This window comes from Lissotriton vulgaris, chromosome 6, assembly GCF_964263255.1.
Source record: "Lissotriton vulgaris chromosome 6, aLisVul1.2, whole genome shotgun sequence".
Classification (NCBI taxonomy): Eukaryota; Metazoa; Chordata; class Amphibia; order Caudata; family Salamandridae; genus Lissotriton; species Lissotriton vulgaris.
The window spans coordinates 1,725,993,236-1,726,255,839 of NC_141694.1; the positions used below are offsets into that span (position 1 = coordinate 1,725,993,236).

At 45.2% G+C, this 262,604-nt stretch overlaps 1 protein-coding gene across 1 annotated transcript; it reads right to left on the reverse strand.

Annotated features, from left to right (window-relative positions):
• Positions 1-20,886: 20,886 nt before the first annotated feature.
• On the reverse strand, positions 20,887-185,798 carry AIDA (axin interactor, dorsalization associated). The gene is made up of 10 exons (XM_086927942.1): positions 185,450-185,798; positions 125,080-125,149; positions 80,886-80,939; positions 78,447-78,501; positions 76,678-76,741; positions 76,485-76,591; positions 58,923-59,045; positions 28,388-28,510; positions 24,147-24,264; positions 20,887-22,527 (listed from the first exon to the last, which is right to left on the reverse strand). Exons 1-10 carry the CDS (start codon positions 185,554-185,556, stop codon positions 22,431-22,433), a joined length of 918 nt encoding a protein of 305 aa, XP_086784068.1. The 5' UTR covers positions 185,557-185,798; the 3' UTR covers positions 20,887-22,430.
• Positions 185,799-262,604: the final 76,806 nt, after the last annotated feature.

Here is a 262,604-nt window from a genome sequence, read left to right on the forward strand (position 1 = left end):
ACCCCGTTGAGGCAAAAATAACTCTAAATCCAGGTATGTGTCGAATTTACGAAAGTCTGTGATTTTAGTTTCGGCACAAGTCTCAACCTCAAATATTTTCACAAAACAGGGGCACAAACAATCGCTGCACAATCTAACCTGATATGTGGAAATACATCTCTAGTAATCATTGTTTCGAGTGTCTAATAACTTTAAATAACGAGTAGAGATACCTTTCTGTACCTATAATATCACATCACATTGGGAGAGTTGAACTTAACTGCTAGTTGAGTGTGGCTAACGAGAGTATTGCTAATTTTACATTTTTAATTGCGACGCTTTACTGAATTAATTTTCATGTTCCTGGTAAATTTACCAGTACACTAGTTACCTATGAATCACACTACCCTATTCCCTAGTCTACTTCTTACCCTTTCATCCACAGGTACCCAGCGACCTGCAAGGAATTAAATTTCACATTACTTCCTTATTGATCTTAAAGAAGGCATCCAAGGAAATACCTATTTGCCTAACACAAACAGAGACGCCCTTGGTCTCTGTGCACACTACACCTCGGTCCTGAAGAAAGCCCATTTGACCGCCTGGCAACCAAAGGGCTGAAACATGTGGACCTAATGTTCACGAATTCTAGTGTGCGAGAGCCATTATCACTCTCAGCCACACAACTTCAATATTAATTCTCACTATCTCAGAACTGGAACGAATAAAATGTATTATTCCAGTATGAAGATACTTTTTTAAACTATTCACTTCACTTTTCACTGCAAAATCACTGATCACTACTGTTTTAACCAAGGGTAAAGCCTCCTGGTGGAGGATGCATAACAACTAAACCCCATGATTATGCATACAACGTGTTAAGTACAGCAGAGAATCAAGATATACAGCTAAAATTACGAACTATACACGTGCATGAGGGTTTTTTACTTGGGACTAGTCAGAACGATACCTGCATACTCTGGTTATGCGGGACAAGTGATCCTTCTTTCTTGATTATATGCTATAAGCCTAAGGAAACTGAATGGATCACGTTTTCCTTCTCCCTCCACCTTGATTTGTTGTTGTATATATGTGTTAACCAGGAGAGTGTTCCCTGGTAGTGTCCCCTCTTTCTCTCATTTGTGTGTTGATGTATGCAGAGCGGTGTGGCTCTGAGAGGTACTCAGGTTGATTAGAGGTGTTCGTGAGTCATCAGGCACCCTGGTTAAAACAAAAACTGCAGAGAGTTTATCCCTTGATGACAAAGTTATATAATCCATTCTTTCAGCAGCCCCTCTTATTTGGTGACACTGCCATGAATCAGATAATCACAAGGAGTCTTCGTCAGAACTAAAGAGAACTCTGGTAAAAACCTTGCTCCATGAGACCCTCACGGGCGAGTATCTGCGCTTTATTAACCCCTGATTGATTGATAGAAGCCAGCATGGCAGAGTATTTCTGGGGTAATGCAGCCCCCAGAGGTTTAATAGCGATGAACAAACCATGTTATTTCCTGGAGGATGTTAAATTTAGAAATAATTGGTCCTTAGCAGCCTGGAGGTGGCCTAGAAACGGGTTGGTATTAATAATTCAACAGCAAAGAAACTCTCAGACATACTTCTAGTGAAAATGAAAATAAGTGAAGCTGAACTAAATACACATGATGGTTAGTGTCTCCAATAGGAAACAGGATGAAACAAACAAACCTACTGCAGAGTTTAAAGATTTTCTGACTAGTTCGAAAATCCAAACTGATCTGAAAAGATTCTTTATTGACAGCACTTTTCCTTAATCGAAGGCAGATTATCAACCAGTGCAAGCAGGAACAACAGACCGATTGACTTATAATGTAACATCAGATTCAAATTGGAGTGACACTGAAAAATTGAAATCCTCCGGAAATTAGACAATACTGCAGAGGACAGCAGTTTTTAACGTCAATACACCAGCATCTCTCAAGACGAATCATTGAGAGTTTTGGAGTCCTTACTTGGAAAATCACTCCCATCGAGTTTATATTGGATTGCACCCATATAGCTCTCACAAGGTATTATTTCAGACTTGAGAATAATTACTACCAGCACGCCATACACGGTACATCCATGGGTAGCACAGTTGCCCTGAGTGTTGTCTGCTCTTTAGATGTTGTGTACGTACAGGCAAAGATCATGACTTTCAAACCCCTTCTTTAGGTTTATAAGGCTGTGGATAAGTTATATATATTGATGATTTTGACAGGAGATGCTGAACACACATGCATGCATTTCACTGGATCAACGAGTTTAACTTTGAGACTTGCAGCAAATATAGACCATGCCGAAATTTCCTTTTCATATCTAAAAATAAAAGCCCACAACAAGTTCAATGCAAGGTGTTACATAAGCATAAAGACCGGAACAACCGCATATGATTTGGTAGTTTGCATCCAAAGTCATTGTTAGACAATAGTTCATATTGCCTTTCATGTATGGTCTGAACCGTTCTCTGGTAGGTCTGGATATGACTAACAATGATCATGATTAATGCAGGGGGATTAACCAGGGTGCATACAATAATACGTATTTATGAAGAACCTTTGAAGAAGGTTCACCGACACCCAAGGTGATAATGAGAGTCCTTTTGATTGTGAGATACTAATGAGAATTTACACGACACACTGAAATAACATCTAGAGACTAGCCATCCACGAGAGAAAGCACAAGACTTCGCAGACTGACCAAACGGTGCACACTTGATCCAGTAAAATATAAATACATACACACATATACACACACACATGTATACACCGACATACGTATACGTACGTGTACACACACACAAGGAAACTGGGTTTTTGTTGCAGTAGTCCCCCAGTTTTTGCCTGGTATGTGACGCAACTGGGTGCCTGCTAAATGGGTCCCCAGTGCCAGAGTTCTTTCCCCAAGACAAGACGACTGGTCATTTGTTTCCCAAGTGACCAGGCCTTTAGCACCTCTGTAAGTGCATAGTAAATGGTACAGCTCGTACCTAAGGCATAGGTACTAAAGAGGGTCGCTAAGAGCTGCAGCATATCTTGTGTCATTCTAAGGGACCTTGACACAAGTCCTCAAGGAAATATTGGGATGCCCTCTTTTATCTAAAGACTCTAAGGACACTAGTGCCAAACTCATACAGGCTGCCACAGCAGGCTGAGGGACAAGGGGCTTTAAAAAGTGAAAACACATGTCACACACTTGTGTGCCATGTCCATATATTTGTAGGTCACCCTTACAGTCCTAAGGCAGGGTGCATTACCTTACATGTGTGGCCATATATGCATGTGCAAATATGCCCCATAGCTGTCCAGTTCAACTTTTGCTAGTACGAGTGAGCAGGGAAGCCATTTTAAGTACATGTGCTGGACACTGGTCAAAAGGGAAAAAAAAACATCCACCAGCTACATGGTGGCTTCACTGAAACTAGGCATATTTGGTATCAAACATCTCATAATAATAAACCCACACTGATTCCAGTGATGGATGCAATACATGCACCAACAGGGCACCTTAGAGGTACCTCCTGAAAACCTACCAATTGCAAGTATGCTGACTGACTGGTCCTAGCCAGCCTGCCACCATTGATGAATTTGCGACCCCCAAGGATGAGGGCCTTTGCCAGAGTAGGATTTGTTTCCGACCTCATTAGGGCAGAGGGTGTTTACATCTGCTCACACAGGATGACCTGTGAATTGGCATTCCAAGGCAGGGACCTTCAAAGAGCCCACCACCTTTGGTATGCAAATCTGGCTTCCCTCATTGGGGAGGATGCCAAGCCCCTTGGTCAGGGCCCATTTGGTACCTGGACAAGGTGGGAAAATTAGTAGAGAGGCATGTTCACCTTACGCCTAGTTCAACCCTTAAGGTGGGCTACCAGAAGTGAATGCAACATTTCAGAGCCTGCCACCTGTGTGATGGCAAAATTAGGAACTCTGGGACAGGGTTATGCCCACTTCTCACAGGAAGTGGTCATTTTAGGGGGCGCAGTGACCCCACGGGTTGGGAGCTCATTGGCTACTGCCATACACTCTGCCAACACCCCTAAATCTAGTATTTAGGGGAGCGCCTGGCACCAGGAATTCAGATTCTGTCAACCTAAAAGAAGAAGTACCAAAGAGCCGCAAAAAGCAAGAACTGAGGAAGACGCAAGTGACTAAGTGACAACCCTGCTAGCATGTTCTCCAATTCGACAATTGCGCCAAAGTTGTCTCGTCCTGCCAGCTGCTGAGCCTCCAAAGCCTGGGAGGACTGCTGGCACTTCTGCCAAGACTCAGTAACTCCTGTAGAGCAGTGGAGCGATTTACCTGCATCCTGCAGGCACCTAAAGAAAGAACTGGGAGAACTCCAGACCATGAAACCATACATCGGTCAGTGCCACTGCACTCATCGCTACAGGCCTGATTTGAAGTGGGCCAACGGTGCCAGCATGGTTCCTCAGCTCTCCAGAGCTGAAGACCACCTTGGGTTCCCCTGCTGTGGTCTTCCGGACGCCACCTGTGTGCAGGCCCACTCTACTGCAACGGTTTCCGGTGATGACATGCCGACATCTGCAAGCATCACTGCCCCCGTTGCCCCATGTCCATTAAAAAGAGGACAAATGGTGTCCCTGAACATATCAAGACCTAAGACCATCTGTTAGTTCAGCCTGACTGGTCTCCCAGTCCAAACCTGCAGCCTCTTTTCGACTGGCCCAATCCTCATTGATTGACATTGGGTACCTGTAGTATCTTGGTTATTATGCTTTACATCTTATACACTGCTACTCCAGTGGAATCCTCTTGAGATGATCTAACATAGAATGTTGGTGTGTGAAATGTACAATTGTAGAAGGGCTGGCTGCTGGCTGCTCCTGGTGGGGCTGAATACTACTGTATTACTGATCCTGTAATTGACCTGAATAAATCATCTTGAATCACACCTACCTGCGTGGGTGAGATTATTAAATTTTTATGGCGACGAGGTCTTCAAAGAACCACACATGTGAACATTTCAAGATCTTCAAATTCAATTCTGGAGTACCTACTCTCAAGCTAAAGCAACTCCTCCGTCTACAGCTGCACAAACTCATCTACTGGCACACATCAGCCCCACCAGTGACCTACCATTGGTCGCACTCTACGCAAAAGTGTCGGTTCCAGTCTCTACGCAGCTCAAGTCTCTGCCTGCTGTTCCTACAGCATCTCAAAAGGTCTGTTCTTGCTGTCCCTACAGCATATCAAGAACTCTGTTCTAAGGTCTGTCCTTGCTATGCACCCAGCACCTCAACAAGCAAGGTAATTATTGACTGCCTGAGTTTGTGTTCCCTGCTCGGAGTGAGGTGTTATTGGCTCTAATCTACAGTACCTGTCCACCTGCCTGCCTTTACTGCTGCCCTTGAGCACTGTCCTGCTGCTCTTCGACTTTGGAAAAGTTTCAGCAGTGTCCACAACAATCCTTCTGTGTGCAAATTCCTGCTGCATTCGTGACTACCCCTTGTTATGTGTCTCCCTCTCAGCTGGGTTATTGGTACTTTTCTTGCCATTTCGTAGTCATCAGGTAGGGAGGAGGATTTCTGGTCCATCCAGTTCCCCAATTCAATATGTCAGATAATCAAAAGAGAGAATGGACACTTGTGACTACGTGACCGTAGGTTCAGTTGAATGACCCTCGTATACACTATGTAATTTGTGCGGTGTATATCGTTTTTCCGCCCCACATAGGCGTTACGGCATTATCATTGGGTGTCCAATTAAGTGCTATATGCCAGCCTCAACCTGAGGCAACCTCTGGTATTGGTAGTAGTGTCCAGAGATACTAGGGCACACCCAATGAGAGAGAAAAATGAAAAGTTATCTCTAAAAAACAAAAACTCCACCGTAAAAGAACTTTAACATGGAGATGGTGAGGTTTTGTTGTTAAAAAAAAGGTTGGATATAACGCGAGATCGTGTGACTGGATCTCTTTATAACACTAGATTAACAAGGTCGACATGTTTCTGCTCCATTCCGCCCAGCCGGGTCTACGGAGCATTCGTCAGGACAAACACAACAAACAACAAATCGATCACTTACACAACTTGTGAAGTATTCAATGGTGTTAGTCTTAACACTCTGTTTCTAACTTGCTCAAGATTCCTGCAATGAAAGCAAAAGAAACAAAAACATACATATGTACAGGGGGGTGCAAATTACGCACTATATTAAACTCTCCTTTTGAGGTATTTTAGAAAAAATTTGCAAATATTGTGCACTACATTCAGAGTGGTAGTCCCAGGAAAGACCACCATGGTCAGTGCTACTCTCAGAAGCGAAATCTGTGCTTTGTAAAAAGGTACATGGAACACGTGGTCTTACAGAGTCCTATCATGTGTTTCTATCTCTTGTACCTAAAGGTTAGGTTAGGTGTTGTAGGAGAAGTTATGAGGCAACCTAGTATTAGATGGTTCTATGTGTATACTGTATTGTGAACTAAGCACTGATGTAGTGTGCTGGTTTGGGCCGTTTCGTGCTGGTAGTTACTGCCATCATACTATTCTAGTGTGTCTTCATAGAGGTGGCTGCAGGCATACGGAAAACGTATCGTTGACAAAAGGCATCATATAATGCGCTTACTAATGCGTGGCATATAACTCGCTGCGCTTCAGCGACATATTAGAAATGTAAGACGCGTCAGGCTTTTCCTTAGTTAAGGAGTCTCCGTATGTCAACAGTAGGCGTAACGACTCTCTGGTCCTGAGCTGAGAGGGACAAGAAAATGAGACAGGTTTAGGTCTTACCGCTCTATGGGATTCTTCATTGCTATTAGCGGTGGACGCCATTTACCCGCACGATGAAGTCTCCGCGTCTAATGCTGGCTCTGCCACCGGACGCCGGAGACTGGTTTCCTCCCCCTATATCAATTGCGAAGATAGAGAGAGGACTTCGTGTGTTTCAAAACTGGCAAAACTTTGTGTACTCAGTTTCAGCAGCTAGAATTTCCTCAGAAATTAATAGAAACTGGTATCATATTTATGCAACTGAATTCACCTCTTAATTTTGATTGAATTAAACCGATGGTGACATTGTTCAGAAAGCTATTTGTTCTAGATGGTGACAGTATGATATCCCGGTATAGAGGTCGTCTCACATATTTAGGATCGGTAAGATCGCCTCTGTTTTATGTGATGATGAGCATATAGTTGAAAAAGATGATGGAAGGAGAAGGAGTGGAGAAGTGTGGCTCAATGATTAGAGCGGCAGACCCTGATGCAGAGGTCTAGCCCAGGACCAGGGTTCAATTCCCCGCCTCGGCGGTCTTGGGCTCAAAATTCCACGGACCTGATAATTCTCGCCTTGGTGCCTATTCCAATCATGGAGTCCCACTCTGCAATTCTGGGCAATAGCTTGCTTAATCTCCACAACGGCCTCCACAACGCTAAGGATGCCTGGCCTCCACCTTGGGGGTGCCCAGGAGTGGACGCCTCACAGGAAAAGCCAGGATGGGTTCCACAGCGGTATTCGTACAAGCGCCTTGAGACCCTTGCGGGTGAGTAGTGCGCTATACAAGTATCAATTTACATTACATTTACATTTTAAGGAAATACATTGTGACTTCGCTGTGTGACCTATTCCCATTTACGAGGTGATTGACCTCAAGGGTCATATTTCCACACATGGTGGTGTATCTTTTATGTATGACGGATTAATTCCTATGTCAGTGACTAGTGGATGTCCTAACTAATAGGTCATACTTGTTGTCATAACGATGTCAAATTGTGCCGATTTATGTGGATTTACTGAACGGGTGTCATGTCTTCAAAACTCTCATATTCTTTTGGCAAATCTTCAGAACTCTCATATTCTTTAGGCAAATTGGGGCCACAGTATATTATCATTTAAACCTGTCAGATGTGTCTGTAGGTGGTTCACCCATCTTTGCTCTTTCTCGAACCGTATTCTCTCAACATTCAAGGTCTTGTCAGTGAGCACTTTTTAAAATTGTCCATCTCAAGTCTTCAACCTTGTGACCCACTTCGATGAAATGGGAACATAATTTAGTGGTGTTCTTCTTCAATTTGATATTACTTTTATGTTCTCCGATTCTGGTTTTTAGTTTCCTGCACGTCATGCCTATGTACTTTCTGTCACACGGGCACCAAATCATATAGACTACATGTGTAGTTACAATTTGTGTGCTGCCGTTGTGTCCAGTTCAGAGTTTCTTAGTTGTATGGATTTGGACGTTGTTGTAAGTTTGCATACTATGCAGGTGCCACACGGGTAGTGGCCAGTGACGGGCATCATACTCTCATTCCTTGTGAGTACAGATTTCTTATTCTTCACTGGTCTTGTGTGCACAAGTAGGTCCTTGAGATTTTTCGTCTGCTTATTTGCAAATCTGGGTTTAGGCCAGTTGAATTTGCCTGTGGCGAGGATTCGCCAGTTCTTGTTTACCAATTTCTGTATGTCATATGTAGCTGGGCAATACGTAGTGACACACGTCATTAGGTCAGGGAGAGGCTCTTTTATATTTGTTTGGAGCAAGCACTTTCGTGGCTGATGTTTTGCCATCTTGCGACACTTAGATATTGTCAATGTTGTGTAGTCCCTGTCTTTAAGTTTCTGACTCATTTCCTGTGCTTGCAGCCTGTAGTCATTCTCTTTACTGCAATTTCTTTTCAGCCTTAAAAGTGGACTGTAAGGCAAGTTGTCCCGTAATGATTTCAGATGATAACGTTTGTAGGACAGGAGGCTATTTTTTGCTGTGGGCTTGGTATATGTTTTTGTCTCCAGCTTGCCTCCTTCGATGAAGATGGTTAGGTCGAGGAAATCTAAGTTTTTATTGTTGGATGTAAAATGTAAACTTCAACCATTTGTCTCTGCTGTTGAGCCAGTCAATAAATAAGTTCAGATCCTTGTCAACTTGCCAGATCATTAAGATGTCGTCTATGTACCTTTTCCAGTATAAAATACTGGAAATGAAAGGATTGGTGTCGTGGAGTACAAAACGACTCAAAATAGCTTACATAAAGGCCTGCTACCAAAGGAGCAAATGCACTGCCCATGGAAGTTCCATGGCATTGCAAGAACAAATCCCCATTGTATTCAAAGTAATTTTCCATTAGGGCTAAACGGCAGCATTCCAGCACAAAATGTCTTGGGGTTTGATGGGTGCAGTGTTCCATAAATAATATGTCTTCCAACATTTGTAAAGTTTTTTTGTGGGAGGCTAGTGTAGAGAGACACTACATCTAAACCTACAAGTAACATGGTGTGAGGGTCAAAACTTTTTCCAGACAGTTGGAGGAGGAGATCGCGAGTGTCCTTTAAATAAGTAGGGGTTTTTTGCACCAGAGGTTTTAAATATTCATCAGCGAATTTGGACAATGGTTCTAATATTGAACCAATTGCTGAGACTATCGGACGTCCTGGTGGTGGGGATCTGTTCTTATGAGTCTTCGGGAGTGAATAAAAGAATAGTATTCTCGGTTCTCTAGTTGTTAGGTAATCCGCTTCTTTCTTGGAGATCCAAGCATTCCCTTCTGCTTCATGTAGCATTATGGCAATAGTATTCTGCAGTCTAGGCGTTGGGTCAATCAAGATTTTCCTGTAGAATTGTGTGTCAGACAAGAGGGCAAGGCACTATTGCTCGTATCCTTCCTTCTGTAGGATCACTAGGCCTACCCCCTTGTCTGCGGGCTTTATTATTTTTTCATTTTGTTGTAATTCCTCCATTGCTAAACGTTCTTTTTGCTCAAGTTCTGGAACGTTCGTTTATTCTTGTAGTTCAATGCGTCTACTCCTTTTAGTAAGGCCTGCTCAAAAGTTTGAATCTCTATCGGGATTAAGCTGTTTGGAGGATTGAAAGTAGATTTTTTTCTTAGAGATGTCACCATCTTTTTGTATTGGATCTGTGCCTGAAAAGTACGCTTTTAGTTTTAATGCTCTACAAAATTCTGATAGTTCGCACTTCAGTTTGAAGGTATCAAGTGAGGGGGTAGGAACGAATCCTAAACCTTTGTTCAAAACACCAGTCTGATCTTCAGTCAGAGTTAAATCCGTCAGGTTCACTATTAGTGACTGTTCTTGCTTGTGCTGGGTTTGTCTGAGGACATGCTCCGTGTTGTGGGTGCCTCGGCGGAGCTGTGTGGTGGGTGCCTCGGCGGAGCTGTGTGGTGGGTGCCTCGGTGGAGCTGTGTGGTGGGTGCATCGGTGGAGCTGTGTCGGTGGAGCTGTGTGGTGGGTGCATCGGTGGAGCTGTGTGGTGGGTGCATCGGTGGAGCTCTGTGGTGGGTTTCCTCGTGCGGGTAAATGGCGTCCACCGCTAACAGCAATGAAGAATCTCGTAGAGCGGTAAGACCTAAACCTGTCTCATTTTCTTGTCCCTATCAGCTCAGGACCAGAGAGTCCTTACGCCTACTGTTGACATACGGAGACTCCTTAACTAAGGTAAAGCCTGACGCGTCTTACAATTCTAATATGTCGCTGAAGCGCAACGAGTTATATCCCACGCATTAGTAAGCGCATTATATGATGCCTTTTGTGCAATGATACGTTTTCCGTATGCCTGCGGCCACCTCTTTGAAGACACACTAGAATAGTCTGATTGTAGTAACTACACGCACTAAACGGCCCAAACCGGAACACTGCATCAGTGCTTAGTTCACGATCCAGTATATACACATAGAACCATCGAATACTAGGTTGTCTCATAACTTCTCCTACAACACCCACAAAGCACAGATTTCGCTTCTGAGTGTAGCACTGACCACTGTGGTCTTTCCTGGGACTACCACTCTGAATGTAGTGCACAATATTTGCACATTTTTTCTACAATACCTCAAAAGGAGAGTTTAATTTAGTGCGTAATTTGCACCCCCCTGTACATATGTATGTTTGTGTTTCCTTTGCTTTCATTGCAGGAATCTTGAGCAAGTTAGAAACAGAGTGTTAAGACTAACACCATTGAATACTTCACAAGTTGTGTAAAAAATCGATTTGTTGTTTGTTGTGTTTGTCCTGACGAATGCTCCGTATACCCGGCTGGGCGGAATGGAGCAGAAACATATCGACCTTGTTAATCTAGTGTTATAAAGAGATCCAGTCACACGATCTCGTGTTATATCCAACCTTTTTTAACAACAAAACCTCACCATCTCCATATTAAAGTTCTTTTACTGTGGAGTTTTTGTCTTTTAGAGATAACTTTTCATTTTTCTCGCTCATTGAGGGTGCCATAGTATCTCTAGACACTACTACAAATACCAGAGGTTGCCTCCTGTTGAGGCTGGCATATAGCACATAATTGGACACCCAATGATAATGCCGTAACGCTTATGTGGGGCGGAAAAACGATATACACCGCACAAATTACATAGCGTTTATGAGGGTGATTCAACTGACCCTACGGTCACGTAGTCACAAGTGTCCATTCTCTCTTTTGATTATCTGATACTTTTCTTGCCAGTCACAACACTTTTCCTGTGACAGTCCTTCAAATTTCAACCTGCTGTCTAGTGCCCAAGTGTCGTTCTGATGCCAAATACTGCCCGGGTGTTTTGGCCTGGCGTGGTGGGAGAAATTGGTGTAAGGTGATACTGGATTTCAGGCATTTTGTTTTATTTTCACTTTTTCTGGTGCTAAACGTCAACTTCAACAGTTGTAGATAACGTTCCCTTCATTTTAAATATGCCTCAGAGCGCGTGCAGCCTTACCTGCATTTGGCACTCCTACGATGCCTTCATCGCTTCACGTACTTTGTTTCCAAATCAAGCAGTGAGTTCTCAGTACAATCTTTTTTTCAAAATTCAATTTGATATGAGGTATGCTGCAAAGTACGTTGCTTATGGAAAACCCAATTATCCTCTGGTTTTCAGAGGGCACTGCATCACCTACTGGATCTGTTTTGTTTCCACAATGTTCTTTTCTCCTTATTCGGACGCCTGTCTCATTGGATCATGATGACCGGTACACCTTCGGTAGTGATGCCTACTATTTTGTTGAACATTTTAAAATATTATAACAGCTCTATAGTACACAATGTTTTTGTCTTTACCCACGTGGACTGTACTATAATTTTACACTTGCCTCACACTGTGTACAATGTTTGTAGGGTCTCCCTATCATCTTGTGCATAACATTGTACCTCCAGTCAAAGTGCGTCCTTACATGGACATGACATTACACTTGTCTTTGCATGTTTTAAACATTCACTACAGTGCACGTTCTTACCTTACTTTAGGTGTCTAGGGTAGGTTGTTTGTTTTATTCTACAGTGCAAAATAGTTTGATTTTCTCTTGTTGTTACCTCTGCACATTCATATTGTTACCCACATCAGAGTATAGTTTTGGTTCTTACCCATTAACTGTAGTGCATTGGTTCATGTTAGACTCGGCATTTTTGTTCATCTCCGTTTTCTTTTTCATGCTCAACACTGTAGCCCAGTACTTTCCTATATTTTCAACTCAATTGTTCATTATTATGGAGAAGAAAGAGGTGTATATGTTAATTCTCTTCTTCTCGGTCATCTTCTACTTTTCTCTTGATGTGGATTACTCTCTCGCATACTTACCTGGCCAGTTGGTGTACAGAGTACTCATTCATGGTTTCTCTTTATTTCTTTTTCTCATTTATTCGAAAGGAGGATAGGAAACCGGTTAGGTTTATCTGTTTCTTTAAGATTTTTGGTTCCTTTCTTTGTCTCTACTTTTGATTTGTTTTTCTCTAGTACTCTCCTCTCTATTTTATTCTACTAGCTTCTACATCTGATTATATTTTCCTCTCTTCGGCTTTCTTTTGGAAGAAAGGAGGCTATGTAGTATCTTGGTTATTATGCTTTACATGTTATCCACTGCTCCTCCAGTGGAATCCTCTTGAGATGATGCAACATAGAATGCATGAAATGCACATCTTGAGAAGGGCTGAGCGCCTTGCTGGCTGCTCCTGGTGGGGCTGAATACTACGGTATTACTGATCCTGTAAATGACCCGATTAAATAATCTTGAATCACACCTACCTGCGTGGGCCAGATTACTACAGTACCCAAGGCTGTACCACTGCTCCCGGCCACCCTAGTGCCACGTGAGGCGACCTGCTGGTGCTGCCTTGGACCTTGCCCTGTACTTACCATAAGTTCGGAGGACTGGCCTTGTAAGTCGCTGCAAAGAACTTGTATGAAGTATTGGTTTTGCTCCATAGGAAAACATTGCCACCTATGAAAATTGCACTAAGTGTCCATTTTATAAACTTAAAAGTATTTCTATCGCAAAACGTACTTAGCTGATAATATTATTTCTAGTGCCTAAATATATATAAAGATGAATGTTAATTTTAAAACTAGGTGTAGTTCTCCTTAGAGTCGTGGGTACCATTTCATTGACTGAGTACTTGCAAATGTGTAACACTCCCCTTTGATAAGCCTAAGGAAGCTCAACCACACTGCCCCATAGAAAGCACTTTGGGATTGCTCGAGCAAGCCCCTGTCCACTCATAAGGGAATACCTGGACTTTTCATATAGTATACCAAAAAGAGGTATACTATGGAAAGAGCCAACTTCCTACACATACTTTTGTTTTATATAAAAATCTTTATGGACTCCCTTTAGGAGCATTAAACAAATCTACAGGTCACTGCATATGACTAGGGAATGCATTCAGTTTGAATATTATTAAGAATAATTCCTGTTTCCCCATGGAGGAACTATAGAAATCCAAATTATTTACAACTGGAGTCACAAATAAAAGTCCCTCCACCAGGAACGATTAGTATCTCTCCACAGAGGGACAATAATGAAGTGTGGACTGGATAAAACTAGTAACATTTATTAGGATTCTACTGTAGACCTATATTTTCAATCACCACGAATTGGAGTCTCTGTTCCAATCTTCTAACACAATGATGCAATTCTGGTGGGGTGAAGTCACGCCACAAATCTCTACCTAGCAAAATACCAAGTCTAAGCATAAAGGAATCCCCCAGGTCAGCTCCCAGTGTTCGACAACCAGCAGACGGGATTATAATAGGTATAGTGGCAGCAGCTTTCCCCTTGACGAAGTGGCTTGTTGGTTTTGACCACAGATTATACATGGGGATTCCTCACTACAGTAAGGTATGTTGACCGGTACAAGAGATTTGCACACCACATGAACTTCTGTTTTAAGTTGTGTGTCTGTTTGCATGCCATTTAGTTAATGTATGATAAGGGTCCTAGGGTAACCTAGGTGCTTAACTATTGTTTGTTCTGTAGGTCTGTTTGCATTCATTACCTTCTGTGCACATACTGGCTCTCCTGTGTTGTACATAACCATGTTAGATAGAGGTACAATAACAAGGATATTGAAAAGAAAGTGCTGCCTCCTACATTATGAATAAGTGAAGAATCCAATCTGCCTCCACAGTATCCACCATAAATATTACAAAAGGTGTTCTGCTAAATTGCAATTTCTTTCAGCATCCAATACCAAAACAGAGCGAGTACGGCAGTAATGGGCTACTAAGTAAAATAAGCAACTGACTTCCCCCATTTCAGCAGTGGTGGTTCACATCTTTATTCCAACAGTTTTCAGGCCAAGAGTAGCAGGCAAATCCAGGGGTAGTCGCACCAAAGACAAAAAATCATTCACATAAAGATTATCCATGACTAAGATGCGGGAGATACTTTATTCTTCTTCCTTGCATAGTGCAGGGGAACTGCCCCGCACTGTTGAGAAGCCTGAATTCACCCCAAGTTAGGATAAGTGTAGCAAAAACAAGATTGATAATGCAACACCAGCTTTGCCACATGTGAGACGTGATACATCCACAAGTTCAGGGTGTTTGTTTGCAGTGTTCACCAGGGATGAATCTCAACATACCATACACAAAAAGGTCCCTGTGCTTTTCTTTCACTGGAGTGTAAGTCAAAGCACCTATCAGAATCAATTTTCTCTTGTGTTTTTCAATTCTTCTTGCAGGGGTTCCTGAAGGGGAAATCATTTCAGGTATGACAGCATTTGGCTTCATATGCAAGCACTAAATACATGATTAAGTAGGCAGGAGCCCTGAAGAAGTCAGTAGACACATATGGGCTGTACTTCCAGCAGAAACATGTTGGCTATTATCATTTAGTTGCCCCTAAAAGGTTAGTTTTAGCTTTACCCTTTCAACCACTCCACCTCCCCCCACTCCAAAATTAAACACTTGAGTTTTTTGTTTAAATGACATTGAAGAATATTAAAGTAATAAAGGAATAATCCTTTGGGCATAACCTTGAGATATTTTATTTATCTACACCCCTACACTATTCAAGTAAAAAAACGCCCCTCCACAGATTGACCCAGCCAGTGTGGCATTTACCTACTCTGATGTGATTAAGATATATATATACATACATACATATATATATTCACTGAAAAAACCATAGGTTATAGACCATATATAGTTAGGAATTAGCATTTACAAAACCTTAATTTACTCGCACAAAACCATAGAAATTCGCATATATAGTTAGTTGCAATAACTATATATCGCGCACCCGCAATCCACTGCTGCTGATGTCACATATTACATCATTCATCATATTACATCATATTACATCATTCATGACATGGTCAGTGACATCAATCTTTGCGTAATTTGGGCATAAAAGTTATATTATTGGAAGTAGATGGTTATAGTTCTGGTTAATTTCCATTCAGAGTGTCCTACACAGCACCACTCTAGGTAAATACTACTTTATGTAAAACCTGGGACATAGCACTCATTGGAATGTTTGTAATCTTTCCTGTTAAGTTGCATCATAAGTTATTTTAACCATTCCATATAAAGTCATGCATAAAAATGAATACACAGACACAAATAACATGTGTATCCAAAAACAACATACAGATTTCGGTCTTATTTATTGCCTCTAGTTTTCATAGGCAAATTTCTGTGGAAAACATGCACATTAAGGGTTGCCTTTCCTTAAACCTTTGGTTTTTTTTTAAAAATTGGAAGAAACAAAAAGTCTTCCCTTCCATAAATAACCCAAGACTTTTATTTTGTTATGGCAAGGGAACGAAATAGAGAATAAACTATAGTTGGTCACCATGGGGTTTAAAGAAGGGATGGTTCTTCACCAGATTAGATATTTACCCAGACCCTCATTCTCCAATGTGATGAACTAGGCTAAAATTCAGATTGAGTTGAACCCCACAGTAAGCTTTATTTCTTCAGGGCCTCAGAATTTCTTTTGCTTTGCTCATGGAAATTATGGGATATAGGAGAGATAAGGTGTCACCATTAAGAAAGGGTAGTATTTAAATTTGCATATCAATTATGTTTAACCTTTTAGACATATGATATGCTAGCTTGAACTTATGCTTTACATTTGAAGCCAAATTCAACAGCTTAAGTAGGTTTTCGTAGTTGTAACTTTAAAGGGTGATCTAGCAAGCTGTAAAGATTTTCTAAAACAGTGGAGCGTATTTAGTTTTTTAATGTACATGTTTATAAAATGATTACCCCCCCCCCCCCCCCACCCCCGGGCACCCCACACAGTCTTTCGGCGCAGCATTGTAGGATGGCCACACCAGTGAAACTTGCTACACACCACCTCAGTGCCATCCGGATCTCAGCGCCTTCGAGTCACTCTACCGCAAGAGTGGGAGAAACTCAGCTGGACACGCCGTCTTTCGGCACAGCATTGTAGGATGGCCACACCAGTGCGGCAACTTGCTGGACACCACCTCGGTGCCATCCGGATCTCGGCGCGTTGTGCTGCCTTCGACCTACTGTAGCAGCAAGTGCGGGCGCAACTCGGCTGGAAGGCGAGTGAAACGATAAGGGGCACCGCACTGCACATGAGGTGCCTCCACCTGGGGAGGCGGAAGAGGGCCGTTTGCACCGCCCCCACCCCAGGCACCCCACGCCGTCTTTCGGCGCAGCATTGTAGGATGGCCACACCAGTGCAACTTGCTGGACACCACCTCAGTGCCATCCGGATCTCTGCGCGTTGTGCTGCCTTCGGCCTATTCGCACATCGGTCCGCTACTGACGCCGCCTCATGGGCCAACGGGTTTTGTATGCTTTTTATAACCCAAAGCCACATAACAGGTCATGTGACTTGTTTATAAAACTTTATTGGTTCATTTTACTTTTGGTTTCCTAATGATGGAAGGCTTGATCATATGACCTAAAAATAACACTTTTCATTGGATTAAAACATATTTTTTTCCCAAACTATGAAAGACCCACCTTTTTTTTTTCTCACTCTGCAATTAAAAAAGGTTCCGTTAGATGACAACAGAGGGGACAGGCACCAAGAACCATCACTCAAAAAAGGGGAGGGCAAGTTCTTCCCTACCGGGTCACGTTGGGGCTCCACCGGAACTCATCGAATTGATAGTCTACAGTGTTTCTGGATGTTTCAGACTAAAGCTGGCGTCAGCATGAGAGCACCACCATCTCGTAGCTCCGTCGTGGCCATTCCGCAAGCAATCATGGCAGCCACTCCCCACCGGAAGCCTGCGGGAGTCGGGACTTTTGTAGAATCTTCAAGGCTGAGGGGACGCTTTCGAGAATGGAGCCCAAGCCCTAGCAGACAAGCGTCCGAGTTCCAAGGTGTCCTAGGGCCATTTTAGTGGACCAGGCCCAAATCCAAAGAGCCGGCCGCCATTTTAAGAGTTCTGTGGCAGCCGCCTATCGCTGCACCGCAAGAGTGGGAGCAACTCAACTACATGGTGAGCGAGACGCTGTAGCCGCAAGAGCGGGCGATAAACAGCTGAATGGCGGATGAGGCACAGTGTAGCAAAAGCGGGCGGAATGGCAACTGAAACGCTAAAGGGGCGCCCCACTACAGCAGACGAGCCTCCACCTGGGGAGGCCCGTTCACGCCGCCTCCCCCCCCCCCCCCCCAAACCGCCCCACGCCGTTTTTCGGAGCAGCATTGTAGGATACCAAAACCAGTGCGGCAACTTACTGGACATCACCTGGGTGCCGTCCAGATCTCAGCGCGTTCTGCTGCCTTGGGACTATTCGCACAACAGACCGCTACTAACGAGGCACAGTGCAGCAAAAGCGGGCGGAAAACCGCTGAATGGCAAGTGAAACGCTAAAGGAGTGCCCCACTACAACAGACGAGCCTCCACCTGGGGAGGCCCGTTCACGCCGCCTCCCCACCCCCCCCCCCCCCCAACCCCAGGGCGCCCCACGCCGTTTTTCGGAGCAGCATTGTAGGATACCAAAACCAGTGCGGCACCGAGGGGCGCATACGTATCTCGTGATATCAAGGTTGGGCAACCAGTACCCAACAAGGAGTTACGAGTCCCATTTATACCGGCGCCATTTTGGGCGCGGCCGGGCAGGTCCAGGATATAGTCAAACATAACAAATGAGGCTGACGTCTCTGAAGCAGTTGACGCACAGCAGGACATAGCAAATAAACATGAAGTCTCTGAAGCTGTTAACTCACTGCAGGACAAAACAAGTGAACCTGAAACCTCTGGAATAATTGTCGCTCAGAAGAACAACACACAAAACTCTGTAGTGTCTGAGGAAAGTAAAACAGAGAACGGCACTGTAGTTTCAGACACACTTAACACTAATGACTTAACAAAGATATCGTCTGTCTATGAAGCAGCTGTCATGTTCACAGAATTGACAAAGAAGTGTGCAGACACCAATGCTATTAAGAAACACAAGGAAATCTATAAACTATAGTTGGTCACCATGGGGTTTAAAGAAGGGATGGTTCTTCACCTGGGTGCCGTCCTGAACTCAGCACGTTGTGCTGCCTTGGAACTATTCGCACAACAGACCGATACTGACCATTGTTGCTTCTGTTTTAATAAAAAAAAATTTAAGGTGTTTACTGTTTTTGTTGCGATGTATATATTTATAAGTTATTAAAGTGTTATAATCCTACTGTTGGAGTGCTATATATTTTTAATGTGACACATAATTGTGAAGACTTTGATGTAAAAAAATGGCATCCCTGGAATCTTCTGCTTCAGGCTCGGTCCCACACACCCTTACAGTGAGAATCCCCTCCCCAATCACAATACAGGATCGTTATCAGATAGTAGGAACGCGTGTGGTGTGACGGATCTCATGGGGTGGGGGCCATGATCTACTGTAACTCCTTTGAAGAGGGGTGATTCTTTACAGTTGGGGCCATAAACTACATCCGCAGGGCTAGGTGATAGCCTGGTACCGGCCTGGACAATCGGACACAGAGGAAGAGGAGTGTCAGAGGGTGCGGTAGTAAATAGGGTGAAAGGGTGGTGTCGGGCGGGCACAGGGTGTGATTCTCAGGGAAGAGCAGCGCAGATGGGGGGAGGTTTATGGCCCATGCATAAGACAGAGCGGGGGTGACCAGTGCGTGGGGGAGATGCTTGCGAGGGTGGGGAGCCATGCTGAGCGTTCAGAGAGTGGGTCTGGTCAAGGCATCTAAAATGGCTGCCGTGCACGACAAAAGTGTGGCATTGGAAAAAAAGCAAGATGGCGCAGACAATGTTTATCAATACGAATTAATTTATAACAATTATTTTTAACAATATATTTACTCGCAGTGTCAAAATGGCGGTCAACACTTCCTGATTTCCTTCGAATCAAACGTTAACAGACGTCACGCAGCAAAAAAAAAAAAAAAATAGATCACGCGCAGCCGCTGGAAGACAAGTATCAACATATATGAGCATCCTCAGCCACCCTCAGAAAACATAGGGGGTCAGGATACATCTCCCGTACCCCCTTATACCCATTTCTCACATTAGTTTTACTTAACATTACAAGATGGAGGAAAAACAAACACAAAATGGCGAATTCCCGTTTCGCGACCCGGTTCGCGAACCGGGATGCGCTTCTTCCGCAAAAATTTTTTTTTTTTATTTGCCCCAGGGGACCCTTTAATAACCCCAACATCATTCCTAGGGGGTCAAGAAGGGTCTACCTTGCCCCCTTTCATTAAATTCACCCTTCGTTTTTCTCCTCTTCTTGTCTCTCGATCCTACCGAGAGACAAGATGGCGGCCGCACCGGACTGTTTAGAATGTTGACAGACGCCGGAGAGCCAATCAGCTTCGCTTCGCAAAGCTCCGTTACGCGAACCGGAGCGCTACCTGGGACGCAGTCACAGATATATCTGTTTTTTAAAACGTTAATTTCTCAAAATCCACTGGAGCACATATATTGAGACCAAGCAAAGGCACATGGGCTAACAGTCCCTACAATTTTGCCAAGTTTCGTGCAAATCCATTCAGCCGTTCGAGCTAAAAGTGAGGCCAAACGCCCTATGGAAAAATGAATGGGAAAACGCGTTTTGGGCCCCCTCTTTTTTCTTGGCCCCCCCCTTGACGAAACCCCCCCCAAATTTTCAGGGGCTGCTCAGAAACAAAATGTGCCATTTTCCTGAAAATTTCAGCCGATTCCGTCCACAAACGCCAAAGTTATTAGACATAGAATTTTCAAAAGTCCCATAGAGAAAAAATCCTAACTATATATACCTACTGGCAACCGCCAGTAGGTAATATATATATATATATATATATATATATATATATATATATATATATACACACACACACATACATACATACACACACACACATATATACATACACATATATATATACATATATATACATACATATACATATACATACATATAGTTATAAATATAAATAAATAAATAAATAAATAATGAAGCATGCCACGATAAGTTGTGGGGGGGAGGGGGGGGGGGAGGAGAACTTCCCAAAATCATTTAGGTCCTGCTAGGTAGTCTCTTTCCTTTGTCAGCTTAAACTAGGTAAACTATCATGCAAGGGTACAAGATGTGTACATATGGATTGAAACTATCAGTGCTAAAGAGCCACAAGAACAGACTGTCTCTCCATGGTGCAAATCGCCCACTTTTTATATTTAACAAACAGAAGTTTTAGCTCGCTTACAGATAAACTCCACCCAGATTCAGTGGCAAGAGTAATGACATTTGTAGCATTTATTAATACAGAAAAGGTATTTACAGGATTGATTTAAAAATCCCACATTAAAACACAGCATTCATTTATGTTAACTCTTTGACTTAAAAAAACAATTGGACGTGAAAATCTGTACACTATGTAAGAAATAGATAAGATCCAGATATTTGAGTATTCCCCGGATTACATATTTTACAGGTTGAAACACTGCCTTCATTATTAACTGAAGAGGACACATACTGGACATGCAATGAAAATGAGACCCATAATTTGAGGGTACAAGAAACTCCCAATAGCGATTAAGAAAAAAGTTAAAGTGTAACAAAATTTGTGGCTTGACATCGGCAAATGTTCTACAACACAAACCACTTAAAGATTTCCAAACTCAACTTAGTTGTGCAAATGCTAGAGTGGCAATTTTCCTTTCACAGCCAGGAAGGTTAAAATATTTGTTTAGGAGTAATAAATACAATGCTGTTTGGCAAGAAAGGCCACATGCTTCCCTAAGGTTTTCAAACAAACAAGGTTTTGAAAAGGACTAAGTACAACCCACAAAGAAGTGGAACTTTTAAAGACCAATGTTCTTTTTCAAACTTTTAAGCGTTTTTCCTTCATTACACCAGTCAATGTAAATTGGTAATCAGTCCTAATGGCGCAAATACAAAATATTTTTTGCAATAAAACTTTTTTTAAAAATGTGAACTTGAGCACAAGGTGAACATGATGTGATTGCATTTTTAGCCAAACTACAAATATTTCAGATGTTTAAAAACTAAACTACAATGCATATCCAATAACTACATGGACTCCCATCCCATTGAAAATTAGGAACTATGCATTATGTATGAATTTTAAACTGCTGCCACTGGTGCTCAGACTTAGAAGAACCAGCATTTCCTCTTACAGGGTGCACAATTGTTTGCAAGGTCAATGTCCAGAGTAAGTTAAAAATAATTAGGCAAATGGCACCTTAGTTTTAAAGTTGGTGAAACCCAGACATAATCCTTCCTTTCACCTTGTTTTTTTTTAATAAACAGTTGTTTCAATCAGCTAGCAAATAAGCCTAACATAAAAAGAAAAAAAAAATTCTGTTGTGAATTAAGACACTGTTGTGAATTAAGACACTCATCTGTGAAGATTTCTTGCTAAGGTAGAAATGTTACCAACTACAATTACACTGTTATTGCAGCTTTGACGAGAATATCCAAATGTCAAATATGGTTCTTAGAATTCTATTAATTCCCTTAGAAAAGAGAATTTTAAGTTTTCAGATGAAGAAATCTGTTGTAAAAAAATAAAAAACACAAGACGTGTGATGAGCTTGCACCGAGGTAGGTTAATAAAATCTTGTACTTCAGGAATAAACTTGTAGCCCGTGGCAGTGCAGTCCCGTTTGTGAAGGCTAGAAGGCTGACCTCACACTGGCAGTACCTGGATCCATGCCCTAGCCAGATGAAGATCACTATGAACGAAATGGATTCCACCACAGATGTGTTAGTCTCATGTGGGAGAGCGAATCTTTCAGTACAGCTTCAGCGCGTCAATCCTTGAGTAAAGTCTGATGAAGATGTAGGTAAAGTGGTTTCTTGGTTAGCAGCTGCAGCTTCTTCCTTTTGAAGTCGGTTGGTTTTTTGTACCTGTAATACAAAGATGCAAAAAGTGTAAGCGGCAGCGGAGGGAGTGCAAATAGGTCTTCCACACCGAGCCCAATCTGGACCATCCTGGAATCTTAGGAGGAATAGCTGCCAAGCTTTATTCCAGCACCTGTGACCAAGATCATGGAACTACAGACCAGTGTCCTCTCCATGAAGATCCTTGATCTTTTTAGCCGGTCTTTCAGTGTGTCTTATCATATATGAATTTAAATGTATTGTAGCAATGTCAATCCTGTAATATGTTAGTTGAAATGGTAAACGCTTATGTTTCATTTGGCATGGGTGGTATTTTCACTAATCAAATGTGTGAAGACATTTCTAAAACAATTGAGTGTTCATCTTTGACTAGGGAGTCCTAAAGCACCCACCTTATAAGCAAGATTCCCTACGTCAAGCCGACTAACTCGCACAGTGCTACCTTTTGTCACACGAAATCTCCTCCAGTCACACGAGCAGATATCACACGGTGAAACAAGGTGAGCTTGAAACCTCTGCATAGCGTGTGTCTCAGCTTGTTTATGTAGAACCTGTACTGTGGGCTATGGCCATTTACGTCTCCACAGGACACCAATGGCAGACTGAGAACAGTTTGCTTTTTGTTTGGGGTGGGAAGGGATGTCAGGCAGACGGTAGACGTGCCTCTCACGCAGTGGTTGGCACAAAAACCAGCCTCTCCAAGGCCACGTCCCCATATCACACAGGGAAAAATGTTGACAGTAGCAGCTCTGTTATGCTATGCAAACCAGGGGCACACAACTCATCTGGTAGTAATCCTGATCGGTGCACAGGGAGCTGGGGGTGAGGCTTAAAGACAGTGAAGAATCCAATGCAAAACATCGGACGTGGACGCACTTTGTTGTCAGAAATGCACCGGATGGTGTGCTCACACACTGGGGGTAGTCAGACATACAGACACACCACCAGTGATTTATCCTTTAGTAATTGAGACTATATAAAGGTGTTGGAGTGATTTGGCCATACAAAGGAAGCAGAAGTTGCACTTACACAATGCACGTTGCTGCACATGGAAACTTGTTAAAGTATCATAGCCCAGACGCGGTCAGAAGCGTGAGACAAGTGGTGGGAAGCAGTAGGTGTTTGCACGTGTCCATCTTGCACTTCTATTCAGTAAAATATGGTCCTCTCTTAGAGGTCTCATTTTCCCCAACCAACTACTGTTTGCTAAGCAACACTGGTGGGTCATTGTCAAACCTATGTCTGTTAAGACTATGCCTATTCAGTAAACCTTTCATCTATCTCCATCTTTCCATTCATATTTCTTTTCTGTAATCCCTCCAATGTGAAGCACCACACCACTGCCCTTACTCCTCCCATGTAAACACTAGGCCATATTTTACAGATTTATTTATGGAATGCTACTAGAGGTGTCTACCCAAGTCTCAAAAACTGACAATGGCTTCGACTGTCACACGACAGGGGTACTTGAGCAAGTTAGAGACGATATATATATACACATGTCCATGGTCAGTTTACCCATCAAAAGGTGATTGGTTAGCAGTAGAAATGCCACATATTGTGACAAATGTTGCAGTAACGCAAATCAAGGATGTATGGAAACCCGCCTTTTTTGCTTTACTTACAGTTCGATAACCATTGATCCCGATTTGATTTCATCCATCTCCATGAAAGCAAAACATTTTGTGCTGGTAAACCGCTTTTTAGGCTTGTAGTGTTTGAACTCAAAAAATATTGCAGCCCCTGTAGAAATGGGAGATTAAGTTTGCATTACATATCAATTTTTAAGAGCCAAATCTTAAATAATTGTTTTTCAGTAGTGCAAGTAATTTATCAAGTGGTTTTGGAGAAAGACACTTGCAACCTACAGTATAAGGTTTACAAGCTCTTCTAACCTGCAACCCACAGAGATTTCAGTGTACTCAGCAGACTAGATCTTAATTATATTAGACAGGTCAGGTGACTAAGTTACATACAATCAAGCAGCACTACATCTGCCAAATAAGCATATGTACCCCTCTTAACCACAATCTTTTTCTAACTTATTTATTTATTTATTTCTAGATTTATAAAGCGCGAACAAATACCACAAGTGGTACTACCTATTCAAACGCTAGAGGTCATGGTACAAGCACACAACTCTTAAGCACTCATCCTCACTGCACAATATTTGCTCTATCAGTTGGTTTTATTCTAGTATGTATAAGTAAAAAAATGTTTTAAAAAAAAATCAAAAAAAAATAAAAAATCGCTATGTCAGTCTGCTCCAAGGCGCTGAAAAATCTTTAGTTACAAAATTACACACCTCCTCGTTTCGGGATTCTTTTTTGTGGACGGTGGAGGGAAAAACATTCACTGAATGGGTAGACTAGAGGCACATGTATACTGAAGGCGAACAGGACAGTCAAGTCTCTGCTTTGCACTCCTTGGGTCCAGAACGATAGTGGGGATCTTGCTGCATACATGAAGTAGATGGCACGCGTGGAAACTGTGGATTGGTTTCACAGGCTACGACTTACAAATTACAGAATTGAATGCTTCAGCAACAAGAGAAGCGACTTTGAAAGGATAAGTGAAACTGGTTCAAGTGGAAATAAATCAGCCTTGAAGTGTAGGCTTGGTGAAGTACAGACAGCGGTTTTTTTAGGATCCGATTTTGATGAATGCCAGTTCTATTGTGCTATAGAGATTATGAATAAATGGGTATCCTTTACAGTGGGTTATTGCAATAAGATAGCACATAAGCAGAAGATTAGACAAGATAATAAAGTTTAAAAACAGTTCTAAAGAGAAGAAATGATCCTCAGAGAAAGAGAACAAAGCCCTGGAGTAAAGAACTCCAGGATTCCTAGAGTTTGATAAAAGCAAACATTTTATTTCATCCAACTGGAAGTCAAACCATCAGCCTAAAATGTAGGTTTTCTTTTGGTGACCGAGACGGTTTCAAACTAGTGTCCATAATTGAATTCCAACATGGAATCAATAATAAAATGGATCAGTTTTACAGAGCGTTGATGATATTTTGGATCTCTATCCTGTAGAGAACAAATCACTGGTCAGTAGTACCAATCACAGACCTTTACCTCTTCTCCTCTATCAGTTAGTACTCCTTTTGAAGAGTACTAACGTGAAGGTGTTACCTTGTTGACACTGGAGTTAATACGAGTACAAAGGGTAAGCAACACGTTGTGGGAGGCTTGCTTTAAATGTACAAGTAAAGAAGATTTTTTGTTGGAGGGAGACTACTAGATAGCCCTTGAGAAACGGTGTGAATATTTTCAGACATGAAGGACAGAAGACATAAGGCATATTCATGTTCAAATGAAGAACGTGCTCTATGTTATGAAAACATAGAGATACTACTGTTGCTCAAACAGTGTCCTGGCGTTCTAGCTAATGAGGACTGCAACACATCCGATAAGAAGGAGAGAAACTGATAACAAGGTCTTAAAAGCTTTCCTGAATGGGAGGGAAAAGGTTATTTCCCTTAAAGTTGAGGGAGAGCATTTGAATGTTGGCCACTAAGTAGCTAAAAGCAAAAGACTTTTTGATCTTGGTCCACCAAAGCAGATGGCTTGGACTGTATTGTTTGAATTTCTCCTGGAAATTAAGTGGACCATCTTTATAAACTGCCTGATAAACCAGAGAGATTGGAACAAAATTATTTTTGCTTCAGATTCAATTGAATCTGTGTGAAAGAATTATCAACACATGTGAAAGCTTTGGTACATTTGGGTTGTGCTGAATCTTGTAAATTTATGTTTTGCAGAAATTCATGAATTACACTTTCACCATAAAAAGTGAATTGCCGGTTTCTCGCGTCACATTTTTTACCCAAGCACACACCTTGCATTAAAACGTCTTGCAAGACACTGACAGGAGAATGGTTAGTGCAGAAAATGTCTCTTCGAGAAGCGTTTTCTGTGCATACCAGTCTTCCACTGGCATTTCGTGAAAGTTTTTAATGCCAGATACACACTTGTTTAAAAATGAAACCTACAAAATTGTGTAATGTGTGATTAAGGGAATTCCACTAGCTTAATAAAAATTCCTCTCAGCCCCAGTTTAGAGCCACTGTGTTATTTAAATTTGCCTTTCAAAAATAATGTCACAGCTATTACAGTGAACTTGGTGGTATTACTTTCTTTCAACGGCTATTCAACTAAGCAGAATTCTTTTGGCTTATTGGGATGAATTCTTTCCTGAGCTATTCCACAGATGCATTGTTCTAGAAGTGTTGGTAATCAATAACTGGCCTCCATTTTTTTACAGAGCTTGACTGGACCAGGAACAATACAGCAGGGGTGAGCGTGATAAACATTCCCAAAACAGAAAACCTTTAAGTAGTTAGGACTGCACTTCATAGGGCACCAGGTGTGAAGCCAAGGTAGGGGTGCACAAGCAGAAGTAAATGTTGGGAAATGGGGGAGAATGTGATAATAGTCAAATAGAAGTATGTGGACTAATGGACCTAAAATTACATTGAACAGTTTAAATCTGACTAGTATTGATTACTGTACGATCAGCTCAGGGAGCGTTCTGTTTTGTTAGATTAATTCTTATTTACATTAAGGAATTGTATTACCCTACACAACACATTGTAGCTCATACCAGGTAGCATAGTAAGCAGGAAAAGGAAGGAAGAATAGACTAGTAGGAGAAGAGTGCGAGGAAACTTAAATTGAGGGTAAAGTGGTACCAGATAGGTGAGTTTTATGAAGGAAGCGAAGTGGAGAGAGGTGGGATCAGGACGAGACTGAAGGGAAGAAACAAGGATGACGTTGAAAGGAACAAGGAGGGTAAGTGGTCAGGAGTTCTCCAAAGTTAAAGGAAACCAATCTGTTTGATGAAGCTCTGCTATTAAAATTACATGTATACGTCCAATGATTTCCTGTCTGCTTGTCTTTGTAGGTTTTTTTAAGCTATTTGAAGTCCTTAGTACAATTTTGCATTGTGAATTGATGTCAAGGGATTAGATGCACATGGCATTGCGCACTGCAATAGTGGAAAGGAAAGTTTACTTCACTTCAACCATTGGTTTGCAGCTTGGTCTGGGGAAGCGTAATCTGCGGAGGAGTCTCCATCCCAACATATTGTGGGCACCAAGGTAGGACAAGTATGGTCATGCAATCAACTGTACTACTCCCACCCCTACAAGAGATGGCAGAAGGATCAAATATCATATTGGATGACCGGGGAAGAAACAGTGCTGCATATCCAATTGGCAACTTCAAGGGAACAGCCATGAGCAGTTCGAGAAACCCACTACAAGCGAAGAGTAAAGAGGGCTGCTTTTTACATGCGGATAGCGAGCACTTTCCCAGTCGTTTGTTTGGACCAAGGCTGTTGCCATGCAGATCACATTCTCTCCCCTCTGGAAATGTATTTATAGTTTAACAGAGGTGGTAAAGAGTGATTGAAAGGTTCTTCTTAAATGCCCAGTACAAGATTCCGATATCCCTCAACATAGTATTCCAGGTGTCCGATAGCAAGCACACTAATCCTACAGTCTTCTCATTCTATACAAGTGGATTATATGCTTAATTTCTCAAGGTGACCTGCAAATGCAAGAGCATGATGACTAGGTCTGTTTCCAACCACTTAAAAAACGTTGTCACAAAAAAAGAAAAAGAAAGTGGTGGCATAGCCTTATCAATAGAAAGCAAATAAGTCAGGACTGAGTAAAAAATAAAAAAAGGAGGACTAGGGAGGAGACTGCAGAAGTCTCTAGACATATATAATTGAAGACGACAGACTAAGAACCTACAAAGCAACATAGTCATTCCTCTACATTTGTTTACTCTACACAATAAATCATTTTACTTGTCATGCTTCCACTTCAGTCATACTAGGTTCAACAACAAACCTTTTGTTAGCTTTTCAACATGTTTCTGGATCTCAATATCTACATTGAAGTGCACATATGTATCCTCTTTTCTTGATGCTACAGGAGTATCTTGCACAGGAGTTAAATCAATACCATTTAAATCTGTAAAATACAAATGTGAACATTACATGAACATTGCACTACAAGACCAGATTATTTTACATGTAAATACTCAGTAAAGTACAAAAGGCTTGCCAGGACCATCTGATGTGATGTATTAGGAGCCTTTGCCCTTACTAAGATTCAAAGAGACATATTAGCATGCAACATTCTGCCTTCTACAGATGGGCACATCCCACCCACCCTACAGTGAAGGAAGTAAAAGACGTGTTCCACATAGTCAAACCTGGATCACCCGACTACGTCTGTCCAGAACCTGTGATTAAGCTACCAACCAACACTCTTTACCATATCAAGTTGCTGAACCTAGCCTTGCATACAGGCACAGTGAGTGCAGCTAGGAAACAGGCAGTGGTACTACATCTGTTGAAGGAGACTCTAGACCAGGCTTCTCCATCAAGTAGATCATGAGCGACTGGTTGCCCTCCAGCTACCTGTAAGGATCTCTCCTGTGTGCTTCACAGCTTGCTAAATTAGAACTTCTTTGGTTGAATTAATATACGTATAAAAAAAATGTAAAGTATGTATTTGAGGTGAAAATGTGTAATTTCAGAACTCAAACTAATGTTTGGGGGGAAAACGCTTTTTTTCATGATATATTTAAAGTTTATATTTGAGTGATAAACCATGCAGCATTAGAGAGACCTATTACTAATGGAATTACCTTGGTGCCAGAGGCATTGTAGTTATGATTGTTCTACATTACCCATGGTGAGGTATTTCAAAATTAATAAAGACTTTTTACGTTAATTGTAGCAATCATGCCTGATTAACTAAGGTGATCGCTGCTGGTAATCTTGCAATAATATAATTTTATCTGATTTGGTCACTATTACAATACTAATATTAGTAGCTTGGATGATTTTCAGAGAGCATAAGTAGCTATCTTTACAGATAAGGTTGGTGAGCAGGTCCAAGGAGGAAGAGAGATTCTTAGTTTATCCTTTCAACCTCGACTCTGCTTAAACACACAACATTAAATAAGTAAAGTACTCTCTCCCATCCAAAGATTGCTTTGCAAGACCAACTCGGCATATCTGATCTCAAAAATAGACTCCTGCAACAGCCTATACCTTGGGTTATTAGGCTCCCTACTAAAAAAAATATGTCAACTGATTTGAAACTTTGCGGTCAAGAAATTCGTTGGCACCAAACAATCTAATTATATCACTGAAGCCAGAAGAAGCCTCACTTATGCAGGAAGTGTTCTACAATCAAATCTCAGTTCACTGAACATTTTAGGAGACCCTCAATTTCTAGCATTTTAAATTCAGATTCTGCCATTCTGCTGAAGGTTGCTCAGATCAAGCGAAGGTGCACATATGGCCGCACCTTGGACCCAATCTTTGTAATAACCATTCTATGTGGACATTATCCAGGGTCACCTATCCTTTAAGACAGCTCTGAAAAACTTTGTGAAAAGGGGGTGTGAACCACAAAATTCACTAAATTAATTTGCGCTTAAACCCTCTTGTAGCATGGCACACAAGCAGACAGGCTTAACTTGGAGACACTCAAAAGGCAATAAAGTGTCAACACAAGACAAGAAAAATCCCACACTAATTTAGAAAAATAGAGTAAATTGTGATATATTATTTAACACCAAAAATGAAAAAAAACAATCAGTAGAACATTAATAATGAATTGTTACATTTTAAAGTAAAAAATATCACCTAAAAGACCAGAGCGCAAAGAGCGGACATCTAGCTGTGCGAGACCGGGGCAAAGTCGAAAGTTATGGCTGACTGCGATTGGGCACGGTTCAGATACACAAAGTGGACTGGGCCTGGACTCCACTTACCTTCGAACTTAGAGGAAATTCTGAAGACAAATGTCTGAGAAGGTAAAGTTCAATGGTGCAAGGCAGCTGCCGTGTCCACGGAGGAGGTGTCATCGTCAGAGAGCCAATGGACAAAGTTGCGGTGAAGATTTTCACTTGAAGACTTATGCTCTTTTTTGGAAGTAAAAAATCTCTATCAGGACGGAGCTGTGGGCAGTAGCTGGCAAGGGCTACACGTGGCCTAATGAGCCTTCTATAATGAGTGGCTGAACAGGATTTGTTGCTGCGGAGCAGAACGTAGCAGCAGCTAGTGCGAAATTAGGATGACAGGCGATGCACCTTTTACGAATTTGCGAGCCGGAAGGTCCTGGACTCCTCTGTGTTCTCAGAGTAGTTTTTGGTTGGAACAAAACATGTCAAGGTTTGATTCTGGCTATGTAGGCACCACTTTCAAAGGTCCAGGACAGGAAGGGCACCACCTGGAGGGTCAGGGCTCACTCAGGCTCGACCCAGATGCAGATTCAACATGGTTGGAGCCTTTCGTGCCCTTGAGGCTCTGATCATGAAGCCAGCCAGACAGCCCTTAAAGTCACTCTGGAAATCCTGCTGTCAAGCAGAACAGCAGGTCTCAAGCAGCAGGGCAGTCCTCTGAGGGCACAAGGCAGGTTTCAGGCAGTAAGGCAGTCCTCTGAGGGCACACAGCAGGCAGTACGGCAGTCCTCTTGGTGGAACAGGCTAGTCATCTGAAGGACACAGTCCTCCACAGGTCCAGAAAATCACTGAGGAGTGGGGGTCTGAAGGTCCAAATGTTATATCTGGTGCCAACCTTGAAGTGGAAGAAACTACAGGAGTCCCGCCCCCTTTCCCTATATAATGACTCCAGGACAGCAGGGCCCTGTTTTGTAGCTCCCAGCCAGGCATAATCTGCATAACTGTGGCATACATAAGGGATATTAGTCAGGTAGGAAGTGCTCGGGACAGCACAAGAGTCAGCAAAGCCCAATCCGCAGATTGAGCAGGTACCCCGAACACCACTCCCTAATAGATTGGGATAAACAATGGTATAAGTAAACTTTAATACAGTGCAAGGGCCCAGATCCTCATAGTACTGTAGTGTGATGAAAGAACCCTCCTTATATAGGTATTACAAAAGGGTTTAAATTAAGATTCCTTAGACACCAAACATGACATTTCGACCTGCTCCCAAGCAAAGCTTATCACTAATTAAATGTAATAAGGCAATCCGATGTTATCCTGTGGGATAGGTAGACTTCCCAGTAGTTAAAAACAATGTGTGAGTTTGACTATCAGGACACGTAAAACTGGAAAGTACATGTCCAACCTTGTACATACATTGCCCTATGGTCTGGTAGGACCTACCTTATGGGTTACATATGTATTCAAAAAGAAGTTTTAGGCCATGCAATGGGGTTTAATTTGCCAGGGCGAATAAGATGCAATGGTAGGCTGAGTCATGTTTTAAGGGGATATTTAAGTGGTTAGCACAATAAGTGCTACAGGCCCACTAGTAGCATTTAATTTACCAGTCCTGGGTATATGGTATACCAGTTTACTAAGGACGTATAAGTAAATTCAATATGCCAATCAGGTGCAAGCTATTAGCACTTGGTAGAAGTGGTAAAGCGCACAGAGTCCTAAGCTGTGCACCAGAAGCCATTGGCTTGGATCAGTCAGCATGAGAGAGAACTTTAAAGCAAATTGAATCAGAGTCCAGAGTAGGGCGGCCAAGCTCTTTAAATATTAATCTTGTGTTGGCTCATTCTTCTAGGCCTTTTTCATCGTCCACCTTTGCAGGGGGAGGATCATGGTGTCTTCGCAGGGCTGGAGGCAAACATGGTCAAGATGCAGCGCCTGCAAGGGAAGGCAATTCTGTCTGTACAGCGGCAAATGAACAACATTTGGTGAACATTGAGAAGGGCATCAGCACTATGACCTCCACGCTGGCTGGTATGAAGGAGATGGCTGAGGGTATGCGGGACATGTCCCAGTCAGTGATGCTGCTGTGCAGCAAACTTGATGAGGACAGGGTAGTAATTTTATCTCAAACCCATGATTGCAAGTTTGCGGACTGCAAATGAATGTGTCACTTCACCTTAGCAGCTAAGCAGGTAATCTTGTAGGCCTAAATATAAGGTACCTGAACAACATGACGGAGCCAAAGAGGAACAGTTTACTGGATACGGAGAAAACATTTAAGGGGTGCTGGGAGAGCTGTACTGCAATATGGCACGTATTTCACAACAGAAACATTAAGATTGCACAAAAAACAAAGAAGGAGCCATTACACAACAAACTGGCTGTCATTGTTATCAGAGAGGAATACACGTAGCAAGATTAATGCATCATAAAAACAATAAGCTGCCAACAGTACATCCCTACACTTGACCTAAATGTAGGTGGCAGATGTTTAAGTAATGAATGCTTTAATAAATTAAAGGACGCCCTGCTTTACTCCAAGAGGTTTCACCTGAGATAAATGTACTAGTTAGTTCTGTTTATCATATCATATTGACGTGTTCTTCCAGCGCCGAAATGGTGCCTGGTAAGGTAGGTTGTGTATAGTTCCAACTAGGTGTATTTGGGTGTGGACGATGTACATATAGGGTAAGGAGAAAAGTACATGCAGACAAATATGAGAGGAACACTGAAGAATAGCTCCTCACATTGTTAATGATTTCTCCCCATGACTAAGCGACTGTATCCTCAAAGAGTTACCCCTGGATTCTGAAGAACTGTCCCCTCACAGATCTACTCCTTATTGATAAATATCACACCTGCCAGGCTTGGGCATTTTGGGGAGAAGGAATATTGGCCAAGTAATGAACAATATGAATCTGAACTGGACATTCAAAAAAGTCATAAAAGCAAAATGGTGAGACATAAAACTTGATTTAGGTTAGGTAGCTGTCAACCATTGCCTTTCATCCGGAGTTAGAGATATGGGTCGTTGTTGTACTGTATATCAGAGCTGCAGACACTATTTCTGCCTTCCAAACCAGAGACTACCATTGCAGAGCAACTGAGACTGTGCTGAACTTTAAAAAACCAGACAGGTAGCTCTATATTGGGAGGGATGAGGATTCAGAACCACAAACACACACTGCAGGCCCAATTAGCACTGCAGGAATTCTATAAATGTAGCCTCAATACTAGTATAAATGTAGCACAGAAGCCCACATTTGCACTAAAACACACTTCGAGAAAGAAAGTCATTTAGCAGTTGTCAAGGACAGTTTTAAGACAGTTGACTGCAGAGACATTTTAAAGATAAGACAAGTATTTAGTGGGCAAAGGTGCAATGTTTATTGAGCATTATTATTATTTATTTGTTAATTGCACATTCACCATTGCATCTACGCTCTGGGAGCAAAGGAATATCAACAAATAACTACAATTTAAAGGATAAATCAAATGAATACAGAAAAAAACTTGAACTTATCAGGGGTTGTTCTGAAAGAACACTAGCCTTCTTTATTCTAGATTTTCCACATTTCAACTTAAAATACTATATTTGAGGTATTTCCTATAATTGGTCGATACACAATGGTTACGGAGTAAGTGGACATAGTGAAATTGGACCACTACAAATCAATAAGTTGCATTTCTGCTATAATGGTCTTCTAAATTCAATGTAAAATCTTCTGTGTATATTTCGTGTTTGTTGAAAATTGTCCCTGTAAAAATTTGAGTAAACTTAATGTTAATTTAAAAACGCAAGTATTTTCCAGAATAAACATCGCTAAGTATTGCGTCAGGTTTTGCCACTGTGAAGTCGAATTCGATAAATAACCTCTTAATCGTTTGAACGTGATTTAATAAAAACACCTTGAAAAAGTGATAGGTGTCGCAAAACATGTTTTGACTGTCAACAGCTTCAATATTTCTACCCAAGAAATTATTTTCATTTTTCTTTTTAAACAATGGCCTACTGTTTGGAATTCATTTGAAAGAACTATGAAATATATATAAAAGTGTACACATTGTATTGCTGTATAATCAACAAAAAATTATTTGTACATCGTGTAACACAATTACAAAATAAAATTTTATGTATCAAACACTGAGAACTGCATTCTGTATGTGCATAGGTGCCTGTCGCAGTTTTTGGTATTGATGGATATATCATTGGTGGCTGGTAGGGTAACTACTTTAGACTGCACTTAGCACTGGCTCAAACTCTCCTGCTATGTTTTAACAGTATCATTGACAAATAATTAAAACTTGTCTGTGTGGAAGAGGGCAAAAGGCCATATCGTACTACGCAATAGGTCATATTTGCTGATCAGAAAGTGGCCGGAGATACAGATTAAGACCGGTTAGTAGAAACAAAATCACGCAAAGGCCTGCAATTCTCTCCTGGCAGATTAGAGAAGGTCTAGAAAGATGCGGTGGCTGAGAATGTGAAATGCCGCAGAGAGATCCATCAGTAATGCCACCCCATTGTTGTCCATTGACTGCCAACAGAGAAGTTCTTCCAAAAATAAAACACTTGCAGTGATTCCGTTCTGTGTTCAGGGCAGAACCTCGCTCGTCTTTCATTGAACAGCTCTGATACCTCTAAATGGCTTGTTAGCCATCTAGCTAGCTTTTTCTCCATGTTCTTATAACACACAAAGAAACACCCGGGTCTTTAACGAGAAACAGCAGGAAGAAACATAAGTAACAATTGCAATGGGTTATTCCTTTTTAAGGACAATTTCCCACCAAAGGTGGCATGCTTCATCATCGGGAATCTCCTTGCGCCGTGACAACTGTTCACGCTGCGAGATACAACTCCCTCACTATGAAGAAGATCTATTGATTTTTTTTTTTTAAAGGAGATATAGTAGATACCCTAGGGTGAGCTCACGGGTGGTTGGGTAAGCTCACGGGTGGTTGGGTAAGCAGAGCATGTGACGGGTGATATAGTGATTTTAACTGGCTACAGCGTACAAGTACACCTTTATTCATGTGCCCCTGGGTCAGGATTAAAACAAGGGACACTGCAGCTGAGGATTAGTCCTGCTTGAATGTGTCACCAGAAAAGGCAAAGATATTTCTGCCATATTACCCCAGATGAGTTATTTTGGTATTTGACAGGACTGATAAAAAGAAAATGCTTCTGCTCAAAGTGTTCAAAATGAAATATTACAAAACCACACAGTGGTCCACTGGCAAATACAGAAATAATCCACTGTCAACCTGCTATTGTTGAGTAGTGTCAACTCGGGGACCCTGGTGTGGGACTCAGGGTGATCTCTGTCCTACGGAGATCCCAGAGAGCTCTTTTGTCCAGTACTTATACCCATATGTGCCTTTGAAGTGGGGGAGACTTCAAAGAGGCCTTTGAAGATCACAAGGTCCCAGTCTTTCCTGCCCTGGCTCCAGACTCACTACAGGAAGGCCCATCAGCCTGACGATGGGCCATCAGTGCACAAATGTCACACCCCAGCTTCCTTTGTGCGATTGTCGAGCGGGAATGCACAAAGCTCAGCTGTCACCCAAACCAGAAGTGTACTCCGAGACTGGCAGAGGCGCAGAATGGTTAATGTAAGAAAATGTCAACTTTCTAAAAAGGGGCCTTTTCAGACTTACAATTTAAAACCAGACTTCACCATAATTTGAGATTTTAAATTGGGAGTCCAGAGACACCAAACTCCAAATCTCGCTCTCTTTCCAATGGGAGATTACACTTGTTTCAAGGCAATCCCAATGTTAACCTACGGGAGAGATAGGCCTAGCAGTAATGAGAAACAAATGTAGCAGTTTTCACTACTAGGACACGTAAAACTCAAAAAGTACATGCCCTACCTTTTAAATACAGAGCACCCTGTCCACAGGGCTGGCTAGGGCCTAACCTAGGGATAAACTATAATAAAAGGGAAGGTTTGTGACTGGCAAGTAGGTTAATTTGCCAGGTCAAAATAGCTGTTTAACCTGCAAACATGCTTTGCAGTGGCAGGCCTGAGCCATGTTTAAAGGGCTACCGAATTGGGTGGCACAATCAGTGCCGCAGGCCCACTAAGTAGCATTTAATTTATAGGCCATGGGCACATATAGTGCACATTACTCGGGACTTCGGAGTAAGTTAAATATGCCAATTGTGGTTAAGACCATGTTACCATGTTTTGAGTATGGAGCATATGCACTTCAGCACTGGTTAGCAGTGGTAAAGTGCCCAGAATTCTGAAGCCAGCATAAATTAAATCAGCAAAACAGGAGGTCAGAAGGCAAAAAGTCAGGTGAACCACACCAAGGCTGCCAGGTCTAGCACGTGTCCCACCCCCAGCTGAATGTGGGGAGAGCTACCCAAGCCCTTGGGAGTTCTCTTCACTAAGGTGGAAGAACCTGGAGAAACCCTCAGCATTGGCATGGTCTGTGCCAGGTCGATGTTCCACTGTAAAGTCCATTCCCAGTAGGGAGATTGACCAATTCAGCAGTTTAAGATTCTCACCCCTCATATGCATTAAACAGCTGAGGAGACTGTTGTCTGTCTGAACCCGAAGTGAGTGCTAAACAGGTATGGCCTTTGCTTCTTCAGTGCCCAGATCACAGCAAAGACTTCAATTTCAATTGCGCTGTAACTCTGTTCCCTGGGAAGTAGCCTCCTACTGATGAAGGCTTTAGGTTGATCCAGGCCCTCTTCATTTAGCTGCAAGAGCCTGACCTCTATGCCATGAGGCATTCATCTGCCCAAGAAATTGGGGACCTTTAGCAGGGGTGCTGTGCACATGGCTTCCTTTAAGGCATGAAAAGCTTTCTGGCACGCCTCTTTCAGATCACCAGAAGTGGCTACTTCCTGTCAAGGGGACAACAATGGTGCCATATCCCTTGATGAATATCCTGTAATATCAAGTGAGGCCTAAGAAGGTTTTCACTTCTGTCTGGCTCTTGGGTAGGTTTTGGAAACTCTGGTGAACCAACAGCTATCTAACTATTTGGAACAGCACAACCTTTTGGACCCCTCCCAGTCTGGATTCATTTTGTGCCTCCCATAGCACGGAGACTGTACTGTTGGAGGTGACAGATACCATAAGGATGACCATGGATAGCGGGACCCCAGTAATCCTAGTCCTCCTCGACTTGTCAGCAGCGTTCGATACCATCTCTCACAAGACGCTGCTAGGCAGACTGAGGGGGATTGGGGTGCAGGGTAGGGCCCTTAAGTGGATCCAAAGCTTTCTCCCCGGTCGCACCCAGAGCATCCAGCTAGATATGTTCATATCCCAAACCGTCAAGGTAGATAAGGGGGTACCACAGGGATCTGTGCTTAGTCCGACCCTGTTCAATGTGTACGTAACCCCATTGGCCGATATCATCAGGGGCCAAGTCTTTCAAACCATCTCATATGCGGACGACACGCAGCTAATCGTCCCCATTGGGGAGGATATAATTTCCACCCAACTGAGGTTCAGAAGCTGCATGTCTAGCATTGCTATTTGGATGAGGGAATTGTTTTCAGCTTAACTCCTCAAAAACCGAAATCTTGCTGTTTGGGAAGGCGGAGACCATCTGGTCCCCAGAGTGGTGGCCCACCGAGCTGGGTGATGCCCCAGCACCCAGGAGCTGTGCGAAGAACCTGGGCATCATGATAGACAACAAGCTATCCATGGAAGAGAACAGGTCAAGACAGTCTCTGGTGCCTGCTTTTGCATCATGAGGATGCTTAGGAAGGTCTTTCCGTGGATCCCTTTGTCAGCGAGGAAGACTCTTATGCAGTCACTCCTGGTGAGTCGGCTGGACTATAGAAACTCGCTGCTGGTGGGAGCAAGAGAAGATCTTTTATCTAGACTCCAGGTAGTGCAGAATACGGCGGCCGGCTTTGCCCTCAAACCGGCAAGGACACCATCAGCTCCACTGCTGCATCAGCTACACTGGCTCCCGGTGAGAATGTATGTAAATATATTGCGACTTATATAGCGCACGTACCACCCGAAGGCATCAAGGCGCTTGCCTTGGGAACCCGTCCTGGCTTTTTCCCTGTGAGATAACCCCTACTGGGCATCCCCAAGGTGAAAGCCAGGCATCCCGCAGCGGGTGGGCCGCCGTAGTGGAGATTAAGCAAGCTATTGCCCAGAGTTGCAGCGTGGGACCCCATGATTAGAGGAGGCACCGAGGCGAGAATTATCGAGTCCGTGGACATTTTTGGGCCGAGGACCCTGCTGCGTCGGGAATTGAACCCTGGTCCCGGGCCAGACCTCTGCATCAGGGTCTGCCGCTCTAATCAGTGAGCCACACTACACGTTAGTCTCTCCTCCTCTTTAGAAGAGTGAGGTGGAGCAAAGAAGGTTGGCAACATGATGCTCTGGCCAAAGTGGCAAGGTGTTCCCACCTTTGGTAAGAAAGGTGAATGACTATGGAGAACCAGTTTATCTGTGAAAAAGTTGGTGTACAGAGGGTGCACAGAAAGCACCTGTAGTACGCAAACCCTCCTGACCGATGTAATAGCCACAAAAAAGACTGTTTTGATGGTCAAGAGGCATACAGGGTGAGCACATCAGAATTGTCAGAACCAAGTAAAGGTCCCATTGGAGCAGGGTAAAGGGTTTAGGAGCAAACAAATGTCGAGTCATTTTAGAAAACAAGACGCAACTGGTGACTTAAACAGGGAGAGTTGATCTGGCAAGCACAAAAACTGAAATTTCCAAAAGATACCCTTTAACGGCACCCAAACAAAGCCACAAACATATCCAAACAGCAGGGGCATACAGTCTTAGTTGAATGACAGCTAGCTGCCAGAATGGCATCACATACTCCCAAAGGGCAGTTAAAGGATGTCACATGCCACCACTCAATCTCCATGCATGAAGGCAGAGCACGCGCAGGTTTGAGTACAGAACCCAGCTATGTTGCTGTGACAGAAGATCCTACCAAAAGGGCAGCCTGACTGAAGAAACGACTCATGTGCAGGAGTTTGGGATACCATACTCTCCATGCCCAATCAGGAGCCACAAAGAAGTCTTGGCCTGGTTGTTCTTGATCTTGTTGTGGAATCTGGGCAATAGTGGTATTGGCAGAAAGACATACAGGAGGCCTGTATTCCACTCAAGACTAAATGTTTCTCAGAGAGAGATGCCTTGGAACGAATATGCTACTTACCAGTATGCATCTGTTCTTGGCATGTAGGGCTGCTGACATTCATATCTGTGCATAGATCGCCGCCTAGTGTTGGGTCCGGATGATTGCACATTGTTGTCCTGGAAGAGTCTTCGAAGTATCACGAGATAGGTGGCTCCTCCCCTGGACTACAGTGCGCATGGGCATCGACTCCATCCCCAGATTGTTTTTAGCCATTGTGGCCAAGATGGAGCGAAACTCAGCGAATGATGACCATGCTAGAAGTATATGTGAATTCTGCAGCTGCTACAGGCGCCGGGGAGGACGGCGGGCGATATGAATGTCAGCAGCCCTACATGCCAAGAACAGATGCATACTGGTAAGTAGCATATTCGGTTCGAGGCATGTGGGCTGCTGAATTCATATCTGTGCATAGAATACATCGCAGTCCCTCCATTAGCGGCGGCCGCACGTGCCAGCTGCAACAGTTTGGAAAAGTGTTTTGAGAACAGCCTGCCCTACAGCTGCTTGCTGTTTGGAGTGCACATCAACACAGTAATGCTTTGTAAATGTGTGTGTGGTAGACCATGTGGCTGCTCTACATATGTCTTCCAAAGGAATGTTTCCAAGGAATGCCATAGAGGCCCCCAACTTTCTGGTGGAGTGGGCTCCTGGTGGAATGGTAAGGGTACGTTTTGCTTTCAGATAGCAGTACTGGATACATTTAACGATCCACCGAGCAATACCAGCCTTGGAAATAGGGTTACTTTTGTGGTGTGGTGCAAAGGCGACAAAGAGTTGCTTAGTTTTCCTGAAATCCTTGGTCCCATCGATGTAATACATCAGGGCCCTTTTGACGTCAAGGGTGTGGAGCATCCGCTCCGCCAATGACTCAGGATTTTGAAAGAAAACAGGTAACTCAATAGTCTGGTTGATATGGAATTGAGACACAACCTTGGGAAGAAATGTAGGGTTAGTGCGAAGCACTACCCTGTTGGAGTGAATTTGAATAAATGGCTCTTGGATAGTAAGGGCTTGTAATTCACTAACCTTCCGTAGCGATGTAATTGCTATGAGGAAAGCCACTTTCCACGTTAAGAACTGAATCTCGCAGGAATGCAGTGGTTCAAAGGGAGGACCCATCAGCCTGGTGAGGACCACAGGGAGGTTCCACTCCGGAGCTGGTGGAGTCTGCGGAGGAATGACTCGTTTGAGTCCTTCCAGAAAAGCTTTAATGGCAGACACCCTGAAGAGGGAGAGGTGCTGCCTATTCTGGAGATAAGCGGCCATTGCAGATAGATGAATGCGAATGGAAGCATATGCCAGAGTACATTTGTACAGATGGAAAAGGTAACAGATGATATTCTGAATAGAAGCATCTAGCGGGTTAATGTTGTGGTCTGCACAATAAATTACAAACCGCTTCCATTTCGCCGCATAGCATGCTCTGGTGGTGGGCTTCCTTGCCTCCCGAATGATGTCCATACAGTCAGAAGGCAAGTGCAGGTAGCCAAACTCTAGGACTTCAGGAGCCAGATCGCCAGGTTGAGCTGTTGCGGATCTGGATGCTGAATGTCGCCATGGCTCTGCGCCAGAAGGCTGGGTGTGAGACGTAGCCTCTGATGCGGTACCACGGACAGTTACAGAAACGTGGTGTACCATGGTTGGCGAGCCCACATTGGAGCAACCAGGATGAGAGTCATTGAGTGCTGCCTGAGCTTGCGTGCAACCAGCGGTATCAGAGGTGCTGGGGGAAAAGCGTACGCAAATTTGCCTGACCAGTTCATCCATATCGCATTGCCCTGCGACTGTGGGTGTGGGAACCTGGCGGCGAAGCTTTGGCATTTTGCGTTCTCCCTTGTGGCGAAGAGGTCGATCTCTGGATGACCCCACCTTCGGAAGTACGGTTGGAGAACTGATGGATGCATCTCCCACTCGTGCATTTGGTGGCTGTGCCAGCTGAGCAGGTCCGCCATCTGATTGTCCCTGCCCGGGAGGTGCTCTGCCATGAGGAAGATGTTCCTCTGAATGGCCCACTTCCACATGCTCTGAGCCAGATGAGACAACTGCGGAGAGTGTGTCCCTCCCTGCTTTTGAATGTAGTACATTGCCGTCATGTTGTCCGTCCGGATCAACACAACCTTGTTGCACAGATGTACTTTGAAGGCTTTCAGTGCCATGAAGATCGCCATCAGTTCCAGAACATTGATGTGCATCTTCCTCTGCTGTTGCGTCCATAGTCCCTGCACAGTGTAATGGAGTACATGCGCTCCCCAACCCTGGAGAGAAGCGTCCGTCGTCAGGATAATCTGTGGCACAGGCTCTTGGAACGGTCGGCCCTTGCAAAGGTTTTGTGGATTCCACCAATGCAGAGAGTTGTATGCCCGACCGCTCACCAACACTAGGTCTTTCAACTGCCCGTGAGCCAGAGTCCACTGACGTGCTAAGCACTCCTGAAGCGGACGCATATGTAGTCTCGCGTGCGGGACTATGGAAATGCAGGAGGCCATCATGCCTATCAACTGCATGAACACTCTTGCTGGAAGTGAGTGTTGAGGCCAGAATTTTTGGATCAGCGATTGGATGCTGCTGACTCTCACTGAATTCGGCTGTGCTGTGGCCGCCAGAGTGTTAATGGTCGCACCCAGATACTGCTGTATGTGGGCGGGCTGGAGGTGGGATTTTGGGTAATTCAGTGAGAATCCCAGATCGTGCAGGAGGTGAATGGTGTGAGACATGTGGGCGGCACATTGCTGGGCTGACTTCGCTTAGATGAGCCAGTCGTCCAGATAGGGGTAGACGTGGATGTTTCGTCTCCTGAGATGTGCCGCCACTGTGGCCAGGCACTTTGTGAACACCCTGGGTGCCGTGGTGACACCGAAAGGCAAAACCTTGAATTGGTAGTGCTGGTTTTGGATGGTGAACCTGAGGTATTTCCTGTGTGAAGGGTGCAGTGGAATGTGAAAGTACGCATCCTTTAAGTCTAATGTTGTGAGAAAATCCCCCTGCCTGAGCAACGGGGAGCACTTGCTGCAGGGTCAGCATATGGAAGTGCTCCGACAGGATGTAGAAGTTGAGTGGCCTGAGGTCCAGGATGGGTCTGAGGGACCCGTCCTTCTTTGCTATCAGGAATAACAGGGAGTAGACCCCTGTGCCTCTCTTTCATAGGCACGAGCTCTATTGCCCCTTTTTGCAGCATGACTGTGACCTCCTGCTGCAATAAGTGCAAGTGCTCGTCCGACATAGGACGGTGTTTTGGGAGAATGTTGGGTGGAGTGGACGTTAACTCCAGACAATAACCATATTGGATAAGTTTTCTGACCCACCCGTCCGTGGTGATGGACTTCCAGACGGGCAGGAACTGCTGGAGTCTCCCCCCGACCGGTGTTGTGTGGTCAGGGGGCAGTGACAAGGCGTCACTGTTTGCTGGTGGTAGAGGACCTGGAGCTGTTGTTGCCACGTCCTCTGCCCTTGGTGCTGTTGCCGCAATATCCACCTTGACTCTTGTTGGCATAAGTAGTCTGGGTGTTGCCCTTGTAGTATTGCGTGGATTGGGAAAGCTGACCCCTTGAGACGCCTCTAGTGTTGGAGCGACGAAAGGACCCACCCCGAAACTGCTGGGACTGCAAGGCACCCATGGATTTTGCAGTGTCAGTGTCTTTTTTCATTTTTTCTAGGGTGGTTTCCTCTGGTCCAAACAGGTGATCTGGGTTAACCGTTTGGTTCAGGATGGTGGTTTGGATGTCTGGCTTAAATCCAGAGATTCTCAGCCAGGCATGTCTCCGAAGCATAACACTGGTGTTTATAGCTCTGGCAGCGGTATCGGCTGCGTCCAGAGCGCACTTAATGGAAGCGTTGGAGATTAGCTTCCCCTCTTGAATTAGCATCTCAGCCCCTTCTTTGTATTGATCAGGCAGGTGTTGCAACAGGGTCTCTAGTGTATCGTAGTGCGCCCTGTCATAGCGCGCTAGGAGCGCCTGTGTGTTAGAGATGCGCCATATGTTGGCTGCCTGTGCTGCTACCCTCTTCCCCGAAGCCTCAAAGACCTTGGATTCTTTGTCTGGGGGAGGAGCATCACCCATAGTCTCAGAATTGGCCCTCTTCCGGGCATTCGAGACAACAAGGGAGTCCAGAGGCAACTGTCCTTTAATGTAGGTAGGATCAGAAGGTGCCGCCTTGTATTTCTTGTCAATCCTAGGGTTTATCACCCTCGCCCTGGTAGGTTCCTTAAAGACCTCAGCAGCATGCTTTAAAACACCTTTTATCATAGGCAGAGTTTTCACAGTCTTTTCCGATGCTGAAAAAGTGTCAAAGAGGAAATCCACATCCACAGGGTCAGCATGCAACTGAACATTGTGATTGTTAGCAGCTCGTTCAATGAGGGCATTGAAAGCAGAAGAGTCTTCAGTAGGTGAAGTCTTAGCAGAAAAGAGTTGAGGGTCTTGTCCTGAATGAGGATCCCCAGGGTCACCACCAGCTGCCCAGGGCTCATTTGTATCCTCAGGGTCTGTATAGACTGGATAACTGTATTCATCCTCCTCATCACCCTCACCAGCGTCCACATCGAAGTAAGTGGGCGACACATCATGATTCTGTGGTGAAAGGGGTTGCACCAAGACAGGAGAGCAAGCAAGAGTCCTTCTTGAGAGGGATCTTGTAAGACTCCAGTTGAGGTTCTGGGGTGATTTTCCGCTTCAGAAGATAAAGCCTGCCCGTTTCGGCGTCGATGAAGTGTTCTTGACGCTCATCCTCCGAAGGGTGTCGAGGTCGCGGGCCGTGGACCACAGACGACGCCTTCGGCGCAGAGGAGACCTTCTCGGGCACGCCGGCCCCTGGCTTAGGAGCGAAAGCCTTCGGCGCCGTCTTAGGCGGCAAGGTAAAGAGGATCGGCGTGGGCGCCTTAACCGGTTTCTCCACAGGCTTCGCAGGCAGAGGGTCCTTCAGTTCGACTGCTGCGGTGCCGTCCCTGATGCGTTGCAGGGAGTCCATGACCTTTTTGGTGAATGCGGCGGATGGACGCGCCGGTTCAGCGGAGTCCTTTGAGGCCACTTTTGGAATCGAGTCCTTTGAGGCCACCTTCGGAGTCGAGTCTCGTGGCGCAGCGCCCTTGGCCTTGTCATGTGGACACGGGGCAGAGAGGACCTTCGGGTCATCGGGTCGCTTCTTCGGGTCGCCGAGAGTTTTCTTCGGGTCGTCAACAGCCTTCTTCGGGTCGACAAGGCCCTTGCCGGCGTCGACCGTCCTCGGCGCCGCCGCGCCAGTATCGACCACTTTCACCTCAGTCTTCGGCGTGGCAGACTTTGTCTCGGCGCCCTTGAGTTGGCCTTTCGGCTCGAAAGCCATCTTCGGCGCCGAGGCCTCAGAAGCTTGATCCGACTAATGCGATGCGCACTTTTGGTTTCGATACTTGCACCTGCGCAGTATCTGGCGTCGAGACAGTAGGTTTCACTTTCGGTTTCGTTTTGACCGGGAGTGGTTCGGTAACAATGTCCGTGGCCGGGCCCGAAGGCGGGCCGTGGAACCCATATCGAGGTCTTGGGTAAGGCCCGAAGGCGATCCCTCGACCTGGGCCTTATAGATAGGCACGGCCCCAGAGTCAGTTTGAGGGAGCTCCTCGTCCGAGCTATCCTCCAAGGCCCCGAGGGCACCGTCGTCATCTACTCGACGACTTCTTCGCTTTCGAACACCTCAGCATCCGCGTCGTAGTCTTCTTCTATGTCCGACGCGGGGTTAGATTCCGAAACGTCCTGGATATATTCTTCCTCCACATCCCCAGCATCGAAAATGTCCGTAGGCGCCGGAGCAGATTGCTGGGCCTCCAGGCGCGCAGCTCGTCGGAGCTTGAGTGTCTTCTTGGACCTGAATCGTGAACAGGCCATACACTTGGCCTCATCGTGGTCCGGCGGCAGACACTTGTTGCACACCGGGTGGACGTCTATGTGTGGGTACTTCGAGTTACAGACCGGACATCTCTTGAATGGACTTCGTTCCATGATGGATGGTCGATAAATCAGGAGCGTCGACTAGGCCTTCCACGCCGAGAGCACGCGGAAGTACAGAAACCGGCTCGGAGCCGAGCTAGAAGATGTGAAGCCGAACGCAAGACAATACCGACGTATAGATTAAAGACCTTTTGCTCTCAAGAAAGTTTTTCTATCGATTCCGACAAGAGGGAATTAAAGACATCCGAGCCCAATGGCGGAAAAAAACAATCTGGGGATGGAGTCGATGCCCATGCGCACTGTAGTCCAGGGGAGGAGCCACCTATCTCGTGATACTTCGAAGACTCTTCCAGGACAACAATGTGCAATCATCCGGACCCAACACTAGGCGGCGATCTATGCACAGATATGAATTCAGCAGCCCACATGCCTCGAACACTCTAGCTTGCAGAACTGCTGGCATTGAGCGTTCTTGGTGGCGAAGAAGAGATCTGACCAAGGTTCTCCCCAGTTGTAGATGAGGATTTACACCACCTTTGGATGGAAACGCCATTCGTGATCTGCAAAGCATCAACGGCTGAGCTTTTCCGCTCTGGCATTCAGAGAGCCTACCAGATGTTTTACAACCAGAATAATGTCCAGGCATGGCAGACATGTCCAGAGGCACAGCGCTTCTGGACAGAGCCCACGACCGAACCCAGCCCTGCTTGTTGCAATACCACATGTGGTTGGGATTTGTTCGTGAACACTCGAACCTGCTTTTCCCTGATGGAAAGGAAGAAAGGTAGGCTTTCAATACCAGGTGTACCTCACTCAACTCCAGGAGGAAATGAGACTCCGACGAAGACCAGATTACTCTGATCTCCATCTCTCCCAGATGGCCACCCCAAACCAGAAGGGAAACATCAGTCACCACTGTGGGCTCTGGTGGGGGGAAGTGAGAGGGGTCTGCCACAGACCACATTGTGGTTTGTCAGTCACCACTGCAGGTCTTTTGATGTTCCCTCAGATATCCAGACCAGGTTGGAAAGATTCCCCTGATGCTGGTCCTTCAGGTCACACTGCAGAGCCTGCATATGCCAGTAGGCATGTGTTACCAGCAGTATGCAGGAGGCCATGAAGCCCAGCAGCCTCCAAGTCAGACTGAAATCCAGGATAGAGACAAACATAACATAGCCTGAATATCCTGTGCTCGTCGCTCCAGAGGATAGGGCCGAAACTGCACCAGAACTAGAATGGCTCAGATACAAGGGAGCGTCCGAGAGGGAGTCAGGTGTGACTTCAGCGCATTGATAGTGAGCCCCAGTGAATACAAGAGGTCTGCCTGCATTGTCTGGAGGTGGGCTATGATCGCCTGGGTAGAGTCTGCTTTCAAAAGCCAGCCGTCAAGGTAGGGGGAAGACCTGTATGTATGTATGTATTGGCATTTATATAGCTCACTACTTACCCGTAGGGTCCCAAGGCGCTTCGACCACTGCGAAACCCTTCCTGGCTTCCCTGAGAGATGGTCCCTTAATGGGTATCTCCAGGGTGAGACCAGGCCTCCCCGGCGGTCTGGTGGGGCCGTTAGTGAAGATGAGGCAAGCTAATGCCCAGAGTTGCCGAGTGTGATCGCTGATCAGAGTGGGCACCGAGGCGAGAGAATTATCGAGTCCGCTGACCCTGGTCCAGAAACCTGCCGCGCCGGGAATCGAACCCTGGTCCCGGGCCGTCCTCTGCTCTCGGGTCTGCCGCCTCTAACCAGTGAGCCACACTACTTCACGGACTGAACGACCTCCGAAGAAGGGCTGCAACCACTGCGTCACCTTTGTGAACACCTGAGGGGTGTTAGTAAGGCCAAAGTGTGCACAGCAAACAAAGTGGTTGTGGGCCACCGTGAACCGCAGATAACGTCTGTGCGCTGGCTTGTTCGTTATGTATATATACGCATCCTGCAAGTCCAATACTACCCATCTCTTTTCCGGGGTCCACAGCAGACTGGACCTGAGCTAATGTGAGCATTCTGAATTTAGACTTCAGGAAGAAGTAAAAAGGGTGCACGTTTAGTAGAGGGCAGAGGCCTCCATCCTTTTTCGTCATCAGATCCCGCAACATGCACCGAAAAGTTTTGGGAAAGAGAAAGTAGCCAAAATAGCAACCACTAGATGTTTGATGTTATGTTAGGTTATAAGTTTTTCTATAGCGCACGGCTGCCCCAGCAAAGAGGCGTCCCGGCGCTTTCTACCAGAGACGGAGAGAGGACCACTGCAGATGGAACTTGCAATTAACATAGCAATTTAGCAGAAGAGGTAGGTTTTTATGGCTTTCCTAAAAGACAGGTCGTTCAGTCCACGAATCTGGACCGGCAAATCATTCCAGAGCTTGGCTGCAAGATACCGGAAGGAACGTCCACCCATTCTGGCTAGCCTAATACGGGGGACGACTGCCAAGTTCTGTCCCTCCGAGCGCAGAGTGCGACGGGGCACATATGCAGTGAGAAGTGAACTTAGCATAGGTGGAGAGGCCCTTTTCAAGATGTTGAATGCGAGGCAAAGGATCTTAAAGTGGATCCTCTTCTCCACCGGGAGCCAGTGGAGTTTGATTAGGTTATTTGCCACTGACTGATGTCGGGGGAGGCCTGTCAAAGCGCTCACTGCGGCATTCTGGACTCGCTGCAGTCTTGCTTTCTACGCTACGTTTACCCCTAACAATAGGGAGCTTGCATAGTCCAGCCGTGAGAGAATGGCTGACTGTACCACAAGCTGGCGTGTCTGATGGTCAAAGAACTTTAAGATCGGCCTAAGGTTCCGCAGGATCCCAAAGCATGTGGCAGCCACTTTTTTAGTCTGATGTGTGAAGTTAAGGGTGGAATCCACCCACACTCCAAGATTTTTCACATGGTTTTCAGGCTCAGGCAGTTGGCCCAATGCCTCAGGCCACCATTTGTTTCCTCAGGTTGCTGTCTCTTTGCCCACCAGAAAGACCTCCGTCTTGCCGGCACTAAGCTGGAGATAGTTTGAGGTCATCCAGTTAGTGATGTCGACAAGGGTCTGTTTGAAGTTCTGTGCACTCAGTCCGTCCTCATCTTTCAATGCTACCACTAGCTGGGTGTCATCAGCATAGGATACTAATGACAACCCATGTTTCCTGGCTACCTCTGCCAAAGGTTGGACGTAGATATTAAATATGGTGGGACTGAGTGCAGATCCCTAGGGCACTCCTTGTCTGATGGGGCACTCTTTGGAGAGGAACAGTGGGGTGGAGACCCTGAAAGATCTCCTAGATAGAAATGCCTTAATCGAATTGAGGGCCTGCCCTGATATTCCTGCCTCCTCAAGCCTGAACAGCAGCACCTCGCGTGAGACCGTATCGAAGGCAGCACTGAGATCTAAAAGGATCAGTGTTGCTGCCCCGCCGGAATACAATATGGTCCGGAGATGTTCCATCACACTCACGAGGGCCGTTTCAGTGCTGTGTCCAGCACGGAATCAGTGTTGGGAGCTGTCTAGAATGGAGTTGGATATCAGGAATGTGGTCAAGATGGTATTGACATAGGACTCCGCCACTTTGGCTGGCCAAGGGAGCAGCGAAATAGGCCTGAAATTTTCAGGTAAACTAGGGTCTAGCGTGGGCTTTTTTATGATAGGGGAGACAAAAGCTTGCTTCCATCTGGAAGAAATGTTGGCAGTGGAGAAGGACGAATTTATAATGTCTCGGAGCGGGCCCAGTACTGTCCAGTCTGCTTCTCTAAATTGTGCTGGTTTGAGGGGGTCTGCCGGTGAGCCTGACTATTTTGTTGCAGATTTTAAGAAATTCTTCTTGACTGAGCACAGGTATGTTGGTTATTTTGGGCCCGTTATTAGTGACTGAGGGGTTCAGGTGTGGTGTAGTAAGGAAAGCATTGTAAATTTTCTGAATTTTGTCCAGGAAAAAGGAAGCCAGATTCTCGCACAATGTAGGTGAGAGGTTCACTTTTTTTTCCTTTTTTTGGCGTGGAGCTTTTATTATTCTAAAGATGGTTTTTGAGGCATTCTGACTATTGCTAATCTCTGTCGTGTAGTATATAGCTCGTGTCCTACAGATGTTACGATGATACCTTTTCTGTGCCTGAACATAGAGGATTTTGAGCGAAGGATCATATTCTCTCCTCCATTTACGCTCAGCTATTTTACACTCTTTTTTAAGGGAGGTGAGCTCTTCGTTAAACCAGGGACTGGATTCCTGTGAGTGTGCTCTAATCCATTTAGCCGGAATCAGTACATCAAGTGTCTGATTGATCCAGTCGCAGAAGTTCTCATACCCTTGATCAGGGTCCTCACTGGTTTGGGGGGGGGTCAGCTGTAAGAAGTGCATGAAATTCCTCGAGGCGGAGCTTCCTCCATGGCCGTTTCAGCACTTGCTGGACGGGTCTTATATTGGGAGCACCCCCCATGGGCACGGTCATAGTCACCAATAGATGGTCTGTCCAGGTCATGGGAATAGGGGCCTCTACTGTCACCTCGGTCAAGACCGTCCTGAGCTGCTCAGAAGCTGTCGCTCCCCTCGCTGCTCCCTGCTCAATCTTCTGGTATCGTAGCGCTTACTGCCAGACTGCCATCTATCACGCATTGCTTGCCTGAATATTGTGTTATCGTAGCGCTTTCTGCCAGACTGCCATCTATCACGCATAGTTTGCCTGAATATTGTGTTATCGTAGCGCTTACTGCCAGACTGCCATCTATCACGCATTGCTCGCACTGCTGAATATTGTGTTATTGTAGCGCTTTACTGCTAGACCGTGCTTTGATATTTACTGTGCCATTGTGTATCACTCGCTTTGCCTGCTCAGAATATTGTTGCCTGACTGTGCTGCCTGTTCATAGCGCTTAATAAGGTCGTGCCCCAATCTCGTCCAATTTCGCTTTTGGCTTGCTGCCATTTTGTGGTTTGTTGTTGTGCCTCCCAGCCCGGCTCTCCACCCCGCTCCCGCCTCCCAGCTGCTCCTCCCTCGCCCGACCCCCCTCCACTAACCACTTATGACAGATGCTTTTACGCGCAGCGTTCGCTCCCCCTGCACGCCGAAGGTGCGCCAAAGGTAAGCCTGTCTACGCCCGTCCGCGCCTGGACCGCGCCCAGCGCCAGACCCCCTGGCCCCTGCAAAATCCACTTAGCCCGCATAACATACAATGCCGCAACCCTCTCAGCCCTTAACCCCGGCCGCCCACCAAACTGCTACCAAGCCACCCCAGGACACACCCATGGACCCTTCACCTGCCACTCCTGCAAGTTCGACTGCATCAGGACCCACACCAAATCCACAAACTCCAAACAGAGCTCTGACACTAACCACCTAAAGTGCATCCTGCTCAACACCAGCTCTGTCCACAGACACGCCATTGAACTCTGGAACCTACATCGCCGGATGTCGCCTTCCTTACAGAAACCTGGATGAACGCCTCATCAGCACCCGACATCGCCATAGCCATCCCGGACGGCTACAAGATCATCCGAAAGGACCGCACCAACCAAACAGGAGGAGGCATCGCCATCGTCCATAAGAACACCATCCGCATCACGACCAGTTCCGACGATTACCTCGCTACCGCCGAACACCTTCACTTCCAGATCCACACCGACCCCAAGACCACACTCAGAGGCACTCTCATCTACAGACCACCAGGACCCCGCACACAATTCAGCGAAGACATCGCTGACTTCATCAGCCCACACGCCCTCCCCTCCGAGGACTACATTCTACTGGGAGACCTCAACTTCCACCTGGAAAAGAAAAACAACAGCAACACCACCACCCTTCTGGACAACCTCGGACTCTAACAACTTGTCAATACCCCCACCCACTATGCCGGACACACGCTCGACCCAATCTTCACCTCCAGCAAGCACATCTCCTTCAATCACACCACAGCTCTCCACTGGACGGACCACAGCTGCGTTCACTTCAACTACAAAAAGACCATGACCCACAACCCCCCACAACCTATTCCCCCGAAGAAACTGGAACAAAATTACCACCGACCAGCTCTTCACATCGCTTCACCAAAACCCTCCTGCCAAATCATCGGACCCAAACCAAGCAGCCACCAACCTCACACAATGGATCACCCACAGCGCCGACGAACTAGCACCCTTGAAAAACCATCAAATCAAGCAAGGTAGCAAAAAAGCCCCCTGGTTCAACGATGACCTTAAGAAATCCAAGAAGTTCTGTTGTACCCTCGAGAAAGCCTTGAGAAAAAACCCAACCACTGACAACCTGGCCACCTTCAAGAACGCCACCCGCAAACACCACCAACTGATCCGATCCACCAAGAAATCAGCATTCAAGGATCGTCTTGACAACAACGCCCAAAACAGCAAGGAACTATTCAACATCGTCAAAGAATTTACCAACCCCACCGCCGGCACCAACGACATCACTCCCTCCCAAGACCTCTGCGACTCCCTAGCCTCATTCTACCACAACAAAATCGCAGACCTACATAACAGCTTTGAAAACCAGTCCGAAGACCAGTCCACTCCACCCACCTCCGAACCAAAACCGCCCTCTAACAACCTTTGCACCTGGAACCCAATCACCACTGAAGACACCATCCGCCTGATGAACTCCATCCACTCAGGATCGCCAACCAACCCATGTCCCCACCACATTTTCAACAAAGCAGACTCCATTATCGCACCCCATCTCCGGGACTTCATCAACTGCTCCTTCAACTCCGCTACCTTCCCGGAAAGCTGGAAACATGCCGAACTCAGCGCCCTTCTGAAGAAACACACAGCAGACCCCACTGAACTTAAGAACTACCGCCCCATCTCGCTCCTCCCATTCCCTGCCAAAGTCATTGAGAAAGCCGTCAACAGTCAGCTCGCCACCTTCCTTGAATCCAACAAATCCCTCGACCCCTCACAGTCCAGCTTCCGAGCCAAACACAGCACCGAAACCGCCCTCATCGCAGCAACAGACGACATTCGAACTCTACTGGACAACAGAGAAAGAGCTGCCCTCATCCTACTTGACCTCTCCGCAGCCTTAGACACAGTCTGTCATAGCACCCTCATACAACGCCTCAGCAACGTCGGAATACAAGGAAAAGCATTGGACTGGATCATCTCGTTCCTCGCCGGAAGAACCCAGAGAGTCCACCTCCCCCCTTTTAGGTCAGAGGCCACCGAAGTCATCTGCGGCGTACCACAAGGATCATCACTCAGTCCGACCGTCTTTAACATATACATGAGTCCCCTCGCATCCATTGCATGCCAACACAACCTCAACATCATCTCCTACGCAGACGACACCCAGCTGATCCTCTCCCTCACCAAAGAACCAAACACCGCCAAAACCAACTTACACGAAGGAATGAAAGAAGTAGCCGAGTGGATGAAGAACAGCCGTTTAAGACTGAACTCTGACAAAACGGAAGTCCTCATCTTAGGTTCATCCCCCTCTGCCTGGGACGAATCATGGTGGCCACCGGCCACGGGAACCGCACCCATACCTACGGACCACGCACGTAACCTGGGCTTCATCCTGGACTCCTCCCTCTCGATGACCAGACAAGTCAACGCCGTCTCATCATCATGCTTCAACATCCTACGCATGCTCAAAAAAATCTTCCGCTGGATCCCCACCGAAACAAGAAAGACTGTCACCCACGCACTGGTCACAAGCCAACTGGATTACGGAAACACCCTTTACGCCGGAACCACAGCCAAACTACAGAAAAAACTCCAACGCATCCAAAACGCCTCAGCCAGACTTGTACTGGACATCCCCCGTCAAGCTCACATTTCCGGTCACCTGAAAGACCTCCACTGGCTCCCCGTCAACAAGAGAATAACGTTCCGTCTCCTCACCCACGCACACAAAGCCCTCTACAACCTAGGACCCGAATGCCTTAACACGCGACTGTCCTTCTACACCCCCACCCGCCAACTACGATCGTCCAATCAAGCCCTCGCCGCAATTCCGCGCATCCATAGATCCTCCATGGGGGGGAAGATCCTTCTCCTACTTAGCGGCCAAAACCTGGAATTCTCTCCCCACCCACCTCCGCCTAACACAGAACCACCTCTCCTTCAGAAAGCAACTAAAAACTTGGATATTCGATAAGTAAAGTACCCCCCCCCCCCCTCCCTCAAGCGCCTTGAGACCCTCTGGGTGAGTAGTGCGCTATACAAATTTTTGAACTTGAACTTGAAAAGATGGGGTCCAAAAGATGGCCACCTGTGTGTAGAGCCGCTGACGAGCTGACAGAGCTGGAAACCGGCTGGATCAGCTAACAGGGTGTTTATCTTTTTATCGGTGGTAAGATCGAAGTGAATATTTAGATCACCCATTATATTACAATTAGCTGTTCCAGTGACCAGAGAACACATTTTCAAGGAGTGATTTTATAAAACTACTATCTAACCCTAGCGGTCTGTAAATCAGGATACCCACAAGGGCAAATTGATGGTTGATTTTCACGTTATAGCGGGCACATTCGCTGCCTCCAATATCCAATTTGGTAAATAGACATGTGTAATGAGATTCGACAATCATCGCTATCCCACCTCCCCGGGTTTGTCTATTTAGTATGTATGTAGAATATCCTGGAGGGGTGGCTAGGTTGATGACCGAATCCATGTCGTCTTGTAGCCAGGTTTCCGTGAGAAATAAAATATCTAGGGCATGGCTGGTAAGTAATCCATAGACTTCCATATGAGTTTTTGAGGGGATGTTTTTGATGCCAGCACCCGCTCAATGGCTCCTTTGGGGAAAAGAACCTGTACTTAATGCAACAGGAAGAGGTGGCCCTCTATCAGCCGTTCAGCAGATGGTGGCATGGACAGATGGGATTCTGTGGGTAGAAGAGTATAACCCCGCTGGACAATTTGAAGCACCCATTTGGCAGAGGTTATGGACTGCCATAAGGACAGATGGTGCTTGATCCAGCCATCGACCGGTTGCCCATGATGGTGAGAGTGCAAACTAAAAGGGGTTAGTTGGCTGCAGCTGTCCGGGTTCCAACACTCACTACAGAGTGCCAGGGACTCGGGTGACTGGCACAGCTTTGAACTTTGACAGCAGCTGCAAAGGTTGGCAGACTGGGTAGATCGCCGGCTTTGGGTCCCACAGGGCTTGTGGGGGTCCACAGCCACGAAAGGACTGGGGAGACTGCTAGCCGCGGGGACTGGGTGTAAAAGATTGTGGTTGATAGCCTCTACTGTAGCCACACAGGGGGTGAAAGGAAGAGTGGGGCTGGTGTGGAGCCACGTAAAGTCCCAACAACCGAGCAGTGGCCCTGCTGTCTTTAAAGCACTCTAGCACAGAGTCTGCCTTCCCAACAACCAAAAAGGCAGGTGCTGCCGAAGGGCATGTCCACAAGGGATGCCTGATCATCCCCCGAAAAGCCAGTGGACCTCAACCAGGTGTGGCAATAGAGTGCAACTGACGATGTAATGGCTCTGTCCAGTGATTTGGTTATATCGAGACCGCAAGGTATGGTGATCTTTGCCAACCAGTTCCTTACACCAGTTTTCCTTGGGCTCTTCCATGGTGCTGGGATAACCATAAAGATCCTGAGAACCTCCCCAATCGTACTTCCCACTGGGCCTATAAAAAAGTAGGCCCCCACTTTGACTTGGAAGATTGAGTTCTGGCTGATGCCGGTGTCAACATCAGGAGATGCTGATCCTGCTCCAAATTGGAGTCAGGTACTGCTGGGGACCATGCCACTGAACAGATTCCAGGAAAGGTTGCGACCTTGCAACCGAAGCCGATCTGGATCTAGTCACATAAACAAAGGGGCCGACTTGTGCTGAAGGCTAACCCACTGGTGGGAATCCAATGGGGGCACCAGTCAAATAAATGAGGCCCGAAGGCACTCCAGAGGGCTTGGCCTGCCTTAAAATGAGGTGCATGGCCTTGCATAACTCCTTTACCTGGGCAGGGGCGTCTCTCTGGCTCCGGGAAATTCTGGATGGCACAGAGCAGACTCACATTCAGATTCCATGGCTGCCGCATGAGAGTGGGGCCAAGACCTGTAGCATCATTCTCATGCCTCATCGGAAGACTTGGATTGGTGCGGCGAAGTCGAAAAGCCCTTTTGACTAATTGTTTTGGAATCACCCAACAACTTTGAGTGCGATGATGAGCAGCACATATGTCTCTGCGAATGGGCCTGGGAACTTCCACATGACCGTGTCTTGCAGCGTCACAGAGATGAATGTGTTGGGCGACCAAATGCTAATGGAACACTCCTGAACTGGCTTGGGATTCGTGGCATAATAGTCAGGACAGGCCTTGGGATCATGGCCCAGCTTCAAACACCAGAGGCAAACCAGGTATGGGTCCGTCACAGACCTCTTCCTTTGGCAGGAACCACAGGGTTTAAACTCCATAGGTGTGGGACATCCCTGGTTGCACTCTGGGAGCAGAAGCTAAAAAAATATGTGAAAAAACAGCCCAAAAACTGGAGTGAGGCAGCTCTCTCCGGAGCTGCACTGATGGCGCAAAAAGAAAAGAACTAATGTCAACGTGCTGGGGTGGCACCTATATAGACACTGCACACGTCATGGCGCAAACAACGCTGAGCGGATTGATGCCACGTACCAGCACACGGAGGTATTGCTCAAAAATCTCCAGATCCAGTCGGATGCCTGGGGAATATTGTACGGGAAGGAATCTCCAGCTAGAAGTCTCCTTTATGGGAAGGCACTGACTAGTTGTAACGTCCCGTTCCTGCTAAATCTTTCCAAAGTTAAAAGGTATGCCAAATCATTACCACAACCATAGTGACCGAACCCCCTCTCCCGCAAGACTGTAAGGAGGTTGGCTGATGGCCACCAGCCCACAGAACTCCGCAATTTTCTCTAAATAACCCTCATCATGGCCAGTAGCAAGGTAGGTAAAAAAAAAATAACTAATGAGCAGAGGAATTAGAAGGTCATCTACAAATATAGAGCAATGGCAAAGTATGGAAAATGTGTTGATTAAATTAATCCCCAGCTGGTCTCCATAGACAACTTCCACACTTGAACCATGTTACATGTTCTATGACATCACATTGTAACATTTTAAATTCTTTGGGATTGGCAATGTTGAATCCCAGTTGGATGCATCACACAAACAGGTTCAGATAAAAACAGAACATTCAGATAAGTATACCAAGAAGCAAACATTCCCAACGTGTGCCTAAGAAGCTTTATGGTGTTGAGAAGGGCCACTCCAAGGGCAGGGAAACACTCACACTAAGAGTTGGCGGAGCGATTACTGCTGTTACTAAAGCTCTAATTACCCATCATTATTACAGACAATACAACCTTCACTAAGCTAGGTGTACAGTAAAACTGCTGCAACGAAATACAAAATATTACCATATGCCTCCTATTTAGAAGTGTTATGGAGTTTTTCACATTGGAAGGAAGGAATAGTCATTCAAATGGGTCACCTACATGTGGATGAAACTTATTTCACATTCAAACAAGAATGTGATTGACACGTCAACTGATAGTACAGAGTCAGTAATTAAAAATTGAGGAGCCAGATCATGCTCTAGCAGCATCTCCAAGACTAACTTTTGAATGGTTGCTTTTATTTCGCAGTACGAGGCTCCTGCCAGGGCCAGACTGGAAACCCAAAGCAGCCCTGGCAAATGTTCTCATACCAGTCCCTATGTGGTGCATACCAAGTGCACTGACTGAGCCCGACCACTACAAAGGGGGCTTTGGGAGGCTCGCTCCCTCGAAAAAATGTAGGAATCAATGGTGCAGTCTAAACAACATTTATAATTATATAATGAATTGTATTAGCTTTTAAAGAATAGTAATTGAAGACCTAACTGTACATCAGGATAAGACAATCTTTCTTGGGGGTTCTTCAATGATTCCCTTATTATCACCCTCCAACAGGGCCCCTCATCTCTCCATGGCCCCTCTGTCACATGCATTTCATTTGTTTTATAGCATCTCTCATACCATTGTAGGATGTCAAAGCAATTTACATCACACACATATAGACCATGAGTCATACGTGAAAAGTGTATAGAAAATGTTACACAAGGCAAAGTGGACTACAAGGTGTAGGATTCACATATTCATACTGCTAGGCATTTTTAAAGAGTGTTTGGTCTGGTGAAGCACAAACTAAAGATTCAGAACATAACACAGAAGTTAGCATTGACTTTAACATTTAAAATGTATTTCCACCCAAATAAACCTTTTTAACAGCATCCGGATCATTATAGACTGGGGAAAAAACATAAGTTACTAACTTGTACCATGCAGTTTGCAAGCAGCTCTTTGATGAGAGTTTATAGGTCACTGCTAGATTACGATTGCCCCTTATGAATTGCACAGTGACAAAAGAATCTCTGTGACAAAAGCAGAAACCCACTGACCTATGCACATAAAATACTGTTTTATAAAACATGTTCTTTGCAGTAGGCAGATTAACCCACTGTGCTACATAAGAAGTCAAAGCTGCCACTAGACAAAACTCTCAACTCTCTCCAGCAGATACATTAATCACTGGCATTTTCATGACACTTTTATTGTTGCTCAAATTGCTAATTTTACCTGGAACTTTGCAGTGCTTTTCAAACTGCTGCCTGGGGACCCCCTAGGAATGTGCCACAGACCCCTGGGGGTCCGCGGACCACAGTTTGGGACACTGCCTAGCTTATAAATGAGGTTTTGTAGTCATCAATCAGCAGGCTAAATATTTAAAAATGGAAGGGGTATGTATCCATCCGATCAGGTTTTGGTTTGGCCAGAACCTTCGGACTCTTGCCGAAATTTTAACATTTAACTACTTAACTATCTTCGAAGGGATATTACTTGAGGTATACCCATTTAAGACTGAGTTGGAATATACCAAGCAACAAAGTGTTATTCCAAAACTGCCTTTAACTTGTTTTGTTTATACTTGGTTTAAATCCTTAGGTAATGATGGTAAATCAAACATTTGGTCTAAAACGTGTATAATGTGTTAAACTAGAGCACCCAACTAGAAAGAGTCTACTGCTGAGACAAATACTGGTGCAGGGATTCCACTAGATTGTTGTTTCAGGACGTGCCTGAAGAGACCAGCGAGCTTAGTTAACAAATAATGTATTCTTAATCACAGAAACAGTGGGCCCAAAGATCCTAAGAGAAGAGTCCTAGAAAGATATTTTTGGAAACGCACTTCTTTGGTCCTTATCGCTAGTTAAAGTCATGTTTCTATGTCTACACATTACTGAATCTTTACTCCCTAAGGAACTAAGAGGTGGTTTTAAGCCCCTATTCCCTACACAATTTGTTGGCTAGCCAGGTGGTCTAAGTGAAAATGTAGCACTCTACTCTTGGAAATATAAATGCCAACATTTGCATTCTTGTGTCAAAGAGCCAGAAGTCAATACGGGATGTAGAAACAGAATGTATTCATCTCCAGAGTGCAGGGTTAACAATCATACTTAAGCTTGTCGCAGTTTTACACCTCAGAATGCATATAACGGAGGTCATAGTTATATCTCAAAGAAATCATTACCAATATTTTCTTTACCTCTAAATGGTAGTTTAGTTGAACTTTAAGCTCTTAAAAACTGCCAAAACATAGTATCTCATATCCAACAGAAATGTTGCACTTGTAAAATTATTGAATACCACCAATACTTACCTTTAACACTAACTGTAATATAGGGGTCAATGCACTGTCCGGCATCTTTTAGGCCAATCTTTTCGATACGAATAGTAAGTAGTGTCATCCCTGGTTCAGATGGCAATCTCGGTAACAAGGTGCCTGCCAAAAAAAACAGAACAAATCCAATTGATAAGGGTACACTGGTGGTTCTAAGTGTGTCTGCACCCTTTACAGTTAGTCATATAAAAGATATACATAAAAAACTACTTAAACTGATATAAAAGGTAAACACCCAAAAATTCAAAACCCTTGACATTTGCCAGGTAAGGAAGTTTACGCAGCTAAGCACCTCTTAGGAACTTAGCTTAATAAATGGTATTAACATTATTGATTGCATCATACTCAGTATAAACTACATTCAACTGAACCAAGTACATACAGTCAGTTGCTAGAGCCCCATTTTCATTAGACCAACCGTAAAGCACAGACTCTGGTGTTTATATACATCTCTGCTATGTATGTATATTCTACTGGCAGCTTTGTTTTCTGCACAGTGTTGGTACAAAGTGTCGTCTCCGCAAACATCTGGCTTCCAGTTATTCACGTCTCACTTTGTTGGGTAGTGAAAAGGAAACTTCTCCGAACACTCCTTTGTGACATCTTCTAGGCACCGTGATACAGTGCTCAAACAGGCTGGTTACTCATGTGTCCAGAATGCATAGCAGCTCTGCTCAAGTATCTCCAATCAGTGACAAGGCTTCCACAGGCAGCCACAGCATTCATGGCCTCAGTATGCAATATCTTCTAACAGGCCTGCAGCTTGTGGTCTCAGTATGAAGTCATTCGACACATGCCATCTTAATGTTCAGATTTTACATTTTCCTACTCAGAGGTCTAAAGAGCTGCTGGATGATGGTTGGTGAGTAGAACACATAATGCTCTGAGGTCCATGCTCTTGTTCCACTATGTCAATGTAGACCATACTCATACTGACCTCTGCACCATCAGTGAAAAGGTCCGTTGTGCGGACATCTGTGATATTACATGTATTAGGCAGGGGACAAGGGGCCAGCAGGGGCTACTGGCCTCAAACAAGCAGGGTGTCTGGGGTAGTCATTTGCTTTTGATGTCCTGAGGTCTGTTCTACTATGGCTCAGCAAAACTGAGCCAATACACCCACTTCATACACCCACCCTCTCATCAGGCAGGCCACCTCCTTGACCCAGTTTTTACTAATATAGAGGAAGCTACAGCAGTATCCCCCAGCCCTCTTAGCTGGACGGAACACTTTTTGGTTTCGGTTTCAGTTAAGATCCCAGCCAGCGGTAGGGAGACCCCTCCTCCCTCCTTACGGAGGCGTCCTTGGAACAGCCTAGATAAAGCTCAGTTTGAAGCTAGGCTTAACCATACCCGCCCTGTTTGGTCAGGTAATATGGATGCTTATAGAGAGTGGATAAACAATTCTCTAGACCACTTCATCCCCATGAAATATTCGAGACCTAGGCGAGTTCAGACCCACCCCATGTACTCGGAGACTCTTGTGGAAACTAAAAAACACTGTAAGCTTCTAGAACGCACCTGGAGACGATCGTATGACACCTAGCCAAAATTGAGTTCAGAACGGCCACTAAAGCTTACCATAAGCTTATAAAGAAAACTAAAGCCATTTACTACACAGATCTGATTACCTCAAGTACAAATCGCTCCAAAACTATTTCTTCTCTGGTAAAAGATTTGACTAAAGCCCCTGTAGGCACAGGCAATCTGATAGTGTCAGAGGCACAGTGCGAAGAACTATCTGGCTTTTTTACTAACAAAGTTAAAGGTATATATGACTCTTTACAACTGGACAGCCCATTGGGGTCCTCTAATCCTGATAAAGACATCCCTGACCCTCCCTACTCCCTCCTGATCCTTCCACCTATAGAACAGCCAGGGATGAACACCTAGCCCTAAGAGTAAAATCAGGCTCACCGGATGATCCCATCAAACCGGATCCGTTCAGATCACTTCATGACTCCGTCCTGCAGGAAGGGCGTGAGTTGATTAATTCGATCTTTACAGCAAGCCAATGTTCCCAAATCCTGGAAACATGCCAAAGTACTACCACTCCTGAAAAAAACAACTTTGGATCCCTTAAGGCTAGACAGTTTCCGACCTATTTCGCTGCTTCCCTATCTTGCGAAAGTGGCGGAAGCACACGTCAACTCCACTCGGACTGCTTACTTGGAGTCTAATGGGATCCTTGATGAGTCCCAGAATGGCGTACGGAGTCTGCCCTGTTAACAGTTACAGAACACCTAAGGGCCTCCCTGGATATGGGCGCAACCTCCATCTTGGTTTTGCTGGACTTGAGTGCGGCTTTTGACACTGTCTCCCACAAGATTCTACTTGAGAGACTATGGGAGATCGGAGTCAGGGAAACGGCCCTGGATTGGTTCGAGTCTTTTTTTATCTGACCGCTCCTTCCAGGTGCACGCCCGCCGTACTCATCCAGCAAGCTCCCTCTTGAATGTGGAGTGCCTCAGGGGTCTGCGCTCAGTCCCACATTGTTTAATGTGTACGTCCGCCCCCTGGCCTTGTTGGCCCGGGAACGTAAGATCCTACTAACATCTTATGCGGACGACACTCAACTTATTTTCAACTTTTCTAACAATGTGGAGGACCAAATTAAATTCCAGGAAGACATTCTGGCGATCTCAAGGTGGCTATCTAACAACTGCCTTCAGCTTAATGCCTCTAAAACAGAGGTACTCCTGATTGGCAATGGCACGCAGACTTGGGAAGAGCACTGGTGGCCGCAGGCACTGGGACCTGCTCCTATACCAAAGGAGTCAGTAAAAAATCTGGGGGTGTAATTGGACAACACACTCAACATGGAGTCTCATGCTCAAAAAGTGGCAGGTACCTGCTTTGGGCGTCTTCGCTCTCTTAGACCCATTCTGGGTTTTTTTTAGCCTGCTACTCGCAGATTATAGTCCAGGCTGTAGTTTTATCTCACCTGGACTATTGTAATGCCCTCATGCTAGGGTCCAATATGACTGCAATAAATAGGTTGCAAAGAGCACAGAACGCTGCTGCCCGCGTTCTATTTGCTATACCCAAAACCTGCCGCACGTCCCCCTTTCTCCGTCGACTACACTGGCTTCCTATAAAACAGTGCATTCATTTTAAAACCCTTTGCCTCACCCATAAAATCCTGTAAAACGCTGGCCCCCAAACTCTGCAGGGACTGTGCTCTTTCTATACTCCCACGTGCGCACTCTGCTCAGCGGACCTCTCACTTGCCTGTACTGTCAGAATTCGAAGGAGCAAAGCCGGTGGCCGCTCCTTCAGGTATTTGGCCCCTAAGCTTTGGAATTCTATCCCCCCTAAAGCTCGGGCCACTTCATATCACCTGCAATTCCGAAAACTCATAAAAACCTGGTTGTTTGCATCCATCAGCACCTCCTTTACCATCCTAATACCTGGCATGTCCGCAAGCGCTGGGACGCCCAGTCGCTGGGGTAGCCATGCGCTATACAAGATCACATAACATAACATAACATAACTTCAGCCCTTGACTCTCAGTGGTAGCAATGGCGAGCAGGCACAGGCTTCTCAGGGAGGTAGTGTGAGGGAGCTGAAGGTCTGAACTCAACAATAACCCAGCAGCGCAATAGTCGAATGTCCAACCCTGGCCTTTACTTTATTAAAAGACAAGTATGTTGTTATATTTGAAAACCAGATACTACAAAAGTAATTGTGAACAGTAACAACTTCAAGAACTGGGTGGTTGGGCTACTGTACCTCTATCTGTATCCCCTCCTCTCTCCCAAAGGTCCGCCCCCTCTCCTCTAACTAGGGTTCTCCCCTTTGCGATAAGAACACCTCTATTACTAGGAGTCATTGTCCAGGTACAACTTAACCCTCTAATAAGTTCATTGTGCTCAGGTTATCACAGGTCTCTTTATCTTTGGTGTCTCACCACAATGCAGGTTTATGAAGTGCAAGGCAAGAGGTCTGCCGAAATCCAGTGACAGCTGCTTCCCAATTAGACTTGCCTCCTTTAGCTGCAGTGGGGTAGTGTGCAGGAGTGGCAGCAGTAGCTGGTGTTGGAGGTGATGTGGTCAGGAACTTAAGGTAACCTGGATGAGTCCAGTAATGGTCGCCTGCTTTCCTGCTTCTGGACGGTGGTTGTGGTAATGTACAAATGGGCAGCCAGAGTGTGGATTTTGCAAGGCACACTCAGCAGAAACAGTCTTGGCCAAGGTCTCTGATGACTTCAGATACATCATGGATTGAAACAGAGGGGCTGCTATGATATTTCTAGCCTTATCAGCAACCTTTTATCTCTTCCACTTGATTCTGCTTCATAGGATAAAGGCTGCCTGGATCTCAAGGACAGTCCTGGCCTGGTTACATGACGAGACAGTCAAATGACAAGCGGAGATCTTCTCCCAAGCCCATCCTGCTTGCTGTCTCACAGGGCATGTTGAGCCCTATACTTTTCAATCTATACATGGCTCACTTGGCTACACTCAAGTATGGAATGAAAGTCCAAGGACTCGTTTTGCAGATGATACTCAGCTGTCTTTAGACTGGAAGATAATCTTGAAGAAATTGCGTACAAGAGCAGCCTTTGTAAAAGGGCAGCATGGATGAACTCTTACTCCTTGATCTTCAATTGCGATCAGAAAAAACAAAATCTTTGGCACTACAAAAAGCTGCCCTGTAGATCTTGACACCACCTTCTCCTGTGCAGCAAGGACACACCTTGTTTCGATTATAGACTCAAAACTAGCATTCGTTAAACAAATTAAAAAGTTATGTTTGCAGACTTTGAACTTATAAAAATTATTACTAAAATTCGTCCTTTTATCCGGACTTCAGCAAGCAAAGAACTGATCCATGCCGTAAACTGGTCAAGAATGGATTACTGCAATTCTACGATTGGGATTCCCTAAATACCTTTTAAAGAAAGTACAAGTCCTGGAAAATATGGGCCAAATATTGATCATAGTATTAAGGAAAACTACCCGAAGGTTCGCTGTTCATAAACAAGGTCTGTTCAAAGTTCTCGGAGTGTCACAAAACTATTTACAAGTATATAACTCCTAGATAGATTGAATGCTTGAATTGCTTGAAATAATCTCAGCCACTGTAAATCACTCGGGCGGCATTCCATTTGATTGATATTTTACACACCATCCCACCTCAGTTTCGACATTTGACGCCCTAAGTGTGTCGGGCATGCCCAGTCGTGGGTCCTGGACTCACTGTGCCACTGGAACCAAGCTACAGTTGGCTGAAGAGCTCTAACCAGGCAAAACAGGTCCTAAATTGCTTGTGTTCTGGTCCAGGGAGGACTTGGCCAGGCACTTCGGGATGGACTGTTCCCATCAGGAGCAGGGTCAAGACTGATCTGCATATGGCTGGGTCCAAACTGAGGTGGCATGGTGGGAAAGAAACAATGGTTTGGGATGTGGCTTGAGCCATTGCCAGTGGCTGAGATTAATTCTAGCATTCCTTCCATCACCTTTTTTTGTACAAAACTATTAACAGGAAGTAAGGTTCTTCTTTTCCCCCGGTACTGACCCCTCGTGACTTTTGAGATCGCAGATTGCTTGTTAGGTTAAGGCTCCCACTTTTAGGAAATTCAGTTCCATCCAAAACCTGGAATGGACTACCAAGGGAACTACATGCATAGTAAGCCCTAATCATCTTCAGACGTCAACTGAAAACCTTTTTTTGCTTAGAACTTCTAGGGCCTAATCTTAGTTGTGGGTGTTTACATGACATTTTCTCTCTACACTCACTCCTATCTCTTACTTGTCCTTCTGGAATAGTTCATATCGCTCTACAAATTTAGATCAGTCAATTAAGCAACCAATCAGTCTCTGGGTAACAAAGTTGCAGCCGCACTTCCTTGGTCCCTTTGGAATAAACAGACATGATTACACAGTTCAACTGCAACCGCCACTCAGACAGTCTAATATCCGCCAACGAGTAGGCCATGAAGGTCCCTGTTCCCCAGCCTCTTTCCTCTGGCAGACCCCAACAGCACGAGGTTCATTCTGTCTTCTGGGCAGTCACACATGCTACGAGGCTGTCAGACTTCTTCCCCCCTCTCAGCAGGCAAGTTGGTTTCTAGGCACCTCAGGGTAAGATAAACAGCTCCTTCCAGCAGGCCAAGACTTCATGTGATGTCCCCTCAACCCTGGGAAGCTGGTTGGTAGGCAGACACTGCATAGAGTGACTTCTTTGAAGTGTCCTTTCAAGGCTGTCCTCAGACAAAGTCTTTGGACGGAGTGATGCTCCTCACAGCAGGGTAGTTTCAAGTCTGGACCACCCACAACTGAGGCACAAAGAGGTATGAGATTTATGCATGTGGCTGTCATCAGCCACAATGAACAGCGATCAGGTATGAGACAAAAGGCTGGCCTCACCAAATAGATCCTTTTCACCTTAAACAACAGACTGCAGTTCCACCCTTCGCCCCAACCCTCTACCAAGTGGCAGTGCTACATAAAGACTAATCAGCAGCCCTTCTCAGCTAAAGACCCAAATTAATTTCTAAGGAGGCCTGGTCTCCTCTCTCCTAACTTCAGTGTCTAGGTCTCCTCTTTCAAGCTTCAGGGATGTCAGCAATGCACTTCCACGGTCTGTGAAAACAACCTCACCTTCATCTTGTGCATAAGTCTAGGCCATAGGCATCCAAAACAAATCCCATAGGCCTCCATTACTCTGGTTCACTTGTACAAACAATGCATGTACCATGCAGGCCACAACCCCACTTAACATGAGATTAGAGCTAGGATCTGGCTTAGTGCATGGAAGCAAAACTACACTGGTAGGCCACCAGGTCTTCACTCCATTGGCATGGATAAAAAGGTCTGGTCAAAACTATGGATTCACAAAACATGGTAGGCTTCCATCACCACTATGAACCAAACCCAAGACCAGGACAGTAGTACACTTTCAGTGCAATAAGGGTACACTTGGAGCACTCTTCCAGATCACAGGACAGGTCCAGGACCTCACTCATGGTAAGGCAATGGCCTAGGCCCAAGCACACACACTAGATTAAGGTGAGGTTAAGCAAACAGGTCTAGCCTTTGGAAAATACTGGCTTTGCCAATTTTTTTATGAATAAAGTAAAAATGACGTGTGAAATTATTTATTAAATAAAAAAAAGTGGGTGGAGGGAAACGGGCAAAAGCAATGTGGAGAAGCAACTGGCAAGAAAGTGTTGTACAGCTAACAGTCTCCATTTTAGCTTTTCATTTTAACTCAACATGGTTTTCTAGTGTTGGTTTACACATATATTCCCTAATGTGAGAATGTGCCATGCACTCATTTTTTTCTGATAATCATTGTCGCCCTCTAGTCTGCACATTTAATTGCAGGGTCGCACAACTTCCAAAATTAAACTTTGTTTTATTTTAGTTTTGCTCATAGGAGACAACTAATTCGACCTACAACCAATTAAAGACGTTGTTCCGCATCTCTGGCACAGTGTGATAAGCTTGCCATTTTACTATTTAAACAGCATTCATGCTGAACTCGGTGAGAGGTTCACCTCTTGCCGAAGTTATCATGGAAGATGGAGTGAGCTGTGATTGAGATGCAGTTTTGCTGTCTCCGACCTTCATCCTGTGAAGGAAGATAGCCTGCCCACTTAGATGTATGTGCATATGTTAATGCAATGAGACTGACTTCCTGACATACAGTACCAAGGGATAGGGTTGGATCATTCCAATAGGCCTGGCAGGTGGGTACTCCCAACAGGCTCTATTTAGCATAGAGAAATTAATAGAAAGGAGTAACCTTATTAACATTATGAACAATTAACATGGTTGAATGGTTTGTGTTTTTCACCATTCTAATAATGCTTAATGAGGTGTCTCATCTTGCCGATAATCGCAGTTTAGGTTTTATTTACAAAGATTCAAGCTTTTCAATAAATGTTTGAAAATGCATTATCTTATCTTTGCTTTGTGAAACCTTGGACATGCTAAAGTGACGAACTAAAGGGTTAGATTTATTTCCACTAATTCCTTGGGAATCAGAGTGGGCATATTTGAGGTTACCAATAACATCTATAACTTTGAATGGTTAGGAGGTTAGAGGATTTACTGTGAGCTAGTCAAACAAACCAACATTTACTGATTATACAGGAAGACAAATGCTACATTATGTTAGTTGTGTTGACCTAATACACAGTCCTACTAAATTCATAGGAACTGTAGAACAAAAGCATTGTGAAGCGGGCAGGCAGAAAAGCACATGGATGAGCAGGATAACAGGGTGGAAGTACAGAGGTCGGGAAAGAGTAGCAACAGCCATGGGATGGTGTGGGTGGTTGAAGGCAACAAACAGGAGATCAAAGTGGAGGGGGCAGGGGAGAAGAACACAAGCTAGAAAGAAAAGTGAGAGGGTACACAAGGGAGAGTGCAATATGGAGGGGGAGAGTGCAACATGGAGGGGACAGGAGAAACACACTAGTGACCGAGGGAGAGGGAGAGAAGCACGAGGGAGACAGCTGGAAAAAATTGCATCTTCATAAGAGTGCTGAACTGCAAAACAAAAAGTAGGGTTTGTAGAGCAAGCAAAAGAAGCATAGAAGCCAGCCAATCAAAAGTGAAGGTAAAGAGGCAACGCTCTATGGAAGGGACAAACAGAAGATGGACAAGTTGAGACACAAATAAGAATCAAGCTAAGGAGAGTTAAGACAACCAATGTTAAGCAAAGGACAGTCTCCAAGCCCCTGCATGTTCTTGGTAAGCCCAAAATGTCTCGCAACAGACAACGCATGCACGTAGGCGAGATCTAAAAACCAGGATCCCAGATACTCCATGTCTGGCGCTCAATGTAGGAACACAATGATAGACCATTCAAGAGACATTTCCATCGCAAGAGATGCCATTAACGAACGGACATCCAATCAAGCAGTGCATCACATGGCAGTTGAGGTTATGCAGCAACCTTTTCTGTGGAATTTGTGATTTTGAGGTTCTTGCCAACTAAACGTTTTACAGTGACGTTCAAACGCTTTTACACTAATAGCGGAATATAATTTTTTTCCAATCTAACCTGAATAAGGGCTTTTCAGAAGTCTAAAATAATTTGTTATCGGTAACAGAAATTAAATATGCATCTCACAAGAACCAACACCCCTCTAAACTGTGTCCATCACTCTAAGGCAAGCAAGTGTGCTGGTAGCCATGAATAATGCCTCACAGCTAGATACCTAGGTCACTTACTATGGTTACAAAACATATGCTGTTCACACTGTACACAGTATCCAATCCGTACAGGACATGGCCTATAATGAGTTTTCCTTTAACATTCATTTAACTTTTCTTGCACTAATTCAATAGTGGGATGAAAAAAGGATCTGTATTTTATAAGACAGTTATGAGCTTAATCCAACTTGGGTGAGGGGCAACTTGCTAATCGCAAGAGGATCAATTTTCAACACTTACAAGAAGGTGGTATATGGCGACAAACAAGCCTTGTCACTGCATGTCGTCAAAACATGAAAATCCTATACCGGTAGCAAGAATGGATACTCTTGGGTATAGAAGTAAATACCTCAGATTACCACTACCCTTTCCCTGAATGTCATTTTACATAAATCAGAAAGGGCTCATAGGAATGGCAATGTAAGCCAGATTTATTCAGGCATTAAAACCTGGATCGAAGAGCAAGCGTACTTGACATAAAACAAGATCTTAAATCTCTAAGTTACAAGCTTGTTATAGAGCCAACCTATATACTATTGAAATTTTTTTAAATTCAGGTTCAAGTGGTCTACTGATTTTAGAAAAGGTTTTTACAACAAGGGAAGATTTTCATGGGCCACTTTTCTGACAGGAAGGTATAGGCTGAGGAAGAATTCAATCACTCAGTGGTAGGAGGAGTTGATTTCATACTTCTCAATAGTATTCTTATGGCAACTCAGATATTTCTATATTAGAGGTTCATACAATGTTAGTGATGTAACAACCTTATTTTCTACTTAACTGCATTTGAGGACTTCTTTTATCTCCATAAACCTATACAATTTACTTTTTAAATATTTTAGTTTTGAAAGTTTACTTTTAAATTAAAATTGAAACGTCAGTGAAAATACATCACCAGGCTGTCAATGTCTTTGTATATGAATATTTAACATGTTTACACAATTGCTTATTAAAAGCAAACAAATACTACATGACAATTCATCATAACACTGTCCAGATTAGAAGTTGGAAAATATAAAAAAAACACACATTTAACAAATCATAAAAATTTACAAAATATTAATGTCAATAACCTCAGTGAATTACACCATTTCCTTTGTGCAGATGTGTAAACAATTCAAACGTTCAAAATCAGTTCATTACTTGACACAGTGTACACACAATTGGTGTATTAGGGTCTCATCAACTCTGTACCCATAAGGACAGTGATTTCCTACCTAAGTTCTCCATTAACGTCAACAGTTTCATTTATTTCAGCCTTAATTTCAGGAAAAAAGAATTATAGAGCAATGCAGGAATACTAAATGAGTTAGTTTATGGGCATATTAGCCCCAATTGTACTCTTGTTAACTGGAAAACCTAGAATGACTGTGCAGTATGACCTAATGAAGGACTGGAAAAAACTACATTAGTTAGACCCGTTTAATGTTGACATTAAAATACCTGCTGTAAAAGTGAAGAAGCAATGTTTGATGCTTAATGCAGTACTTTTTAACAGATGCACACATACACAAAAACACATAAAAAGCAAAAAGAAACATGAACTTGCTTGGCAAGAAAGTGATCATACCTTCAATGGCTCCTGGGTTAGGAAAGTGGTGTAGAATGAGATGAGTGAGATGGTGAAAATATGCATGAGAAAAACAGGACAAAGCAATTAGAAATTATGTATTGTTATGAGCAATGAGCAATGAACAACACACAACATGGCGCATCAGTTAGCAATACAACGAATTAAGAAGACGCATGAAACATCAAACATTTGTAGCTTAGCTTTTAAAGAACAAACCACAACCATAGAGTAACCGCTTACATTACTCTTTTTAATGGTCCTTTGCTTTCATTAAATCAGTGGTCTTGCTTTAGAGTCAACAGAAATGTCAAAACCAACCCAAGTAGGGCACCCATGAACTCGATATATAAAATGAAAGCAAGATCTTACTTCTTTGAAAGCAAATGTTCTTGGAAAATTGATTACTTGATAGTGTGCACCATAGAATCCATAGAATCATTACAAATAAATTAAAGATTATACTATGGCATTACTGCTTTTGGGAAGTTAGATGAAGTTATTACCTTTTCCAGCCTACATACAACCACAATTAAGCAGCTTCATGACTAATCCCTGAAGGGCTCATGCAGTCTCTAAAAGGCAGGATGCATGTGTGCATGCTTACATTAAGGGTGCTCATATAAAATTTTTATAAATTAAACCCAAAGTACGGACAAACCCGATTGTTTGCCCGATTAATATGAAAAGGTTAATCTGCAAAGAGAGGCTTGACTCAGTGCATCGAAAATACTTTTACGCTCAAGATCAAGGAGGAGAGTAAGCCTGGCTTTAACGCCTTACCCGCAGCGGTTTTTCTGCCGTGGTGCGGGCGTTCTGAAGAGGTGGCGGGGCTCCGTCGGCTAGGGAGGTAGTGCTGCCGTCGGCCAACGGTCGACGGCAGCACGCGAGGGGTTAATAGTCTTTCTGGAAGACACTGTTACCCCACCTAAGCCTTACAAATATATTTACTGCATCTCTACTCTTTAGTAACATTAATCACAGCAGTCCTTTAAAAGTAGTGCTATATAGCTATTTACAGAATAAGTGTGCGATTATTTCTATATATACTTTGTTTTAAATAAATTAAAAATACATGTGGGAAAGAACTAACTGTTAGGAGGAAAATAAAACAATAAAGGCAAATGTAGATAATGTGCAAAACAAATATGATAAAACATACAGAGGAATATGACGCATAAATAAAGATAGAACCTTGACTACAAGATGTGGCTTTTTCCACTCACAATGAAGAACATTGAGTTATCAGTTATCTGGTTTTGGAGAATAAAAGGTGAAAAGCACAATCCCCTAACCGGATATGTAGCCATTTTGAAATGAAAGTGGAAATTATTCATGCTAGAGCAAACTATACATCAGCAACTAAGATTAGGAAACTAACTCTGAGATTAGAAGCATGGGACAGACTAATGTATAAATGTGCTAAAAGAGACTCCAGGGCATTTTGGGAGATCGGAAAAAAAGTGATCCTAGATGTCCCTGGGGATATTGGTATGCATATACCTCCTGAGCAGTGGCTGGCTCATATTTATACAATTTACTTCATGGGCCTGAGCTGACCACTTGAAAGTTAAGTTCCCCCTAGATAATAAGCTTGGGATGGAGGAGGTTTGGGAGCCTATTCAGACTAGCTCAGATAACAAGACTCCCTGCCCAATGGGGTTCCCACGGACTTATACAAGACAAATATCCAGTTTTGGGCCCCGAAAATCACCAACATTATTAACACAGCTGCTGTAAAGAGTAATCCCATGAAATGGAAAGCTGCCTCAATTGTGCCAGTTTAAAAAAAAATTCAAGTGGCAGGACCCTAGCTGTTATAGGCCCATCGCCTTGTTAAATTCGATTATTAAAGTGGCAGGAAGAATTATTCTGAGTCGGAATAAAGAGCGGGCAAAGTCAAAATCTTGAGTCCTGTCCAGTTTGGATTTAGGGAGAGCAAGGGAACAATGGAAGAGTGTCTCAATCTTAATCTGTTGATTGTGAAATATGTGGTGGTGAAACAAAGCACTATTCACCTAGTGTTCATGGACTTAAATAGGATAGGATAAAATGTATAAAGCGCACTAATACCCAAGGGTGTCAAGGTGCTGGGCAGATGGAGAGGAGAAGACAAAAAAAGGTACAGATCAACCAACTATGTTGATAAAGGCATATTTTCAGAAGCTTTCTAAATATCGAAAAAGATTCTGCATTGGAAATAGAGGGAGGCAGGCTGTTCCAGAGTTTGGCGGCCGCCATAGAGAAGGAGCGTCCGCCCAATCAGACCCTGTGGAATTTAGGAGATCAGTTTTTTTCTGGAAGGAGGATCTCAGGGTCCTCCTGGGGGTGTACACATTGGAATATGGTTTTCAGCTACGGCGAGCCTTTACTGTGCAAGGCCTTGTAAACCGTACTAAGGACCTTAAAGGAGATCAGCTTCCTAATGGGAAGCCAATGCAGAGCATGGATCCCCTCTCTGGTGGATTGATGCTTAGGAACGTACAGCCTGGACACCGCGTTCTGAACGACCTGAAGCTTGTTCAGGGAAGCCACATGGATGTTGAGATACACCGCATTGCAGTAATATAGGGGTGTCACCTTTAACCAATATAAAAATCGGACCCCATGTCTGGCTTTTAGATGCAAGCACTTTAACCAAGCTTGTGGGGCCCTCTAAGTTCTCTATATCTATTGGAAACAAACCTGTAGTTTCCCTGCTTCAAATTTACAGGGTGAAATGTTTTCCGGTACTTACCTTTGGTGCTGCCATTTGGGGATACCAGAACAGTATGAAAGTACCGTAGGAAGGGACTTTTTTGTCGAAAGTTGCTTGGGGTTGGTCCTACTTATTCAAGCTCTTTTGTCCACGATGAATTGGGTTTGGGGTATGTAGAATATTTTATAAAATTAGCCCACTCCTTTTAAGAATTTCCGTCTGGTGTGGGGACCACACTTAATAGTAAAGTAATTCAGGATTGCCTAAAATCAGACTTTGGGCATAAAATTATTTGGCATCTTAGATCAGAAATTTGGCCATTACGTTAGGCTATCCTGAATTGTATTATGGCCCCTAGTCCAATGTTAAAGCAGATGGAAGGATGAAAAAGCTGTTTTATAAAATGGCTGAGAAAACAAGGAATACTAGGGCCTTGGAGAAACTGTTCATGGGAGCCTGTAAGATCATTAAAACTACTGCTGGTCCTGAGCCCTATCTCACTCTAGGGAAAAAAAAATATATGGGATAGATCACTGCTAGTCTTCTTTCAGTTGGGCTTCATAAGGCACAGATTGTCCCCGCCCCAACCCCCTCCCCAGTTTGATTTCAACTCTATATTAACCAGGCCCTGAGATGGCACCACACTGCAGACCTTGAGCCATCTGGTGCTATTATGTCCGATGTATAACTTCCCTCGAAGAAGCTATTAGCTCCACATTTTAGATCCAGGTTTAAAGAAAAAAAAAAAAAATCAATTTAGAGCCGCTTTTCCCCCCCATCTTCAAATGTTGTCCGGCCCAGCTATTAAAGCTGCCATAGTGTTTTTCAAAAAGTGCCCTTTATTTGAAAGTTGCACTAAATAATTATTTTTTATGCACCAATATGCACGTTGCTCTATATCCTATGTATTGGATGTTTTAATCATTTGTTTTTAAGATATTTATTCCTGATTGTTCAGTTTCTAAGGTCCATGAAACATTGTTTAAGAAAATCAAGTGTTTGTTTTGAATACTAATTTTTTTTACGATTGTGTGTTTATATGTACTTTTATGATTTAATCGAATAAAGATTTCAATAAAAAAAAAAGAAATGCAAATTTTATATGAACCTCAAACTCTCCTGTGTATTTCCTGCCCTCCCAACCCCATTTTTGCAGGGTCCCCAGGTTTCAGTCTACAAAAACCATAAGGGGGGAAACCACCACAAAGTATTGTGCGTACATCTAACTGTACCTGTTACCTGCTGGGATATCTTCAACCCAAAACTTTCCTTCTCCAGGGGCTCCGACTTAATACAAGCGGTAAAAACTTCAACACCACCTTTATTGTGCTGCAAGACATTATTGGAGTTGCAAAGATATTTTTTTCAACGTGAATTCAGTTGTGGTCTACGTATTACCAGGAGTTGGTCAAGAAACGGTCCAGAAACTGCTTGCATGCATTTGAGAACGGTGCTCACATGTTGAGTTCATAAAATGTACTGACTAAAAATACACAAACACCCTGAACCTCACACTCTGCAAGAGCCTACTAGTGCATTTCTTTTTTAAATTAAGCCCAAGTTGCCCAGTGATTTTAGCAAAGGTTTTAACAATAAGGGAACATTTTAATGGGAAACCTTTTTGATAGGAAGGTATAAACAGAGGAAGAATTCAATCACTCAGTGGCAGGAGTTTATTTCATACTTCAATAGCATTCTTAGGACACCTCAGACATTTCTGTATTAGAGGTAATAACATTTTAGTGATGCAACAACCTTTTCTACTTAACTGCATTAAAGAACTTCTATCCCCATATACCTAACCAATTTACATTTTCACTTGATTTGAAGAAATGCAAGTTTTAGTTTTAGAAGTTTACTTTTAAATTACATCTAAAATGTGAACATAAATAACTTTACCAGGCTTTCAATGCCTTTGTACATTAATATTTGGCATGTTTTACTTTGATATATAGATATATATATATCTATATATATATAGATATATATATATATATAGATATATATAGATATATATATATATATATATAGATATAGATATATATATATACATATATATATATACATATATATATACACACACACACATATATATACACACACACACCACACACACACACACACACACACACACACCCCCACCCTAATTATGGTGGGTAAGAGGACACTGCACATAGTTGCTACTCCGCATGCACAAACTCCTTAAGGATAACCGCTTTTACGTTGCATCAATTAATCAATTATACTCAAGTCACTATAACCTTGGATTACAATTTATTATAATGTCCTTGAATATTTGTATAATTAACGCCAATACAAAATACATCTACAACTTACGAATTATATGACCAGATTCTGGCATGAAATACATACTCCTTAAATCTATGGGTATGCTAGCCATTCCAATATGATTTTGTGGTACACCTCTAATTTAGTTGTCTTTTCAATACGCTTTCAAGAGACTTGTAAATTCGAGCCCTCCAATGAATGAACTTTATTTTGCTATGATACTAATATTCACCAGCTCAAGCAAACAGCAGTTTGAAGGAGTATTGCGAAGAGGCATCAAATAAAGCAGCTCTTTGAAAAGGTCTAATGTGGCATGAGGCTGAGTTTAAGCATGACAACTAAGATTCAAACAGTAAGATCAATTATAGTTAGGCTTAACTTTAAGTGTCAAAGACATTAGCAGGCACTGGTAAAGCCAATAGGTCTCACTTGCATCGGAGTGCTCACTGAAACATGAAAAAACGCATACTGCAGTTATATAAAAATAAAAAATTACTTTCACGTACACTGGATATATGAGATAGAGCATTTCTATATATTCAGAGTGCTGAAATGTAAAATAGTACCTCATTTATTATAATACAAGTACTCACCATGATAGAGAATTATACACAATTAGCATGTGGTGAGAGAGAAAAACTCCTCTAGGAACAGTCAAAGTCCACTCTAGGTTTATTTTAAAGTAATGGTAAAAGAGTTCTTTCAGACAGCTGCACTGTCAAACCAGATCTAAAAACACCCTCTCTATTGGATGAACGTATCTTGTCTGAAGATTTTACATGTCAATAAGAAATAAAAGATAGAAGAGGTGCCTGTATGTGAATCGATGGTGGATACAACTGGACAAAATAAAGTTGAAGTTGTACAATCACTGGATCCTCCGGATATTCACATACTTGTCTTTAAAGGGAAAGGTGTACACAGGAGACCTTATCAAGAGGTTTGTAGAGCTTCTGGAATTATTTAAACTGTCTGAATTCAAGTGGGAAATGATTTTCAAACTTGATCAATGCTTTTACTCTAAACATACCGGACAGAAAGTTAAAGGACCATGGGGCACTGTTTTCCAACTCCATTTACTGACCTACATTCTGTATTGGCCAAGATTAATACAGGATAGAGAAAGACTCGATTCAGACCAGACAATCTGCATATTGGGACCAACCATATATGGACAAACATGCGTATTAAATGTTCTTTCATAAAAAGGGTTAATCTTTATAACCGTGCATGAACGCAATCTAATCTAGGTTTGCCCATGGAGAATCATTGTTTTGGAATCCTTTTAAACTGAAAACTGTTGTGAAGGTTTTAGAAAAAGGTGTCCATAATGTATAATACATCAGACTGTAAATATTCAAACCCCATCTTATTTTGTGGATTAGTCCATGCTTGGCAGTTATGTAGTGAACCAGACAGCTGTTTGTTTTTACTTTAGGCCTATTTTATCCTATGCTAATGGCTTAAGGATGTAGGCAAAAAAAACAAAAAAAAGCAAAATTCCAAATATGGGAAGACCTGGTTTTGAAACTTCCCCTACCTTTTGTAAAGTCTGAAAGTGAATGCAATGACCCAGTACTGGCATGTGCTTCCCAAACACTGAGGTGGATGGTAAGACAAATTCTACAATTAACATTCCTGCTGATGATTCTGCTGAAATTTAAAAGCCAGCCATGCAATATTGAAGCAAACAAAATGAAAACAGCATTTGTCCATGGAATCAACCTAAACCAAAGCGAAGTCACGGCTTATCTGTAATGCACATATGTATCCATATTTATATGTAGGCTGAATGTATAATAATTAGTTATCACCTGGCACTCGTGCTGGGAAAGAGTCTGGAGATCCTGCTCCAACTGCCCCATCTTCTTCCTCCTCTTCAAATTCCAAATTCTCCTCCTCACCAGGTGCTAAAATTTTCCTAGAGTAAGAAAAAGTCACTTTTGAAGTTCCAAAACTGCATCTGTAACTATCGGGCAAACAACTAAACTAGATTATTTTATTTACCTGAGAGGAACAGGTTGAACGTCAAAAGGGAATTCTTTGTTATAGGTAAGGATATTCTTTATTACTGAAAAAAAGAGCAAGACAAAACAGTGTAAAAACTACGTTTCATACCAAAACATCAGTTATTCAAACTTTTTGTTTTGTATGTTATCAAAGAGGTCAGATTTGCAAAGATTGCACAAGTAAAAAAACTACAACTGCAATTCAGGACCCTTAACACCATAATCTAGATTTCAGATTTGTTTAATGATGCACATTTTCCATAATTGCATGATAATCAGATGTCACAAATTTGCAGGTTTAGTGTACAACACTGATTAAAATGTCTATAGTAGTTACCCTTATACCAATTAATCTGGTGTACATTACATAATGGTACTCACTTGGGACTTGAGAGTAGGCATTTTCAAGAATCTCAAACTTTAAGAGAAAAAAATTAAACTTCTCCACTTTCTATTCTTTATTTTATGGGAGTATTCAAGTTATGTCAATGGGACTGCAATCACAACCACAACAAGACTTTAATTAGGAAAATGATCTACAATTACTTTAATCTACGAAAAACATTAAAACTGGAGAAATTATTTTCTAGGGGAACAACACTTCTTGTTTCCAGTGTTGGTGTTCCCATATTTATAGATTTGTTAAAAGGAAGTCCCAAATAAGCAAAGACGTCTGCCCAGATGAAATGCCCTAGAAAAAGGGGTTTCTCAAGGAGAGGGAAACACTTGTAACCACAGTTTTGATGTCACATAATGCTGTAAATAAAAAAAGTGTTAATTCTCCCTTAAAGGGCATCTACTCTAATAACCTTAAAAAGTGTAAAAGGCTGCGATTCTAAATATTGACATGCACATCATACACAGACATAGTTCTGCTGTAAGCGCTTACCTCACTGTGCTATCTTAGGACCATCAAGTACTATAATTGATTTACTATTCCCTGATGTTTAGCCATTTATAGCAAGCAGATCTGAAATGGAGGCCGAAGTTCAGCAACAATAATCTCAAAAAATAAAGACATGGGCTCAGATCACCAAACTATGGAAATGTGCAAGTAGGACTTGCAAGTGTGAATTCATAAAATCTGCATAGGGCTTTGGATCAATTCACCAAGGCGAAATAGTGCAAGTTATAGGTGCTGTGGTGTCAACCACCTTGAGGTTAACGGAACTCCAGAGAGACAGGTCCTCCTCTGGTGCAGACTAGCACAACTGAATATATAACAAAAGCTCCTAAAGCTGCCTTCTGCCACTCTGGGGTAGGCCCCATTTAGTAGTACCTGGTGGCTTAACAGTAGCTCCTTGCTCTCCTTGTTGACTCAATATAGACTCTTACCAATGGCTTAACTTTGCCTCTGGAGGTTTGGGACTCTACAGCTCCTGGGCTTATTCACACGTGTTCAATGAATCCAATCTTAAATAATCCATTCCTATGAGGATATACTGGAAGAGCCGTTTTCTGCCACGTCTCCAACTTAGTTGGAGAGAAGGATTTGTATTCTAAACTGAATCACCCTGGAATTTGCAACTGGGAGTGGTGGAGTTGAGGAATGGACAGCTGTCGTACTTACCATTAAACACTTTGAGGACCAGGCTGCCCAAGGAAACGGGAATAGATATGGATACCCCAGAGGGAAGACCAAGATAAGTGATGGAATAACTGCTTCTACAAATTACACAACTTCTGGCCGGTTACCTACCCCATTGATTGTTTTTTTTTTGGGGCCATGAGAAACTAGAAAAATAGTCAATTAAACAGGTTTCTTACTTGGTTCTAGTTTCTTCAGATCCTCCAGCTTGAAATCGTCTTGGGACTGTGAAGACTGCAGTGTAAAAACAAAACATACTTGATTAGGACTATTATTCTTGGTGGTGGGGACAAAACCTAGTCTTAATGCTTCTCAGTGCCAATGCTAAGTCGGTGAACCAACTTCTTCAAAAGAAATTATTCCACGTCTAAACATGCTAACTGCAATGCATCTCCATGGTCTCATTTGAACGTCAAGGCCAAAAAAAAAAAAAAAAAGGAGTATTGACAAAGCCAATTGTTAATGACCATACAGTGATGAAGTCCTCACTAACCACACAGAACAGCTCCAATAAAGGCAGCAGCAGTGCATGCATCGCAAAAGATATTCAGAACAAGCATGTCCTGACACACGTACAAAAATGCACTCACTAACCGGAGTGTGGGAGGCAGAAGGGCTAAGATCCCCTCACACATGGAGCAGCTCTAAAGTGTGTAAAAGCATAGGCAGCGGCACTCCAAGCTTCCCTTGTACACAGTAGGAAAAGCATAGGCAGCAGAGACACAGAATAGGTACAATGGAGAAGCAACAGTGCTGATTACTTCACACACAGAACATAACAGCAGAAGTGTGAGCCTCTGCTGTCTGTCACAGGCTCCCCAGGCAAAACACACACTTACACAGAGAAACCGTTGTACAAGTTTCCTTTGTCCTGGAACATCTTGAATGCCTAAAACAGCCTGAACTTAATGTGGGTAAACCGTACATAAAAGAAGTTCAAAGCTAAAAAATGAGTTAGGAGAGGCAATCTTAACACTGTACACAACAGTCTATCCTCCAATCAATAGGAACATGGATACAAGGATGATCTAACTAATAAAAAAAGACACCACATATCCTCAGAACCCAGGTTTGTCACGGTGCTGTTCATTCCCTAGAAAAACCTATTCATCTGCATGGAAATCACATCAATTGACTAAGTCATAATATTAATCACTCAAAGAGGATCACACTCCTATGCCCACTACATATAGATCAATAGGTCGCAATCAAACATTAATGAGGAGTTTGCGGACTCACAGTGGCAAGCAAAAACAAGTAACTATTCACAGGACAAATCATGTTCCGGCAGGAAGCAGTAATTATTTCAACCGTAGTTTGACTTGATCTAGACGATGAAAAGCCTTTGACCGACTCCTGATGCTCTAATGGCACTGATGGAACACACCCTTTGGAGCACTGTGACCTCTCTTACACAAGTCATGAAGGTCCGTAGATACCTTACATACACATAAACATACACAGAGCAATATACCACACTTCTTCCTTTCCACAATTATACAAACTGATGACAACAAACTAACAACTAAAGTGCAGATTTCACTCCCAACCACATCTGCACACAAGCTCACTCCTCCCACCACATACAGGCAGGCAAACGTCCCCCAACAAATTCACACAGAACCCCTCCCCCCGCCCCCACACACTCCACATCAGCATAATTCCCTACCACACCCGCATGCAGGAACACTCCCCGGATGACACCTACACACACTCCCACCGCACACCATAATCACAGGCACACTCCCACCACAACAACAGAATAGCACTCAGGCACATTCCCCTCACCACCTAGGAATACACTCCACACAGGCATACTCCCCCTAGCACACGGGCACATTCTCCATTACATCTGCACACAGAACATTCTCCACCACATTCACACACCGGTACAAACCTCCACACAGATGCACTCACTCTCCCGCTCCACACGCTTTCACACACCACATTAATACCCAATTTGAATAAATCTGGTGCTGCTTCTGTTCTGTGTCAGGGAAACTATTACTGTACACTCAGTACATAGGGGTGGTTTGCGTTATTTCTATAGCGTGAACGTAGACAAAAAGGCAGCAGAGATCTGCACTTGATCTAGACAAGCATAACGTTAATGAGTGAAAAAATATGGCAGGTGTTTGTGGTGCAAGAAGGATGTTTGCACAGTTACTGTTCTTTGTACATTACAGAACATGCACTGCAGCAGCTGACATTTTGATGTATGCGAAAGTACGCTTTCCACTCCTAGTGCACACAAGAACTTCTTGCAAGAATATGGTTGTGTATTGGAGAAAAGCCTAAACAGCTATTTGCCCATGGATTGTGCTTTAGTGCTGCTTGGTAAAAAGCCTTCTCCCTAACCAGCAAAAAATATTGGCTTGTCTATACAGGTCTGATCTTTTCTAATAGATATTTAAGTTTATTGCAATGTCCGGTATACAGTACAGCGACAGAGCCTCACCTGAAACAGCTTGAGAAATCATCTGAAAGCGATTTAAACTAGTAGTATAAAAATATTCAAAATACCAAAAAAGCTTCATCTTCTGCAAATATTTCGAACAATATTCTGGAAAAATAGTAAACAAAGCTTGTAATGTTAAATAGAAGGTGCAAATGGGTACCTGTAATGCAGCACTTCGCAATTCCAAGCATGTTGCAATTTTCCCAATAGTTTTCTGCAAGAAGATTTGCAAAACAAAAACATTAGATATACAAAAATAAAATAGAAGTTCAGTCATGCAATCGTGGCCATGCTTAAATATGTTATGTTCAGTCAACCTTCTCCTTTTAAACTTGTTTGCATGACTCCCTGAGGACTGCAACAAAGAAGTGAGACTTACAAGAAATTGTACCAACAACACTAGGCAAAGTCAATAGGTCTGGCACCATCTTGGTTTATGCAGAACCTAATTTTTGGAGAAGGTATTCGACACTTGTCTAGCTTAAAAAACAATGGCTAAAAGAAAAACAAAATGGGTTTCACAAAGCGTACATTGTAGCAGTAGCCAGTGGCACTGAATGAATGAATGAAAGAAGATTTATACCGTGCAACTTAGCCCAAGGGCATCAAGGCGTCAGGGAGGTCTTATGGACTGCAATTCTCACCAGTACACTATTATGGATAAGCCTCTGCAAAGAACCACGTTTTTAATGCTTTACGGAAGAGCACAGTAGAGGGTTTCCCAGCAAGTTCGGAGGGAAGAGAGTTCCACAGCCTATGGGCTAAGGTTGAAAAAGCTCTACCTCCCCATGTCGCTTTTGTAAATCTGGGAAACATGAGAAGGTTTTTATTGGATGAGCGAAGGACTCTGCTGGGGGTATAGGGATGGATGAGGGACCCGATACCCTCTGGGCCAGTACCGTACACAGACCCATGAGCAAGGCAAAGGATCTTAAAGGAGATTCTAGACTGGATGGGCAGCCAATGCAGGTTTCTTCTAGCCCATGAGGCTGAAGAAAGCCGGGGAAGATTGAGAACCATCTTAGCCGCCCCATTCTGTACTATCTGCAAGCGGTGCATATGGCTCTTATTAATACCCACATATAGTGCATTGCAGTAGTCCAGTCTTGGAGAGACAAGTGCCACAGCGGCCTGCGTCTGGGCATCAGGGGAGAGATAGTAACTGATCCTTCTGAGGATCCGGATGATACCGCAGCAGGTGGAAACAGTCCTGCTGACCCGACGGTCAAAAGAAAGTACGGTATCTATCAGAACCCCCAGATTTTTGGCAAATTGAGAGGGAGTAGGACAGTCCCCAAGGGAGGCAGGCCGCCAGTCACTTGACCAGATGTCCTGGTTGCCCCCAAAGATCAGAACCTCCGTCTTCTCCCCATTCAACTTCAAGAAGTTCTGAATCATCCATTGTGAAACCGCCTCCATACAATTCCTGAAGTTCCGGGCAGAGTCACTCACAGATTGAGTTAGAGAGACCATAATTTGGGTGTCGTCGGCACACAACAACACCTCCAGGCCAAAAGATCTCACCACCCTGGCCAGTGGGGCCACATAGATATTAAAAAGGGTAGGGCTCAACGAGGAGCCCTGAGGGACCCCGCACTGTACAGGTTTAGGGGAGGAGAGGAAACCACCCAGCTTTACCCTTTGTTCTTTTTGGTTGAGAAAAGAGGCCAGGAGGCTCAGAGCCGGACCTCCGACTCCTATCTCCCTAAGAGGTTGCTGTAAGGTCCAACAGGACCAAAAGAGTAGTATGGCCCTTGTCGACTTTCGAGCGGATGTAATTAATGACCACAGTAAGGGCAGATACAGTACTGTGTGATCTTCTGAAGCCATGTTGTGACACATCTAAGAGAGTGGAATCATCCAAGAAAGAGCTAGGGTGGTTATTGAGATGTAGCTCAATGATTTTTGCAGGGGCAGGTAAAAGAGATCGGCCTGAAATTTTTCAAAACCCCTGGATCCAAAGTAGTCTTCTTCAGGAGGGGTTTGACAACCGCCATCTTCCATGAGAGAGGGAAGATTCCCTCCGTGATTGCAGAACTCATCACCTCCAGAAGCGGAGGAATAACTACTTCCCTACAAGCCTTCAGGACCTTAAGCGGACATGGGTCCAGGGCGGAGCCAGATTTGATATGGTCCAGAAGCTGGTTAATTCGTACCGGGGTGAGAAGAGGGAAATTCAGGAGACTGGCAGAAGGCCCTTCCACCTGGCACTCCATGGTAAGGGGGGCAGAGGCGGGGAGTGAACCAAGTTCCAAGTTGAGAGATTCAAGAGGGTCATAGATACCTACAATTTTAGAATGGAAAAATGAGGAAATGTTATCACACAACTCCTGAGTTTCCACTATGGGGTTAGCTGCCTGAGGGGCGGAAAGGGAGTCTATGATCTTAAAAAGATCTCTAGGTGAGTTAAGGGAGGCAGTCAAGTTAGCAAAAGGGCCCTCTTTCACTCAATAATAGCCCATTTGTATTCTTTTAGGAGAAGTTTGTGTTGATCCTTCTCCTTGGGATCAAGACGGTTCCGCCAGAGACTCTCCTGTTTGACATCCTGCCTCATCAGCCTGAGATTATCTGAAAACCAGGGGGCCGAGGGGCTCTTCCTAGCAGAGTAGTGCAACTTTGCTGGGGCCAGAATGTCCAAAGCCCCAGAGATCGTGTTTGACAATTCAAGAGCGGCAGAATTGGTATCCCTCGTTTTAGTGGACCGAAGTCTATACATAAATGGGAAGAGTGTTTCATTATTAATTACCGTAAAATTTCTTCTGAGTTCCCATTTCCTAGTTTCCGAGCGGGAAAGGGCGGTATGATGGTATTTAAACTCCAAAGGGACGGCCATATGGTCGGACCATGCCAGCGGGATAGGGGTGCCTGCCTTAAGTCTAGAGCACTACTTCTTGTATGCAAGTGCTTCATGTGAAAGAGCAGAATGGCATGATTGGCAGTGAAGTTATCAAATGGCTAAAGTGGGCTGACCCACTGCCTTTGCTGCATGCTGTAGTGGGCGGAAGAATATGGAAATTACAATAATAGACAAATGCATAAAGAGGGTTGGGTGAAAGCTCCAATGAGTATATTATACAATAGTTTTATTAAGTGTAAAAGGCCTTGACGTAACTGTGATTAAAGTGTAATTTTAAAGTTTGGATCATTTGCCATCATTTTCAGAAGAAGAAAACCAACAGAAGGAGTTCATGTATCAGGGAAGGGGGGGTAGGGGAGGGGGCAAATGCACCCAACACTCACATGTCATTTCAAACCTTCAAGGTAAAAAAAAAACTTCCTACAATCTGAACTAAAAGCTTCTACTTTGATGCACTAGCTTTGTCAGTGATATCAATTATAAACTAACTTTGATTGGAGCACATGGAGTATTAACTCTTACAACTTAGATTTTAAAATCAATGTGAAAATGTTCAGACCTATGATAAAGGAAAATAAATGGGACTTAGATTTACATACTCTCCACCCTCTTACTAGCTTCACAAAAAACAGAAATTAGAGATGAACAAATTGTGCAACTTGCTATGACCCACCATTATATCTTTGTACACTTTACGCTCAGCATCTATAGATTTAGCATACAAATATACTGGCAAACCAGTAGTCAGACTCTTTTATAGAACAGAATTTTGATATATATTATATAGGCTTTGCTGTTTTCAGTTTCAGTTTTTGGGAACATTCTGGTGGGGTCTTTTCTGCCTTTTACAGTGACTTCAATACCTTCAAAAACAGTGGTTATCAGCAGTTACACATTGAGCCATTAAAAAACAGTTTTTTCTGGTGTTTATGGAATGTTTTGTTTTTATTTCTGCTTGCTTTCTGCACTGAATGTACGTATAGTGTATACAAGGTCCAAATTGGTCATGCTCGCTCGCTATTTCCTTCCCATGTAAACCTTTATCTGTGAAACGGCCTTCTCAACATTGCAACTTGAGACGAGCCACGCCAAAACAGCCAGTACACACAAATTGCTAACTCTGGCCACTGTTACCGCTTTGCATGCCAATAGTGAAGCACCTGAAGAATGAAATTCTCTGGGACAGGTTCTGCAACATATGTGCTGAACTGAGTGCACATGCCCTCAGTTATTGGAGTGGTCAAAAATGAAGCAGTACTTTTCAAAGTCCAGAGAAAATTCCCCTTTATGGAAGAGACCTAGAACTTGTGCAGAGTACCACAGTGAGGCTTCATTGACTTCAAATGTCATGGTTTTGAAGGGATATATCTATGCATCATTGAAAGCCATTTCTAAAGCATTGTAAAATAAACACACCTGAATTGCTCCTCGACATTTCTTTGCTAACCAAGCGGCAAGCATTCTAACATGGAACATGTTGCAGTGACAAAGTCACTAAAAGTGTCACCCAGCCTATTCTCAGGGAGATGTTTCACATCTACACCAATTATGCTAAATTCTTGGTAGGCAAGGGTGTTTTCAGACTCTAGTTTTTGATTATATCCATTACAGCAGTCATGTTTTCTTGTGAAAATCTAAGAATGCAGTAGAGTGTATGTTTTTTCACACCACTATCAATATGTGACCAAAGATCCTCACATTTCTTGCCTTTGGCATCATCACTAAGCAACAATTCTCTAAACCGTCGCCACATGGATAACCTAGCATTCACGGCCTGGCCTCTAAGACTGAGAACCACTGGATAAATGAGACCGTTGGGATGACTCTTTCCTTTGATGCCACACAGAGCATAAAATGAGAAATATTAGCGTTTTATTTCCCGCGCATAACGAAACAGTGCACCAGAATTAACAAAGTCAATAGCATCCTTCATTAACTCTGAAGATTGTAAATATGCTTTCAGCATATCATCTAGCAAATGGCAAGGATCTCTTTCCAGCTCAGATATCGATTTTGACTGGTCAACAAATAACGTTTGCATTTATGTAGCTGTTTCACTGCAAACACAAACAATATCACCCCAATCTTTGTTGAACTTGGAAAGAACTATTTGCAGCAGCATTCCAAGTGACACTGCATTCAATGATTTCCAAAAGTCTGGTGTCTTGTTTTCACAACTATCCCAGATTCCCATTGTCAGCTCTCTTTTCACATATACCCATTACTACACCTTGTTTTAAGGGGAGTTCTGCAAGCAAATCAAAAGGGATGACTTACATCTGCTCTCATGGAACATAGCAGGAGCAAAAAAATGACTGGAAGAAGGCACGCCACCTCAAGACTGGGATTTGTAGGACCCGATAGCCCTCCAATAGACCTGGGCACTGGACAACTTACCCCTTGAGGGTTTCATCCACTACAGTGTGGTCGCAGACAAAAACGAGAAATATGGGCATCCAAAAGGAGGACTGGCAGTTTGTGTCTACAGCGTTAAATAACAATTCTGAAGAGTTACCATCCCCTGACCTCGGATTGCAACTAATCAAATTTACTCATTGGAGTACATACAAATCAAATCCTGTGTTGCCAATCAATACATAGGCTCACTCAAAAGCAAGAAAAAAAAAAGCCCTCAATTCCTTATTTACTACAACAATCTCAAACTTAAGACTCGCCTATCCACCTTAGGACACAATGCGGACAGGAGATTATAACTCCAACCTAATCTATACCACAGATAAGGATGAAAAACTATTACGTTAATCCGCAGTATCAACTAATGACAACTTGCCCAGACCGCACAGGCCAGTTGCTAATACCTAGGAATGAGAGAGATAAATAGCAGATCGAAGGAAGACACCCCTCCAAAATTCACCTACCACGGAGCTAAGGCATAATCCATACTAGACTTTACAGATGTCTCACTACCATTAGAGCCATTTCTATCAGAGTTTTCAATTGAATTCACCATTTTGCGTGATCACTCCTATCAACATATACTTCAGTTTAAGCACTGAGTTACTTAGAAGTGGCTGGAAGCATAAACTCGATCAATCTAAAGCAACTTAAGTGAACAAAATACTCTCCAGCACCTACAAAGCACAGTAAAGAAACTAATAACGGCCAGTTGTAAGGAGAAATCAAATACAATAAACGCCTGCATAGAGTTTACAACAAAGTCAACTTCATGAACCTAGCAAACTACAGACTCCTAGCGTTATTAGACGTTGAAGCAAGGTACTAAGCTTACCCGATTCTAGCAGACCTCATAGAATTGTAACTTGATCCCAGCCAATTGGACAGGCTTCAGAAAAGGGACCGGAACGATCGCATACATTTTAGCACTCTCACTAAAAGCAGAAAAGTCCAAGTGAAAAAAGCAAAAATTATAACTTTTTTATACTTAAAGGCGGCCTTTGACAGCGTATATCGTCACATACTGTGGAGAAAATTAAGAGATTGGAATATCCCCGAAAGAAAACTGCAAGTAATATGTTATTTTTCTCCCACACCTGGATAAGAGTATAGTTGAGTGACGGCTCCAGGATTTCAAGAAAGTGGATTACAAACACAGGCCTGAAACAGGGTTGTGTGCTGGCTCTATACCTTTTCAATCTGTTAATGTCTGGCCTAACACCACGGCTTAATCAGATCAACTCCCAACCGCCACACTTGGGAAAGTTAACCTGATACCATCTTTCATATGCAGGCGATGTAGTACTAATGAGCTTAACTAAAGCTGGTCTCCTGAGGTCACTTACTTAACCCTTTCGATGCTGATGACGAGCTCAGCTCGTCATCACCCACGGGTGGCGTGTGCTGATGACGAGCTGAGCTCGTCATTTAACGCGGTTTTATGAAAAAAGCCGCACAGCGCAAAAATCGCCGCAGCAGCGATGCGGTTAAATGCATGAATATGTTATTCTAACAACCTGGAAATGAATATATCAAAAACCAAAACCATGCTGATCAGCAACCGCCCAAGCCCTCTACATAAAATCTGGTAGGATGGGAAACCGCTGGAAGAAGTGACCAGTTATAAGTACTTGGGAGCTTATACAGACAGCAGATTCAATTACCATGAACTGAAGAACTACATGTCACAAATAACCAGCACACTAGCCTTCGCATTCAGCACACTGGCCAAAGAACTGGAGGGTCCATCTTACAAATCACTGCTATCCGGAATAGCAGCAAAAACACTACCAATGGTATCCTACTCCAGCATCGTCTTACAAGGAAAATACTCTGCACTATTGAATAAGTTGCAGGCCACAACCTATAAACTGTTTTTTTTGCCATCGCAGACTATCACCCACGCAGGGGCGCTTAGAATTTGGGCTAACTAATGAAACAGTAGCGAGAATGTACACAATAAAATGTTGGGACAAAATAAAACAAAACTTGGCATATTCCCCACTCAACAAGGCTCTATGGTCAGAAGTTGAAAACGATAAAAAAAGAAATCTATATACAATTAATATCTTTTCAAAGCTTTAACAACCACAAACATAGTTGAGCTATGGAACAAGAATCTATATTTTGCAACCTTTAAACACATCACAAATAAAGCTGCAAAATTCCACTCCATGTTCCTACATAAAAACAGCTTCAGCCACAGATCACACGCCTGGATGGGGATTAAAAATTAGAAGACCTTAAAACCAGCACCTTACTCAAGTCTTACATTTGCGGTACACTAAACAAACAAATGATAGCACTTTGCTCTGGCCAGCTACCATCAACAGCTGAGCAACCAAGTAGTAAGCAAAACTGGCCCACAGCAGGCAGACTTTTTGGCAGCAAAGAGGAAGATTTTATTCACCCAATTGGTATATGCGCCCATCTACATGCAGCACGTGTCACTTTACTAACAAAAGTATTTATCGATAGAAGAATAAGGGCATGTAGAGCAGCTATAATACAAGGGCTTGACCCGTCAGATCCCCAATTATACTGCAAATTGGTAAAATACCTTAAACTTCACAAACTGGCTCTGAAATCCATAGCCCAGCAGGAACATCGATTTTAACCATAAACAGAAAAAGTCTATTTTACATTTTTAGGTTTTGACTAGCAAATGCATGCGTACGAAGTACGCATGCGCTAGGAAAAATCTTATGATCTGTGTGTGGAGTCGGGTAACAGCCCCCTCCTCCCATTGGCTAGCTCCATAAATGGAGGCTAACCATTGGGAGTCGGCTCTGTCCGTCAATCCCGGACCAGATTCGGGGGCGTTCCCGAGATTTTTTGGCTTTTGGCTACGTCAGCCGAAAGCCGGTTCTCGGGAACGCCCCCGAATCTGGTCCGGCATTGAAGGCACCCGGAAGAAGTCCAGGTGAGTGCTTGCTTTTTTTTTTGCTTTTTACCGCTGCCTCGGCTCCCGTTCCCGCCCCCCTACCGCTGCCTCGCTCTGTGTCTCCCCGGCCCCGTTCCCGCCCCCCTACCGCTGCCTCGGCTCCCGTTCCCGCCCCCCTACCGCTGCCTCGCTCTGTGTCTCCCCGGCCCCGTTCCCGCCCCCTACCACTGCCTCGGCTCCCGTTCCCGCCCCCCTACCGCTGCCTCGGCTCCCGTTCCCGCCCCCCTACAGCTGCCTCGCTCTGTGTCTCCCCGGCCCCGTTCCCGCCCCCCTACCACTGCCTCGGCTCCCGTTCCCGCGCCCATACCGCTGCCTCGGCTCCCGTTCCCGCCCCCTACCGTGTCAGAGTAGGACGTATCCTCTATGCTGAGGAAGTGAGAGACGTCATGCTGAGGCACGCAGAAGTGTGACAACGGGGGCTGTAGGGGGTTAGACTAAAAGAGAATATTAAATTGGCCCTTTGCTACATGCAAGGGCAAACAAAGTAAATCCGCGCGGGAAGAAGAAATATAAAGGTAGTAGTAAGTAAGTGATGTAGAAAACCAGGAAAAGCAATTAAAACCCCAGGCAGGCGCTGCACCTTCGAGAGCCCGCTCGCGAAGGCTCCGTTCTCCTCCCAGTTTGCCCCGGGGGGTACTTGCGCTTCCTCTTTCTAGTTTAACGTTCAGCAAGTGAGCAGTACAGATTACTTGCTATAAATAAAAGACGCTTTTCCGGGAGAAAAGCAGGCGGCGCTCAGGGCTTCGGGGCGTGCAGCACTCACGCATGTTTTAGCGCAAACCTCCGTGCAAGTGGGTCAGTTTCAATGAGTCCGTGCACTCTGATTCCAACGCAGGCATACGTCACAAGATCATACATTTATATACTCGCTATACAGTGCCAACGTGCAAATTGACACCTTATGTCACCAACCTGATCACTCATCATTTTAAAGTACTCTGGCCCGAATAACCGGCATGGGCGTTTACAACACCAGATTAGTAAAAGCAGAGGGATTATTTGCGCAGGATCACATGTTTCTGTGTGGGGTGCAGCGGAAAAGGGGGATTCTAGTATTATCACGGAATTAGCCTATGATGTGCATTTGTAAAGCCCCAATCCTTGTGGCATCTTGACTCTAAATTACAGGTGTTTAAAGTGACCCAGCTCAACGGTACTCCTTTTAGCAACAGTGGAAAGGCTGAGCGGACCCCGGAATTTGAACCCGTGTCAAACACAGGTTTCTGGGGAAGATGCTTTAATTCAGTGAGCAGGCGGAGCCCGCTTGGAGTGAGAGCACCCGAGCCACATCAGTACTATGGGTACAGAGTCGCCTTAAAACACACGAGCTTTTCATTCGTGTGTTTTCCCTGCAGCGAGTATAAATCCATTCTATCCCAGACCCCGTGACTTTCGCTGGGTGGTCACTACCGGAGTCCAGTCTGAGCACGGGGAAACCAAGTCAAGCCAAGCCTGGTAAATAACGCCCTGACCTGTATACCCGAATTCCGGCTAAGTAACGCCCCTGTCTCTATGCGTGTGATCCTGGGCAAACCCGTTGAGTCATTGTGTGCCTCATGGGTTCCTCAAGCTTTAAACGTAAGGAGCCCTTGGGAATGAACCGAGTGCCCAACATTCGGCGCTATACAGACCAGAATGATAATGCGGAGCTCGCCGTGTAGTCTGAAGGCATCCATTTCGTGATCTGACTCGACTTGAACGGAAGTTGCCCAGCGTTATAAATAAAAAATAGAGGCGGGGGTGGGGGGAGGACTCCGGGAATCCCACACTGGCTGTCTTCACTGGGCTAGGGGGGGGGCTCCCTTAATGGCTGCCTGCAGTGCAGCATACATACTAGAGTCAATGAAACATAACCTAGGATCTGCATTGAAAACTATCCGTCAACTAATTACAATTCTAATTTGCGCGCCTCTCGCATCGCCCTCTCTTACTGTGCTAGGCGCTATGCCCCGAGATACGATGAAAGCACCCTCAACATGACATCCAAAACAGTGCCCACTAAAGCTGGAACCAAATATAATACTTTGCCAACCGGGCATTCCTGCCCAGTGTAGGTGCTGCACGTGAGAAAAATGCGATTCAGCAATCAGCACCTCATAACGGGCTACGAGGGACTAGATAAATACAAAACTACTATACAGTGCGTCCAGTGCAGTACCGCGGTCAAAGAGCACCGAACGGAGTGTTGTTGCAGTTTACTTATAGCGCAGATCTGACGCGAACCCTGTCATTGGAGCGCTTTACATGAGCACCGGTTACATTACACACGGTCACGTTCAGGTTTTTTCTAGGCACGTCGAGATTAAGTGATTTGTCCAGAATCGGGGATGTTAAACTGATGCCGCGACTAGAACCCGGTTCACCAGTTCCAAAATCGGCCATTATATTACGCACATCCTCCCCCAAACCCACTGTTTGTCCTGCTCAGGAGAGCACACGCCTCTCTATATTAGCCCCCATGAACTTGTACTCAGCACTTAGTTGTGGCGTGCAGTCTCGCAGCGTTTGTGAAAAGATGGAGCTGAGAACACGGCCATTGAGTCATTTGCCCAGGATCACACGTTTTTACCAAGTGTAGAAAGTCAGGATTAGAACTCTGGCTCAATGTCTGCCTGTAATATTAACAGCGGCGGTTCCTGTGCCTGGGCGTCGGGGCTCCGCCCTCCTAATTTTGTGAAGCATGTGGATGTTTTAACTGCTTAAAGCAAAAGCAATTACCATCCATCCACATGCCTAACAAAACAAATCAGTTCCTCCGTGCGGCCGTGCCTACCTTTCTATCACTCTGACTCTCACAAACTGCAGGGTCAGGCAACCAGGCCATTTTCCAGTGTGACACATGCACGCTGTGCGCATGTGCCCGACAAACTTCTTCGTTTTTTTGGCTACGCAGGGCGGACCTAGCGCAGGCCCTGGTCTGCTGTAATTAGGGTCCTCTGGGACCACCCAATTATGACGCGCAGCAGCGCCACATTTTAGAAGCAGCCCGGGCGTACAGGGCATCAGCCCTGTACTTCCCGGAGCTTCTTGTCAATCATTGCTGAGACTGCATCACCGTCCCACCCTTTCCCATGTCGTCATAGGATGAGGTGGGGTCGGTAAGCGTCACTGACCCCACCCTCTGATGACCTGGGAAGGGGTGGGGTGGAGTTGCAGGAGGCTGCTTGGGATTCCCTCGCTTCGTGCCGATGAATGATCCAGGGATTTTTCTGAGCGAGCACTGGGCCAGGGCAATACCACACTGGAACACGCACGGTAAGCCCCCGCCTTTATTTATCACATCTGCCCCTTAACATACACTTGTCCATGTTAGGGTCACTGGTGAATTTCGTGACAAGTGCAATGAAAGGATAACGTGCTGCTGGCCTAATACCTTCGACGGTATGCAATACCGGCGGCATAAATGTAAAAGACTGGCATAATCCACTCCGACAGCAGGCAGTATTTTGCGTGACTGGGGCGAGTTTGTTACTGACAGCAGGCATTGGTTGACCGGGTGTCTCGGCCAGGCCTCCTCAAGGCAGGTCACTTTGTGGTTTTTTAGACTGAATGGCAAAGCCACGAGCTGCTGTTACCAGATGTGGCCTGGCCAATACGGACAGAAGGGGGTGGGGGGGTGGGTTGGGGGGGGTGTACCTACACAACACATTCACCACCACCGGTCAAGTCTGGGAAACGCTTTAGGTTTATGCGAGGTGCAGCTGGCGGCGTGCGTGACTTTCTTTTCGTATCGTTATGTGACAATATTAAAAGAAATGTTGCACGCTCAGGGATAATTCGTGAGAATGCTCATACCCCTTCTAACGATGTGGTGACGTAAGAGCTCGAGAGAATGTTGAGAAGATGACACTTGTGACAGCAGCATTTTAATCATCAGAATAGCAAAACTGGCGGGGAGGAGCCAAGCCAGCAACCGCGATGGCCGCCTGACTCCTCGGCTCCGCCGACCCGCCTGCTTTCTTCCCGAAGCGCACCGGATCCTGACGCCTATCCTGCTTGGAAGTGGGCGCTTCGGAACCGCGCTGGTCTCCCGACTCGGATGATGTGCTCCCCGTAGACCGGCTCACAGTGGCACCGGAGCTCCGTCCTCGTCCTGTCCCTCCGTGGCGTGTGAGGGTCCGGGTCTTTGTTCCCCAGCGCGGCTGCCCCTGGACTCGACAACAACGACAGCCTGCAGCGGGAGGGATCGGCGGCTGGCGAGATACTGTTGCAATACTTGCTACAGTTTGCCGACCGACCCTCCGCGCCTCCATGCCTCCGTGTTCGCTTTGGAAATTGTAGCGGGCGCCACATTGTATCCTTTGCCCGGCTCGAGATCGGCGCTGGGCGAGTCCCCGTTCCTTGGCGCTGCGGTAGACGCCATCTTCTTGGAGACATTGTATCTTAGCTCGCAGCTTCTGGAGACCTGCATGGGTCGCTTTCTATTATGTGAGCAGTTTCTGGCAGAATCGGGACAGCTGGGGTTTGCCTTGTAGCGTTGACCCGTTCTAACTGCGCCACTTCATAGCATCATCGGCTTCATCATCGGGATGGACTCCGGTGGACGCCCCAGCGGACGACAACATGGCGACGCCCTCCGGGGACGTGACTCTGCTGCCGAGAAACCCATTTTGCCTGCTGAGGTTTTACATGCCCTATGCGACCTGAGATCACTCCTTAGAGCGAGCGCCCGGGACCTGAGTGACCGTCTGGATGCTGTACTGCCTGGAGAGCCTTCGGACGTTAGCGCTGCCTGCTACCCCTCGCCAGCCCTGCTGCACCCGGTGATCGGTGGTGATGTCCTGAGCGCCCTGCCACATGTAGCGACGCGGAACCCCCCGGATGAATCGGCTGTCGAGCCCCCCACCCTGGATGTGCTGATGCATGTGGCAGTGGAACCTGCCCTTTGGCTGGAGATTTCTTGTGGGTCGACCTGCCTTGTGCCCACCTTGGGGCCCCTCGGGGTGCCCCCCTGTTCTGCCGGAGGATTGTTGCATTGGCCCTGGCTGGTCGGCCTTCAAGTACTGTTGCTGGGTTTCTATCCTGATTGGATAGCTTCTGACTGTTTGGCGCTACGTGGGACAAATTTCTTCGTGGGGTTTTTGACTCGGCGGTGGTCCCTACATCTGCGCTTTATGCCCAAGATGGCCGCTGCCCGCCCGGACTTCACTGATGGGCTAGATCGACGGGGACAAGGCTGACATTGTCTCTATGGTTTCCGGATGGTCGGATGCTGTTATGGCTGACGGAACACTGGCATAGTTGGACTGATGTATGCTACTACACTTTGCTCGCTCGCCTTTTCCAAGATGTCTACCATGAGGCTGGACCATGCCGCTGCTTCGCATCGCAGGGGTCAGGGCTGAGGTTGTCTCCTGTTATGCACGGTCTGTCTCTGCTAGCACTGCTGGATACTGATGGACTGCCGGGGATAGTGAATATGGGTATTGTATTGGTCGCGGGGCCCGGGATCGGGCGGCTGGAGATATGTGATGATGGTCTTGGGAATTTCTGCTGGTCCTCGGTGATTTCTTAAGGGTAATGGATGCATTGACGGGTGGGGACTATGATGTGACTGTTCTTTGTCTGATTTATCCGTTTATTTGATATGTTTCTCCCCACCTGCACTTCTGATTGCTACTACTCTTACGCAGATGGTATTTTGAGTGAGGGATGTTTATAGGACCGGTGTGTGACCGAGATTACGTTGAATCCAGCTCCTCCCTGCCTTCTCTGAGAGTTGGAGGGTGGGATGGCTCTTCTCACTCTCTATACTCTCTTTCCCACTTGGGGGTTTCTTGGGGCGACAGGCATGCCTATGGGGGGGGGGCTGGGCCGTGGCCTTCCGCTGGTATGCAGGGTGGGGGGATGGGATGTGTTTTATGTTTTCTCTTTGTTTCTATGGCCCTCTTTCTTTTTCTTCTCTTCTTCTGTTTTCTTTTTCTGTCTCTCTTCGCTTCCTTTGGGGTCGGGGTTCAGTCTTATTACGGAGTTTATTGTATCCTCTCATCATGTGACATAGCGGTTGATCCTGGTTCTTATATGGTGGTCATTTGTTTTCTGTCACATACCTTCCTCTAACACGCCTCCTTCCGGATGCTCCTCCAATGATAATAGCTATCCTGGTCAGTGATTGGCTTTTACTCGTTTTGTAGTTTTAGATTCGCACTCGACAAAATTATAAAATTAAACCTTTTTATATCCTTATGCTATTGTTCCATGTCACATACAATACTCTTTGCTCATAGACAGCTCTAATGGCGTTCTGTTCCGTTGATTCTGCTTTATCCTTTTCCTATATGTCATAGCGGCCGGCCCTGAGGGGTTGTAGGCAGACGCTGTGTATTGTGCATTTTACAAATAAAGGTTTTAAAAAAAAAAAAAAAAAAAAAAAAAATAGAATAGCAAAACTGAAGAGATCCCTTCATCGCCCCCCAACCCCAAGAGCCAATATTTAAATGACCGTGTTTTAGGTCACAGAGGAACTAATTACCTAAGTCAAGTATTGCGTTGTGAGGCAGAATCTCCTTCATGATTTGACTGTTAGGAAAGCAATATGATACTTAATATTAATAGATTGTGGTTCTCCATTAGCGGCAACAGGGGCATGGTATTGTGAGTCATTATATATGAATGAACATAAGGGCAATAACAACACCTGGTATTCATTGAACACAGAATTAAACAAGTTCGGATAATTACATTTGGAACAGAAAATCAGTGGGGAAAAACCGAATTGAGCCCAATCTCACATACATGCTATTAAGCAGGTATTAGTTCAGTAGAGTCTCTCCAATGAGATGCGTGTGCCTCACACCCCTCGCCTTCACTGCTCAACATTTCATCTTTAATACTTATTATCAGTGCTCCTTCGTTTTTCTTTTCTTCTCAGTGATACTATGTTTCCAACCATGCAGTGCAGAAGGCTGAGAGGACAGCTGAACACCCTTGTGTGCACTGTCAGTGCATCTTGCCCTTCGACTACCCCCCACTCCCTGACCCTTGCCCCCTGATTAAAACGCCAGGTCTTGTGAAATGGTGACAGCAGCGCCCTACAGCAGGTGCTCAGTATCTGCCCTTAGAGGTGGCAGTACTTTAATAATTAAAGTACTGCCACCCCTAGGGGCAGATACTGAGCACCTGCTAATACAGGATTATTGGCTCCTCAGCTAAGACTCCAGAAGTGGCGCCAACGACTTGTAACTGCCATCCACTCTTAACCAAGGAGCATTACAACTATCTTGTGAGGGGGTGGACGGCTATGACTTAGCAGCATTGGGGTGCAGGTGTATGGTGAGGCGGTTCCGCAGTTTTTGCATGAGCACTCACACACACTCATAAACTTTTTCTAAAATAGCCTATCACACACACATTCTTGCACACACACATTTCTCTTTCACACATGCTTTCAGACACTGCTCCATTCTCTTACAGGCAGTTTCGCCTCCACAAACACTCACACTCCCTGGCTCAGACTCTCTCTCACCACACTCTCAGCTTACCATGCCTCAGCATGGCACCCTACCATATCTTGATTCCCCACACGCCCCATCGGAATATTATTGGAGGGGCCCTCCATTGCTTGCAGAGCAGCATTAATAATCATTCATCCATTAGTTTAACTTTTATATTGATGAAGAAGCAGTGTGTACTACAGCACAGCATGCAAGGCAGCATTATAATCATTCATTACCTTACATGTAAAATTAATAGAGGGGCGCACTGTACACCCTTGCAGCTTGCACAGCAGCATTAATATAGGCCTTTGATTATGTTAAAGCCATTTGCTTTGCTATAAAATACCATTAGCAAAGCAAATGGCTTTAACTTAATCAAAGGCGCGACCTATTGCATTTCAATGCTTGTTAATTTTGCCTCCAAGTTGTCTAAGAGACTGATCGCAGCCCTTTTAAAAATATATCAGGCCAAGTAAGTTGCAATGTGCTCTTGTGCAGTGAGTCACAGTGTGCTTATATTACGGGCTCAGGGGTCCAAGTCCAACACTCCGGTTCTGAAATGAAATATTTATTTTAAATATTCAGTATTACAGTATTTTTAGTATATTTCAGTATTCTCAATTATCTAGCTCTGAAATATATCTTGCCCCATTCCTTTTCCGTTAGCTGTCTCCCCAGTTCCAGCTCACTTTGTGGTGATTCGTAGTCTGAAACCTGGGTAGACGAGGAGACTATGCATCCAAGAATGAAAGGTGCAGATTACTGTCAGACTGAGTAAATGTGAAAGGATGTTGCAATGAGAGCGACTTTGAAACTGTATAGAACATGAAGTAAGTTTGCGGTGATAACTGACTCGTTGTGTTCCTGCACTTATGCTTGTTTTGCTGATTTATGAAGGATTAAAGACTGAGTGACGCCACTGCAATTGGAGTCCATGACCATAGGTTCATCTAGTGCACGGGTACTCATAGTACGGCCCGCGGGCCAGGGCCGGCCCGGCAAGCCTTCCCTGGCGGCCCGCCGAGACATCGTACCCGTGTTTTTTTTTTTTTTTAAGAATCTCAGCAAACACCCCTGCGGCAGCGCGATGCAGAGACTCTGTGAGGGCCGGGCGATTTCCGTCAGAGTGGGGCTGCAGGGGCCTAGGAGCTGAACAAAGCCTCATTAGCATGCAAATGGTCTCTTAAAGAGGTGTGAAGTGCTCGGGTGCGGCTGGCTGGCTGAGTGTGTGTGTGTGCCCAGAAGCAGTGTCAGCCCGGGCACACACAGGCATGATGAGATGAAGAGGGAGATGGAGGGAGGAAGGAGACAGAGACAGACAGACAGAGCCAGAGCGAGAGCGAGGGAGGGAGACAGACCGAGGGGGAGCGAGGGAGGGAGGGAGACAGAGGCTGACAGAGGGAGAGCGAGGGAGGCAGCGCGAGGGAGACTGAGGCAGACAGGGAGAGCGAGGGAGAGTGAGGGAGGGAGACATGCAGACAGAGGAAGAGCGAGGGAGGGAGACAGGGAGAGCGAGGGAGAGCGAGGGAGGCAGAGGGAGGGAGAGCAAGGGAGACAGAGGGAGAGCGAGGGAGGCAGAGTGAGAGAGCGAGGGAGACAGAGGGAGAGCGAGGGAGGCAGAGTGAGAGAGCGAGGGAGACAGAGGGAGAGCGAGGGAGACAGAGGGAGAGCGAGGGAGACGGAGGAAGAGCGAGGGAGACGGAGGAAGAGCGAGGGAGGTATAGCGAGGGAGACATAGGGAGAGGGAGACAGAGGCAGCTAAAGGGAGGAGGAGGGAGGGAGACAGGCAGACAGAGGGAGAGCGAGGGAGGGAGACAGAGGCAGACAGAGGGAGAGCGAGGGAGACAGCGGGAGAGCGAGGGAAGCAGAGTGAGGGAGAGCGAGGGAGGCATAGCGAGGGAAGCAGAGTGAGGGAGAGCGAGGGAGGCATAGCAAGGGAGACATAGGGAGAGCGAGGGAGGGAGTCAGGCAGACAGAGGGAGAGCGAGGGAGGGAGACAGGCAGACAGAGGGAGAGCGAGGGAAAGAAAGAGCGAGGGAGGGAGACAGAGCAGACAGAGGGAGAGCGAGGGAAAGAAAGAGCGAGGGAGGGAGACAGAGCAAGTGAGGGAGACAGAGCAAGTGAGGGAGACAGAGCAAGTGAGGGAGACAGAGCAAGTGAGGGAGACAGAGCAAGTGAGGGAGACAGAGCAAGTGAGGGAGACAGAGCAAGTGAGGGAGACAGAGCAAGTGAGGGAGACAGAGCAAGTGAGGGAGACAGAGCAAGTGAGGGAGACAGAGCAAGTGAGGGAGACAGAGCAAGTGAGGGAGACAGAGCAAGTGAGGGAGACATCAGAGTGAGGGAGACATCAGAGTGAGGGAGACATCAGAGTGAGGGAGACATCAGAGTGAGGGAGACATCAGAGTGAGGGAGACATCAGAGTGAGGGAGACATCAGAGTGAGGGAGACATCAGAGTGAGGGAGACATCAGAGTGAGGGAGACATCAGAGTGAGGGAGACATCAGAGTGAGGGAGACATCAGAGTGAGGGAGACATCAGAGTGAGGGAGACATCAGAGTGAGGGAGACCTCGTAGTGAGGGAGGGGGAAGGAGAGGGAGGGGGAAGGAGAGAGAGGGAGACAGAGAGGGAAGGAGAGGGAGGGAGGGAGAGGGAAGGAGGGTGAGGGAAAGAGGGTGAGGGAAAGAGAGGGAAGGAGGAAGAGGGAAGGATAGAGAGGGAGAAAGAAATAGAGGAAAGTAGAGGGAAACAGAGAGGGAGAGGGAAACAGAGGGAGAGGAAAACAGAGGGAGACAGAGAGAGTGAGACAGTCAGAGTGAGTGAGACAGTCAGAGTGAGTGAGGCAGAGGGACACAGAGGGAGAGAGAGGTAGAGAGAGGGAGAGGGAGAGAGGGAGGGAGAGAGAGAGGGAGGGAGGGAGACAGAGAGCGAGAGAGTGACAGAGAAAGAATGAGAGAGAGAGAGAGAGAGAGAAATGTGTGTATGCCGGGTCTGGTGGCTCAGTGGACGAAGGCGTCCGCTGCAGGGACCTGTGATCAACCTCATGGTCAGTTTTTTTCCCTCTAGCCCGCCCCCTCCCCCACTGACCCCGCCCCCACCAGTGCGGCCCTCAGACACAAACCACACTGTAAATTTGGCCCCGAGAGAAAGTTTGTGAGTACCCATGATCTAGTGAAACAAGGCCGATGTGATTGCATTGCAAAGGCATTGTGACCAGAAGCAGCCAGTCGTGCTAATCCATTCATTTAAATATTCTCACAAATAGGAGGAAGTGAGTGTTTTTTGATGAAAACAAGCTTTCTTTTTTAATAGTGTTTAATATATATATACACCAATATAAACACACAGGCAGACACAGTGGGACCCCAGTGGGACTTTCACAGCCCCATTAAAGAAATGGCAGCGCTGAGGAAATCCGAAATCTCCATTCTCAGGGGTCTTCCTAATATCAATAAAGAACTTGGCACAGAAGCTGAAATATGAAACGACATCTTTATTAAATTTAATAAATGAGGCCACGTTACACAGAAACCGTAGTAACTGAATGAGGTAGTCTGAGGAATACAGAGGACAGAGGCCTTTTATATGTTTTAGGGTTACATGACTCAGCACAAAAGTAAAGGGCAGTCCTAGTTTTTGCAAGCATGCAAAAACTCCAACATTCCTTCTTACACAAGCTGGACAAACCCATATCGTAAACAGGTCATAAAAAGAAGGAACAGAAACAGATGAGAGGTAGGATAAGGGGTGTGTATGTGCATACCAAACTTTACAATCTCCTGTGCTCTGATCCTTAATCTTGATCAGCTACTGGGCAAGAAACTGGTCTAACAAGGTCAGCTTCAGGCAACAGGGTCAGTTCACTCAGGTCATCCAGCAGTCAGCTAAAGTCATCAGCCTATGTGAGGGCACCTACAAAATGGCTGCCATGCACAAAATGGAACCCATGGTTCAGAACAAAATCTTCAAATACACAGTGAATCCATCGGTGTAACATGATGAAAACACTCATACTTGCTGAACTCACTGTTTACGGTTCACTGTTACCAAAATCGTAACAGAACCACGACCTTTATGACCCAGGTTCAGAATTCACGGAACCTCACCACCATTAAAAATTATCCAACGCCTTAATCCTGGCATAGTGAGATTGAGAACAGATTACTATAGGAATAAGTCTGTTATGAAGCTCTGTGGTTATACTGAATAAGCAGCTACCTATGTTATATGACATCTCTTTAATAATGTAATACCTGCACTTCCACAATTGCTTTATTAACCTTTCTGCTTTCTCAAATTTGCTTGAAAATGCACCATTTTTCCGCTATTTTTTCAAAATTTTCTCGGGGGGAATTCCCCCCGAACCCTCCTTAGGGGGTTTGGGCTCGCTCGCTACACTCGCTCGCTACGGTGCAGTATGATTATCATTTTACGCCACACCACTTTCAAATGTCACCAGCCGCCACTGAATATTAAGGAGCCGTTCTGAGGGCATACAAGGTCGTGTTCATCGTCTCATTTGAATTAGACAATCACAGTTAATATGCGGAGATTAATCATATTAACGATTTAAACATTCGGAGCTTAAGGGATTCGCCACAAATAAATCGCGTCGTTTAAGCCCAAGTGCGGAGCTGAGATTGGAGCAGACCTGAAGCGGGCAGCTTTCGCTCTTAGACTTAGAGTCTTCCTTCAGCTCTTGCTATTTGATTCTCCCCTCTCCACCTTTCTCTTGCTTCCTTTCTCGACCACTCTCCAATCTCTCTCCCTCTTTTTTCCTCGCCCTCTTTTTCTCCCTGTCTATTACCCCTTTTCTCCCCCTTTATTCTATTATTACTCCCATATTCTTCTATTCCTTTTACTCAAATCCTCTCCTTTCATCTCTCCCATTCCCCCTCTGCTTGCCTTCTCAGTGGCCCTATTTTAACTCGTTCTCCTCAGTCCCCTCTTTTTTCTGTTGCTCTCTCCTTTTGTTCACACTCCACAGTTTTCCATTTTCATCTCCCGCTTCATGCACCATGTTTTACTCTGTTGGTCCTCCTTTCTCTTCCTCTCCCACTTTTCCTCCCTTTCTCCAGTCCCTGTTCTAGCCCATGTTTAATCTGGCTCTCCCTTTCTGTTTGTCCCATTCTCGCTCTGATTTTGTAATGTTCCTCTTTATTTCGCCTAGTTGCTCTCTCACCTTTACAGTGACTCTCCCTTTCACTAACTTCTTATCTGTTACACCATTTACCACGATTCTCCCATCTCTTTTTATTCTTTACATGATATCTCTAATTGTAGTCTGGCTTTCCTTTCTGCTGCTTCCCCCTTCCTTTTTTCTAGTTTACTTCCTCTGTTTAACTGTACCTAATATCTACCTTTACCTTCCCCTTTCCTCCTTTATGCCGGTTCCCCCTAATTTTGAAAAGTCATCTTTCATCACCCTGTTTCACCTTCGTTCTCTTCACCTCTCTCTTTCTCTTATTTCTTAAAGTCTTTTGTCTCTTTCCAAATCCCCCTCTCTTCCTCCTGGCCCTGTTCTCCCTTTGTTTCGTTCTTTCCTGTCTCACCCTGAGCAATGGACTTCCATTTCACAGACTTCCCCCCCACCCCCACCTCTATTTACTCTTTATCCCGTCCTTCTCTCTTTTTAGGTTTTGCCTAGCAAATGCATGCGTACGAAGTACGCATGCGCTAGGAAAAATCTTATGATCTGTGTGTGGAGTCGGGTAACAGCCCCCTCCTCCCATTGGCTAGCTCCATAAATGGAGGCTAACCATTGGGAGTTGGCTCTGTCCGTCAATCCCGGACCAGATTCGGGGGCGTTCCCGAGATTTTTTGGCTTTTGGCTACGTCAGCCGAAAGCCGGTTCTCGGGAACGCCCCCGAATCTGGTCCGGCATTGAAGGCACCCGGAAGAAGTCCAGGTGAGTGCTTGCTTTTTTTTTTTGCTTTTTTACCGCTGCCTCGGCTCCTGTTCCCGCCCCCCTAGCGCTGCCTCGCTCTGTGTCTCCCCGGCCCCGTTCCCTCCCCCCTACCGCTGCCTCGGCTCCCGTTCCTGCCCCCCTACCGCTGCCTCGCTCTCTGTGTCTCCCCGGCCCCGTTCCCGCCCCCCTACCGCTGCCTCGGCTCCCGTTCCCGCCCCCCTACCGCGAGAGGCTCGATATTTTAGTGGCAATCAGGGAGGCTGGCATTTAACTGATGGACCTCAAGAGATTGGCAGGACAGAATTCCCACTAAAGGTACTGAAGCAATCAGAGGGACTTCCGGCTAAGAAGACTCACGCAAAGGGGCAGGCTTCTAGGTTACGGGCAGAAAGGCCTGCACCTCATGAGGTGCTGGAAGGGGTGCATTACAGATGGACAACCGAAGTGCTGCAGGGTGAGGTGTAAGGGCAGGTGAACTAGATGCTGGGTAAGGCATTTTTTTTTTTGCTTTTTACCGCTGCCTCGGCTCCCGTTCCCGCCCCCCTACCGCTGCCTCGCTCTGTCTCCCCGGCCCCGTTCCTGCCCCCCTACCGCTGCCTCGGCTCCCGTTCCCGCCCCCCTACCGCTGCCTCGCTCTCTGTCTCCCCGGCCCCGTTCCCGCCCCCCTACCGCTGCCTCGGCTCCCGTTCCCGCCCCCCTACCGCGAGAGGCTCGATATTTTAGTGGCAATCAGGGAGGCTGGCATCCAACTGATGGACCTCAAGAGATTGGCAGGACATAATTCCCACTAAAGGTACTGAAGCAATCAGAGGGACTTCCGGCTAAGAAGACTCACGCAAAGGGGCAGGCTTCCAGGTTACGGGCAGAAATGCCTGCACCTCATGAGGTGCTGGAAGGGGTGCATTACAGATGGACAACCGAAGGGCTGCAGGGTGAGGTGTAAGGGCAGGTGAACTAGATGCTGGGTAAGGCATTGCAGAATGGGGTGCACAGAAGAGGAGGTAAGGGGATTGTAATGGTGTACAGTGCATTCCGAATGACCGGTTGATGTGGTTGACACAGGCTGGTCATTTAATGGAGCGTTGAGAGATACAGAATGGCCGGTTAGTGGTGTGCTGTGGATGCAGCGTGGCTATTTAATGAAGAGTGGCAATCCAGAATGGCTGCGTAATGGGATTCCAAAAGACAAGGATAACCTACTCCTAGAATACCCATCAGCCCCTTTGTAACTGTCTGATGCGTGTGTATACAGGAGCAAACCCATACTTTTAAAGCGCCTTACGAGATTGGTGTGCTTATATTTTACCGAAAATTGACATTACTGAATATTTATCATTATAATTTCACACCAGAGCCAGAGCGTCTCGTCTGAACCCAAAAACATGGCTTTTAATACAGCACCGTATGGAGGTCGGGAGTGTAACATTATAAAAAAAAAAATAGGTAAATTATAAAATAATCGGCATAAGCCGAGGGTTGGACCACAACACGATGCCTTTGTTTACTAGAGACCATAAAACATGGCTCCACATAGCGCCTTATGGAGGTTGGTGCATTTATTTGACTGAATATTGAAATTCTAATTTCATAAACTGCGACGTGCGCACTTATTGGGATGTGTTTGTTTAAATATAACCAGTATTTTCTAAACTCATCTATACGTTGTTGACTTTAGTAACGAAGAAGATTCAGAGTGCAGAGGCAGATTCAGAGTGCAGAGTGCAGAGTGCAGAGTGCAGAGTGCAGAGTGTGTGGGTGACTGTGTGTGTGGGTGGCTTTGCGTGTGTGGCTCTGTGTGGGTGTAAAATGCAATAGGTCATGCATTTGCGAGCGATTAAGCTATTGGCATTGTAAATGACAAGGCCATTTATTTATGATTTTTAAAAAAAAAAACACCCCCAAAAAAATGTCATGAGCAATGCCAATAGCTCTACCTTTAATATTGCCGAGACCATTGCATTGTAAATGCTTGTTTACACTGTCACCCTGCCTCGGAGACACACATTTCTCAGTCAGTCCCTTCAACGCTCAGTTGGAAGTTGCCAAAACCCATTTTTGAACTTTAGACACGCAAATATCCGGTTGTATATTATTAGACATGTTGAGTAGCCCATTGAGTCTGTTTGTGTTTTTCCTTTTGCTTTCCATGTTAAAAATGCGAACTCGAGCAGCGGAAAACCCAGAAAAAACGTGAGCAGGCGGACTACTCGCTTGTAAAAAGCTTTCTGAACTTCCTAGTCAACTGCTATTAAACGCGTAAAGTGTATACATGTTGTATGTGGTCGTTTTTAGGGTGCGCAGGCAAAAATGAGGGTAAAATTGGGGTCTGCAGTGCTACACGGTCAGCTCTCCTAGATATCAAGTGTGTATGTTACTGTTTTAAACACATTTTTGGTCTGGCAATAATTGTCAGTATGGAACTAATTAAGTTATATCAAGCCCTGTGTGTGTTGAGGAGGGCCCCTCCGTGTTAGACATGCTTTTACGGAGGTTTAGGGACCTTGTTGCTTCACTGCTGATTGGGCTCTGAGACGGCCATCCTGCCTAGTTGCCTGTTGTGAATGGGTATAAACAATAAACGTCCGATTATGGTGCCGGTTGGACCTATCCCCCCTCAAGAACACAAAGAACCTACTGACATTTTCTACCTGAAATAGACCATCTAATTTGGAAAGACCACCCTGTGTCCTTCCTGATTTTATTTTCACCTAGTCACTACTAATCTCAAACTTATACTCCTTTCTCTCCATGCTCACATTTGTCCCCTTGCCTCCTACACCATTTCAACCTTTCAGCCATGCAGGGACCAATTTAGTACCAGGTAAGCATCACACATCTATTGAAATGGGGGTCGCAGTGTGTAGGGATTGCAGTGTGTGGGGGGGGGGGGGTCGCAGTGTGTGGGGGGGCACTGTGTGGGTGTGTGTGGAGGGCTCTGTGTGGGTGTGTGTGGGGGGGGGGCTGTGTGTGTGTGTGGGGGGGGGCTCTCTGTGGGTGTTTGTGTGTGTCATTTGCGAGAGATAAAGCTAGTTGCATTGTAAATGACAATGCCATTTATTTATGTTTTAAAAAAAACACAAATAAAAATAATGTCAAGAGCAATGCCAATAGCTCTAACTTTAACAAAGGCAAAACCATTGCATTGTAAATGCTTGTTATTATTATATTTGAAAAGACAATATGCGACTTACAATAATGATTGGTTGATGTCATGAGCAAAGTACAGATTTTATGAATGTTTATATGTAACATTGTTATGGTCTTAAATAACCAAACAATATAGTTATTTAATTACTTACACATGCCCAGTTCACTGCTAGATTTTGAAATTCCTGAAGGATGCATGTAAAATGTAACCCGAAGAGGCTGTTCCCCTAGCAAAAGAACCCTCTAGACTCACAAACTAATTCTTCTGAAACTTTTAACCATCATAAAAAAGAGCCCTATACAGAGACTTAAACCCTTTCTGCAGATCTTAAACTAATGGCAAATATAAATAAACATTGGCAAAGCCAATAGATCTCCCCTTTACAACAGCTTTTGGTTTAGTTTACTTTAGCTGTGTTGTACATCTCTGTGGTTGTACAGTATGTTTAAAGTTTTATTCTGAATTGCTGTGAAACAACCATTATTATTTTGTAATGTTTTAATGTGTGAGGGATTGTGTGAGCGTTTAATTAAAATGTGAAATGGAAGGGAAATAGCAACACAAACAGCCGTCTTAAAGTATTATGGTATAGTGAATACTGCACTTTTTTTATGGGGGCTGGCGGTAATATATGGGATTGGTAGTGGTAGGTAATAGGTAAGGTGGATAATGGGTGGTGTGATAGGGAAGTTTAATTTTACTTTATGAAATAATTTAATTTATATTAATGGAAGTGGTGCAAATTGCATACACATGTAACAAAAGAAAAGTGAAATTTCCCATGTAACATTGCTAAGGAAGAGAGGTGGGAAGCACATTTTCGTATATCTCAAAGGAAATGCAATGTGAAAGTGTATGTATAAATGGCTAGCACTTCCCCAAATGTGATAGCATGTATGCTTGAACTAAGAATGAATGCTACTTGTTTTTAAAAGCACAGCAAAAGTGTGTCCTTGAAACTTGCTTGTTGGCACAGTAAAGTTTATAATAAAACTTGGGTTGTGGAGGAGGTGCAATTGCTAATATTGTTTAAAGCTGTCTAACTTAACAAATGAAAGGCAGCATTGTCCACGGTGGAATAAATGTAAATTCAAAGCTGAATGTAAACATTGCCATCTTGGTTGCTTTTTGGAACCCCAAAAGCTAAAACAAGTAAAGGGTAACATTTTCCTGTTTACCTTGCACACAACCTGTGTTTTTTTTGTAGTTACAACTATTGTTTAAAGCTGTCTAACAAAAGAATTGAAAAGCAGGATCGTTCTAGGGGAATAAAGATCAATAAAGAAGCCCTCACAAGGTCCCTTTAGTTTCAGATCAGAAAATGTTCTTCCCTTACTTGCTCCACTTGCAATGTTAAGGGGGAGGGGGCTGGATTATTCTGTTGTACACAGGTATACATTAGCTAATTTGTACCACAATCACAAGACGTTGTGGGGCTTCTGGGCTTGAATGAGGTACCCCGGCTTCAAAGGCAGTAGCTCTGCACATAAACCACACAGCAATGCAGGTCCAGTTTTCTGCAGATCAGTGGCCTTTGAAGCTGGGAAACCTGTAAAACACCTGTCGAAAAGATCGATGAGAAATGTCCCTGTAACATTACAAGTGTAGAGAGCGTTTGGAACACACTTTCTTATATCAAAGGTAATGGAATGTGACAGTGTGTGAATATAGTAGGCTAGCAGTCCACTTAAGGTGAAAACTTGCGTGCTTGAGCGAAGAATAAACAAAGACATGCAAGGTCCTCACACAGTCAAGCCTTAAACACAAACTCAATATATTTAAGGACAACAAGGGAACCCAAGAAAGTCAGCAAGGGACCTTGGGAGTCGATCCTTCAAGGCAACAGTGTTCCCTTGCAAGCGTGGAGATAGAATCAATAAATATAGACGCAATCGTTTCTATATTGATTTGACATGTCCAGACGGACAGAGGTCGAATATTTACTTATTTAGCAATGTAAGAGAAAATATTTCAAACAGTATACAAGGCGGGGCACGAGCCTGTACCCAGCTTAACGCACATAAAACATAAAAAGGAAACAGAGCAAGGAACAAACAAAGGGCTTTTAGGCAAAAGCTTAGCGTTCTGTTATATTGTTAATTGCACAGTTTAAAACATTACTAGCACCCTTACACTTTTAAGTGACATAAGTTTTCAATTGTATAAGGTGCGCACATTTGTCGACGGAGTTTCGATCTGTTTAGCACAGTACACAGATCATCATCAGGACATGTGATAAATGCCCAAGATGTATAAGCCTCAATTGCCTATGGGGAAAAAGGGGGGGGGGGGGGGGAGGACAGATAATACAAAAGACAGCCATTAAGAAAATAGTAGTTGAAGTTACAAGAAATCATGGAGCTTCAAGTGAAGTACTTCCAGTTGTGAAGTTAAAAAGGTAAAAGGACGAATTTCTAGACACTATGTTGGTGCTGGGTCGGGTGAGTCTGGTGCGTAGGAACGGCGAAGAACCCGGGATTAGAGGAGATGACCGTGAACTGCCGTGAATTCTCAGGTTGGGGCTACACGTGAAGCACATGTGAGCCCGTGCAGTTGGAACATTTGCACTTGGTACGAGTCCACGTGTGGGAACCAAGAACAAGGTGTAGTGAGGGTTCAGGATGGAAAACAAGGTGGTGGTAACATGGCGTGATTGAAGGAGCGGTGGACGGAATGAAGGTCTGAGCAGGCTTCCCGTGTGCAAGTCGGTTGATAACATGGCTACGGTAACAGCGGGGTCCAGGAATGAATCAGTGAACCTGTAAAAGTGATTTACATCAAGACGGGGTACAATAGTGAAGGACCAAGGGCGAGGGCTTACCAATTGAGAATATCCAAAAAGGAGCCTCAAATGAGCCGGGATAGTGGCGTAAAAGATCGCTCTAATGCACTTAGTGGTTCGGGGACCTAAAAACCAAAACAAAGTACGGGGAGAGGTCAGAACAGGCGATCGGACCTCATGAATGAATCGCTCGTACATGCAACAGTTGGACTTACCAGGCGGTGTGCGATATGGACTGCTCGGTCGCAGGTGCAGTTTGTACTGAGAGCGTGCATAAGTGATACTCCTTAAGGAGAGTGCTCGTACCCGATTGGTCTAGGTGGACACGTGACTAAATAAACATGGAAGAGGGGTGAGGGAGAGATTAGTTATGGCGGCCATCTTAGGACGGTAGTTGGGAACCCAGAAGGGATAGGGTTACAAGTTAAGAAGTGGGTGAGTTAAGGGCAGTGTAGGAATGAGAGGACACATGATCACGTTATAATTACATGAGGGCAGTTAGATATGAGAAGACCCTTAATCACGTTTAAAAAGGTCGAATTTCATGAAGGAGTAAGGTTCATATCAGAGTAGTCCAATCTTCAAGAAGGTTCAATCCAGAGTTCAGGCTATCAGTCTTTAAAATCCATTTGAGCTCCTCTTTATTTAGGATCCGTGTGATATCACCTCCTCTTGGGGGCAATTTGATGGAGTTGATTACTGTCCAACGGATATCATTCTCAGAGTGTCCTTTTTCAGTGAAATGATCAACAAGTGATGCATTCGCTGTTTTATACCAGATTCTGCTGCGGTGTTGGGAAATGCATAGGCGAATCTGTTTTGTTCGTCACACATGGATCATATTACATGGGCAAAAGATGGCATATATTATGTTACATGTATTGCAATTAGTAAAAGACTGGAGTACATTTCTTACATCCTTAAACACAAATTCCTTAGACTCAATGGTAAATTCGCAAACAACGCAGTTTCCACATTTGGTGTGACCCTTAAGAGGTGCTAAGGCCCACAGGTCATGCAGATTGGGATTGTGGGTGGTTGGGAGATCTGCCCGAACCAGTTGGTCTTTTATAGTCTTACTTCTTTTAAATGCAAACATTGGCTTGTCCAAGTTAAGCGTACCCGCATTCAGAATTGGCCATTTTTTTTCTAATGATTTTGCGAACAGTATTGGACACTGAAGAAAATGTGACGCATACTAGGCGTTCTGTTACTGATTTGGGTTTAGGCTCCAGTAAGGTTTCTCGTGGGCAATACCACGCTCTTTTCATGGCGTTCCGCACAAGGCGGCGCGGGTAGCCTCTGAAGGTGAGTTTGGTGGAAAGTGTCTTGGCCTCAGTGAAATAGTCAGTTGTGTGAGCAATTTCTCCTAATTCTCAAAAATTGTGAATAGGGGAGACTATCCCTCAGTGCTCTCGGATGACAGCTGTTGTAACTGTCGGTCTCACCTAAAAGGGTGTTTTTAGCAGAATAAAATATTGGTTTTTTTTAAACGGCAAAGTAAGATTGGCTAGGCCATGCCAAAAATAGAAACATGTTGATTTATTTACACTGGCTAGGAAAGATAAGGCTGTAATTGTTCAATCTAACAAGTTAGATCAAGATGCTATTCATTTAAAAAAGTTAGAATGGTCATGACCACAAAATAAGTAAATTGTACATGCTCAGGAAAAAAAAAAAAAAAGAGGAACACTGATCATTCACTAATAAGCCTGGGGCAACTAGCACTTCCTACCCTACAGAAACAGTCTGCTGTCCTCAACACAACAGAGGATGTCTAACCAAAAGGGGAAGGCATTGTAGTGGTGAAGGTCTTTCTGATGCGAAAATATTAGGTTTCACTTTTTTAAAATCCATTGAATATAAAGGAGCGTAAGTGCAGGATATCATGATGCTCGACAGGCTGTAACAGAAATACCAAAGGAGAGGCTACAAATGCATATCTGGGTGTAATCTATAGCTGGTGAACTGACTAATCCAGAACTGAGACAAGAATTAGGTCTTGAGAGCGAAATAGATTTTAAGCTTTGCCCAAATAAGGATAAGCTGAAGTATTTTACATTTAAGAGGATAAGAGATAAAGAGGAGCTTTTGCAGAGGTTACTGGAACTTCAAAAGGCAGAAAACAGGATAGTGTTAAGCAGGATTTGTTCTTCACTCAGGTAATGAAAAACAAAATTTGCTATGTACATATTTTGCTTATTTGCACTGTTCTCTTGACATCCCCAACCTAAAGCTAGCATTCTGTCTAGAATGGATCTTGGAAATGCTTTTATTTTGGCCTTCCCTCGTGTAGTTGTAAACACAGGCTTCAGATTGTTTACCAGCTAGGCGCTTTCATCAAAAATAAGGAAACAGCTTTAGACCCTCCCTAACGGCATTACGCTAGCGGATATTGTTTGAGTATTACATTTAAAGGGGCATTTTTTTTATCAACTAAAAAAGGTTAGAAAATGCACATCCTTTTCCAACAAACTTTTCTTTTTTTTGTTGTTGCAAGTGCAGGCAGTCACTCCATCACAGCAGAAAAGTAAAAAGTTGCAGTTACTCGGAAGAAGAGGACAGAAAGCAGAAAAAAATGCCATATTAATGTCAAATATATGGAGATTTCATTTACAGCATTTAATATTCAGAGGTATTCACACGTACTGTTGAATAAAATATCCTCAATTTCTTTGTTTCTTGGTAATAGGGACAAAAAGGTAAACGGAGCACAGTTGTGCTCTCAAACAGCTCTACCCTTCCACTATAGGTTGCTGTTCCAAGCCCATTTTTGTGCTTGGGATTTTGAAATACCAAAGAACGTAAACCAATAACAAATACTCCACACAGAACTCTTCTTTATTTCATTATTCACATAATTTCAATCTCTTCTTCTACAAGACCTATATCATATTGTCAAGCGTAAATGGCTGACAATTTTAAGTGATCCCGTTATTGATCCTACGAAAAGCCTTTATCAGGTACAGCCGAGCTCCTTCTATGAAGGACTGTTTGGTCAACACTAATCCAGAGGTCATTGAAAAAAAAACACGTGGTTACAAACCAATAGTAGTTTTTATAAATGTAAAACCTGCAAGCACTCACGGTGTGAACCCGAAAACATTCAAAGATGGTTTTAGTGATAAGGAACATAGGATAGACAAGGTCCTTACATGCAAAGCAAAATATGCCATCTATGTCCTCTAGTGCCCTTGTCGCCTAAGATATGTAGGAAGCACCAAACATGCGGAGCATAAGCGCATCCTGCAACATCTTAGGGCTATAGTGAATCAGGATAACACCTATCCTGTAGCCAGGCATTTTAGGGAATCCATCAGAGCGATAATAAAGGGCTTAAGTTCTATGTGATTGATGCAGTAGTAGCAAGCAGACGAGGAGGGGACAGAGAAGCTAAGCTTCGCAAATTAGAAACCAAGTACATTCTTCAGCTTGATTCTAAACACCCAGGGGGACTCCACATCACTGAGGACTTACATCCAAGTTTAATTTAATGTCAAGATATTGATAGAATTTCGGCATCTTAAGTACAGCGAACTGGCAATTTTAATAAGTGATCCGAAGATTATTTTACTCATTTGATAGCTATTTATTGTTTTAGATTAATAATCTCATTGATTTTTTTTGGTTCGCTATCATCCGTGCAATCCACAGTTCATTGATACAGTAATCAGCCCTCTAGTTGAAATAATATTTTTCAGTATTGGATTATATCCAATATCGAGAAAGCCTCTTCCACTAGACACGTCATCTCTAGCTATAGGTGGCAGCTATAGCTAAGCGACAAGATGGGCTAGTTTCTTCGATTTTGCCTCCCGCATCTGATCACATACAGTATTTCTGCAGAATTTTCTCAATTTATGTGACTTTTTACCTAATAGTATCTTCCACAAGGTATAGCCCATTGAGCATTTCCCACATGAACTCATAATTATCAGGTACCGGTGGAGCTTCGCGCGCAACCAAGATGGTCGCGTGAGCACAGGGCTCCCGAGACCCTCGCAACCTCCCGCATCTATCTGAAAATTATCCTGATTACATCGACGGGTAATTGAAGACGAGCCATAGCTGAGATGGACATCGTTGTCCGAATTTGAAACAGACTTCGGGAACCGGAATAACAGATTTGAAAGTTGCGCCCTGACCCTCGGAGATGCCCGGAGCTCAAGTTGGCATGCTACCCGGGCAGTAGTTGAACAACAGCGGCCCGAGGAACCACAGACTCGTACTTTCACTTTCATTTTCCGTGGCTCGAGACAGACCCTCTCTGAAAGCGCAGCCTGACACCAGCGGACGCCTCTGTTTCTTGTTTGACAATCATAAGGCGCTATCCATTGGATGCAGGGCCCTGACAGACTGTGTGGCCTCTGGTTCCTAAGCAGGATCTGATCGCAGCCATTTCTCTCGAGTGAACATACAATGGAAGGTCTTCTCGTCTGTAATGGCGACTAAACCTGATGGCGATAAATCGAAATCGAAATCTAAGACCACTCAGTGGGGTGCCTATACTCAAGCAAAGAATATGGATCGGTATGCTCACACGAAAGGATCCCCTAGTGGCCAGAGTAGATCACTGGATGGTACTAGGGAAGATCCCTCCTCATCGGCGGAATTGACATACCAAGACGTCATGGGCGCCATTGATGGTATGAAGGCGTCCATCGGCCAGCAATTCGAGACTCTCGCCCACAAGCTGGACACAGTTTCGATCGATGTAAATTTGATCCGCACAGATTTATCAAAAACTCAAAGACTAACGAAAGGGTCAAATCCTTAGATCTAAAAACGGCCAGCCTAACGGGCGACGTAGCTGACTTGCAGACCGAGGTTCGCAAATTACGGACCTCAAATGATCTTTTTGCACGCCGGTTGGAAGACTTTGAAAGTAGAGCCCGACGTAACATACGCATTATTGGGGTCCCGGAAAAGTCAGAGGATCCGGCTGCCGACCTGTTCGTGGAAGAGCTTATCACTAAACACCTCGCTCCCCGGGGTTTGAGCAAGTTCTTCGCAGTTGAGCGAGCTCACAGAGTCCCGGGTGGTAAACCGAAGGTGGGGGCCCCGCCGAGGCCTCTCATCGCCAGAATCTTTAATTTCCTGGATAGAGACGCTATCTTGCAGGCTTCACGGCTGAATGGACCCACAAAATATGAGTTTCTACCCGGATTTTACACAGGCAGTCCAAAAACAAAGACTTGGATTTCTGGGCGTCAAAAGACGTTTGAGAGACATGGAACTGAAATATGCAATGTTATTTCCAGCTAGACCGCGTGTGGAATACAAGGACCGTACATTTCTTTGATCGACCAGAAAATGCGGGAAAATGGCTGGACACTCTACCAAATCAACGCGATCGGGAGGAACATTCTAGAGGAGCGGAGGGCGGCCCGATGAAGCAGGAATAGGAACATGGTATCTGGCTACTGAACTTTACTGAAGACACTGCAATGGTTCGAGGACATTGGATGTAGGATTTAATGGGTCATGTCTGGGAGTGGCGGGGAGATGGGTTGACTCTTCATCCTAGGGGGGTTTTCTTTTTGTAGACTTGTTTAATATATGGGCGACAGGCACACTGCAAGTTGGGGTGGTTATTTGATCTTCCGCATGGGTGCAGGGTAGTGGGAGTTGTAACTGGTTTATGGGTGGGGGGTTGTTTCAGTGGGTGTGTTTGAGTTCACAACAAGGCAACGTATTGTTTTATTATCCGATGTGGGTGTTGGTTTCGGAGGGGAGGTGGATCTGCCACAGCTTCTGGGATTGGGGTAGGGGATTGAGACTACTGAGCTGGAATGTGAATGGGTTGGGGGGATAAGATAAAAAGAGGGGTTGTTTTGCAATTGTTGAAAAGGTTGTCTCCCGATGTTGTATTATTACAAGAAACGCATTTGATCGGTAACACCTGTCATGCCATGAACCGGAGGGGATATCATATGGTCGCCCATGCGGGGTTCACCTCTGGCTCCCGAGGGGTGGGTATTTTAGTTAGGAAGTCCCTCCCCTTAGAAATAGACGTAACAGATTTAGATGATAGGGGGAGTTATGCAGCCCTCACTGGACGATGGGAGGGTAAAACCATATCCCTGGTCTCAGTTTACGTCCCCCCGGGACTACAGTCGACAACTTTTGCTGACCTAGGGCGTTTAGTTTTGGGATTTCCCGAGGGAATTCTGGTCGTGGGCGGGGATTTCAACTCGGTCGTCTCTGGCAGGGAGGATCGTCACCCACCCAGGGACCTTGTGGGGTCACAGAATTGGTTTAGTGGTTTTATTGATACATTGGGATTAGTGGACTGTTGGAGATGGTTACACCCAGCTCAGAACCAATACACTTTCCACTTAGGTGCACATGGTAGCCTTTCCAGGATCGACTACCTTTTAGTTCCGGCAGCACATGCTTCCTCCATAAATGAAGTAAGACACATGGCGCGAGGAATATCCGACCACTCTCCATTGTGGATTGGGATAGATGGGAATGTCGGGTCAGAGGGGCGAGTGGCTCCGATTAATCTGTGGTATCTTCGTAACCCTAAGACTCGTTCAGAGTTGATCAAGTCACTTGACCAGTATTTTGTTGAAAATTTGGGTTCGGTCACTTCTGCAGTGTCGCTTTGGGAGGCCTTTAAGACAGTCATCCGAGGTCAGGCGTTATCATTGATTGCTGGATCGAAGAAGAGTAGTCGCGAGGAGGTGGTTAGGCTTGAGACAGATCTCCGCACTGGAGTGAATTGGAATCAGGTGTCACCCGTGAGAGGATACATGTTATGCATCTTAAGCAGCCGCAAAAGATATGGGCAGGGAACAACAAGGTCGATTGTACGATTTTGGGGATAAAGCTGGCAAACTGATTGCATGGTTAGATAAGAAAGAGAGGGCCAGTCGTGTGGTTCCTGTGATAGAGACATTAAATGGTGTGCTTGTGACTGAACCCGTGGAGATTGTACAGAGTTTCGCGGAACATTTCCGAGAAGTGTATTCGCCTGTATCTGATAGGCCGGAAGAAGATTCCCATTTATTGCTACGCGACATCTCATTGTCCAGCTGATCTGATTCAGATAGAGTTGCTAGATGCCGCAATAACTGCGGATGAGGTGGCGCTGGCTATTCGTTCTATCTGTTCAGGTAAAGCAATGGGACCTAATGGTCTCCCCATTGAAATTTATAAACTACGCCCAATAAGATTGCGCCATATCTCCGTGACATGTTCCTGGAATCGCGAGAGGGTGGCTCCCTCCCTCGTGATCAGCGTCTCGCGTCCATCGTGATGATACACAAGGAAGGGAAACCAAGAGACCGATGTGCCTCTTATAGACCTATATCGCTCCTTAACGCGGAACCCAAGATCCTTGCTAAAATACTGGCCAACCGAGCGATAAAGGTAATTGGTGACTTGATTCAACAGGACCAGTCTGGTTTCATTCCGCATCGGAATACCGCCCTGAACCTGCGACGGCTGCATGGTGTTCTCGCGAGGGCTTCGTTGTTGCGTGAGCCGGCCATCTTGGCCTCCCTGGATGCCACGATGGCTTCTGATACGGTGGAGTGGCCATATTTGTGGGCTGTACTTGCCAAGTTTGGGTTTGGCCCTGGCTTCATAGGCTGGGTCAAACTCCTGTATGAGGAACCGCTGGCACAAGTGGTTGTGAATGGTAGGGTCTCTGAGCCCTATGGTCTCGGCAGGGGCACGAGACAAGGTTGTCAATTATCTCCGCTCTTGTTTGCCCTGGCTCTTGAGCCTCTTGATGCATGGATTAGATGGGAACCGTCAATGAAGGGTATCCGGTGGGCCCCTGACCTTGAGGACCGTATTTCACTCTACGCGGACGACATATTGTTGTACCTGACTTCCCCCCGGAAGTCTTTGATCGTTTTGTTCGATGTCCTCGCCTCCTTCGGGAAGAACTCAGGTCTGGTTATTAATTGGACTAAGTCTTGCTTATATGTCCTATCGGGAGACGTCCCTCTGCTGCCGCGTGGTTGCCCCATTCAGGTCGTACAGACTGTTTTTAAGTATCTCGGGGTCTATGTTTCGTTAAACCTGGTTTCTCGATATGAGCAAAATTTGCTCCCATCGTTAACCAGATTAAAATCAGACGTAGAGCGCTGGCGTAAGCTGCCGCTCTCGCCGCTCGGCCGTGCTGCGCTTTTTAAGATGAGGTCGCTACCGAGATTTTTGTATGCCCTCCAGAACACTTTTGATGTGATTTCTGCGAGCTATTTTCGTGCCATCGAGGGTCTTCAGAGAAAGTTAATCTGGGATGGGCGTTCACATACCGCCCTCGCCAAGTTGAAGCTTCCATGGTATGACGGTGCCATCGCCCTCCTTGATATTAAGCGGTACTATTGGGCGTCCCATCTGGGGGCCATCAACCACAGTATGTACGGCCCCGGAATAAACCCAGCGTTTGCCTTGGATAAATGGGAATTGCCGGGGGTGATTACTATAGAGCGCTTTATTCTCGTTTGGGTAGAAGGAAACTTTCCGGGCCCACAAAGATTGCGGTTCGGGCCTGGCACAGTGCTAATGACGCAATGGGGTGGAGGGATCGACTGACCCGTGCCACCCCGCTTTTTGCCTCCGAGAAGCTAGGTAACCTGTGGAAAACGAAGGGATACGAAAAATGGGACATGATTGGTATTAGTACGGTGGGTAACCTCTGAGTGAAAGGCAAGTTTAAGACTTTTGAGGAATTGAAGGCGGAGTACGACCTGAGCGACAGGGAATATTTTCGATACGCATAGGTACATCATGCCTTGACTTCGCTTTTCTCTGATAGCGCCGGCATTCCGGTGTCTTCTCCACTGGAGGATAGAATATTGGATGGTCATGTGCCAGATAGTACGATTTCCTTGATTTATAAAAAGCAATTAATGGTAGGACTGACTTGCTGGTGTCCCTCCGGGAGCTGTGGACCCGGAACGGTCTCTAGTTAGTCGATGAAGATTGGCAATCAGCTATCTCTTCTCCCAAGGAGGTCGCGATTCAGGCCCGTTTCCGATTTGTACAACTGAAGATTTTGCATAGAGTCTAAGTTACTGGCCCACATTTGGTTAAAATGGGTTACAAAAAAGAATGGTCTTCATAAACGAGGTTGTGGGCGGCTTGGGACGTTCCTACATATAATCTGGGAGCGTCCAGCAATAGCCACTTTTTGGATGGGTATGCACGATAAGATGAGGGAGGCAACCGGCGTTGATTTGTTGCCCGAGGCCAAACGTTGTCTCCTCAATATTTGGGAACCAAATGACTATAATGTCCCACAGACACAATGGGCAACCCTAGGAAATATGGTAGCAAAGAGGGATATAGCGCAGTTGTGGGGCTCTCCCAGGTCCCCCACGACTGAGGCTTGGATGGAAAATATTGACTGCTGCATGTTCAGGGAGAAAACAGTCTATATATCACGGGGAAGACCCAGGAAATGGGGTAAGGTGTGGGGCCATTGGAATACTTACCGTGGAGACATTTGCACTCCTCCCCTCGCTGAGGTCCCTGAAGTTCCACTTTCCCCCTAACCTGCCATTCCTTGTAAACGACATGAAGTGATTGATTTTGTATTTGTTTCTCCCCTGCTCCCGTCCCCTAATTTGACTTGAGCATCCTACTGTATGGTATTCTATTCCTCCCTCTCGTCCGGACTGATATCCAACTGTATTGTGTATTTGCCTGGTTTGTTTTTTCTTATTCAATAAAAAGTTACAAAAAAAAATTATCAGGTACCTACGTTTTTACAGGCTGCATGATGAGTGGGACTGGGCTCAGTCCACCGCGCAGTCAGTCTGAGGTTTTACTCTTTTTCCCGTGTGTTTTTAGTGATTTGTTTCAGTAACATTTAATTTTAACATTATGCACGACTTGGCACTTTATCACACATTTTGAACTGATCATGTGTGTTAGGATAAGATGGGTGAATAGACATTTTTACAATGCAAGGGATTTATCCCATTGTTGATTAGAATGGTTTGTCCAAGAAATGGCTAGACAGCTATTTAGTACTATTCTAATATTGAGCAACCTTTATTTTTGACAGGAGCAGACATTTAAACTTCTAGTTGGAATTGGACATCAAGATCAGTTAATATAGGACAAATTGATTCTTCAAGACAGTGTCTGTTTCAAGTAGCCCATGCAAGAGTGTTAACACAGGGTGGGCAAGGTTTGGCTCCTTAGTGCACTATCCTTAGGACTTATATTGAAATGTGGATTTATCCACGAATATTTTTAATCAATATATAGGTTTTGAAATACCTATTTCAAGGATTGTATAAAGCAACGATAAGCACTTTAATATAATAATGTGTATATATCGGCGATATTTGCACATTGGTTGTATGGCTTCCAGTAAATATGGGAGGCAACCAGGGAGCATAAGCATTATTCTGTGCTAACTAACACTATTTTTGCAACTTCCAACACTTCAAATAGTACTTTCTGCCATTAATCGGTACAAGGACAAGTATTTACTTTATAAAATGGCATTTTAGTTATATCTGGAGGATAACTATTCAGATTATCTTGCTAATTTGCACTGCATACCAAGGTATACAAATGTTTACAGTGCGATGTTTTGCACAGGAGCGTTATTTTGTACATTACCTAGCAAACTTTGCAGGATAAACCGAGTCTATGTAGTATTACAACAAATGCGTCACAAAAGGAAAATGCTACTTACCAGTATGCATCTGTTGTTGGCATGTAGGGCATCAGAACCACACACTGTTGCATTAGATTACCATCTGGTGGTGGGCCCGGATGATTACACTTTGTTGTGGTCTTGGAAGAGTCTTAGTCTGCTGGGTGACTCCTCCCTTAGACCGTAGTGCGCATGGGCATCGACTCCATCCTCAGATTGTTGTCTTCTATGTTTAGCCCATCATTATACCACATGATGCTACCTTTTTTGCACAGTTACTTTAAATACAGTGTTTCTACAGGTTCACATTGTCATGTGCTGGAGGTGAAATGTTATGGCGACTTAAGAGCACGCAATAAATTAGCTTGCATCTATTTTGCTGGTCCGTGTCTGTGATTGCTGGGTAGGAGAGACGACAAAGCTACTGCAGTTGTTTCACGGTTATATATACATACATACATACATACATACAGAGTGTGGCAGGGGAGGGGGTGAGCAGACAGCCAGGCCTGCATCTTGAGAGGCTGGTATGAAGTGTCAAGGCCTGCACATACACCGGCAGGTACAAAGTGTGAAAGACTTCAATGGACATTGTTGAGCTTTGTGAAAAATAGGTCTGGCATTGCTGAGGGTGTGCAGCATCACTGAATGTGAGCTGAATGTGAGCTGGTCACGGAGGAAGATGCGCATAGCATAGTTCAGAGTGTGTAGAGTGAGGAAGTGGCATATGTCTTGTTCATGGTGTGCAGCCCCCAGTTTACCAGAAAAACTCCCTTAATTTCTCTCCTTGTTGCACTGAAATGCCAATAGTCCTGCTCTTATACTTCTGTTCTGTGGACATTGAAGAATGCTATTTGATTTCCCGGTTGAGCGCGCATAGCCCATTCCTACTCGTGCACTCAGGTTATATTGAGCGGTTATATTAGTACTCGTTGATTCAATGCCCATTAGATTCCCCATGTTAGACTAATGTTCTGATTAGTTACCTTTGCCTCAAATTGTAAAGCACTCTGATATCCTTTGGGATCAAGTTGGCGCTATATAAAACTTTTTCAATATATATAATATATCACCTACTGGCGGTCGCCAGTAGGTAGTTCTAGTTAGGACCTAGTTTCCATAGGAATTCCGCAACATTCTATTGGGAATAACTTTGGCGTCGGTGGATGAATCTTTGTGAATTTCTCAAAGAAGATGGCCCTTTACGCTCCGCTCCTTCCCTGAAAGTGTCGGGGGTGGGGGGGTATTCGTGAAGCGGGGGCGGGAAAGAAGGGAGGTTCCAAAACGTGTTTTCCCCATGTTAATTTCCATAGGACGATTAGACACGGCTACAGCCCGAACCGCTGAACGGAATGACACCAAACTTGGCAAAAAGGTAGGGACTGGTACGCAGTAGGACCTTTTCCATATTTGGTTAAAATCGCTCCAGTGGTTTTTATGAAAATTAACTTAAAAAAATATATATCTACATGCACGCTTCGAGCGCTTTGGGTACGCGTACCGGTAAGCGCACCCGGTGCGCCACGGAAGTGCGCGAGCGGAAAGCTTATTGGCTCTCGGGTGTCTGTCAACATTCAAAACAGTCTGGAGAGTCCGCCATTTTGTGTCTCGGTAGAGACACAAGAGGTGAAGAATAAAAGGGGAAAACGTTGAAAGGGGGCAGGGTAGAGACTCCCTAGGTTCTCTCAGGGGGGCCTAGAAGGACCACAAAGGGCAAAAAAACAATGTATTTATTTTTTTACATTTCGCGGAGTAAGCTCAGGGTGAGCATAAATGGGCGTTTACAGGTATGCGTACCCTGAGCGCACCACGGGGAAAAAAAGTTAAAAAAATTAGAGTAAAATAAGAATTTAGAGTGCTTCAGTCCTCTTCCTCTGTTCCCTTCCTTCGCTCCCTCACCGATTCTCCTTCCCTCACTCACCTTACTCCACTTCACTCACTCCTACTCGCACTCCCTCTGTCCTCTCACTTCCTCACTCCTCTTCCCTCACTCCCCTTCTGTCTTACCCTCACTCCCTCAATCCCCTCACTCTGTGACTCCCCCTTTACTCACCTTCCATCCCTCACTGTCATCAACTCACCCTCATTCACTCCCCTTCTGTCATTTGTTCCCTCAGTCCCTTTCTCCCCTTCATTCAGTCATTTTATCCATTCATTTATGCAGTACACATTCATTGAAAAAAAGAATGACACAATATGTAAGGAATATAGCTCTTTTTGGAGAATTGGAGGTAGTTCTGATAAGAACTTTTTTTTCTTCTTTTTTAGTTTTTAAAATTTTTTTATACTTTTTCGAACAATTTTAAAATGTTTTTGTATTTTTTCAGGACAAAAACAAAACCAGGGAAAGCAAAACTGCTCAACAGGAGCAAAAAAAAGGAGAAAAATTAGGATTAGGTAGAGCAGCGGTGGTCCTCCTTTTTGCAAACAAAAAGTTCAATGCTCTGCCCCCCATAGCAGAGCAGTTTGTCACAGTGTTTGCAGACGATTTTCAAATCTCTGAAGACAGGCTGTATATTGGGGATTAAATGTGCTGCTGCTCTTCCAGAAGGCGTTGCTGCTCTGGTGGAGGTGCTGCCGCCATCTCTTGGGGGATTGCGTGCCAGGTCCCTGGTGCTCTCCCTTGCGAAGTTATTAGGGTGCCTCCTCGCCACATGCCGGATCAAGGTGGCATTCCTGAAGCTGTATTTGCGGGTGGGCTCTCAAAGTGATGTAATTTGAGATGTCATCAGTGAGGTCACTGACCATGTCATGAATTTTGTAATATGTGACATCATCAGCAGTGGATTGCGGGCGCGCAAGTTATAGTGAGTCCAACTAACTATAACGTGGGAATTTCAATGGTTATGTAGGAGTAAAATGTTCAACTAACTATAACTGGTGTGAAACCTATGTTTTTTTCAGTGAATTTCAAAGGTTTTTTTAAATGCTATTTCCTAACTATAACGAGTGTCAAACCTATGGTTTTTTCAGTGAATATATATAGGCGGAGTAAAATTTCGATCTCACAAAAGGGAGCTGGGCTGACTCCCTTTAAATGGAAATCCAAATTTATGCCTGTAATGCCTAAGGACGCGATTGATGTGTTCCACGATTGCGTCACTAACGATATCAAAAAATTATACTTAAGGACCAATAATAAGAGACAAAAGAAAACCACTCACTTAAAAAAAGGGAATGTGAAATTAATGAAAAAATTGGGAGAAAATCATGAAATAGTAATCAAAAATTCGGACAAAGGGGGCAACCTGGTCATTTGGCCTAAAGTATATTATGTGAACGAAGCTACAAGACAATTAAGTGACCCCTTTGCTACAAAAAAAAAAAAAGACATCCAAAGACTATGACAATGCTAAAGAAATTCTAAACAAAATGCTGGGGCAATGGAGAAGAGAAGGACTCATTTCCTTTGAGGAATATAAGTTTATGTATGTTGAGTTCCCTGTATTACCAGCCCTTTACTTAATCCCCAAAATTCATAAAGCCATTAGACCAGTGCCGGGGAGGCCAATTATATCGGCTATAAAAAGTATGGGAGAAAAAGCAGGAGAATACACAGACTTTTTTCTTCAAGATATAGTGAAAAACTTACCCAGCTTTGTACAAGATACTAGCAACTTTTTAGTCAAGATACAACACATCAATTGGGATTTAGATATGTGGCTTATCTCACTAGATGTAGAAGCGCTATATACTAGCATTGATCATACACAGGGCCTCTCCGCCATCAAACATTTCCTGGCCAAATACCAATCGCCCTTTATGAGACCAATACAGTTATCGTGTGTCTCAGAGTGGTGCCTCAACAATAATTACTTTCTTTTTGGCAAGCAGATTTTCAAACAACTGAGAGGAGTAGCGATGGGGGCCTGTTTCTCCCCCAGCTCTGCGTGCTTGCACGTAGGCTAGTGGGAGGAGCAGGTCCTTGCCGCTGATCTCCATCAATGGATGAATAACAATGTCAAATGCTATTTGAGATATATAGAAGATATCTTTATAGCATGGAAAGGGACTAAGGAGGAGGCCTTATCTTTTGTAGAACATATGAATAATAATTCTCTCAATCTGAAGTTCCCTGCCCATATTGATAAACAGATAATACAGTTCCTTGATGTGGAAGTCTACATCTCAGACTCTAAGATCAATACGACCCTGCATACGAAAATCACTGCAGGAAATGCAACTCTCCATGCGTCTAGTATGCATCCTAAACATACAATTGCAAGCATACCGTATAGGGAGATTTTAAGACTGAAGAGGATTTGTAGCTCTCATAATGACTTTGATTCCTGTCTCAAAGATATGTTGACACGACTCAGGGCTAGAGGCTACTCTGATAGTATCCTCACAGTGCGTGACAGCAGACACACCCACTGGAGGGTAATCAAAATAAACATTAGTAACTACATCTCCCAGAGCACACCAGTGAAATAATGATGTGTCTCAATTCAGGAGGGAGCAAAAAAAGTCAAGCCAATGAAATAAAAGCTCAAGCGGGAAAATGTAGGGTTTTGTTTCAAGCTGCTGACACGTGGCCTCTGAAGAGATTCACAAAGGAATCAAAACAAGTCAGGCCAGGGAGGCTATATGGGGATGTAAGTTGGATGCTTTCTGAAAATAAAGTGAGAAACTTTCCATTGAGGGAGTGCAACCTCAAATCTGGGCATCGTGAAGAGAACATCTAGTTTCCTCAGGATTTATTCTGATGAAATATATGGTTTTCAGAAGTCTCTCCATCTTTAAATTCAGGTTCCCATAATTTTAAGATCATATAAGTCCATTATTCAGCCTTAATACATTCATCCCACAGATTCTTCTCAATGGAAGCAAAGGACAAGTCATTCTGGTCCACCACTATTATACTCCAAAAGGTACCTGTGGCGGTTAATGTGAGCAAAACAGAAATAATATACAGCAGGAGGTTAGGGGAGGCAACATTAGAACAAGAAGACAATTACCTGGCATTGTGGAAAGATAAAATAACATCCTAAAACAAAAATTATTGTTGTGAAATTAAAAGCCACTTTCTGGCATCACACACTTAGAAAATTACATTTAAAAGCACTACTGTGGTCTAAATTCATACAGTGCTTAAGGCTAAATTTGTACCTGTATTATTATACTGGGCTTTACCTTGGGGAAAGAATGGACGTGGTATCGGAGAAGGCACTGGGAAAATTGTCTTAAGTTTTTTTTGTGTTCCTTGGTCTTTCCCAGGGAGTCAATTAAGGTGGAATTGATCTGATTAGTATGGCATGTATATTGGATGCATCATTTACATATTGTTACTTTAGATTAGGCAAGGCTGGTCCAGGATTCATAAAGTTCATGCTGTGACTAGAACAACCAGCAATTTAATCAGAGAATCTTCAGCCATGAGGTAATTGTTTAAAGTGAATTGTGAAGCAATTAGAGACTGACTTAGCCTAGGAGGATTTTACTTCTTATGCCCCTTTAAAAACATTGATCAGGGAGTAAATTAGAGAATCCTCTTGATGAGCAGAAATGGATAGATAGAGCACCCTTAACGCTGGAAGCAAACCAATTCTTCCTCATAATTTTATTTGAATGGATCAGTCAAATCCACTTTATACAGATGAATAATCCAAACTATAGCTGCCACTGCTTCTGTCTTTAAGGTAGAAGTGGAATGCACTTCTGGTTTGCACCTGTGGTGAACTAAAATCTAAAATGGGTTAGATTTTAGAAACTAATTTTCAGTAAACTATATCTAGATTATTAAAGAAGCAATTCAACATTACATAGCAGGGATGAACTGACATGCAAGAGGTATATTAATAAAGTTTGTGGATTAAGATCAAATAAAATGTGGCAGGAATAGAATGGCGGCTTTGCAAGTTGTGGAGATAGACCGGTGTAGGTGATACATTTTGAGATACAGAAGAGGATTTCTCCTTTTTTGGGGCTTTCTTATTTATCCTTCCTAAGCACACTGAATAATCTGAGAAACCAGGAGTTTTTAGTATTTTTCAAAGATCATGTGATGTTGACAAAACTTTCGATTTTATTGAAGCACAGTGAATGATTTCCAGGTGTCGGATGAACACCATTCTATGTTCTGTATTGTAGGAGAGCAGCAGGGTATTGACTACCCATATTAGTGATGCCTGGTACAAATATGAGCAGCTATGAGCGAAATCATTGCTTTCCTTGTTGGTAATAATTTGTGATAATCTGCTATATAAAGAAACTCATTTATATCACTGACTCACCTTCTGATCTTCTGTGAATTCATTCGGGTTAGTCTGAGACTGAGCTTCCTTCTGCAAATGCCTTGCCAATCTAGCAGGAAAAAAATATATAAAACCATCTGTACACTGGCTTAAAAAAAGCACTGCAGCAACCAAGTGTTAATTCAAGATTTTAAACAATAGCCCGGTGTATTAATTTTATTTGTTAACGAGTTACTTAGTAGGTGCACCAAAATCATATCAAACTGTGACCGATAGGATAACAGGAAGTGCATTACAAGAGTGTATTATATACATTACTGCAAATATGGACAGACCAGGTTATAATAATGAAAATGAAAAACGAATGAAAAGTTAAACGCCTCTTGAACCCGTTCTGAGCACTTGGCGGAAAACGCTCCATACAGTGCATGTGTTTCATGCAGTACACATTGATGCTTAGCCATACTGGATTCTGAATTCACACAACACAGTGTTGAAACTCTTTAGTGTCTCCTTTTTTCTGAGTTGTTCAGAGCTATTAATTTGTCATTATCTCCTTGCTCTGGCATTCCATCCACCTAATAGTTTGGTTCGGAGGCAATACTATTACATTTCCCAGAAAGGAGTCTTACCTATGCACTGGACCCTGGGCAGCCTGCATCCAGGTAAGAGTGGACCCTTTGTGGCGTGCATGGACATTTAAACATCACCTTAATATTTTGCTTAGAATGTTGCATGTGATGTGGGTTTCGTATATGAAAGCCTCACCCTTCTATTCTACCCAGTACTACGGTTCAAGTCTTGTAAAGTGTCATTATAGGCTAAGGTGCCAGTGTCACACCACACAACTTAAAGAAATATCATACGATTTAGGACGAGTACACATGCTATGTACTCAATGGTTTCGCCATTGCATTGAGGATCAGAAATTTCAACAATCAAAACTAGTTTTGCTGTTGGAGATTTTAAAACCCCAAAGAGAAACTCCACATTGAATTAGGTTCAGAAATGGCATAAAACTATGCATGGATATTTAAGAAAAGCAATCATAAGGTTTTTTTCAGATGGATCGTGCTGCTTACTCCCTGGATAGTTTGGAACCACATGGTTGTGGTGAGCAGGCTCAATAGGAGCATACAAATTTACCGAATTGTCTGAAAGGATGAAAAATTCTAATTATGACTGGGCACATAAGTGCAAACAAGTTCATGAACTTTCAATTAATGCAGTTATGTTTGAGATATGAGCACAAGCCGTTTGTGGGATTCATTCACCTTACTATGTAAATTACAAGGGCTCATTTATGTATTGAATATTTCACAAAAATATCGGATGTCTGCAACTTATGACTATTATTGAAAGGTCATTTGGAAAAGGTCATCTACTCCAAGACTGTAACAGGAGCCAAAATTATTTTTCTATGTGATAGTGTCAATGAACAAACAGAATTTTAAATGGCTTCCAACTAAGTTCTAAAAATGCAAAAATTATACTGACTGTGTACAAAAAATTGAATCAATAGCACAATCTGGTAATGAGTATGCTGTTCAACGAATTAATTTCAAGGAACAGATTAGCATAGGGTTTCATTTAGAATTAATTATAACAATTCAACATACAGCATGCAAACATGTGCAAACAATAACAGATGAGATCAAGTGTGATACATGTTGCTGGATTATAGTGTGTAGGAGGAGGAGAAAGACACATTTTTTATTAAAATAGGTTGCCCAATAGGTGACAGGCAGATAAGAAAAGGTGGTGGCTATAGTTTAAATCTGCAGAAGGTCAAGTGGATTTCCAAATTGGGGAGTGCTAGTCAAGCAAGAACCCTTTGACTGCCAGGTGACACAAAGGAGTATAACGAAATAAATTAGCAATGGAAATAAAGAAATGAGCTTGAAAGGAAATCCTGTGCAGGGTCCTTATGGTGATCCATAGGCAAACTCTATAGGACAATATTTCAAACTGGCCCTCATTTGAACCAGACAAGCATGCTCAGCGACGAGTCCTTGGGGTCCCATTCTTAATCACGGTATTTGAATAACCCCTGAAACAAAAACAAAAAAGCTTCAAAAGAGAATAAGGAGTCAATTTCTCTTACTGGGCAAAGCATGTCAAAAATTCTCTTTTTCCTTTTAAGTACTACCATTTCTAAACGCATTATATTCCTTCTGCTCTTGTACCGTCGCAGAAATATACTACAGTAACCCTAGCCCACAAGATGTGTTGAAAGTTATTTTAGGTTCTGAAGCAGTCCGCAGTTATTGGGCAATATGGATATTCACCACTGGTATCTCGGAGCCATGCCCTTTCAAAGTAATAAAGTTTACAGCTAGAAACTCCTACACAGCAAGACAGACAGTGCTGCAACAAAGATTCTTATTGAAGGCCATTTATACAGCACTTTAGGCAGAGTCTGACAGGGAAGCACTAGATCTGCAGCAGAATACTGCACCAAGCATTAAAGTATTTTGCTCTGGAAGTGAGTCCACTTATTTAGTGGATGCCTGGTGCCCCTAAGGGATCTCCAGAGGCAAGTGTGCACAATAGTTACACAGTCATCATGGGTCCCCACTATCCCCAAGACCAAGTCTTCGGAGCCTGCATGCGGCACCAGACGTCCACTAAGTAAGTGGACCCCCATCCAATAAAGGTTATTACAGTAGTGTACCAGGTACGTGTGTGGCATGATATGAATGATAAAATAAATAGCGAACCACCCTTTCCCAATAGATATTATTAATAAGGACATACTGATCCTGATGAAAGCCACTGGATTGGAGTAGGTGGCAGAAACTAGTTTATCACACTTAAGGGCCAAGGAATTATGGCAAATCCAACTAGCCTGTTTTCCTACGTTTTTAAGCTCACCAGACGGACCAGTGAATAAATACTGATTTGGGCACTGCCTAGGCAATTTTAAAGATTAACTCCTGTAGAACCCGCACCCTTTTGCTTAAATAAGTTCTCCTTGTAAGGAGAGTCAGGAAGAACTCGAAGATGCACGTCACTGGATAACATCCAGTGAGTAAGAGTTCCTTTAAATAAAAAGGTTTTTCCCCTTTATCTAGTGGGCCCATCCTAGATGACTCAAAGGGGACTCTCTCGCAATTGTGACCCTGTATACAAAGAGGGTGAGTTACTACCTCCGCTTCCCTCTTCCCTCCCTCTCCTGATTTTTACTTATTTAAAACCATATTCAAAATATGTGAAGATATCTTTACAATTAACCGCCATCTTAGGAAAAATTGCATCCCGTTTTAATCACTCTGTCCTTATTCAAAACGGATATCAGTGGCAAACTTCTTTCGTTTTAGAACTAGGGGACTGGAATGTGGAAGGACCATCACCTTCTATCACCATTTGCCATTGAAGTCACTCATATGGAGTCCCTCTGCATCTTTGTTGCAGCATTAAAAGTCCCCATGTTCCCTAAAATACACACCCAAGCACCAACAGTCTCCCCACTCCATATGCAGTGGCTTGGAAAAGGGAAACAGCCTTTACAACGCGGCCGTTACCACGCATGCCGCTACAATGCGAATGTCATTACCGTGCAGGGTTTTACAACATATATGCCTTTACTTTAGGCGGTAATTTTTAGGCTTGAAGGTGGGTATGGGTTGAGGGGCTTTAAGGACACAGACACACACACAAGTGTTTGTACCTACCTGAACGTTTTATACAAAGCATATGCCTTTACCACAAATATATATATATACATATATATTTTGTTTCTATACTTACCTGCTGTTACAACGAATTTCGTTGTAAAGGCATGCATGGTAAAGGCAAAATCGTTGTAAAACCATGCACAGTAAAGGTTAAGCGTGGTAATGGCATTCATGTTGTAAAGGCCCTGTTAAAATGCATTGCGGGACAGTAGAATGCGTGGTGCAGTCATACATCCCATGGGGAAAAGGCTGTACTGCGAAGCAGCAATTGTGTTACTGCTTTTTAAGAGTGAATCATTTTTAAACTGTTTCGGGGGAATATCTGTCTTTTAGAATAGTTTTAGGACTGTGGGGGAAAGTTAGAATTGCACGGAGCATTTTTTTTTTAAACTCCATAACCATAGAGTTGCCAAACAGATCAGCGCTATAGTGGTTGGACTCAGGCCTATAAAATGACGGCGGGGAAGCGGCCGTGCAGCTTAGGAAGGGGCTGAACGCAGGGCCGGCCCTAGGCATGTGCAAACTGTGCACCTGCACAGGGCCACCAAACCCCAGGGGCCGACACGACGACCGACGGACAAGCCGAGGATTGGATCGGAACTTGGATCACTGGCGGCCCCCTGGCAGGATTTGGCGGCCTCCGGGCAATCAAATGGCAGCGACGCGTGAGCGTTGTTGTTGTTTACACTACAGTTAGTTTGGTTTCACAAGTTGCCCAGGCAGCCAGCCAGCCAGCAGTTGGGTCCCAGGGCCGTCAATCTTAGCCCACGACGGCGTGAGTGATGGCCCTGGGACAGCCCCCGCGCCGTGCGCAGTGCGCAATTTAGCCGCTCAGTGACGCGTCACGGTGCTGTGGTCACGCTCCGACCCGCCTCACTGGGAGAGTGAGTCAGTGAGCGGTGCGTCGACTCGTCACGGTCACTCATCGTCGTGTGAGAATGAGAGCATTAAAGAACAAATAATTAACGTCGTCCTGTCGCCACACCCGATCATCGGTAGAGACAGAACACCTGTCCGACTAGTCCGGCACCACTATCTCGACTCTTCCCTCCGACTCCGACCCTTCAAATAACGCCGGTTAGAGTCTGACTTTCTTAGCCCCAGCCTTTCCAGATGTGTACCCCAGCGAAGCACCATTGCATCTCCGATTCAGTCCTGTTCCACTCCACAATTTATCAGAGTTGGTCCGCTACATAGTAGTGGTGAGGTTGGGGATTCCTAGTCCACCCTCCTCCTGAGACAGGCATGCATACTTTTTTAGCAACCGATGCTTTTTGCCCTCCCAGGCGAAAAAACTTTAACAGTTTTCGCAATTTGACAAAGCCCTTGGGGTGCGCTGAAGCGGAAGGGTTTGCATTACGTACAGGATTTTGGGGTGAAGACTCATTCTGCGATCCTACTCAACCGGGATAGACCCAATACCTCCCCGTTTGCTGGGTCTGAGGATCTTTGTAGGCTATGGTCCATAATTCAGAGTAAGTCTCAGCAGCTGTTTTGTCAGTTGAGGTGAGGGGTACAGTTTGATCCTAAACTATTATTTGCGTAGTTCGGACCTCTTTAGCGGTAAACGTCTTTGAAGTGTGTTCTGGCTCCAGTGACTTTTTAATGCATGGGCGAAGCGGGCAATTGCCCATGGCGCCCGCCTTTCAAGCGCTCCTTCCGGAAAGTGAGTGGGGCAGTCAAATTCCTTCCCTAATAAAGCAACTCATAAAAACAACTTTTTTCAAATTTGACAGCCGAGCATGTTTAAAAGAAGATTTAATATGGGGTTAGGCTGGTGTAAAGTGAAGCGAAGCAGCGCAAAGTCTTACAAGGGTATTTACTTTCCAGTGCAAAATATATGTTGCACTCAAACTTGCTCTTTTCCCAGTGCAAACAGCGCTTTGCACCACTTTGCGTCAGGGAACATTATTTGGGAGTAACCTGGCCAGATTAGTGCAAGCACCAATAGCTTTTTACATAAAGATCAATCGAATCGGATAACTATACCGAAGTTTGTGTCATAAAATAATGCCTTCTTGAAGCAGGTGCTAACATGGTGAAAAAAGTTAGAATTGCACAGAGCTCTAGAGGCTGGACTCAAGCCTATTAAATAAACCTTCATTTTGATGAGCCCGACTACACTCGGGCAACTGGTCTCTCATTAGACCTTGCTGCTATTCAATTGGGCAAACAAGTGCAGGGACCTGCTCTTAAAAACAGGCACCTGCTAGACCCCATTTTTGCAAACAATCCCCGGCTACAGTTTAAGGCACTGTATCAATTCTATGTCAGGACCGGAGGCTTCAGATTATGCTATATCTTCCTTCGCTTTATTAACATAAAGACTCCACAGCAGCTTAGGAAAAGATATATAATAGTAACCAAAATGCTTTCAGACATAAAGCATTGACGGAACGTTCAACAAATCAAACAACAACTCCCGAGAGTCTCTTTGTATAACGACAGTCCATAGTCCCTCCACTCTGTCCATCACCGCTATAAATCCGGTCTTCTCTTCCTCTTCCTCCTCTTTCTTCGTTGCTCCCGCAGCCAGATAAGTGCTTTTCATGTTTTTTCCTTTCAATGTTTACTTGATTGTATTGTGTGTACGATCGTTGGGGGGACTCATTGCATGGTTTATTCCCTTACAGAGTCCCCGGTCGCGGGAACGCTCCGTCGTTCCTACGCGATCTTTTTTTCCCACTTGTGTGCGGTGCGTAAGTAGGCCGCCAGGGGGCGCCCTGCCGTCTCGCCGACCCTCCGACGCGCCTCCGCAGTTGCAGGGGCCGCGCCGTGGAGTCTGCTTGCGCAGGAGCCAGCCCTCGCGTACCCCTCTGACACCTGGTGCTCCGGGTCTGTACATCCCTACTCCTGACGCCCCGTTGGGGTCTGTATTGCGGCTCTGACCGCGTAAAACACCTCCGGGTGAACTTTGTGCACCTTTTTGATACGAAGTGTGGCTTAGCGCGCTTGAGGGGTGCGGAGACCCGGTCCCGGCGAGGAGGGTCGGCGCGCTGGGGGATTGGTGCAGCCCACCTGCCAGTCCAGTTGGCCCCGAAAAGTGATCGCAGCCAGTTGGCCTGCCCATATCCGAGATTTATCTCGACTGCCGCCCTACAGGGTGCCCCGGATTTACCCCTGTGCTTCAGGATGGAAGGGGAGTACGAAGAGGAACCCTACCCCTATCTGCAGGATGACGAATTTTACCAGGCGGTGGACAATTCCATTTACCGCTGCGTGACGGAGGTGGTAGGCCCTATGGAGGACCGCCTCTCCGCCCGCATCGTGGAAGAGTGCGCGAAGCTGGCATCGGCGCACGTGCCTCCGAGCCCTGATCTCCCGGGGACGTCCGGCGGGTTGCCACCCGCCCCGAAGAGGCCTTGTAAGGAAGGGCCGTCATCGGAGGCCCAAGGAGTGGACAGGGGCGCGTTTGAGCGCCTTCGGGACGCCTTTCTGGCAAAAGCAACAGCAGTGCCCCCTGCCCCCTTGGTGGATCCTGGGGCCTCGGGAGACGTGTCGACGGCCCCCGCTTCCCCTGTGTACGACTCTCCAGACACCGACGACGACGGGGAGTCGACCCGATCTTGGCTTCCGGCGTCCTCTGCCAAGGAGATGCTAAAGGATGAGTCGGGCATGCTGGATCCGGACGAGATCGTCCACCCCCGCTCCGCGGCTTGGACGCCGGGAGAGACGGTGGCTAAGTTTGTGGCGGGCAGGCTGCGCAAACCCCTGGAGGAGGCGCGGGGTTGCCTGCGTGGGGAGTGCCCTAGGCCAACCCTGGACGGCAAGGTGGCCATGACCCCGGAATTGGATGCCAAGATGGCCACCTTCCTGGCAAAGTTTATGAAGGATCCCAGGAAAGGCATCGATCGGTCCTGGCGGGCCTGCCAGGATAAACTGCTGGATGCGGTTGGGCCTGCCACGAAGATCCTCGATATGGCGGAGGAGGCGAAGGTGAATGGCACCGTCATTTCCCCTGAGGTGCTTTCGAATTGGGCCCAGAGGGTGATAGTGTTCTTGGGCAACGCCAACTGCGCACTTTCTACGGAGAGGTGACGCTCGCTCCTGATCAAATTAGACCCGAAGTTGGGAGACCTGGCCTCGTCGGAGGCGGGTGCGGTGGCCCAGGGAGGCCTTTTTGGCGAACCCTTCATCAGGGAGCTGGGCAAGTTCGTGAACACATTCACGTCGCTGGATAAGGCCCAATCCAGCATGAAACGGGTGTTCCACCAACGTTTCTCCGGAGGGGCCGGTCGCGGTAGGGGCCGCGCGATCGGCCGTGGCCAGCAGACCACCAATAAGGGACAAGGCTCCGGAAGAGGACAATACCAGACCTCAGCCAACTTTAACAACTTCTACCCCACCAGAGGGCAGCGCTTCGGCGGCAGAGGGTTCAGGAAGAACTCCGGACAAGGAAATGCCCCCGGTAAGTGTCCTTTGTTTGGATCAAGTTCCAATTGGGGGGAGGCTGGCAACCTTTTACGAGGAGTGGGAATTGCTCACTGCCGACGCTTGGGTCTTGCAAACTGTACGTGGGTTCCACATAGAATTCTACGACCAGCCCACGCAAGCGGTGCCCCCGCGCCCAATGGTTTTTTCAGAGTCCGACACGCTGTTGATAGATGGGGAGGTCTCGGACTTGCTCCGCAAAGGGGCCATCCGCCTATCAACGCGCCACCCGCACGGGTTCCTCAGCAACGTCTTTTTGGTGGACAAGACCGATGGGGGCAAGAGACCTGTGATCAATCTCAAAGAATTCAATGGGTGGTTGGTCTACCGACATTTCAAGATGGAGGGTATACACCACCTTCGAGACGTACTTCTCCTTCGGGACTGGATGGTGAGACTGGATCTCAAGGATGCCTATTTAGTCGTCCCATCCATCCCCCGCATCGTCGTTTTCTTCACTTTCTATGGAACGGCAGGGTGTTCGAGTTCACCGCGCTGCTGTTCGGTCTGTCATCGGCCCCCTGGTGCTTCACGAAAGTTCTCCATCCGGTAGTGGAGTTCCTCAGAAGTCAGGGGGTCAGAATGTTGGTGTACTTAGACGACATCCTCCTCATGGGGCAGTGCCCGGAGGTGTTGGCGGGCCAGCTTCGGCAAGCCGTAAACCTTCTCCAGAGGCTGGGGTTTGTGATCAACGGCTCCAAGTCGGTTTTGGTTCCTACTCAGAAGATCACCTTCTTGGGTTTCGTGGTGGACTCGGTGCAGGCGGTCTTGAGCCTGCCGGGTCGGAAAGTCGCGAAAATTCGACACCTGCTTCGGCAGACGATCGCAAAGGATCGCACTTCCTTGCGTCCTATCGCCAAGGTGGTAGGACTCCTGTCGTCCTCCATCCAAGCGATTTTCCCAGGCCCCCTGCATTACAGGGCGCTCCAGCGTCTGAAGGCGCAGCACTTGCGTCGTGGGATGAGTTACGATCAGTGGGTTCCCCTCACGGACGAAGTGAAGGAGGAAATGTCCTGGTGGCTGTCTCACATGGAGGCATGGAATGGTCAGGCGATCTTCGGTTCGGCACCGGACCTGGTCATAGAGTCCGACGCCAGCAGGTCGGGCTGGGGCGCCCGGTGCGGGGATTTTTCCACCGGCGGCGCCTGGTCTTCAGAAGAACAACGGTTGCATATCAATTGTTTGGAGCTCCTGGCGGGCTCCTTCGCAGTCCGTTGTTGGACCAAGGATTCGGTCAAGGCCTGTGTCCTTTTACGGATGGACAACATTTCGGCGGTTCGCTATGTGAACCATCTAGGGGGTCCTCGTTCCCGCGCTTTGGCGGACTTGGCGAAGGACTTCTGGGACTATTGCCTGTCACGTCACATTGCGGTGACAGCGGAATATCTACCGGGTCAGTCCAACCAAGTAGCAGACTGGCACTCCCGGCACCTCAGGGACGCCAGCCAGTGGAAGCTGGATCCGGAGGTCTTCCGGTGGGTCCAAACTCTCTGGGGTCCCTTTTCAGTGGACCTGTTTGCGTCCCGTCTCGACCACCAGCTGCCGCGTTTTTTCAGCTGGAGGCCGGACCCTCTGGCAGAGGCCACGGACGCCTTTCTGCAGGATTGGAGTCGGGAACAGCCGTTTGCGTTTCCCCCGTTCTCCATGATAATGCGAGCGGCGGCCCAAATACGCCGCCAGGGAGCGGAGTTGGTGTTGGTTACACCGCTCTGGAGGTCTCAAGTGTGGTTTCCGGTTCTTCTGGAACTTTCTTGGGATTTTCCAATCCTACTCCCCCTGTTTCCTCTGCTCCTGACAAATCCGGATCGGGAACCGCATCCTCTCATCACGCAGAGCTCTCTCCGCCTCGTGGCATGGAGGCTCTCAGGAGACGCTGGTCGCTCCCAGGCCTTTCGGGGTCTGCTGAGCACTTGCTCTCCAAAGCATGGGCCGATAGTACGACGAAGCGCTACAGTTCCGCTTGGCTTAAGTGGATGCGTTGGTGTCTTCGAAGGGATTTGGATCCCTTGGTCGCAGGCCTCGTTCCCGTGCTGAATTTCCTAGCTCACCTAGCCGATAAAGGCTTGGCCTATAGGACGATCAATGCTATTCGATCGGCGATTTCAGCAGGCCACGATAACATCGATGGCCACCCGGTAGGGGAACATCCTTTTGTTTGCCGGCTTCTGCGGGCTATTCGCCTCGCGTTGCCTCCTGAGCCCAGGTACTCCGTCCTTTGGGACGTTCATTTGGTTCTGAACTTGTTCTTGTCCTGGCCGGCCAACTCTTATCTGTCTCTTAAGGAGCTGTCGGCGAAGTTGGCCATGTTGTTATGTTTGGTTTCTTGCAGACGCGTCTCTGATGTGCGCGCGCTGGATGTCTCTGCACGCATTTTTTTCCCCGGATGGGGTTACGTTTAACGTGGGCCGACGCACTAAAACGTCGTCGCGATCCATTTCCTATCCAGCTTTTCTTGACACTCCTAAGTTGTGTGTTGTGCAATGCCTCAAAGCATATGAGGATCTGACTTTGGAGTTGCGCCCTCCGGGCGAGCGTCAGTTGCTGATTGCCCTGCGAAAGCCACACAAAGCTGTCTCCTCTCCCACTATTGCTCGGTGGGTGCGGTGGGTCATGCAGGAAGCGGGCATCAATACTTCTCTCTTTGGAGCACACTCCGCCAGGGGGGCCATGGCCTCTAAGGCATTCTCAGTGGGTGCTCGCTTGGAGGACCTAATGCGAGCGGCGGATTGGTCCTCGGATTCCACCTTTAAGAGGTTTTATTTTAAGCCGGTGGTGGATTTGGCCCAGTTGGTGGTAAGTAAGCTTTGAACTAGCATAATCTGAAGCCTCCGGTCCTGACATAGAATCGAAATTTGCCTAGCTTACGTAACGGTAAGTTTCAATTCTATTAAGGACACGGAGGCGAGGATTATCCCACCCAGGCTACAGTGGTGTCTCTACCCACCCGTATGGCAGTAAGTAAAGCGTTTTCCTTTACATTGTCGGTACTGTACTAGTCATTGAATGCTCCTCGCCTTATTGTTGCATTCCTGGGCCACCTCGCTGATGCCGTTTCCTTTTCGACAGGCAACGAGGGTGCTAAGCAGGATCAATGAGGTTCAGGCGTGATCTGCGCGAAGAAAGAGGAGGAAGAGGAAGAGAAGACCGGATTTATAGCGGTGATGGACAGAGTGGAAGGACTATGGACTGTCGTTATACAAAGAGACTCTCGGGAGTTGTTTGATTTGTTGAACGTTCCGTCAATGCTTTATGTCTGAAAGCATTTTGGTTACTATTATATATCTTTTCCTAAGCTGCTGTGGAGTCTTTGTTAATAAAGCGAAGGAAGATATAGCATAATCCTCGCCTCCGTGTCCTTAATAGAATTGAAACTTACCGTTACGTAAGCTAGGCAAATTTCGATTCTTATGGACTGACCATTTTCTGAACCCTTTGGTCCTTATGGTTTCCGGCCCGTCCTTATCAATTAAGCCAATGGCACTGGAAGACCGGTGGTGGTTTCAGTTAAATCACAACAGCTGGAAACGTACCCTCTTTATAACCTCACCCTCTCTAGGTTCCAACCCTCAAGATGCTAACACGAGAATCTCAGACTGGCTAACCCATTCGCTAGAGAATTTCTCTAAAAATAAGTCGGCTGCCCGGTAACCTCAATCCTCCCCCCTTTCCCCCCCCCCGGTACCCTCTTCCCCCCCCGCCCCGGAACCCTTAAAAGAGACCACAAGATTGCAGAGACAAATTAGACTAGCTCAGGCCTCTAACTTCAAAATTAACCAAGCGGCTAACTCCCCTGGGGAGAGGTTTATAAAACTCTGCTGGAATCTTCTGCTAATAGACCTCACTCTGAATCTTCCAATGACAGGTTCAATGCGCTGACAGGCTATTTTGAAACTAAACTATCGGGCATTTACCAATACTTCAAGAGGCAGATGAAAGCTCCAACTCCATCCCCTTGAGCAACAGAAAGGAGAGCAGCTCACGTATCCGATTTCCCCCTCATTTTGGTTAGGTTTACTGCTCCTTTTAATAAAATCCAATCCAGTTTCCCGCCCTCCCAACCCCCCCGCCCCCCTCCCCGGACGCATAAGTAAAAAGGCAGAATAATAGGTGAACAGACTTCTCACTGACCTTCTTGAAGCCAACTCCGAGCTGCACCACATGCAAACCAGTTTCCGGCCCAAGAACGGCACCAAGACCACCCTCCTGTCAGCGGTGGAGAATGTGAAAAGGAGATTGGACCAAAGGGCGACTGTTGCCATTGTACTTTTGGATCACAGCACGGCCTTCGAAACCATGGACTACCTTATACTCCTTTACCAGGTCAGTAAAGCCGGTGTTGCATGAAAAGCCCTGGATTGGATTGGCTATTTCCTAACTTCTGATAAAAGTTTCTCTTCCGATGTTCTTCCTCTTTCTTATGGAGTCCCGCAGGGGTCTTCCCTTAGTCCCACGCTATTTAATATATACCTGGAACCACTGGCGGACGTTATAACCTCCTTTGGATCTCTATAGACTATGCGGATGACAACCAGCTGGTTCTCTCACTCGCACCTAACTTGGGTCCGTCAGAATCAACCCTGGGTCTCTGCCTGTAGCAAGTAGCCAGCTAGATGAACAAACCATGCCTGAAGCTCAACGGGGCCAAAACTGAATTTCTGATCCTCAAGATGCACCCCTCCCACAATGGGTCCTGGATTGGTCAGGATGTCCCACCACCCGTACCCCCACAGAATGGCAATAAAACATCCAGGGGTGTGGCTTGATAAAACTCTGAGCATGGAAACCCAGGATTCCAAACTTCGGCCAGTTGTTTTGGAACCCTTTGAATGTTATACAAGATTTTGCCCCTCCTTCCTCTAACCTAGAACCAAGCTGGTAATTCAGGCTTTGATTCTGACTCGCCTGGACTACGACAACATACTATCTGGGTACTCCCAGGGTAGTTACTCCGAAACTACAAGTCTTGCAAAATATTGCGGTACCCTTCCTACTTGGGATCAACAGGCAGGAGTCAGCCAGACAGGGTCCGATAGAATTGTATTGGCTACCCATTGCCCAAAGCATAGCATTCAAATCCCTGTGCACTGCTCACAGAGCTCTACGTGGAGGTACTTCCACCCTTCACCAGTTTCTTACCCCCTACACCCTCAATAGGCCTCTTCAATCTACCAACCTACACTTGGCCACAGCCCTCACAATTTGAAGTTCCAAAGACAATGAGATGCGCTTTAGAAAAGCTCTTAAGACATGGCTCTTTAAAAAGTAATGCATAAGATGGTTATTCTGATTTAGTGGGATAGCCTCTTTTCTCAACCAGCGCTGGTATGCCTACGTGTCGCCATGCGCTCTACAAATTCTATAGCATTGGGAGGCATACTCATGGTAAGAGTAACTACAGAGTTAAGTACATTTAGTACACTTTCTTTCTTGTCTAATTCCTTTGCTCCTATCCCCTCTCCCCTGAATCTCTCCCTTTGCCCACTACACCGCCTAGCCCCCTGTCCTTTTGTGCCCTTTGACTAAGCACTCCTTTTCCCCTTGTTGGAGAAAGATCCAATATTTATACTCTGGAGTCTCAGCGAACCCGCTGAGAGAGTCCACAGCGCCAAGGGAGCCACTCACAGTTGATGTATGGTATGGCACCCCTTGCCAAAGCACTCCCTCTCCCCTTTTTTGGGAATGATCCAGTATGTAGGCCTTGGAGTCTCAGAGACCCCTTTGAGAGAGTCCACTGCGTTTAGGGAGCCTCTCGCAACAGAGATGGGGAAATGATACCACTTCCCCTGGGATCACAGCTTACGGGACTTTGAACACAGCTTTGACTCGTCTACCAGTTTGTGTTCCCGTCACCCTTCCCCTCCTCTTTCCAAGCTGTGTCTCTCACCCTCCCCTCCTCTTTCCCTCCTTCATTCTGTCTACTTCCCCTGCTCCTACCCCCTCCCATGAATCTTTCACCTTGCCTGCTTTTTCCCTTACGTATATGTCCTTCTTGTTTGTCTCAACCTTACTTGTAACTATGTTGCCTTGATCTTATAACTGTGTAATCTTTGTAACGTTGTAACCGGCATCTATGGTCTGATACTCATATAAAGCGCTCTGATACCTCTGGGTCTAGCCATCGCTATATAAAACCTTTAAAATAAAATAAATAAATAAATAAAATAAGCTGTGCAGTTGATGGAGCAAGGATTCGCACGTAAAGCGACTTGCTCTCATTCAAGAACCTCGTCTAATGTATAATCATATTAATCCAGTTGTTCGTCATTTGTTCAGCGTTTTCCCCAATACGCGGGTGTCCCCAGGATGCTTGCTTGTGTGTCTTTTCATACTAACAAAGCTTGCACTAAAGAAATGGCAGCTTCGCTGAAATTCAGTCTGCGCATGCGTCGGTCATACCCATGTGATGTGACGCACTCGCATTCTGGAGGGAATAAGTTGCTCATGCGCACTGTTGCAAACATGGGCGCTTGTCTTTCACCACGCACTGTGCTTGCTACAGCTGCTTCAGCCTATCCGCCTTTTCGCACTAAACTGTAATGCTATAGATATTATAAAGTAAGGGATGTAGTAAAATCTACCCTGGTATACAGTGTGATCAGTTTTATGTATGATTCTAATTTGTTCTCGCTTACTTTTCATGTACCGCGTCTCTGGGGCTGGGAAAATCGGGAGCGGAGCCATACTTGAGGCTCTGCTGGGCACCAACATGTGACCGGGGAGAAACTCTACTGCGCAGAAGCTGAAGCAAGCCAGCTGGCTCATGAAGCCCAATGCGCCTGGGAACTCTCTCCAGGAGATCGAATCCTACCTTGAGCGAAGAGACACTGTTGCTATTTGCCATGCACTTGTATTATTTTCCTGTATTCCTATGATGGGAACGTGAACTCAAGGGGCGGATGTGCAAATTTTCATATTCATGATGAGAACACTGAATTCTAGGAGGTGACAAAGACCAGGTCACCTCTCCTGACCAATCACAATGTGAGAAACTGTCACTTGCAACATTAGTGGGTGGTCTGAGGGACCCCAAATAGTATAATTGACCGGGTATTCCATAGAGAAATTGTCCGACTTGTCCGAGTAGCAGACCTGTCACTGACCCTACGAACTCTATAGGTGCTCAATCTGAGAGTGCTGCGGAGCACTCTGTCCATACTTTCCACAAACTCCTAAGGGGTGGAAATAGTCCTAAGTGCTGGCGAAGCACTTTGCTGGGGAAATTCGAAAACCCAATCGGGGTTGCTGGCAGATTACTTGCAGGAGAGGGGTAACGCAGGCGTTGCATCCGAAGCTGTAGGTGTTGGTCGTACCCTGGGAGGCCCAGTCTTGACCCAAACCGGAGGGGTATCCTGTCCTGAACTGTCCTTGAGCTGTACCTGCTCGCATTCTGGTATTCCAATCCTTGAGGGTCCTTGTCCCCGTCTTTCCAAACTGACCCGTGGCCAGGGTTAGTCCTCACTCCTATCTAGGTAAATATAAGCTGTGGGTTTGCGTTTTCCCATAGTTCTCTCTCTTCTCTCACGGTCCCATTCCTTACTCTCCTTTCTTAAATAAAGCAGTCTTGCCTGTGATATTGTTTCCTGAAATGCCAATCATATCTGCAATTGCTTATTAGAATTGTTCCACATCTCTCCCTTCCTTTAGAACATTGTTGAACTATCGAATTTATTAGTATGTTCCTATTTTTCCCTTCCTTTAGTATGATTGCAGTGAACTTAGCAAGAATAGCCTAAATAGTCTAGGTCTAGTACATGTTTTAGGTCCCATTAATATCCCATGTTCTAGTATAAAGTTGCGGTGAACTAGTTCTGTGCTTAAGATTTTACCTTTAGTGTTCCCATATACTCAAATGGTACTTGCTCTAATTCACAGCTATATTGTGGTTTTGATCTTAATGATTGATGTATTACTTTGCATATCGCTTTTTGCTTTGGCATATTTTCTTTGAAATCTTTATATAAAAAAGTTTAAACTCATCAGGTGTCTGTGGTCATTTTACCAAAAAGTCGTGGATAAGTATGTTCTGATTATAAAGTGTATTTTCTAGGTCCCTTGTCACCTATTCCCTGCTAGCTCCTGGTCTGTCAAGAGTAATGTGCCTGTGGTAAGTCAGGTACATGGTCAGCAGAGGCGTGAAGTTAAACTTTAATTGCTCATAGCAGCGTGTAGGATTTCACCCGGTTCACGCAAGTCATTGATTGTACGGAGGCACGCCAGGGCCCAGTGCGTGTAAGAAATTGGTAACCTCGGTGACCCGGGTGAACTGCGCGCTCTATCACAGTCACTGCAGGAGAAATCCTCATGGTCTTGTCTGGTTAGCACATTCCAACACATTTTCTGCATGTACTTATATCTCATAAATTTAGCAAGAGAGCTTACAAGTGTTACGTATGTTGAAACAGCCAAGCACAAAATTAGCAACAGGTGGTTCTAAGGATCGAATATACAATGCTAACAAAAGAGTTGGTTCACACGTTCTTTCTGGAGTAGAGGTACAACAAAGTTAAGTTCTACCAACCACAAACCTTACTTCGTAGTTCTGTCCCATCTCCCAGCAACCACTGTTGCCTGCATGCATCCAATTCACACGCAGATCATCCTGAGAAGTAATGCCAGCTGTTGTCCAGCTGGGCTCCGGAGGAAAATTCCAAAGTGGGAGATAAGGGAAATACAGAGAAGGGGTCCACTCTAAGCACTGCAAATAGACACTGGTATTACTAAACATAATGGTAGGCAATTTATCAGACTTGGAGGGATGGAAAGCTGAGCTGTCCTTGCTATTGATTCAAACATGTAACAAACTAAGATTTAAGGGGCTAGTTCCTATTTCCCCCCATATTACAACCAATCCACGATCAGCAGATTAAGTCAATATGTATACCATGATCATTGATCACACAAAAATTCTTCAAAGTCAACACAAACAAAGATTTGAAATTGGAACGCAGCTCTTGCAATCACGGACTGATGAAGGATGTATATCTGGTGAACGGTTACTGTGCCTGAAACATGCCTGCCAAAAGATCATACTTAATAGTGTGGACACTTACTAGGTGTTGTCAGAAACAGGTGTCAGTTTTATGAAAGACAATGTTTCTAAGTGGTTAGAAGTTGGGTCTGAGGAAGCAGCAGGCAACGCAAGAGTTATTGAGTTCTGAAGAGAAGTGTTGTCTTATGAGTGCCACCCAGAAAAACTGGTCATTGTTAATCGGGTCCAGCCTTTGCTAACAGATTTGAAGAAAGCAGTATGGCATGTGCTAGAATAGGTAGTTATTTTAGCAATAATTACAGTAAATATTTGGCGGTTTTGCGCAATCTCTTGAGGGCCACAACAAGTATATCAAAGAATGGAGAGAATAGGAGGTTTACATTAAAGTGGGCATGGGGCACTGACGGAATCCCAGACCGAGCATTTAAGTGCCAGGAGATTGGCTGACCAGCACATGTTTAAGCATGAATAAATAAATGCAGGCCATTTATTTGGGCTTGAGCAAAATATAGTAATGGTGCCACTCCATTTATGTTAGACTGTTGAGTTTTTCAAAGCAGAATCATTTTGGTCCTATGGGGAAGCTAAAACTGGTGCAAATGAAGTTCTAGTTAGTAGGGGACAAGTATGGTTAGACTTTGTTTTAAGTCTGGGATCCAACCATTGTTCAACAGATATTTCATTTAAAGTGGGCTCTCCAGCTGGGGCATATGGAAGGAAGTTGTTGAGGGTTTTTCATATTCTGAGAGCATTGGGAGGGGATTAGAGTGTAAAGGGGCAGGATTGTGTTTGGAATTGCTCTCTTGACCAAGGAATATTATGTCCAAATGTCAAGAAAAAGACTGGGAGAAGCAATAAAAAAAAGCACTGGCGTTGCCAATAGGTCTCGCAGTAGGAAAGTTGGAGCTATTGGTTTTGTAAATGACAAAGCCCTTTATGTTTTTAAAATGAAAACAAAAATAAAAGGCATTGTTATTTGCAATTGTAATAGCTCCAACTTTCCTACTGCGAGACCTATTGGCAACGCCAGTGCTTGTTTTATTTATGTGTTGGTTTTGAAAATAGCTAAATAGCTTTGTCATTTACAATACCAATAGTTATAACTTTCGCAAATGTGACACCTATAGCATTTGTAATGCAACATGTTTTGTATTTACGTGACTTAGATGTATTGACATTACAAATAACATAGACTTAATTTTTTTAAATAATGAATACTTAAATAAGAGTGATTGTAATTTAAAATGGCAATAGCTTAAACTTTTGTAAATACCTTGTGAAGATTATGTTCAGTGTATTTTATTGTGCCGAAAATCCAAGAACAGAAGAGAAATATTAATATCTTTTTGTGACATTTGTAATAAAGCTTTAAACATTGAGAGAACATATTCGAACCAATTGTTGAATGGTTGCACAGATTGATGCTGTGGTGGCGCATAATGATGCTGTGGTGGCGCATAATGATGCTGTGGTGGCGCATAATGATGCTGTGGTGGCGCATAATGATGCTGTGGTGGCGCATAATGATGCTGTGGTGGCGCATAATGATGCTGTGGTGGCGCTGTGGTGGTGCTGGGGTGGTGCTGGGGTGGTGCTGGGGTGGTGCTGAGTTGGGGTGGTGCTGGGGTGGTGCTGGGGTGGTGCTGGGGTGGTGCTGGGGTGGTGCTGGGGTGGTGCTGGGGTGGTGCTGGGGTGGTGCTGGGGTGGTGCTGGGGTGGTGCTGAGTGATGCTGGGGTGGTGCTGAGTGATGCTGGGGTGGTGCTGAGTGATGCTGGGGTGGTGCTGAGTGATGCTGGGGTGGTGCTGAGTGATGCTGGGGTGGTGCTGAGTGATGCTGGGGTGGTGCTGAGTGATGCTGGGGTGGTGCTGAGTGATGCTGGGGTGGTGCTGAGTGATGCTGTGGTGGTGCGGAGTGATGCTGTGGTGGTGCCGAATGATGCTGTGGTGGTGCCGAATGATGCTGTGGTGGTGCCGAATGATGCTGTGGTGGTGCCGAATGATGCTGTGGTGGTGCCGAATGATGCTGTGGTGGTGCCGAGTGATGCTGGGGTGGCGCCGAGTGGTGCTGGGGTGGCGCCGAGTGGGGCTGGGGTGGCGCCGAGTGGGGCTGGGGTGGCGCCGAGTGGGGCTGGGGTGGCGCCGAGTGGGGCTGGGGTGGCGCCGAGTGGGGCTGGGGTGGCGCCGAGTGGGGCTGGGGTGGCGCCGAGTGGCGCTGGGGTGGCGCCGAGTGGCGCTGGGGTGGCGCCGAGTGGCGCTGGGGTGGCGCCGAGTGGCGCTGGGGTGGCGCCGAGTGACGCTGGGGTGGCGCCGAGTGATGCTGGGGTGGTGCCGAGTGATGCTGTGGTGTGATGCTGGGGTGGCGCCGAGTGATGCTGGGGTGGCGCCGAGTGATGCTGGGGTGGCGCCGAGTGATGCTGGGGTGGCGCCGAGTGATGCTGGGGTGGCGCCGAGTGATGCTGGGGTGGCGCCGAGTGATGCTGGGGTGGCGCCGAGTGATGCTGGGGTGGCGCCGAGTGATGCTGGGGTGGCGCCGAGTGATGCTGGGGTGGCGCCGAGTGATGCTGGGGTGGCGCCGAGTGATGCTGGGGTGGCGCCGAGTGATGCTGGGGTGGCGCCGAGTGATGCTGGGGTGGCGCCGAGTGATGCTGGGGTGGCGCCGAGTGATGCTGGGGTGGCGCCGAGTGATGCTGGGGTGGCGCCGAGTGATGCTGGGGTGGCGCCGAGTGATGCTGGGGTGGCGCCGAGTGATGCTGGGGTGGCGCCGAGTGATGCTGGGGTGGCGCCGAGTGATGCTGGGGTGGCGCCGAGTGATGCTGGGGTGGCGCCGAGTGATGCTGGGGTGGCGCCGAGTGATGCTGGAGTGGCGCCGAGTGATGCTGGGGTGGCGCCGAGTGATGCTGGGGTGGCGCCGAGTGATGCTGGGGTGGCGTCGAGTGATGCTGGGGTGGCGCCGAGTGGTGCTGGGGTGGCACCGAGTGATGCTGGGGTAGCGCTGAGTGGTGCTGAGTGGTGCTGTGGTGGTGCTGCTGTGGTGGTGCTGTGGTGGTGCTGCCGAGTGATGCTGTGGTCGTGCTGAGTGATAATGTGGTGGTGCTGAGTGATAATGTGGTGGTGCTGAGTGATAATGTGGTCTTGCTGAGTGGTGCTGTGGTGGTGCTGAGTGGTGCTGTGGTCGTGCTGAGTGGTGCTGTGGTCGTGCTGAGTGGTGCTGTGGTAGTGCTGAGTGGTGCTGTGGTAGTGCTGAGTAATGCTGTGGTGGTGCTGAGTGATAATGTGGTGGTGCTGAGTGATAATGTGGTGGTGCTGAGTGGTGTTGTGGTGGTGCTGAGTGGTGCTGTGGTCGTGCTGAGTGGTGCTGTGGTCGTGCTGAGTGGTGCTGTGGTCGTGCTGAGTAATGCTGTGGTGGTGCTGTGGTGGTGCTGTGTGATAATGTGGTGTTGCTGAGTGGTGCTGTGGTCTTGCTGAGTGGTGCTGTGGTGGTGCTGAGTGGTAATGTGGTGGTGCTGAGTGATGCTGTGGTGGTGCTGAGTGGTGCTGTGGTGGTGCTGAGTAATGCTGTGGTGGTGCTGAGTGGTGCTGTGGTCGTGCTGAGTGGTGCTGTGGTCGTGCTGAGTAATGCTGTGGTGGTGCTGTGGTGGTGCTGAGTGATAATGTGGTGTTGCTGAGTGGTGCTGTGGTCTTGCTGAGTGGTGCTGTGGTGGTGCTGAGTGGTAATGTGGTGGTGCTGAGTGATGCTGTGGTGGTGCTGAGTGGTGCTGTGGTGGTGCTGAGTAATGCTGTGGTGGTGCTGAGTGATAATGTGGTGGTGCTGAGTGATAATGTGGTGGTGCTGAGTGATAATGTGGTGGTGCTGAGTGGTGCTGTGGTGATGCTGAGTTATGCTGTGGTGGTGCTGAGTGGTAATGGTGCATTGTAAGAACGGCCTACAACAGATTGTCTTCATTCAACCCTCCCTTCCCTATTGTTCCTGAAGCTCGGAAAAGTCAGAAGCTTAGGTGTATGGAAAGCCTCATTGCGAGCAAACGAGTGTCGATATTGAGTACTTGGTATGTTATCACTGTACTTTAAAGATAGCAAGGAGGATTCCTATTGTACGTTTACCATAGGCAACTGTAAGAAGACACTGAAAAGCCTTGTGCTATTAATCATGTTAAACAAAACCCGGCTTCACAGTAGTAAGGGGGCATGTTATTTTCTCCTGCCTATACTATCTTTGCGGCTAAGTTATTATTGGTAAGTACAATCAAGTCAGGATTCTGTGTCAGATCTCTTAAGCTGCAGCGTGTCACTCACGAGCATCTCTTGGCATTCTGGTTCAAGTAATGTTGCATTATAAATGGATAATTCAAAAATACAAACAACGTGTTGAAACACATAAATAAATAAACTTCTCATTCCTGAAACAAAAAACTTGAGAACTCTGCCAAACTGTGAGTGAGACTAAATTGTGATTACAGAATTCTGGTGTACTTAGAAATTCATATCACTTACAAATGACCGTTCTCTGATTGAAAGGTGCTGCCATGATCTCAGTGACCGGCATATGTGCAACCATGCCTTCTGAGAAGTATTTAAAAGTAAACTAAAATGTACTAAACTTTCTTGCATATGAATACTCCAGCTCTTTAGATAACAATGATCGCATTCACTTTCTAATCACGTTAGTAGAAGGTCATTCTTCTATTCTAGCCTGCAGTTCACACCTGAACAGGTGCAATTATGCCCCTAATAATAAAAACCACAAATTACATTAGTCAAATTATTACACATCTCTTGCGGTGAGCATATGATTAACCAACGTCTGCTTGGAGCTCATTACCAGCGTGACTTTAACATGGAGCTTCAAAAACATAAAACGTCGCATGGATCGAGATAATTCAAATACCTGGGTGTGGACGAAGGAAGGCCACATCGTTTTGTCTGTATTGCATTAGAGTCTTAAGTACCCCAGCGCTGTTGTCCTCCCGTTTGCTGCTTGTTTGTGTTCTGTTTGGTGTGGTGCCAGCTGTCCCATTCCGTGCCCCTTAAGAGTTTCTAGTGATGGATTATGGGTTTTTGAATAAAGCATGCCCCCCTTCCTCCCAGTATGACAACCCTAGGATTTCAAAGATAAGGACGAATAGGAAAGGCAAGAACCTTACCTGCTGACTTAGGGTGCATCTGAAACTTGTTAATCGGATTTGTGTGTTCTTTCAGATGAAAACTATAACCATCACGCAAGCGGGGCGCTCACTGCTGCCGTTCCTTTTGTTATGTCAATGGAAGCAATGGAGGGCAACAAGGACTCGAGCGCACACCCAATCAAGCTCTAGTTAACATGGATTGCTGAATAAATGTGGGGTTCAATGTCTGGCTCTGGAGTTTATTTTCTGAAGAGGATACCCTCAGAGACAGCCTTCAGTATTTTAAACAGGTACACCGCTGGGACATATTAGTGTGTGCTCCGCGCACATGCAAATCTTTTTCGAAGAGGATGCACTTATGTGCTTGTCTAGAGAAAGTTATTTAGGGTCGAATTTAGATGTTGGTGGTATATACTACATCGCAATGGCGACGGAGTATACATACTGCCAACATGAAGGTCCGTCCGCCCGATTTCAATGCAGGCCGACCTGGAGTGTGGGTTCGTAGTGGTCTATAAATCCACTTTTTCACAAAAGTGCTGGCATCTTCTGGGATGGTGTAATACGCTGATGTACCTATACCAATTTCAGAAGACATACACACTGTAGAAAGTATGCATGGACTTGATTTTAAGGTTGTTCTTATGTTAGGATGCAGCACTAATAAACAAGCTCAATTGAAGGCTGGGAAATGTTCTCGGCATTGCGGGGGCAGGAGGCGCATTCCTTTGCAGTGTGAAGCAGGGGGCGGGGGAGCGGATGTCTTTGAAGTGAAGCTCTCGGCATTGCTGTGGCTGGTCTGATGCAATGATGCGAGGCATCACACACTGACTGCGACAGTGAACAAGGCTACCATGGACTGAACACCAATCTCTCTTATCCCACCTTTGAGCCCTCGCCCTCTAACACTCCCAGGCAACGACAATGCCTGTGATTCACAAAGCCCTAAAATACATTTTAAGTCTCCGTGTTAGATACCTTAATTATTTCATCGTCGTTATTCCTCATTCTGTTACCATGAGCCTTTGATCACCAGTATTATTGTTCCTAGTGCCCTTTCTAGGTCTTCTTCCGATGCTCTTCACCCTACACTGAGTCATGTGTGTTACATTCTGCCAACATGACTTGCAAAAGGAACGAGTGTTAATGAGTAATATAGCTCATTGAGCCCCAAATTTAAAACCAAGGGCTACGATGTACCACGCAGAGGGTGAAATTCAGTCTGTAATGTGTAAAAAACACAGAGCATACTGATACTCTTATCACCTGATATTAGCGTTTGTATATTTGTGCTGCTGTTTCTAGGTGTTGTTTCTAAATAAATGATGTTGCATTCATCCAATTTGGCTGTATAGTTAATTTAATCAAACTATGCTAAGTAATATAATCCGTTATGATTATTGTGTATGCATAGCACTTAAGACAAATGTGCTTTGGTATTTGCAAATAAAAAAAACACATCGTCCAAGACCTTCATTTTTTCATGTTGGTTGTGACATTTTAGGTATTGTATATTCAACAAAGGTCATTCCTGAGCCAGAAACAGTTTAAATAATGATGATCTGGTAGGAAATATAATCAAACAGCAAGAGCAATTTGAGGAATGTGTAATATATTTTCTGTGCACGGTATGCATTGTCAAGTGTTTGATTTGATGAACAGTTTCATTGAATTTTTATAAATATTTAAAGCTCTGCTTTGCTCTGAGGAAATCAAACTTATTTGATCAAACTGCCATCTGCTGGTCGCTTATTGTATCGACAGCTCTTTGTCAGTTCAAGCTATTTTATGAACACGGTGATCAAAGTACCAGGCGCGCAAAAAGAATTATCGTGCATTAACAATATACTGCGGGCAATAATTGACACGATCATCTGGTTTACTTTGTTCTGGTATATACGTCCGATAGCTAACTACTGATCTAAAACCCTTTGCACAGTTTATGCATGGTTGAATTAACAACCCATTTCCCAAATAGGAAAAGGAATCTAGCACGGAGTATTTCATATTTATAGAACATATCCCGGGAACTGAATCGAAAAACACGACGTGTACTGGCTTTTTCTGTGGCTCAGGTTTTTAGGTTGATCACCCTAAGGTTAAAATATGAAGCATAAAGCGCACCTATAACCTATGGCCTTTGCTTTCTGGTCCCTTCTTACTTTTTATGAAAGTTGATGATTGCTAATATTAATAGAAACCCACTATTCCCTCCAGTCATTTATTTTTTTTCTCTGCAATTTATACAAGGCACACACACAATTGTGCAAAAGATACGGGGGTAAATGCTGAAAACAAATGAGTTATCTGTTACAGTGCAGTGCTTCATTTATGCCAATTGCTGCAGATCCCACAGGCACTCACTTGTTGGTACAGGGTTTGCAGGCAAGACAGAACAAGCTCTTGGCATTGCTGTGGGGAGGGGGCTGTGAAAGTGAAGTGAATAATTAGGGGAGGAGAAATGCCTGCCTGAGGCCGAGCGCACGCTGGGGGAAGCTTCAGATGCCAGTGGGAGGGAGGCTGATTGCTTTGATGTGGACGCACAGATGGTGCCTGTGGGGGAAAAGCGCGTGCTTGTTCACGTGAACTGTTGAAAAACCACTGCTTTGGTTTCACAATTATTTTGCACACTAAAATTCGATCCTATCCATTCCTTGCGGAATGGTTTAGGCTCGACCTAAAAACCGTTAAACATTTCAGAACCTCTATGGCTCACAAAAGGACAGGAAGGGTAGAGGAACAATCACGGTAAAGCTGGGAACAGGAAATGGTCTTTAATTACTAAAGTAGGGAAAGAAGGAAGTGACAAATTTGGACATGGTGGTCTCCATCTGTACAACTTTCTATTGCTTTCGAAATTGATAGAGTATCAAAATACACCATGATGCATACAAAACCTAAAAATAACTACAAAAAAATAAATAAACGTCAAGTTAATGTTGTCAATGCAATTTAGAAAAAAACAAGCCTTTTTGGAAGAAAAATACACATGGAAATAATAAAAGCTGTGCATAACTCCCAATATGTAAATAGTGCATGATTAGTAAATTAATAGATAACTTAAAATAAAACTATTTTAATAATTAAAAATGTTTAGACTATCTTTAATTCTGAGCTTCTAAAAAAGGTTGTCATAGTATTTTTAGGTTTTTAATTTGCTTAGTATTCAATTACACCAATGTTTCTACAATTAGGCTTACTCTGGAATATTTTTGCCCTGCAAAACCACAGAAAGAGTTTGACTGAGTGTTAATGAGTACAACGCGAAACAGAAAAAAGGGTTACAGTACCACTATAATCATACCGCCCACCCTCATCAACACGTTTGACTGGTTGAAGAGAGATGTGAATGAAAGAAAGAGTAAACTGCTGAGTAATTACAATGTTGCATGAATCCCTGACAAAGTATCTGCAGCATGAATTAATTTTAATAGTAACTGCACCACTGTTGTGTTGAAACATATTCTTATTTGCCGGAAGCATTCAAGATTTAGGATAGAAGTATGAGGTTTCCTTTTATAGTTGTGAGTTGTTATCCTACATCACTGAATCTTACTTTTAGGTAATCATATTCAAGTATGTTTTTTGGCATTTAAGATGAGACTTCAATGATTTTTTTCTAAAAGAGTTTATGGCAGAGGTTGAAGTTAAGGTTTTGGTACCACCTATACTGGCTTGTTCCCGGTCTTTTTAGGTGTTCAGTGTACCACATATTAATCCCACATCAACCTTAACCAGAGTGTTTGTAGAAAACTTGCTTGGTTTTTATATTTTAATGGCCGATATAAAATTTCAACAGGCAGAAATCTGAGACATATTTTAGAAACATTTAGCAAAATGTCAGTAGTATGGGTAAAGTTAAGTCTCAATTAGGTTTGTTTTCTATTTATTGATTCCTTGGGATTCTTGCAATTGGCAAACACTGTAAAAAAGTACATTGTTGCCTTGTGTGAAGTGGTACAGGTGTAGATATCACCTGCATGTGGAAGATGTGAGATAAGCCAGCAGACTGAGCTTGCATAGTGTATTTCAAATCGGCAAACATTTTCGAGTTGTTACTCAATATAACATCTGGGCGTATGGGGGTAGGATTTTCATCAACATGTGTCATCATTTAAGTGTCTAGAGCGTTGTTTGTATGTGCAGCCGTGTTAGTGAGTTTATCAGAGAATTATTTTTTTCATTTAGGTCTATGGTACCTCATTAGTCATACACTGGCTCATGCTTGCAAACATCATGACACAAATTTGTAGTGTTGGCAAAGTGAGGGCTTTCATCAAACCTGTCTCTGTACAGGTCTATCAAATCTAGTTAGTGGCTTTGTCCAAGTGTACAACACCTAGTATGTGTTATAATTATTCTATTGTTTGCAAATTACATGTAGTGCCAGGTTCTAGCATCAGCGTGGAATGGACTTGGACATGCAGAGTTTGGGGTAAGTCTGACTGCGAACCATACTATTTGCTAACATTAAAGGCATATTCACAATACATACCTCATGCACATCAAACATCTGATTTTTGCTTAGTAACCCAAAAAAAGCTTAACAAAAATCCACCAAAAAAGGAACTGACTGGAGTAACACTCCGTACCGTAAAATATAGGGTGCTTTCAGGCCATAGTTACCCATGACAATTCTAAAGGTATTCAAAGTCATCACTGATTTTGAAGCCCCTTACACCTTTTGAATCGTTAGTGTAATCTGCACCAAATTCTGGCACAAACAAAGATTGATCCTCGATCGAGTGTCATTACCCCCAGGTTTGGTGCAAAATTGACAATGCGGATGGGGTATTAAAGTTTACAAAAAGTAGAGCAGCTGCACAGTGGGTCTAATCAGACTGATCTAGTAAGATGTTCAACACTATGTCCTCTATGTGAAATGTCTTCCACATCTGCAACCATGTGAGAAATGTATGTGGCATGAAATTAGTAAGATATCTGTAATCTTAGTAAGATTTTAAAAAATAGAAAACTGTTTTACAAAATACCAATACACAATCAATAAAGTTTGTATGTTTGAGACCTTTCAAATATCTGTAAAATTACTAAAGTTAACTATCTTTGTGAACAGAACTGAATCAAAGTTCATCAATTGTATTTGGTTGCCAATAACAGACAAACATGAATGAAATTGGGTAGACTATTAACATTTTTAGCCCAGTGTGGTCATCACAGAGATCTGACTGCTAGTGCAAAGTTAGCAGGGCTGGGTTTAAAAAATAAATCCATTGAGATACTAGATCTGAGGTTAACATATTAATGTTAGTCAACTTTCATGCAGAATCAAACCTGTAGGAAACTGGATTACTGGTGGAGGGTGTTGAAACCCTACTTAAGCAAGAACCACAATTATCGTCAGAACGAAGCACAAGCAAACCCAAGATTAACATGTGCTCAATTCTCTGGTAGCTTGGCACAAAAGCAATCTGGCTTCAGGTGGAGGCAATGTATAAAGTATTTATGCAGCACTTCAAACAGTGATCAAATAAAAACACAAGAAACATCCCACACTAATTTAATGAACTGACACTGAAACAACAAAAATCTAAATCAGTAAAACCAGGGATATGCAATTTTAAAGATTTTTATTAATAAAAAGCACTTAAAATCATATAAGGCCAACTGTGGTCATTTGATTGCGCCGGACAGGGACAAGCACCTTCAACCCCGCTTCCAAGGGTCCAGGATTGAGGCGGCACCCCTTGGGGGACTGGACGCACAGCTGGCAGGGTCTGTCGGGTTCAAGATGCTAGAGGCCTTCTCTCCCAGAGGCTCTTATCAAGAGGCCAGCCAACTAGCCCTTTGAGTCACTCGAGTGGCTATGCGTTCAAGATGCAGGTCCAGTCCTCCTCACTCAGGCAGCAAGGCAGCAGAGGAGCATTCTTTCTTGCGGCAGAGCAGCACAACAGTCTTTTAGAGTCTTCCCCAGGTCCAACGGCATACTGAGGAGTTGGGCTGGAGGATCCAATATTTATATTTGATGCCAGCTTTGAAGTAGTATAAGCTTCTAGAATCCTCCCCATACAGAGGCGTCTGGAATTCCCTGCCTCTCAGCCCCGTCCTAAGTTTATCTGGAACACAAAAGACTTGTGTAAAACGGTTTGCGAGTATACTGAGGCAGAGCCTTTGTGATATGCAAGTATAGTAGGTGACCACTCCATCCCCTAGCAAATCAGAGATGGCCCATCCTGCCAAAACCTATTCCCTCTGTCTCTCTGCTGGGAGTAATACACAAAGACCAACTGTAATGCTACACCTGGTGATGTGACCCAGGATACAGGCTGCAGGCACCAAATGGTTAGGACAAGGAAATGCTAACTTTTTAACAGTGGCATTTTCAGAATTGTGACTTCAAACCCTCTTTAATGGTGAAGTCGGTTTTTAAGTTACAATTCTTTGGACCTAAAACTCAACCTTGTTACCTGCTCTGAAGCTTTTGATACCCAGATACAACGGTCTGTTAGTGCAGGAGTGAACATTTTTGACGAAAATAAGTCTCTCCCCATATACGAAAAAATTCGAGATAGATGGTGAAAAAGGGAAGGGCTGCAGCTCTCAAAAATAACTCCGAGCAGAATTAACAAACTAAATGCTTCAGCACTGAGAGGCGCAAATCTTAAGCGTATGTAATTTTATTCAAACTGTCTAATTTATAGGACTCTTTTCTTCCTACACAATATCGACAAATAGTGTTTCCGCTGCGCTAAAGAGAACGGTGGCACCTGGTCTCATTGTTTGGGAGGGTCCGAAAATCAGCAGCTTCTGGGAAGAAATTGAAAACTATCTCAGAGCCACTATAGATCCCTCCATTTCCATCTATATATTTACTGAAGTACTGGGTTGCTCTCCCAATAGGATGCTATGCAGAGTGCCTATATATATTGCAGCATTAGTAGCAAGATCTTCAATCTTACAAAGTTGGCGAACCGATAAGATACCCTCCTTTCAAGCATGGAGAGCGAAACTAAGCAAAATGTAAGAATTTGAATGAAAATATGCATTAAGATCAGGGTCAAGGAAGTTTGATAAACACTGAAGCTCCTTAGGCAACTAGTCCGAGATCAAGGGAAAATGACTCAGATTGGATGAATTAAAATGTGGCGAGGAGGTGGTGGGTTTTGAATTGAATAGCTAAGCCTGGGATAATTAGACTTTTCCTGGTCAACCTTCAAAACTAATGTTATTCTATGTTAAGCACTTATGCCCTTTATGTAGTTCTTACCTTTTGCCAAGCTTGTACTTGTTGCTCATTGCAGTTTTTTTGGGGGAAATGGACTGTTCCTTCTCTGCAACATGGTTATTTGTAAGACTGATTAAGTTTGTATACCCTGAATGTCTCGCAATATGCACTTTATCCTGCAGATCTGTACCACTGTATCTTTTCTCTGTACTGTGTTTAACTGTAAGGCAGCTTTAGTACCTATACTCGGATTGTTTCAGACTACGCACTTTATCTTGCAGTTCTGTATCATTGTGTCTTCTTGAACTCTCAATAAAAAAATTATTATAAAAACAAACTTTGCTACCTGCTCCTAATCTAAAGTGATCACGTATTACATGTATTAAGGTAACCCAATGTTATGCTATCTGAGAGGTAGGCCTTGCAATACTGAAAAACAAATTCAAAAGTTTTACTACCAGCACACGTAAAAGTTACATATATACATGAGCAACTTTTGTAAATCCACGGCACTCTGGCCTATGGGCTGTTTAGTGCCTAGCCTAGGGGTAAATCATATTTATATATAAAAAAGGAAGTCTTAGGGCTGACAAAAGGTTTATTCAGACAGGTCCACATGCCAGTTTAAAACTGCACACAGGCTGCAATGGCTGGTTGGAGACATGTTTAAAGGACTACATTAGGGGGTGGCACAATGAGTGCTGCAGGCGCACTAGTATCTTAATTTACAGGCCCTGGGTGCATGCAATGCCACTTTATTAGGGACATAAAAGTAAATTCAATGTGCCAATTGGATGTGAGCCAATGTCACCATGTTTAAAGGAGCAGGCACAAACACTTCGCACACTTTACAACTGCAAACGTAAGTCCTAAAGCCAACAAAAACGGACTCAGCAAAACAGAGGAAAGACAAAAACGTTTGAGGGGGGGGGTTGGGGAGACCCCCCCTAAGGCTGGCAGGTCTAACAAAACCACACTGCAATATTACTAACAAACGAAAATAATTTTTACTCCCCTACGTAACTCTGCCGCAGGCCAGGTTTGCATCCACTGGCTTGTGTGTGTGGCCAAAAGCTGTGAACAGCTTGCTTCAGTGAGACTGTGACCTTAGGCGAGGCACTGCACCAGCTGGCTCTACACGCCATGAAAGCGGTGTGTGCAGCTGGTTTGTGTGGTAATCAGAAGTGGGATTGGGGCTGGTATTTCATCTATGTCCTGTGATCAGCTATCTCTATGCATGGCTGAATTCCATGCACAACTTGTCTGGGTGCGATGCAACCACAGACCGGACCTGAGCTAAGGGCCAATTGTGCACAACCAAAGGCCACACACATCTAGTTTGGTTGGTTTGGGTGCAGTATACATTAAACAAATTCACTGATCTTAAAAAAAAAAAAAAATGAAGGCGCTTGAATTGAACAGTCTTTATGGTTACCCTTTCCACTAAAATAAAAACGCTACTTTGCAAAGCAAGCATAACTGAGCTCAATGCACACAATATCACAAAAGACTACAATGCTCACAACACTGGTAAAATCATAAATCACCTCGCAATTGCAATCACGGATGATATTTGTGGCTTCATCTCCAAGACAACCTATGGAAAGGATCTATGCTCATTAAGTGCAAACAAATGTGGATAGTTATTGGCTGCACAAAGCAGGGGTTGAGGATTTGGCCTGACTTTCAGTCATACCGATACCCCTGTACTTGAGTGGATGTAACCAACAATGCAAGGACTTTAGAGGTGCACAACAAGGTTTAAGTACTGTGCAAAGACCCCCATATGGATAGAGCCCACTGCACCAGTGTTCTGCCATGTACAATGGAAACTGATAGCAGGGCCTGTCCTATGGCCAGACACTGCGCCACACCCAATGTCGACCCATGCATCAAAAACTAAAACACTTACTCTCCAGCTGAAGGTTAAAATGTGGCCTGTGCATTTCTGCTTTAGTGTAAAGTCTACTGACATTAAAGTCTTCTGAAATTAAACCTGTTGTGACAAGAGATCCTTTGTTTTGTATCAAAGTTTTCTGTTTTTTTTTTGGTATGACATACCCACCCTTGCCCAACAATAGGGATGGCATGGATTAGGAGAGTGGAGAGGTGATATGTGAGGTCATAGATGTCACCTATGAGAACACGTGTGGTAATGCACAGTACATTTGGAGGAATACTATTTAGTATGTATACGCAACGTAATAGACTATTTATTACCACTGTGTGTGGAGGGGTCATCGCCCAAGAGGCACAACCTTGAGCGAATCTTAATCTTTTCCTCTCAATATTGGTAATAGAACACAAACTATGTTCTGTGCAGCTGCATACGTGGTTTATGGCATTGGCCTGGCCATGTATAGTAGTTCTAAATACAGGTACTTAAACAGAAATAGGAAACAAAGGGTTAATTCGCCCACAATGCTAGCATTTACATCCTACTGGGAGACCTGAACTTACACCTGGAAGACCACGCCGACCCCAACTCAAGAGCACTTATTGAAGACCTTGGAAGCTTGGGCCTCAACCAACGGGTAAAGAGAACTACACATGTCGCCAAGACCTCCTGGACCCAATTTTCACCAACTTTGACAATGTCCGCATTGACTATCCCATACCAGTCGCCTGGACAAACCACACCCTCTTCAATTTCAACATCTCCGTCCTTGGCCAGTGCACACACATCACCACCAGGCCAGCCCGCCGAAACTGGAACCGCATCACTGACAGACTGACAAACGGTTCTCGACACCCATCAATCCAAACCAGGGCTTGTAAAATCAATTCCCCACTCGCTATGTCGAGACAGATTTAATCAGGAGGAGCTATTTTAGGGCCTACTCGCCCGTTCTGGAGAGCTGACAACAGTTCTATTTGCTCAGAAAGTGAATGAGCAATGAAGATGCCTTTAAATCTGGTTATCCTGTCACATTTGCTCCACTGTCAGAGACAGAGGTCACACGTAAATTTGCCTTCCTACATTTACATTTCTTTCTGTGACTGAAGTTAGAGAATTTTGTAAAGTGAACTGTGCATTGCATGTAAAATGAAAGGCTGCATGATTTCCGGCTTTTATTCTAACACTGAAATAGCTAATAAGTGAACTGTTCAAACATTTCAAATAGATTTCACTACTTATGAAGACATTTTTGTAATTCTGTGGGGTTTTTTTTTTTATAGGATGAAAACGCTTTACTTTGTGATGTGCAAATTTTAGATATTTTTGCTGAAACCCAATTTCCAAACATTGTTTACGTCCAATATAATTTTATCAGCAAAACTACATTAGTGGGAATGTTTTGTGGCCATTTCAATTGAAAATCTGCAATCTGTAAATGAGAGTGCACCACCACATCAAGCTTTAGTAATATATTTATGAGTAGTGGGTTTTTAAACATGAACTGGGAAATATTCCTGCTCCTGCCCAGAGGAGAATACCATTAGTGAACTAAGAGTGTAAGCCAGGGATCATGTGTACCCTATATGTGGGCTCGATTCAGATTATACATGGAGCAAACATTTAGTCTAGTAAATGTTTTTTTTGTGCAGCAGAAATGGTGAACTTGCATATTTGAAGGTACTCTCATATGTGATAATGAAGAAAAAGGTGACTCCATAAGACAAAATATTTGCCTAGTATCACACAACTTGAGACCAGTTCATGGGTCAAGTACATTACAGTTAGGTCGAGTAGATTATTCAAGTTACTAGACATGCAGACCTACTAAAATTTTTATGATTTTTTTAAGACCTTCAAACACAACAAAAGCCTCACCAAAGACATCAAGAATTTCAATATATAGATCACCTCCTGCAAGGACTTCTTGATCCCACTCTAACACAGCAATATAACAAGATCCAGGCCCCAGGCCAGTTGGTACATGGAAGAACTCCGACTGATGAATTGCATCAATGCCAGCACTAACAGAAGCAAAGAAATATTTGCCATTGTGTAATTTTTTACCTCACCATCAGCTGCCTCCAACTTGATCACACGCCTCACAGGACCTCTGCAACAAACTCTCTCGATTCTTCAGCAACAAATCACCACCATTTAGAGCAATTTCACTCGCAAATGGATCCAGCAGACCACGGCAACCATGAAGTCCATCCACTCAGGGGCCACGTCGAACCCCTGCCCACACCACATCACATCACACCTACTCTAGAGGACTGCAGCCCATAAGCACTATGCTCCACCCATTCTGAATGCCTCCACCTCTTCTGTGACCTTCCCAGATGCTTGGAAACACACGACTGTTCTCCCATTGCTGACGAAACCCTCTGAGAACCCTTCAACGCTTGCAAACTACAGGATTTCCCTGCTGCCATTCCCAGCAAAGGTTTTAGAGAAAATCATCAACAGACATCTCACCAAATACCATATCCAAGGACACACACTTGTGGATCTACTCCTTCCTGACGCGAAGGACCCAGTCAGTTTGTCAGCAAACACCTCGGGTGCCTGTATCCTCATCTGCGGAGTTCTGCAAGGATCCTTCTGAACCAGACCCTCTTCAATGCACATATAATCCATCTATCCAACATCTTTGGCTCTCACAACATCAACGCCCTCTCCTACGATGACACACAACTGATTCTCTCCCTCACGGAGAGGACACCGCGTACTCGGATCAAGTTCAATGCCTGTATGACAAAATCTCCCACTGGCTGAAGACCAACCATCTGAAGCTGAATACCAACAAGATCAAAATTGTGATCTTTGGGAAGGGCATACCACAATGGGACTCCACCTGGTGGCCAACAGAATTAGGACCAACACGACCCCAAACAACCCCAACAGGAACTTCGGGATCATGATCATCAACATCAAACTCGAAAGGACCGCCAATGTCGTTACCACCTCATGTTTTCATAACCTACAGATGGGGAGGAAGATTTTCAAATTGCTTCCAATCCACAACTTGAAAACGGTCATGCATGCCCTGGACTACAGAACACCCTCTATGCCAACATCAACAAAACAAACTCACCGGACAGCTGCAGACCATTCAGAACTTGGCTGCCAGACTCTCTCAACCTCCCACGCTGCACTCACATCACACCATACCAAACCAGAACGAGCTCCACTGGCTCTCCATTCACAAACTAGCACAATCCAAACTCCTCACCCACACTTTCAAGGTACTACATACCACTGGCCCAGAATACAAGTGTTTTCACAAATCTTCCAGACACCTTCGCTCATCTGGACTTTTACTTGTACAAATCCCACTCATACAGAAAACATATCCGGCAGTCGAGCCTTCTCCTACATCGTTCCTAGAGTGGAATGACCTCTCATTACCCATAAGGCACTCCTCCACACTTCTTGAATTGTGCAAGAAGCTGAAGCCCTGATCTATTAAACCGTCTCAATAGTCCCTAGGTGTGGCTAGACTCACACCTAGAATATCCTTCCGGGTGATAATTTAATTGAAAAGGTTTTCCTTGTAGCAGAGTGCAAAGACTCCTACGGGAGTGAAAAATAGGGACATCTGCTTTTATAAACTATCCCTTTATATTTCTTCTCCCTAACTTCCCAGTCAACTATAAATGGAATTGCCATGCTAAACAAACCAGGTGACTATTTGTTTTCCCAACATTTCATGCAGATTAGTCTAAAGGTGCAAAGGTTAACAGAAAAACAAAAAGCAGCTTTTCAATAGAAGCTCTCGCTCAACCAAAAACTAGACAGTCACTACTGCAGACTCTAGGGATGTGTAATCTTGTTCTACTTTAATTTCCATGTTATCATTTAGAAAAATACCATATCAGTGTTCTTCAAAGGTTTGCACCCTACTTACACTTTTCATTCATGCATAGCCTTTGATGGGTTCTTGCAGATTTACTCCATTCTAGGTTCTGCTTCAGGCACAAGAAACACTTCTGGGTAACCACAACAGATTCAGGAAAAAAAAGCTATGGTATCAGTCATGTTCTATTTTTAAAACCGATATTTGAAAAATACACTCGGAAAGAACGAGGAGGATCATTTCATTCCTGGCTCTGGCACAAACATTGGACTGGGTTAATTGGAATCTGTTTTGGGTAAAAGCACAAACAAACATTAAGCGTGAACCCTGGAATTATGGGGTTTGACTGGTGTACAGCGAATCACAACTTTAGGTTGCACTGTTTATTTATTTAAGAGTTTTATAGCAAACGGTTAATTTTAGCACCGTTTATCGTGAAATGAATAGTAAGGCAGAATTGTTTTCTAGTCCAACTCCTTCTCCTTGTATTTTTGGCTTCCTGAGATAGGCATTTTCCTGACTCCAATGTCTTTCTGCCTTCTTTACACAGATGTACATACAGATGTTTATTGTATGCCGATAGCACTGCATCCCTAAATCTCATGACAAACCGATTACAGCAGCTTTTTCTGTTGCTACATATTTCAAGACGTCATGGAAGCTACCAAGTTAGGTCATTTTGGAGACTATTGCAGGTAATACTCTTGGCAATGGGAAAGGTCAAACTGAACAGCTGAATGATTATACTGCACAACGTATCCATGAAGTGAAGAGTATGCTAAAGTAATGTGCCTCAGTGACAGCTGGGGCTCCAGGTTGCAACACAATTTTATTAATGTAGAGGGGATTGAATAGTTGGGCTAAGGAGGGACAGTGCACAACTATGTGATACAACCTTTTCCTCCTAACCGTGCACCCAACTAAAAAAAGCCCAATTTGGCCAAAACAAGTCTTTGGTGGCCTGTGATCCGGTTTAGAGAGGGCGTGGCTTGGCAGTTTGAGATAGACTGTTCCTATTGATGCCGGACCACAGCTGATTGGATGTAGCTGGGTCTAACCTTAAGTGACAAGGTGGACTAAAAATTATGGCTTGGAATGCTGAGTGATTGCCAGTGGTTAGACTATTTACAAGTATTCCTTTCATCATCTTCTGGGTTCTCAAATTAGCGCTCTGACAGTAGCTTTCTGATTATACCAGTGCTCACAATATTTAAGGGTTTTGATGGAGCTGAAGGATGGGGTGGGGGTTGTCGGTGGAAGTTAAAGGGCTGGAATGCCTGTACGTTCGTGCACACTCACATTCTTGCATGAACAAAGCTATTCAGCAACTCCTCTCCAATTTCTTCCCCCACTGGAAAAGGGTTGAAATGTACTCCAGACAACAAGGCAGGAGAAGGGGCATGGGCCAGGAAGTGCAAGCACGACCCCGGGCCCCGGCCATCTTGAAGATGGGGAGCTCTGCCCAATCCCAGCCAGGCCCCTGCCCCCTCCCACAGGAGAGGAGCAGGCTAGGGGGTGTACCCACCCCAGGACAGGGACCCATTGGTCCCTTCCCTTGCCATACCTGTAACGCCCATAAATTCAATATTTAGGGGCTCCCTGAACCTTCCTTCCTCAGATTCCGATACCAAAAATAAGAAAGAAGATCAAGAGGAAGAAGACCCGCCGCGCAGCTGCTAAAAACAGGACAACAACAACTGACTTGGCCCCAGCCCTACCGACCTGCTGATCCTGGAACCTGCTCCTTCCTAAACCGGGCGACTCCCGTGGACAGCAACCTTGGGACACCCAGAGGACCTGCCTGCCTTGACCCTCTCGAAGACTGGAACTTCCATCAGCAGAGGCTCTGCTGCAACAACCCATCTGGTGCCAGCCAGGAAGCTCCAGACCAGCCCACTCTGCACCAGCCGAGCCCGGGACAGGCCCAACTGAACCAAGAACACGAGGACGTCCCCCAGCGACTGGGACCCGAAGTCCAGTGCCCAAAGACCCTCCTAGACAAACCAGACGACGCCTGCAGACTCCGAACCAGGGGTAACCCCAACTGCGACCAGCCGAGGGTAAGCTTTTCCAACACCCAAAAACACCCCTGCACCCGGCGCCTTACAGACCCCAGTGCCTCCCTTTGTGCTACCTACCTGTGCACCAACATCCCAACTTACATCTCTAAGTGCTGGTCGCCCCTGGAGAGTCACCGCCCCGAGCCTGCAACCTTTGTTCCTTTTTTACCTTTCCCATTGGATAAGAATGAGCGTCAGACGGCTCAAAAGCACCCTGCACCCAGCCGCCCAAGTGCAGCTGGCTGTGCCACCTTTCTCCTATCCTACTTGCCCCTTTGCCCTGAGCAAGTGACCAGGAGCCCAGCTCCCACAGCCGCGTGGCCTGCTAGCCAGCAGCCACCAACCGAAGGCCCCCTTTCCCTCATTGGATATCATTGGACCCAACTACCTCTGCACCCGGCCGCCCCTGTGCTGCGGAGGCTGAACTATCTGTACTCACCTGACCCCGGGGGACCCCCGAGTCTAGGGCCAGAACCTTAACTTCACCAGCCAAGTACTCACCTGGAAACCGGTAACTCACTTACCTGCCATTAGATAACATTGACAAATTTTGACTAGAAAATTTTCTAAGTGTGAAGTTTTGGAAACTAAAAATATTCCTATAAAATCATCTGAATTCCAAGGTACTCACCTGTGATCAGGGGAGAAGCCAGTACTGTACCTTGCAGCCCAGTATCGAATCGCTAAAGTAATCCTGACCGGGATTACCAGTAACCTGTATTTTCTCTATAGGAATCCATTGTATGCTTTTCTATGAAATTTCATCGAAGTGTCTACTTTTGAAAACTTGAAATATTCTTTAAAACTCGTACAAAATACTGCAACGCAATTCGTTACCTGTTTTGAGTTGAGACCCCAGTGCTGGCCCTAGGAGACCAGTACTGGATTACCAAACTAACGAGATCATACTTTACCTGCAAACTGAACTTTCTCCCATTGGATAACATTGCCAGATTTCCTTTGAAAAGTTTTTAAGTGTGAACTTAGAAAACAGCTTTATATTCATGGAAAATCACTACAGTAACTCAAACGTTTTTGCTAACTTGGTTTTAGCTGAGACCTCAGGACTGAATTTAGGGTCCAGTCCTGGAACTACAAAAGTAATCCATACAGTAATTACCTGTACTTTTATGTTGAAAACCCATTGAGCTCAATGCTATATTGTGTTGCCTTCTGTAACTTCTGTTTCTATTGTGTTCACAAACTTATTGCTTTCTTGCAAAGTAACTACATGAGAGTATTCATATCTAAGCAAAGTATATTTTTATGCCTGTTGGTTCTAAAAATAAAACATCTATATCTTTGTATATAAAAACCCTTGGCCTGGAGTTCAGTCTTTGAGTGTGTGAAATCCTTTGCTGACTGAGTGTGTACAACAAATGCTTTGCACTGCCCTCGGGTACTGCCTTACTGCTCGACCAAGCTACCATTTTTGAGAGTAAGGTCAGTCCTGACTTTAACCTCTGTTATACCTCTGGGGTTGGTGGACTCTATACACACTGTACTTCATTATTGTCCAGTATATATAGAGCCACTTTCTCACAAATAGTCGCCCAATGGGCGAACAAGAGGAGACTAGGAACAGGAAGTAAAAAGGGGTCAGGAGCCCCAGAACAAGGCAATTCTTCCCAGGTATACTAACCTCGCCATCGAGCTCTGCGGTTCCAGCGGTCGCCATCAATGAACCAACACCAGACCAACGGGCGACCAAGCATCATAGAAGATCGGCTGGGGAAATTTCCACCCCCTTGAAGTGCCCCGTGGAACAGCGAATCACTCTTGACGGATCATAGATGGCCGGAGAGGAGAGAGATTTGCAAGAAGTTGGTGGCGACAGAGGGAGCACTGAAGCGGACAGCTGATAAGTACCAGCCGGTTCCCCCCATTCTGGAGCAGTGCTGTAGGGAGGAGGAGAGGATCTGATTCAGCAGCGGCAAGCGAGCGGGTGCAGCTCGCAGGGCCCGTGCCGGAGAAGAAGAACTCCTTCTCCGGTAATAGTCTGCTGCATCAAGGGCTTCAGCAGTAGTCGCGAGGGTCTGGGTTCTTGCCCGGTGTTCTTAAAGCGGCAAAGTCCTGCGTGAAAGGTAGGCCCATAAGGAGGAGAACGCTGCAGAGTCTGGGGGACTAAGATCGGGCGGCACTAATCGGCACCCTTTTGGTTATAGAAGTGTGGCAGATTACACACGAGTTGCTAGTGGGGGAAAAAGGAAAATCCGACAGGGTGGCGGAACACCACAATGACGGCTGGCGCACTTCCAGGACGAAGAGGAGCAATTGACGCCATGAAGAGACAGGGCGAGGGACTCCCTACTGGCTTTGGATGACGACCTGGAAGCAATGCTGCAAACAGCCAGAGCCCTGATCAAAAGGAAAGCGAAGGAATGGGTGGACCAGTAGATGGGCGAAGGAGCTGGAGGAGGCCCTGCAAAGAGACATAAGCTGGATAATAGAAAGGGGGCTGAGCCACGAGGGAGGGAGCATGTAGCTAGAACGGCGGCTCCTGTCGGAATAAAGTCCTCAGGACCACAAGAGGACGCCCAACACCCAAGAAGAAAAGAGGACAAGGGGAAGCGGGCGGCAAAGGGTGCGGCGCCAAGGCAACGCTGGCAAGCTGCAGTGGATATAGAGACAACGGAAGACATCAGCAGCAGCGAATCCGCAGGTGGACCTATAGAGACACCGGCGTCCCCAGGAGAGGCGGGTGCACGGACAATAGAGAACACCTCTGGTGAGCATAATGCACAGCAAAAAGGGCTGTGGGAACCGGGCAGTATTGCCAATTATGGGACACAAATAGGGGTGACTAACACCACAGAGCAGGGTCCGTGGGTCTCCCCTACCAATGGCAGGCCATTGAATCGCTCAATCTGTTACTTGGATAACTGTGGTAATTCTAGAGCTAATACATGCCAACGAGCGCTGACCTCCTGCGACGCTTGCATTTATTAGACCAAGACCAGTCCGGGCTCACCAGGCACCTTTGGGGACTCTAGATAACCTCCTATGCAAGCGTTATGGTCCCCCTGCCACGATATATGCAGTGGTCATCCCACTGCTCACAAAACCCACCTAGATTAGACCAATCTACTTAGTTACAGACCTAATTACTTGCACCCCGCAATTGCCAAACTAGCAGTGACATCTACTTCTCGAAAGCTTTTTATCCATCTGGTAAAATGCCATCTTTCTGCTGTCAGCTTGCAAGCTTCACACAATCCAGGGCCATTGAACCAGTCCTTAAACCTCCCCTGGGTAGCCAGAGACTCATTCTTGACCTCAGAAAATGCTGCAGCACGTTTTGACCAGTCTGCAGTATTCAATAACATGACATGGTCTGGCCTGCATAGGCATCGAGGGCCCAACTCTCGAGCACTTCTGGCTCTTTTCAGTCAAATAGGTATCCAGTTTTCGCTCTTCAACCCATTCCCTAAAAACCTACCAGTATCCTCTACAGATCAGTTCTCTAATAATCTGTTTAATGTGTAGGTTTGTCTCTTAGCATGGTTCATCTATCTCTTCGATTTTTCTCAACTAACTTAAGTATTCTCGTTCTTCATAAACATCTGCCCATCGCATACGTGGCCAAGTTCAGCTCTTGGATGAATGATATTTCAGAAATCAACAAACAAGCCCGATATCCTATTGGTAGATGAGAAGGCGTTCCCATGGGGCTCTTCAGCCTTATCAGTGGAATTTGACAAGCCAATTAATCTCGTCAAAGCAGCAAAGAACCTGGGAATTAAATCTCCTTTTGTCTGTCTAAATCAATTCTGTGATCTCATCAGGTATCCTTTTCTGCTCTCCGCCACATTCTAAGAAGTGCTTTTATTTCTTGTACAAGGGAGGACGGAGCACACTGCTTTCATCTCAGCACAGTTCTCCTCATTGCGTCCTGGTAAATGCAAAACCCTTACTATAAAAGTTGCTGTAGTTCTTCACCAAAGTTAGGACAGGTAGTGCTGTTATCTCTAGACATGTGTTTCTGGGTTTAGCTGTTTATCAATTGAGAGCAAAAGTAATATAAAGCACAAAAAAGTAATCAGGGGTTGCTGAATTGGTGGCCAAGTCTTCACAGGTCACAATACCACTCCACACGCACACAGGTGCATCCCAGGAAAGCTCGTCAGCTCTTTGTCTCAAGGGAGACTTTCAAACACAAGGGAGGAGGGAGCACAATGCTTTCATCCCAACACAGTTTATTTCTTGTACGCTGAACTATGTCAAGGTTAACGCTCTGGTCTGCTGACTGAAGTCGGACAGTTTGATGAGTAATAGTGTCTTGTTTAAGTCTTGGTTTGATTACTGTGCCTCGGAGCTAGCTCCACTGGATTCAGTTTTCAAAACACAGAATTCAAAACTCTTCCGATCCATCAGTGTTCATCGTGCCAGTCATTCCTTTGTCAATTAAGCTGACCAAATTGACACTAGCCTTTTTTGGCCTCAATCAATACTTATAGAAAGCAATCCTTTTCAACAGTTCAGCATAAGCAGTTATCCATTTCCTGTGCTGGCTTCAAACTTTTGGAGTTCTATGCCAGCATGCTTAATAAAAATCATCAGCAGTGCAGAGAATCAGTTAAACCACTAGGTCTTCAAACCCAAACCAGATGACGACAATTTTGCTGATATCTCCACTTTCAAGGATATCTAATAACTGACAGGAACCTGATGCAGCTCATCCATTTTCTCAAATATGATCCTTGTAGGAGATTTTTTTTTTTTTTTTTTTTTTTTGTTTAGGAAATTTTTATGTATCATTTGAAAGATAATACAAAAGACATGTCGTAAATATTGGGAAAAAGTACATAAGCATAAGTATTACATGACATGCGTAATCATAAAGAAATGCATAAGTAAGAGGGGAAAAAGAGAAAGGATAGGTAAAGTTAAGGGAAAAGAAAAAGGAAAGAGAAAAGGAAATAAAGAAGGAAAAGAATAAAAGAAAGAAGATAGAAATATACTACGTGGGACTAGTAGCAAGAAATGAAGTAGAGATATTTGTAGGAGATATTATAACAGCGTGAAAAGTATCCCAGAACTTTCCTGAAAGGGTGATAGATAAATTTCTCAATCATTATGGATAGGTGTCCATCTGTTGGATGACAAGGGAATACTTATGTTCTGAATTCATGTACATACATGAGCTCAGCGAGTTGCTATTTCTTCTTGTTTTAGATCAAGCACCAGTATCCTAGAAGCATCTAAACACCTTTGTGAGATCCTATACATTTCCATTGTTAAGGTTTCTGTTTAGGTTTATCCCAAGCGTTTGACTTCAGGGTTGCGTTTGCACTCTGTCCAATCTGGGAGGGGCTTCGGTTCGAATGGGAAAGTCCCCTCCACGGTATACGGTCATGGATGCCCCTATCCTGTGTTCAACTGCATACAATTCTGGTATTCATTTTTTTCTGGGACCCTGGTGTTCCACTATCCTAGTGTGCGCGCAGAGACCTAGCGCTGCTGTCCTTGACTATGTGAAGTCCAGGCCCTCTCATGTAACCTGGAGGGGTGTAACGGGTGACCTCATAGTGAACAGATGAATACCAGCCCTATGCTGGGTTTAGCACATAAAGCGGTGATGGCAGCGTACCAGGTTTTGTGATGGTATAGTTTACCAGACCTCTTTATGTGTCAGTGAGAGTGCGGCATATTGATCCCATATCTGTAAATTCCAGATGTGAAACTCACCACCATGTGCCTACATCCTACATGTATGTTGGGTGCGCCTACATTTACAGTAGAAGTATAGTACATGCGCAGTAGTAATATTGTGCGTGTATGTGAAAGTGAGTATTGAAGCCTGTCTGATATATTTTAATGATCCTGGTTTTGCTTGTCACAGATGGAGGATCGGGACAGCTTCCTCAGAGTGGAAGTGCATTGCCTATAATCTTGTGGCTAGATGGTGAAGATCCAGACACTCCAGGGATAATACAAAAGGGCTACCTTGAGATATTGCAAAAATAATTTGTTAGCAAGGGACTGCCGATTAGACACTCTGTTCATCACCACCCCCTTTTCTGAATCATTTTTGTCCACCTTAAGCGTGGAAGGGTAAACTCAGATGTGAGTCCCTAGCTAATTGCACCATCAGGATTCAAGCAAGCAGGGCCGAAGACGGCTGAAATGCCAGAAACCGGTCCCCGGTAGCTTGTTTCCTTCCCAGTATAAGAATTGGCTTGGTAGTTTGGTCTGCCCTGTTCCCATGATGCACTGGGCCAGGGTCAGACTAATTTGCATATAGCCAAGTTCTGAGCTGGGATGGTGCAGTGAGCTAAAAAACGGTGATGAATCAAGCCCTGATCTTTGGACTGGGTAAGAGTGGTCTGCTTAATTCAGACACTCTGTTCATCACCACCCCCTTTTCTGAATCATTTTTGTCCACCATAAGCGTGGAAGGGTATACTCAGATGCGAGTCCCTAGCTCATTGCACCATCAGGATTCAAGCAAGCCGGGCCGAAGACGGCTGAAATGCCAGAAACCGGTCCCCTGTAGCTTGTTTCCTTCCCAGTATAAGAATTGGCTTGGTAGTTTGGTCTGCCCTGTTCCCATGATGCACTGGGCCAGGGTCAGACTAATTTGCATATAGCCAAGTTCTGAGCTGGGATGGTGCAGTGAGCTAAAAAACGGTGATGGATCAAGCCCTGATCTTTGGACTGGGTAAGAGTGGTCTGCTTAATTCAGACACTCTGTTCATCACCACCCCCTTTTCTGAATCGATTAGTACTTCATCAGCACTTCTAGCCATTTGAGGATATGGAGAAGAGATGGGACTGCAGTTTCCATCGTCTAAGGAGAGGAGCTTTCAAGGTTAGGCCTGCCCCTTTGTTCTGGATTACTGCTTCAAAAAGGCTCTGTGGTTCCTTTGAGAACCACATCAAAAGGAAAGCTCAACTCCCACAATGCACCCACTGGCAGCTACAACTAGTGCTACTGATACTAATAGCACAAGAAGCAGAGACACTACTAAGGAAGAACCAATCGACCTAAGAAAGCTGAAATTGCCAGGAGAACACACCTACTGACCCATCAACAAGTGGAGGCTGCAACAGCTGAATGTGCACCGATCGCTATAACAAGACTCATGAAGCTACATGTGCCAGTAACCAGGTTCTGAAGGGAGGATGCGCAGTGTGCGTATACGACTGAACCTGGCCTCCTTCACAACTGCTACAGAGATAAAATCAGAGTAATATGGGCACTCCAGCATGAACACTGGGCAGAAACAATCTGAAGATTAACAACTGGGGTAATAATGAGTAAGCTGTGAACCTGACCTTTTGGGAACACAATAGGGCCCTGTGGCTAGTTCATGTCTCTGCCAAAGAGTAGTGGAAACTATAACCAACAGAGTTATCCAGGCAGAAGATCATTGCGGGGAGTGTAGTGCCCATAAGAGGATTATAATCAGGGTTTTACCCTTTATTCATATACTAAACTATGTAGTATTTAATTCTGCGGTTTGATTAAACGTACTTTCTATTACGAAAAGACAAGTATGGATTGCACATCAAGTTTCTAGGTCTGTTGGTTGATTGTTGCCCCTGCCCCACCAACTCAGCGAGAAGCTTGCGACTGCTCACCCATGCTACCCTGAAAGTCAACTGTGTAAATGGTTGTGCTTGGCCAAGCTTGACAGCCATGGTACAACAGACTCCAGGAACTAGTAACTAACTATCTCAACCACCACAATTGGATCCCAATAATCCTAGTCTGCCCTGCGGTTCCCCTGAATGGGGTTTTACAAGGGTTGTTGATGCCTGCTGAAGGCAATTGCTGAAAAGCAGATATCCAGGTACAGGGCAAAATGAGAGTACCAAACAAAACCAGTTTGAGAGGATTTCAAGACTTAGTGAGGGATGAACAACTTTTTGGAAAATCATTTTCTGAAATTTTTATTAAAACCTAATTATGTTAATGGTGTTAATACTGCACAAAACACTGTAGCAATTATTTTATAGCTTTAACATATGCAAAGCCACACAGTTAGGGATTTTGTACTTAAATTAGACCCTTAATCTATGTGATAACTATTCTGAATTCCATTACTGCAAACACATTGAAAGTTACATACTTGGCAAGTCTTACTTCTTTACATTATGCACCTTCAAGCCTCGTGCGTCGAAAAGACACCTTCTACACAATACTTAATTAATGTTAAAAATCGTTTTGTTTTCTTTAAAAAAGGCATATTCAAAGAAGGCACTGCTGCAGCTTTGGCCTACAGCAAGTCATAACTGTAGAGGCAGACCACATGCCACATTTTAAAAGCCACCCAAATGAGTGGGGCACGTTCACACTACAGCTCACATGGCATCTAACCTTTGAACCACCTTTGCAGTTTATGCACAACATTAATGTGGCTTTACCTATAGACCATATGTGTCAGCCGAGATTGGCCAATTACTCGCTATGCTTTTATTTTATTTATTTTATTTTATATGCTTATAAAGCGCCAGACTAGACCCCCGAAGGGGTATCTCCGCGCTATAACTGCAGATGGAAGTGAGATAAGAGGTGTATTCGAAAGTTATATGAGCGTTAGTTGCTGGGAAACAGGTGGGTTTTTAGTCTTCTCCTAAACATCATGTGATTAGTGATGGACCTCAGTTCCGGCGGCAATGAGTTCCAGAGTGTGGGTCCGGTGTGAGCCAGCGCACGACCACCTTGCCTGGCTTTCTTAACTCTAGGTACCTTCAGTAGTTGCTGATTGCTGGAGCGCAGAGAGCGTCCTGGGATGTAGGGCTTTAAGAGTCTGAACACATACACTGGATTGTGCCCATCAGCATCCAGTATCAAAATATGTCAGCAAATTCAGTCCAAAAAAAGCATCACCACCACCAACCAAGCATGAAACTTCGGCATCATCCTGGACTCCCCTCTTTCAATGAACCGCCACATCAATGTGGTTTCGGCCTTCTGCTTGGTAATATCTTCAAGTGGTTCCCCACTGGGTCCAGGAAAACGGTCACCCATGCGATCACCAGCAGCAGACTTGCCTACAGCAACATGTTCTATGCCGGAACCACCCAGAAACTCCTAAAGAAACTACAGAACATCCAGAATGCCTCCTCCATTCTCATCCTGACCATTCCACTCCACAGCCGTATCACCGGCCACCTGAGACCTTCACTGGCTACCTATCAATAAAAGAATTACCTTCAAGCTCACGCATGCCCACAAAGCCCTCTACCACGCCGGACCAGTATAGCTCAACCAGCGCCTCTCCTTCAACACTCCCACCAGACAACTCCGCTCCACCGGCCCTGGCCAATATCCCACGGATCCGCAAGACCACTGCTGGAGGAAGATCCTTCTCCTACCTCGCTATGAAGGGCTGGAACTCCTTGCCTCCGCACCTCAGGCAATCACCATCACTGCCGCAATTCAGGAAAGACCTCAAGACCTGGTTCTTCGACTGAACCGCAGAGCCAAGTCTCCATCACTCAAAGCCTTGAGACCCTTACAGGCTAGTTGTTGTGCTTTATAAAAAACTGATTGATTAACGAGCACCCACACACCTTCTCACGCTTCCTAACTCTGGCTTCATCTCAGGAAGTTAGGGTAGGGTGTCTGGGATAACAGAGTACTCAAGAAGATAAGCTGGTGTGAAGCACTCCAGTGATTTACTCAAAGCTGCCTTTAAACCATTTGCAATGTTCCTATTCACTTCCTGACTGGTACAAAACAACCGTCATTCTGGTGCCGGACATTTTTAAAGCTTGGGCTCCTAATTTTTAGGTTTTGCCTAAGCGAAAGCTGCGCACTGCGCAGCTTTTTCGCGCCGGCGGAAAACCTTATGTTTTAGTAGAGTGGCTTGGGAATTCGTCCCCTGTTCCATTGGCTAGCTCCATAAATGGAAGCTAGCCATTGGAACAGAGATCTGTCCGTCATGGCCGGACCAGATTCGTGGGCCTTCCTGCGATTTTTTCCCTCTCCACCCCTTTCCGATCGTCATTGCGGCGGTGGGCGTGTGCTATGTTTTTTTTGTCTCTTCGTGTTTTTGTCAGTTTTGAAGTGTCTGTTGTAGGAGTGGGCTGCGAGATTGAAGTTGCCAGGATGCGGAGGGCTGCGCGATTTCACTTTCTTTGCAGGTAAGCGGCATTTTTTCATATTTTTTTTAGCCAGTTCCCACCCCCCCTCCCGCTGTCCGTTCCCGCCCCCCCTCCCGCTGTCCGTGTGCCCGTTAACCCGCCCTCTCCCACTGTCCGTGCTTCTTGTTCAACAGTGCTTGTTTTGTTTTTTGGTCAATAACAGTATCTCTTGACAAACAGCTAAAGCTGGAAAAGATGGAAAGTAATCCTATCACCCAAATCGGAATATATGTATATTGTGTTAAGTGGGCACTTGTGAATGGGCCTGCAGACGTGACTTCTGGATCTTGGGCGTGTGAACACTTGGGCGTGTGAGCGGGGCTGCAGGCGGGGAGGAGGCGCCGATATCGACAAAGCATCTCAGGTTTACAATCGAATTCAGGTTAAGACGCAGCTGCGGGGCAATGAAAGGCAAGCTGTTCAAAGTGTACACGACGTGCATGTCAATGAAGGTTCCCAGAGACCGAAGCACCGTTCAAAGGGCTGTTGTCATCTGCCGGGGTACCTGTGCTTCCCCCCTGACTGAAGTGAGAGGGAAACACTGCAGGCGCCCTTGCTGCCAAGAGATGCCGGCATTTATTCATTGAACTCCCCTCATACAGGCCAGCTGCCCTGTAAAGTAATCTTTTAAACACACAGGTGTGCCCCTCTCGCAGCCCACCGGGCCCTTTCCTCATTTTATTTCCGTCTACCTTTGGATTACCCTTTCCCGCCCCCCCTCCCGCTGTCCGTTCCTACTCCCCCCCCCCCCGCTGTCCGTGTCGTGAAATGCAGGAATGTGGTTCCACCAGCTGCCGAAGGTGAGGAGTGAAGGCAGCGACTTCCCGCTCTGTGCCACTGGAGGAGGGGTGGAGGGCAGAACCCACACCAGGAAACCAGCTGAAGTGTGAAGGGAGGAGCGCCGCTGTCCTTCGGCTGCTAAAGAGCTGCTCAAGTCGCCACACCGCCGTGGGACACTTTTCAACCATCCCTGGCATTTTAGCCAATACTTAAGGGGGTGTTTCCACTGTTTTAGCAAATGCTGAAAGTGAAACTACAATTCCCAGAATGCAACGTTCGGATTGCTACCAGCACAGGTGAGGCTCGTCGGCCGAGGATCTTAACAGCTGTTCGGGGGTTGTGAGCCCTTCCAACCTCCCAGGATTCGCCTGTGACAGAAGCGCTGTTTTGGAAAACTTTTGGAAGAAGTTGAGAGCTGCAGGAGTTCGGGTGACTGGGCGGGGAGGGGCGGCGAGTCCCTGCCTGCTGTCGGCCGGTGAGCCGAGCTGCCTCTTGGACACCTGAGCTCACGGGCACATTCGGGCTCACAGAGGAGGACTGCAGCCCGTCTGGACTCCCGGCGTCCTGGACACACCACTACTCTCGCTGTTGGAGCCCTCGGGTGCTCGCAATATGCGTGATTCTCCGTTGAGACTATCTACAACCCACGGGACTCTGCTCCTATTGTAGGTGCGCGACTGCTGTGGACAATTTCGAGATATCCAGAAAAAAACACATCGAAACTTCTTCAAAGCAAAGATTTGTTTCTACTCCTGCAACACAGCGCCTAGAAGCACGGACACCAGCTACAAAAGACTCAGGGACATCTGCAACAGCACCTTGCAACATGGCCATCAGTAGCTCAGCACACACAAAGCGGAGTCACGCGAGGATGAGGAGGTGCTAGCAACACACGTTAACCAAAATGTCCATGACTTAGTGCCTAGAATTACATGAGACACTTGTGGTTGTTGTTAAAGGAATGATACCAGCAGCTTCTCACTAATTGGCGACAAGCAAGCCAAAAACATGAACTCTGCACCTAGAAGCCATGGTTTCAACAACTGAGCACGTTCCTTGCCCGTGTACAAATAGCAACGTAGTGCCTAGACTAGAGGCTAGAGCACTAGAAACAGTGTGCCTGCATGTTGCGGCCCTAATCGCACACTTCGTGCAAACGGCAGTGAACATCAAAAAAGTGTTAATTTAAGAGTTCAGCAATGGGTCTCCCTCCCGACGGGTTCCCCCGAAAATGGAACGGAGGCGGCCCGAGGACAGCAGCTTGTAACCTTGGCGCTTTGGAACTGGGACTATCTGACCAAGTGCTTCGCAGATGACAAAGTGTGCTTGTCGTTCGGCCTCTAGGCGCTGGCCTCCCTGCTGTGGCTCACGTCGCACGCACTGTAAATATATCCTTTTTATAGCCGTGCACAGGGCCGCACACGCGTCCTTGTCTTGTCGCGCGTGCTTTTGAAAGCAATCATGACACGTCTGCTGTGCCGCCCCGCAATGGTGTGTCGTGGAACAGTCAGAGGGGAACCTCTAACACTATTTTTTAGGTTTCGCCTGTCCAAATCTGCCCTCTGTAGGCCCCCTATATTACTGTAAGTACATGGTATACAAGTAATTTACAACTGCAATTACATAAGGATTTGGTACTCTGTATTAATGTTCACATTGCGTGCGATCCTCACCCCCCCTCCCCCTGGTTGCTTCCGTAGTAGCAAGACTTATATGCAAGCACTGACATACAGCAGTTTGCACTTAGCATTACATAAAATAACACGTACAATGACAGCTGGGCATTACACACCTGTGACGTTACCAGCGTACACACCTGAACATCTCCTGTCCAGCCGTGCCCCAGAACTGCAGCTTGACCCAGCGGCTGGCTCTTGGTGTGTGGGCGTGTGGTATTAATTGCTGTCTGCTGAGCTCGTCCGTAGGGTACAATAGGTCTCCCATTTGCGAGAGATTAAGCTATTGGCAATGTAAATGACACTGCCATTTATTTAGCTGTTTTCAAAACTAATACATAAATAAAAATGTTGTCATTTACAATGCCAATAGCTCTAACTTTTCAAAAGGCAAAACCGTTGCATTGTAAATGCTTGTTAATACATTCAATCAGACAAACTTCAAAGCTAATATGGGTTGAAGACCCGTGATAAATTAACAATGGTATGTGAGCTTTCTAAACCAGAGCCTTGTATGTTAATGTTTCTTATAGGAGGTACTAAGACGAGCGAAGTGACTATAAGGTGGAAGGAGAAAGGGGGGACAAGAAGCTTTAAATGTGCGTCTGCTATTACTTTAGCAGTTTTCAGAATCTCCAATTGCAGCTAACCTCTCTCTTCAGGTTTCAAAGAGACTGATTCAGCATACTAAAACCATATGTATCTTTGGCGAGTTAAGGAACAAAGCAAGGCTGGAAGAGTTTACTTTCAAATGTGCATCTGCATCGATAGGCTCTCGTTGCTACTATTTCTCTAAATGCTATCTCCACCCCAAACACACTACACTAATTCATTCAGTCAGTCACAAACATTCACTTTCAAATGATACAGTGCTCCTTCTTACAGGAGCCTTCTGCCGCAATGAACAAACACGACTCTCATTCACACCGGTTAAAGATCTTAACATCCTAAAGGGGGAAAAAAAAGAAAAATAATCTTTCAACACTTATCAAATTCAAGGCAATGACCTACTGTGTCCCAGCCCTCGTTGGGTCGAGACACTTGTGTTCAATTAGGTAGCTTAAAGTAACATCCGGCACTTCGGTACCTGAAATTAAGCCACCTGGCTTAATTTCAGGTACTTTCTTGGCCTTCAACATTCTGAGGCGCACTCCCCTCGAACTGCATCTCTGCCTTCTCAGAAATCGGAGCAGCTACTTAAACAAGCATTGAAAATGCAATAGGTCTTGCCTTTGATTAAGTTAAAGCCATTTGCTTTGCTAATGGTATTGTGTAGCAAAGCAAATGGGTTTAACTTAATGAAAGGCGAGACCTATTGCATTTTTAAAGCTTGTTTTTAAAACCAACTTGGTTTCATTGTGCCTCTGTAGTAGGATGACCAGATCTAAAGAAGCAACAAAAAACCGGGACATTTTGTAATATAAAAGTGGGACTACAATTTTACATCCCAGGAGCGGCGTAGAATGACAGCTCTCATCAACATAGAAACACTGAAGAGGCACTAAGGAAATAAATAAAATGTAATTTGTAAAACCAGCATCATACCTGTTAATTAAAATGCTTACGTATAAGAGCTGCTAACTAGCACAGCTTAGAACACCCAAAAAAAGTGCCTATTACTGTTTTCAGATACCCTCTAAATACAGGGACATGAGCCAAATTTACCGCAATCTGCCGGGACAGCGGGCGAAAACTGGGACTGTCCGGGCAATAGCAGGACGCCTGGGCACCCTACCCTGTTGCTTCGCCTTCAACAATAATCATGGGCTTAGGTTTCCCAGCACACAATGTGATTTTGGTTAATGTATCACTTTCAACCGTACTACTCTGTCCCCATATATACGGTACAGCAATTCCGTTATGCAGTGCGCACTTATAGTAAATTGATTGCATGCATCTCTCCCACTACCTCCTGAAGTCTCCTGGCCACGGTATCCTTCCACTCCTTTGCTGCCCACCTCCCCAACGCCGCCGGTGCCAGCCCTCACCTTCCATCCCTCGCCATGTCTGCCACCACTCACCTTGCGGGCTCCTGGTAGTGCAGAGTTGCCTTCCTCCGGGACGGGTACATCCTCCTCTTCCGCTTGTGGGGGCAAATCACTGGGAATAGAGGCCAGGGAGTCATCATCCCCCCGCCCCCTTAAAAACGATCACCTTAAAAGATCTGTCATCCTGCCTGGGTTCTTATCAGCACCAGCGCCTTGGAACACTGCACCCCTCCTCTTGTGTCTGTGTCTGTCTGTCCCTGCCCTCGCTCTCCGGGCCTGGAGACCCCACCGCCCTGGTCCCTGGACCATTTGCTGCTCAGTGTGTAGCCTCTCGGCCCCTCAGAGGCTGCGCTCACTGCTCTGGTGCCACCTCGACTGCTTCCTGGGGAAACAGAGGCCGCGCAGGAAGGTTCCCACCGGGGGGCGGAGTGGCAGGGGGAGCCGGAGGGGCTGGCTGTACGTGGCGAGGGGCACGGGAAAGACGAGGGCTGTACGGGGGCCTGTGGGGGGCAAGGTTAGCATAGAAGCGATTCCACGCCGGGCGAGAGAGCGAGGCGGCCGCGGGGAAGAGGAGAGCCCGAGAGGAAGGCTCCTCGACAGAGAGGGGGCGGGAGGACGCCGAGCAGAGAGGAAAACTTAGAGGGCTTGGTCCTTTTAGTCCTTGTAGAGCGTTTTTAAAGGAGAAACAAGAGCGTTTTATGTATTTATTGTATTTGTTTTTATATAGCGCGGACTTTACCCGAAGGTGTCAGAGCGCTTCACAATAGGAACAGTAGTGAAACATGAGGAACCAGGGGGTGTGTGGAGCTGAGGAGCGGTCTGGGGCGGCCTCAACATCTAAGCGAGTCCGCTGCTGCGCACGAGGCAACCAGGCCAGGTGGTGCGGCTTGGGCGGCGGCAGTGGAGAAATTGGCCTGAAACCCGGAGCGGTGGGCGCGACTGCACAGAACCTGGTGGTGAGAGTCTCTGGTGATCGGAAGCTGGAGGCGGACAACATTATCCTTGCTGAGGAAGGTGAGGGGTGGGACGAGCTGCTGGCGGCGGAAACCTGGGCTCCTCGGCGGTGTGGGGCGCGCCGCTGCAGATATACTGATAACGTTCTCGGAGCTCGGAGGGGCCCTGGAGTGCCTGCGCCCTCCCTGCCACCTCCCGAACTAGACATACAACGCCGGGCCGTGCACGCACACCAGACGTCCTGCCTCGTTGGGTCTAGGGTGCCGGTGGTTCCTGGAGACAATGGGGCTGGTAGCTGCCGCCTTTGAAAGTTTGTTCACCTCCGCCCCAGAGACTGGCCTAATTCTCACTTGCGGCCCCCTACGGAGCATGCCGAGAGGCGCCCTACGCTGCTGGAGCACTCAACTGCGCATTAATTATAGTTGAGTGCTCCAGCAGCCTTGCAGCGCCTGACGTTTTTGAACGGAGAAAAAACTGAGCTAATGCTCCTAGGACCTTCAGAGCCGGCACTTCCCCCTTCCCTATGGCCCCCAAGCCTAGGACCGCCGCCAACCCCAAAAAATACCATCAAAAGCCTTGGGGTATGGCTGGACAGCTCACTTTCCTTCAACACCCAAGCTACTAAACTCTCAGCCACGTGTTTTGCCATTCTGAGAGTACTAAACAAAATCTTTCCCATCCTCCCCCTGGAAGCCAAACAGGCTGCCATTCAAGGACTCATCCACTCCCGGCTTGATTTTAACAACACACTTTACCTGGGTGCACCTGAATATACCCTTCGAAGGCTGCAAACTGTACAGAACAGCGCAGCTCGCCTTCTACTTAAAATCCCACACAGACACTCAGTTAGGACCGGGCTAACAAGCCTCCACTGGTTACCGGTCCGGCAGAGGGTTCTGTTCAAGGCGCTATGTATAGCCCACCAAGCCTTCTGGGACATGGGACCCATCATTACCCGTGACCTGATCACTCATTACACCCCAAATCGGAGTCTCCGTTCCAGCCAGACCCTCTTGGCAGTAGTCCCAAGAATAAAGAGATCTAGAACCGGCGGAAGGACGTTCATGTACAACGCAGCTAAGGCCTGGAATGCTCTACCACTTCCTCTTAGAGCCACCCAGAACCTTACTATGTTCCGCAAGCAACTGAAGACCCATCTTTTCACATCTGCCTGCTAATCCGCTATCTTTTCTCCCCTTCCCTGCTCTCTGTAGGTTCACGATTTTCCTAGCGCTTGGACGCCCACGGGCAACAACTGCGCTCTACAAATCCCCAAGTTTACAAGTGTACGTGCTGCGCATTAATTAACGCGCACAAGCTGTTCCACTGTGAAGCGCGTTCACACAGACCTGAATCAGCTCGTGCCCATTCTAGAATCTGATTGTGCACAGGTCTGTCTCCAGGTCTGTCTCCCTTGGAGGCAAACACGGCGACTATAAGTCTTGTTGGCGGCAGCGCTTCGCGCTGCAACGCCAGCGAGACCTAATAAAGGGTAGTGCATCCATCAGTCCCAGCTCTAACTTTCACCATTTCATTTTGTGGGCCCCGCAGGCAAACAGAATGCTCAAGTGAGGCAACTGCCTAAGTTGACAGTAAGTTACTTACATGGAACTTACCCCATATTTAAAAATAATTGTTCTGAACTAAATCCCTTGTAGGTGCACTTACCTGCCCATACTAAACCGCCCAAGCCATCAAGGGTGTATTTAAAATATTACCAACAAGCACTGGCACAGTCAATAGGTTAGAAGTTGCACATATTAAGGTGAGACCTACTGGCTTTCCCAATACTTATTTGGATACATAGCTATGAGAACAGAGGTGTCAACCACTTACTCGACTGGGATTATCCTTGTTCTAAATACCCATCTAACCGACTACTTTTAATTTGTAATCCCCTCACATGCTCTGTTTCTGTCAGCACACTTTATTTTTTTATTTCAGGAACATTTTATTGAGAAAATGTTTGTAAACAAACTAACAGAGAGAAAGATACAATCATAGAATAAAAAAGGGTCCAGTTTAAAATATAAAGAACAAATGCTTACATTCCTGGAGGATTGATTGAGACCCGAGGGTCTAGCTTTACAAACAAAGTCCATGAGACAGATGATAAATAAGAGGAAAACAAATGGAGATTCGATAAACCCAAAGACGTGTAGCATGGAGTAACAAGCATTGGAAATGCAATAGGACTCGCAGCATTAGAGTTAGTGCTTTTAGAATTGTTTATGGGTTTTTTTGTAAATCTTTAGCATTTTTGTTTCCTGTAGCCAATGCTAAAGAATTTAAAAAAAAGCCATAAACATTTCTAAAAGCTCTAACTCAAATGCTCCGAGACCTATTGCACTGTGTGAGGGTGAGGGGTTGAGGGTGAGTGAGGGTGAGTGAGGGTGAGTGTGAGTTAGGGTGAGGGGTTGAGGGTGGGTGAGGGGTTGAGGGTGAGTGAGGGTGAGTGAGGGTGAGGGGTTGAGGGTGAGTGAGGGTGGGTGAGGGTGAGTGAGGGTGAGGGGTTGAGGGTGAGTGAGGGTGAGGGGTTGAGGGTGAGTGAGGGTGAGGGGTTGAGGGTGAGTGAGGTGTTGAGGGTGAGTGAGGGTGAGGATGAGGGGTTGAGGGTGAGTGAGGGTGAGTGAGGGTGAGGATGAGGGGTTGAGGGTGAGGGTAGGTGAGGGGTTGAGGGTGAGTGAGGGTGAGTGAGGGTGATGCTGAGGGGTTGAGGGTGAGTGAGGGTGAGGGGTTGAGGGTGAGTGAGGGTGAGGGATTGAGGGTGAGTGAGGGTGAGGGGTTGAGGGTGGGTGAGGGATTGAGGATGAGTGAGGGTGAGGGGTTGAGGGTGAGTGAGGGTGAGGGGTTGAGGGTGAGTGAGGGTGAGGGGTTGAGGGTGAGTGAGTGAGGGTGAGTGAGGGTAAGGGGTTGAGGGTGAGTGAGGGTGAGTGAGGGTAAGGGGTTGAGGGTGAGTGAGGGTGAGTGAGGGTGAGGGGTTGAGGGTGAGTGAGTGAGGGTGAGTGAGTGAGGGTGAGTGAGTGAGGGTGAGTGAGTGAGGGTGAGTGAGGGTGAGTGAGGGTGAGGGTGAGTGAGGGTGAGTGAGGGTGAGGGTGAGTGAGGGTGAGGGTGAGTGAGGGTGAGGATGAGTGAGGGTGAGTGAGGGTGAGGATGAGTGAGGGTGAGTGATGGTGAGGGTGAGTGAGGGTGAGTGACGGTGAGGGTGAGTGAGGGTGAGTGAGGGTGAGTGAGGGTGAGGTTGAGGTTGAGGGTGGGTGAGGGGTGGAGGGTGAGTGAGGGTGAGGGGTTGAGGGTGAGTGAGTGAGGGTGAGTGAGGGTGAGTGAGGGTGAGGGTGAGTGAGGGTGAGTGAGGGTGAGGGTGAGTGAGGGTGAGGGTGGGTGAGGGTGAGGGTGAGTGAGGGTGAGGGTGAGTGAGGGTGAGGGTGAGTGAGGGTGAGTGAGGGTGAGTGAGGGTGAGTGAGGGTGAGGGTGAGTGAGGGTGAGTGAGGGTGAGTGAGGGTGAGTGAGGGTGAGTGAGGGTGAGTGAGGGTGAGTGAGGGTGAGTGAGGGTGAGTGAGGGTGAGTGAGGGTGAGTGAGGGTGAGTGAGGGTGAGGGTGAGTGAGGGTGAGTGAGGGTGAGTGAGGGTGAGTGAGGGTGAGTGAGGGTGAGTGAGGGTGAGTGAGGGTGAGGATGAGTGAGGGTGAGGATGAGTGAGGGTGAGTGAGGGTGAGGGTGAGTGAGGGTGAGTGACGGTGAGGGTGAGTGAGGGTGAGGGTGAGTGAGTGAGGGTGAGGGGGTGAGGGGTTGAGGGTGAGTGAGGGTGAGGGGTTGAGGGTGAGTGAGAGTGAGGGGTTGAGAGTGAGGGGTTGAGGGTGAGGGGTTGCATTTCATACTGTACACAGGTCTCATGAAATCATAATAGCAAGCAGCAAGCTAGGTTGTAACAGACTAGTATATTGTTAAGTGGTAGGTTATGTTGATGGCTACAGAATCAGACAACAGGGCACATGATATGAACAACTGAACACGAATTGACCAGGGAAATCAGCAATCTCAGTGGAAAAAACTACTCAGGTGTGTCTGGTATAAAGTGTTTTGCACGTTTTAATGTTTTACCTTCTATGCAACATTAAGCAGCTCAGATTCAACATATTTGAGTTTGCGGTACTTTAATCCCATGAAGGGAGCCAGACATCTGTAGAATTCGGTCTTTAAAAATGTAAAGATTTTTCCAAGTTTCAATTGGAACATATTTGGAAATACTTTCATATCAACACTTATTATGGATATCAACGACCCGAAACAAATCAAAGTCGTGCTCCGAAAATAAAGTTCTAAATCGCAAAGAGATATGTGTGAGTACCATTTCAGACTGGAGGCAGCTGGTCAGGTCAACAAGGGGAAATAAAAACTGTCGGAGAACTGGTAGCCGGATCATGCCAGCACTTGATGCCTGCTTGTTGTACACTGCAGTCATTTACATCTCTTTGTCTCTAAAGTGTATTAATTTCTGCACCGCACAATAGGCAATTAAACCATGGCCGACAGTGGATAATTGAGGCCTCGAACAGACATCGCCAGCTTTTTGGTGTCAAAATGACAATTCCAAAACCAGACGTCACGTGGTATTCAGGATGCCCGAGTAATGGGGCGCGTTGAGCACATCAAGTTCTTTTAGAATTTTTGCAAAGCTATTTTCTTCCTAAACTAGATTACATTTGTTTACTGTTCTTTTTTAGAAGTGATCAAATACCTTTTAGCACACTTCAAGTGGATAAACAAGGTAACAATTCAGCATTTACTTACAGCACGATATTTTGAAAGAAGGCTTTGGCAGAGTGTTTATGCTAGTAAAGGTTTTTACTGAAAGGAGAGAGACAAACGGAAACAAGCCTTTCACCGTAACACGGCGGGCAGGGGAGGGGGCGGGCAGGGGAGGGGGCGGAGAGGGGAGAGGTGCGACACGGCAGGCAGGCAGGGGAGGAGAGTAGGAGGAGGAGGGGGGAGGAGAGTAGGGGAGGCACGGCCTAGCGGCAGGCAGGCAGGGGAGGAGAGGAGGAGGGGGGAGGAGAGTAGGGGAGGCACGGCCTAGCGGCCGTGCAATCAAGTAGTGAGGGGGCGGAGCTGGGGGAGGCTGTGTGAGAGAGTAGGCGGCTGGGGGCATGTGCACGCGCATTTAAGCTCAATGCGCATGCGCATTGAGCTTAAATTTCTCGTGCACTGCAAGGAATCGCCACGATTCCTTGCAGTGTGGATAAAGAGCGGATAAGTGCCAATACTCTCGCCTTGCTCGATGCGCATGCGCATCGACAGGCGAGACCTAAAAATAAGAGATAGAAATAAAGTAAAATGAGTAAGATGAAAGGGGGGCACTAGTAGGTATGGAGATAATCACATGTACACTGTGTAAAATCCAAGAGATCTTAACGAGTTTAGGTGTAGGTGCAATCCAGACCATATGTTCCATTCAGTCAAAGGGTTCAGGCCAGGGTTTTGAAAGGTGTTGCTAACAGTTTTAAATATCTCATACTTGTACCCATGTGCTAGAGGAAAGGTGAATAAAAGTATAGGGGATAGACAGGAGAGAGTCGCTGTAGTTTTATAGTGGCGAAATAGTTATCCATGGAGTTCCATATAGATGTGTTGCGCTTAATCCATGGGGAGTTGTGTAATGAGATGTTATCTGCCCCTCTCAGGAAGGAGATCCAGTTTAGCCAAGGACTGAAGGAGGTAGCGGCTGTGTTTTTCCAATTCGTTAGAATTGATTTGCAGGCAGCCGTAAGGAGGATATGCTTCAAACATTACCCAAATCCAGGATCCACCACACCATCATTATGCACACAAACCAACCATCAACAAGTGCACAACACATGATTTCGATATGCCATAACCTGCTGCCATCGAACACGAGAGCATTGACACCCAACGCCACAATAACTTCATCTATGAGCTTTCCATTGAGTGTTGTCCTAAAACAAATGAGCAGTCAGTGTATTACGAGGATTCTTTTTTTCATTATGCATTTCAATATACTGCGGAAAATGCCTTTTTTAAACAGTGACTTTCTTGCCACCGTGAAGGTGCTATTCTGGCTCTTGACCTTACAAAGGTCCCCTACGTGCAAGACTTCATGACGCAAAGCATTCCATAGTAGAAGATCTGAAATTAGCCTCCTGGTTATACCTTTCCCTACATTAGATATATAGTTCAATGCACAAGGAGGTACATTCTGCAAGTTATGAAAAATTGAAAAATGGAGGAGGCACTTTTTCAAGTGACATGAAGTGCTTTATTTAGAAATATATTTTAAGTACTCACTATCTAGCTGGTTTCTTCTTAAAAGTGCCAATACACCATTAAAACTTTATATAAAAATATATAAACTATTACTACATCAGTGCTGGTTCTCTTGTTTTTTTTTTTTTTATTTAGGAAGTGCAGTCACTCGGTAGCCGATAGTACCTGGCCATATAAAGTAATGGATATTAAACATTTGAAAGCCATGTTCCTTCTGACTTGAAACACCCTCATAACTGCTGGTGACGTCACAGGACGAAGGGTGTAGTTAGACGGTAAGGAGTCTCTGTTTATGACCACAAAGGCAACATTGGACACCACACAAGCAACTTTTATTTATGTTTCCTAAACCAGTGGACAGTCTTAAATTCACTGCCGAGTTTGTTTCACTGTTCGTAAGAGGAGCCAAGAGAAGCAAAATAATATTTAATTTTTCATAATGTAAAACGTCCCTCTACTAGTCTACTGCATCCCGGGAGCTAAATGCTGCACCCGTGTGCACCGCAGGCCCCAGGGTCTGGCAGCAACCGATGTTTGAATGCTCGAGGTCTGACTCTACGACCTGCTCACATCCTGCATTGCGACTCCACCCAAAGACAGCAGGGGGTGTGGGCACCACAAGAGCAGCGAACACCAGTCCTGAAACTGAAAGCAGAGCCTCATTCAAAAACAACTCATCGAGAAGTCATTCCAAAAGAAATCCAGAAGAAGAAAAAAAAACACATTCTGCTTTGAAAAGCAGGCCATGATCCCAGAGTGCAGGCAGCAGAAAGACTCAGGGCTTCCCCAACAGACAGACTACAGAGCAGGCAGAACAGCCTCGGCGCTATTGGCAACAAGTGACTATAGTCTCATTTCTGTTCTACCTCAATTTCTCATTGGGTACAATAAGCAAATATAATCATACTGCTCAACAACGTGGACTTGCTTATTCCTATGATTTTCTCGCGTTCTGTACTTGCAAGACCTGTTATTTATAGCGCCTAGAAATGAAAACGTGAGGTATGAACCGCTATATATTCACATTAGTTTAACAGCATCATGAAAAAGCACAACTATGCGAACAGTATCATACACTCTGTGGTGTGCATCCACGCGACATATTTCAAACGGCACGTCATCTATGAAAAGTGTTTACCCTACTTCAGAACAAGTGTTGGTTGGAACGAGGGCGATTAAGTTACAAAACAGTGGGAGAGGGACACACTGAGTTATTGTGTAACAAAATCTATGCACAGGGAAAAATAACGCTACAGTGAAAGACATAACATACAGGTCAAGGAGGAATGGACTTAAAAAGGCGAGGTACAGACCATTTAAAGGTATGACTGACAGCTGCGCCCTCCCATGTTTGACATGAGGGTGTGGCATTGCACAAATGGGTCAGGTGTGCGCTGAATCAAAGAGGGAACTCACATGTGGTACTCATCCACTGCCTCCACCAGTTGTCCCCAGGAGTCAAAGTCGGTGGCTTTGCTGAAGCTGGCGTGCCACCTTTGCAACATCTTCTGCACCTCTGCCATGGCTGGGAAGGGGGGACAGGTACCATGGGACAGCCCCCTCAACTCGGCATGGCTCTAGCAGGACAGCCCTCCGCTATTCCTGCCGCCCGGGCTCATAGGAGACAGAGGCAGCGCCGCGACGCCGCCGGTCCCCCCAACAACAAGCGATGCTGCTGCCGCCGCCCAGCAGCCGACCCAGCCCATCCTTAGCACCGCCAGCCAAACATGCTCCATGGGGCCAACCAGCGCCAACCGGAAATCCCGCCCCCTAGCCTGCACAGTTTATGCTGTATGCGTTCCGAGGTTTGCATTACGTCATGCGTGTCAAGCCTCCTTCTGGAACACAGTGTCATTCCAAGCTGAAACACACCTCGGTGCGAGTCTTCAGCTGTGAAATATGCCGAGGGCGTTGTCTCAACAATTTTCTCTCAGGCTGGCCGGGGAGCTCATGTAGGCTCACCAAGGAGAGTTGGTCTGCAAACCTTCTTCCGAGTTTTTTTTTTAACATGTTTAGAATGACTGTTTTCCATGACAACTTTTGGAAACAGCATTGTCGACAGTTTGCTCATCTTTATTGGAAACCCCGTTGTATCCACGCAAGATAAAATAAGTTATCACAATAGTCGGTCGACAAGCACGGACGAAATCTATGGATTAACTGAACATTACTGCCAGTGCATAAAATGTAAATTGTGTGTGCAATTTATGTGGAAGCTTTTTCAATATTATATACAAGCCACAGTTGCTGCTTATTTATCTTATGCAACTAACAGCCATTGACAAAGCCAATAGTCCTGACTTGCTGTAGGTATGATGTTACTTGTATCATATATTTTAAAACTTTTAAAAACTTTTTTGTTCTCTGCTTAACCCCTGCATTATTCTGGTAGTGTTATTCTCTGGTGAGCGCTGGGATGCCTATTGGTAACCAGGCGCTATACAAAGAATAATAATAATAATAATATATCTGGATGCAATGACAGAAACAGCAAAATTGGAATGTGGGTAGGGCTGGCGCACAACAATTTGTGAGTGAAGGTTTTCTGTTGGTTTTAGGTGCTTTACGAGTGATGTCAGGCGTCCCTCGACATCCAGCGTAACAGTCTAAGGTTGTGGGGTCAGTGGGCCACTAATCCCATCCTCGTACGCACACTGTAGTCCCTCTATGAGTCACAGAGGTTTCGAAGACTTTAGGTGATGTTTTCAATTCACGATTTATTCATGAGTTTCTTTGGTTTAAATCCTTAACATTCTGTATTTTCACCATGCGATACAATCCTTATATACATCCAATGCATTTCGGGGTTATTTTACACCCCTTCATCAGGGAAAGGACACTGTAATCAGAAACATAAATTTCATAAATAATATCTCTAACTAAGTACATGTTCGACATTAATAAACACATGCTTGAGAATTCAACCCCTCAATCAAGGTGGGTAATGGCGCTAAAAAAATAGTGATGGCATTTAAAGGGTTCACCTTATAGTAACCTGAATGATCCCGTGTACAAGGTATAACAATTGAAATCGGCGAAGCCTATCTTACGTGTATCGCGTTACTCAGGTACGCATGGTTCTGTGAATAAAATATTCGGAGAAGTGTGTTAGTCATTGGTTAAGTAGTTGGCCAGAGTTTAACCGCGAGAATGTGATTGCCGAATGCTACGAGGTCGGACTAACCTGTGTGTTGTTAGTTGATTCCTCAGTTCGTGAATGCCGGTCCCAGCGGAAACGCCAGCGGCCGGTTTTCATGTCTTAAGAAGGGCGTGGTCACGTGTGTAATACGGAAGAGAGTGGGAGTGTACTGTGTTGTTAAAGAGACGGTGTGGTATTGACGTGAGCTAGGGTTAATTCTAAAACCCGGTGCGGGTCGGTAGTGTGCTATGTTGTTGAAGAGACGGTGTGGTATTAGCGTGAACTAAGGTAAACTCGAAAAACCCGTTGTGGGTCGGTAGTTAGTACGGAGATGGTGAAATGGAAAAAGTCCATAGTGCGCCAAGTATATAGGGGAATGTTGTAATCTAATGAGCCAATCCTGTGCATTATCATCCAACATGGATTCAAAAAGGTTTAAAATAAAAATTAAAAAATAATAAATGGTAAACAATAGGATCAAAAAATTAAGGGTAAGTGGTCCTTAAATCTCGCAGGAGTTACTAGCTCAGTCCATAAGCAACATTTAAAGATAACAAGAGAGTTCAATTCTTTCATTAAGCCCAAATGGCTTCTGTGAGGACAGTCTTTGGATCCATGTATTCTCTCTTTGAAGGAGAAATTTGGTGTTGTCTCTACCTTCCTGTTTGTCAATTGTTTCCAGTATGATGAATTTTAGTTGGGAAATGTTATGTTTCTCTTCGTGGAAATGAACTGCCAGTGTGGATTTGGTGTTCTTCAAACGGATGTTAGATTTGTGTTCTGTGAGTCTAGTTTTGATTTTTCTTTCAGTCTTGCCGATATATAGTTTTCCACATGGGCATTTTAAGGCATAGATAACATTGCTAGTGTCACATGTGGCGTTGACCTGAAGTTTTATTTTATGGCCCTTCATTGGGTGGTTGATTGAGTTACCACGGATGATGCTGTTGCAATTTCCGCAATTGAAACATGGTTTAGTACCTGAGTAGTTGACAATTATGTTTGGTTTGTGTTGTACCAGTTCACCCAGATTACGTGATCTTGTGAACGCAAATAATGGAGGTTCCTGGAAAATCTCATTGAAGTCAGGCTCCAGGTTCAATAGCGACCAGTGTTGATAAATGATCCTTTTGAACTTTTTGGTAACAGTTGAAAATTTAGAGACGACCACAATGCGTGTCTGTTCTTTTTTGGGGCTTGATTGTAGAAGTTTGTGTCTCTCTAGGTTATTGATCCTCTGTACAGAGTCTTTGATGATGGTTTCCGGGTAACCTCTGTTTCGAAATTTGGTTGCAATTTCATTGATGCGTTCAGTGGCATTGTCTGGGTTTGATGTGATCCGTTTTGCTCTTGCCATTTGTGAGAATGGTAGGTGCGTTTTTAGGTTGGATTCGTGGAAACTGCTATAGTGTAACATGTTGTTCTTGTCAGTGGGTTTGGTGTATAGGTCGGTTTCGAACGCTTGACCCTTGATAGATACTCTAACATCCAAGAAGTTAACATAATCTTTGGAGATTTCCCACGTCAATTGTATTCTGTCATCAATTTGGTTAAATTCCATCAATCGGTGTTGCAGTTCTTCTTGTGTGCTTTTCCAGACGATGAAGATATCGTCAATGTATCTTGTGAAAAGTAATAGGTGATCCGTCCATTGTTTATTGTTGAGTATGTGGTTTTCTTCAACTTGTTGCATAAAAATATTCGCATACGCGGGAGCCGCTGAATTGCCCATCGCCATTCCCACAAGTTGTTGATACCATGTATCATGATGTTTAAAATAACTTTGGTACAGCGTGAATAACATGAGTTCCATCAAGAACATCTGGAAGGTTGTTTCCATCTCCGATTTAAGTAAAGACTGTTCAATCGCTTCGATCCCTAGGGAGTGGGGTATAGACGTGTACAATGAACGTACATCGGCTGTACATAGGATCAGTTCATCATTTGTATCTGGCTTCAGATTCCTCAATTTCGAAATGAAATGTGTAGTATCCTTAGTGTATGTCCTCATTGTTTGCACCATTGGTTGGAGATATTTATCCAATAGTTGCCCTACGGGTTCGTGGAGGCTCCCACACGTGGAGACTATGGGTCTCATGGGGGGGTCCCTTAAGTTTTTGTGGATCTTGGGGACCATTCGTAGAGTAGGGCTCTTGGGGTTAGATTTGGTAAGAAAATTCTTGGTTCTTTCGTTGATTATTCCCATGTCATGTGCTTTATCCAGTATGTTCTTTAGAGTTTTCATATATTCCATGGTAGGATTATTATCAAGTTTCATATATGTTGTCGTGTCACTTATGTGTTCCATCACTTTGGATTCATACATGTTCGAATTCATGATTATGAGGGCGCCGCCCTTGTCTGCTTTTACACATGTGATCATTTCATTGGTAGATATTTTTCTCAACGTGCTTAAATCCTTCTGTGTGATGTTCTTAGTTTTTTTGTCCGTACATTTGATTTTCTGTAGGTCTTGTTTAACCCTGTTTTCAAATAGATCCAATGTTTTATGGCTGACTGGTGATTGAAATGTACTATGTGGTCTCAGTCCCTGTAGTTGGTCCGGTTCTGTTTTGGGATTGGGTGGTAGCACATTGTCAAAAAAGTGGCGTAGTCGAAGTTTGCGCATGAGTTTAAAGAAACTGACTTCCAGTTCCAAGGTGTTAGAGTTGGTCGTCGGTACAAATGATGTTCCCTTTTGTAAAAGCTGAGTTTCATGTTCTGTGAGCGTGTAGTCACTGATGTTAATGACTAGTTGTTCTGCGTTTTCTTGGTCTGCTTGTCCTTGATGGTTCCCGTTGTGCTTCTCGTGGTGGGTGGATCCTTCCTTGTTTCTTTTTCTTTTGTTTTGTCCTCTCCGGGGTCTCCTTTTTGTGCCTGGCCCTGTTCTAAAAAAGGACTTGGGTCTATCTGTTGACTGGTTGTTGGCTGTTGTGCCATGATTGTATCAGACTCTGTGGTTGTAGGTCTGGTTCTTCTTGTTCTTTGACTGTTATCGCTGTCCGATGAGGAAGTTTCTGTCTGTGAGGTATATGGTTTGTTGCGTCTTTTTTGAGCGTAGACTTCGGCCCATGTATAAACCTCTCCAAGTTTATAATCAAGAGTATCCCTCTTGTACTTGCGGATCTTACGTTCGTTGATGTCGTTAGTATGTTTATCCATTTGTGTTTGGATGTCATCAAGTATGTTTTTAAGTTCGTCTTCGGATAACATTTTGGACAGTTCCGTGGATGTTTCATCAATTTCTCTGGTTAATTCTCCCAGTATACCCGACAGCTCTTCGATGATTAAAAGGATCAAGTCCAATGAACATTTGTTCAGGATTTCGAACCACCTTTCCTGAAATGCTTTGGAGTTTTTGCAGAGTGATGGTTTTAAGGCGATTCTGAGACCCCGCGGTATGCGTTGATTACGGTGGTATTTGACGAGGGTGCTCGCATGTAATTGTTGGTTAATTCTTCTCTTGCTTAGATAGATTAGTTGTTTGATTTGTTGCTCTTTGGAGCGAGTAGTGGTTTCCTGCGCATTTTCCTCCCTAATGAGTGCGTAAATGCGGTTTGCTTCATCTTGTTTGAAAGCAAAGGTGGAGGCCCTAGCCTCGGTACTTTTGGATATGTCATCGAAGTTACTCATGTTGTTTGGTATGCGTGCAGCCGGTCCTGTGGTGGACGCGAAAATGTAACACTGGAATGTGGGTAGGGCTAGCGCACAACAATTTGTGAGTGAAGGTTTTCTGTTGGTTTTAGGTGCTTTACGAGTGATGTCAGGCGTCCCTCGACATCCAGCGTAACAGTCTAAGGTTGTGGGGTCAGTGGGCCACTAATCCCATCCTCGTACGCACACTGTAGTCCCTCTATGAGTCACAGAGGTTTCGAAGACTTTAGGTGATGTTTTCAATTCACGATTTATTCATGAGTTTCTTTGGTTTAAATCCTTAACATTCTGTATTTTCACCATGCAATACAATCCTTATATACATCCAATGCATTTCGAGGTTATTTTACACCCCTTCATCAGGGAAAGGACACTGTAATCAGAAACATAAATTTCATAAATAATATCTCTAACTAAGTACATGTTCGACATTAATAAACACATGCTTGAGAATTCAACCCCTCAATCAAGGTGGGTAATGGCGCTAAAAAAATAGTGATGGCATTTAAAGGGTTCACCTTACAGTAACCTGAATGATCCCGTGTACAATGTATAACAATTGAAAACGGCGAAGCCTATCTTACGTGTATCGCGTTACTCAGGTACGCATGGTTCTGTGAATAAAATATTCGGAGAAGTGTGTTAGTCATTGGTTAAGTAGTTGGCCAGAGTTTAACCGCGAGAATGTGATTGCCGAATGCTACGAGGTCGGACTAACCTGTGTGTTGTTAGTTGATTCCTCAGTTCGTGAATGCCGGTCCCAGCGGAAACGCCAGCGGCCGGTTTTCGTGTCTTAAGAAGGGCGTGGTCACGTGTGTAATACGGAAGAGAGTGGGAGTGTACTGTGTTGTTAAAGAGACGGTGTGGTATTGACGTGAGCTAGGGTTAATTCTAAAACCCGGTGCGGGTCGGTAGTGTGCTATGTTGTTGAAGAGACGGTGTGGTATTAGCGTGAACTAAGGTAAACTCGAAAAACCCGTTGTGGGTCGGTAGTTAGTACGGAGATGGTGAAATGGAAAAAGTCCATAGTGCGCCAAGTATATAGGGGAATGTTGTAATCTAATGAGCCAATCCTGTGCATTATCATCCAACATGGATTCAAAAAGGTTTAAAATAAAAATTAAAAAATAATAAATGGTAAACAATAGGATCAAAAAATTAAGGGTAAGTGGTCCTTAAATCTCGCAGGAGTTACTAGCTCAGTCCATAAGCAACATTTAAAGATAACAAGAGAGTTCAATTCTTTCATTAAGCCCAAATGGCTTCTGTGAGGACAGTCTTTGGATCCATGTATTCTCTCTTTGAAGGAGAAATTTGGTGTTGTCTCTACCTTCCTGTTTGTCAATTGTTTCCAGTATGATGAATTTTAGTTGGGAAATGTTATGTTTCTCTTCGTGGAAATGAACTGCCAGTGTGGATTTGGTGTTCTTCAAACGGATGTTAGATTTGTGTTCTGTGAGTTCTAGCCATAAAACATTGGATCTATTTGAAAACAGGGTTAAACAAGACCTACAGAAAATCAAATGTACGGACAAAAAAACTAAGAACATCACACAGAAGGATTTAAGCACGTTGAGAAAAATATCTACCAATGAAATGATCACATGTGTAAAAGCAGAAAAGGGCGGCGCCCTCATAATCATGAATTCGAACATGTATGAATCCAAAGTGATGGAACACATAAGTGACACGACAACATATATGAAACTTGATAATAATCCTACCATGGAATATATGAAAACTCTAAAGAACATACTGGATAAAGCACATGACATGGGAATAATCAACGAAAGAACCAAGAATTTTCTTACCAAATCTAACCCCAAGAGCCCTACTCTACGAATGGTCCCCAAGATCCACAAAAACTTAAGGGACCCCCCCATGAGACCCATAGTCTCCACGTGTGGGAGCCTCCACGAACCCGTAGGGCAACTATTGGATAAATATCTCCAACCAATGGTGCAAACAATGAGGACATACACTAAGGATACTACACATTTCATTTCGAAATTGAGGAATCTGAAGCCAGATACAAATGATGAACTGATCCTATGTACAGCCGATGTACGTTCATTGTACACGTCTATACCCCACTCCCTAGGGATCGAAGCGATTGAACAGTCTTTACTTAAATCGGAGATGGAAACAACCTTCCAGATGTTCTTGATGGAACTCATGTTATTCACGCTGTACCAAAGTTATTTTAAACATCATGATACATGGTATCAACAACTTGTGGGAATGGCGATGGGCAATTCAGCGGCTCCCGCGTATGCGAATATTTTTATGCAACAAGTTGAAGAAAACCACATACTCAACAATAAACAATGGACGGATCACCTATTACTTTTCACAAGATACATTGACGATATCTTCATCGTCTGGAAAAGCACACAAGAAGAACTGCAACACCGATTGATGGAATTTAACCAAATTGATGACAGAATACAATTGACGTGGGAAATCTCCAAAGATTATGTTAACTTCTTGGATGTTAGAGTATCTATCAAGGGTCAAGCGTTCGAAACCGACCTATACACCAAACCCACTGACAAGAACAACATGTTACACTATAGCAGTTTCCACGAATCCAACCTAAAAACGCACCTACCATTCTCACAAATGGCAAGAGCAAAACGGATCACATCAAACCCAGACAATGCCACTGAACGCATCAATGAAATTGCAACCAAATTTCGAAACAGAGGTTACCCGGAAACCATCATCAAAGACTCTGTACAGAGGATCAATAACCTAGAGAGACACAAACTTCTACAATCAAGCCCCAAAAAAGAACAGACACGCATTGTGGTCGTCTCTAAATTTTCAACTGTTACCAAAAAGTTCAAAAGGATCATTTATCAACACTGGTCGCTATTGAACCTGGAGCCTGACTTCAATGAGATTTTCCAGGAACCTCCATTATTTGCGTTCACAAGATCACGTAATCTGGGTGAACTGGTACAACACAAACCAAACATAATTGTCAACTACTCAGGTACTAAACCATGTTTCAATTGCGGAAATTGCAACAGCATCATCCGTGGTAACTCAATCAACCACCCAATGAAGGGCCATAAAATAAAACTTCAGGTCAACGCCACATGTGACACTAGCAATGTTATCTATGCCTTAAAATGCCCATGTGGAAAACTATATATCGGCAAGACTGAAAGAAAAATCAAAACTAGACTCACAGAACACAAATCTAACATCCGTTTGAAGAACACCAAATCCACACTGGCAGTTCATTTCCACGAAGAGAAACATAACATTTCCCAACTAAAATTCATCATACTGGAAACAATTGACAAACAGGAAGGTAGAGACAACACCAAATTTCTCCTTCAAAGAGAGAATACATGGATCCAAAGACTGTCCTCACAGAAGCCATTTGGGCTTAATGAAAGAATTGAACTCTCTTGTTATCTTTAAATGTTGCTTATGGACTGAGCTAGTAACTCCTGCGAGATTTAAGGACCACTTACCCTTAATTTTTTGATCCTATTGTTTACCATTTATTATTTTTTAATTTTTATTTTAAACCTTTTTGAATCCATGTTGGATGATAATGCACAGGATTGGCTCATTAGATTACAACATTCCCCTATATACTTGGCGCACTATGGACTTTTTCCATTTCACCATCTCCGTACTAACTACCGACCCACAACGGGTTTTTCGAGTTTACCTTAGTTCATGCTAATACCACACCGTCTCTTCAACAACATAGCACACTACCGACCCGCACCGGGTTTTAGAATTAACCCTAGCTCACGTCAATACCACACCGTCTCTTTAACAACACAGTACACTCCCACTCTCTTCCGTATTACACACGTGACCACGCCCTTCTTAAGACACGAAAACCGGCCGCTGGCGTTTCCGCTGGGACCGGCATTCACGAACTGAGGAATCAACTAACAACACACAGGTTAGTCCGACCTCGTAGCATTCGGCAATCACATTCTCGCGGTTAAACTCTGGCCAACTACTTAACCAATGACTAACACACTTCTCCGAATATTTTATTCACAGAACCATGCGTACCTGAGTAACGCGATACACGTAAGATAGGCTTCGCCGATTTCAATTGTTATACCTTGTACACGGGATCATTCAGGTTACTGTAAGGTGAACCCTTTAAATGCCATCACTATTTTTTTAGCGCCATTACCCACCTTGATTGAGGGGTTGAATTCTCAAGCATGTGTTTATTAATGTCGAACATGTACTTAGTTAGAGATATTATTTATGAAATTTATGTTTCTGATTACAGTGTCCTTTCCCTGATGAAGGGGTGTAAAATAACCCCGAAATGCATTGGATGTATATAAGGATTGTATCGCATGGTGAAAATACAGAATGTTAAGGATTTAAACCAAAGAAACTCATGAATAAATCGTGAATTGAAAACATCACCTAAAGTCTTCGAAACCTCTGTGACTCATAGAGGGACTACAGTGTGCGTACGAGGATGGGATTAGTGGCCCACTGACCCCACAACCTTAGACTGTTACGCTGGATGTCGAGGGACGCCTGACATCACTCGTAAAGCACCTAAAACCAACAGAAAACCTTCACTCACAAATTGTTGTGCGCCAGCCCTACCCACATTCCAGTGTTACATTTTCGCGTCCACCACAGGACCGGCTGCACGCATACGAAACAACATGAGTAACTTCAATGACATATCCAAAACTACCGAGGCTAGGGCCTCCACCTTTGCTTTCAAACAAGATGAAGCAAACCGCATTTACGCACTCATTAGGGAGGAAAATGCGCAGGAAACCACTACTCGCTCCAAAGAGCAACAAATCAAACAACTAATCTATCTAAGCAAGAGAAGAATTAACCAACAATTACATGCGAGCACCCTCGTCAAATACCACCGTAATCAACGCATACCGCGGGGTCTCAGAATCGCCTTAAAACCATCACTCTGCAAAAACTCCAAAGCATTTCAGGAAAGGTGGTTCGAAATCCTGAACAAATGTTCATTGGACTTGATCCTTTTAATCATCGAAGAGCTGTCGGGTATACTGGGAGAATTAACCAGAGAAATTGATGAAACATCCACGGAACTGTCCAAAATGTTATCCGAAGACGAACTTAAAAACATACTTGATGACATCCAAACACAAATGGATAAACATACTAACGACATCAACGAACGTAAGATCCGCAAGTACAAGAGGGATACTCTTGATTATAAACTTGGAGAGGTTTATACATGGGCCGAAGTCTACGCTCAAAAAAGACGCAACAAACCATATACCTCACAGACAGAAACTTCCTCATCGGACAGCGATAACAGTCAAAGAACAAGAAGAACCAGACCTACAACCACAGAGTCTGATACAATCATGGCACAACAGCCAACAACCAGTCAACAGATAGACCCAAGTCCTTTTTTAGAACAGGGCCAGGCACAAAAAGGAGACCCCGGAGAGGACAAAACAAAAGAAAAAGAAACAAGGAAGGATCCACCCACCACGAGAAGCACAACGGGAACCATCAAGGACAAGCAGACCAAGAAAACGCAGAACAACTAGTCATTAACATCAGTGACTACACGCTCACAGAACATGAAACTCAGCTTTTACAAAAGGGAACATCATTTGTACCGACGACCAACTCTAACACCTTGGAACTGGAAGTCAGTTTCTTTAAACTCATGCGCAAACTTCGACTACGCCACTTTTTTGACAATGTGCTACCACCCAATCCCAAAACAGAACCGGACCAACTACAGGGACTGAGACCACATAGTACATTTCAATCACCAGTCAGCCATAAAACATTGGATCTATTTGAAAACAGGGTTAAACAAGACCTACAGAAAATCAAATGTACGGACAAAAAAACTAAGAACATCACACAGAAGGATTTAAGCACGTTGAGAAAAATATCTACCAATGAAATGAAAACATGTGTAAAAGCAGACAAGGGCGGCGCCCTCATAATCATGAATTCGAACATGTATGAATCCAAAGTGATGGAACACATAAGTGACACGACAACATATATGAAACTTGATAATAATCCTACCATGGAATATATGAAAACTCTAAAGAACATACTGGATAAAGCACATGACATGGGAATAATCAACGAAAGAACCAAGAATTTTCTTACCAAATCTAACCCCAAGAGCCCTACTCTACGAATGGTCCCCAAGATCCACAAAAACTTAAGGGACCCCCCCATGAGACCCATAGTCTCCACGTGTGGGAGCCTCCACGAACCCGTAGGGCAACTATTGGATAAATATCTCCAACCAATGGTGCAAACAATGAGGACATACACTAAGGATACTACACATTTCATTTCGAAATTGAGGAATCTGAAGCCAGATACAAATGATGAACTGATCCTATGTACAGCCGATGTACGTTCATTGTACACGTCTATACCCCACTCCCTAGGGATCGAAGCGATTGAACAGTCTTTACTTAAATCGGAGATGGAAACAACCTTCCAGATGTTCTTGATGGAACTCATGTTATTCACGCTGTACCAAAGTTATTTTAAACATCATGATACATGGTATCAACAACTTGTGGGAATGGCGATGGGCAATTCAGCGGCTCCCGCGTATGCGAATATTTTTATGCAACAAGTTGAAGAAAACCACATACTCAACAATAAACAATGGACGGATCACCTATTACTTTTCACAAGATACATTGACGATATCTTCATCGTCTGGAAAAGCACACAAGAAGAACTGCAACACCGATTGATGGAATTTAACCAAATTGATGACAGAATACAATTGACGTGGGAAATCTCCAAAGATTATGTTAACTTCTTGGATGTTAGAGTATCTATCAAGGGTCAAGCGTTCGAAACCGACCTATACACCAAACCCACTGACAAGAACAACATGTTACACTATAGCAGTTTCCACGAATCCAACCTAAAAACGCACCTACCATTCTCACAAATGGCAAGAGCAAAACGGATCACATCAAACCCAGACAATGCCACTGAACGCATCAATGAAATTGCAACCAAATTTCGAAACAGAGGTTACCCGGAAACCATCATCAAAGACTCTGTACAGAGGATCAATAACCTAGAGAGACACAAACTTCTACAATCAAGCCCCAAAAAAGAACAGACACGCATTGTGGTCGTCTCTAAATTTTCAACTGTTACCAAAAAGTTCAAAAGGATCATTTATCAACACTGGTCGCTATTGAACCTGGAGCCTGACTTCAATGAGATTTTCCAGGAACCTCCATTATTTGCGTTCACAAGATCACGTAATCTGGGTGAACTGGTACAACACAAACCAAACATAATTGTCAACTACTCAGGTACTAAACCATGTTTCAATTGCGGAAATTGCAACAGCATCATCCGTGGTAACTCAATCAACCACCCAATGAAGGGCCATAAAATAAAACTTCAGGTCAACGCCACATGTGACACTAGCAATGTTATCTATGCCTTAAAATGCCCATGTGGAAAACTATATATCGGCAAGACTGAAAGAAAAATCAAAACTAGACTCACAGAACACAAATCTAACATCCGTTTGAAGAACACCAAATCCACACTGGCAGTTCATTTCCACGAAGAGAAACATAACATTTCCCAACTAAAATTCATCATACTGGAAACAATTGACAAACAGGAAGGTAGAGACAACACCAAATTTCTCCTTCAAAGAGAGAATACATGGATCCAAAGACTGTCCTCACAGAAGCCATTTGGGCTTAATGAAAGAATTGAACTCTCTTGTTATCTTTAAATGTTGCTTATGGACTGAGCTAGTAACTCCTGCGAGATTTAAGGACCACTTACCCTTAATTTTTTGATCCTATTGTTTACCATTTATTATTTTTTAATTTTTATTTTAAACCTTTTTGAATCCATGTTGGATGATAATGCACAGGATTGGCTCATTAGATTACAACATTCCCCTATATACTTGGCGCACTATGGACTTTTTCCATTTCACCATCTCCGTACTAACTACCGACCCACAACGGGTTTTTCGAGTTTACCTTAGTTCACGCTAATACCACACCGTCTCTTCAACAACATAGCACACTACCGACCCGCACCGGGTTTTAGAATTAACCCTAGCTCACGTCAATACCACACCGTCTCTTTAACAACACAGTACACTCCCACTCTCTTCCGTATTACACACGTGACCACGCCCTTCTTAAGACACGAAAACCGGCCGCTGGCGTTTCCGCTGGGACCGGCATTCACGAACTGAGGAATCAACTAACAACACACAGGTTAGTCCGACCTCGTAGCATTCGGCAATCACATTCTCGCGGTTAAACTCTGGCCAACTACTTAACCAATGACTAACACACTGCTCCGAATATTTTATTCACAGAACCATGCGTACCTGAGTAACGCGATACACGTAAGATAGGCTTCGCCGATTTCAATTGTTATACCTTGTACACGGGATCATTCAGGTTACTGTAAGGTGAACCCTTTAAATGCCATCACTATTTTTTTAGCGCCATTACCCACCTTGATTGAGGGGTTGAATTCTCAAGCATGTGTTTATTAATGTCGAACATGTACTTAGTTAGAGATATTATTTATGAAATTTATGTTTCTGATTACAGTGTCCTTTCCCTGATGAAGGGGTGTAAAATAACCCCGAAATGCATTGGATGTATATAAGGATTGTATCGCATGGTGAAAATACAGAATGTTAAGGATTTAAACCAAAGAAACTCATGAATAAATCGTGAATTGAAAACATCACCTAAAGTCTTCGAAACCTCTGTGACTCATAGAGGGACTACAGTGTGCGTACGAGGATGGGATTAGTGGCCCACTGACCCCACAACCTTAGACAGAAACAGCAAAATACCAGTCGGGTGGCACACTACCGACCAATAAGACAGGAAGAGGAAGTCGGCCATGCTGCTACAGGTGCGGAAGCTCAAACCACTTGGGCAACGACAAAGTGTGCCCAGCGTTCAGGGCGAAATGTGCGTACTGCCACATATTCGGACATTATGAAAAAGTGTGCCGCTTTTCCAGGCGACAGAGGAGTATTGGAGGCATTCTTGGGTTCGACCTCGCTACCCAGCGGCTGACAGAGGACAAGGCGCCACATCTCGCCGCACCCGCTCCGCGGGTGCCGCATCGCCTACCTGCACATCGGGACTTTGCTGTGGGGCTGCAGGCTTCTGGGTGAGTGCGGTCAGCGGGGCTGCGAGCGTGCAGGGGACTCCATTGCCCAGGAGCCCCTGCGAGACCTTTCTACAGCTTCCGGTCCGCTCTCCCTGCTGCCGCCCCCCGCCCCCTGCACTTTAAAACCCTTCTCACCCTTACCTTTGGCGGGACGCTTTTCCAGGCGACAGAGGAGTATTGGAGGCATTCTTGGGTTCGACCTCGCTACCCAGCGGCTGACAGAGGACAAGGCGCCACATCTCGCCGCACCCGCTCCGCGGGTGCCGCATCGCCTACCTGCACATCGGGACTTTGCTGTGGGGCTGCAGGCTTCTGGGTGAGTGCGGTCAGCGGGGCTGCGAGCGTGCAGGGGACTCCATTGCCCAGGAGCCCCTGCGAGACCTTTCTACAGCTTCCGGTCCGCTCTCCCTGCTGCCGCCCCCCGCCCCCTGCACTTTAAAACCCTTCTCACCCTTACCTTTGGCGGGACGCTTTTCCAGGCGACAGAGGAGTATTGGAGGCATTCTTGGGTTCGACCTCGCTACCCAGCGGCTGACAGAGGACAAGGCGCCACATCTCGCCGCACCCGCTCCGCGGGTGCCGCATCGCCTACCTGCACATCGGGACTTTGCTGTGGGGCTGCAGGCTTCTGGGTGAGTGCGGTCAGCGGGGCTGCGAGCGTGCAGGGGACTCCATTGCCCAGGAGCCCCTGCGAGACCTTTCTACAGCTTCCGGTCCGCTCTCCCTGCTGCCACGCCCCCCCTATTTATAGCTTCAGCACTCCCGCAGCGCGGGACGCAGCCCGGACGAAGACAGGACAAAGACTGGGCCGTTAGAGGCCGTTTGAGGTCTAAGAGGGCTGGGCTGGGCCACCCTCCCTTAATTTATTAGTTTCTGGGTTTACCTCTGTGTGGCACATCTTATAGTTTTATTGTGGTGTGTATTTTAATTAATTTATTGTCCTGTACTCTGTAATATGTGTTCACGGGGTAGTCGGAGCAAGACCCTTATGGCAGCTAGCAATTCCAACAGGTCCATAGAAGATTTCCTAGTCAAAACCAATTTGGCTATTGACGAGGAAATCAGTAAAATGCAGCACAAGGTCTCGTTAGAACTTGATGCTGCACGTAGGTTGTCAGAACACATTGCTAGCTCCAAAAAATCATCTTTGGGAAATATTGCATCTGCCCGTACCCCTGACCGTTCAATCGCTCCACGGCCGTTATTAGCAACGGCAGTGATGCATCCTGTTCCCCCCATCATCCCCTTACATTCCCCTCCAATCTCCCAACCCAACCCAGTTCATTTAAATACTGGCCCTGCTCCCCTTTTTAGCATCGCAACTTCCCTCCCTCTTCCTAAAGCATCCCAAGTAACTAGTCTTTGTAGAGATAAGAAAGCGGCAGCACACAAAAAGAAATGCCTTGCGAGTACTTTGCACGCAAAGAAAAAAGCTAGAATAGCAAGATTAAAATTCTTTAACAACAGGCGGACTATGGGATCTCTTGGGGTGAAGGATGTTATCCCCCAACCGTCTCCAAGTGCTATTAATGGGGAAGCTAATATGGAAACACATAGTTCGGTGGTAGATGATGTTCTTATCATCTCTCCTAGTCAAGACAGTACAAATATTCTGGAGGGTCGGGTGACTGGCCCGGTGTCTGACAGGGAGGGTGATAGTGAATTCCTGCACCTAGTATGGGGCACGCTTAAGCAGTTACTCTCCCCCCTAGAACTAAGGCTTTCTCGTATAGAGAATAACCTCCTTGAAATGGATAGGACCATTGTCACTCTGGCTAGCCTGAGCCTCAAGGAAATGGATGCTAAGCTTTTACGTGCAACTGAACCTACCCCCCAGCCCTTAGTTACAGAACCCGCTCAATCCCCTTTACAACCAGTACCTATCGTTCCCGAGATTTTGCCAATATCCAAACCCATCCCCAAACCTCGTACCACCATTGCTAAAACTATTGTACCTACCCCTAGCCTTGTAGCACCTAAACCCCCTCTCCCGCACAAACCAGCTCACAGGCCTAATACTGACTCCAGGGTGCCAGTTAACCATCCCCTCAGGCCGCCCTCTAAGCATAATCCACCACGCCAGGTCAGTCGCAACAACTTTCGAGGAGGATTCATTGACCTCCCGCCTGAAGCAGGGCCGTACGTTGTTATATTAGCCGGTGTCCCAGAGTTGGATCAACAATCCCAGGAAAACGACCTTTCATTAAAAAACAAAGTTATTTACTGGTTGAATTCCTATAAACCGCTCCCCGACCAGCAAAGAAGCAGTGTACTTATGGTTCAGAGAGTTCCTTGGATTGGCCGCACTCACAAGTCCATAGCCGGAGACTGTGTGGTGGTTTCTTTTTCTGATCCCCACACAGCTCAGCTCGTATGTGCACGGCCATCCTTTGAGGCCAATTCCGTAATAGTAGTGAGGCCCCTCACTTTTTTCTACCCTCCCAGACATCAACCAGTGAGTGAGGGTTCATGGACCACCGCTAGGAATGTTAGTCGTCCAACTCATAGTTTTGTTGGTCAGAACCAACCAAACTGGTGGCAAGGGTTTTCAACCTCTAATAGGTTCGGCTGCTTGGAGGAGGTGGACTGACTTGGGCGGTCTGGAGACATATCTCCCTCTAAGATTTCATCTCCCCGACGGAGTCCTCCATCCCCAAGTCCTTCTCTTGTCGGCCGTTCGTCGCCTAACAATCTGGGCACAGTTTTAGATCCAGCACTCACCCCTGTCTTGGCAATGGATGAAGTACAGAGCGTAGTACAGTTACCATGTGTACTAACAACAGATTGCCCCTTAAGAGTCATCTCTTGGAATATTGCTGGGCTTAGGGGACGTCTGGAGAATGACGACTGGGCCAATTTCATTGACTCATATGATATCGTCATCCTCCAGGAAACCTGGTCAACCGTCCCATTGTATAAATTGGGTTATTTAAATTTTTCAAAACCCGCTATTAAGAGCCCCAAGGGTAGGGCCTCTGGTGGTCTTACTATCTGGATAAAAAATAATTTGGGTTTCCATGGTAGAGAAACCCCGGTGGCGTGTGCAGATCTCCTATGTATTAGCCTGTGTAAACCCAAAACCCCAGATATTATTTTAGTTGATGTCTATGCCCGTGGCTGTCAGGGTGGGAAAAAACAAGACGTCTTGGACGATCTTGACCTTTTATTTAAGAACTTCGGGTCCGACCAGATTGTAATTGTGGCGGGAGACTTAAATACCTCCATTGAGCCCATCTCCTCCTTGGCAGAGGATGTGGGGTCCGAGGAGGACACTGCTTGGGCAATCCCCCCGCTTACTATTACAAAGGGTGTTAAGGGTACTGAGGCAGCTATTCATTGGCTGGGTTTTTGTTTAGAACGGGGCCTACGGGCGGCCAATGGTCGTACACGTTCTGATTGCCTTGGGTCCAACACCTTCGATAACGGCTTGTGCTCAAGCCGTATCGACTATATTTTGATTAAAATCGAGTGCTGGTCCATTGTACAAGATATGGCGATAGAGCCCCGCCCGGAGAGCGACCATAATCCCCTCTCACTTGGGATTTTGGTCCCAGGCATGGGGCCACCAGCTAGGAGGACTAATATCCTAACATCTGATGTTATTCTGTGCCACAACAGGCGCCGTGTACAATGGTCTAGAGTTCTGGAGGACCCCGTACTTACCTCTAAGATAGAGGAAGAGGTAAGGGACGTGTGGAGTAGGATGGTTTTGTTATCTTCTGCTGGCATAGCGGACCCCATAATCACCAACCTTCACGAGGAATGTTTTTTGACTCTTAAAAACCTTCTCACGAAACCATTTAGGCCAGCTAAAACTAGAGTTTATAAAAAATGGTACAATAAGAAGTGTAGAGATGCGCACAGCAGCTTATTAGCTGCTGTGAAGGCCCGGAACTCCGATGCCATAAGGACAACAAGGCAATGTTATAAGCGTACCATTCAGGCTGCTAAGCGTGAATGGGATGACTCTTACTGGCTCGATCTCCTAGGTGCATGCGACTCCCCTAATCTTACGGATTTTTGGTCTATTATAAGGCAGAGAAAGGACCCTGCAGCCCAGGTTCCAGTAAATCATGTCTCCGCCCAACTGTGGGTGGAATTCTACTCTGCACAGTTCAATGACCCAAACTTAGCGGCAGTTCCTTCGATGGAAACTGCACTGATGTGCCAACCCCCTCATACTGGAGACAGACTTTTATTTTTGGAATCTGATACTGCACTCGCTCTTAAGTCAGTCCAGCCGGGCAAAGCTCCTGGCATTGATGCTATTCCTGCTGATGTTTTTAAACTCAATCCTGACCTTTGGGTCCCATATATAACCTTACTGGCAAATAACTTAGCTGCAGGGGCCGAGATTCCTCCCTCATGGAAGGGTGCAGAAATCCTGCCAGTCTACAAGAAGGGTGACCGCTCCCTCCCCAACAACTATCGGCCCATTAGTTTGATCGATTCAATCCAGAAAATTGTGTCAAGAATGATTTTAGCAAGAATTCTGGATTGGATCGATTCAAATAACATACTTTCCCCTATGCAGGCGGGTTTCAGGTTTGGGACGAGCACAGTTGACCAAGTCTTCCGGTTCACATTACTCTTTTGGAAGGTGGTTTTGTTGGGTGGTGGTACGTTATATGCTGCTTTCGTTGACCTCAAGTCGGCTTTCGACTTGGTGCCAAGGAAGAAGTTGTGGGAGGCCCTTAACCACATGGGATTTCCGCCCGAGCTTTTGATCCTAGTTCAGCGACTTCATGAGGACAACTACGCCCAGGTCAGGTGGGGCAGCCAGGGGCAGGTGACCAAGCAATTCCCTGTACAACGTGGGGTGCGTCAAGGCTGTGTCCTGGCCCCCACGTTGTTTCTCTTATTTATTAATCAGGTCACACAATACTTTATCAACACACAGTCGGATGCTCCCATGTTGGGTGGTCGGAAGTGCCCCATGTTGATCTTCGCAGATGACACCCTCCTGCTTTCCAAAACTAGAGCCGGGCTTCAGGTAGCCCTGAACAGATTTTCCGAGTTTTGTAGTAAGAACGACTTGCAAATAAATGTGGAAAAAACAAAATTTATGGTCTTTTGTAAGAAAACTCCCCCTAAGTGTACCGTCTCTTTAAACGGAGTTCATATCGAGCAGGTTAGGGTTATGACATATCTTGGTGTCACCCTAGACCACCAACTCAGTTGGAACCCCCAAGTGGAAACGTCCAAACTTAAGTTTAATAGGTTGGCTGGCTGTTTGCTTCATGAACAGAAGAACTCCCTTACTAGGTGTGTTAGCCCTGTGTTAAAAATTTTTGAGGTGAAAGTCATCCCCGCAACCCTTTATGGAGCAGAAGTTTGGGGTCATAAGAATCTCTCCAGTCTGTCAACTGCGCAGAACAGGTTCCTACGGAATCTGGTTAGTCTCCCTCAGTCCACCCCAACTAAACCCCTATTATTGGATCTTGGCTGCAGATCAATCGACGAGATGGCCCTGTATCGGGTGGTGGCCTTTTGGTGCCGCATCTGGACCACTCCCGAGCTTGGCCTGTTTATCCAAGAGTTGGAGGAGGTAAAACTTATGTGGGGGGCAAACAAAATACAATGGTTCTGTGTAGTTAAAAATGTATTGAAATTGATGGGTCTTCCGGAGCTTTGGTCCAACCCGGGGGGGGCAACTTTTCCCTCTAAACTTGAGTTTAAGGCACTCTTTTGGGCCTGGAGAAAATCTATTCTTGTAAACCAATCCCTGGATGCTAATATAACTGGCTCCTTTTTAGTGTTTAAGGCTGTTCCCTCATTAGAACAGTATTGGGACCTAATCACAAGAGTACCAGATCGCAAACTATACCACCAGTTCCGAATTGGCACCTTGCCCATCAATTCTTTTACAGCAAAATGGGACATGTCTACAGGAAACAAATGCCATTGGTGTGCAGACCAGGAGGAAAGTGTTGGTCACTTCTTCTTTGGTTGCCCTGCCTACCGTGCACCAAGAAGTAAGTGGTTAAGGCCGATCTGCTTGTCTCTGAACAGTGGTGGCTTTCGAGACGCACTCCACAAACTTCGAGTTATCAGATCAGAAACTGTAGTGGTAGGTGTTGCAAAATTTTTACGATGGGCCTGGCTGATCCGTTCTAAGAAATTGGGTATCCCTGTATGCTGAAGGTCCCTTTATTAACCTGTACATAGCACCCAGTATTGTTCTCAGTGGTATTAATTTTTGTGCAAATTATCATTGTCCCATCTGTTTTTATATACATATGTTTAAATAATCTTTTCATTTTTAGGAATATTGTGTGTGTATAATATTATATTGTTGGAGTGTCTTTTTATACATTGTGTATGACTGTATTTCTGTCTTTTATGAATTTTTAATTCGAAATAAAGACATATCGAATCGAATCGAAAAAGTGTGCCGCAGGAAATCGAAAGGAGCCACAGTCAAGTACATAGAGCTGGAGACCCAGGAAGAAGAAGAAACCCTAACGGGAGAGGAGGAAATAGAGGAAGTCCTCTACATTGATGCCCAGATCTTGGACGTAGGGTGTGCAGAATCGGACAAACCACGGCTCGACATGCACATTGGAGGCGTGCCCATCGAGATCATTGCTGACTCGGGAGCCCCCATCACCATTGTACAAAAACAGGTGTGGAAGGAGAAGTTTGAACCGATCATTAAGGAAGAGCTACGTCTTATGGACCTACGGCCGGTCACGTACACTGGACAGAAAATACCGATGTTAGGGTTTTGCCCGTTACTGTTTGAGTTCAGAGACGCAAGGCAGAGTGCAAGCTATATGTTGCGGAGAAAGGACCGTCGGTGCTCAGCTGGAAAGATCAAGGGGCATTGGGGATACTGTTGAACCCGGGAGGTGTAGAAAAGATCTTGTTGATGGACGTGGAGGACAGAGAAGAGATAGAGGCCTGGCGCAGAGGATACCCCAAAGTGTTTGATGGGAGGATAGGAGAACTAACCAAGTACACGCATCTCATCAAGCTAAAGGAGGGAGCCAAACCGGTTATCCACAAAGTGAGGAACATCCCCTTCCGCAGCAGGGAGGCAGTGCAAGCAGAACTCGACAGGCTGGAGAAATGCGACGTGATACAGGCCATCGAGAGTGCTGAATGGCTTTCGCCGTTGGTGGTAGCCCAAAAACCCAACGGGAAGGTCAGGTTGTGCGTTGACCTCAGGGAACTAAACAAAAACATCCTGATCGACAAGTTTCCACTCCCTCGCATAAGCGAAATGTTGGCTAAAACCAATGGTATGTTATGTTATGTTATTTATTCTTTTGTATAGCGCTGCGGTTACTCAAAAAGAGTGTCCCGGCGCTTTAGGTAAGGAGAACTGATTCGCAATAACATAACAAGATAAAAAGAGAGTACAGAACAAACAGGTAGAAAAGGGACAGCTGGGAGGTCTACTGAATGAACAACCAGGTTTTAAGACCTCTCCTAAAACCAAGGGCGTCAAATGGTTCTCAACGGTGGACTTATCGTCAGCCTACCACCAAATAAAACTTCATCCGTCGTGCAGCCACCTCACTTCATTTATCACACCCTTCGGGTGCTACAAGTTTGTCAGGATGCCATTCGGGCTGGCATCAGCGGCCGCAGTATTCCAAAAGTTGATGCACAGACTCTTTCGCAAGGTGGAAGGTGTTCAGTTTTTTCAGGACGACATCCTTGTCATGGGCAAATCCAAACAAGAACATAATGAAATGCTGCACACAGTACTGCGAACACTACAAGAACATGGATTGACGGTAGAGTGGTCCAAGTGTAAACTAGGAGTTCCATTGGTTACATACCTAGGCCATGAGGTTAGTGGACATGGCATTGAACCCAAGAAATCAAACATGCAAGCGATAGTAGACGCACCTGCCCCAGAAAAAAAGGAAGACTTTCAGTCATTCCTGGGAATGGCCGAGTACTATAGTAAATTCATTCCCCACTTTGCCACGAAGACACACTGTTTACGCTAACTGCTCAAGGAAAGGAACGGTTTCAGATGGACCAACGAGTAGCAGGAGGAGTTTGTCAAGTTGAAAAAGGAAATGAGCGAAACTATTCCCCTAACAGGATTTGACCCGGATGCTGAAACAATCCTCACAACGGACACCAGTGAAAGAGGCCTGGGGGCAGTGCTCACTCAGAGATCAGTCCAAGGGCAGATATCGACAATCAGCTTCGCCTCGAGATCCCTAGCACCCAACGAGGAAAAATTCAGCGTCATTGAAAAAGAGATGCTGGCGGTAGTGTGGGCCATGGAAAAGCTTAGGCAGTACCTGTGGGGTGCAAGGTTTCTAGTCAAAATGGACCATAAACCCTTGGTAAAGGGTTTGACATCCAACGGACATGCTCACGCCACGCCCAGAATAGCCAAAATGACACTACGCTTACTGGACTTCGTGTATGACGTGGAACACATACCGGGTCCTCAGAACAAGGTAGCTGACTTCCTAAGCCAGGCAGCAGCTAAAGAAGACGCAGACAAGCAAGAATCCTCCCAGTGGGAAAACTACGTGGTGGCAACAGTAGACGACATGGAGAAAGTGATTGGAGCTCAGGAATGGGAAGAGGCATATAAGTCGGATGGAGACCTGCAGGCAATAAAGGGGTACGTGGTCCACGGATGGCCCGAGAAAAGACACTTGAAGGAGACATTAAGAAGGTATTGGGAAGTGAGGGACGAATTGTCTCTAGGGGAAAATGCCCCGTTTCTGCTCAGAGGAGACAAGGTAGTCCCACCCCAAGGGATCATAGAACACTTGATGACTTTGTTACATGAGGGGCACCAAGGAATCACCAAGACTAAAGTATTGGCTCGTCAAGCCTACTGGTGGCCAGCAATCGACACACAAGTAGAACGATTTGTGCGACAATGTGAGTCATGTGCCAAGGCGGATAAGTCCCAAACCCTGATGAGACCGCCACTGGGAATGTTTCCGGTGCCCGAAGGACCATGGGAGATGGTATCAGTGGACATCATGGGACCAGTACTGAACGCCAAGGGCATTAACAAGCATTTGCAATGCAATAGGTCTCGCATTATTTAAGTTTGAGCTATTAGCATTGTAAATGGCAATTGTTTTTTGCTTTATGCTATAGTTATGTTTTTACATAAAAAGCTACATATAAAATATATTTTATTAAAGTTATTTATGCAGTATCTAAATTTTCTTTGCATAAAAAAAGTATAATAATATCTTAGTAAAAAAGTCAAATATTTTAATGGAAATTCACCAAATGTTCATTTATGTGTTGGTTTTGAAAATAGCTAAATTAATAGCTTTGTCATTTACAATGCCAATAGTTATAACTTTCGCAAATGTGACACCTATAGCATTTGTAATGCAACATTTGTATTTACGTGACTTAGATGTATTGATATTACAAATAACAATGGCTTTTAATTTTTTTTAATACTTAATAAAAGTGATTGTAATTTATAATGGCAATAGCTTAAACTTTTGTAAATAACTTTTGTGAAGATTATGTTCAGTGTATTTTATTGTAACGAAATCCAAGAACAGAAGTGAAATATGAACATCTTTTTGTGACATTTGTAATAAAGCTTGAAACATTGAGAGAACATATTTGTGCTGTGGTGGTTCTGAGTGATAATGTGGTGGTGCTGAGTGACTGTACTCACTGTCACTCTGCACTCACTGTCACTCTGCACTCACTGTCACTCTGCACGCACTGTCACTCTGCACGCACTGTCACTCTGCACGCACTCTGCACTTACTGTCACTCTGCACGCACTCTGCACGCACTGTCACTCTGCACGCACTGTCACTCTGCACTCACTGTCACTCTGCACTCACTGTCACTCTGCACTCACTGTCACTCTGCACTCACTGTCACTCTGCACTCACTGTCACTCTGCACTCACTGTCACTCTGCACTCACTGTCACTGCACTCACTCTGTACTCACTGTCACTCTGCACTCTGACTCTGCACGCACTCTGCACTCACTGTTTCTGCACGCACTGTCACTCTGCACGCACTGTCACTCTGCACGCACTGTCACTCTGCACGCACTGTCACTCTGCACGCACTCTGCACTCACTGTCACTCTGCACGCACTGTCACTCTGCACGCACTGTCACTCTGCACGCACTCTGCACTCACTGTCACTCTGCACTCACTGTCACTCTGCACGCACTCTGCACTCACTGTCACTCTGCACTCACTGTCATTCTGCACGCACTGTCACTCTGCACTCACTGTCACTCTGCACTCACTGTCACTGCACTCACTCTGCACTCTGCACTCACCCTGCACTCACTGTCACTCTGCATGCACTCTGCACTCACTGTTTCTGCACGCACTCTGCACTCACTGTCACTCTGCACTCACTGTCACTCTGCACTCACTGTCACTCTGCACTCACTCTGCACTCACTGTCACTCTGCACGCACTGTCACTGCACTCACTCTGTACTCACTGTCACTCTGCACTCACTCTGACTCTGCACTCAGTGTTTCTGCACGCACTCTGCACTCACTGTCACTCTGCACTCACTGTCACTCTGCACTCACTGTCATTCTGCACGCACTGTCACTCTGCACGCACTGTCACTCTGCACGCACTGTCACTCTGCACGCACTGTCACTCTGCACGCACTCTGCACTCACTGTCACTCTGCACGCACTCTGCACTTACTGTCACTCTGCACGCACTCTGCACTCACTGTCACTCTGCACGCACTGTCACTCTGCACGCACTGTCACTCTGCACGCACTGTCACTCTGCACGCACTGTCACTCTGCACGCACTGTCACTCTGCACTCACTGTCACTCTGCACTCACTGTCACTGCACTCACTCTGCACTCACTGTCACTCTGCACTCACTGTCACTCTGCACTCACTGTGCACTCACTGTCACTCTGCACTCACTGTGCACTCACTGTCACTCTGCACGCACTCTGCACTTACTATCACTCTGCATGCACTCTGCACGCACTGTCACTCTGCACGCACTGTCACTCTGCACTCACTGTCACTCTGCACTCACTGTCACTGCACTCACTCTGCACTCACTGTCACTCTGCACTCACTGTTTCTGCACGCACTCTGCACTCACTGTCACTCTGCACTCACTGTCACTCTGCACTCACTGTCACTCTAGCCATGCTGTTCACACAAACACACCTGCTGGTTCCATAAACAACCATGTAAAGACTACATCTCGCTCCAACTACACATTGTGGCTAGATTTCTACGTTTTTTAAACATTTTTATAGTGCTACTCTACCCAAGGGGATGTCAGAGCACTAAATAAGCAAACCGAGAAACCCTAGTCTGGAGAAACACATTTAACAAGGGAAAAACAGCGTCTCAAGAAATGCACGTAACAGGAGAACAGCAGCAAACCAGCAAGTAACATCACAAAATGCAGCAAAAAGGAGTGAGGAGACACGGTAGACAAAGGATGGTGAAGAGGGCATAGGTAAACATCGGAGAGAAAAGACTAGAAGGGAGAAGTATAGAGAAAAGATGGAAAGATTATCTGTTTGCATAGCTGAGATGTAAAACATTACAGGCAGGAAAAAATAAAGCACATTTGAACATTCCCGCCGCAATTTATTTTAGCACTAAGGCATTGACATGGTCAACGTAAATTCCCCTTCACGTACTTCGCTTAAAATCAAACCCCATACATGTCCACTGTGGCCGTCATTTTACTATATATACACTCCTATAGATTAAACAAGACGTGCTTTGAGGCAACATTTCTCAGACAACCCTGCATCCAGTACGGTAAATAAATACCGCAAGTCACCGCCTTCCGTCACTCTGCCGGCCTGCGACCAGGAAGTCAGGCAGGCCGGCGCGACAACAGGAAACAGGAAGTAGGAGGGCGGGAGCCTACCCCGCCTCCCACGGAAGAGCCGCGATTGTTTGGCGCACCGGAGCAGGCAGGAGCCTACCCTGCGCCCCGGTGCCGAAGAAGAGTCTTGCTGCCGGTGGGAGCCGCTGCACTGAGGATGCCGGTGAGTGGGGCGTCGCCTTGTTGGGGGGGGGGGGGGGGGGGCATCTGTGCGCGCGCGCGCGGCGGCGGACTGTGTATGTGTGTGAGCGTGCATGTGTGTGTGTATGTGCATGTGTCCTGGAGTCTGTGTGTATGCGTGTGTGTGACGGGGGGGGGGTTGCCTGTCTGGGTGCCTGCGTGTCTGTGTAAGTGTAAATGCGTGTGCGTGTGTGTGGAGCCGAGAGGAGAGGGGCTGGTGTGTGTGGAGGGGTCTCTGTGTATGCGTGTAGGTGACGGGGGTGTGCCTGTGTATGCGTGTGTATGTGCGCATGCGTGAGTGCTGTGTATGCGTGTGGCTGTGATGTGCGCATGCGTGAATGTTGACGCGCGTGCACGCAGCTCAATCCAGCCAGGATAAGCTCGTCACAGTTTCTTGTCCCTCATTCCCCGGCAGCCGACAGCTATAAGTCTCCGCCCTGGACGCATCCTTCGGATGCGAATTCCAGGGCGAGACCTAAAAAGTATGCCACAGTATTAATTGACAAGTACTCCAAGTGGCCAGAAGTAGTCATAAAGGAAGCAGGGGACACTGACACAGTGATAGCCTTCTTGAGGGATGTGTTCATCAAAGAGGGAATTCCCAAAACCATCATAAGTGACAATGGGCCGCAGTTCACGTCAGGAAAATGGGATGCATTTGTAGGATCGAAGTCAAGCACACACCCGTTTATCACCCAGCCGGCAACGGGCAAGTAGAACGATTCAACAGGGTGATCATGGGCACCATACAGGCGGCCATAAATGACGGATTGGACTGGAAGAAGGAAGTGCCCAAAATGTTGTGGGCATACCGCATCATGCCAGGGAGCACGGGGTACAGCCCCTTCAAAGTACTGAGAGGGAGAGAACCGTTTACTAAAGACAATACAGTATGGAAGAAGATGGTCGTGCAAAGTAAGTGGTCACCAGCAGTGTTCAGGAGAAATCTAGAAAGAGCACAAAAGGCATACACCGAACACTTCAACAGGAAACGGGGTGTACAAGGAGTTGAGTTAGAGAAGGGAGATTGGGTCAGAGTGAAAGTAAATGTAAATGTAAATGTACAGGAATTTATATAGCGCAAATCACCGAGCGGTTTCTAAGCGCTTGCTTAGGGAACCCGTCCTGGTATTCCCCTGTGAGATAACCCCGGCAGGGTATCCACAAGGTGAAAGCCAGGCATCCTGCCGCGAGGGGCCGTTGTGGACATTAAGCAAGCTATTGCCCAGAGTCGCAGAGTGTGAACCCGTGAATCGAATAGGCACCATAGCGAGAATTGTCGAGTCCATGGACATTTTTTTAGGACTCAAGACCCCGCCGAGCCAGGAATTGAACCCTGGTCCCGGACTGACCTCTGCTTCCAGGTCTGCCTCCTCTAACCAGTGAGCCACACTTCTCCACTGTGGCGACCCTGAAGAGAAAAGGAGAGAGCAAATTCACGCCGCCCCTCCAAGTGTTGGAACCATATACCAGATCGGCGCTACTCAGTGACGGAAAGGTGTGGTCGCAAGACAGAATGGCCAAGTGCAGCAAGGCATTGGAGAGGGAAGCCGAGGCTGATGAAGGGATTGAGGATGTCGTAGGAGGCAAGGAAGAATGTGATGGATGGAGCATGGAGCAGGTAGAAGAAGGCATGCAGCAAGGGGATGAGAGAGTCACGAGGCAGGATGAGGAAGTCAGAGGAACCAGTGGTACAAGGGACGGAAGCAAGTTCAGATCGATGAAGGATAAGGCGGGAGGCACCGTGGAAGGAACAGAGACAGGTGAACTGGAGCAGGAGGAACAAAGTGAAAGGAGAAGAGAAGGAGCGGTAAAAACTAGAGCTGGAAGAACCATAAGAACTCCGGAAAGATTCAAAGACTTTGAAATGGACTACAAGTAAGACTGTTCCTAATTGTGTTTTGAAATTTTACGTTGTGCATAAAGGGGGGAGATATGTAGTATCGGTCTAGTGTTCAACATGACCGGAACCGGAAGGGGTGTAACGGAAGTTGCGGCGTGCAATTGATTCTGGCGCCAACCGCACAGAGTTTAGATGTGGTCCCGGCGCTCCGGGGGAATAAACCAAAGTTAACTTGCACAAGTCTCCTGTCGTTCTTGAATCATACTTCACTACAACTATGCTAAGCACAAACTTTTACCTTACGTGTTTTTAAGCCACGCCCTTAATGATATTGGCCACGTCCCCTTGATGGACCCTCCCCAGTTTTTTCATCCCACTTAAAGCCCTGGCTACAGCCAAGTTTAGAAAAACACGCCAAGGAAAGCAGAGATGTATAGGCAGAAAGAACATAATTGTACTCACCTGCAAGAATGAAGAACGATGCATCTGACCAGGGACCAGTACTATTCACAACAATACAAGTGAACACACAGGCGTTGTGCTTACAGATCCATTGGTACCTGAATTGGGAACCACCAAAGTCGCCAGTTGTGCTCAGCACAATGCAAAAGTCTTCAAGATTTGAAAGGTTTTAATGGCTGCAGAGACCAGTATGGCGCCACCGCCTTTTTGAAACTGCTGCTTTCATTCGATACAGCAGAAAAACGGAATATCGGCTCCAGATGGACTGCCTGGATCGAAAAATTTGCCGATTTCATCAACATGCAAGAAGAAACAAATGACAAAAAGATCATTAAATACTTTAAGAACGTTGCAGGATATGGTGTAAAAGAAGCAATAAATAAAATACCACGAGGCTGATGAAATATCTTACCATCAGATTAAGACGGCATCAAGAATCAAGTTCAATCCAATGCCGAGCGTCAACTATGAAAGGTACAACTTGAACCAAGCTAGACAGAAAGCTGGAGAAACAATCGATGAGTTTGCTGAAAGACTTGAGGCCCTCATCAAATATTGCAAGTTCAATTAATTCAATGACGAAGAAGCCATCCGTCTCAGAGTCATTGATGGTTGCCTTTCCAACTCATTCAGACAACCTGTGATGCACAAGTCACTAAGTCTGGACAGAGTGCTCATGGCTGCAAGTGAAGAAGATGGTGCAGATCGACAAGTTGCTGACATAGAAACTTGAGTAGCCCAGTGTGAATAAGCATTGAACATGAAAAGTAAGCAGAGACACAAGGTTGAAGGCCATAAAGTGATGTCTCAGAGGAAAAAGAAAGTGTTTTTCTGATGCGGATTTTCCTTTCTGCACAAAGGAAAATGTCCTGCCATTGGACAAACATGCACGGTTTGGGGGAAATAAAAACATTTTGTAACGGTATGCAAAGCAAAAGAGAAAATGACTGTGTCATGTTGTCAAGAGAAAATGGATGCCTAAATGTTCCAAAAGTCCTTCAGCCAGTCCACCAAGACCATGCAGCGACACCAATTGGGGCAAGTGGAAACTAAACAAAGTAGGTCATCATCAAGTTCATCTTCCAAATGTTCTCCAACATAATTGTTGAACAAGCGTGACGAAGATGGTTGGGTGATGATGGTGTCAACTTATGAATATCGGGAGCAAGTGGGTTTGGTTTCATGCAGAGAAGAGTCTAAGTCCAAGTGAGATCGCCATGTGAAACAACCAAATTTCTTTGGATATTGCCCCAAGATCTCATTATAGGTGAATGATTGTTACATACCTCTTGTCGTCGATAGTGGTGCATCGATAAACATGCCGGCAGAGAAGTACAATGAACTGTTGCCGGTGCCCTGTTTCACACCACCGAAGACAAAGGTATACACGTGATGGAGCAGGGGTGAGACAAACATTTTTGTGTACCCCCTGTGAAATTACACTTGCATAACTATAATCAAATTAATCGTTTGAAGCATGAATAATTAACCCCAAAAAATTGCACTCAGATATCAATATTACACTTGGGTACTAAACGCCTATTGCAAAGATTAATTTATTAACAATTGTGAACGAGTCATAGTAATATAATGCTTGATTATGAAAACTGCTAGTTTGTTTTGCTTTTATGTGAATGTCCTATCTGTCAGGATGCGACGTGTGCCTGCCTGAAATTAACGGCGAACTACATCTCCCAGAATTCCTGTGGGGCGGAAGCAAAGGGGAGAGGCCATAAATGTACGCGATTCACCGGGAGCGGTGCTCGTGATTTTGTCCTTTTGGGATTAGTTGTTGGGACGTTGGTTTCTCTGCGCTCCTGAGCAAAGAAGAGATTTCTGTCTACACGGAGGTAGTTCCGCGGCTGCGGGATTACTGGAGGGTTGACCCTTGGCCTCTGTATCCTGAGTGCGGCCAGAACGGGAGACGCTGGATGTGTACCTACCCGAGTCTGAAGACTAGTTTACTGATTATTGTTCCGAGGTGAGAGACGCCTGGATTTCCCCCTCTCACGTCGGATTGTGTTTTACTGCCAATTAGAGAGACGCCGGATTGCACCCTCTCGACTGGTGGTTGTTTTCCCGCTGATGTGAGGTGGGTTAGGTCAGAAGGAGAGACGCCGGATTGCACCCTCTCGTTGACTGCTTTCATTCTCACTCTAGGATTGCTATTCTGGGGTGTGTTCTGGTAGGAAGACGCAGGATTGCCCCCTTCCATGGCCAGAACGGTGAAGTGGAAACGCCAGTGACTGAGTCTGGTAAGAGAGCACCGTTCCTATTGTTACTACCTTGAGTAGTTCTGCCATCCTGTTTTTGTGACTATTGGATCTTGTGAACTGTAGTTAGACATTCATACGGAGGTCGAATGAGACGGTCTGTTTCATGCTAATCTTGTTGGATCCTACGAACTGTATGGATACACTTGCATTTAGTTTCTTTTCTTTTCTTTACTGCACCTTTTGGTTACATGAAGGACTTGCTTGGTTCTTCGTTCTTTAATTATTCACAAGGGAGCGAGACCGCATGGTATGTATGTGTGGAAGTGAGGTGTCTCGTACTGGTAGGATAGGAAGGGATAGCATAATCAGAGGGTTTTGTTGTTCTTTCAGGAATCCCGATCCACATATGGGAGAAGTCATCTCATCTTAGCAGGTTGAAAATACAGATGGGAGCTAAAGTCTGAGGAGCATCAGGTAGGGGAGGCTCTAATCGAGATATAGATAGGAGAAGTGTGAGGCGCTGGTTTTAACGTATGGTTTTTGTTTCAACAGGCAGCCCTTCTCCAGCGGTTCCAGCCCCCGGCATTATTCCCTCACCTGCTTACTACCGTGCTCTGTGTGTTGTACAATCGGAGCGCGGGAAAAGCTGGAGGTGGACCCCTATTAGCATCGCCCTGATCCCGAGGAGCCGTTGGACCGTGACAGAATCACGAGCCCACGAAATACTCTCCTCCTGATCAGGGTTTGGGTATGGCTACCCTGGATGATGTATTGGCGGCCTTAGTACTAGTGCAGCAAGAGCTGGTTACCTCCCGGGCTGAAACCGCAGCCTTAAAGGAACAGGTAGACAGGCAGGCCAGAAACCCTTTTAATGCTTCGGCAGGTGCTCAACAGATTCAGGTTACGGTTCCACCTCCCATTCCTTTAGCTAGCCCTGAGAGGTATTCAGGGGACCCTCATTCCATTCAGGCGTTCTTGACTCAAGTGTTGTTGCATTTCTCCTGCTGTCCAGCCTCGTTCCCGACTAATTTGTCAAGGGTGGCGTTTGCCATCTCTTATTTGACGGGCGATGGGGCTAATTGGGCAGGTCCGTTGGTTAGGAACAATGACCCTCTCTTGTCAGAATGGACCGCGTTTAGGAGAGAGTTCGAGCAGGTTTTTGACAGGAGCGCTACCACTCTTAGTGCAGATCGAGACCTTCTCGAGTTAAAACAGGGCAAGAAAGAACTGGTGGCTTACATGACATCGTTCAATAGGCTGATTGCAGAAACAGCGTGGCCCGAGGAGAAGAGGATGGCGCTGTATTATCAGGGCCTTTCGGACGAATTGAAGGATGTAATCGCTCAAATAGACCCCCAGCCCAATACCGGTACGGATCTGATTAATTTGACGTTGAGACTTGATCATCGTCTGCCGGACCGTTCAGGAGATAGGAGAAGGGGATACCGACATCCAGGGGGGTTGAGTAGGGTCGAGTCTGGTACTTCCATCGATAAGAGTGGTGGGACAGAACCTATGGAAGTAGGTGCCGTACGGGCGCCTTTGTCTAGAGCCGAGAGAGAAATCCGCCGTACTCAGGGCCTCTGTATGTACTGTGGGAAGGAGGGACACTATGTGAAGGATTGCACGGTGAAGCCCAAAAAATCATGCCCTTTCGGGACCGGAAAAAACTATGCCCTTCCTGCAGTACAGAGCAACCAAGAGGAGGAGTCGGTACCACCATCTACGATTCCTGAGGAAGTAGGTTGGCAGTTGCCATCTTTAGCCGGAACGTATTCGGCTACTACCGAATCACACATAGTCCTTTCTATGATTTTACAGGCGAAAGGGCAACAACACTCGGTTCATGGTATGTTAGACTCTGGGGCTACCGGAAACTTTATAGACGATGGGTTGGTTCGTCGTCTGGGTCTGGAGAGGGTGGCTGTCGTGAAACCAGAAAGGGTGTTGGCGGTGGACGGCACTCCACTAAAGTCCGGGCCGATTACAGAACATACCGGAACGGTAGAGTTGCTGGTCCCAGGTACGCCCTTGGATCATGTGGAAAATATTGTTTTGAACATCATAGAAGCCCCCCAGTATGAGGTCATCTTGGGGATGCCCTGGCTTGGGCTCCACAATCCTACTATGGATTGGAGAACGAAGACCATCAGTTTCCTCTCAGAGGAGTGTCAGGGTTTTTGCTTGAGAAAATCGGATCAACATCTGGTAGCGTTGGCACAGGTTTTTCAGGTGGCCACAGCCGCAGAAAAAGAGGTGGTTTTACCAGCAGAGTATGCGAAGTATAGTGAGGTGTTCAGTGAGATCAAGGCAGCATCGTTGCCACCCCATCGCGAATACGATTGTCGTATTGATCTCATTGACGGAGCTGTGATACCCTCTTGTAGAGTCTATGCCCTATCGGAGCCGGAAACCAAGCACCTGCAGGAGTATTTGAAGCAGTTCTGTGCCATGGGGTTTATTCGTCCATCCAGGTCCCCTGCAGCGTCTCCCCTGTTTTTTACGGCGAAAGCCAATGGTGATCTGAGGACGTGTATTGACTACCGCCTGCTGAATAAACAGACAGTGAGAAATCGCTATCCGCTTCCGCTCATCCCCGTTCTACTGGATCAGGTACGGGAGGCCAACATTTACACCCGGTTGGACCTCCGAGGAGCATACCATCTAGTGAGAATCCGTAGCGGTGATGAGTGGAAACAGCCTTCAAAACTAGGTATGGTCTGTTCGAGTACTTGGTCATGCCGTTTGGGCTGTGTAACGCCCCGGCGGCTTTCCAGTACTTCTTAAACGACGTACTGAAGGATTATGTAGACCAGTTTGTCATAGTGTACATCGATGACATTCTGGTCTATTCCGTGTCCATACCACAGCATGCCAGCCATGTTATCCTAGTCCTGAAAAGATTGCTAGACAACTACCTGTACTGTAAGCTCAGTAAGTGTGAGTTTGGGGTGTCTGAAGTGGAGTTCCTGGGGGTTATTTTGAGTCCCCGGGAGTTTCGGATGGCAGACAGGAAGGTAGAGGCGGTTCAGCGGTGGCCAGTTCCAAAAAGTGTGAAAGAGGTGCAATGCTTCCTAGGTTTTCCTAACTATTATAGGAGGTTTATAGCACAATTCTCTTCGGTAGCATCTCCCATCACTCGGTTGCTGAGGAAAGGTGCACCGTTCGAGTGGACCCCAGAGGCAATGGAAGCCTTTGAACTATTGAAGACCATGTTCAGTACAGCTCCGATATTGCGGCACCCTCAAATGGATGTCCTGTTTGTGGTGGAGGCGGATGCATCGGATACAGCGGTTGGGGCAATATTGTCCCAGAGGGACAGAGGGACCGGCCAGTTACATCCGGTGGCGTTTTTGTCCAAAAAGCTGTCCTCAGCCGAATTGAACTATACAGTGGCAGAGAAGGAGCTGTTTGCCATCAAGAAGGCATTTATGGAGTGGAGACACTATTTGTGGGGGGCGCAACACACCATCACGGTGTACTCGGACCACCGGAATCTAGTTTTCATGAAGACTGCTCGTCATCTTTCTCAACGTCAGATGAGATGGATGTTGTTTTTCGCAGGGTACGACTTTGTGATTACATTCCGCCCAGGTACCGATAATCGGAAGGCTGATTCTCTGTCCCGACAGGAGGAAGGTGCTGCGTCTCCTCAAGTTGTATCGCAGGCTATCATTCCCCCAGAAAAGGTACTATGTGCGGTCGCTGCCGACCAGTTCATGTCTCAGGTAACCGATCAACGAAGTCCGGCCCAGTGGCAAACGTGGGTCAGTCAGGATGTAAATCGGACATTAAAGGATGGGGTGCCGTTGTACAAGGGAAAACTATACCTGCCTACTCATCCTCTGAGGTTGCAAGCCTTCAATTGGTGTCATAATGCGGTGGTGGCTGGTCATCCCGGTAATAAGAAAACGTTACTGTTGGTACAGAGCCAGTTCTGGTGGGAGAGAATGGTTCAGGATGTGAAAGCTTGGACACAACAATGTGACACTTGTGCAAGGGCAAAAGGCGAGCAGAGTAAGATGAGGGGGAAGCTGCTGCCGACTCCGGCTCATCCGTGGCATACCATCAGTGTGGACTTTGTTGTGGGTTTACCGAATGATCAGGGATGCAACGCTATACTGGTGGTGGGTGATAGCCTCACAAAGATGGGACATTTCATTCCCTGCCGAAACCTTCCCACTGCCAGTCAGACTGCACAGCTGTTGCTAACCCAGGTGGTACGACTGCATGGGATTCCACGAGTTATCATCTCAGATCGAGGGCCCCAGTTTGTGGCTCGCTTTTGGCACATGTGGTGCAAGGCCTTGCCCACCGAAGATGCGTTGTCCACCAGCTTTCATCCGCAAACAGATGGGCAAACAGAGAGGATGAACCAGGCGCTTAAAAAATACTTGCGGTGTTATTCCAAGGAGGCGGATCAATCGTGGGTGTCCATGTTGTGGTTGGCCGAGTTGTCTTATAACAACATGTGGCATAGTTCGATCACACCGTTTAAGGCCAATACCGGATTCCATTCTAACACTCTGCCTGTGGTAGTTCCCAGCGAGGTACAAAACCATCCTACTGTGGCTGCGCACATGAAGACCCTTCTTAGGATCCATAAGTCCATTCGGAAAGCGTTGGACCAGTCGAAGGTCTCCTATAAGAAGTGGGAGACATCGTCAGGAGGGACCGGAGTACAAAGTGGGCGATAGAGTCTGGCTTTCCACTCGGAACATCCGTTTCCGTTACCACAGTATTTTCCATCCCCGCTTCATTGGTCCCTACGCCATCGTTCGTAGGATCAATCCGGTGGCGTATAAACTCCAGTTGCCTGCTTCGTTACGGATTCATTCTGTGTTCCATTGCAGCCTGTTAAAGCCGGCTGGTCGGGCCCGAATCAAGGCGGCACCCCCGGTTCTGAGAGATGGCCAGTTGGAATACGAGGTCCGTAGAATTCTGGATTCTAGGTACCCCCAGGGGAGGTTATGGTTCCTGATCTCCTGGAAGGGGTACCAATCGGAGGATGATTCCTGGGAGCCTAGCTCGGAGGTTCATGCTCCTGTGGAGGTCCGGAGGTTCTTCCTGCAGCATACGGGGAAGCCGGGCGCTAGGAGGCACTTGGGAGGGACGCATACTGCCAGGATGCGACGTGTGCCTGCCTGAAATTAACGGCGAATTACATCTCCCAGAATTCCTGTGGGGCGGAAGCAAAGGGGAGAGGCCATAAATGTACGCGATTCACCGGGAGCGGTGCTCGTGATTTTGTCCTTTTGGGATTAGTTGTTGGGACGTTGGTTTCTCTGCGCTCCTGAGCAAAGAAGAGATTTCTGTCTACACGGAGGTAGTTCTGCGGCTGCGGGATTACTGGAGGGTTGACCCTTGGCCTCTGTATCCTGAGTGCGGCCAGAACGGGAGACGCTGGATGTGTACCTCTCCGAGTCTGAAGACTAGTTTACTGATTATTGTTCCGAGGTGAGAGACGCCTGGATTTCCCCCTCTCACGTCGGATTGTGTTTTACTGCCAATTAGAGAGACTCCGGATTGCACCCTCTCGACTGGTGGTTGTTTTCCGCTGATGTGAGGGGGGTTAGGTCAGAAGGAGAGACGCCGGATTGCACCCTCTCGTTGACCGGTTTCATTCTCACTCTAGGATTGCTATTCTGGGGTGTGTTCTGGTAGGAAGACGCAGGATTGCCCCCTTCCGTGGCCAGAACGGTGAAGTGGAAACGCCAGTGACTGAGTCTGGTAAGAGAGCACTGTTCCTATTGTTACTACCTTGAGTAGTTCTGCCATCCTGTTTTCGTGACTATTGGATCTTGTGAACTGTAGTTAGACATTCATACGGAGGTCGAATGAGACGGTCTGTTTCATGCTAATCTTGTTGGATCCTACGAACTGGGTGGATACACTTGCATTTAGTTTCTTTTCTTTTCTTTTCTTTACTGCACCTTTTGGTTACATGAAGGACTAGCTTGGTTCTTCGTTCTTCAGTTATTCACAAGGGAGCGAGACCGCATGGTATGTATGTGTGGAAGTGAGGTGTCTCGTACTGGTAGGATAGGAAGGGATAGCATAATCAGAGGGTTTTGTTGTTCTTTCAGGAATCCCGATCCACATATGAGAGAAGTCATCTCATCTTAACAGGTTGAAAATACAGAAGGGAGCTAAAGTCTGAGGAGCATCAGGTAGGGGAGGCTCTAATCGAGATATAGATAGGAGAAGTGTGAGGCGCTGGTTTTAACGTATGGTTTTTGTTTCAACAGGCAGCCCTTCTCCAGCGGTTCCAGCCCCCGGCATTATTCCCTCACCTGCTTACTACCGTGCTCTGTGTGTTGTACAATCGGAGCGCGGGGAAAGCTGGAGGTGGACCCCTATTAGCATCGCCCTGATCCCGAGGAGCCGTTGGACCGTGACACTATCGTGGCAAAAGAAAATCAAATGCACGAGGTAAGTAGAAAACGCTATACTTTTGTGTGCTTCAGCTAGGTAACTTACAAATGGGAATACTAAAAAGTGGGAAGTTAACAGAAAAATCTATAATTCTATATTTTAATATTCTATTGTGTTTGTTTTCGCACTTGTTCTCATTGAGGCCTTCGTGGCCTGGGCACTGTAAATGGCTGCTGGCTGCAATTTTGACAGTGGCCTGAAAAAAAGAGCCTTTACGCATGCGCACAAAAGAAATGGTTGGATCAGTAGTGTGCCTGGTACACTAAGCGAACGATGTCAAGGCCAGTCTGACCCAAGAGTGCAAGAGGATGCCAAGAGTTGTTTTGCATCTGAGAACCTGGGAACGGAAGGCCATGTTTCAAATAAACTGAGTGACAAAATAAAAAACGGAGATGACATCAATGGGAAAGGGTGAAATGACTGTGCATTTTGGAAAACCGGTTCTCCCAAGGATGGATGAGGTGATTGGACCAATCAGAATGAACTACGGACCCTAAAAGTTTCAATTTTAGGCAGATAGAGAAAATGGGTATAAAAGATCCCGTTCGAAAAGGGTAAAAATGCTTGCTCCTTGAAATTATTTTACACCATGACCTGCTGTTGGTTTGAACTATTTTATGGTGCTAGAGACTTTGAAATATTTTTGGACTTTAACTTTTTGGAGCAATGAAGATGACCGAATGTAGAGATTTTATTTCGAGGTGTTGAGGAGAATAGAGAGGCAGATTGAGACTCATTCAATTCTGTTGTTTCTTTACAACAGAGCTAGGTAATATGATTTCTAATTTTCATTTTTCTTTTTAACATGTACTAAATAAATGGCTAAATTCTCATTTATCTGAATAAGCTAAGATTTCCATTTCCTAAATGAATAGATAAAGCTCAAATTTAAACTCGAGTTGTACATCCAGCAGAGGGAGATAGTGAGCATCGAGAACGCAAGGACGCAATTCTGACCTGGTCGGCTGGCCACGGGCTGTCTGTTTGTGGTTCCAAGGTTTGGGTGAGGCTGTTGCTGTGGCTTGGAGATCTGGGGGCTTCGCTGCCACAACCCCTGTACCGCTGTACCCGCAGACGTCTGGCGTTGCCGCGCCGCCACCACCGCACCGCACCTCACGCATTTGGTGGGTGCGGCTCTACGGCTCCACGGTCGGACTAAGCTGGCGAGTGGGGAACACGGGTGGCAGGCGGCGCGTCGTAGGCTGCCAGTAAAGTAAAGTCGGGTTTGGAGTGGGGAGCTGTGACCTGGGTGCTGGAAGCAGGTCTGTGAGACCGCACGCCCGAAAGGATGCCTGAAAGGGCTACAAACACGGACAGGATGCTGCAGTGGCTCAGTGGCTCCTAAGGGAGAGCGCAAAGGAGTGCGAAGGAGCAAAGTGAGACGCCACTTTGGAGGATCACCATTCTGCATAGTTGAAGGACCCCCAGCAAAAGCTTATTTCTTTACTTACCTTTCTTACTTGATGAATCTTGCTGGAAAAACGGCAATAAAAACGGGAAAACAATAGTAAAATAATTGGTATTGTGACGTCAGAGCCAGTGAACCAGTGAGCCTACTACCCTTTGCCTGGTGCTCTCCTCCTCAACAGTCACAACTCAGTGAGTACAATTGGGGTGACTGTGAACTGTATACTGTGAACTGTGAACTGTGAACTGTGTACTGTGTACTGTGGGAGTTGCAGGGGGGGAGAAAGGCCTTGGAAAGATCTTCGAAAACTTGGATAACTTGGATAACTTGGAGGTTGGAGGGGGGAGAAGTGTTCTGGTCCTGGTGAGCGAGGTGGACAACATAAAAGGGTCACCATTGTCTAGCCGAGGACCCTTGCTATATTTGCTATATTGCTACAGAGCTCAGCTTCTCCTTCCCGCCCTTGTCCTTGCTCCCTTCCTGACAGCAGCTGTCCAGTATCTATAGGCCAGACGGGCTTGGTAGGGTGAGCGCCCAAGGGTGAACTGGAGGCAGAAACGTGTAGCAAATTTGAGCGGTCATCAGTGGGAGGTACATATACCCAGTTCCTTTCCCCACGACAAACTTGGATATTGGAGAAGCCTGCCCTCAGTTCTTACGAAATCGGAGGGTCGAGGGCTTGCACTGGTGGAACGCAGGTGGGACGCAGGTTGTATGTAGGCGTGAGCGCGGAGATACGCGCTGGGAAAAAAACACCACTGCAAATTGAAGATTCCCTGGTACACAGTAGCCCACAGGTGTACACAGTAGCCCACAGGTGGTGTCAGGCTGTAAGTGGGTTGAATGCAGGCGTGAGCGCTGAGAAAAAAGCGCTGTGACAACACGCCGCTGTAACTCACAGGCCGCAAGTTTAGAACAATAGTGTGTTTCCAGATAAGAACTTTTTATCCTGCAATAAACTGTTAGCAGCAGCTTGAAATCTAACAGAATTGTGCACACTGCCCTCGCCAAAACCGCGGACCGGGGATAAAGTGCTGACTTTATAGGAAGAATACAAGGAATTATGCGCTCTGGCAAAGTGAGAACAACGGGAACAACTGTCTGACGTACAAAGAAAATACAACAGCCAAAGGTGAAAGCAAATATTGCAGGAGCAAATCAAACTTTAATTTCCCCAATAGCCAGAATGTTCGCAAAATCAGGAAAAATTCCGGATAAGTTTGAGTTGATGAAAGATCCAGCTGGTGCTCTTATCACTATGCATAAGGATAGGGAAAACGATAAACTACAAACTCCAATAAAGCCGACGAGTACGGAAAAATACATTAGGCAAGTCTTCCAAAGTACTCCCCAAAACGGAGATTGTAACCTACAAAGGAAGGAGCATGAATTCCAAATTATAGACCTGGATATCTTAAATGTAACCATCTATCCTGATACAAAAAATGATAAACCAATTGATCTAGAGGATTTAGAAATACTGGATATACAGGATACACAAGACGTACTTATTAAAAGCGGCACAATGGAAACAAAGCTAGCTGTAATTCCCATAGAAGTAAATGTGGAAATTATGAAAAAAACCTCAGTCATCAGTTGATGAAAACAAGACCAAATCAACTAGTACACTAAGTCACAATACTGGGTATGATAAAAAAGAAGAAAATGAAATGCTGAAAATATGGCAAAATAATAAAATAATTGAGGATGTGTTCCCAAAACCAAACACCTTCCTTACATCAGATTGTGCTTTTCTAACGGAACAAATAAACGGAAGGTCAACTGAAAGTGATCTAAAAGAAACAAAAATGCCGGATATTGAAATAAGTTGGGACACATTCTATCAAACATCGACACTTACTCTAGAAGCGTTAAAATATCAATCGAACAAGATGGACATTCAGATTGACCTACTCACAATGATGGCAAATGCAGTTACAGGGATAGATAACAAACTCGCACAGCTTAATAATCTGATAATCAGAGTCCAAAATGATAAACAAAAAACGGACATTGAATGTATTTGCACCCCACTTATGGATAAGCTTGTAGCAATACCTGATGTTTTGCATACCATAATAGAAGACACAAAAAAGGCTATAAAAAAGAAATTGGCCAGGAAGTGAACATAAGGAAATATAAATGGGAAGAGACGGAAATAGCAAAAAAGGAAGAAAAGAACTCCACATCAATAGTGGATAAAGAAGAATTAGCAACATTAAGGATGTCCCAGAAAAAAGAAAATGTACAGGATGAAAGAGACTTGTCAATAGAAACCCAACTAAGGGATGAAACACACGAGGAAGCAACTAGTATAGTAGCAAAGGTAGATTATGATTGTAAAGAACATGACCCAAATGGTTATATTATGTCAAAACGACAAAGGAAAAAACTACGCAAAGCAAGGAAAAATCAAAAGCCTAATTACTATGAGTATGAGGAGTCAACAAAAACTGATGGTACAACAAAAAATAATGGATTGCAACGAGAAAAATCAACTGAAGAAAAAACTTCTCCAATAACTAAAAATTAGCCTAAAAAAGTATTCCCAATATTCGTACAAGAACCATTACTGGAACAAGCATCTAATAAAGAGGCTAAAAAAGGACAAGAAGCGATGAAAAAAACCCAAATGGCTACAACTAATCCACCACTGATTACAGAAAAAATAAAGGAAGAAGATGAAATCCAGGAGGACAATTCAAAATACGACCATATGAATGGAATGATTGACAGTATGCCATTAAAAATAACGATAAAACCAAGCGAGCAACAATATCAGCATCACAATGTGAACACAGAATCAGGTTTGAAAGTCAACAAGAATGATGTAGCAAGATTGAGTATAGAAAGAACAGCAGAGCCTAAAATCAAATTTCCGTATTGGGATCATTTGGTAATTGAAAAACGGGAAGGAGAAAAATTAATTAGATATAGAACAAATCACATAACGGAAGCCTCATACAAAGAAAACCAACTGACAGTTGAGAAAATACAGCTCATATTTAAACCTGAATATGAATCCAGAGGTAGATATGACACATTGAATAGAGGGAACATCCTTAGATTATTTAAATCAATTCCAGCATTAGACAACATTAAGAACGATGATATTAATTCTATTGAATTCATTGCCAATACGAATAGTACCCAAGAGCTGACACTGGTCACATTAAAATCTATGTCAATAGCAGAGCAAATATTAAAAGAGTTTTCAACATTTAAGGCCTGGGGAATATTCATCACAAAGCAGGTGCCGAAAGTCTATCCTACTCCATTTATTAATGAGACAAATCTGGTCCAAACAGAAAAAAATACCAAACAAAAAGGAACAGTGTTAAGGAATGCCCGGGGGAGATCCATTAGCACATCAAGAGTGGCATCACCACCTTCCACAACAGAAACAACTTCACGAATAAATGAAAAATGGATTGCACAGGCTCTGCATAGTAATGTAGAACAATGATGGAATAACATTCCAATCCCCCAAACAAAAATAACTGAGTTGAGAATGTGTTCATGGAACATAAATGGAGTAGGGACAAAGCTCTCCAATGCACAAATAAGGTCTATTCCTTTACCATGTCACATCTTATTCCTCCAGGAAACCTGGGAAACACACCCTTTTGTATTGGAGGGTTACTATGAAAACGCAAGCAAAATTCATAGGTATAGACGCCCGAGTGGGGGGTTAGCAACTTTTATTTCCAGTAGCATACAAGCTGAACATGAGCAACTTGTAACACATAGTAAAAACATTCTTATAGTCAGGCTGAAATATAAAAATCCAGAGCAAAAGGATAGGTCATTAATTATGATCAATGTATATATCCATCCAACAAAAACAAGTAGAGCAACCATATGTGCAACCCTTAAGACCATACTATTGGAACAAATCCTAGAAAATCCATTAGTGGATTATGTGATGACTGGGGATTTTAACCTTAATTTACTAATACCGTTCATAAGGGATGATGTCTTACAATCACAAGACCTTCAGTGGTCAATTCCGCAGCAGGACCATCAAGGTGTCACGATTAATCAGGCACGAAACCAAATTGGTATAACATTCATTAAGGATATAGAAGCATTGGGATTGCGAGTCCTTAATGGCCGATTTAAAGAGGATAAACCCCCCGCATACACGTATATCGCCCATAATGCAAGCACTAGGATCGACTATACAATGGTCTCACTCAATATATTTCAAACATAAACTCTTATAGGTTAGTTAAAGTTGGAGACAGTGACCATTGCCAGCAGATAATAACTACCAACATTAGACACAATATTAACCAACCGTACCATGCTGTGCCGGGGTACACTGGAACAATAAATTATAAAAAAATAATTTGGACTAATCTGAATAAGGATAGTATGAATGAAAAAGTTGAGAAGATTATAAAGAGCTGCTTTACTGAAAATACGACGGAAACAACAGTTGAACAGTGGGTGGAATTCACTAAGAAATTAGTGACACCCCAAACCCAGGTTAACCCCAACAAAAGGAAAGTAAAATGGAAAGAGGAAGGAAAGGACTCATATATGAATCTTCCGTATACAATAACGAAGTTAAAAAGAGCTCGAAACATAATAAGAAGACAAATAAAAACCACAGTAATTAATGAGGAAATCCTGAACAATCTAAAAGCATTAAATCAATACCTGAAGAAGCTAATATGGAATGAGAAATACCAAGCTAAACAGGAAATGTGGTCTAAATTATTTCATGCAAGCAAACAAGCAAACGCAAGAGAATTTTGGAAAATTATAAACAAATTAGTACGGCCGAACAAATTGGTAGTTTCATCAACTTTAACTGAGCAAGAATGGGCTACTTTTCTTGAAAAGCATCTAAACAGTAAGGGAGCTACAAAAATCATTGCGAACATACAACACAGCTCTATAATCAGTGATGAGATGCAAGAACAATTTGTAATCTCAAAAGAACAACTAGTAAAATTAATAAAGAAGCAGAAAGATGGGGCACCAGGCCCCAATGGGATACCGTTTGCCCTTTTTAAAGAAAACCCGGACTTTTGGTCGAGCTATTTGGAAAAGGTATTCAAAGAAGTTATAGAGACAGGTAACATCCCTGAGTCCTGGCGAGGATCTCTAATTTCCCCCATATTCAAGAAAGGTAATTGGGCGCTTGCAGAGAACTATAGACTCATCACCCTACAAGACATAGATGCCAAGCTGTTTGCTGGAGTACTACTAATTAAACTAAATGAATGGGTAACAGAAAACAAGATTTTTCCATTGAATCAAACTGGCTTTATTTAGGGGCTTGGAACAATGACAAACATTATGGCGTTATCACTAATAATTGAAAAATCACTCAGAGTAAAACAGCCCTTGTATCTATGCTTTGTAGATTTTAAATCTGCTTTTGACTGCGAGCAAAGGAATTTATTGTGGAAAAAACTTTTTGAAAAAGACATTCCAATTGAACTATTAAGACTGATTCAATTGTTACTCAGTAAAACCTGGGTAAGAGTAAGGATGGGGGACGGCCGATCATTAACAAAGGAGATTCCAGCAATAGAAGGGCTAAAGCAGGGATGTGTGTTGGCCCCCTCCTTTTTAATCTATTCCTAGGAGATCTATCAGGGAACCTGGACGAACTTAATGCACATCCTCCGAAGTTAGGGGACAAACCGATATCCAACCTAATGTATGCAGATGACGCCATCCTTCTAAGTCATACTAAAATCGGTCTTTGGCGCTTAATTAACAGAACAGTTTTGTATGCTCAGGAAAATGGAATGGTAATAAATGAAACCAAAACAAAAATCATGGTGGTCACTAGGAACATAAAACTGGGACAAAAAAACAAATGAGATATGGAAAATACCAAACTGGAACAAATAGAAGTGTACAAGTATTTGGGTGTACTATTTGACCAGAAAGGAAATTACCACTACAAAAACTGGATATACAAAGAAAAGCTAACTCACTAACTGCAGCATTCAAGATAGCACAGAAATCGCTCGGAAATCTGACCTATCGGCCGCTTTTGAAAATTATAGGGGCTAAATTGCTCCCAGCAATAACATATGGTAGTGAGGCATTAATGGGGATGGATGCAGAATTGATAAACAAGGTCCTTTCCAAAACATATAAAACTCTTTTCTATCTCCCAAATAATGCTTCACCAGCACAAATTAGACTGGAGTTCAGGTTAAACAATCAAGTTTTTGCAAGAAAAGGCCAATTTATTAAAACGTGGTATAGGATTAAAAATGACCATGATAATCATATATCTCAGCTACTTTGGCAAGAAATAAATAAGAATACGAAATCAGTTGCATGGAAATATCTCAATGAGGCAGTAGAAGAGTTTGCACTAATGCCAATCTGGAATAATATGATAAGTAATGGATCATTTAAAAAAATAGTAAATCGAACAACAAATCACCTGTAAACGACAAAGATACGCTGGCAAAAAGAAAGCATTCGTGGTCAGTAATAAATGGATACGAAAAAAGAAAGTACAAGAATACTTGCAGATACCTTGGTCTGAAAAAAGTAAACAATGTCTAGTGAGAGCAAGATTTGGAATTCTACCAGGCCTTAGTCACGCCCCGCCGTGGAAAAAAACCAACAGCAGCACACTGTGTAGACTTTGTAAAGGTGGAGAAGAGAATATTGTCCACCTCTTATGTATCTGTCCAGGACTCCGTAACGAAAGATGCTCATTACTTAAACCTCACTTTACTATGCGTGGAACAAGGACATGTAGGCAGGTACTGAAAATCTGTCTTCATTCGAATGATATAGTCATGAACGCTGCCTTTGTAAAGTTCCTAAAGATAGCATCTACAAAACTGGGAGAATAAATTAGAAAAAATGCTTTTAAGAATATTTTTTAAAGAATTTTTTTTAGGATATAATTACTTTTATTGTATTGTATTTATTGAATATGTTTTTGTACTGGAAATATTGTAAGATTTTAAATAATCAAACAATAAAAAATGTACTTACTTAAACTCGAGTTGTGTTTTATTTTATTTGAAAATGTCATGACAAAATAAAATGCTAATGTTATAGGAATTACCATGATTAAGCATGTCTTGATCTCCATCAACTAACTTCTACTAGATGATCAATCAACCAAATAGTGGAGTGCTTTGGTGTAGAGTTTTTCCAGGTAACATGTTAGCGCATATAGAATAAAGTAAGATGTATATAATGAATATAGTATAAATCCTAGATACTCCGCTAACCAGCAGCTCTACCTCTTTGTCACTGATTCAGGTGTAAAGTGTATGTGTGTGTGCGTGACTCGCGGTGTTATGGGCCCCAATGATGAGTAAATAGTGGTTGCATCTGAGTTAAGTGAAATGAGTATTAAAGGTTGTAATAGAGCCGCGCAGGAACACATGTGTGCTGCCTCCACACCATTGCAAAGCCAAGGATCATTTGTATCAACTATGCAACACAAGAAGACAAAGGTACAATCACTGATTTATGTTCTTAAAGGTAGTTCATCAAGTGCATGTTTACTCAGTTTTAGTACTGCTGCAGGCATGGGTCTGATTTCCATCAATTATAACATAAATGCACATGCAGACATAGTAAGTCAGTTCCTATCATTTTTTCATGGACTAGGAAAGCTTAAGAATGTGAAAGGGCAACTTCACATCAATAAGGACATTCGCCGTGTGACTCAACGACATTGTTAAACTGCTTTTCACTTGCAGGAAGCTGTAGCGAAAGACCTGGAAATGCTGTTAAAGTATGATATCATTGAACGCTCAACTGGTCCGACACCATGGGTTTCACCCATAGTGGTAGTGCCTATAAAGGACAATGGAGGTGCAATGCACATCTGTGTTGGCATGCACCAAGCTTACAAGGCAATTAAGAGAGAACAACATCCTGGTCCACACATTGCAGATATGGTTACACAGCTGAATGGTGCCAAAGTCTTTACTCGTCTCGATCTGAACTAGGGGTATCATCATCTTGAAGTAGAGGAAAACTGTAGATACATTACCACCTTTTGACCCATATTGGCTTGTTCAGATATAAAAGACTTCGTTTTTGGGCATCGTCAGCTGCAGAACTTTTTCAGGATGTCATTTGCTGTCACCCAAGCTTTTAACTATAGTTATGATATACTAGTATTTGGGGCCACTCAAAAAGAAAATGACAAAGCCCGTACTCAAGTATGCCGCTTACTGGCTGATGCCAGTCTCACTTTGAATGCAGAAAGTGTACGTTTCACCAAACAAAAATAAAATTATTTGGGCATATTTTCTCTGAAAAGTGAATGACACCAGATTAAGTATGGGCGGAAAATCCGTTCCGCTCGCGGATTTTGTGGATTTTCGGTAAATTCGCAATCCGCGAGATTCGCGAATTTCCCGCAAAATCCGCAAATCCGCGAGCAGCGGATTTTATGGCTTGCCCGCACTGTTCGCGTGAGTTCGCGGCTTCCCAGTTCAACTTCGCGCCCCGCGAATAAGCGCTAAATTGCAGAAATACGATCTTAGCAAAACTGAAACTACTTACCAGGTTCAAAAGTTCAAGCTCATCATTAGTAGCCATTTCCTGTAGTGCTTCCTGAGGGGCCCCTCCAGAGTTCAGTTGCCTACTTGCAACTATTATGTGACCCTGCTCTGACCCTCAGAATAGTTACACATATGCCACAAAGGTCCTGAATTACAGCTAAGGGAGACAAGCAGGAGCCAGGCTGGAAGTTCAAATCCAGTGACACATTAATCAGCCCCTAATTCATTATTGTCAGTTGGGGCAGGGCAGGTGTTGTAACTAATTTTGCAACAATGAAAGCACTTAGCAAGTGCAAAAGATCACTAATCAGGAAGCACTAAGGAAGCAGGTGCCAGCTAAAGAAATATTCTGTGACACATTAATCAGCCCCAAATTAATTCAGGTCACTTGAGGCAGGGAAGGTGTGCTTTGCTTTGCCACAATAATGTACACTGGACAACCAGAGGGTGCTGTGATGAAACAGAAGGTGGCATGGGTGAGCCAGAGGGTGGCATGTGGTGACAGAGGGTGGCAGTGATGAAGAAGAGTGTCCCAAACAGGCTGGACACGTAGAAACAACAAGTTCGCAAAACTTACGACCCGACAGGTAAGTTCGCGTTTGCGAAATTGTACAAAAACCCTCGCGACCTGGCAGAAACCCGCGCGAACACACAAAAAAAAAAAATTCGCGAGAATTCGCAAATTTTGCGGATTGCGAGTTCGCAAATCCGCAAAATTCGTGAACGCGAGATTCGCAAAATTCGCCCATGCTTACACCAGATCCAGATAAAGTACAAGCCTTGTCAACGCCATCCCATCTAGTCCCACATATGTCGGTTCATGCATGTGTCTTACCATAGCAGGTAACATAGAGTCAAAAATGTGCTAGCATTCTCGCCAAGAATTTTCTATTCTATTAAGGACACAGAGGTGAGGAATATGCTTCTCTTATCTTTACTGGAAAACACAGCAGCCAATGAAAACATACCATGAGTTTAAAACAACTACATTGCCCATGATGCACACTTATAAGCCACTCCTCCATAGTCCATAAGAGCCTCCTGCGTGGTACCATCTTCCTCTTCCTTTGCAGAGAACGTAAGTCCAAACATCAACAATGAATAAGTCCATAACCTCCTCCAACGTGGAAGAATAACCATGAAGTCTTCAAGCACAAGCTCTTGACATCCTCCAACGTCTAGTCAGACTTCTTGTCTGATCCTGAAACAAAGGATATGAACAACCGTAACCACTGTGTACTCAAGTAATGCATAATATAAACATGGGCGGGTAAGCTTTTAATATCATTAACAAAGCCGGGTAGGATAATCCTCGCCTCTGTGTCCTTAATAGAATTGAAAATTCTTGGCGCGAATGCTAGCAAATTTTTGATTCTATTACAGGACCGGAGGCTTCAGATTATGCTAGTTTAACGCTTTCCAAATACCACAGAAGTAATATCACCCTCCGGCTTATAATAAAACGTTTTGAAAGTAGATTCTGAAGACCAATCAGCACAATGCATAATGTCTTGAATGCTGGAACCCAACATATATGATTTGGAGGCCATAGCGCCTCGTACAGAATGCGCCCCAAACCTTTGGAGGTCAATCCCAGCCTCCTGCATAAGAAATCTGAGCCATCTAGCAATAGTGGCAGCCGCCACTGGCTTATACAGTTTTTGCAAAGCAATCAGCAGCTGAGAACAACCTTGCGGCCTTAATGAACTTGTACATTCTTCATATACCTTTAAACACTGTACTACACATAATTTCTCATTTTCCGGAAAAGCATTGTAGTCAATGTGATGAGACAGTGTTTTTGTACATCCAGAAAAGGTGAAAGAAACCCCTCCTGGGGTAAATACTCTACCTGTAACGTCGAGAGCTCTCAAATCTGACGATCGTCTACACGCTGACAGGCACAGCAACATCGCCATCTTGGCCAATAGCTGTTTTCTAGAAAGCAGAGCGTTATTAGGCCAACGATTGAATAAGGAGATAACTAAGGAAACATCCCACAGAGCCGTATATTTGGGTTTAGGAGGGTTAGCGACTCTGATTCCTTTAGGAAGTTTGCATACAACCGGGTGCATGCCCACAGGCTTGCCATCCACCAGCTCATGCCCTGCTGAAAAATGGCCGATCTAAAATTTTTGACCGAGCGATAAGCTAGGCCCTCCGAAGCTTTATCTGAAAGAAAGTTTAACACTTGGGGTAATTCCACCGCCACGGGATCCAAGTGTCGTTCCAAGCACCAATCCACCCAGTTTTTCCAGGCTGAGGAATAACGTTTCCTTGTGGAAGGTGCCCTGGCTTGTTTGATAAATTCAGAAGCTGTGTCCGAAACTCCTGGCATGTGCCATTGTTGCTGGAAAACCTCCATGCCATCAGCGTGAGGCGTCCCTCCAGAATCATGGGATGACGTTCCTGCAGAGGGCCCAGGACCAACGATGTCGACTCCAGGAGCAACCTGGGGAGGTCGCAGCTCCACTGTAGCAACTTCGGAAACCAAGGTTGAGATGTTCACTACGGAGTTACAAGGACTATCTCCGCCCGTTGTCTGATCACCTGTGTCATCACCCTGGGGATCAGTAAGAATTGGAGAAACGCATATTGAATCGCGCCCGACCAATCCAGCAGAAAAGTATTGGTCGCCCGTGCCATCGGGTTCGGTCTCCAGCTGAAGAACTGAGGAATGTGATACGTCAGTCTGGAGGCGAATAGATCTGTCTGAAACGGACCCCAAATGGTCTCTAGCAATTGAAAGACCCTGGGAAGCAACTTCCAGTCGCTGTAATCCCTGAGGTGCCTGGAGTTCCAATCCGCTTGGATTGGCCCGGGATGTACTCCGCAATCACCGAAATCTGATGCCTGAGACAATAGTGCCAAAAATCCTTGGCTATCTCGACAAGAAGAGACGACCTCGTGCCTCCCAACTTGTTGATATACCTCACCGCGGACACATTGTCCATGCGGAGGAGGATGCAGTAAGAGGTCTGCTTTGGGGATAATGTCCGAATTGCAAAGGACCCTGCAATAAGTTCTAGACAATTTATATGCAAAAACAATTCTTGTGGGGACCACCTTCCGCCTGTGGAGATGTCTCCCCAGCGCGCTCCCCAGCCCCAATGGCTGGCGTCGGATTCAATGACCACTTCTGGCTGGGAACCGAAGATTGCTCTGCCATTCCAGGCATCCACGTGACCCAGCCACCACTGCAGTTCAGTCCTGACCTCCTGGGACAATGGAATGGTGTCTGCGTAGGACAACCCTTTCTGAATATGTTGGATCTTGAGGCGTTGCAAGGCCCTATAGTGAAGCGGACCCGGAAAAATGGCCTGAATCGAGGAGGCCAGAATTCCCACTACTCTGGCAATGGTCCTGAGCGAGACCATCTGTCTGCTCAGCAACGCTAGAATCTCCTTCTTGAGATCCCTCAACTTCGCCTTGGGAAGGGACAGCTGTGCTGCCTTTGAGTCTATCGTGAAACCGAAAGTCTATTAACTGCGTCGGGACCATCACCAACTTTGCGAGGTTGATCACAAACCCCAAGTTCTGTAGAAGAGCAGTCGTGAGGTGCAGGTGTTGAAGAAGAGTGACCTGACACTGGGCCATGATTAAGAGGTCGTCCAGATAGATTATTAATCTCACCCCTCGCTCTCGCAGATGTGTAACAACTGCCTTCATCACTTTGGTGAAACACCACGGAGCTGATGAAAGCCCGAAAGGAAGGGCCAAATATTCGTACCATAGACCGTTCCACTGGAACTGTAGGACGCGGCGATGTGGCAGAAAGATAGGAATGGAGAGATAGGCATCCTTGAGATCTAACCTGACCAGCCAATCTCCTTCCTGTAACAAGTCTGCTCAAAGATGGATCCCTTCCATCTTGAAATGATTGTAGGTGAGAAAGTGATTGAAATCTTTCAGATTTAGGACTAGTCTGTTTCCACCTCCCTTCTTCTGTACTAAGAATATGTTGCTGCAAAAACCGTGAGGCCCCTCGTTGCACTGCGCTATAGCGTCTTTCTGCAGCAACTCCACAATTTCCTTGTCTATAAAACTGCACTCTTGTAGGAAAAAATGGAGATTTGCGGGGAGAGCGCTCTGAAACAGATGGGAATAAAACTCCAAATGAAAACCCATGACGGTCTGCAATACCCATGCGTCCTGGGTCAGCCTCTGCCAATGCAGAAGTCAGTGCCAGGTGCGACCCCCCAATGGAAAATGGAAATGCTCCGGGACACTCACCTGAAGATTGCTGGGCTTTAAAGTTCGCCCTGTTGCCGCCGGTCTGGAATCGTCCCCTGTTGAATCTGCGGCGTAACGGGTAGAAAGTACCTCCACGAGTGGAGTCCCACTCCCCTCTGCCACGACCGAAGTCGCCTCTTTGGGAGCCTTGCTGGAAACCACGGCCTGACGAGCGGCACCTGCCTCGTCCGGCCTGATCAAAAACACCTTGCTGAAAAACTCTTTTAATTCCAGTCTGTGCCTTATCTAGGGATGTAAAAGTGCCAACATATTTCGACCCGTCCTTGACAGAGCGCTCTCTGAAGAGATGCCCACTATCCAAGGGACCAGGTTCAGCCTCCGCCAGTTCGGTGAGGTTGCTGTCCATCCTGATGAGCAGCGATCTGCGTCTTTCGGCTGAGATCGTACAATTAGCGCGTTTTAGGAGGCATATGGCATGCTGGGTCCATCCTGCGAGGATGTCAGGATCCACTGGGACAGCGCTCCAGAATTTTAGCCAAGGGACCCACAACGTCCATTAACTTATCTTGACAACCGCGCCAAGCGCGGTCAATGCCCCGTTTGGGATCCTTGGAGAATTTCTTTAGGAATGTAAGCAGACTCGCATCTATCTCTGGCGTCTCCGCCACCTTGTCAGGGACTTCCGGGCGTGGACATTCCGACCGAAGTCGATCGCGCATTTCTCTAGGAAAGCTCTTTCTGAGATTCTCATGTAAGTAATCAAAGACCTCCGGAGGAGGGGTCCAGTCCGAGGACCGGGGGAGCATTATATCTGTAGGGTCGAATGTAAAAGGAGTGTTCGGAAGTTCCAAAGTCGAGTGTTGTGAAGGCTTTGCCTTCTTGGGAGGAGGTGGTTCCTCTGAGGTATCGGTATCCGTATCCGTGCCCGTTGTGGTGGTATCAGTATCTATGTACACCTTCTGATTAGACTTTGCCTTGCCCCCAGAATAGGAGTGGTCGCCTGCCCCACTACTGAGTAGCGCCGACAGGGCTTGTGCGTGTGGCCAGTGCCGTCCTGAATCAGTGCCCTCACCAGAAGCCGAAGCTTCAGACTTCCTCTTCTGCGACTCCTTGCCATAGCCCTGACGCTTGGCGAAACTTTGCAGCTGCTTTTTAATTGGTCGCAGGGCCACAGCCAAAGCCTGGTGGACGGTCTGTGGAACCGTGTTCTCAATTGCTCTATTCACAGAAGACTGGACCGAGGCGTCCAAGGCTTCCACCAGGTTATCCTCCATGACAGTCACTCGCTGTCCTTCGTCAAGCTCCTCCTCATCCCCATTGGGGTATTTAACCCAGTGTTCCGTGACAAAAGGTGGTGTGAAAATATGCCATCACTGTATATCAGTAACTATAGCCACAAGCCACCAGAAATAATGGAAGGGGTCAGCCCACCTGCACACCATATCAAAAACACTCAGTAGAGTCTCAAAACCCCCTCAGCAAAGCTGTTTTGCAGGTCAGTGACCTAGGCCAGTTAAATTGCATACATGGAGCGTGTGCTCACTCCTATGGCCTCGATTTAACTACCAGCAAGGTGATTCACGACAGGGCGGCAAAACCAAACTTTTAAAAGTGCCAGTAATGCCAGGGAATCGTGCTGAGGCGCGCCACCCAAATCGCGCCCAAATGAAGCCCAAACACAGCCCAAATGCGCGCATTGGGGCACGCGCATCAGCCGAGAGCCACCTGGCGCGTACGGCATAGGAGGGCGATCAGGGAAGCCCAGACGCCGGCGCCCTGAAGCGCAAGAATGGGGAAACTCAAGCCGGGGTAGAGGCTCTGTGATAAGTGGCTGCCGCACTGCCCGGTCAAGGACCGAATTATAGACGCAACTAGAGCGTCGCTTCACTATGAGAACGGGCACGAGAATCAGGCGCTAAAGTGCGGCATGAAGAAACAGCGCTAACTGCCCATCAGAGACCGGGTAAAGCGCGAATGTCGGAGCGTACGCTCCTAATTATCCAAACACCCTGCAAAAGAGTTTGAAACAATAAACCACCATAATACTAACAATAATAATGAAAAATCACCAAAATACACATCAAAACCCACATGCAAATAGCAGAGTGAGGAAACATGAAATGGTGCACTTAACTCTTGCTGTGAGCAGCAAAGAAAGAGGAAGATGCTACCATGCAGGAGGCTCTTATGGACTATAGAGGCGTGGCTTATAAGTGTGAATCATGGGCAATGTAGTTGTTTTAAACTAATTGTATGTTTTCATTGGCTGCTGTGTTTTGCAGTAAAGATAAGAGAAGCATAATCTGAAGCCTCCGGTCTTGTAATAGAATCTGGAAGCATAGGCTTCCGATTACTAGACACCCAAATGTCACTAGCATCCTTCACACATCTCATCCTTTCCCACTTTGCCCTTTCAATCTCTGAGACAGTGTGTTGCAATTCACTCAGCTCATTGAAATTCTGTACAGTGTTCAATAGCATGTTTGGTACAGTTTCTCCCTCTGCATTGCATGGTTCATCCATGTGGAAGGTGTTAGACTCAAGAACACAATATCAAGCAATCTCATCTGCATAGTTGTTTCCTGTGGTAATAAAATAATTTCCGATCTTGTGTGCAGCACACTTTACTTTGCCACAGCAATTTAATTTGGCATTTGAAGGGTTTCCAACAAGTTGGAGACATACAGCCCATTCTTTATTGATAAGCCGATAGAGGTCATAAACCCTCTTTGTGACTACGGCTGACCAAAGTTACACACAACACCAAATCCATACCGGCTGTCAGTGTAAATGTTAACTTGTGAGCCTTCTCATGTACAACAGGCAATCAATTCTGCTACTTGTGCAGAGGTTACATGGCGTAGGATGCTTCTACAACGCCACATAAGGTACATACAGAATATACAGCTCTCAAAAAAACACATCGGTCTCTCAAACAAGAGCCGTCAACAAACATGGTAAGGTCAGATTCAGGAAGGGGCTCAACCAGTATGTGTGATCATGGCTTGTGCATAACTCTGCAACATTTATACAATTGTGTCAAAATCATCTTCTCCGTTTCCTTCTGGGTGGCCAACAAAGAAGCTGGGTTTAGGGTGTAGCACCTCCTAATGGACACATTATCTGCAGCCAGAATCGTTCTCTGATTTCAGATCAAGTGACTGTTGGTCAAAGGCTTTGTGCGGGTATGAGTCATGTGAATTTCAATGGAGTGTGGCACCATTACAAGGAGTGGATAGCCCATTACAATCCCCTCAGTTTGATGAATGTTTAGGATTACCGCTGCAATTACTTTGAGACAACCAGGCAATGCTGTAGCTATGGACGCGAGGGTTACTGAAAAGTAGCCGATTGAGCATTTAATCTCTCTGTGCATCTGTGTCAACACAGATAAAGTAGACCCATCTCACTCATAGCAAAAGAGTATGAACTATTTAGCGTAATCTGGTATTTCAAGAGCTGGTGCACTACAAAATAAGTTTTTGAATTCTTGGGAGGCTTTCATGCTCTTGTCATCCCTTGGTACTGGATCATTGACAATGGTGTGGGTCAGCTTCAACAAAGGCTCAGCCACAAATGAAAACATTGTGATCAATTGCTGGCAGTAGCTGGCCATTCCCCAAAATATCTGTACATCTCTCTGTGTGGCCGGGAACCTCATTTTAAGGACTGTTTCAATGCACTCGTGGGATTTCTTTTTCAGCCCTCTTCGCTTAGCATCCAGTATGTTGTTACAATATTTCGCATAATGGAGAATTTCATCTACAGGTTTGCTTTGCCAGCAGAAAACACCTTGCATGATCTGATGACTAATCTCAGGTTACATCTCTTGAACAAAGGAGGCAAGAAACCCTCCCATATTGTCTCCAAGGGGATCATTTAGACCACTATGCTCCCTATACACCTGCATTAGCCTTTCTAAGTATGCATGCACAGATTCCTTTGGGCTCTTGGGATGTTCAAAAAATGATGGGACAATTTATCTCCCTTTGCGGAACCTTGGTCTTAAATTGGAAAATGCCTGCGTGATATTAAGTTTTGACCAAAGATGATGGTGCATTTGTATTTTCTACTCTAGGGGGTTCTTGAGTCGTCCAATCTACTTCTCTCTTACAGTCTACCCAAATGTTCTGTGGAACCGCCTCTTCGAATAGTACATCCTGGTCCTCCCATAAAACCTTTGAAATGGCCACAATCTGCTGTAATAGCACGTATAATTTATTGGGATTTTCTCTCAATCTGGGAAATAGAAAAGATTTGTCCAAGACCAGCGGACATGTACATTTGTTCCTTCCTGTACCTCTCTCAAATGGGATTCCTTTATCGCACCCTCAGTGACTTCTCCCTCATTACTCCTCACAGGCTGTTTCTTCAGCTTCACTTTCACTCTTTCTTAGACCACATCTCCCTTAATTTTTCCAGTTCACTTCAGTCCAAAATGTTCTTGATTAGCTCTCTCACATGCTTCTTCAATACTCTCAATGTTAGCAACTTCAATTCCTTGCCACCCATCTTCATCCTGACATTCCTTTGCAACTTCTTTCTCTTTGTTAGATCACCAATGCATTCATCACCCTTCACATTGTCTTCAAACTCTGCTTTCAGTTGGGTGAAATTGAGTCTCTGAGGTATCTGTTTTCTACCTTGTGGGTAATTTGTAGAGTTGAAATAGTCTTACTATCTCCTGCAACAGTGGTTCAGGTGTAAATGTAAGCTTAATTTCTAATATATTAAAAACCACAAACAAAAACAGATTCCACAAATGCACGGTAATAAACAAATCTCCTTCTACATATTATAAATGAGAGCTATTTACATACATTTGTTTACTATGTACGATCACCTTTTGTCCACAATTGTCTTGCTGCATCAGTGTGACAACCGTCAGTATCAAAATCGCTAGTGTGAATTTTACCTCTGATTACTTGTCAGTTGCAGGTTGTCAGGTCATCGTGACACACCTGTAGAAGAGTGTAGGGCTAAGTCATCTGCAAAGTTCAGGTAATCAAGCTACGTCCAAGGTGTCCAGTGAATCCCATTTCTTCTTTTTGCTGTGGATGTTTTCTTAATTCATTATATGGCCACCAGGAAGAGAAAACGCTAAAGTAAACAATCCTGGTGGACTCCGGTCCTCACGTAGAAGGCTTCCGTTAGTTGTCCTCTATGGACTATCTTGCAAATCTTCCCCACGTAAGAGTACCTGATGATTCTTACGAGTTTATCTGGCACACCGTAGTGGAGGTGCACTTTCCAAAGGGTCTCTCTGTCCATGGAGTCGAATGCCTTCTCATAGTTGATGAAGTTGACATAGAAGGGGGAGTTCCATTCCATCGACCCCTCAATGATGATGTGTAGTGTTGCAATCTGGTCTGTACAGGATCTACCTTTGCAAAAGCCAGCTTGCTAATCTCACAACTCAGCGTCGACTTGTTCCTTCATTCTGTTCAGGATGACTATGTTGTTCCAACTCCCTCTTCATGAAGGAATCATGAAAAGGCTCTGGGGCTGAATAGGTCTCACCCTCCGCAAGCTTGCATCAAACACCACCAGGAATGCCCTGACCTGGAACCCTCAAGGGAGAAGGAAAAGAGGAAGACCAAGAGACACTTTGTGCTAAGGCCCTAAGGCTGACTGCAAAAAGATGGGTTAAACCTGGAGTCAAATTGAAAGAAAAACCCAGCACAGAGGTGGCTGGAGAATCCTGGTTGATTGCCTATAACCCGGGGGGTAGTATTTATTTATTTACATAGTGCATGAATCAACCCCCGAAGGGGTATTTCTGCACTTCGGACAGGAATCAGGAAAAGCTAAGCTGCTAGAGCATAATCAGAAACAGAAAAGAATAGTCTTGAGATACTTTCTGAATTGTAGGTGGTCGGGTCATTGTCTCAAATGCATGGGAAGCTTATTCCAGTAAAGTGGGCCTAGGTGGGAGAGTGCCTTCCCACCCAGCCTGGAATTCCTCACACAGGGGACCACAAGAAGAGATTTAGATCCAGAGCGAAGGGACCTAAAGGGCTTGTATAGCGTAAGTTTCTCGGAAAGATAGGCGGGCTGAGATTGTATATAGCTTTGTGAATAGTGCAGCAAACGTTAGACTTAATCCGTTTGCGTATTGGGAGCCAATGAAGCTGATAAAGAAGAGGGAGAGATGCAGTCCTGGGAGGGGCATTCAGGACCAGTCGCACTGCGGTGTTGTGGACCACCTGCAGTCTACAGAGCGAGGAGTCATTGGCTGGAACCAGGAGGCCATTGCAGTAGTCCAGACGGCTTAGTATGAGTACCTGAGTCAGGGTCTTCCGAGTTGAGTGAGGAAGCAAAGGAAAGACTCTGCGTAATGGTTCCAGCGTACGAAAGCAGAAGCCAGCTGTCTGAGCAACATGCTCCTTCAAAGTGAGAGCCTGGTCCAGGCGAATGCCTAGGTTCTTAACAAGGGACTGCCATCCACTGGAAGGCAGAATCTCTGAGTCCAAGCTCCGTCAATCTCCTGAGCAAAATCTGGTGTGAAACCGTGTTGAATGCGGCAGAAAGTTCCAACAGCACCAGAATCATAGATTCACCCCTGTCTAAGGTCATCCTGATGTTATCTGTGACCACTAGCAGGGCCGATTCTGTGCTGTATTTGGGCCCAAAGCCTGACTGCGATAGATCTAAGCTGCCAGTAAGTTCGACATGGTTGGACAGATGTTTATTAATGTGCTTCTCTAATAATTTGCTCAGAAGGGGGAGTAGCGAGATGGGATGGAGATTGGAGAAATCCGACAGAGGAGCCTTGGTGTTCTTACGGATAGGCATACCCTGTGCTGTTTCCCATTCTAAAGGAACATGACTCTCTCTCATAGAGAGATTGAGAAGGACCTTGATGTAAGGAGACAGTTGACAGGACAGAGAGGCTACGACTTTGGCCGAGACAGCATCTAGGGGGGAGCCCGATTTTACAGTGCAAAGCAATGTTTCTACATCTACTGAGGTCACAGGGGGGAATATCTCTTAGCAACTGGGGGGTTGCCTGTTCTGGCTGATCAAATGCCATGGCGACCGAAGGCTGACTCCCTGATGAGACAATTTTATCATAGCTCTATTTTCTGCAAAAATTATTGTGCAATGTCATTACAAAGAGATTGAGAGGGGGCCTCTGGATTATCACAAGCGTTAGGGTTGATGAAAGATTGAAGGATTCGATAGAGGATTTTGAGAACGTTACCAGCCTGGGCTAACTGAGATGCGATATGAGCTTTACGTGCAGCCTTTATATTTTTATGGTAGCCAGACAAAATGACAATGGATCTATCTTTATCCCTCCGTCATGGGTGCTACGCCAGTGTCTTTCATGTTTTCTGCATAGTTGTTTTTGAGCTTGGACCTGGGGGGAAAATCAAGCAGTCTGGCGACGCTTAGAGAGGTTTGGAAGTGATTTCAATGGTGCGAGTTGGTCAATAGCGCAGGAGACAGCAGAGTTATATTTAGCAAGAGCATCCTCTATATTGTCAGGTGCAGTGTCCCAAGGCGCCAATAAGGAGGCTTGGAAGCATTCCGAGGTGACTTTCTGCCATTGTCTACGAGTGTGGTGAGTGACAGGGTTGGGACCTTTCATCTCCCTGGGGCCTTGAATGAAGAATTCAATTGACGCATGATCCGACCATGTCAGCGGCTGGGGAGGTTAACACAAAATACTGGAAGAGTTGGAAAACAGGATATCCAGTGTGTGACCTGCTATGTGTGTTGGACCTTCGTTGAGCTTAGATAAGCCCAGAAGAGCAAAGTCTGCAAAGAGCGTCAGTGCGTCAGTATTGGAAGTACATTCACTATGAATTTAAAATCTCCCAACAATAAAAAGTTGTTGTTCGAAATCACATAGGGGGTTATTAGTTCAGTAAGTTGTAGTGAGAATTCAGCTAAAAGACCTAGGGGCTGATAGAATAGGGCCCCCTTCCAACTAAATTGGGATAAGAGGTCATTTTGAAAAACTAAAATTTCAATATTAGCATTACAGCGCTGCTCCAATGCAGTAACTTTGATGCTATCCTTATGTATAATGGCTATCCCACCCCCCACCTTTGGCTGTCTGTCCATTCATATAATGCTGTAGCCTTCAGCAGGGCTAGCGTAATGGCAGGAGTAAAATGGGGCTTAAGCCATGTTTGTCAAGAACCCAAGATCAGGCTGGACGGAGGAGAGAAGATCTCATTTCTCAATAGGGTGCTTAGGCAGGGATCTAATGTTGCATAACAGGCTTTTCTACCATGACTTGAGATTATGAGGAGATTTCCCTGTGTCATAACTAGTAGATGTGGCAGGTTTAAAAACAGGGGGATGATTGTTAGGAAGAGCACAACGAGGTTCCTCATAGATAGGAGCCATATTAATAGAAATACCTTGATACCGATAGGCTTGACAGGAAAAAGGACCCTCTAAAGTAGGCTAAGTCTCAGGCCGGCATAAAGGAAGGGAATCTGTTCTCATCTCTAGCAGCTCCTTGCTAGAATAAGACAGAGAGGGAGTTGGGCCCTGCTTGGGGTTGAATCGGCCAGGGTCCCTGGCTCCTGGCAACGTCAGGGCATGGACGAGCGCAGACGGGCTTGCCTTTGGCGTGGCACCGGCACCCCCGCTACGCACGTCCACTGCACGTCGGGTGAAGCATCCGGTTATGTAGAGGGGGTTGGCCCACTAGAACACCAACCTCCCTCACAACCAGAAATGAGTCAAAACTCCCTCCACTCAAACGAGCTAGTCTCACTGTGAACCAGGGAGAGATGCCTCCAGTGAAGGGTGTAAAGAAGAGGTGGTCAATAGTTTAAAACAAATACTTCAAAAGTTAAAATTCATCCAGAGGTCTATGCAAAGAACACAAGAATAAAAATACACAAGATAGCTTTTCCTGCGCGCATCAGCATAAGTAAGTAATCTACAGTATCCTTCTAAAGAATACATTTTTCTGGGTTTTGTTAGTAATGCATTCTCTTTCAGACACTGTAGAACTTGTTGTAGATGAGATGGATAATCTGCTGTATCTTTAGAAAAGACACAAAAGGTATCTACATAGACAATCACTGACTGGAGGATCATACCAGAAAGACTGTGTTCATAAATTGCTGGAGGACAGCAGGGGCATTACAGAGGCCAACGGGCATCATACGATATTCATAATGTCAAAATGGTTTACTGAATGCTGCCTTCCACTCATCACCTGATTGGATCCAGATTATGTCCTAGGCTCATCTCAGATACAATTTAGTGAATACTTTAGTCCCTTGGACAACCTCCAGAATATCAGAAATAAGGGGAAAAGGATAACTGCCCTTAATAGCTACCATATTTAAAACCCTGCAATTGATACAAGGTCAAAGTTCTAAAGTACTGTTCTTCGGTACAGAGAAGCTCCAGCAGGAGATTTAGACAAAGGAATCTGGCAGTTCTCTAAATTTGCTTCAAGATATTATCTTACAGCTCGCTGTCCCAAGCGAGATTAAGGAAAAGGTGTACATAAAAGGAACAAAAGCCTCAGGAAGGATTTCAGTGGCGCAATCAAAGGGTTGATTAGGCACTAACTCCTTGGTAGTTGACTCTTGGAACACATCAAGATATTCCTGATAGATCCTATCACACTCTGATATGGTCAGTTGATTAGGCTATTACTCACTCCCTTAGTGTTGTTGTTGATAGATGCAGCTAAGGCCTTTGATCAGGTTAAATGGATATGTTTGGGAGACGTATTGAGACATCTGGGGCTGGTTAGGGTCTTCTGCTATGTCATCCATTTAATTTATAGGGTGCTGGGGACTAAACGTCTGGTAAATGGAATTTTTACTGAACAAGTAAGAAAAATGAGAGGAACAAGACCGGGGTGCCCCCTTTCCCCACTTAATTTAGATTTATACATGGAGCCCTTTGCACAGAGCCTCTGGTTACATTATTTAATAGTTCCTTTCTGATCTGAGGGTTTCAGGAAGAAGCTGGCCTTATATGCAGATGATCTGGTCATTTATGCTGCTGATGTTAGCCAAACACTCTTACATTTAGAGCAGGAAATAACAACTTTTAGTCAATAGGATATCAAGTGAATCGTGACAGGATAGTAATAATTTCATAGAACTGTGACTGGGCAGGTGAGGAAAAGAAGTGGCCATTAGATATTTAGGGGTGGCCACGGTTAATGATGTAGTTAAAATACCAGAGATTAATCTAAATAGGATGACGAGAGAAACTAAATCACTACTTAAAAAATGGAATCTTTGCCTCTGCTAATATATGGCCAGGTCAACTTGATTAAAAAGATGATTTTGCCAAAGTTAACCTTTATATTTGATAATATTACCCTGATCTTTGAGAAGAATGTATTAAAACAACTTCAGAGTGAATACGTAGCTTTGTCAGGGCTTCAAGAGGAGTTAGAATAGCTTGGAAGAAATTGAAAAGCAAATTAGCTAAGAGGGATTTTGGTTTACCTGATATTCAGTTCACTGTTGGGCTTTTCAGTTAAAAAATTGTAGACTGCCAATTGGGACACCAGATTCTCGTGCAATTGACAGAATATTGCAAGGTATGATGGAGGACATCTCTAGATCAGGGTATCTGTACAAGTTTGGATTGCCCCCATTTTTGACAAAAGTTAGATTAAAAGTTCTAGAGGCAGCAGACAGACTGAGATTTGAATATCTTAGTCATCCTATATTATAGCATGTTTCACCAGTCTGGGATTCTCCTGGTACTCCAGAGTTCTTTAGTGATAAATTATGTAAACTAATTAAGAAGGATTTGGTTGAGAAATGGGCTACTTGTGGCTACTTGTGGTGGAAATGTAAACCACTCACCTGGGAGCAATGGATGGAATGGCCTGAGAATTCAATTTCGGCTTTTAAGTATCTTTAAATTACTTCTTGGTTAAATAGTCAAGACAGGCCAGAAGTGGGAACTTTCCAGATGGAAAGAACCTGCACAATGTTGTGCCTAAGCAAAGGGAAGGTTCGGCCTGGTATTGGCATCTAGTCTTAGCTATGGATGAGTAGTCAAAGCCGTCATATGCTACTTGGGCGACAGACTTACCAGGTGCAGAGATCGAGCAATTATGGCAGGCATCCCTGAAACTTTTGTATAGGCCAGTGAAATTTGCCACACTTAAAGGAATCACTTTTTAATTATTCACATGTTAGTGGACCCCTTTAAAGAGGGTTAAGATCATGAGGAATCACACATGCAGATGTAAGAGGTGTGGTCTATGTGATGCTAATGACATACATATGTTCCTGGCTTGTCCTGCTTTGGGGTCCTTTTTACCAGTCTATCCGACTGGTAGGTCGGATAGACTGTGTGCTCCTTTTGAGAGTTGGTTACATGAAACGGCATCAGATAACGTGATCCAATGATTATACCTGGCCCCCATGACAGGGATATTGGTGAAGAAAGGTATATCCTCATGGATAGTATGGAGTGTTAGCAGGGGATGGGGCTCCATGGTAGAACCTGAGAGGGTTTTCCAACGTTCGGTGTCGGTGGCACCTTTAAGGGGATATGAGGGCCAAAAAAAAGATATTTATGATATAGGTTAGGAAATTCAGATAATTGTGCAAGTGACTAAGTGGAACTATATTAAATTACTTCAGAACTTTCAGTAGAAGAAGAATGATCAGCTGTGCAATGAGAGACACAATACTCTGAACCCCAGAACAAGGTTTTCGCTGACCAATTTATATAAGGGTTGTGTTGAGCTAGCCAGATGATCCTCAAAATAACAGGGTAGGACAAGGGAAGAATTTTAAATCAAAGATGGACTTCTCATAATTGGCAGCAAGCCAGAGAGGTAAGGCTTGAGTTTCCTGAGTGATTAGGTCAGAAGCCATTAAAGTCCCACCAACAGCTTCTACTACAACTGGAAGTTATTTCTCTTTCTGTTGGACTGGGATTTGATGGTTTGAAGATCATTGAATATACGACAATAGACATTGGAGGCTCCAGAGTCCACGAGAACAGCCACTAAGAGATGTTGTGGCTGAACTAATAGTTCCATTTGCAGTAGGATGAAACTAGAGAATTTCAGGGGAGAATGCCAGGATGACTGATTAACACTCATCTCTTTTCCCTGCATGAGAGGCGAGCTTTCTAGTTTCCAGACTCCTTAAGATGAAGAACAAGGTATACAGGGCAAGACCTCAAAAGATGGCATTTCTGACCACAGTATAAGCATAATCCTCACTTACGTCACCTTTTTCTTTCTTCTTCAGTGAAAGGACCTTTTGTAAAACCCACTTGCATAGGCTCGTCTTCTAGTTGAGGAGCCTTAGATGGTGCCTTGGATTCAGGTCTGGGAGGGGTTTTGATTGAGATTGTTTATGATGTTCTATTCATCTTTCTTGAAGACAACTGTCAACCTGGATGGTCAGTTGAATAAGATCTTATAGGGAGGCTGATCTAGCAATTTTAGCGAGTTAATCTTCCAACTCAATTGTCAATCCCTTTTAAATTAAAGTGCAGAGTACTGTGTGAGGTCAGTTAGTCTCTTTAGCTAAGACTTTGAACTTGGAGCAAATGGTGTGCAAGTCCTTGGAACCTTGGTTGAGTTCTAAAGTCATCTCGTCTTGGACTAAGTCCTTTAGATTCCAAAAGTTTAATTTGTTTGTGAACTCCATAATGAAGGTTGGAAAAATATTCACAAGTGGACTAGTATCAGAAACTACAGGCATGGTCAATGCCAATGCATTTCCAGTTGTACTACAATACAGCCCACCTTGGATCTATGGCTGGCATAAAATATAGGGCTTCAAAAGTGAAATTGACCTGACAAGTGTCCAGAAAAGCCTTTAGCTCCTAGGCCTGCCATTGAATTTTTATTAAGTTAAGCCAGCCTAAAGAGGATACCACGAAACTCTCTGCAAAATGGCTAAAGGTTGTAGTAAGGAGGCATCTTCTGTGGTCAGGCTTTGGACTTTGAGAGTTAAGTTGTTTGCTGCTGTTGATAATTTCTGGAATTGATCCATCTGGAGAATTTGTTGGTATCACAACCTATCAAGTGCAGGGCTTCTTAGCACTGGGTGTATGTTCTTCTTGGTATGTGGGAATGGTCTAAAAGCTCAGAACTATGGAGCCAGAATGAAAGTAGATGCCTAGAATGGCTCTGGAAAATAATATTCAGCAAGAAGGAAACGACTGGCGACCAGAAAAACCTTCCCACTGTCCAGACCAAACAGCAAGGTGAAGGACAAGGCGTAAACATGCAGGAACTGGAGAATAGCGGAGAATCCACAAATCCAGTGAGCGAATAGTAAAGCAACAAGAATTGAAATGCAAAGAAAAAGTTCTCCAATTTAAACAGAACCTGTTAATGTGCTTATATGATGCACATGTGATGCTATCAGGGCCTGTGTTCATGTAGCTCATTACAGTCATCAGTTACTTTCTCCACTTCTTCAGTCATGGTAGCTCGCTGTAGATTCTTCATGGCTGATTGTTTAAACCTAGGCAAGTCCAAATCCTCAAGAAAGTATTTTAATTGGTGGGTGAGACAGGGAACATCTCTATTCAAATCTTGGGAGAACCCAGCAAAATCACTCTTCTTACCTCCCTCCAAGGTAGTATTCTACCTACTTCCTTGATGTTGGGAATGCTATAACTATTTTTTATTAATTCAGAGCCTGACAGCTAATATTTTGTCCTCATTGTTGGCCTTTTGATAATCAATCAATCAATCAGAGAATTTGCAAAGCTTGCTACTTACCCATGCGGGTCTCAAGGCTGGGGTGGGGGTGCTGCTATTGCTCTTGAGGAGCCTTCTGAAGGTCAGCAGGTCTTGGGTCTGTCGTAGGTGGGTGGGGAGGGTATTCCAGGTTTTGGTGGTGAGGAAGGAGAAGGATCTGCCGCCAGAGGTCGTTCGTTGGATGCGCGGGGTGGCAGCAAGGGCGAGGCTGGCAGAGCAGAGCTGGCTGGGCGGGGGTGTAGAAGTTGAGTCTGTTGTTCAGGTAGGCTGGTCCGGTGTTGTGGAGTGCTTTGTGTGCGTGGGTGAGGAGTTTGAAGGTGATCCTCTTGTTGACGGGGAGCCAGTGCAGGTCTCTTAGGTGGGAGGTGATGTGGCTGCAGCGGGGGAAGTTGAGGTTCAAATGGGCTGAGGCGTTCTGGATGCGCTGTAGTCGTCGCAGGTGTTTGGCCGGTTTTCCTGCGTAGAGTGCATTGCCGTAGTCCAGTCTGCTGCTGACAAGGGCTTGTGTCACTGCTCTTCTTGTTTTGGTCGGGATCCACTTGTAGATCCTGCGAAGCATGCGGAGAGTGTTGTAGCAGGAGGAGGAGATGGCGTTGACCTGCTTCGACATGGAGAGGGCGGAGTCGAGGATGAATCCTAGGTTGCATGCGTGGTCGTCGGGTGTTGGACCTGCTCCCAGTGTGGTCAGCCACCAGGAGTCGTCCCACGGGGAGGGGGTCAGACTTAGGATGAGGATCTCCGTCTTGTCCGAGTTCAGTTTCAGACGGCTGCTCCTTAGCCACTCGGCGACGGCCTTCATTCCCTCGTGGAGGTTGGTTTTGGCAGTGTTCGGGCCCTTGGTGAGGGAGAGGATGAGCTGGGTGTCGTCGGCGTAGGAGATGGCGGGCCTCTTGTGCGAGGGATGCCATGTAGATATTGAACAGGGTAGGGCTGAGGGAAGAGCCCTGGGGTACGCCGCAGATGATGTCAGTGGCTTCGGATCAGAAGGGCGGGAGGCGGACTCTCTTGGTTCTGCCGGAGAGGAAGGACGTGGTCCAGTCCAGGGTCTTCTTCTGGATACCGGCTTCTTGGAGGCGTGTTCTTAGTGTGCGGTGAGATTGAGCAAAGTACTCTCTGACCGAGCAGTAATAAAGATGTGAATCTATTTTCTCAGCTCAGAGCACTAAAGCAAGCTGTATTTCTATGTTACTGTTCCGCCTTTCTCAGGTCATCTAACTGTTCTTGTGTCCAAACCCAATTCCATCTCTGATCTGTCCCGATAGCAATGTTGTGTATCAAAGTGTTTTCAGTTAGCAATAAAAATGTTAAGATAACTCCGGTGAATAAGGTTTTGTTATACCCGTGATTCCTGGTTGGCTGAGGTAGGTACCTTAGGCAAAGTAGGGGCCTGCGTTCCAACGTCAGGGAAAGGAAGGTCACCTTCTTAGATAGACCCACTCACCCCCTTGGTAGCTTGGCACAAGCAGCCAGGCTTATCTTCAAGGCAAATGTGTAAAGTATTTGCAACCACGCTCACAATAATCCAATGATGACACCACAAATAGACTCCACATGAGTTTTATAAAACAAGTATACACTTTATGTAAAAGATATACGATAAGACCACACAATATAAAACCAACATATGAGGTTGTGTAATATGTCTTCTGTCCGGTTGTTAGGCCAGCCAGGCCTTGTAAGTTCTGGCAACGAGCACTTCTAAACATTCTCCTGTACTCCTAATATCATGTCATACAGTTCATAATGCTAGAATCAAGCACTTTTGCAACGTAAAAACACTGTAATGCATAACATAGCAATCAGACACTCTGCAATGAAAAGAATGCAATGCGTAACGCAGCAATTGGGCACTTTACAAGGTAAATTAATGCAATGCGTGATACAACCACCAGATATTTCGTTCTGCAAAAATAAGGCAATGCTTATACGCTAATTAGGTAGTTCATTATATAGAAACAAGGCAATCAGGTAGTTCTTTATACAGAAATGATGCCATATGTAATACGTCCGTCAGGTACTCCGTTCTGCAGGAGTGGAATGCTATGTAGTACACTCAGGCCCGATCACCAGGCTACAGACGGTCTCTACGCCTCTCCGTCTGACCTGCAGTCAGCTTCTCACAGTTGCCCCCAATCACAGTACGATGTAATCCCAAAAGTGCAGCTTCGCACTCTGGCCCCTGTACTCCCTTGGCAATAAGGGCCGAGACGCGAGCCAAAGCAGAGGCTTGCGCTTCCAACACGAGGGAGAGGCCGAGAGCGTCTTCCTCCAAGCCTGCGCCCCACCCCAGGAGTCGATACACTTTACCTGGGGTGCGCGAATCCCCTCTCCTCTCCTCTCCTCATTCACTGGGCCTCCAATGCAGCTTTGTGAAAAGGCAATGGTGGCTCGGGCCAGCAACTCAGCTTCTCCGGGACTGCCGGTCCGGGCCGCTTCACTTACAAAGATCCCAGGCTGCCACAAAGCACAGGTACACAGCGTCGCTGAGTCTTCCATCACTCCGGGTGCACAATCACTGGGCACTCCACACATGGGTCTCAGGCTGCACGAAGATCACGCGCACAGCGGCGCTGAGACTCACTTTACTCCGGTGCACACAATAACACAGCAAATCCTCACAAAGGTCTCCTGGTGCCCAACGCACCCGCACACAGCAGCGACGAGACTTACTTGGATTCCGGTGCACGCAATAACAAGGCAAATTCTCACGTAAGTCAAGTCTCCCAGTGCACAATGCACCCGCACATAGCGTTGATGAGACTCACTTGGATTCCGGTGCATATGAAAACAAGACAAATCCTCACTGAGGTCTCACGGTGCACAATGCACCAGCACACAGTGGCGATGATACTCACTTGGATTCTGGTGCACACGATCCCTTGACAATCCTTACAACGGTGTTCAGGCTGCACAACGCACACAGACACATCGTCGCTGATCCTTGCTTGGATTCTAGGTGCCCCCAATCACAGGCCTATCCTTCTGAAGGTCTCACAGTGCACAGTGCACACGCTCACAGCGTCGATGAGACTCACTTGGACGCCAGGCGCCCAAGATCACAGGACAGTTCTTATGAGGGTCTCAGACCACAACAGGGACACTCACACAACGCCGTTGAGACTCTCCTGGAAACTTTTGTGTTCCTGTGTTTCTGGACAGGGAGCCAGCTCACCTCAGGCCCTTGGGGATAAGTTACTTCAGGACGCAGCACACAGCAAAGTCCTTCAAGCAGGGGGACACAGCACACAGCAAAGTCCCCTTAGCCTTTTCTTGGTTAAAACAGCAAACTGCAGACCAGCCCCAGAACACTCAGCAAGGGTCAGTTCTATCCTTCAGTCTATTCCGTTATTTCTTCCTTGGCAAAGGTCCTCGTGCCACGAAGTAGCTCCAGTCTTGTTCACACTTGATCAAGCCATTCTCCCAAGTTCAGGAGCTTCAGCTCGCATAGTTATTCCCCTCAATGGCTTTGAAGTTTTTGTGTTTCAGGGGGCACTTACCTCTGTTCAAACCAGTTCTGGGTGCCTCCCTGCCAATTACACAGAAATGTTAGAGCACAAAAACTCAGCCACTTCTAAAAGAGTGGCTTCTGAACACACAATGCAAAAAACACCTACGTAAAAAGATGTGTTATTACATTGTGTGTTTAGGCATACTAGACTTCACCGTACCATCTTAAGCCTTAGGGAAGATAGGCTAGAAAACATATTACACAGCCTTCCTGTTCTGTCCTATGGGCAAGATGGCCTTTCAACATTGTAAAACAAAATGGAGATTATTTCTCCATCAGGACATGACACACACCTTAGTACCTGTCCTACTTTTCACATGCACTACACCCTGTCCAGGGGGTACCCTGGACCTACCATAGGGGTGTCTGATGTACATAGAAAGCGAATGGTAAGGTCTGGCAAGTGAATGCACTTGACAGAACAACATGTCAGTTTAACAAACTGCGTGCAGGCCCTGCAATGCAGACCTGAGTTCCATTTTTAAGGCTACTTGTGTGGGTGGCACAATTAGTGCTGCAGGCCCACTATTAGCAGTTGCATTACCAGCCTTGGCACACATAGTTCACTTTAATAGGGACTTTACTTAGTAAGGCAAACATACCAAACATGGACAACCAATTACCATTACACTTTATACAGGGAACACTTACACTTTGACACTGTTTAGCAGTGGCAAAGTGTTCAAAGCATTTAAGTTAGCAACGCCATGTCAGAAAAAAAGATCTAGGGGGAAAGCAAAAAGTTTAGGGACTTTAGCCAAAAAGGGCCAAGTCCTACAGGTTTTTTTTGTAGCGAGATCAGCATTTAGTTTACTGCCAGTTTTCGTTCATTATAATGTAGCGCAGAGTCAATATGCCGATTCACACTAAACCCCCGAAAGCATCCACCACATTAAACAGAAAAAAAGGATGGCAGGTTGCAGCAAGTTTCAAAACCCCTTTCCACATGTGTGATTTATGTACAAAGGACACAGAACACACAAAATGTAAAACCCTGTTTGGAAAGAGGTGAATGTTTACATTCCATTACGGTCACTTACAACTTCATAAATTCAGCGTACTGGCACATTTATTATCCCTAGTGTTATATGAGTGTTCACCTGGTAGAAATGCATGTGCAGGTTGTGGATCAGATGTTCACAAATGTGAAATACTTTAGCTCTTTACTTGGACTTAATTCATTGTCACTCAAAATGCACACAATTGGTAGTAGAATGTCTCTCTCTAAAGTACACTGAAACCATGAAAATATCACACATAAGCAATCTTAAAACTTGGCAACTATGGCTAATGCTCCCAAGTCTGTTTTTACGGCACATATGGACATGGTCTGCCTCTTTTGTGTTACACTCAACTGAAAACTGTATCACACAGCAGTCTGAATGCTCAGTTTTCAGCTGTGAAAGTTAATTGTAATATACTAATTTTGGATTGGACCTGGTGAGAGCTACTATCTATGATGCAACTTTAACTTCTGAACTCAGCGCGCTGATTGTCATTAAGTCTGTACTGTACAGCTAAGTGTCAGGCTGGGTCTAGTGTGATATCTGGTGCCACCAGTAGGCTTAACAGGTAACAGGAGGCGTGCCGGACCAGGGCGAATGGCTCTAATGATTTTTAGGTCTTGCCTGTCGATGCGCATGTGCATCGAGCAAGCGAGACTATGGGGGCTTATCCACTCTTTATCCAACTTGCAAGGAATCGTGGCGATTCCTTGCAGTGCCCGTGACTTTTAAGCTCAATGCGCATGCGCATTGAGCTTAAAAGTGCGTGCACATCAGTTCCCTCAGCCGCACTCCAGGCCCCCGCTCCGCCCCCTCCCCTGCCCGCCTTGTCGCATTTCTCCTCCCCCCTCCCCTTATCTGCCTTCCCTCCGTCTGTTCCCTCTCCCCGCTCCGCCCCCTCCCCTGCCCGCCGTGCAAAGGAAAGGATTAAAGCTCTTGATATTACATGCTTACTCTCTGAAGCACCTTTAACACCCGTAAACAGAATGTTCGACATCTGCCCGGACCCATTGTTTGATTTCCCACTTGACCAGATATGTTTCGTTACAACTGAGAAGCTTCACCGGATCATACTTGTTAGTAAACGTCCTTTAATCCTGGTTTTTATCTTGAAGATCTCGCTGCTCCTTGTTTACAACAAAGGAAAGGATTACTTATTTGCTGTATTACAAACGAATGCTACCGAGAGCATTTCCCGCCCGGCCGCTTTTAATTTAATTTCGCAAGCAGTTCCCCCTCCTCCCTCTCCTCCCTCTCCTGACTTTCTCCTGCCTGCCACACCTCCCATAGATTGGAATATATTATCTTATTCACTGAAGCTTCATTATACTCATTGCTAGGGTATTTCAGCAAGATCAACGGGAAGCTAATTTAAAAATTACATTTCAAGTTCAAATACTATGTAGAAATATTTCCCTTTAAATTGAAGCTCTTGATATTACATGCTTACTCTCTGAAGCACCTTTAACACCCGTAAACAGAATGTTCGGCATCTGCCCGGACCCATTGTTTGATTTCCCACTTGACCAGATATGTTTCGTTACAACTGAGAAGCTTCACTGGATCATACTTGTTAGTAAACGTCCTTTAATCCTGGTTTTTATCTTGGGCATTGTTTATCGCTACCTTTCACGCAGTGCTGTATCTACAGCGCGTTTCCCTCAACTGTTCTGTCGGAGTGTTTCGTGAGCGCCCTGGTATTGAATTGCCTCGTCTGCCCAGCGATTACTATTTGTAGCGACGCTCTCACCCTGGAGTTGTGATGTTATCTGAACTCACCTTGCCTAGTGATTGCAATTGAAGCGACATTCTCCCCCTGGTGCCGCTTCCGTCAGTTGTAGCCAGTGGTTTTGAACAGATGGCTGCCTAACCCTCCCCTGCCCGCCGTGTCGCATTTCTCCTCCCCCCTCCCCTTATCTGCCTTCCCTCCGTCTTTTTTTTTTTTACCCGCTCCGCCCCATCCCCCAGCTCACATCTCCACACAGTGATTCCTCTCAGCGGGAACTCTCTTGCCAGAGCGTTCGGCGGCCTCCCGCCTAGTGTGCGCTCAGCTGTTGGGCCTCAGCGAACGTTCTACCCGCTGTCTTCCTTCTGGGACGGAGTTTTTACCCGTGCAGAGCGGTGTTCTGCACACAGCGGGAGCTCTGTTTTTCAGATTTCTTCAAAGGCAGTCACGAGTTCTTAGGCCACATAATCTTATCTATTTCTCCTCGCAGCTGGAGCATATTTCTTCAAGTGGCAGTCACGAGTTCCTGAGCCACTGAATCATTATCGATTTCTTCGACCTGCAGCACGGTCAAGTTACCTTACTCATGTAATTGCCTGCCAGTTCTACATCGCTGACAGGCACAGCTCATTCTAGAGTGGATAGTTCTTACTTGGCTGGCTATTCTGACACTTGTTTTCATTCTTAGAGGCTCTCTTTAGGTCTCGTGACCTATCAATGCGCACCGCTCTTCCGCAGTACTGCAACCTACACCCTCCCTCACCCTCAACCCCTCACCCTCACCCTCACTCACCCTCAACCCCTCACCCTCACTCACCCTCACCCTCACTCACCCTCACTCACCCTCACTCATCCTCAACCCCTCACCCTCACCCTCACTCACCCTCACTCACCCTCACTCACCCTCACTCACCCTCACCCTCACTCACCCTCAACCCCTCACCCTCACTCACTCACCCTCACCCTCACTCACCCTCACTCACCCTCAACCCCTCACCCTCACTCAACCCCTCACCCTCACTCACCCTCAACCCCTCACCCTCAACCCCTCACTCATCCTCACTCTCACTCATCCTCACTCACCCTCAACCCCTCACCCTCACTCACCCTCACTCACCCTCACTCACCCTCAACCCCTCACCCTCACTCACCCTCAACCCCTCACCCTCACCCTCACTCACCCCCACTCACCCTCAACCCCTCACCCTCAATCCCTCACCCTCACTCACCCTCACTCACCCTCAACCCCTCACTCACCCTCAACCCCTCACCCTCAATCCCTCACCCTCACTCACCCTCACCCTCACTCACCCTCACTCACCCACACTCACCCACACTCACCCTCACTCACCCACACTCACCCACACTCACCCTCACTCACCCTCACCCTCACTCACCCTCACCCTCACTCACCCTCACCCACCCTCACTCACCCTCACCCTCACTCACCCTCACTCACCCTCACTCACCCTCATCCTCACTCACCCTCAACCCCTCACCCTCAACCCCTCACCCTCAACCCCTCACCCTCACTCACCCTCAACCCCTCACCCTCAACCCCTCACTCACCCTCACTCTCACTCACCCTCACTCACCCTCAACCCCTCAGCCTCACCCTCACTCACCCTCACCCTCACTCACCCTCAACCCCTCACCCTCACTCACCCTCAACCCCTCACCCTCACTCACCCTCACCCTCAACCCCTCACCCTCACTCACCCTCAACCCCTCACCCTCAACCCCTCACCCTCGAACCCTCCCCCTCAACCCCTCAACCTCACTCACCCTCACTCACCCTCACTCACCCTCACCCTCACTCACCCTCAACCCCTCACCCTCACTCACCCTCACTCTCACTCACCCTCACTCACCCTCAACGCCTCACCCTTACTCACCCTCAACACCTCACCCTCACTCACCCTCACCCTCACTCACCCTCAACACCTCACCCTCACTCACCCTCAACCCCTCACCCTCACCCTCACTCACCCTCAACCCCTCACCCCTTCACCCTCACTCACCCTCAACCCCTCACCCCCTCACCCCCTCACCCTCACTCACCCTCACTCACCCTCACTCACCCTCACTCACCCTCACTCACCCTCACTCACCCTCATTCACCCTCAACCCCTCACCCTCACTCACCCTCACCCTCACTCACCATCACCCTCACTCACCCTCACTCAGCGCAACCACAGCATCTTCACTAAATATATTTAATAAACTTTAAGCTATTGGCAATATAAAATAAAATCCATTTTATTTACGTATTAATTATTAATTGTTTTTTAAAGCCATTGATTTTTTTTATATCAATACATATAAGTCACATATAAGTCCCGTTAATACAAAACATGTTGCTTTACAAATGCTAGAGGTGTCACATTTACAAAAATTATAACTATTGGCTTTGTAAAGAAGAAAGCTATTAATTTAGCTATTTAGAAAAAACAACACATAAATAAAAAACAAAAAAATAAATAACACCTATAGCTCAAACTTTCCTACTGCGAGACCTATTGCATTTCCAATGCTTGTTATAGGGTTAATCACGAGCTTACTTCTTTTTGAATTTGCACAGCCTGGCTCTCATTGCTATGTGTGCCTCTGCCTCTCTCTCCTGTGGCTTGACCAATGCCGTGCTGTTGGTGGTGGGCTGGCTGTCGAGTCCGCGAGTCAGCTGACTATTGTCCTTCCATTTCTTGTGCTTTGCAGAAGTTTTAAGATGATCTTAGAGTTTCTTGTTGCTGAAATAGGTGTCATTTTTGATATAGAGTTAAGGGATGAAATGTGCTAACAAAAAGTTCTGCAAGCAAAATTATTAGAGATCAAGAATAGATTTCATGCTGAGGTATCAGGGTGGAGAGGGGCAGGTTTCATCACACAAGATAAATACCGATATTTGAAGGTTGATGCCCCTATAACCCCAATACTCTACTTGGTCCCCAAAAATGTATAAAAATCATGAAACTCCACCGGGCAGACCCATTATTTCAGCTATAGGAAGTTTCTTAAAAACAACCTCCAGATATATTAACTATTTTTTGCAGGAATTTGTAGGTAATTTACCTTCCTATATACAAGATACAGGGGACTTTCTTAAAAGAATTTATGACATCCCGTGGGAGGAGTCCTATGTATTGGTGGGGCTAGATGTGACCTCGGTTTCTTGTACCTCGGCACTCAAATATTTATTTATCCTAGAAGAAAATGCTTCTAAGGGAGTTTGTTCCCTGTCCTGACCTGTTTAAAGACCCACGACTGCCAATCACTCATGAGAACAACCTCAATATTTAACCATAAAGAGAACATCTACATAATAAAGTTCCTTTGATGTGTTTAATATCTTGATTTACATGAATATTATCTGTACATTGTTTTATGATAGTACAAGATACAACAATTATTGTTGAAGGTCCTTCTGTACTTGGATCCCAAAGAAATGAAATAGGCAGCCGACACGTGTTTTGTTAATTTGTTAATGAATTGTAACTTTTTCAAGGCTGCAAAAACAGAAAATTGTCGGGATAAGAACCATTGTCTTTGTCATCATTCTTTCTAATGTTAGTACAGAATTTTACATTAGATATAGCGTGACAGATCTCAAGATGAACCAAAGGGTGATGTTCTCATTCGAAAACATTGTACAAAAGATGTTAAGTGAACAGGAATTTGGAAAAGTGATTTGAAGAATTAAGAATAAAGTTTAGAAGTGATCCTGATCGAACAAAGATGTGACATAGTATTAGTCAAAAGTAGTGGTGATCACCAACCAGAATAAACACACAAGCGACCCGGAAATACCTTATATTTCTCGTAGTCGGGGAGCGTCAAGCGAATAGATTGTCGAACCTGCGAACAATTGCTTACTATTTTTCATATATTGAAAGTAGTGGCCTGACCCTATTTGAGCCACACATGTGAAATTGCCTTAATTATAAGGATACATTTTCTCCTGATCTTGTGATGAAACTCGTTGTACCCCCAAAACGTCAAAAGAGTATGTTTCTGTAAAAAGATGTCCAAGGTTAAATATTTCTGGTGGTTTTTAGCCAGACAAAAAGCAGTTAAAATTAAAAGAGAGAAAATGCGGTCTATTAATGGTTACCTTTCCCAGAAAATTCCTCGGCTATGTGGAATTTTATTTGTCCACGACCAGAAAATATATCGACAAACAAATCACTGGATGTACCTATGTGTAAAAATCATAAGTTACAAAGGATGCATGTTAGTATTTTCGTGCGCAGTTTAGAATTCCCATATCTCATGATATTCAAGTCTCAAAAAGTTCTAACAGAAGAAATATGTTATGTATGTTAGAGAATAGTTATAAGTCATATTACTCTCTCAAAAATACATGTAATTCTTTATTAAAATTTAAGCCTTATTCCACCGCCCGTAAACGAATGATCCATTCAGCCTCTAAATTTCTGAGAATGGCTGTTTATTAACCATTAATAGACAGCATTGCCTCTCTTTTAATTTAACTGCTTTTTGTCTGGGTTGAGGGTTTGTGTTAGTTTGTGGTTATTGTTTTTGCATCGGTATTTGATTTTGATTTTATTACAGAGTATGCTGAGACTTACGTATTAACCAATGAGTGCACTGGGGGACAAAAATGTTAAAATATTGAGTTGGAATGGTAACGGGCTCGGGGACAAGATTAAACATAGTGTGGTTCTACAATATATTAAACCGCAGGCCCCAGATATTGTCATGCTTCAAGAGATACATCTGGTGAGGAATTCATGTAAAGCGATGCACAGAGGGGGTATAAAATGGTTGCGCATGCAGGATTTACCTCCGGTTCATGGGTGTGGGTATCATGGTGAAGAGCACAATCCCCTTGCTGTGAGCTATACATGGAAGGATGATCGGGGCAGATACATTGGGGTTTCGGGCTCATCGGAGGGCCGTCCCATCACACTCATGTCCATATACGTTCCACCAGGCTTGCAGGGTACCACCTTTGCGGACTTGGGCTCTGTCCTACTCATCATTCCGGATTGCCTATTAGTCCTCGGGGGCTACCTAAATGCAGTGGTCTCAGGCACACTGGACCAATATCCCCCACGGGAGGTCCTCTTCCTGCTGATGTCATGGGATTAGTGGATGGATGGAGAACATATCATCCAGATCAGTTACAACACACCTTTCATTCCGGGGCACACCATAGCCTTTCCCGTTTAGATAATTGCCTAGTCCCCACTGGACAAGTCACACACATACACGAAATCAAGCACTTAACCAGGGGCACCTCCGACCACTCACCAGTATTGATCCATATAGTCCTCAACCAGCGCACGGTGAGAAGTCTAGCCCCAATTAATCCATGGTACCTCCGAGATCCAAATATCAGCAAAAACCTCATCAAAGCCATGGACAACTACTTTTGGGAAAATGAAGGGTCTGTGTCCTCATCCCAGTCATTATGGAAGCATTTAAGACTGTAATTTGGGGTAAGGCCCTGGCATTGATCAATGGAATGAAGAAAGATAAACAAAAAGAAGTCCTAGACATTGAGGCCGAAATTCATAGGTTAGTGGGCGACCTATAATCGTGAGTGACGCCGGAGAGGCTCCATTTGCTGAGT

Coding starts and splice junctions, on each gene's coding strand:
- AIDA (XM_086927942.1), bottom strand. CDS start 185,556: ATGGCAGAGGTGCAGAAGATGTTGCAAAGGTGGCACGCCAGCTTCAGC. Junction 76,592..76,677: donor GTTCAACCTGTTCCTCTCAG/GTAAATAAAATA, acceptor TTCTTACTCTAG/GAAAATTTTAGCACCTGGTG. Junction 22,528..24,146: donor GGATCAATGGTTATCGAACT/GTAAGTAAAGCA, acceptor TTTGTATTACAG/GTACAAAAAACCAACCGACT.